Source organism: Talpa europaea, assembly GCF_964194135.1.
Source record: "Talpa europaea genome assembly, chromosome: 10".
In the NCBI taxonomy this organism is placed as follows: Eukaryota; Metazoa; Chordata; class Mammalia; order Eulipotyphla; family Talpidae; genus Talpa; species Talpa europaea.
The window spans coordinates 29132321-29368462 of NC_140077.1; the positions used below are offsets into that span (position 1 = coordinate 29132321).

Consider the following 236142-nt stretch of genomic DNA (forward strand, 5'->3'; position numbering starts at 1 on the left):
ATGTGTGTGTATTTTAAAGAGATTTACACATAATTGAAAGTTATCTGACCCTAATGGCAAAAAGCAGAAGCTTCTAGCCTGCAGAGGAACTTTTCACCACAGCTATAGATGAACTCAAAGGTGGATTGAAGGGATTTGACAGCAGATATCAACAGCAGATGTGTAACAGATTCAATACATCTGCTACAGCTATATTTATGAAAAAGTTGTTGACCTGGGGAAAGCTTTGGGGAACTTGCAAGAACCTGGGTGGAGTTCAGGGTGGTGAAACTGTGCTACCACTATATCTCCCTCCTATCTTCCCTACTGCCCTCTTCGAGCTAGGTTGCTTTTGCCAGGCCTGCATTGCAGTTCAATTTCTTCCTCTGCCCTATTTGCTTTCTTCCCTTCCCTTCCCTTCTTAGGCATCGAACACTAGTAAGCAACATGTACCTCAACTTTTAAGTGACAGATTTTGGACAGTTCATCGCTGCACGAGGCCCACCAGATACCTCTCCTTGTCTTTATACAGAGAACAGGAAATGCAACTTTTCCCCAGGAAGACCGCCTTGCTTAGAGACACCTATCTTCTCCAAGACCCCACACTTGGCTAAATCACATTGTAAGTTAATGGTAACACTGGTGTTTGGCTTATTCCAACCATAGACTGAGTCATTAACCCTGATGCTCTCAGTGGTCATAGAATGATTCCTCAGTGCATTAACTGCACACAAGTTAAGAAATATCATACCTAGGGCCTCCCTGGTGGCACGAGGGGTTACGTCTCACCACTATGAAGCTGTCAGCAGCCACTGCAGCACGAGTTTGACCCCTAGCCAGGGAGCTAACCCACATGGCACAGCAGACCTCTCCTTCTCGCCTGCTGCTCCCCTCAGCAGTGTGTTTCAATAGGTCTGCCTGCTGCTCCCCACTCTGTCTCTGGTGAATCCTCTCACATCTTACCACCACACCTGTAGCCTACCAGAGACATAAATAAATAAATCTTTTTTTAAAATGCTACTTAAATCCACACACATTTTCCTGTTCTCTCGTTATATACATCCTGAATCGACAAGGTGAAGGACCACCATTGTGGTTTTTTAACTAGGTTCTAAGCCAAAGAACAGGCTCTAGTGAAGTCAGTCACAAGGGAATGTAGACAAGGAGAGGCAGATGTTGCCCACAGGTGGGGTCATAAAGGGACTTTATGAGAACAACCTTAGGAAGAACAAAAGGCCTGTGGCTCAACCAAACAGGTGGCTTATAAATGCTCCCCACCCTAAACATTATGAATTATTTGAGAACTAAAGAACAAGGGCAAATACAAATTCTGGCAGATAACAACAGACTTCTGTCCTTTTGATTTCACTGTGGTAGTGGATGAAAGTAGTGTCTTGATTTGCATTTCCCTAGTGACCAGTGATGTTGAGCATCTTTTTACGTGCATATTGGTCATTTCCATGTCTTTTTTGAATATTTGTTCATTTTATTAACTCATTTTAATTGAATTATTTGAATTTTTACCGCTTACTTGTTGAAGTTCTTTATACCTTCTAGATACAAGTCCCTTACCAGAGATATTTGCAAATAATTTCTCCCATTCCATGGTTTGCTTTTTCACTTTCTTGATGGTATCATTTGAAGAACAAATTTTTTAAATCAAAACCAATCAAAACCAATATCACAGCGATTCACTCCTATGGTTTCTTTAAACACTTTTACAATTTTAGTTTTTACCTTTAGTTAATTTTTATATATGTATGATGTAAGTTCTTATTTTTCTTTGAATGTGGCTATCATTTATCCCAGCACTATTTATTTCAAGGGCTGTTATTTCCTACTGAATTTTTTTGGCACCTTGTGGAATAAAAATAACTATAAATGGAAGAGTTAATTTCTGGAGTCTCTGTTCTATTTCTTGATTTATATATCTATCTGTATGCCAGTACCACATTGTCTTACTTACCTTAGCTTTGTAATACATTTTGAAATAGGAGGAAGTGTGAGTCCTTCAATTTACCAGGAAATTTGGGTAAGAATGGGATTGATGGGCTTGGCTTCATTGTTTGTAAAATCAGAGGCTTGGATAAAAGTAGAGCTTTGAAAATTCACGGCCTTCACTAAAATGGTTTCTGGGGCCCTCCCTGGTGGTGCAAGGGGTTAAGACAGCACTGTGAGGCTACCTGCAGCCACTGCAGCACCAGCACGAGTTCAATCCTCAGCCAGGGAGGTGACCCACATGGCACAGCAGACCTCTCCTGGCTCCCCGCTACCCCCACAGCAGTGTGTTTCAGCCAATCCATCTGTTCTGTTCCCAACTCTGTCTCTGGTGAATCCTCTCACCCCTCATACCTCTGGCCTGTACCTTGGTTCTTATATGCATAAATAAAATAAAAAATAAAATAAAATGGTTTCTGTCACATGGCATCTGGAGAATCAGTGGCCAAATCTCACCACAATACTGGCTGTGGTGGAGCCTCCCCCCTTGGTGGCACAGGGTTAAATCTCAGCACTATGAAGCTATCCACAGCCACTGCAGTGTGAGTTCAGTCCTTGGCCAAGGAGGTAACCCACATGGCACAGCAGACCTCTCCTGTGTCATCCGCTGCTCCCCTCAGCAGTGTATTTCAGTGAACCAGTTAACCAGTGTGAGGCTAAGGGATCTCATGCACTTGGAAGGCACTTGGATATAATGAATAAGAGGCAGGATGGGAATTCAGGGGACATGTAATTTGTGAGAAAATTAGAATTTAACTTGAGTCCCTAGTAAGTTAGGCACCTTTAAAGCTCATCTATCAAGTCCATCTGCAGAATGGGTAAAAGTGTCCTACAGAACTAAAACGAAAAGGCAATGTAAAGAAACCAAAATGCACTATAGAAATTTAACTCTTTTTGCTATTTAAGCTAGTCAAATGCTTCACAAGCTTGCATGTATCTCCCATATTCTCTTTTCACACTTAAAAAATCTGCCTTAGGCAGGGCCTCCCCTGGTGGCTCAGTGGTTGAGTGCTGGGCTGCGAAGCTGCCTGCAGCCTCTGCTGAGCCGGTTCAATCCCAGCCGCCTGCGAGGGTCCCACATGGCATGACAGACCTCTCCTGCCACGCCCACTGCTCCCCTCAGCAGTATATTTAGTCAGTCTGCCTGTTCTTCTCCCTGCTCTGGCTCTGGTGAATCCTCTCACCCTCCCGCGTTTCTGACTGTACCCAGTGCTTGTGTAAATAAATAAATAAATCCTAAAAAATCTGCCTTAGGCAAAAGAATGTCACCTCCACATACTCTCTCTTACGTACTCTTGCCTACATAGAGATGTACATCTTGTTTTTATGTGTGTCTGTTTGCCTTTACAGCTTATAAAAGCACTTGGCTTATAAAAGTTTCCCAACTTTGACATAAACAAACTTCCATCTGGCCGAACAATACAGCCACATCTCTAAGAGACACCCTTGAACACTCTGAGACTGACACTCAATTCAGTATCAGGATGAAAACAGAGAAAATGTGACATTCACGTTGTCCGATGAGTAAGTGTTTTGCTTTATGATCTTAGCCTTTGCAACAACCTTGAGGAATAGCCATCAATAGACCTATTTTACAAATGAAGAAATAGCCTCAAAAACTTTTAAGTTAACTTTTTAAGGTCCATAGAAAGCAAAATCAAGAGTTGAGTCCAGATGTTTCTGATGGAGTTGGCTTCTTCTCTTTACACTTCCGAATGCTGACCAGCTAGATATCAGCAGGCATTTGTCATCACACTCGCTCACCTATGTCTCTGTTAAACTTAAGATAAGGTATCCTTGTTGGCCATATGGGTGGAAGCTGCATGGGTCATGGGTCCAGTGCCAAGATGCTTCAAAGCCTTTTTAAAAATGTTTGGACTGCCATGAAACCCTACTACACCCAAGTTTATCAGGAAATTTGATAAGAATGGGGTTGATGGGCTTCATTGTTTATATAAACATTGTTTATAAAATTAGAGGTGTAGGGCCTCCCTGGTTGAGTGAGGGATTAAGATTTAGTGCTATCAAGCTGTTGACAGCCCTGCTGTGGCATGAGTTTGCGCCCCGCCCCCCCCCCCGGGCCAGGAAGCAAACCCATATGGTGCAGCAGACCTCTCCTGTCTTGCCCACTGCTCCCCTCAGCAGTGTATTTCAGTCAATCTGCCTGTTCTGCTCCCCACTCTGTCTCGAGTAAATCCTCTCAACCCCTGGATATCTGGCCTACACCCTAGTTCTTATATGCATAAATAAAGAAAATAAATCTGTAAAAAAATAAAATCAGGTCCTCCCCTGGTGGCGCAGTGGTTGAGAGCTGGGCTGTGAAGCTGCTCGCAGCCTCTGCAGCGCCCGTTCAATCCCCAGCCACCAGCGAGGGTCCCACATGGCGCGACAGACCTCCCCTGCTGTGCCCACTGTTCCCCTCAGCAGTGTGTTTCGTCACTCTGCCTGTTTTGTTCCCCGCTCTGGCTCTGGTGAATTCTCTCACCCTCCCGTGCTCTGACTGTACCCAGTGCTTGGATAAATAAATAAATAAATCTTAAAAATAAGAAAAAAAAGAAAATCAGAGGTGCAGATAAAAGAAGTAAAGCTTTGAAAGCTCATGGCATTCACTAACCAGCTTTGCTTGGAGTACACACCTGATGGAGTCTGGCTGTAAATTTCAGAGAGCTGTTGGATGGGAATGTGGAAGGCTCCCGTGCACTTACATATAAGTGTTGTCTCTTTCTCAGAATGAATAAATGTACCTGTAAGACACACACATACACACAAAGTGAGATGGCAAAACAGTCTGGAAGTGATATACATTTCCAGAGATAAGAGAGGTCATATTTACTTGGGGAAGTGAAGGCTCTTCTTACCATATTTAATACCTAAATACCAACCCACTCCCTGATAACCACACCACCTACTGGACTTGCCCCTGTAAACGCTTGAGCTTTCTACCACAATACAGGGCTGACTTCCTCATTTGCCAAAGAGTAATATGAGATGGAGGGAGGTTGAGGGACTTGTTCAAGGTTTCATAGCAAATTAGCATTTCACTCCTTTTAGCCTCGCCCACATGGCAAAAACATAACTAAGTCTATTATATTTTCCTAAAGAAATAGCTTTTAGGAAGGATAGTTTGAAAAATAAAAATAAACACATGTGGGTGGTTAACTCTGCTAAATTACTAGGTCATTCGTGTCTACTGAAATTTCCTGATGTTAAAGGTTGTGGGAAGCTTAAACTCACAGTCAAGGGAGGACGAAAGGGAAAGAAAAGGACAGTGGACTGGCCTGGGGTCCCTCCAGGAAGCAGCTGCAGCCTGGTGCTCCAGTTAGATGGTGCTCAATTCTTTCCCCCTGAAACCACCTACTACAGGCCCATGAGACGTGTGTGTGTGTGTGTGTGTGTGTGTGTGTGTGTGTGTGTGAGGGGGAAGTACAAACTTTGCATCAGCAGGCCTGGGTTAAAATCCTGCCTCTTTCTTAACAGCTGAAAACCTTGAATAGATTTCTCCATCCTTGTAGCAAAATGGGAGTGAGAATGCCTGTTTTGTGGTGGTGCACTGGTACATTCATGAGGCACTGTACATGTACAGTTATTAACTAGAGGCCTGACAGATGGCCTTCTGCTCTTACCTCATAGCACCCAATCCTGAGGTGGTCTGGATGGCACTGCTTGCAGTGAGACTGTGGAAGTTGCTGGCCAACTTTCTTCTCTCTGGTCGAGTGGCAACATTTATTTTGTGGGTGCTCTGTGACAAAAGAGAATGTGGGCTGATAACGCACCAGTGGATAAAAAGTCACTGCTCAGAATCCCCTTAGTGCCCCCACTCCCTTGCTGAATATCCCAACCCCTGCAGCCTCAGTAGACACAGAAATGGAAGAGGTGATACCTGGCACATCAGGATTGCCTACATAGACTGCTGGCAACTGTACTTATGGGTCAGTGTTTGAGTCATGCTCATAGCACCCCAGAAAGAACCATCTGTCACCAAAGTCTTACTACCATTACCTTGTCTTCAAGAGATAGCAAGCTTCAGCTTCACTAAGTGTGAAATTTTTGGGACAATCCGTGGCAGTGTTAGGAAGGCAGAGGATCCTGGATTCTTTGCCCTGTTGATCTGAGTCATAAATGCATGACCCTTGTGTTTGACTAAATAGCCTTTAATGTATTTCCCAAATAAGACTTCTGAGCCTCTGTGGGGATGTGTGGGACTCTTCTTTCCCTGGAACAAAACCTGGTTTTTGTTTTCAGTTTTCTCAGTGATTAATTCCAGATGTGTTTACTTTAGCTCCATCTCTTTTGTTTCAGTGTTTTATCTTTATTTTCATATTCCTCTAGATAAGAGTTCCAATTACTTTGGGGGAAAAAAAATGCAAAGAGAGGCCTCCCTGGTGGCGCAGGGGTTAAAGTCTCAGTGCTATCATGCTATTGCCACTGCAACATGAGTTCAATCCCCGGCCAGGGAGCTAACCCGCATGGTGCAGCAGACCTCTCCTGTCTCACCCACTGCTCCCCTCAGCAGTGTATTTCAGTAGATCTTCCTGTTCTGCTCCACACTCTGTCTCTGGTGAATACTCTCATCCCCTGCACCTCTGGCCTACACCCCAGTTCTTGTATGCATACATAAAGAAAAATAAGTCTTTTTTTAAAAAAAAAAAACCGCAAAGATTATCCGGCAATCTTCCTGGTTTCTAGCTTGTCAACTTCAAGCACATTCTTTTGACACCTACCTAGGGTAAACATGACATTACAGTGTCCTTAAATGGCCTGGGAACCCCAATGCCTGTCACAGTCTTGCTGTCAACCATTGCTTCCCCAGTCTCACGTGCAGAATCTCCTACCACTGCAGAATCTCTGTCACCACCTCCCTGGAGGGGTGGAGTTCACCCTATAGCACCCCAGATGCTATAAGGACACACTGCTGCATCTTTTGTCAGGTGGAAGTGAATTTTTCTTACTATGTTTCAAAAGTAAACAAATACATTCATAGTGCATAAATTAACATATGGAATAAGGTTGGCTTTGATCTTTCTGGCTTCTGGGGTGAAAACTCTATTATAAGCCCCTGATGTAGACTGAGCCCCCTAAATTCAGAAGCTGGTTCACCTCTAGACTGAACATTTGAACCTAAAATGTTTGTCCTACACTCATGGAGCTCAATTTCTAACATGACAGAATCCTGACTAATGCAGAAACTCACCCTACCCTGGGGTATCACAAGTTTTGTATCGGGGTTGCTCTACAACACTATCAGACTCCAAAGTGAAAAACTGACAGGATGGATGGATCTTCAGAGAGGACTGCTTTTTCCATGACTGGGAACTTGACAATCCTCACGTGCTGGCTCTTCTTCCACCAGCCCCTTCAATCCCTCTTGTCCCCAGGGAGGCTAGAGGAAGTCCCAGGGAGAGTGTGTGTGGTGGGGGTCAGGAGGGCTGGGATCCAAGTGAAAAGTGTAGGCCAGGAATGGACGCAGAGGGAAAGCTGAAAGAATAGGAAGAAACGCAAGTCAATATGTAGGGGGCCAGTAGGACTGTTCTGTTCTCTGTTTCCTGTGAGATAAGAAGGGAGATTATCTTCTGGGTATGAAGGAGGCACAGTGGGTGGGAGGTTTAAGAGGAATGATAACAGTTTGGAAGGACTCTGGAGAAAGGAGTGACAGATGGGAGACAATCACTTTGAAGACTGGGTGGGTGGGGCACTGATTCTAGAAATTCAATACCTACACACTTTAGCCAAGGGCTATGTGGCTGAACTGGGTGTTGAGCAGCTCCATGGGGCAGGGCTAGGCAGGGGCTTGGAGGGCTGATCCACAGGTGGGGATAGGGTGGGTGCAGTGGAAAGGACTGCTGAGGAGGACACTCTCTAGCTGACATCCTACTGGAGTTTACTTTTTTTGTATGGCAAACTGTAGTCAGTTGAGGTAACATCTTACCATAGTAACCCAAATTCCCAGAAACAGCAACTTAGAAGATTCAAGGGTGCCTGTGAGGCACAGTGGGAAAGTATGCATTGACCAGTTTTAGGTCATTAGAGGCTCTGTGAGAAATTATCCAAGGGACTAATGTCCATTATAAAGATTCCATTTCAAAGCCTGACTTCCCAAGGCTATGTTGAAAGTGTGTTAGGCTTCCAGTGGTGATAGAGGATGGCTATTTCTCCCATTACCACCTGATCAATCAAGTGTCAGCAGGAGGGAACATCTATGGGCAAAACAGTATTTCCCATTTCAAAGATGGGCTTATTACAAGAGATTAAAAACTAGACCAACAGGAACTCCAGGAACTCCTAAACATTCTTTGTTGTGATTTTAGCATGGAAAACTTCATTTATAGGGTGTTTATATTCAGTGCCATCGGCCAATTCCCCAAGTCTTCACCATAGCCCTAAAGGTAAGCAGGCTTGCCCTACTATTTCTATACTACAGATGGCGACCTGAGGTGGACTCACTCTCATTCTTCATCTGCCTATATATACCCCCTTCCCTGTCATTTCTCTCAGACAATATATAAAACTTCACAATTTACAAGTCTCTGTAAATTCCTCAATTTCAGTCCTTATCTGTAAAGCCAGAACCCACAATAGCCCCAGGACTCCTCCAGCACTGAAAAGCCTAACAGTTGCAGTTTGAACAGATACCAGACAGTTTGTTACAATGTCTTAACAGCTTACTTGTAAAGTCAAGGTGGCGTAAAGGCAAAAGGGCAAAAATAACAGATACACATAAAGAGCAAGCAAAATTTTTTTCTGTAGAATCTATCTTGGGGGATGGGTAGGTGTCTATGTAGCATATACACATGTTGATTTATAATGATGCATGCATTTATATTATAATGCAATGCTACTTCAATAGAAAAATAGTGATGAGGCTTTTGATATGCAAGGATTGTCATAGCATTGCTAACTGAGAAAAGGAGATCGTATATCATGTGTTAAAATCTATGTCTAACATATTGTAGATGGTGTATTTATAAAAAGAAGAAACTTGGACACATACAGAGGAAAGAGGACATGAAACAGAAGGCAGCCATCTGTAAGCCAAGGAGAGAGACCACGGAAGAAACCAACCCAGATGATAGCTTGGTCTTGGAATTCTGAAAAGATTAACTTCCATTGTTTCAACCACAGTCTGAAATATTTTGTAATGACAACCCACGCAAACTGATACAAATGAAGTTCTTCAAGCTGAACAAAGAGGTTCTGCTTGTTGCTTCTCCCCAAAGGCCATTCTGGGTAGGAAGAGTCCAAGTACGTTTTTGGGAAGATAATCATTCCACAAAAAGGAGGGCTTGCTTCATGTAGCAGAGAGTAAAGACTCAAGATTTAAGAAGGACTTTTTAAAGTTCACACGGTGTGTCTAGGGAAACCTGGGCTGCCCACTGCTGTTTTCTCCTGCTGTGGAGGGTGACAGGAGGGCAGTTCAGCTCTCAGAACAGATTCTAAGGAAAGTGCCACATGAGCCTGCACAGTTCTCCCTCTGAGCTATTCTTAGGCCTTCCTGAAGCCAAGCTTTCCCTCTTGGATGTGTGATTGACATCCCTGAGCTTCTTTGAGTGTGAAATCAAGTCAGATAACTAGTCATCTGCCTAGCTATCCATCCAGCACAGGATGAAGGCTCAGGAAAAAGGACTTCTCTTTTCCTCTGCTCTTTCATAACAAGAGTAAACACATATCAAGGGTGGGGATGACCAGCGTAAACATGTTATTAGGGTGGAGATTTGATATCTGAATAACTTGTAAATCTTCTGAAACCAGTTTCAGAAGAATCAGAACAGGAAACTGAAATCAGTTTCCTGTTAATAGCCAACCTTCTGTAAACATGCAATGTATCCTTGGGTTATTTTCTCTTTCCTAATGATGCCAAATGTGGGTTGCCCTCTCCTATATAAGTTTTGTGTGACTTTCCCTGCATGCATTTGCCTGTAAGGACTGCAGGTCATCACAATGGTAGGTAACTGGTTTCATACATAATGGCCAGAAAAGAGCAAAGGTGTGTGTTTTAATATGATGTGATGTGTGTCTATTGGATGCTATTTATGATGTGACCTAGTTATGACTCTTCTATAGATTACTTGCAAGTCACTGTGTAGAGTAGAAAGAGTCTGGGAGCTCAGGAAAATATTAATGAGTTTAGCACTATTTCTATTTATTGTTATTTCTAATAATCTTTGGAATCACTTAATTTTCAAATGTGTCTCTAATTCTTGGGCCCTGAGTGATTTGTGAAATTAAATATTATTTCAGAGGGACAACACTGCCTCACTTTACAGAAGAGGAATCTGAGCCTGGGGAGGGGAAAAAGCTGTCACAGGAGTCTCACTACAAGTTTGGGGGGAGCTAAGACATGAACTCATGTGTCTCTCTCTCTCTAGGCCAGTGATTCTCAAACTTCGTTGTACAGTGGATTCGTTGGGAATCTTTAAAAAATACTGATACTGGCTCCCACCCCAACACTTAGATCTAGTTGATTGCAGTGAGTCCTAAGAATTGTGGTTTCTGAAGAGCTGTCTCAAGTGAATTTAAGCCACATGGGAACCATCAAGATCACCATATGACCTATTCACTGTATCATAGTGCATTAAAAAATATTTTTTTTTGGCTAAACTCGATAGAAACCCATGTAGGCCTCCTTTCTGTCTTAATTCAGACTTGCTCTTTCGTAAATTGCCCTTTGTTAGAGCCAGTCAAAGGGGATAAATTGGGCTGCTCTCAGGAGGTTGAAGAAGAGAATAGAAGTGGCTAAAGGACAGGTGGAGAAAAATGAGGTTGGAGAGGGCCTTAGGGATATCCCTGGACTTACCTCGTTTCAAAAACTGTCTTGAAACAGAGCAGGAATGGTAGAATAACTGTGGGGTGGGATCCCTCCTGCTCCACTCAGACTGTCTTCTGGCCTCAGTGTGGACTTTGTAAGCTGCAGACCTGCCACTGCTTCTGCCCTGCTTGAGACCCCTGAAGACAAACTCTTGGTATTATGAGGCAAGACCCTTCAAGGAGCAGTGACTTACCTAAAGAGACACAATTCTGGCCTCTTCAGCCCAAAGCAAGAGAAGACATTTACCTAGAAAACCCTAAAGGAGGTCTGCCTCACTCACAGTTGCACTGTCTCTTAGGATCAAATCTTTGAAATGAAAAAGTAAAGTAAAAGGTTGTAAATAGTTGGTAAGAATTTCACCACTCTCAAGTGGTTCTCCTTAAAAATTGTTCCAACACAAAAGATTCTTGTGTATTTTCTTTCCCATAGATGCCAATTTCCCTCTGGGTATTAGAAATTATTATCTTGCCCTCCCATATGGTTCTATTTTATTTGCATAATGACATTTCTTGTTTTGTCAGTGAATTTTTTCATGTGTTTAGTTATTTCTATTTAGGTCTGTGTATGTATGTGTGAAATTCTACTTTATTTCCTTTGCCATTTTTCTACTAAGATACTTTTTTGTTTTTTTCCATAGATAAATAAAAACTTTTTTTATTGAGTTATCTTTAAATTATGGTATTGTTCTCCAAACTGGAAATTGTTATTTAATTTTATTTACGGGGGCCTCCCCGGTGGCGCAGCGGTTGAGCGCTGGGTTGCGAAGCTGCCCGCAGCCTCTGCGGCGCCAGTTCGATCCCCGGCTGCTCCCCGGCCACCAGAGGAGGGTCCCACATGGCACGCAGACCTCTCCTGCCGCCCGCTGCTCCCCTCAGCAGTGTACTTCAGTCCTTCTGCCTGTTCTGCTCCCTGCTCTGGCTCTGGTGAATTCTCTCACCCTCCCGCGCCTCTGACTGTACCCAGTGCATGTATAAATAAATAAATACATCTAAAAATAAATAAATAATCTTTAAAAAAAATTTATTTACGGACTTACAACTTTTACTTATTCAAATTTATTTTTCTTCTATGCTGAGAGATAAATATTTTCCTATATTTTTTGTTATTAGTTTATGATATTATTGCAAAATTTTGACCTATGACTCCTTTTAGAATTTTTTTAATTGTGGGAACATAAGAAATTAACTTTGCTTCTTCTCCAAATAGTTCACCACCTGTTTTAATACCATTTGTTGAATAACTATTCTCCACAAATTTTAAAAACCAAGTTTATTTTATAATAACATTATATATATATTTATCAAGATACACTTCTGGGGTGTCTGTTCTTTCCTTTTGTCTTTCTATTCTTATATTGGCAATGCACTACTTCAAGTAACATCAATTCATAATTCATTTTAGAAATCTTACAGAACAAGTACCCTCACCTCATCCTCCTTTTTAAAATTTCTATCTCCTGGAAATTCCCATATTAAAGTTTATTTATTTAGCTTGCTCATCTTAAAATTATTACAAGAGCACCTCAAGACCTTTGTTTGTCCAAAGATCCAGTGTCAGTTTTGTTAAACTGATTTGTCCATGTAGCCATCCCTGATGCCTTTGTCATCCAGAAAATCAAATCCTTAGCCTTATGGTCTAATAACTTCAACTAACCGAGTTAGTGCCATTAATTTTACTATTGCATTTCTTTGCCTTTGTATCTTTGTCAGTATTATATTATCTTCCTGAAACTCTGTCATGCCCGCATTTCTGTTTTTTAAATTACAAGTAATCTGTAAAGCAGCTAAAAATCACCAATCCATAAGGGTTTCCCAAACGTCCTCTGTAATCAAACAGTACACTATCATTATTGCTCTTGACTTTTGACTGACATTTAACTCTGCTAAATTCCTTTTAAAAAGAGACCATTAGGAGGCCTCCCTGGTGGCGCAAAAGTGTTAAGACGCAGCACTATGAAGCTATCCACAGCCACTGCAGCAGGAGTTTGATTCCCCGCCAGGGAGCTGACCCACATGGCACAGCAGACCTCTTCTGACTTGCCCACTGGTCCCCTCAGCAGTGTATTTCAGTCAATCCAACTGTTCTGTTTCCCTTTCTGTCTCTGGTAAATCCTCTCACCGCCCCCCCCCCACACCTCTGGCCTACACCTCAGTTCCTGTATTCATAAATAAATAAATCTTAAAAAAAAATAAAAAGAAACCATTAGAATGAGGTGACTCTAACACCTTGGTGGCTTACATAAGCAGACTGAATTCTAATCTTTTTAATGCCTCAGGTCATGAAATCAAAACACTAAGGACAATCAATCACAGTCAATGACACTTTAAGCTATAGCTGTCATAGTATATTTGATAAAGTTAAAATTCAGTCTCTGCATTTTGCTCAGCAGAATGCTGCTGAGAGACATATAGTACAAAAGAAAGGGAATCTGATAACATCGTCATGGGAGCCAGACCATGGGTGTACATGACCTAGGCTATCAGAATTCCAGAGAATGTGGAAATAGGGCAAACAGAACTCAGACAACACCTAAAAGGCGAAACTGACTGAAAATCTGATGTTCCAGTGGGTTACAAGAAGCAAGTACTGGCTCTCCAAGTCAGGAAAAACATGTAAAAACAGGTTATTAAAAAAGCCCCAAATGCTACTTGGATGCAGATGTCCCCCATCTCACCAGCTGCCTCTCTTAGCAGTGTATTTCAATAAATCCGCCTGTTTTGTTCTCAACTCTGTCTCTGATGAATGCTTTCACCCTTGCACCTCTGGCCTCATCCTGATCTCCCCACATTAGCCAATCAATAATTTCTTTATTTTGCTTTTGCTTTTGCTCTTTAAGAAACTTTCTCTGAGCTTGCTTCTGGTGGAGTGCTCCTAACCACCTCTAACTTGGTGCTACCCTCTTTTTGCTCAAATAAATACTTAAAACTGTTAATATGCCTTGATTTGTGTTTTTGCAGTTCTTTCCCCAGTTTATTTCAGTAACTTGTATAGATTTTACTCTTTTGCGATATTACTGAGGGTAGAAGCTCCACCTTTAAACTACCTGCCCAGAGTCCAGGGAAACAGTCAATAATTACTATCTGAATTTATTTGTTCTCCTTCCCTACCCTTCTTTATGTTATAGAATACTCTTCTGGGAAGCCTCTTGGTCTTGGGCACTTTTATGACTTTATGCAATGCTGAGTGCTTTTTATTGCCTCAAGAAAATATGGGGTCTGATGGTAAGTCCTGGATTTTCAGTGTTTCTTATGTTATTACAACCTTGAAAGTATAACCTGTTGGCAGATGAAAGTCTTTATACCTACATGAGAAGGAGGGTTAAGGCAGATATAAACATGAAATGAAATGAGGAACTTCATTTTGCCATTTATGGAAGAGGTTCTCAGCCCTAGTCTAAGCAGCTTTCGAAACTTACCAATACTCAGGACCCATCCAAGACCAAGTAAATCAGAAAAATACAAGCTGCACTTTAAAAAGCCTCTTGATTGATTCCTATATGCTGTCAGAGTTGAGAATCATTGATTCTCAAAATTCAATGTGCGTGCAGACTCTCTGTAAATCTTACTAAAATATAGATTGATTCTGTGGGCCTGGAGTAAGAATAAGAGTCTTCATGGCCCCAGGTGGTACGTCAACACACTAGGACTAGCATGGATCTAAAGCAGTGGTTATCAACCTTGGTTGAATATTTGAATTATTTGGAGAATTTTCTAAAAATATAGCAACCTGGGCCCCATGCCCAGAGATTCCAATTTCATTATACTACAAGGGGGCATGGTCCTAGATTTTTTTGGAAGAACCCAAAATGTGTCACATGGGTCTTCAGGGTTGAGAACCACTTGTCCAAAGCAAAGCAGAAAAGAACTTGACTTCAAGTATCCAGAGGCTCACAACACCTGATTAAAGAGGAGGGCTTTTCTTTTTAAAAAATACATCAGTACTGAAGTAAAATCTGGAAAGATTTGTGTTTGCTGCAAAGAAACATGATCACTGGCATGAACTGGAATTTAGCTACGAGTGAATATAGCACTTTTAAAGACAGCTTTAAAATCGATGAGATTCTACCTGGGCGAGAGGGGTGCAGATAGCAGGGGCTAGCCCCGGTGTCCTATAAGCCTTGTTCTGTTGCATAACTTGGGGACTCCAGTGACAATATCACATGTATTGTTTTAGAATGCAGGGATGCTGATGGAGGCATACACCCAATGCACACATCATGGAAGACAAAGGACTGTCACAAGTGTACTTGTTACCCTAATGGAATAAGCTGCTGTGGCATGTAAGTCGCAAATCGGTAGGGTCAAGAGGGGCCTGTAGTTGTTGGGTTTCTCTTTGAGGAACAGCTCCCTCTTTCGAAATGCCACCCAGAAGCAGGTGCAGTTTTCAGTCCTATTTCTTTCTCTCTTTTTTAAAATGTATATAACAAAACATTTATTTTAACCAGCTTTAAGTATAAAATTCAATGACATTGGTATATTCCCTTTCTTGTGCCACCATCATCACCATCTGCCTCCGGAGGTTTCATCTTCCCAAATTGGAACTCTGTGCCCATTAAACAACAACCTTCCATTCTGCCCTGGTCCCTGCCCCAGTACCTGGAAACCATCATTCCACTCTATCTCCATGAATCTGACTATTTTTGGCACCTCATATAAGTAGAATTGTCCTTTTGTGACTGGTTTATTGCAATATACTGTGTATTTGTTTCAGTCTAAAGTCCTCAAGGATCATCTATGTGGCACCATGTCTCAGAAATCTCTTCCTTTTTAAGACTGAATAATGTTCCAGTATGTGTGTGACATTTTGCTTATCCATTCATTTATCCAAATGAGTCCAACATTTATCCAAATGTTGATGCCATTTGGGTTGTTTCACATCAGTCTTATTTCTTTTAATTTGTTTTTGAAACTTGATAAATACCCTTATTACTTATAACCTCTATCTAGATGGGTGGCTGAAAACAAGAAAGAGTATCCAATGGTCTGAAGCTATTCTAGAAGTTAGTCAGTCTTCATTGCAACCTTGGCCTGTGATAATTTGCAAAACAGGAGTGACTGAACACAGGCAGAGGGAAAATGTGAGTTGTTAAGGATGAAATTGCTTCACTGTTCAAGTTTAACTCAAGTGAGCACAAAGGTCATGCAGATGTTTTCTTCTGGGTTATTATGGACCCAAACGTCTAGTACTCGGGCTAACAGAATAGAGTAACTGTAGTGTGGCCCTAATTTTCCTGTCTTCTCGGTAGCTATGTCCCTATTAGTCACTCCTCCTCCTATCCTCAAAACCATCTGTTATCTGCACATTAACCTGGGTCTATACAGTGTTTTGGAAGAATAGTAGTAGCTTTGATTACAGAAGCCTTGGCATAAAGTAGTGTTTCCCAAACTGGCCTGATCACAGACTCAAGTGGGAAGCTTGACGAAATACAGATTCCTGGAGCCCTGCAACCTACAAAAACAGGGGATTAAGGGATGTTCTGTTTGTTCATAGTCCAGGTTCTATGTTTTCAGATCCAGGTTCCTGAAGGTGGTTCCTTGAGGTTGGTAGTCAAGGTGTGGCTTTAAATTGGTGAGGGAGGGCCTCCCCGGTGGCGCAGCAGTTGAGCGCCAGGTTGCGAAGCTGCCTGCAGCCTCTGCAGCGCCAGTTCGATCCCCGGCTGCTCCCCGGCCACCGGACGAGGGTCCCACATGGCGTGCAGACCTCTCCTGCCGCCCGCTGCTCCCCTCAGCAGTGTACTTCGACCCTTCTGCCTGTTCTGCTCCCCACTCTGGCTCTGGTGAATTCTCTCACCCTCCCGCGCTTCTGACTGTACCCAGTGCATGTATAAACAAAACAAATAAATAAACATGCCTCTATTGAAAAAAAAATTAAAAAAAAATTGGTGAGGGATATCCCAGATAGCTGGAATTTGGGCTACTTCAGGCATAGTACGGTAGCCTTGGGGAAGCTGAGCAAACCATCCCTTCTAATAGGCTCTGCTCTTGTCTCAATAACAGTGCTGCTATACCTGTGGGTTTTGACAAAAGGAAGTGTAAGGAAATCTTCAACAAGCAGGAGTGCAGATTTAAGGTGGTGCACCGGATGAACCCAGAAAAGACCTGTGAGGTCGGTGAATGGATACAGTAATGTACTTCTAGTTGACTCAGGGATCTCACCCTGAGGGGGCCTAGGACCTCCAGGCCAGGCCTTTCTCTTTTGGCCTCTAATTGTCTATGATTATGTAACCCTACCTTTCATTAAAAAAATGAGCAAGCACTTGAGTGTGTGTATACTTTTATTTTATAAATTATACATGCATGGATATAATGCACACTATAAAACAGGCAAACACTTGAAGGGAGAGACAAAACATAAATAAAAGTTATGATATTTACCTTATATGCCCAGAGATTATTGTGCATTCCCTATGCAAGGCACCACTCTTGCTTTTGTCACTTCTGATGTCTGTACTTTCCTGTCCCAGTGTCCTGCTGTTTGGTAAACAATAAAAAACATAAAAGTATTTTTGAGATGAAATAATCTCTTATTTTCTTTGAGACTCTATGCTATTTTTCCTTCCTAGGAAGTGTCCTCTATGCTGTATCATTCACATACCTCTATGCTTGCCCAAAGTTAGAGCAAGTTGACCTGGAAGAGATGCCTCGAAGATTGATGGGGTATTAAAAAGTCCTGGGGCTCTGACTTGTGGGTGAGGAATGACTTGGGTACAGAGCTTCAGTACAAGTTGTCTTCTGTTGCAAGTCGACCATCCCAAAACCTAGGAACTGAAAACAGTGACTATGCTGATCATTGTTTGCTGTTTCTGTGTTACAGAATATTTGTTCATTTAATACAATGGTTCTTTATTGAGTGCCTGCTTGGGCAGTGCTTTGGCCCTGGGGCTATTGTAATGAAGCTGAGATGAGGTCCCTGCTCTCCTGCGGCTTAAAGTGAGGTGTGTGTGTGTGTGTGAGTGTACATGACAGATCGCAAACTGTCCACTGTTGAACAATCAGTGGGCAGTAAGTAAAGATCTATTTCTGCCCCCTCACACTTTCTGTTCAAACATGCTATATAGACTAGTTGAGCAATCTAGCCAGGTCCTTTCATTTTTTTTTTTTTTTGTCATTTTCAGTTAAAAAAAAGTCTCAATCCTGAGTCTGCATCTGAATTGAAGAGGGGATAGAACTACAATGAGATATTACCTCACCTTTGTATGAATGACCTATATAAAAAAGACTGGAAATAACAGATGTTGGCAAGGATGCAGAGAAAAAAGAACACTCACCCACAATTAGTAGGAATGTCAGTTGGTGTGGTTTCTATGTAAAATGATACAGAGATTCAGAAAATTAAAAATGGAAATACCATATTATCCAGCAGTACTACTTCTAGGTAGTTACCGAAGAATATGAAAACAATAGTGTGAAAGATTTATGTACTTCTTGTTCATAGCAGCATTGTTCACAATAGCCAAGGTATGGAACCAACCTAAACCACAACAGGCAACTAGGTAAGGAAATTACAGGATATATACTCAATGGAGTACTATTCAGTTATTTAAAAAGATGAAATAGTGCCTTTTGGGACAAAATGGATGGAGCTTGAGGTGATCATGCTAAGAGAAGTCAGAAAGTGAAAGACATTTTGCATAATATAAATAACCAGAGAAAACAAACTGGCAAAATACAACAAAAATAGCTTTTAAATGCTGAAAGATACAGCTTTTAGATGCTGAAAGATACCAGAGGGCATAGGTTGAGGGGTGGGAGGTAGGGGAGGCATAGGTAGGCATAGGTTGAGGATAGGGGAGGTAATGTGATAAGGTATTGGCACTGGAGCTGTGGTGAAGGGTGAGTTCTTATGCACACATATTGAAGCATGAAGTTGTATTTCCCAAATTACATACTTAAGTAAACAAATGGCAAATCAATAAAATTAAGAAAAAAAAGAAGAGGGACTGGAAGACAGGAAAGTTAAGGGTATGATGCAGTCGTGGCTCTCTCTGCCTGTGGAAGTATTTAGAGAGATTTGCTTCCTTGTGTGACTCTCCAGCTTCCACACTACTTTCTCCACAGCTCCCCTTCCATCACAGGCTCTGAGTGCCCTTTTAGCCTCTGCACCTATGTTTCCTGTTTCTTTCTGCTGAGATTGCTTTACCCTTGTAGGAGTTACTCTTGAGTGGGATATGTAAAATCCTATCATGATCATCTCCTTTGGAAATCTTAGCCTGGGAACTTCAACTTGCTGGGAAACATGGGAAACAGTTTCAGCAGTGAATATTGGGAATCTCTGTCAGATAGATCCTTATTTTAACATCTGATTACAAATAAACAAAGAAAAAATTCCAATGTGTACAATATCACTGGGGAAATTTAAAGGGGAAGTACACAGTGGTGGGAGGAGGAGTGTTGACAAGGGTCTTGTGATATGGTACAAATGAGCATATATTTTGGAGTCAGATGATGTGACTTGGAATCTGGGATCCAACATTCATTTACATACTGAATCGAAAAAAAAAGTGGCAAAATACACCTACTATAAAATTTTTCATTTTTTTAAGTGTACAGTTGAGTTGTAAGTACATTTAAATTGTTGTACAACTGTTATAGGACAGCCCCGATATTGAACGGGTTGCCTGGCTGTGGGTCCTCACCGGCGCGCTTACAAGGGACTTATTAATACTCCACTACAGGCACACACAAAAGGTTAATAAAAGGTTTATTTACAAGGGAAAAGGAAATAAGGAAAATGTACAACTCAGGGAGAAAATAGGGAAATAAAGTCTTTAATGCATCCTACCCGATCCGCTGACCTGGAAACCCAAAGTCACTCTCAGAGCTGGCAGACGCTGCGAGATGGTGGAGAGCCAAAATGGCGGACCCCTCCAAAGCCCACATGTCTGGCTTTATACCAACCTGGCTGCTTAACCCCACCCTCAGGTCCCAGCCACCTTCCCTTTGGTGGTGATGGGATTTGGAGTTCCCAGTGTCTTTGGCTTTGGCCTGGGGTGGGGGTGGAGTCCACAAAGCCTGTATGGAATTAGCTTTAGGACATCCTTTCCCCCTAACACAACCATCACCACCACCATCCATATCCAGAGCTTTCCATCATCCCAGACTAAAACCCTCTACCCTTAAACAATAATCCCCTTCCGCAAGCCTAAGGCAACCAACATTTTCTTTTCTTTCTAAACATTTGACACCTACTCTTTAGTGTCTTCTGACATTTATTTTTGTTAGGGGGAAAAGGATGTCCTAAAGCTAATTCCATACAGGCTTTGTGGACTCCACCCCCACCCCAGGCCAAAGCCAAAGACACTGGGAACTCCAAATCCCATCACCACCAAAGGGAAGGTGGCTGGGGCCTGAGGGTGGGGTTAAGCAGCCAGGTTGGTATAAGGCAGATATCGGGGCTGCCCTATAACATTTTCACCTGTAGGTTAAGATTAGATAACTGCGAGAACATTTGGTACGAGAGAAACACTTAGGATAGTCGTCAGCACTGGGTTTGTCTTCAACTATTGTTTGCCTCATTTTACGCGATTTAAGGCAGAAGGGCGAAAGGACACTGACCTGGGCCCTGGAAAGAGTGTGCGCCTGCGCACTGCGCCCACTAGAGGACAGACAAGGACTCTGGGCGGCCCCGAGCAGACATCTCGCGAGACTGTCAGACGCGTGGCGTGAGGAGTGGGAGGCAGGCTGTGCTCTCGCGAGTACTCTGCCTTCGGCCGTTGGCTGTGTCCGGCCGTTTAGCTGCCCACTGGACGTCCCCTCGGATCTCCCGGAGCGGCGCTCGGAGCGGGTAAGACCCGGAATGGGGGCGGATGGGCGCCCCTTCCTCACTGTTCCCGCGGCGAGCTAGGCTGGGGATCCGGGGCCGTTTGCCTGGTCCTGTCTGGCCGGCCTTTCTCTCGACATACCTGGCCCGGGGCTACCTCCACCTGCCTGGCCCCTGGCCGCGGCCTGCCCTCGTCTTCCAGGCCCTCGACCCTCGCGGCCCGGCGGCCGCCTTCTCCTGTCCCTCTGCCCTTCTGCCCCGGCCTGTCCTTTTCTCTGGGCCCTTCGACACGCGCGCCCTGGGGCCACCTCTTCCTTCCCGTCCATCTTCCCCGGCCCCCGCGTGACGGCCCCGAGTTTCTGCTCGCTCTGGCCAGGGCTTCTTAGGTGGAGGAGGGGCCCGATTCCCCGAAAGGACCCAGGGTATATCCGGTCCCGGCCTGCTGGGTGGGACCGCGAAGGTGGTTTTTTCCTGCGGTGGCTGTGCCCACACTGCATGCCTTACTGTCTCGTGTAATTCTCCCAGCAACCCCGAAAGAGAGAGCTCGGGTGTGTCCTTTTTACAGATGAGAAGGGGGAGGCTTGTTCATGCCTTGATTGGTTGCGCAACTGTATCTTCAGTACCTCTGTGCTGAGTGTGTTGAAGATACAGCAATGAAAACAAGATGGACAAAGTTCTTTCGTGCAACTAAATTCTTGTGGTGGGACAGCAATAATCACACACCTGGTCTTAGTACTACTGTGTGCCGGAACATGGGATGATGCCATCAAGAAAGGCAGAATTCAGTGCCGTGGTCTGCCCTACCCCAAGAACAAGGCTTTATTTACCATGCTACTTTGATTGTTTTTTAATCAGGTTAAGTAAGGGTCACCATAGCATAAATGTCTTTTGCACAGATTTAGTTTTCCATCACCCACTGGGTAATTTAGAAATATGGTTGTCAGGACTCTTGGGTTACTTCCTGGGGTGGTGATAGGGCAGATAATCATAGTTGGCACATTTCGGTGGGTCCTAGTGTGGTATCATTGAACTGAAATCATTAGACCCCTTTAAAATGGTTTCTGTATGTTAGATTGTGGTAAGTACTATTGTGAAAAAAGTATGTTAAGAGGGAGTGTGTGGAGGGAGTTACTTTATTTTTTGAAAAAAAATTTTTAAGATTTATTTATTTATTTATACAAGATCGGGGGTGCAGACCAGATGCATGGGAGAGTGAGAGGATTCACCAGAGACAGAGCCAGGAACAGAACAGGCAGACCTACGAAATACACTGCTGAGGGGAGCTGCGGGCAAGACAGTAGAGGTCTGCTTAGCCATGTGGGATTCTCCTAGGCTGGCTGGGATGGAACCCGCGCTACAGAGACTGCAGACAGCCTCACAGTGCAGCACCCAACCATTGCGCCACCAGGGAGGCCCTGGAGGGAGTTACTTTAATAGAATACTGATGAATGATGGCCTCACTGAGAAGGTGAACTTTGATCCGACACTGTGGAAGTGAGGAGTGGGCAGGAAAAGTGCAAAGGCCCTGAGCAGAAGCATTCTTGCTTTGCTAGAGGAGCAAAGGCCTTTGTGACTGAACTGAGGAAGCCAAGAGGAGAAGAGGAAGGGAGAAGTGAGAAGTGGAGGTTTTTCAGAAATGGAGAGAGATGATTGTTGACTTACTAAATTGATGAACTACATAATAAGATATCTTCTTTTATTATATCCCAATCTCTCAACTAAAGGTGATGAAAATAACTAATACCTATGTAGTTCTTACTACATCAGTCACTGTTATAAGTGTATTAATCTTTGACTCTTTCCAAAAATTTATACTCAGTCTCAAAGAACAAAGGCTATCACTATGTAGGCTATACAATGGGGTATGCTACTGGTTTCGGGAACACTTTTTTTTTTTTAAAAGATTTATTTATTTAATTAATTTATACAAGCACTGGGTACAGTCAGAAGCACGGGAGGGTGAGAGGATTCACCAGAGCCAGAGCGGGGAACAAACAGGCAGACTGATGTACACTGCTGAGGGGAGCAGCGGGTGGCAGGAGAGGTCTGAGTGCCATGTGGGACCCTCGCCGTGGGCCAGGGATCTAACCGGCAGCTTCGCAGCCCAGTGCTCAACTGCTGCGCCACCAGGGGAGGCCCGGGAACACTTTTTGAGGCATTACTATAAACAGTGACTTCAGTGTCTATTCAGTTAGGTTACAAGTGTAAGGTCGCTTTAATGAGGGACCAACCGAAATTGTATGTATTAGATTAAGTTCAATTTCATGAAGGAACTCTAGAGATCCATGACATTTTTATTATTCCTCCTGCTACTTTTTAGTCCTCTTTAAAAATTGCTCACATTTTTCATTTTGGTTTTGTTTATATTAAAGGTATGTCTAAATATATTGTTTTAATATAGAACACAGGAAAAATGTGGCTGGCCTAGGCTGATGTTGAAATCAAGTTTGCCACTTTTACTCTGGCCAGTAGCTTTAATAGTTTTTCTCTGCATGTCAGAACTACAATATAGCCCTTCTCAGTATGTCATCTTTGCTTAATAAATCTTTATAGTCACAAATTTTGAAACTTTCCATCTAGTCTAAATATCTCAAACTGTGGCATGTCATTTATACTCTTTAAATTAGACAGATTTACTGGCACGCCAACAAAATAGTAATTTTGAGGGTACTATTTTTACTTAGAACGTGACTGATTCTTCTCTCTCCCTTAGCCATTTGGTCCAGGTCATCATCCTGGCTTTGCTTGACTTGATTATGCAGTGAAATGAAGATGTTCCTTTTGGGGCCTAGGAGTGTGTTTGGAAACCCTTTAAAGGGCACTCCTATTCAGCATTGCCTACAAATGTGACAGTTCAGTTCAGTGAAGGAGTAAAAACTGAAACAATAGGTTAATAGGTTTTTTCCCTTGTCAGTTTGGGCATAGATAGGAAGTTGAGTCTTTAATACTTGGACATTTACACATTTCAGAAGAACATAATCTCAGCTGTATTTTGAGTTTTATTTGGCGTCATTGTTATTCCCTCAGGCTTTAAAGGAAGGAAAATATCACTTGTTTACTTCTGTGGGGAAAACCACAAAATGTTTGTCTATAAAATCAGGACAAGATGGTATTATTATCGTGATGATAGGTAAAATAACATGTTTCTCTATCCTTGACCATAGATAGTACGGCAAGAAGTTTCAAGGGATCTGCCCTAATTCTGAAAGTCTACCAGACTTTTGTGATGTCAGCTGGAATTTTTGTAGTACTGCAAAATCTGAGGGGAAAAAAAAAAAATCCAGAGTTAGCTGTAAACAGAGTTAATGTTTCCCCTTTCACTCCCAAATCTGCTGATGTTTGTGTATCTGTTTAGCTGGAAAGACACTATCTCACTGCCCATCCTGGAATAATGGCTTCAGTGATAGTATCCATTTTGTCTTGTTTGAAGGAAAACTAAAGGCAATAGTTATGCTAGAAACATTTTCAGCTCTGAACACCAACTTGAATTAATGTAGGCCTTAGTGGGACATCAAATTGATTATGTTTAAAGCAGAACTATATCCTTCCTGTGACTGGTCTGAACTTGAGCACTTGTTTGTCACTTATCAATTCATTTTTCCGTTCATTCACATCTATCAAACTCTGTGGAGTTTATGACTACAATAGTATACAGCTTCAGGGACACCATTCTCTTTATGTCAATTCAAGTGGAGCACATAGAATGTGAAAATACCAGTGCCAAAATTAGGGTGTACCAAGTGAGATGTAGTCCCTTTTGTGTACTCAACTCAGAAGGCATTCATGTAACAATAAGGGTAGCATGTGTTACCTGTGTCATGCTGGAATCCTGTACAGATTACAGTGGCCCAGAGGAAACAGCAACTACCTCTTATTGGTCAAAATTAAGGTGTGGAGTGCTTGGTCAGGAAAGGCCTCGCAGACATGGCCTGGTGACTTGAGCATAGTTGAAAAAAATGGATTGGCGGTTGAAAGGGAAGGGGCTAGCATTGCTGGGACAAACCAAATTGGAGGTGAACTAGCTTGGACTATGCGTGGATAGCTGTGTGGGGACTGCTCTAGGGGGACTGCAGGAGGGTCAGACTGAAGCCAGAAAATAGAGAACTTCATTGCCTTTATAAAAAAATTTGGACTTTATGCTGTGGACAAATGGGGTACTATTGGAGAGTTATAATTTATGCTCTCTTTAGGTGAGGTGATGGAGGAATAGATGGTTCTCTTGTTTTGAAACATTGTAAAGATCTTGAAGCATACCAGAGGTAAAATGTTCTGAGAAATGATGCTTTAGAGTGGAAACATTTTATACAGACAGTAGGGAGGTCTGCAAAGGGGGTCTGAATGCAGAATTCTTCTAGATATATATGATTCCCCTCTTCCAGTCTTTTTGTGTTTATGTAATATTTAATCATTTTTTTGTAGTAACAACTAAAGCTAGCATAGGTTAACAAACACTGTCAGTCATTGTGTGTTGAAGTATTGTCAGGATCTTTTAGATAGGAATAGAAAACATTGGTTATGTTGGTGATTACCAACAACATATTTCACAGCATTACATTGTGACTGTTTTATAGAGGCGTATAAGAGAGGTGAATTTTCTTGACATTAGTTATACAGTATTTTAATAGAATTACTTCTTTCTAGTCATTGACTTAGAGTACAAAGGGCCAACAAATTTTAACTTTCACTCTTCAGAGGTATATCTAGGTACTGTTATTCAGGTATTTTGAGCCTGGAAAACTTGTTTTCTCATTATTTTTGGTAGTGAGTGTCTGAAATGAGATCCTAGAAACAATGACAGATGAAGCAGACACCTGCATAAACTGTTCAGCTAAAATTTGAGGGATGCCTAAAGGTTGAGGCCTTTGTGGCTTTGCTTTACTATTACTATTTACAGAGAGAAAAAGCTTCATGTGCATAGGCCAGAGCAGCTGTTTTACATTTAAAAAAAGATGGAAAGGAAATGATGTCTAGATTTTGTGTTTTGATCTGATTGGATATGCAGACTATAAGGACTAATTTTGGAGAAAAGAACACCAAACTAGCAATACCATGAACATGATAATCATCAGACAGGTAGTTCATACTATGTGTCAGACATTGTCCTAAATACTTTACATATATTTCACATAATTCTCATCGAGTTGGGTCCATTATTACCATCCCCATTTTATAGATGGGGAAACTAAATAAAGCACAAGTTGGCTAAGTGACTAGCCCAACATTACACAACATCTAAGTGGTCGAACCAGGTTTTGTACTCTAATCTAGCTCCTGAGTCCATCCTCTGAACTATGCTGAATTACTGCTCAGTTCACTGTGGCGCCACCTACATACCAGTCGACTTTTGTTGACTGAAAGCATCCATGAGTGTTAAAGGCAACACTGACTGAGACCTTGTGTATGTGTGTGTGTGAGAAAGACACACACACACACACAGAGGCACACAGTGACACACACACGGGATAACTGGTATGTCACAGACATAAGATGTCTGAGAGCCTGAAACAGAAGTCCAGGATTAGTCCAGCTGGGCTAACAGTGGTAATCGCATGGTGGGGGCGGGGGGAGAGTGATAAACTATTGGCTTACAATATTTCAATAATAACTTGGTACCTCCTAATTGTTCCCAAGTTTGTTATTTCGCTGTAGTGATTAGCAGTAAAATCCTTAAATCATAGATGTCTTGACCATTTGGGGCGCAGAGAGGTGGACATCCACCAATCGCTGGAGCAGGTGGGCAGAGGAGAGGTGGACAGAGGAAAGGCTGGCGAGGAGCCCCCTGCGCGCCCATCCGACATTAAGCCGGGGCTGTTTGGGAGACGGGGAACTGGGGCTTCCTGGAGTACCTTTGAGGGCGGTGTAGTGGGAGGACCCTCTGTCCCCGCCCCTCCCCACCCCGCCCCTAGTGCTGAAGAGCTCGCTCTTGCCGGCTGGTACGGCTGGTAAGCACCGCCTGACACTCGGGTGGGGCAGGGTGCGGTTTGGCCTGAGGGCTCGGGAACTTTCAGCGTCTGCTCCTGGAGGAAGCAACCTCTTGCTTGCGGAGCAGCAGCCTACGAGGCGGAGAGCTGGCCTGCGAGGTCTGTCGATAACCATAGGGTCCACCGGTAACCCCCGGGACTGTTTCGCTTTGCTGGGCAGGCCGGGGGCCTTGCTGGCTCATCGTCGCGCATGCGTGCTGAGCGGTGACTGGCCAGCTCAGAAACCTAGGGGTGCGCCTCCGGTGGCTGTGACTTCCAGGAAAGGACAGGGGATCGAGGCTTCGTGGGCGATTGCGCTCTTCGAAAGTGTATTTGAGGAACCTGGGAAGTCGTACGCGTCTCTTACTTTTGAACTAGAAAAGTCTTGGCATTATATGGCAGAATTTTGTGGTCAATTTTCGGCTAGTGCCTTGGAGGTTGCTGGCATTGATTTCGCGTCATTACATTTGTAGCGTTAGATCCAAGAGCAGTAAACTCTAGCGTGTTAAGCAATCTTAAAATATGCTCTCTTGAATTTATTGCCTAATTCTTTTAAAGTCTGTTAAGGCACCGTTAAATGCGTAATTTAAAAAAAAATTACGGAGAATCAGATCCTCAATTTCAGAAACTACTAGGATTGTTATATAAAAAGCAACCTTTCATTTTTTAAACTGACAATAAGAACGTGTGAAATAAAGAAGAAATAATCTCAATGTAAAATTGAATGCAGAATATTAGCTTTGTAATTTCTTCCTGAAAATGTGTACAGATGGTGTAATACACGTATGACAGAAGAACATGCTGATAGAGGGAGAGAATCCAGTAACAGCGGCAGCATTAAGGAATACAATGTGCAGGGGCTGTTAGGTGCTTATAGGCAGATAATGTCTCACATTATCGATACTGTAATCCTTTTCAGCTTCATTGCCTCTGTTTTTCCAGAGGAGATTGATGCCCAGAGAAGTTAAGTAACTACCTGTGTGTCTCAAACTTGCAGATAAAGCTGGAATTCTGGTTTGTTAGACCCCAGAGTAATCTAACTTTTGTGCTTACTCCACTGGTTCTCAAACCCAAAACAAATGGTGAATTGTTGAAAATGGCAATATAAGGTAGTTACTTCATGTAAGTCTCTTTGGATATAATAAATAGTTCATAAAACTGATGCAGGCTATTTTACCTTGTGATTGGAGGTCACCCACATTAGTAGATATTGATTTCAATTCTGAGACCTTCCTCCTTACCTCATTATAAGAGGGCAAGCCTTTGCACAGTTACATTTTTCGGATCTGGGCTATGGAAATTGTATCTTTTTTTTTTTTTTTTTAAAGATTTATTTATTTATTTATACAAGCACTGGGTACAGTCAGAAGCACGGGAGGGTGAGAGGATTCACCAGAGCCAGAGCGAGGAGCAGAACAGGCAGAAGGACCAAAGTACACTGCTGAGGGGAGCAGCGGGCGGCAGGAGAGGTCTGCGCGCCATGTGGGACCCTCCTCCGGTGGCCGGGGAGCAGTCAGGGATTGAACCGGCGCTGCAGAGGCTGCGGGCAGCTTTGAAACCCAGCGCTCAACCGCTGTGCCACCGGGGAAGCCCTGGAAATTGTATCTTGACTGTTCCAGAGAGAGGAGGAAGGACCAGATCAAGAGCATCAAAGGAACAAGTATCATGGGTTTGGCCATAAAGAAATGGAACAGGTTGTCTTAGTGGCTGACACATGGGTTCTAAAGGTCCTTATCTCTTAATAAGGTGAATGTTTTGAGAGAGCATTCATTTTAATTTGACAAAAATATAATAAATATGTGGGGAGAAATCAGTTTTGTAACTTTCAAATCTCCTCCCTTCTGCCTGTAGCTGATAAGAGGAAAATCCAATTTGTGTGCTTTTGCCTTATTATGCTCCTATTAGACACTTGTGATTGAATCATGAAAAGTAATTTTTTGCCTCTAGTAAAAATCAGCCAGTGCTATATATATTTGGATTTGTCTCCGGTCTGATCTAGAGCTCATTTTTTTTTTTTTCTATAGAGGCATGTTATTTATTTGTTTGTTTGTTTGTTTGTTTTGTTTATACATGCACTGGGTACAGTCAGAAGCGCGGGAGGGTGAGAGAATTCACCAGAGCCAGAGCGGGGAGCAGAGCAGGCAGAAGGACTGAAGTACACTGCTGAGGGGAGCAGCAGGCGGCAGGAGAGGTCTGCGTGCCATGTGGGACCCTCCTCCCGTGGCCTGGGAGCAGCTGGGGATCGAACAGGCGCCACATAGGCCGCGGGCAGCTTCGCAACCCAGCGCTCAACCGCTGTGCCACCGGGGAGGCCCCAGAGCTCATTTTTTTTGACACCATGAAACAATATTAATTTAATTGATTAAATTTTACACTGTGCCAGGCAGACATCTTGGCATTCCACAAAAATGGTAAGGAACTAAGGATGGGAAATTTAGCACAGATGAGGAAGGCTGGTTAATACATTTGAAAGAAAACAAAACATGCCTTGCATGTAACAAATTTCTGAATTTACATAATCAAAGTGAAGCAACTTACTGTGAAGTTACTCAAGCTCTTCCAACAGGAGCCAACATTTCACTAGTGTTAATAGAGGTATTTTTCATATCCCTACAGTGTAAATTGTATACAAATGCCTTTGCTTAAAACAGAATAGCTAATAGTGTGAAAAAAAAAGGTAGCAAACTAAGCTGCAGCTTTGTGTTTTGAAGTTTGGAAAAAATTTCCCCAGGGATTCCCATCAAATCTAATTAAGGAAAGTTCTTTTTTAGAGTTCAGTATGAGGAAAAGACTGAAGTAAACGAGAAGTTGGAAAGTTTCCTGAACCTTTCAATTTCTTATAGGAACTTGGTAGTTCCTAAATGTGAGTCTTCTGCTGAGAAAGTTGATTGCACTTCTTCCTCCTCTTTTATTATTTCTGAAGGTGGGGTTCATGCTACTGTTGTCCCTTTTCAGCTTGTAGCTAGTCATCTAGCCCTGAACCTATTCTTGTAGATGGAGTTGAGGCCAAATTTTGCTTTGTCTCAGATGACCAACCATTTGGAGGACTCTATACTTGGTAGATTGTTGTTCAGCCAAAAGCTGGCTTCTCTAAGTGATTACCTTCAGAACTGCTGGGAAATTCTTTCATATATTGCCTTAAATGTCATCTGTTATTCTCCCTTCCCTTTGGCTTATTCTAAACAAGTCTACTATTTGACATGTTGCCAAATATTTGAGAATAGTAATCATGTCCTCCCAGAGACTTATCTAGACTAAACAGCTTCCTTTTGCTGGAGAAATGATCATTTTTTTCCCCCAAAGATTTATTTATGCATGCAAGAGTGGGGGTACAGGCCAGAGATGTGGGGGAGTGAGGGGATTCACCAGAGAAGAGAGTGGGGAACAGAATAGGCAGACTGACTGAAATACACTGCTGAGGGGAGCAGCGGGCGAGTCAGGAGAGGTCTGCTGTGCCATGTGGGTTGCTCCCTGGTGGGCTGGGGATTGAACTCGTGCTGCAGACTGTGGATTGCTTCATAGTGTGGTACTTAACCTCTTGCACCACCAGGGAGGCCCTGATCATGGTTTTGAGAGTTTTCATATGCCTTTTTTTTAAGGGCATTTACAGAATGGTTTCAGTTTATATCCTTTGAGTACTTTGTTAAAAAATAATCTTATGATTTAGTTTTGTTATGCTTCATTAAAACCCATACTCATTTTTGCACAAGTGTTACTACCCTCTAACATTACATTGAGTGGTCAGTTTAATGAAACTATCCAAAAAGGAAATAACTTTGGTGTCACAGGACTTATGAACCCAGATTGGGCTACAGTGATCACTGCTTTCTTTTTCTAATGTTTGTAAGAAACTGCTCTGATTCTAGAGGTATCTAGAAAAGACACCAAACTATTCTTCTAATGGCTTCTGTTAAGCTTTACTTCTTTGCTTTTTCACTACTCTGTCCCAGTCTCATACCATTAAATCATTTGTTATGTGCTGTTCTTTGCACTTTTATTTCTTATTTCTCATAACCTAAGCTTTCCTGTCTTGCCCACTGCTCCCCTCAGCAGTGTGTTTCAGTCAGTCTGCCTGTTCTGCTCCCCACTCTGTCTCTGGTAAATCTTTTGACCCCCCGCACCTCTGGCCTATGCTCCAGCTCTTGTGTATATAAATAAATAAAAAAAATCTTTAAAACCCCCCAAAATCTAAGCTTAATAGAGAACTCTCTATAGTTACTGTACCAACTTCTGTAAGTACCTCCCTTATATCAGAATTCTAGGAAAATATTTTGTGGGTTTACATTCTTGAGGGCTTAATAGCTATGAAGTCATTCCTAAGTTTTTACTAAGTTTAAAAAAGTCCACCTAGAGGGCTTCCCCGGTGGCGCAGCGGTTGTGCGCTGGGTTGCGAAGCTGCCCGCAGCCTCTGCAGCACCGGTTCGATCCCCGGCTGCTCCCCGGCCACCAGAGGAGGGTCCCACATGGCGCGCAGACCTCTCCTGCCGCCCGCTGCTCCCTTCAGCAGTGTGCTTGGGTCCTTCTGCCTGCTCTGCTCCCCACTCTGGCTCGGTGAATTCTCTCACCCTCCTGCGCTTCTGACTGTACCCAGTGCTTGTACAAATAAATAAATAAATCTTCAAAAAAAAAGTCCACCTAGAAAAGAAAAAAATTAAAAATTTCATCCTTTCAATAAATTCAAATTAATGCCAGATCTGAACAATGTACTAAGCTCTTGATCAAATTATTAGTTTTCGGTTTCTTTTCAAGGGAATTATGGATCCTTCTAGTCCTTTTTTAACTTTTTTTTTTTTCTTTTAAAGGAACAGTGAACAGAATGAGCACCTCACAGGACCAGAGTGGCTGCTCCAGTAATAGAGAACCCCTATTGAGGTGTTGTGATGCAAGGAGGGACTTGGAACTTGCTATTGGTGGAGTTCTCCGGGCTGAACAGCAAATTAAAGATAACTTGCGAGAGGTATGACATATACTTTACTTTTCTCTTGTATAAATTCTTAGCATAGGTTGGTTAGAGCATGGCCAAGGCTTGGCCTCTCAGTACCAACCAAAAAGTTTCACTAATGCTTGCATGACTGCATGGAATGTTGGTCCCTTTGATTCCAAAGGGGAACATAAAACAGATGTTAGAATAGTGTGGAAAACCTTATGCCACTTTAGAGAAATCCGTTCACATTGCAGTTTTTGTTGTACTTCTCTATGGCCTCTGTGCCTAGGCACTGTAGTTAGTAAAATTGTGAAGTGGATGACAGTGCGCTGGTCCAGTGTGTCCTCTCGATACATAAAGGATGGCAGTTCAGCACGCATGTCCCTTACCATCTTTTAAGTTGGTTCTACGAATAACTATCTGTAGAGTAAGCCAGAATTAAATTTATTTTCCTCTGACCTGATGTTTTCCTTTGGCCTAAATGTGTTTTTATGGTGTCTTATGTGAATTTTTATGGGTAATTCATGGATTTTTTTCCTTAGAATTTTTATGTTTATCATCCTTTTGAATAGTATTTTCTACAAACATTTAGTTTATAACTTAAACTTCCTACCCTCAAGGCTTTCTAATTGTGGATTTGTAGTGATACATCTCTTTATTAAATTAGTCTACTGTACACGATTGCTTAGATATGTAATGAGAAAAGAGAAAAAGACTAGCTATAAGCTAATAGTCTGTCTTACTCCTCTAATACATTTGTAAAACTGTTGATTTTCAAATTATGAGGAAAACTGAGGAGTACCAGTATCATGAAATACATCCTTGTATTTTCTCCTGATTACTTTAGGACACCCCAAACAAACCTGATCCCCTTAGGAAGAGAGTTCTTGAAAGAGGATTTTAGATCTTAGATATACCTTTATGGTCCAAGTTCTTAATCTGTGATCATGGAGCTTTGGTAGATTCATGGGTAGACTTTGGGACACTAAACCCTGAAATTATAGGCAAACTTCTGAGAATATGCATTTTATGGGGAAATCCTCCATAGCTGTCATTGGATAAGCAAAAGGACTTGTGACCTTCAAAAATTGAGAGACCTTCCTGTTCTAGGGGAACACTGGTCTTTAGGCTTATAACACTAGTGAAGCTAACACATATGTTTCCTAGGTCAAAGCTCAGATTCACAGCTGCATAAGTCGTCACCTGGAATGCCTTAGAAGCCGTGAGGTGTGGCTGTTTGAACAGGTAGATCTCATCTATCAGCTTAAAGAGGAGACCCTTCAGCAGCAGGCCCAACAGCTCTACTGGGTATGGTGACTATAGTTGATTTGAATGTGGTTTTTGGTTTTGAGAGAATATCTTTCCTATAATGAAGCATTTATATAGATCAGCTAAAAGTTTAATAATAAGTGCTGTTTGCTGTATGTTACCTTTGGTACGCTTATTGCTTATAGTATCACTGTGGCTTAGATGGTTTCATTTTTTTTTTTTGTAGTTACTGGGCCAGTTCAATTGTCTTATTCATCAGCTGGAGTGCACCCAAAACAAAGATCTAGCCAATCAAGTCTCAGTATGTCTGGAGAGGTAAAGACCTTTTTTGCTTGTCTTGACTTTTGGCTCTTTGACTATGGTTTATTTAAAAATCTCAGATTTGTAACTCATTGCATGTGTTGGATTAACTTGTGTTGGATTTGCTAACTTCTCTGTTCCTATTATAAGATTGTCCTGCTTTATATATTTACTGTACCTGCTGATGCATGATTAGGTCGTCTGCCTTTGGTTGAGTTTTTCAGAAAGCGACAATTATTTCAGGTTATTCACAGTTTGACACTTCTTTTGGATGAAGTTGAAAATCATACTCCTTTAACCACGTGTTGTTTATTTTTTCCCTTAGATTGGGCAGTTTGACCCTCAAACCTGAAGATTCAACTGTCCTGGTCTTTGAAGCAGATACAACTGCTCTGCGCCAGGCCATCACCACATTTGGGTCCCTTAAAACCATTGTGAGTAATCTTGATCTCAAATGGTTCATTGTGCACTTCTCTGGTTTATGGTCTCATAGGTGATCTTAAAAACATCACATATGACTTTTTAGTGACTTATTGGTAATTTGGTAAGCTTCAAAAATTTCATGTTCTGATTAAGTTGCTAGAGCATTAACTAGGCTAGTTCTAGAAGTGTGGTATTAACTTAGTGATAGTCTCTAGAATTTATCTTGTATCTCTTTAAAAACCTTTGGCATATTTCTTTTTTTTTAAATGGAGCTGGATGATATATTTTTTTTTTTTTTAAGATTTATTTATTTATACAAGCACTGGGTACAGTCAGAAGCACGGGAGGGTGAGAGAATTCACCAGAGCCAGAGCAGGGGGCAGAGCAGGCAGAAGGACCGAAGTACACTGCTGAGGGGAGCAGCGGGCGGCAGGAGAGGTCTGCGCGCCATGTGGGACCCTCGTCCGGTGGCCGGGGAGCAGCCAGGGATGGAACCAGCGCTGCAGAGGCTGCGGGCAGTTTCGCAACCCAGCGCTCAACCGCTGCGCCACCGGGAGGCCCCTTTGGCATATTTCTTAATAAATTTGTGGTTTGAGTGTTCTTTAACTTAGATAACCAAATATAGTTTTATTTGGATCTTAACAGTAGTGATGGTACGAATTCTGATGAAAGCTTATTATATGATGATAATTTTGTAGCTGATAGAGAACTCTCAGATTTGATATCTATTTTCTACGTTTTTGAATTTATTTACCTACCCCTTCCACAGAAGTGTTACTGTTCATATATTTGATAGTCATTCACTATCTATCAGGGGTTATCTTTGTTGTAACTTGGTTATGAATATGTTGAGGTGAGCCCAGCATCTTAGTGTGAAGAATAAGGTCATTGCACTTAGTGTGAAGAATATTCTGGTGAAATGGTAATGTTTTGCTTAATACTTTTGAAAATGTAGAAATTACAGTTTTCACGGTTTTGGTATGAAAGCATAATGTTGTTAATGCAATTAATTTGACTTTTTTTATAGCAAATTCCTGAGCACCTGATGGTTCATGGTAGTTCATCAAATATTGGGCCTTTCATGGAGAAAAGAGCTTATAGCCCATTGACAGAGCAGGTAAAATGTCATTTTGTTTCTGGTAACAGTGTTATTGTTTGACTTATATTACTTAAGTATTTTAACTAAATCATTTTTGGGGGGCTACCTTTGTAAAAAGGCACCATAGTTAATGAGTTAGTTTATGCAATTAAGTACTTCTCTTGAGACCGAATGTCAGAAATTTAAAGGTTTTATAAGTTTTGAATAAGAGAAATTGTTACAGGAAATTATCATTAGCTCTATGATTGGGTTGGTTCTCTCTTGGGGATCCTTCTCTACAATTCACAGAGATGATTTACTTCTAAATGCAATGTGAATATAGGATCTAAGGCATTTAAGTGGGGAAGAACCCTGGAGGTCAGTTATACTCTGTATTATAATTGTGAAAATGAAGGCTTGGGAAAGTCAAGTGACTTGTGCAGGGGCAGTGACAAGCCAAGATTAGAGAGCTTGGGTTGCCTGTTTTTCGGGTGAAGTTTCTACTGCATTTGACATTGACTTGTTAAGCAGCATGGTGTTATATGATTAGCAGAAGTCAGCATCCAGCACCACCACTGTCCCTCTCAGTGAATGGCTCCTTGGAGGCAAATCTGCCAGTTATCGTCAGGCTCCCTACATACCCAGCACCAATCTGCAGGACTGGCTCACACAAAAGCAGATCCCAGAGAATAATCAGGTGTGTTGCTGACTTTATTGTTTCTGGGAGTAGAGTTACTAACCAAGTTTTTAGGTTTTAGTTCTAGTCTGGAAACATTTTTAATAACTTTTTTTTTTTTTTAAAGATTTATTTATTTATGCAAGCACTGGGTACAGTCAGAAGCGCGGGAGGGTGAGAGAATTCACCAGAGCCAGAGCAGGGAGCAGAACAGGCAGAAGGACCGAAGTACACTGCTGAGGGGAGCAGCGGGCAGCAGGAGAGGTCTGCACGCCATGTGGGACCCTCCTCCGGTGGCCGGGGAGCAGCCGGGGATTGAACCGGTGCCGCAGAGGCTGCGGGCAGCCTCGCAACCCAGCGCTCAACCGCTGAGCCACCGGGGAGGCCCCAGGAGCTACTTATGTACAGTTCCTCAGGACTAAATTCCTAGTAATTGCATTTCTAGATTACAAATCTACATATCCTTTAAGGCTTGTAATCATATTGTCAATTTAGCTTTACTAAAAGTTGATACCAATTTATATTCCCACCAATAGAGTATTGAGAGTACCTGCCTCCCTGCAACTTCTCTAATAGTGGTAGTCATTTTCAGGGTTTTTTTCCCCTCTGATTTTGACATGAAATAACAATTTTACTTTTATTATGAAGTCCTTTGATTATTAAGAAGGTTGAGTTTGTTTGATTTTTTCATGTTTATTGCCTTTGATGACTTGCCTAATCATAGTCTTTGCTCATTTTGGTCTTTATTCATATGGGCATATTATGTAGAGTTACTAATTTCTTTTCTATCAAATATGCTACACATGCTTTCTCCTGTTTTGCCTGTTTTCCGGGTTTTTAAAAACTGCAGCAATTAAAATTGTTCATGTAGTAAAAAATTATTATCTCAGCAGAGAAATCCCTTATCTTTTGGCTTTGTATGTATAAATTTAGAAACACTGAATAGTGCAGTAAATATGCAAATAGAACTTTTATCATTGACTCCCCAAAGTAGTCATAGTATTCCGGCAAACCAGTATCTTGTACTTTTTGTGTAGACTTCTGCCAGAGCCTGCAATTTCTTCAGTAATGCTTGGGGCAACCTAAAGGGCTTGGAAAACTGGCTTCTCAAGAATCAGCAACAAGAAGTTCCTGAAAAATCAAGTCACCAAAAGCATAACAGCTATTCTACTACCAGTTCTTGCTCTGTTGAAATTGAAAAGGTTGAAGATCTAGACCTTTTGGATCAAGATGAGATCGACCTTTCTGACTGGTTGGTGACTCCTCAGGAATACCATGATCTGGAGAAGCTTGGGAGTGGCAACTGCGGAACTAATGAGAAGTTTAAGTCCTTGTTCCAGGTGTTCCAGGAGTCCTATAGTGTGAATGATTGGCTCATCAAACCTGATTCCTGTACCAATTGTAGGGGCAATCAGCCCAAAGGTGTGGAGATTGAAAACCTGGGCAATCTGAAGTGCCTGAATGACCACTTGGAGGCCAAGAAACCCTTGTCCACTCCTAGCACAATTGCTGAGGTTTGGCTTGTCCAGAACCATCAGGACCCATATAAAGTAGAGGAGGTATGCAAAGCCAATGAGCCCTGTACAAGCTTTGCAGAGTGTGTGTGTGATGAAAATTGTGAGAAGGAAGCACTGTGTAAATGGCTTCTGAAGAAAGAAGGAAAGGATAAAAATGGTATGCCTGTGGAACCAAAACCTGAGTATGAGAAGCGTAGAGATTCCCTGAATATGTGGCTCTGTCCTTCCAGAAGAGAGTCAACAGAAGAAATCAAGGCACCAAAGACAGCGGCTCTTTCAAGAATTACAGATTCCTTCCAAGTCATAAGGAACAGTCCCTTGTCTGCATGGCTTATCGGGCCCTCATGCAAAGGAGGACATCCCAAGGAAGTGCCTAGTGCTGAAGCATCTAGTGCTGCCAAACAAAAGCTTATGAGCCCTGTGGCCACTTCTTGGTGTCCCTTGAACACAGCCGACTGGGTCTTGCCAGGAAAGAAAACTGGAAACCTCAACCAGTTATCCTCAGGAGAAGATAAGTGGCTACTTCGAAAGGCAGCCAAGGTGAGCACAGACATCAAAATAGCTGTTTGGAAACATATTTAGTCAATTTTTACTTCCTTAATCCCAGGAAGATGGGTGAGATCCTTAAATGTGTTAAGTGTTAAATTTGGCTGAAGTAGTATTAGTGCCAAGTTAACAAATGATTTATGTTTAGACTGAGATGTTTGTGCATTTTTCCACATCTCCAGCCCCCATTCTGCCAAAAAGAAAAGGCATTGCCTATTTTGTTGCTATTTGTGGAAAGATAAGAGAAAATAATTGTCACCTTTGCTTTTATTATTAGAGAGAATCGCCATTATTTATTCTTTATAGCCACTACCATACTTGGAAGCTGAGTTAAGTGACTTTTAAGCTGTCATGTAGGAACCCACCTTTTTTCTCTTCTTGCAGGAAGTATTACTTAATTCACCCCTACAGGAGGAACATAACTTTCCCCCAGACCATTACGGTCTCCCCGCAGTTTGTGACCTCTTTGCCTGTATGCAGCTTAAACTTGATAAAGAAAAGTGGTTGTATCGAACTCCTCTGCAGGTGGGTACTTGTCACTAATGTAATTGTTAGATTTCAGCTGCTTATGTTTTGTCTTACATATGAATTCATACTTGTGCCCATTTAACTGTATTCATATTAATGGTGTGTATATTAGGCAAGTGAGGGTAGGAGTTAGATCATGATTTCATATAACTCACTTGAACTTCCTTTATGAAGATGACAAATCTATCGGGAATTTTTAGTCGTGTGGATTAGTTTGTGGGTTCTTTGATTGTAGGATTACATTTATCTGAAGGGTGTGATCCTATACCTCTTACTTATATAGTGTTGTAAACCAGTGTGTTACCACAATAAAAACAAAAAATGAGTGAGCTTTAACGTGGGGGGGAATTTTCTTTTGTTCTATAGTGAAGTGACTTTGTATTTGTGGGCTTTTCTTTACAGATGTGAAGGGATGGAGTACTAGTCAAGCAACTTTCCTGCAAAGTATCACACATCCATGAGCCAAGTGACTGCAGCTTCTCAAATCATTGTTTCTGGATCTGACCAATCAGTTTAGTTCCCTTTCTGCTTAATTTTGATCTAGCGAAGAGAAAATAGCCATCAAAATATGAGTTACTGTGTACAAGAAAAAGGCTGTTTGTTGATGCTGATGTGAATAAGTTCCTTCTTACAGAAGTATTAATTCACCCCTACCACAGAAACACAGCATCTTGGTGGGTAGGTCTTTTTCATAGGCCTCCATGGCTCCTTAGATTGGTTATTACATTAAAACTAGTTTTAAAAATGAAATTGTTCTATCAGGTGTGTTTATATATTACAGTTAATAAACCATCCCTAACCTTTTGATTCCTCTTCTTTAGATGCTTCCCTTACTGTGGGTTTTCATCATTAGCTTAAGAAATTCTTCTATTTTTTTTTTTGTTGTTGTTACCAAAATGGGTATTAACAGTGGCAGTTTTTGACACAATTACAAAACACAGCAGATTCTTTATTACTACCTTTTGAAAGAATTTCAGCTACTGTAAATTTTGTCTTTCTCAGTGTGTTCTTTTAAAAGGGCCTTGTATTGCTTCAAGACTGTATTTTTAGGGTAGTCCTAGCCTCTTTGAAAATCTTTTGAACCTACAGGTGAAAGAGCCCCGTGCCACTCAAAGAGCGAGAGGCAAGAAGTGTTGGACTTTGTAGTATTTATGGTATTACATCTTTAAGTATGGTATTCGTGCTTGAAATACTATTTTAGGGTTATTGGTGCATCCTGTGTAAATGGAAGCTGAGCTTGACACCTGGTGCTTTTAACTTGGGAAAAAAATGAAATGTTCTTTCACTGCAAGCATCCCATATTCTGTACCTCTAAAAGTTTAATGCAGTGACATTTTGGTGAACAGGCCGTTAGAACACTTACTTGTGCCTTGGGAGTGTTTATTGAAGCTTTATGAAAACTTGGTGTTTTCCCACTATTCTATAAGTCATTCTTTAAGTTTCTCTGTAGGAGAAACGGGACTTAAAATGTTTTAATTTTCTCTAAGATGGGATATCCTAGTTACTTCCCAGGCTTTTAAATTAGTAAGCCACAAAACTTGTCTACAGGTTACTGGAAAATCTTTCAAAGTTTGTGAAGTGGTCAAAGCACTTTCAGGGGAAAACTTCAGTCCCATTGTCATATACAGCTTCATTAGAATTCTTTGAACCACAGCTGAAAAGAGCCTTATTTTTTAGTCTCCCCAGACATTATTTAGAATTTTAATCATAAAGGTGGTGGGTAAAATGGAAACTAGATTTTTGTTGATTACTATGTAGTATATACATACGTTGAAGTATACACCCGAAACTTACACAATGTTGTAAACCAATGTAACCTCAAAACAAAACAAACTTAAGGAGCCTTTCCATTATCTTAGGTTGCAAGAAAATTTGTAGTTTTTTTGAGGTTTAAGTGTATTCTTAAATTTATGTTAATCACTATGCTAGTATATAAGATGTTCTTTTGCATTGATGTATTTTCTACCTTCCTCCATTAAAAGCATAATAGCCATAATTGTCATGTGCATTTATAAAACTACCCTGTCACAAAATGTACTATCACATTACATAAAAGTGAACATTTGTTAATATAGCTGAAACAACCTGAATATATAAAAATTGTTGTCACTTAAATGTTTCGAATGAATGAATGAATCTTGAGTTTGCAAAGAATAGTTATATTATTATAAATTTACATTTTCTCCCCCTACAAACTCTTAATTTCTGTTGCTGACGAAATATATCAACGCCATAGGATTCCTGCTAAGGTTCAGTGCTTTACTGTCAAATTCCTTATTAGATGCACTTATGAAGGCCCTACTTTATTTTTCCCCATCATAAACCACCAGTTGAATTATGTATGAATTATGTAACCTGCAGGGCAGTTGTATTTTCATTTCATAAATGAGAAACATAATAATTTGTTCTTTTCCTGAATCAAATTCATAATTTGCTCTTATTTCCTTAAGCTTCCCAAGGCCACCCTGAAAATCTTTATAGCTCTGTTTCATCTCTTTCTCTGATTATCCCAACTAAGGAGATGACTTAATGTGCACAGAATTGATTGCTGGACACAGTTCTTAGCACACTGAAGTTTAATGGTTAATCTGAACAGTGTTGAGGTTCAGTGTCAACTCTTGGAAAAAAAATCTTACCCTAGCTATTAGTCACCAGAAGCTAATTTCAACACAAACATGAAAACCTGTTTTAGCTCAGTTGAGATAGAAAAATGCCAAAAATAACTTACTTTAAATCCAGAAAGACACTTTTAAACAGAGACACCCACTGTGTTGATGTTGGAGTAAAGACTTTGGTTCTGTTTTTACCCTTTATTGGGAATACAGGGTAACATAGTTTCAGATCATTAAATGAACAAATATGGTTACAAGTACTGATAGCAAGCACGACCTGAACTTATGGGAGTAAGTGGTTTTCCAGTTCAAGTGTAGGAGATAATAGGTGCAAAATCTCCAGAGAAGAAGAAAACTACATTACTCAGCCACTAAAGGGTGTTTGACTTCAACTCATTAATGGCTGGAAGGAGTGCCCGTCCAGGTCAACCATCCATGATCTTCATCACAGCAAATGAAAATCTCCAATTTCTCAAATTAATTGTAGGTAGAAGATAGAATAACTCCAGGCTCACTTATAAATTAACCTGGATGATTACTAAAGTGTTCTCCATTCATGAGTTGGCAAAATCTTCAAAGTGACTGTTGGAGCAAGGAGCCTTTCATGTGCTCCCAGTTGTTATATAGTGCATAAAGGCTGGTAAGTGTTAGTCCTGCTAGACCACCTCGTGCTACTCCTCGAAGACCACCTAAGAGAAAAAACAAACAGCCTTGTATTACAAGGTATCTTAGCATCAAAATTATATGAGTATCCAAGGATTGAGACATAACATCATTCATGTTTATAAATATTCCACCCTATATAGAAGAATAAAAAATGTAAATGTATGAAAGCAAGACTACAGTTTAGGGAAGGGAAGTTCCCCAAATCACTTGCTTTATATATACACACTTTTCATACTCGCCACCTTCATTTTTCACTTTTAATTTCACAAGTTGTAGCTAAAATCATCAGCATTAATGGCTTCTTGACTTTTCTCAATCTAACTTATTTCTACAATACTTTGGACAAAATCTTAAGCTTAAGGCACAAGCAGAGCGATAACTTACTCATTTCATAGTTTAGAACTTTACAGACCTTGCCAATTGACTAAGGCTAGATTGTAAACAAGATGACACCCTTTTTGGAAACACTAGTATTAACAACTTTTGGATTTGGGACAAGTCCTCTACACATTAACTTTGAAAACTCAAGAAATAGTGGTGTTAAGATGGTGATTAATCAAGAGTTTTGAGTTAAGCGCCAATGGAACACCCACTTACTTCCCCAACCCCCATTTCTGCACCCATGTGTCAGAATATTCTACAATTAATGATCAATGAGATACCTGATGTCACCATACTAGAAAGACATTCAAGGTTATAGGATTAGACTTTGAACTATTCTTCTTGACAGCAAAAGGTCAATTTTTCATGCAGAAAAAGATCTGCAACAGGTATTTCATTGGAAACGCAGAAACAAAAATATCAATGACTTGATAATAGTCCTGACATCTAAAAAGAGGAATGGGGACATCCAAAGAAGCTTTTAAATAGCTGATGTTCCCCAACAGCTGCACATGCAGGAGGGATCATAAACTTCAGGTCACCTGTAATGTGCCTATCAAGTAATCATTCCAAGCCCCATGTTAGGAAAACAAACCACTGTGGCCTAGTGGTTACTAGAGGTATTTAGCTAAAAGCCAGTAATTCTGTGAAACTCAGTGATCTTGCTGAGTTACAAAACTTCAGACCACTGCTCCAGTGAACGTCCTGCCAGATGACTTCAACTGATAGATGAAAGGGCTACTCCCTCCAGCAGTCTTCCATCTGAAGACTTCTGATAGCAGACCTGCGTAGGTTTCCACAGTGAAATGTCCTAATTATCTCTCTCAAACAGACCCAAAGAGAAACTGTAGACATCATCTATGAAACACCTAACCAATATGTGGGAGAGGGATCAGAAATAGTAATCAAAGTAAATGAAGTCACATCATTTCTTAATATTGTTTTGCCATGTTTAGACTAGATATGGCAGTGGAATTTTGCAACTATTCATGTGGTTGAGAAAAAATAATGTAAACCTAACCAATTTGCTCAGTTCAATAAGGATCTTATGTCTTTTAACAGTAAATCAATACTAAGTTGAAGAAAAAGAAAAATACTGGATGGTTTCACTTATAGAAGGAATGTGGAGGATCCAAATAAGGGATCACAGGGAAAAATAGTTATTATAATCAAGTGAAAATCAAAATCGACAAGAAACTATAAATCAGAGACATTCTGCAGTGGGGAAGAAGGGAGCAGGATCAAAACGGGAAGAGCACAAGGGACTATGGTGATGGTACACGGGTGAATCGGTGGTGGGAATTTCACGCGGACTATAACTGAGATGAGAAAGCATACATTGCCAGAAAAAAAAAAAAAGTAAAAAACATATAAAAAAATAAAATTATTGGGCTTCCCCGGTGGCGCAGTGGTTGAGCACTGGGCTGCGAAGCTGCCCGTACGTAGCCTCTGCAGCACTGGTTCGATTCCTGGCCACTGGCGAGGGTCCCACATGGCGTGCAGACCTCTCCTGCCGCTCCCGCTGCTCCCCTCAGGAGTGTACTTCTGTACCTCATCAGTCTGCCTGTTCTGTTCCCCGCTCTGGCTCTGGTGAATTCTCTCACCCTCCTGTGCTTCTGACTATACCCAGTGCTTGTATAAATAAATAAATAAATCTTTAAAATAAATAAAAATATAACAATAATAAAATTATTAAAAATTAAAAAAAATGCTAAGTTGTAGGTACTAAAAGTGAACAATGACTAGAACTCCTAAAATGGAAAAAATAAGAGGCATAGGAGAATGAACGATAAAGTCTGCAACAGCATCATATGCCTCAATTATTAGACCTTATCTTTGAATATAATGAGGATTCTTTCAAGCAGGACATAAAAATACAGTGCTCTAACTCCATTCTGAGCACAAAGCAAAAAAAAAAAATAAAGTTGGAGTTTCCTCGCGGTTACTGCTCTTAGGAAGGAAAATGGGGGCCTCCCTGGTGGCCAAGGATTTAAGCACCATACTATGAGGCAATCCACAGCCTCTGCAGCATGAATTCCATCCCCAGCCAGCCCTGGAGCTACGCACATGACGCAGCAGACCTCTCCTGACTCGCCTGCTGCTCCCCTCAGCAGTGTGTTTCAGTCGATCTGCCCGTTCTGTTCTCCACTCTGTTTCTGGTGAATCCACTCACCACCCCCATTTCTGGCCTGTACCCCAGCTCTTGTATGCATACTAAATAAATCTTAAAAAAAAAAAAAAAAAAAAAAGGAAAATGATTGAAGGGTGGCAATTGAAAGCATCATTTTACAAATATTATAGTATTTCATGGGACCAAACATTCAACTTCAAACTAACTCCTCTGCAACTTCAGTCATTTGCAGATTTACAGAACTCTATTGACTGGTTTGGAAATAGCTGCAAACTATTCAAGTGCTGTAAGAACATGGTTTCTACTTGGCCCTTTCGGAAAGATTTTCAGTTCTTAGCTATCAAGTAACAAGCCTCTTGGGGACAGGCATTAGGGATAACAATAAAATTGCTAACTATACGGCTTTAAGATTTTGGGGACATCAGTGTTTATCACCCAGAAAGCTTTCCATTTTCTGATGAAAATGAAAAACAAAACAAAACAAACAAAAAAACCACCAAAAAACCAAAACCAAAAACATAGTTCAAGTCAATTTAAGCAAGTTAACTTTTCTGGTGGCTAGAAAAAGTCATTTCTAGCAAGAAGACAATAAAGATAAGCAGTGTTTGAGTCACCAAGCACGGCAATCCTGACTCAAGCCGTTTATCACGTACCAGCCATGTTTTCATTAACTCAACGATTTTCCACGTGGTTGATTTGTTAAAAGTTTGAGTGCCTCAGCTTCAGGCTTTCTGTAACCAAACAACTTCTGCCAACTAAGCACAGAAAGCTGATTAGCAAATATACTTGCTTTGAACACTGAGTGAGTCAAGAAGGGCAATGGTCACTCTCTATAAAGCAAAACAAACACGAGACTTGGGTTTCACAGTTTTACCTTCTATCTTCTAGATCTTTATGTGATTCTTCCAGAAAGGGCAAAAGTTACCTCCTCTAAACACGAGGAAATAAGGTCTAGAATATTTTAATTACCTTGTTTACAGGTTTAGAGCTGGCTAATGGAAGGCTGACACTGAATTGACAATTATTTTAGAGCAGGGATCAGCAAACTTCAGGCTCTGAGGGCCAAAGGCTTTAAAGCAGATACTATATAACTACTAAAAATTGTAACTACTTAAAAATGCAAAACACACTCTAAGCCTGCAGGCAGTGAATAAGTCAGGTAACTGGCCAGCAGTTGATAGCTTCTGACAGGAACACCTTACATAGAGGTGGCCCCTAAACACAATTTAAAAAGTGTACAATTCAGTAGTATTAAGTGTGTTGGCACTGTTGTACTACCTACCATCACCACCATCCAAGTGAACTTTTTCCTTTTGCAAAACCAAAACTTGTGCACCCAATTAAATAATAACCCCCACTCCCTTCTTTCAAACTATGGCCCAATTAAATTTTTATGATATGGTTACATCTTTGCTAACTTTTTAAAAAAAAAAAAAAAAGATTTATTTATTTATTATTCAAGCACTGGGTACAGTCAGAAGCACAGGAGGGTGAGAGAATTCACCAGAGTGGGGAACAGAACAGACAGACTGACGAAATGCACTGCTGAGGGGAGCAGCGGGTGGCAGGAGAGGTCTGCGTGCCATGTGGGACCCTCCTCCGGTGGCCGGGGAGCAGCCAGGGATTGAACTGGTGCTGCAGAGGCTGCAGGCAGCTTCACAGCCCAGCGCTCAACCGCTGCGCCACCAGGGGAGGCCCTCTTTGCTAACTTTTTAAAAATTTCTATCAAAGTAGTCCATTAACATCATTTAAGTCAAGAAAATATATGCTGCACATGCAGCAAATTATAAAAGGGAATGTATTTCAAACTTTATGGGGTACTAAATTATTTAATAAAATTTCATTGAATTTTAACACTGATTTATAAAAACATAAATTTCAGGGGTACATCTTCAGCCCCACTATATATTTTACCCCCCACCAAAGTATGAGTGCCATTCCTGCTGTCAATGTTAACACCCTATTCTCCCCCACCCCTTTTACTCCTTCTGGTAACCACTATATTTTTTTGCAGAGTTTAAGAGTTATTTTTAAAGTTTGTTTGCCTTGGTTATTTGTATTCCACAAAAACCATCCAATAATTGTCTCACTTTCTGACTTATTTCACTGTTAATAAACCCCTTCAGTTCCGTCTGTTGTTGCAAAAAGCAAGGTTTCAGCTTTTTTATTAGTCCAGTAGTATTCCACTGAACATATGCACAACTTCCTCAGTAGCTGTCAAGGTGCATTTAGGTTGTTTCCATGAGGCAATTACTTTAATTCTTTGCTTTTTACTTTCATGTTTCTAGATAACATAATAATCTTACTATTTCTCAATTTTTTAATCTCAGTCTATGGAAGGAGGAGAGGTTCCCTTGTTTTATAGGCAAAACAAAAAAACAAAAAACCCACAACCCACTATTTCAGACAAATTACTCTCTTGTTCACACAGTTTTTTAGTGAGCTAGCATTAGTCAAACTCATCGTACGCCCATCCCATTATCTTTGTCATCATCCCAAACTGACTTGAGGACAGAGAAAGGAGTGATAACAACTGATCTGGGTCTTAAGGAAGGACTGGATTTCAAATACATCTGCTTAGTCACATACAGTGTATATGGAAGGTATAGGGGAGAAGTCCTGAAAGATAAATTAGGATTACAGCATGGGAGGTTAGAGAAGTTTAAATTTAGCATGAAAGGCAGCGATATGTCATCATCAAAGGTTTTTGGACAGGGAATATTAGAATTAGATCCATCCTTAAAAGATTAAGCCAGAACTAAAGTGCAGATAAGACTAAAGGTAGGGGGCCTCCTCAGGCACAGCGCTGTGAAGCTGTTTGCAGTCTCCATGGCACCGGTTCGATTCCCACCCAGCTGGGGAGATTCCCACATGGGGGGCAGACCTCTCCTGTCTCCCTCAGCAGTGCATTTCGGTCCTTCTGCCTGTTCTGCTCCCTGCTCTGCCTCTGGTGGATTCTCTCACCTTCCCGCGCCCCTGGTCTGTACCCCAGTGCTTGTATAAATAAATAAATAAATCTTTTTTTCCTAATTTATACAAGAGCTGGGGTACAGTCCAGAGTCGTGGGAGGGTGAGTGGATTTACCAGAGACAGAGGTCTGCCTCACCATGTGGGACAGAGGTCTGCCTCGCCATGTGGGATTCTCCCTGGCCAGCCAGGAATTGAACTGGCACTGCAGAGGCTGCGGACAGCTTCACAGCACTGTGCTCAACTCGCTGCACCAGCAGGGAGGCCCAAAATAAGTAAATCTTTAAAAAAAAAAAAGACTAGAGGTAGAGGCCTCAAGTCAAAGTGGTAAGGACATGGACGAACCTTGACCTATGCTTATTAATTATCCTTTAAGTCTAATGGTTCCTTATTGATTTTCTGTCTGAAGGATCTATGCATTTTAGTAAGTAGGATATTAAAAGTCCTTTATAATTATTGTGTTGCATTAACTTCTCCTTTAAGAGTTATTAATATTTGTTATTTTGGTGTGTCTGTTGGGTGCATACATACTGATGATTGTTTCATGTTCCTGATGGATTTCCCCTTCAATGTTACATAATCTCTATTTTTTTTATTCAGTTTTTGTTTCAAAGTTTATTTTAGTTGATATGAATATATAGTCCTAGCTTTCTTTTCAACTACATTTGCATGGAATATTTTTCCCATCCCTTCACTTTCAATTCATGAGTGTCCTCATCACTGAAGTGACTCTCTCTCTCTTTTTAAAGATTTATTTATTTATGCATACAAGAGCTGGGGTACAGGCCAGAGATGCAGGGAGGTGAGAGGATTCACCAGAGGCAGAGTAGGGAAGAGAATAGGCGGATTGACTGAAATATACTGCTGAGGGGAGCAGCAGGCGAGACAGGAGAGGTCTGCTGAGCCATGTGGGCTAGCTCCCTGGCCAGGGATAGAACTTGTGCTGCAGTTGCTGTGGATAACTTCATAGTGCTGAGATTTAACCCCCTGCGCCACCAAGGAGGCCCTGAAGTGAATCTCTTATAGGCAACATATAGTTGGGTTTTGTTTTTCAAGTCATTCAAGATGCCTTCTGATTGAATACTTAAGTCTGTTTACATTTAAGGTGGTAACTGATAAGGAGGTATGCATCCCTATTTTGCTAATTAATTTCTGGTTGTATTTGTAGTTCTTTTCTGTTTGAGGAAATTATACTATCTACTTATATAAGGTACCTAAAATAGTCAAATTGACAGAGACATAAGGTAGAATGGTGTCTGCCAGATGCTAAAGGAAGGGGGAAATGAGAAGTTGTTTTAAGGCAGTTTCAGTTTTGCAAGATGAAAAAAGTTCTGGAGATTGGTTGCACAACAATGTAGACATTACTTAACCATGGTCAATTTTATGCTATGTGTCTTTTACTAAAATTAAAAACAAAGAACAAAAAAACCCCAAAGCAATCAGTTTCAGAGAATAGATTATACTACCAAAACACCCCCAAAAGATACAAAATTTCTTTTGAAAACTACAGATGAAAAGCATAATTCAAGTGTATTAAGAGATGTATCAGGAATGTAATGTACAGCATGGTGAGTGTAATAAATAATATTACACCATTTACAAAGTTGAGAATAGATCTTTAAGTTCTGATAGAAAAGCTTTGATCTCAATAGTACCTACCTGTAGATTTATACAACATGCCTGTCATGGTTCCAGCTGCTACTGTGTTGAGGTCATCTTCTGCACCTCTTGTTTTCTCAATGATGACACCAAATGCACTATACAGCAAAGCTTCAGGGGAAACGGAACTGATCAGCAATTAAAGTGTGACTGAAACTCAGCAATGTAATTTTAATTGTATTGTATTCTACTACAGAGGTAAATGTATTCTACAGAGACCATTCTAAAGTACTCATAGATACATAAAAAAGAACCACTGAAATACTGTAATAGTAAATAAAGCCTGGCAATAAAATGCCCATCAGGAGGGGACAGACCCAGAAAGGGACTTTCCATATAATAGAATACTATATATTAATTTAAAACAAAATAAGGAAAAGTTCTATTCATTAAAATGTAAACGTGTAGATGACTCTGAATATGCAAAGAAGTGTGGCAGATTAGAAGAAAGATTAATGTAGCTCTTTATGGAAAGTACCACTTGGGAGTCCCAGGAAGAACATCTTTAATTTTCTCCTATTTCATAATAGCTGTACTTTGGATTTGGAAACAAAAACACATCTATTTCCATTGTAAAAAAATATGTAACTTAAAAAAAATGTGGCTTGGTTCCCACACAAGAAAAACTATAACACTAGCATTATTCAGTTTTAATAAGATCTTCCTCCAAACCACCCTTTTCCTATGCCTGTAAAGATTCCTATCAGCCATGAATGCATTAATCCTGTTTCCTTAACCTTTCTCAAACTTGTAGCCACATCTGACCCATCAGTATTAAACCATGCTAAGTCTTACAACTCCCCCAGTATTACAGTAGTTTTTATACTCCCAGGGCTCTTCTTACTGTTATATTTTATTTAACTGAAACTAAACTGGAATAGAACATGGTGAGTGATCATACTGTAAGGGGAACACACAGCATGACCGGAATCCAGTTTGTCCAGGACTGAGCAGAACATGGGACTTCAAGGATAAAACTAAGAAATCCAGGGCATAACAGGACAGTTAATTGCTCTGGGTATATAAGCAATCAAACAAGGGAAAAGGAGATGAATGTGTATCGGGTGGTGGCAATGCATATAAGCAACATACAAAGCCATTTTACTAGAACTTCAAATTTGACTCTTACTTCATGGTGTGAAAATGTACTGCTTCTAAGTCTGATGAGAAGGCTATGATCATACCTGGTCACACAGAGACTTCTTCTAGGTTTTCAAAGAGATGTCTGCACTTCTCCTTACTTAATCTGCCACAATTAAGGCTTTAATTAAGTCACAAAGAAAACCTTAGGACATGAGGGCATAAGGGCCACAAATAAGTCTAGTAAGTAGTAAGTAATCAACAGAGTCAATGTGGTCCTAAGTACTAATTACCCCTTACTTAGAACTGCAAATATTTCCATTATCTACAAAGCCCTACTGCAACTGTGGCAATTAAGTCAGGGAAATCTACTCAGATAAATAGAACACTGAACAGGCTATAAGGAAAACACAGAAAGAGGGTTGGATTAATCTTTCATGTTTAACTTTAGGACCATGAACCTTTCCTAACATACAAAGTCATTTACCTTGGACCCATATTATCTGGACTTCTTGTAGTTAAAACATGCCTTTGATGCCCTGCCTGCCTTGCCTGTGACGAGAGTATACAGTACTTAAAAAGATTTAAAATATTAAGAAATGGTATTTAGAAGAGTATTCGCACCTGGGATTATTTTGTTATATAGCTCATGGTCTTTCCTACGTAATAGCTACCTACTCTTCAGAGTGGATTTAAGCATAAACAAATCTTTTAAAAGGGCCAGAGTTTTGGCTGACCAAACTGTTCATGATACAATGTTTTTGCACTAATAATTTATTACCAAGTGAGATTTCTACTTACCCAGAGAACCTAGAGTATTAGCCCAAAGTGCCCCTTGCCTAGTCACCATATTCAAAATCCTACCAAGGCAGAAAGAGAAAAGAATCTGTAATTAGAATCACAGGTTATCTTGTAATTTGGAGAGCCACAATAGCAGCTGTTTAAAAATGTTTAAACCCAATACCCAAAGTTGTTTAATCTTATTTTAATTTATTTTTAATTTAAAGATTTATTTATTTATGCATACAAGAGCTGTGGTATAGGCCAGAGGTGCGGGGTGGGGGAGAGAGGTGTGTGTGTGTGTGTGAGAGAGAGAGAGAGAGAGAGAGAGAGAGAGAGAGAGAATTCATCAGAGACAGAGCGGGGAACAGAACAGGCAGATTGACTGAAATACATTGCTGAGGGCAGCAGCGGATGAGTCAGAAGAGGTCTGCTGTGCCACGTGGGTTGCTCCCTGGCTGGCGGGGGACTGAACTTGTGCTGCAGAGGCTGTGGATTGCTTCTCAGTGCTCTGCTTATTAACCCCTTGCGCCATCAGGGAGGCCCCCAAAGTTGTTTAATTTAAAATTTACCTTAATACTGCCTCAGAATTTAATAACAATGACTTTTACTGTTTATAGATATGAATGAAGGTTAGGTTAGAATCTCCAACTTCTTTTGGCAATGATTAAGGAAAGATCTTATTATTAAATACATAAAATGTGACATTAATATATAAAGGCTTTGAATGACAATTTGGAAAGTGTTTTACTAAAATTACAGAAGGTGATCTACATTAAAAAATGCCAATATAAGGGACTTATAAACTTAAGTTTTTTTATAAACTTAAAAGTTTTTTCTTGGAGGGGGACATGGAGGAGCAAATACTTAAAATATTAAGTACAATCAAAACACGGACCATTACAGAATATAGATCACAATTAAAGTACCCAAAGACAAGGAAAAAACTGTTGAATTACAACACATGAAAGAAACACATTTTGTGTCTGCTTCCAGACTAGAACTAAGCAGCCAAAGTGCATGCTCAGCACACTCTCAAGGAAGCACAGTTCTGCCTTGCACCAGTGCCAGATGCCACCAGAACAGCGACAGAGGCAACTGGAGGAAAAAAACAGGACATTCCTCTCCCAGCAGTGTAACACCATCACAGGAATGGTTCTGTCCGGACAGCTGACTACTGCTGGAAATTATGGAATCACAAAGAGTAAAATACTTCATGTAATTTAATCAGACAACACATTTAAGTCAATGCTCTATAATAACAAAATTTTATATTACTTCTAAAAGGCGGTTTAGAAAAATAAATTAGTCATTTAATAAAAAAATCATTCATTAGAAAAAATAAATGATTGCAGAAAATATTGTAAACTTAATAGGTTTTCAGGTTTCTGAATTTCTAATCCCAGCACACCTGCTGCCACCTGCTGGCTAAATGTGAGAAAGGTGGAGTTGAAAAAGTGCTCATAAAGAAAACCAGGAGCCACTGGCTATTGTATGTATGCTTCTGATCACACAAAGTAGAAAATCATGCAAAACTACACATTGTTTAGGGAATTATCAACAGCAACTGGTCATGTATGTTTCTTAAGCAGGATGAAAATACACATTATATAATCTTTCTGACCTTTTAAATTGTACTTTACCTTACCTGAAATTGAAGTTTTTCAATTTCCTGGGAGAGAAGATTGCCTTATACCCTTTGGAATTATCTCTACATTCTAAGAATTTCATTTATACTTTTAGTAGCTTCCAGAAATGGACTAAAATCAAAAAGAAGTTCAAGACAAACGACAGATTTAGTAATCACTCTCACACATTTTTATTTCTTTACTACCATGTCCTATGGCTCTGCATGCCCCTGAACAAGCCAAATAATAGGCTAGTAATTCAACAATCTGAAAAACACGTCATATATAGGCCTGTAAAAACAGAACCAAGAAGTTAAGGCTAGGGTATCACCAGCTGATTAAAGGACACTGATTCAAAAATCCTTTCATTATAAGATTGTACTCAGTAACCTGATTCCTTATTTGAGGGAAAAAAAGAAAAATCAACCACGGGTATGTATATATTCTAAACATATGTTATCTCAGTGGTGTGCCTATGAAGCCAACAAAGTATTACTCAAACATCACTATATCACATAACTACATTAGACTTACTGTACGTTTCTTGGCTTGGACCAGGCCATGTTCTGGGTTTCCTTCAATCCTAGTCGAAGACCATTGATTGCCCCAAATGCAGCCCCTAGTAATCATCCAAATAACATAGCTTTATGTTAACAAACAATCTGTAGTTCTTATTCCTTCATATTTTTATTTAACAGAAAAAGATAAAAAAATATGAATAGTGATATTTTGAAACCAGTATTTTAATTGTTTTTGATTTCAAGCACCCTTGATTACTTAGATTGAGTACATAAAGAAAAATCATTATGCCCACCTGTCATACAACATCCTCCAATGGTGAAGAAGGCCAGTTCAAATCTTCCCCGGGTTTTATTAGCTCCAGTTGGTAAAATAAACTCATCTGTATCCTAAAGGGATTATAACAAAAACCAAGTTCAGCTTCACTTAAGCCTAAAATGTGTTTTTAATTTTTCCAAGTAGTTTTCTCACAGAAAATAAAACTTTAACTAAACTCAAGCATACTTAAAACAAAAACCAAAAAACCACAAGAACTTTATGCAATAATAGCACACCCAAATAAAAATGAAACATGACACAAATAGAGCTAAGCTCATTAGTAGATGGTGGAAGATAAGTTCTTTGGTGGGAACTTTTTCAATGTAAGTTTGATAGATTTTTCTATAATTTTCCTTATTTAAATAATGATACACTTGAGGCACAGTGCAAGAGAGTTTCTCTAGAGAAAGGCAACGCAGTCATGAGAAGTAACAGCTGATACACTAGCGTTGCAGAAAATAATTTTCCTGCTGTAGCTACTATTTATAGAGCACTGTAAGGGCAAAGGATCATTTTTAAAAATGAGTTAAAACTATAAAAGTGCAATAGTTTGGGTCAGTTAAGCAAGGGGCTTTACCTTTATATTCAAGAGGGTTTACCTTCATTATTAACTCAATGGGAGCATAGATTCCTTTCATAACCTTAGAAAACTACGGACCCTCTTTCCAGTAAATGCATAATCAAAATTTGGTATGAACTCCTTGCAGGTCATTCAAGAATCTTAGGTTGAGAAATGCTACTGTAACAGCAAAGTATGATTGCTTTTGCACCACAATTACTTTTATGAGGAACACACTCAAAACATTTTTTGCCAAGCATTTCATACAAAAACGGTTAAAATAAGACCCCAGAGGAGAGCACAAAGCCTTGGCAAGAACCACCGTAAGAAGAAAATAGCCCTGGCCTCCCCTGGTGGCGCAGGGGTTGAGCGCTGGGCTGCGAGGCTGCCCGCAGCCTCTGTAGCGCCTGTTTGTTCCCCTGCCACTGGTAAGGGTCCCACATGGCGTGCAGACCTCTCCTGCAGCCCACTGCTCCCCTCAGCAGTGTATTTCTTCGTCAGTCTGCCTGTTCTGTTCCCTGCTTTGACTCTGGTGAATTCTCTCACCCTCCCATGCTTCTGACTGTACCCAGTGCTTGTATAAGTAAATAAATAAATAAATCTTAAAAAAAAAAAAAAAAAAAAAAAAAAGAAGAAGTAAATAGCCCTTTGGCACTCTGGTAAATGCAGTCCTGATTAGGAAAACTAGCTTTGCACTGGCTTTTAAATTTTGGCTTGTGCATACATTCCACCAAAAATTATACAAGTAAACAAGCACATCAATTCTCATAACACAAAAATACTCTGTTGGACAATAAGCAAACTCCAGAGAGATTTCATGTCATGACATTTACTGTGTAATATAGTTTTGTAAATTCTGGGTGCTTCCCTAGTTTTTTTTGTTATTTTTTAAAAGTTATTTATTTATGCATACAAGAACTGGGGTATAGGCCAGAGGTGCGGAGGGTGAGAGGATTCACCAGAGACAGAGTGGGGAACATAACAGGCAGACTCACTGACATACACTGCTGAGGGGAGCAGGGGAGCAGTGCGCAAGACAGGAGAGGTCTTTTGCGCCATGTGGGTTATCTCTCTGGCTGGGGATCAAACTCGTGCTGCAGAGGTTGCGGATAGCGTCATAGGTTGTGTCTTAACCCCTTGAGCCACCAGGGAGGCTCTGCTTCCCTATTTTTAAATGAATGACTTGGTACAAAACCATGCTTTTTGCTTGAAACTTTTAGAAATGCTGCATTTGATTTAATGAGATAAATAATTATCTTTCTATTCATGAATGGACCACTAAGTACAAATAGAAAATTAAAGAAAAAGATTACTGTGATGAGCACCAAGTAAGCACACATATCAGTATATGCCATCCATCACTCAACTCACTCTTCAACTAGAGTCAACCATAACAAAAATACTGTAAAAGTTGAAAGCAAACATTAAGATGTTAATACTACCCAAAGTGATCAATAGATTCCAAGCAAGCCCTATCAAAATACCAAGTGTTTTTGCAGAAACAGAAAAACCCATCCTCTTGATGAACCCCAACCAGTAAAAACAATCTTGAAAGGAACCGTGCTGGAGCATCACAGGTCTAATTTCTTTACTATAAAGTAACAGTAATCAAAATAGTGTTGTACTGGCATAAAGACAGACAGACTAATGAAACAGAATGGAGAACCCAGAAAATCTCCTTGGTATATATGGTCAAATTATCTCAAGAAGAAAGCCAAGATCATTCCAGAAGGAAAAGATTGCCTTTTCATCAAATGGTGCTGTGAAAACTAGATAGATAACCACATGGAAAAGAGTTAAGTTGGACCCTTATCTAACACCATATACAAAAACTCCTAAAATCCAGGAACAGAAAACCAAAAAATCTAAAAAAAAAAAAAAGAGACAAGGATTATGATGAGTAGAGAAATAAAAGGGGCAGACAAAATCAAACCTATATTGTCAAAATACTAGGAAAGGATATAAAACAATGGTACTTCAATAATAATCATTTTTTAAAAAAACCTTGTGCTTTAAATACAAAAACAGAAAAATAACCTACAATGAACCACTACCTCATAACCATCAGAATAGTCATTACCAAAATGCCTCAGAAAATAAAAGGTTTTGGCAAAGATGTGGAGAAACTGGAACCCTTGTGAATTGTTGGTAGGAATGTAACATGATACAGCTGCTGTGGAAAACAGTGTGTCAGTTCCTCAGAAAAGTAAAAATAGAATTACCATATGATCCAGCAATTCTACTTCTGCATATATAACCAAAAGATTGAAAGGGAGTCTGGTATATTAATCTATGTAATAATTTTCTTGGCAGCATTATTCACAATAGCTAAAACATGGAAGCAAGTTAAGTGTGCATCAACAGATAAACAAAATGTAGTATTATTCAATGGAATAATATTCAATCTTAAAGAGGAATAAAATAATGTATATATTTACTACATCATCCTTCATTTTGTACTATGTATGATTTCCCTGTGAAATTCCCACTACACATTCACCTGTGTACCATCACCATAGTCCCTTGTGCTCTTCCCACCCCTGTCCTGATCCTTCTCCTTAAGAGGAAGAAAATTCTGACCCATGCTATCATATAGATGAATCTTGAGGGCATTACTCTAAATGAAAAAAGTCAGTCACAAAAAGACAAAATGCTGTATGATTCCAATTATTTTAGGTACGTAAGAGTATCTGGTATTAAAGAAAGCAGAAGCATGGCTGCCAGGAGCTGGGGGAGGAGTTATTATTTAACCGCGATAGTTACAGTTATTGGAGATTAAAAATTTATGGCAAATAAGTGGTGATGGTTGTAAAATATTATGAATGTCTTTAACACCACTGAACACTTAAAAATGGTTAAGGTAGTAAATTTTTATTTGTATTTTTCACAACATTAAAAAAAAAGGAAAACAAAACAAAAAAACCCACAACAAACCCAAACCCCTTGCAAGGGAGTTAACAGGCCAGTGTCAGGGAAAGATGCAAGCCAAATCCCCAGAGTTGTGAGGAAAAAAAAAGAAAAAAAAAAAGAAAAGAAAAGATGGAGACCAGAGACTCAGTGCCTCCAGATGGACATCTCACAGATCAAGTCTGCATTAACCGCTTGGCATTTTTTTAAAATGGTAAGCTAAAGTAGCAAACTGATAAAATCATAAAGGGGCCTCCCTGGTGGCGCAAGGGGTTAAGCACACACCATGAATCAATCTGAAGCCTCAGCAACACGAGTTCGATCTCTGGCCGGCCAGAGAGGAACCCACATGGCACAGCCGACCTCTGGAGTCTTGCCTGCTGTTCCCCTCAGCAGTGTTTCAGTCTGCCTGTTCTGTTCCCCGCTGTCTCTGGTGGATCCTCTCACCCCCCACATCTCTGGCCTTTACCCCCGCTCTTGTATGCATAAATAAATCAATCTTTGGGACTCCCTGGTGGCGCAAGGGGTTAAGACACAACCTATGAAACTGTATGCAGCCTCTGAAACATGAGTTTGATCTCCGGCCAGGGAGCTACCCACATGGCGCAGCAGACCTCTCCTGACTTGCCCATTGCTCCCCTCAGCAGTGTACTTCGGTCAATCTGCCTGTTCTGTTCCCTACTCTGTCTCTGGTGAATCTTCTCACTCCCTGCATCTCTGGCCTGTACCCCAGCTCTTGTATGCATAAATAATTAAAAAAAAAATCTTAAAAAAAAAATCATAAAGGACTAGTGTTAATCTTACCTGCACAAGATATCGTGGATCCACATTTAAATAAGGAGACAGAGGGTTCATACCAGTTACTAGAGAAAAAAAGAAAGCACAATATTTCAACAAAATTTTTATTTCCTATAGTGTTACTTCCAATTTTGCTTATTTCATGTGCTTCCCAATTTCCATTTGCAGGCTCACTGAATGTGAAATTTTCTCCCATTTTTCTGTACGTATCCTTCTTGTTGGCAGTGGGGACTGCGTAAAGAGTAGAAAGCTACCGACAAGAGTTTACTCTGGAAGGGCAGATAATTCTTGGGTCCTCGCCATACAGATTAGAGTTAAAAACAAAAGAAGAGAAAAAACTAAGTAGGAAAATCAACTTTCTCACATTTTTAAATTTAATCTTTGGATCCTTCTGCATCTCAGCTGATTATTCACAAAGCTATCCACTATCCATAACTCTGATATTTTCATCAATCAGAAGTCCTATTATTCTACATCTAATACCTAGTCTGAATTGTATTATTTATCATTATCTTTATTGCTACTATCCTAGTCCAGCTACTAAAATCACTTTACTACAGTAAACCAACTTAACTGGGATCCTTTTTGCTCAGTTCCTTCAATTCATTTTCTACTTAGCAACCAGTTACTTTTTAGGTAAAGGAAGCAGCTTTTCCCTTTATACTTATAATCAAAATCCAAGCTCCTTACCATGGTTTTAGAAAACCCTACCATTGGCTATCATTCCTTACCTATCTGATGTCATTATGTCCTACCATTCCAACTCCCTTGGCAATTCTGTAGACACAGGGCTTAACAACTGTTCCTCAAACATGAAAGTCAACCCCCCCCCCATTTATACTTGCTGTTTTCCTTGGAACACCTGCCCTCCACCCCCCACATCTGTCCTGTATTCAGATCACAGCTCAAATGCCAACACCTCTGACCCATTCTAAAATGGCTTCTTGCTTCTATCACAATGTTATGATCCTGTTTTAGTGCCTTTACAGCACGCATCACTAAGTGCAATGTTTTTATTTATATTACTTGGCTCACTTTAACTCAGATGTAAATGCCACAAAACCAGCAGTCATCTTTTCCTAACTGCTGTAACCCTGTACCCTAAACATTTGTTGGCTCATTGTAGGTGATCAATGAATGATGCTCACGCCTATCTCTCAATTTACCTGTAAAAATCAAATAAATCTAACTGTCACATTAAGGCAAATAGCCTTTATGCCCAGAAATTCAAAAGTTTTTAAGACCTATGAACTGTTCTCTAGATTCAGTTTTGACACAGGTGAGCTTAGGAAAGGGCTTTTTTTGTTGTTGTTGTTCCTGACAGTTAAGGATCTAGAGAAATAGTACAAGGATTTCTAAAAAAAGGAAAGTATATGTAAAGAGCTTATCCACCACGACCATCTTCCCTGTATCTTTAAGTCCAGGCTGTATTCATCCAGTTGAATACCTGCTGTTACAAAGTCCCAAAGATCTGGAATTCATTGGATTGAGGAGCGGGCACTGGTAAGAGTATTAAAGCTTCTGCACCCTCAATCTTTTCTATTTCCTTTCCTAAAATTCTTACTGGTTTCTTTCTTCGCGTCTATAAAAAACCTTTAATTTAAATGTTCAGGTCACTTCCCACCTCCTCTAAGTAGTTTCCTGCCTTGTTCCGATTCATACATCTTTTCCGTCTACAGACATTATTCTTGTGTGCCTTGCTCTGACGACGTCTTTGTGGTTCAGACTATAAGCCTTCGTGCTAAAAAGTTCTATCTAAAGCTCCTTATTTGGAATACATTTACTTGCACAGCCGGACTCGCCTCCAAACCTAGGGCCAAACACACGGTTCAGCACACAGGAATGTGTGGGGGCAAGAAAAGGCACGAGGCTTGACTTTCGTAAAAGGAAGAAAAAACATACATCCCAGGGGCGCAGGCCCACCACAGAGAGCTTTGAGGGGATCCATGGCTACAAAAAAATGTGCTGCATCTTGAAAGAGCGTCCGCACAGACACACTAACCCCCACCACCCGATCTGAGTCCTGGGCCCCGCCGCTGAAAAAAAGCACCTCACGGCTGGCGTGGTCGCAGAAACCAGTCAGCCGTGCGGCCAGCCAGGCCGATACTTACGCGGGACGCCGGCCAAATCCGCGTGCGAGTAACCTGCTCCGCCGGCTCCGAAAAAGCCGGCCAAGCCCCCGGTGGTTTTGTTGCCGCTGCCCCCGCCGCCCTCCATACTTTTGCAGCAAAATGCCCGTGTGCTTCTCACTGAAGCGTCAGGCCGTGGCTGCCTGCTCGGCCGTTAGGCCTCAGTAGCAGCGGGGACACCCGCGTTACCACCGCCTCCTTCACACGCTGACCTTCCGGGCGCCGGCGGCCGCAAAGCGCCGCACTTCCTCTTTGCGACGTCGCACGCCCGGAAGCCGGAAGCGCTTGACGGCAGCTTTCCGGTGGTGGGAAAGTGAACGAAGCCAGAATCAAAGCGGCGCAACCTCAGGCAGGTGGGCTGCCTGTGGAAGAGGGAAGGAAGGCGGCTGGCTCGGGCCTGGCTCGGAGGCCAGCGGAGCAGCATCTGCAGGAGCAGGCAGCGGCAGAGAGGGAATGGTGCCCGGAGGCGCCAAGGAGGAGGCGCGGTCCGTCCCTCTCAGGGTTAGTGAATGAGGCTCTCCGTCCGGGCCGGCCCGGGCACTGTGCGCTGCGGGTCTCAGCATGAGTGCGGGCCCCGGCTGTGAGCCCTGCACCAAGCGACCCCGCTGGGGCGCCGCTGCGACTTCGCCTGCCGCCTCGGACTCCCGGAGCTTCCCCGGCAGGCAGAGGCGCGTCCTCGACCCCAAGGACGCTCCCGTGCAGTTCAGGGTCCCACGGTCCTCAGCAGGCTGCATCCCGGGGCGGGCGGGACCGCACCGAGGCAGCGCCACCTCGCTTGGTACGTGGGGAAATAAAAATCTTTGTACTTCACCTCGGACGAAACCTTTTCTTGGTCTCCGAAGACCCAGGGATTCCCACTCACCTCTGTCTGATCTTGTGTGCAGCACTACGATGAGGTTCCCTTTTTGAGCGACCAGGTCTACTAGTGGAGTAGTATGGCCGCATGTTCCCTGTTACGTTCATGGTGACAGAAACCCTGATGAGCAGTTACTCACAGGGCGGGGAATCGCGTAATACTCCACTGTTCGCTTTCCTGGGAAATTATCGGAGGGCTAATTGTATATGTGAGGCTTTGACCTATAGATGTAAGGAAAGCTACAAAGGAGGTCACAATGTCTCTTAGATCAGATTCTGGGGCGGAGAGTGCAGAGCTATTCGTCTTAATTGGCATTATACTTGTCTCTGGCATACAGTGTTGACCAAGAGTAACCTGGCCACTTGACTTCAGACTCTAAAATCTATCAGGAGAGACAATTATAGAAGTCAACATAATATAGGGAAATAGATATTCTCATAGGTCATAGACATATCTTTACCTTATGAATCAGGAGTACCTAACCCAGTCTGTGGGATCAAAGATAATTCTCCAGAAACTGAGATGCTTATTCTGAGAGCTGGAGAATGAGGAGGAAAGAGATACTAGATGAAGAGGATATAAGAAGGTATTTCTGGAGTGCAGCTTATGATAACTGTCAACAGGGGGAGCAATCAGAGGTGGGGATGCAGAGAGGTAAGCAAAGATCAGATCATATTGGGACATATAATGCTAAGGGTTTTGGACGTTTATCTCTAAGGGCAATGAGAAACCATTAAAGAATTTTCCACTGGAGAGTGACTTGTCAGATATATATAGATTAAGATCTATTTATGTACACGTATATGTATATCTTGCTTTTTTATTGCAAGATTTCTGTGGGTGGTGTGTGGAAAATGGAGAATAGATTGAAAGGGAGCAGAAGTGGAGATCCAAGTCTAGTTCAGGAGTTCGTTTAGGTGGGAGATGATGATGTCTTATACCTGTGGTGGGCAGTAGGGAAGAGAAGTGGATTGATTCAGGAGAAATGGGTACTTGGGTTTGTACCTCATAAGATATATGTCTGTGTTTGAGATAAAGATTTGTGAGTTCTTGGCATAAACATGATAAATGATGCTATGAGAATAAACGGCCTCCCTGGTGGTGCAGGGGGTTGAGTGCAGCACTGTGAAGCTGTTCGCATCCTCTGCAGCGTGGGTTTGATCCCAGTAGGGGGAGATACCCACATGGCGTGGCAGACCTCTCCTGTCTCGCCTGCTGCTTCCCTCAGCAGCGTATTCAGCCATTCTGCCTGTTCTGTTCCCCACTCTGTCTCTGGTGGGTCCTGTCACCCTCCCGCACGTCTGGCCTGTACCCAGGTCTTGTATGCGTGAATAAATAAATCTTTTTAAAAAGAGGGAGAGAGTAGAGTAAATCAACTTGTTGAGAAAATAAAGCTAACTTAATAAAGAAATTTAAGGAACCCCAGTATTTAAGAGTAGACGAAGAGAAGCAGAAGCAGCCACAGGTAGGAAGAAAGTCTGGCTTTTGTGTCATGCAGGGAAAAGAACATTTCAAAAACAACTGTAGGGTCAGAGGCCAGGGAGAGGACAAGCAGGCCACTGGTGAATAGTACACTTAATTTTCTCAGGAGTTAGAGACAGTGGGGAGCAAAGCTAAAGTAAATATTGAAAGATGAGGAGGATTTGTTGTATAAATTAAGGGAGGAAAGAATTGTATTCTCAAAAGCAATGGAGTGTGCAAAAGTTGGTAGACAAGAACACAGAATGACAGACATATCAGCTTTGGCTGGGAAGTGGGATAAGGGCTTATGGGTAAACTGAAGTGCCATTTTAAGGACTTTGGACTTCATTCTGTGGTGAATGGAGAGCCACTATAAAGCTTGTAATCAGGGGAATACCATTTGAGTAATATTTTAGAAAAGATGGCTTTAGACAGTGGACTTTGGATTTTCTGACCGCAATGCACAGTACAAATTTCACCTGATACATGACAAGAAATATATTTAACCTGGTAAAAATGCAAGATTTATAAAGGAAACAAATGTTTCATAAAATGATACCCTTGTATGTCCTCACTGGTTGTATTTTCTGATTTTATGCAGAAGAGGAACTCAATTAATAATGGGCTGTACTTCATATGTGTAAATGTTTTCTGTATACCTGGCACAGGACACAAATTAAAATGTTCAAATTTGTGTCAAGTATTGTTCAAATTTTGGAGCATTTTTTGGGAACTTGGTATTTAAATTTTTATGTATAGTTATCCTAGGAGAAACAGGGAAAGGTATTTACTTTAAAATTTGTATTTATTTTCCTGGGCATATTTATTAAATTGATTGCAATTTGAAAATCTGCAAATAGGCAAAACTTAGCATGATAGTTACATCCTGATGGGGAATTTCTGGCAGGGTATGGTTTATCCATTTGTGGTGCTAGAGTTGCTCCCCTTTCCGCCTGTTTTAACTGCCTAGAATTTCTCTCCACACTCCAAAGATGGTCCCTGCATAGGTCAGTGGTAGACAGTGGGAGACTGGGGCTGGCTTGTCACCCATCTCCTTTACTGTTCTTTCAGTAACTGGGCTATCAAATACATCTTCAGACCATTTTCCTCATCGCAAAACTCCAGTTGCCCATTGCGCTTTGATCTCACCACATCCTTCACACACTTTATCTTACTGTTGGAAGAAAAAGATTTTCTTCTGGAGGTGAGATTTTCCTTTGAAGTACAGGTGAAATTTACTGCATTTTGTGCCTTTTGCCTATATCTGTAGTGCCTAATTGAATGATTTGTTCCTTACTGAGTGATACTACTGATAAGGTTATATGTAAATGATGTAACATCAAAATTAAGTAGAACTATTGATCTTAGGAGAGAATACTGTTGTTGAGTTTCTGTTTTGTGAGATAGGAGACTTAATATCTTCTCCCATTGAGCTGCATAACCGTTGGAAGTAGATACTGTGAACCCTACTTTATAAGCAAGGAAATAGGCTCAAAAAGGTGAAGTACTAGTAAAATTGGTAATCATCATTTTATGCTTATTTCAGGAACAAGGGGTAAACACTGAGCATCTTGTGATGTGAAGGAAATCTTTAAAAGCCTGAATTAATGGTGTTGGTAAGAGAATTAGGTCACCTTTTCTCTAAGGCCCCCAGAAAGACCAAGGAATATATTTTTTTAAAGATTTATTTATTGATTGATTGATTGATTGATTTTTTTCATTTATACAAGCACTGGGTACAGTCAGAAGCGCGGGAGGGTGAGAGAATTCACCAGAGTCAGAGCCGGGAGCAGAGCAGGCAGAAGGACCAAAGTACACCGCTGAGGGGAACAAAGGGGAACAGCAGCCCCAGGAGAGGTCTGTGCACCATGTGGGATCCTCCTCCGGTGGCCGGGGAGCAGCTGGGGATTGAACTGGCGCCACAGAGGCTGCGGGCAGCTTCGCAACGCAGCACTAAACCGCTGCGCCACCGGGGAAGTCCAAGAGGAATATTTTTTAGCAGGAAGTATTTATCAATTCCTCTCCTTTTTGCTTCTCCTCTTTCATCCCTTTCTCGGGCTTTAGAAAATATAGTAGGAAGCCTGAAGCTGGACAGAGAATACATTGTCAGAGCTGTAGGAGAGACCTTTCTTCTTCAACTGTTAGGAAACTCTTTGTAGTCTTCTATGAAATGATTTAGAACATATTTTATTTTTTATAATGTTACTATTTAATGTACAAATTAGTACAGATATTTTATTTTTTTTAATAAAGATTTTTATTTATTTATTTATACAAGCACTGGGTACAGTCAGAAGCGCGGGAGGGCGAGAGAATTCACCAGAGCCAGAGAGGGGAGCAGAGCAGGCAGAAGGACCGAAGTACACTGCTGAGGGGAGCAGCGGGCGGCAGGAGAGGTCTGCGCGCCATGTGGGACCCTCCTCCGGTGGCCGGGGAGCAGCCGGGGATCGAACCGGCGCTGCAGAGGCCGCGGGCAGCTTCGCAACCCAGCGCTCAACCGCCGCGCCACCGGGGAGGCCCTATGAAATGATTTAAACAGCTTATAGATTCTATAGACTTGCCACCATACTCCATGTGTTTTATAGGAACCTAATTATTGCATACCATTTAATCCTTACACTTATGGAAAAAGTGTTTTAAATTCTGTACTGATTAAAAAATAATTCTTTTTTGTTCATTTGCTGGTTTGTAATCTGAGGATTTTTGATATTTGCTGTATTTGATATGAAATGGATAAGATGGAACTGTAGAAAACATCTAAGAATGAAGTAGTTCTGACTAAGCTAACTTTTTCTCTGAAAACCAATTTGTTTTATAAGTAGTAATGGTATAAAATCGCTAGAGTAGTGTTGTTTAACAAGAATTATCAAATATGTAATTACTTTTTTGTGAGAGAAATTATGAAAAATGATAATCAGATTTTTAAATTATATGGCAGTTAAATACAGTCATAAATAAACTATTGATTTGCATGTATTTGGGACAGCAACTGTTTTGCTCCTATTACAGTGTTTGAGGAGACATAGGTAAATAAGAATATGTGTATGATTTAAGGTGCCTACATTCTGGAATCACAACTCTTGAGTGTGACTTGACATTTTTTGTTACTCAAGGTTATTCAATAACCTCTGTGATGTGGTACTAGATTCCTTTAACTATATCTTCTGTTGCATTCTTTTAAAATTCTTTGTATTTCCTTGCCACTGGTACATTTGCTTATTGTTTCCCTTTATGTAATTACATGTTTATTTTTCAAGGCATTATTTAAATACCACTTATCAGATTATTCCACTCATTTGCCTAAAGTAGTCCTTTCCTGGAAAATACCTTATTTCTTTATTAGGTTCTCTTTTAATACTAAAACATAATTAAGAACTCATATTTACTGGGCTTATACTAGGCAGGGCTTTAGAGAATTTGCATGGATTATTATTTAATTTAAATCTCATAATAGTCACAGGAAAGGTACTGTTAATTTTTGTTTATATTTGCATGAGATAGAGAAATGACCCTTCAGAAAATCACTTAGGAATTCCGTTGGAGAGCCAGGATTCAAATCCAGATGGTCTGATTCTAGAACCTGTACTCTCGTCCATTTTTAGGCCATACTGACTCTTAGGGACCATTCACTTCTTACTATATTCCAAATGTGTTCTTATTTATATTCCTGTTATATTGCTTGAGTGTTGGAGTGATAATATGTTTAACCCACAGAACCTACATTCATGTATATGCTGCTATAGCTATTTTCTCTTTGAAGGTACATGTGCATCTTCATTAATGTTTTTGGGTTTGTTTTTGTTTTCTTTTACAGTTTTCAAACAAAAGACTATTACCAGTTGGATGGACACTAAAGGAATCAAGACAACTGAGTCAGAAAGGTATAGAGATATGCCCTTATAGAGAAATTAATAGCATGATATATGGATGTTTTATCTTGCTTCATGCTGTTTTGTATTCTTACTTTCCTATTTTTCTTTATCTACATTAATTCATTCTTTCAGTTTATAAATAATAATTTTTCAGAGGCTCCTATGTGTCAGGGACTGCCTTGTTATTTGAGATAGAGAGATGAAAGAGGAGTTGTTTCTGTCTTTAAGATACTTATAGTATCATATGTAATAATAGTCACAAAAAATTAGATTATTACATAATGAGATAGATAGATGCAGCAGTAAAGGTGCAAACAAGGTGAAATGATGTTATTACATCATATAGATTGATATATCAATCAGCTTTACCTTTGTAGGAAAATTTGCATAGGAGGTAAGTGAAGATTAATACTTATAGGGAGGGCAGGTGTTTACCAGGCATACACTTGGGGAAAGGGCATTTTAGGTAGGTGTGCAAAGACATAGAGTTATGAAAAAGCATGCTATATACTCAGGTAACCACAAGTAATTTAATTATCGCTGTGTCAATATGAAAGTGTGGTTGTATGATTTTTTTTTTTTTTTGGTATCATAAGTTCTCTTTCTATTATATCATTAGTTCTTTTTATTCTCTTATAGTTTGCATGGTAAAGAAAACAACAATACAAGAGTAGAATCTATGATGAGTTCTGTACAAAAAGATAACTTTTATCAACATAACATGGAAAAATTAGAAAATGTTTCTCAGCTAAGTCTTGATAAATCACCAGTTGAAAAAGGTACACAGTATTTGAACCAGCATCAGACTGCAGCTATGTGTAAGTGGCAAAATGAAGAGAAACATACAGAACAGCTTTTGGAAAGTGAACCTCCAGTAGTAACTCTGGTACCAGAGCAGTTCAGTAATGCTAATGTTGATCAGTCACCCCAAAATGATGAGCACAGTGACACAGACAGTGAAGAAAGCAGAGATAATCAACAGTTTTTGATACCTGTAAAGCTTGCTAATGCAAAGCAGGCTACGGAAGATGAACAGGCCAGAGAAACCAGAAGTCACCAGAAATGCAGCAAGCCTTGCCATCTTGTTGAAGACTGTGCAGATTGTCAGCCGGAAGAGACAGATGTGGTGCCAGAGAGTCCTTTGTCAGACATTGGGTCTGATGATGTTGGTACTGGACTGAAAAATGCCAACAAATTGAGTAGACAAGAAAGTAATACAGGAAATTCTCCTCCTTTTGAGAAAGAAAGTGAACCCGAGTCACCAATGGATGTAGATAATTCCAAAAATAGTTGTCAGGACTCAGAAGCAGATGAAGAGACAAGTCCAGGTTTTGATGAACAAGAAGATAACAATTCTTCCCAGACAGCAAATAAATCTTTGAGATTCCAAGCAAGAGAAACTGACAATGAATTGAGGAAACGATCTTCTGCTAAGGGAAGTGAAATTAGATTACATTTCCAATTTGAAGGAGGAGAGAGTCGAACTGGTATAAATGATTTAAATGCCAGACTGCCTGGAAGTACTTCAAGTCTGAATGTAGAATGCAGAATTTCCAAACAACATGGGAAAAAGGATTCTAAAATCACAGATCATTTCATGAGAATACCCAAAGTAGAGGACAAAAGGTAATTTTTTTCTATCAGGAATTCTCTCCAATAGTGTAATAAGTTTTATAATTTTGTAAGAGAGTTTAACAAAGTTATGTTTTACACTGAAGCACAGAAATAGTTGTGTCTCTTACGAAGTATTTATGCTAAATTAAAACCTAGACTCAAAATTTTAAACTCTAAAAAGATTAGAAACAGAAAATAAGGAGTAAGTTAATATTGTTAATCAAATTTTTAGTTTCATAAACTTCTTTCTGAAGTTTATGGGAATTATCAGAACCCAAAAGCAGGTTGATAGTGACTAGTGTTTATTTAGCCATTTTCCTACACCATTGTGTCCTGCATTTTCTCTAAGGCTCTGATGGATGGTTAGTGATATTGTAATCATTTCACAAATGAGAAAACCGAGATTTAGCTTAGTGAATTCACTGAAATTACATAAATGAGTGATAATGCTGGGATTTAAATCATAGTCTGATTATAGTTATTCCATATGGAATCTTTTTTTTTATATATATTTTTTTTTAATTTTTTTTTTTTATAGAGGCATGCTTTATTTATTTGTTTGCTGGTTTGTTTGTTTGTTTTGTTTATACATGCACTGGGTACAGTCAGAAGCGCGGGAGGGTGAGAGAATTCACCAGAGCCAGAGCGGGGAGCAGAGCAAGCAGAAGGACCGAAGTACACTGCTGAGGGGAGCAGCGGGCGGCAGGAGAGGTCTGCGCGCCATACGGGACCCTCCTCCGGTAGCCGGGGAGCAGCCGGGGATCGAACCGGCCGCGGGCAGCTTCGCAACCCAGCGCTCAACCGCTGCGCCACCGGGGAGGCCCTCCATATGGAATCTTAAAGTCCATTCTCTCTGATTTCTGTTATCTTTAGTTTTCTAGCACATCTGTCATAATAAGTTTGCTTCATTGGAAATTAACTGTCTAGAGATCTGAGAAGTACCTTATACAGACACACCTTGGAGATATTGTAGGTTTTGGTCTAGACCACTGCAACAAAGCAAATATCACAATAAAACAAGACACATGCATTTTTGTTTCCCAGCACATATAAAACTTATGTTTACACTATATTGTAGTTTATGAGTGTGCATAGCATTATGTCTTAAAGAACAATTTATGTAACTTAATTCAAAATTACTTTATTTCTAAAAAATGATAGCCATCACCTGCGCCTTCAGTTGTGATCCTTTTGCTGGTGGATCTTGCCTTGATGCTGTTGGCTGTTGACTGATCAGGGTGATGGTTGTTGAAAATTGGGGCGGTGGTGGCAATTTCTTCAAATGAGACACAGTGAAGTTTGCCACATTGGTTTACTTTTATGAAATATTTCTCTGTAGCTTGCTTTGCTGTTTGAATAGCATTTTACCCATAGTAGAACTTTTAAAATTGGAGTCATTCCTCTCAAACCCTGCTGCTGTTTTATCAACTAAATCTATGTTATATTCTAAATTTTTTGTTGTCATTTCAACAATATTTATAGCATTTTCACCAGGAATAGATTCCATCTTAAGATAACTGCTTTCTTTGCTGATCCATAAGAACTTCTCATCCCTCTAAGTTTTATCATGACATCAGCAATTCAGCCATATCCTCTGGTTCCACTTCTAATTCTAGTTTTCTTTGCTATTTCTACCACATCTGCAGTTATTTCCTCCACTGAAGTTTTTCACCCCCTCAAAGTCATGCATGAGGGCTGGAATCAACTTCTTCCAAACTCATGTTAATATTTTGGCCTCTTCCCATGGATCATGCATGTTCTTAAAAACATCTGGAATTATGAATACACAGAATTTTTAGTTTACTTTATCTAGACACATCAGAGGAATCATTACGGCAACTATAGTCTTACAAAATGTATTTCTTTTTTTTTTTTTTTTTTATAGAGGCATGTTTTTACTTATTTATTTGTTTGTTTTGTTTATACATGCACTGGGTACAGTCAGAAGCGCGGGAGGGTGAGAGAACTCACCAGAGCCAGAGCGGGGAGCAGAGCAGGCAGAAGGACCGAAGTACACTGCTGAGGGGAGCAGCGGGCGGCAGGAGAGGTCTGCGCGCCATGTGGGACCCTCCTCCGGTGGCCGGGGAGCAGCCGGGGATTGAACTGGCATCGCAGAGGCCGCGCGCAGTTTCGCAACCCAGCGCTCAACTGCTGCGCCACCGGGGAGGCCCCAAAATGTATTTCTTAAATAACAAAACTTGAAAGTTGAAACTACTCCTTCATTCATGGGCAACAGAACAGACAATGTATTAGCAGGCATCAAAGCAACATTAATCTCCTGGTACATCTCATCAGAGCTCTTGGGTAACCATGTTGATTATCAATGATAAGTAATATTTTGAAAGGAATCTTTTTTTCTTAGGTGTTAGTGGTGGACTTCAAATATTCAGTAAACCATGATATAAACAGATATGCTGTCATCCAAACTTCTCTGTTCCATTTATAGATCACAGGCAGAGTAAGTTTACTCTAATTCTTAAGGAACCTAGGATTTTTGGAATGATAAATGAACATTGTCTTCAACTTAAATCCACTGGCTACATTAGCCCTAACATAAGAGTCTGTCATTTGACACTTTATTATTATTTTTTAAAGATTTATTTATTTATTTATCCATTCATTTACTTAATTATACAAGCACTGGGTACAGTCAGAAGTGCGGGAGGGTGAGAGAATTCACCACAGCCAGAGTGGGGAGCAGAGCAGGCAGAAGGACCGAAGTACACTGCTGAGGGGAGCAGCGGGCTGCAGGAGAGGTCTGCGCGCCATGTGGGACCCTCCTCCAGTGGCCGGGGAGCAGCCGGGGATTGAACCGGCGCTGCAGAGGCTGCGGGCAGCTTCGCAACCCAGCGCTCAACCTCTGCGCCACTGGGGAGGCCCTCATTTGACACTTTAAACCATGGCATTGACTTCTCATCTTTAGCTATGAAAGTCCTAGATGGCAGCTTCTTCCAATAGAAGGCTGTATACAGTGAAAGTTTATTGTTCATTATAGTCACCTTCATCAGTTATCTCAACTAGATCTTCTGCATAACTTACTGCAGTTTCTATATCAGCACCTGCTACTTTATCTTGTACTTTTGTATATGAGGAAGGCTTCTTAAATCCCATGAATCAACCTCTACTAGTGTCAAAGTTTTCTTTATTATTTTCCTCACCTTTTTTAATCTTGATAGAATTATCAAGAGTTGAAGGCCTTGCTCTATATTAGGTTTTGGCTTAAGGGATTATTGTGGCTGGTTTGATGTTTATTCAGAGCATACTTTCTCCGTATCAATAATAAGTCTGTTTCCCTTTCTTATCTTTTGTATGTTTGCTGGAGTAACACTTTTAATTTTCTTCAAGAACTTTTCATTTTTTTTTTCACAACTTGGCTGTTTAGTGCAAGAGGCCTACCTTTTGGCCTGTTTTAGCTTTTGACATGCATTCCTCCTCACGAAGCTTAATCATTTCTAGCTTCTGATTTAAAGTAAGAGATGTGAGTCTTCCTTTCACTTGAACAATTAGAAGCCATTGTGGGGTTATGAACTGACATAATTTTATTATTGTCATGTCTTAGAATAGGGGGGCCTGAAGAGAGGGAGCGAGATGGGGGTGCAAACAGTTAGTGGAACAGACAGAACACACATATCATTTATCAGTTAAGTCACTGTCTTTTACTGGTGCAGTTAATGGTGTCCCAAAATAATTAGAATAGTAACATCAAAGATCACTGCTTCACAGATCACCATGATACATATAATATAAGGAAAAGATTTGAAATTTTGTGACACAGAGACATGAAATGAGCACATGCTGTTGGAAAAATTGTGTTATACTTGTTCAAAATAGAAGTGCCAAAAAACTTTTAATTGGTAAAAATGCAATATCTGCAAAGGACAATAATTGGGTAAAATATGGTCCTTTTTTTCAGATGGTGATTTACATGTGTTTAGAGATACCTTCCACAGACTACTAAAAACAGGCTCTTGGGTTTTACTATAAGCTTTGTTAAGTTTTTCTTTTAATTGCAAATACCAAGTAGGAAAGGAAAAGTTTAATAAGATTCTGGGTAAGTTTTGTATTTGTGTATACAAAGGAATATAAGTAGTGATTTTTTTTTTTTTTGACCTTAGAAAAGAACAATGTGAAATCAAACATCAAAGAACAGAAAGGAAGATCCCTAAATACGTTCCACCTCACCTTTCTCCAGATAAGAAATGGCTTGGAACTCCTATTGAAGAAATGAGAAGAATGCCTCGGTGTGGAATTCGGCTGCCTCTCTTGAGACCATCTGCTAATCACACAGTAACTATTCGGGTAGGTTTTACCTCTTATAAAGAGAAGTTGCTTGATTTATTATGATACTTTTTAGTGTGAAAAATAGATTTTCATACAAAAATCCTGTCCTGCATATGTAAAGTACTAAGAAGTCTACAGATGGAGGAATGTAATATTAACTTACTTCATATAGTACTTAATAAATCTGTAAGATGAATCATTGTCAGCTGATGAGAAAATTGACTTTTTCAGTATTTTTAGGGCCACTTACTAATTAATTGACAGTATTACTAAGCTCTCACTATGGGATTAGTCCCTAAAATTTAAGTTGCATATGGTTCAGTATCCTCAAATTGTTCTCCAGTATTGCCTTCTTTTCTGAACTTCAGATTCTTTTAGACATCTCCATCACTGTCCCACAGGTATCTGAAATATAGCATTTCTAAAACAAGTCTCTTTTTTGGTAAAATATACATAATAACTATTTAGGTGTGTGAATAGAATTTTCATAATATTGTGTGAGAGAGAAACCTTATATAAATATTAGATTGATGTAAACTTTCACATCCCTAACTCTTATATAAATATTCATAGTTAATGTAGTTATTAGTCTCAAGAAGTTTAGAGTTTAGTGGGAAAAAGAAAATGTATGCTTGATGGTAACATATGATAATGATCTAATAAAACAAGAGGGAATAAACTAACTGAATATTAAAAAGTTTCTGAAAACTCCTTAGAGGAAATGAAAATTGAGCTGAGCGTTGCATCAGAAGGGATGTTTAATCAGATAGTTTAGTGTAAGATAGGTTGTTAAACATCATTTGGAATCAGTGTAGGCAGAGGAGGGAACCATCATATGATGAGACTCCTATGAATACTTTAGAAAGATAATGTTATTCCCAAGTAGGGACAGGATTTTATGGGGCATGAATGTGTCTGGTAGTAGTTGGAGTTAGGAAGGGGTAAAAGACTCTTGGCAGAAATTGAGGTAAGCAATAATAAAGATCATGGGTCTAGCTGGGATACAGGTAGAATGTACAGGACATGGTGAACTGAAGACTGATTAAATTAGGGAGTGGGACTAGATGAAGAAGACATCTGAGATTTCTTAGCTAGGAGCTGGGCTGTATTTTATAGCATTTGCTGTATTTTATAGCATTTTTCTTCTCTTTCTTCCTTTTTTTTTTTTACATTTTTTTTAAACTTAATCTATTTTTTTAAATAATAAATTTTATTTTTATATTCCCCATACAGTTGCAACCCCCCCTTTCTGATCCCAATCCCTCCCCTCCCGCCCCCCCCCCAAAGTGTCTCTGTTTCATAGTTTTTTGTTGATTCTGATTTTCACTTTCTTATAGTTATTCATTTTCCTGGTCCCTTATTTAAGTTTTCTAGATTCCTGCTATGAGTGAGACCATCCGGTATTTTTCTTTTTCTTTCTGGCTTATTTTGCTGAGCATGATCCCTTCCAGCGCCATCCATGTTGCTGCAAATTGCATGTGTTTATCTTTTTTGAATGCTGAGTAATATTCCATGGTGTATATGTACCACATCTTCTTGATCCAGTCATCTATTTTTGGGCATTTGGGTTGTTTCCAAAGCTTAGCTATTGTAAACAGTGCTGCTATAAACATAGGGGTGCAGGTGTTCATTGGAATTGAAGTTTCTGTGACCGTTGGGTAGATACCTAGGAGTGGAATTGCTGGATCATATGGAAGCTCTATGTTTAGTAGGTCCAGAAATCTCCACACAGCTCTCCATAGTGGTTGGACCAGTTTGCACTCCCACCAACAGTGCAGAAGAGTTCCTTTTTCTCCACACCCTCACCAACATTTGTTGTTGCTAGTTTTTTTAATATGTGCCATTCTCACTGGTGTAAGATGGTATCTCATGGTAGTTTTGATTTGCATTTCCCTGATTACAAGTGATGTTGAACATTTTTTCATATGCCTGTTGGCCATTTGCATTTCCTCTTTAGAGAAGTTTCTTTTTAGCTCTTCTGCCCATTTTTTAACTGGATTATTTTCTTTGTTGTTGTTGAGTCTCATCAGCTCTTTGCAGATTTTTGTGATCAGTCCTTTATCATTAGTGTTGGGTGCAAAAATGTTCTCCCAGTTGGTGGGGTTTCTCTTTGTTTTTGTTATTGTCTCTTTTGCTGTGCAGAAGCTCTTTATTTATTTATTTATTTTTAAAATTTTATTTATTTATTTTTTATAGAGGCATGTTTATTTATTTATTTATTTGTTTGTTTGTTTCTTTGTTTATACATGCACTGGGTACAGTCAGAAGCGTGGGAGGGTGAGAGAATTCACCAGAGCCAGAGCAGGCAGAAGGACCAAAGTACACTGCTGAGGGGAGCAGCGGGCGGCAGGCGAGGTCTGCGCGCCATGTGGAACCCTCCTCCGGTAGCCGGGGAGCAGCTGGGGATCGAACCGGCGCCGCTGAGGTCGCCGGCAGCTTCGCAACCCAGCGCTCAACCACTGCGCCACCAGGGAGGCCCAAGTGCAGAAGCTCTTTAATTTGATGTAGTCCCAGCTGTTTATCTTTGCCTTCACTATCACTGCTTTGGGTGATGTGTCTGTAAAGATGTCTTTGATGTGCAAATCACGTAGTGTTTTGCCTATATTTCCTTCTATATATTTTATGGTTTCAGGTCTTATGTCTAGTTCTTTAATCCATTATGAGTTGATTTTTGTGTATGGTGTGAGGTAGTGGTCAAGCTTCATTCTTTTGCATGTAGCGACCCAGTTTTCCCAGCACCATTTATTGAACAAACTTTCTTTGCTCCAATGCATAGTCTTTGCTCCTTTGTCAAAGATTAGTTGACCATAGATCTGTGGGTTTATTTCTGGATTTTCTATTCGATTCCATTGGTCTGTATGTCTGTTCTTATTCCAATACCATGCAGTTTTGATGATTATGGCTTTGTAGTATAGTTTGAAGTCTGGGAGTGTGATGCCTCCATTCCCTTCTTTTTTTTTCAGGAGAGCTTTGGCTATTCGGGGTTTTTTGTGATTCCATATGAATTTCATCAATAATTGTTCTATTTCTTTGAAGAATGACATTGAAATTTTGATTGGAATAGCATTGAATCTGTATATTGCTTTTGGTAGGATGGCCATTTTAATAATGCTTATTCTTCCAATCCATGAGCAGGGGATGTCTTTCCATTTCTTTGTGTCTTCTTCTATTTCTTTTAACAGTGTTTTATAGTTTTCTTTGTATAGGTCCTTTACCTCTTTTGTTAGATTTATTCCCAAATATTTGATTTTTTTTGTTTCAATAATAAAAGGGATGGTTTTTTTGATTTCTTCTTCTTCAGATTTATTGTTTGTGTATAGGAAAGCTACTGACTTTTGCGTGTTGATTTTGTATCCTGCCACTTTAGTGAACTGATTGATGAGTTGAATTAGTTTTTCTGTGGAGTTTTTGGGGTTCTCTACGTATATTATCATATCATCTGCAAATAGTGATAGTTTGACTTCTTCTTTTCCTATTTGGATTCCTTGTATGTCTTTCTCTTGTCTTATTGCTCTGGCTAGGACTTCCAGTATTATATTGAAAAGCAGTGGTGAGAGTGCACATCCTTGTCTTGTTCCAGATCTTAATGGAATTGCTTTCAGCTTTTCACCATTAAGAATGATACTGGCTCTTGGCTTGTCATAGATGGCCTTTATGATGTTGAGGTTTGTTCCTTGTATCCCAAGAATTTCAAGGGCATTTATCATGAATGGGTGTTGCACTTTGTCGAAAGCTTTCTCAGCATCGATTGATATTATCATATGGTTTTTATATTTCTTTTTGTTGATGTGTTGGATAACGTTGATTGATTTTCGGATGTTAAACCATCCTTGTGTCCCTGGAATGAATCCTACTTGGTCGTGGTGAATTATCTTATGGATACATTGTTGGATTCTGATAGCTAAAATTTTATTGAGGATTTTTGCATCAGTGTTCATTAGGGAGATTGGCCTGTAGTTTTCCTTTTTTGTGTTGTCCTTGTTCGGTTTTGGTATTAGTGTAATATTGGCTTCATAGAACGTGTTTGGTATTGTCCCTTCCTTCTCAATTTTTTGGAAGAGTTTGTGAAGGATAGGCACTAATTCGTCTCTGAATGTTTGGTAGAATTCATTTGTAAATCCATCAGGTCCTGGGCTTTTGTTTTTGGGGAGGTTTTTGATTACCATTTCAATTTCGCTGCTTGTAATTGGTCTGTTTAGGTGTTCTATTTCTTCTTTATCTAGCTTTGGGTGATTGTAGAGTTGTAGGAATTTGTCCATCTCCTCTAGATTGTTAAACTTGTTTCCATATAACTGTTCATAGTAGTTACTGATTATTCTTTTGATTTCTGCTGTGTCCGTTGTGATTTCTCCTCTTTCATTTGTGATCCTGTTTATTTGTGTTTTCTCCCTTTTTTCCTTTGTGAGCCTGGCTAGGGGTTTGTCTATTTTATTGATTTTTTCAAAGAACCAGCTCTTGGTTTCATTGATCTTTTGGATTGTATTTTTAGTTTCAATTTCATTTATTTCTGCTTTGGTTTTTATTATTTCTTTTCTTCTACTGGTTTTGGGGTATTTTTGTTTTTCTTTTTCTAGATCTTTGAGCTTCGAGATTAGGTTGTTTCTTTGTGTTCTTTCTTGTTTCTTGATGTGAGCTTCTATTGCTATATATTTTCCTCTTATTACTGCTTTTGCTGCATCCCATACATTTAGGATATTGGTGTCCTCCTTGTCATTCAATTCAAAGAATTTTTTTTTTTAAATAATAAATTTTATTTTTATATTCCCCCATACAATTGCAAACGCCCCATTCTGACCCCAATCCTTCCCCTCCCGCCCCCCACCCCCCAAAAAATGTCTCTGGTTCATAGTTTTTGTTGATTTTGATTTTCACTTTCTTATATTCATTTTCCTGGTCCCTTATTTAAGTTTTCTAGATTCCTGCCATGAGTGAGACCATCCGGTATTTTTCTTTTTCTTTTTGGCTTATTTCGCTGAGCATGATCTCTTCCAGCGCCATCCATGTTGCTGCAAATTGCATGTGTTTATCTTTTTTGAATGCTGAGTAATATTCCATGGTGTATATGTACCACATCTTCTTGATCCAGTCATCTATTTTTGGGCATTTGGGTTGTTTCCAAAGCTTAGCTATTGTAAACAGTGCTGCTATAAACATAGGGGTGCAGGTGCTCTTTGGAATTGATGTTTCTGTGTCCTTTGGGTAAATACCTAGGAGTGGAATTGCTGGATCATATGGAAGCTCTATGTTTAGTAGGTCCAGAAATCTCCACACAGCTCTCCATAGTGGTTGGACCAGTTTGCACTCCCACCAACAGTGCAGAAGAGTTCCTTTTTCTCCACACCCTCGCCAACATTTGTTGTTGCTAGTTTTTTTAATATGTGCCATTCTCACTGGTGTGAGATGGTATCTCATGGTAGTTTTGATTTGCATTTCCCTGATTACAAGTGATGTTGAACATTTTTTCATATGTCTGTTGGCCATTTGCATTTCCTCTTCAGAGAAGTTTCTTTTTAGCTCTTCTGCCCATTTTTTGACTGGATTATTTTCTTTGTTGTTGCTGAGTCTCATCAGCTCTTTGCAGATTTTTGTGATCAGTCCTTTATCATTAGTATTGGGTGCAAAAATGTTCTCCCAGTTGGTGGGGTTTCTCTTTGTTTTTGTTATTGTCTCTCTTGCTGTGCGGAAGCTCTTTAATTTGATGTAGTCCCAGCTGTTTATCTTTGTCTTCACTATCACTGCTTTGGGTGATGTGTCTGTAAAGATGTCTTTAATTCAAATAATTTTTTAATTTCTTCTTTGATCTCCTCATTAGTCCAGTGGTCTTCCAGTAGTGTGGTTTTTAATCTCCATGAGGTAGGAAAGTTCCTTGCCTTCCTTTTATGGTTTATTTCTAGTTTGATGCCTTCATGGTCAGAAAAGATGGTTGGTATGATTTCAATCTTTGTGTATCTGTTGATGTTTGTCTTGTGCCCCAGTATGTGATCGATCCTGGAGAATGATCCGTATGCACTTGAGGAAAATGTGTACTCCGTTTTTTTGGGGTTTATTGTTCTATAGATGTCTGTTAAGCCCAAATGCTCTAGGTCCTTATTTAGAGCTTTAGTTTCTTTACTTATTTTTTGTCTTGTTGATCTATCCATTGTTGATAGTGGTGTGTTGAAGTCTCCCACTACGTATGTGTTTTCTCTGATGTCTGTTTTCAGAGAGGACAACAGTTGTCTGATATATTTTGGTGCTCCTTCGTTTGGTGAGTATATGTTAATGAGTGTTATTTCTTCTTGAAATATTGTCCCCTTGATCATAATGTAATGACCATTGGGGTCTCTTTTTATTTTTTTGAGTTTGAAGTCTGTTTTATCTGATATAAGTATAGCTGTTCCTGCTTTCTTTTTTGGTCCATTTGCTTGTAGGATTGTTTTCCATCCTTTAACTTTGAGCCTATTTTTATCTTTTGTAGCTAAATGTGTTTCCTGGAGACAGCAAAAGGTTGGGTTTTGTTTCTTAATCCAGGCTGCAACTCTGTGTCTTTTTATTGAAGAGTTTAGTCCATTTACATTTAGAGTTAATATTGATATGTTAGCATCTGTATTTGCCATTGTATTTGTCTTTCCTTTGATTTTATTTATTTGTTCTTTTAATAACTTTTTTTTTTTTTTTTGGCCTTCTTTCGTTGTTATTCGTCCCTCTGACGTTCTGGCTTTAGGATTCCTTGTAGTATTTTTGGAGTGGGGGTTTAGTCTTAATGAAATTCCAGAGTTTCTGTTTGTCTGGGAAGGTCCTTATTCTTTCTTCATAGAGGAAGGAGAGCTTTGCGGGATAGATTATTCTTGGTTGGCATCTGTTTTCTTGGAGTCTGTTGACTATGTCCCTCCACTCTCTCCTTGCCCGTAGTGTTTCTTCAGAGAAGTCCGATGTCAGCCTGATTGGTTTTCCTTTGAATGTTATCTGTTTCTTCCCTCTTGCCAGCTTCATTATTTTTTCCTTGTCCTGGATTCTTGGGAGCTTTACTATTATGTGTCTTACTGTATTTTTCCTTTCATCGTGGAAGTTTGGTGTTCTTCTTGCTTCTTGTATATCAATTTTCAGCTCCTTCTTCACATTTGGGAAGTTCTCTTCAATTATCTCCTGGAATATTTTCTCTGTTCCTACATCTCTCTCCTCTCCTTCTGGAATTCCTATAACTCTTATATTTCCTTTCCTCATGGAGTCAGATAGTTCCCGAAGTCTTTCTTCGTTCTTTTTCCTTTGTACTTCTCTTTCCTTTTCTGTTTTGGTTCTTTTTATTTCTGTGTCTTCAAGAGTACTTATTCGTTCTTCCATTTCATCTATTCTGCTTTCATTGCTTTTCCCAGAGTTCTTTAGTTCCTCCATTAATTCTTTGATCTCCTGTGTTTCTTTTGCTTCCCTCTTTACGGACTCAATTTCATTCTTCTGATCGTTGATTATTTTTCTCATATCATTGTTTTCCTTTATGACTTCTGTCAGTTTTTTAATCACAGCAATTTTAAATTCTCTTTCTGGAAGTCTCAGAAGTTCTTCCAAGTTACTGTCGTTGTAATCTGGAGGGTGGTTTTCTTTTTGTGGTGTGCTTTTTTCCTGAGGAGTTGTTAGGTTGCATGTGGTTCTTCTACTCCCTACTGTCTGTTTTCTAATTTGTCATATGCATTGGGACACTGTGTTGCTCGGACTGGCCGGCATCTTGGGTGAACTTCTCCGCTCCCCTCTGGCTCCTCCAGGAGCCATCTCTGGCTTCTGAGGGAGCTTTCTGCTGGTTTCAGGCATTCTTTACTGAAGAAATGTCCCTGTTCTAAAATGGCGACTCGGGACCCAGTCCCTGCGCTTCCGGTCTCAGGCACACTCTTCTGTGCGCCCGGTCTGCCCCGGCCGTGGGTGCCTGTTTCCTCTGTGGGCTCAGACTTCTGGTTGGAAGGGGCCTGGCGTGGGCTAACTTCCCAGCTGGCCACTGTCTCCTCCGGGAGCCTTCTGCCCTTTTCAAGCAGTCTTAAGAAATTTCCTGTTCTATGGGGTGTTAGTGACTTTTTTTTTCTGGTCGCTAGGTGGCGCCAGAGAGCTCTCCTATTGTCCTTGGGGGGCTGTTTTTTGCCCCCCCCGCCCCTCCCCCCCCCCGTCGGACAGGGAACAGATCGGGAATGGTAGGGTAAACCTCAACGGCTTTGGGGTGCTGTGTCTGCCTTGTGCCCCACCATCGTGGAGAACCCACGCCCCGAATTTTGTGCCCCGGGTCTCAGTTCCAAAGCCCTCAGGTCCAGGACGCGGGCTGTAGCCCAGTTCAGTGGCGCGGGAATGGCGCCTTTTGCACCCTGCTCCCGTGCCTGGGCGCCTGGTTCCTGCTTACTCAGTGAGGGACTTTCACCCCAGTGAGGGCCTCCGCGTGTCTCCCCACAAGCCTAGGTCGCAGGCGCGGGGACCTGGGCAGCCGCGATCCCGATCCGCGTTTGCTTTTCAAGCATGCCAAGCGCGCCGCTTTTCCGCGCAAGCTTACCGGCCGGCCCGGGGCTGTGTGCAGGTCTCCAGAATCTCTTTGTTCTCTAATGGAGCCGGGAGCCGGGAGCCGTTCGCTCACCGCTGCGGCGAATCCTACAGGGTTCTCCACAGCTCCTGTTCACGGGGTGTGGTGGCTGCAATAGTTCCTTTCCACTCACAGTCCCGCTTGCTGCGTAGTTTGTTCTTGTTGGTCGTTTTGGTTTGTTTTTTTCCTCCTCTCTGCTGGTCGGAGAGTGCCGACTCTGTGGGCGGGGGAGGGGAGCAGGGTTCTGCGCTTTCCTCCCTTCTGGTCCTCTTTTATGGCCACTTTCTTCTTCGGGTAGTTTGCTGGAGTCGTCAGTTTATCTTCCCTGTTCCAGTTCTCACTGGGACCTGCTGCTTTTCCTCCCTATTAACTTTTTTTAATGGGAGATTTTACTCGCAGCGTCTCCTCGCTGCCATGTTGCTCCACCCCCTTTCTAAACTTATTCTTTTTTTTTTTTACATTTTAAAAGGACAGGTTTATTAGGGAAAGGAGAAAGAAAAAGAGAGTTACCTACATAGTCACAGGTAGGCAGGAAATCTGCTGCTGCTGCTTTGCAAAGGAAAAGTTTGTGAAAAGAAACACCTCCATAGTCATCAGTGGGAAGGAGAGCTGCATGCTTTGGCTGCTTTCTTTGGATTGTTATGTGGAAGATACACCCTTTTTATTATGTACTTACAGTTTTCTTGTTTATCTCTATTACAGGTAGATCTTTTGCGAGCAGGAGAAGTTCCTAAACCTTTTCCAACACATTTTAAGGATTTGTGGGACAACAAGCATGTAAAGATGCCTTGTTCAGAGCAAAACTTGTACCCTGTGGAAGATGAAGTAAGACCATATTTATGAAGCTGTCCTCCTAAAACTTACATAATGTTGTAAACAAGTGGTAAATCAATTAAAACAAAAAAGGATTGGATGTTGAGTAAGACATTGCTAGTATTCAGCTGTCTGCTTTTCTTCTCCATTTTGGGCATAGGATTGGTCTTCTCAGTGTTCTTATAGTTAGATTAATTCTATTTTATATAAGATTAATTCTATCTTATGGACAATAAATAATCAGGAATAGTACATATCACATCTTTGTCAAAGCATAGAAGGACAGGATGAACTCTTTTTGGTTATTGTTTTAAGATCCTTATATGAGTTTTTTTTTTTTTTTTTCAAATTTTTCTTTATCAGTTATTTACAGATCTCTGTAATTTTGGGGTTATGTTCCAACACCATACTGTTTTAATTACAGTTGCTGTGTAGTAGAGTTTGAAAGTCATGCAGTTTGGTACCTCTGTTTTTCTCTTGAGATTGTTTTGGCTATTAGGGGCCTTTGTGGTTCCATACAAGTGTTAAGATTATTTGTTCTATTTCCTGGAAAAGAAGTCATGGGATTTTGAAAGGTTTTCTGTTGAATCTGTAAATTGCTTTTAGGTAATATGTTAACAGTGTTTTGTTAAAACATTCTAACAATGTTTCTTCCAGTCAGTAAACATGGGATGTTTTTCCATTTCTTGGTTTCTTCTTTTGTTTTCTTTAGCACAGTCTTATAGTTTTCAGTATATAAGACCTTCATCTCCTTTGTTAGTTTACTTACAGGTATTATAATGAAATACATCATATACATTATTGCAATGACTTGTATGACATGCATACATTATTGTAATAAATTGTAAATGGGATTTAAAAAAAAATCCCCTTCTTCTAATTCATTATTTACATATAGATATGAACCGATTTTTGTGTATTGATTTTGTGTCCTACCACTTTACTGTATTAATTTGTTATTTCTAGTACATTTTTTGTACAGTCCTTTGGGTTTTCTGTTTATATAATTGTGTCATCTATGAAAAGTGATAGCTTCACATCTTCTTTTTCAATTTGGATTCATTTTATGTTTTTTTTCTTACCTGTGTGCTTCAGCTAAGACTTTCAACACTATGTTGAACAGTAATAGTAAAATTGGACACCTTAACTTTTCCTAATCTATGAGATATGTTTTCAGTTTTCACCACTGAGTATGATGTTGGTTGTGTAGTTGTTGTATATGGCTTTTATTATGTTCATATAAGTCCAGTTCCTGTTTTACTTAGTTTTTTTCATAAATGGATATAGAATTTTGTTGAATGTTTTTTTAATGTCTATTGAAATGATCCTATGTTTTTTTTTTTTTCTCCCTTTTTGTTGATTTTGTGAATGATCTTGATTGATTTGCATTGTTGAAACAGCCTTGCATCCCTGGGATGAAAACTACTTGATCATCATGAATGATACTCTACTCTTAACATATTATTGTATTTGGTTTTCTAGAATTTGGATAAGGATATTTTGCATCTATGTTTATCAAGATATCAACCTGTAGTTTTCCCTTGTTTGTTTTTGGGATCAAGGTAGTGTAGGCCTCATAGGATGTGTTGGAGAGCTCTCCGCCTCTTCAGTTTTTTTTTTTTTTTTTTTTGAAAAGTTTGAGTAGCATAAATATTAGGTCAACAGGTTACATATTCTGCTTGGGCACCACATGACTATCAAACCCAACTGAGTCCTATAGCATGAGCCTTATGAACTAGAGCTAGTTCCCCTCACCATGAGGCTCAGCCTTCATAGATTATGACCTGTGTAGAAAGGAGTAGCAGGGAGTTGGGTCAGAAGTTAAGACAACTAAAGCACCGAACAGAACTTGCCATGGAAAGAAAGGAGAGGAGGGGAAGGTGACCATTTTCACTCTTCAGATGGAGATGAGTATTTAAGCCCCAAACTGCCCTACTGCTCCACCTCATGCCAAAGTAAACTAAGAAGAGAAACCATACAAAGCTAACCTGCTAGCACTCCAACTACAAAAATAAATAAAAAGAAAATAAGCACACACATGTCTAGGAAGCAAGGACCACCTGGACCCAAAATGGAAGAACAAAATGAGAAGAACACAAGTTCTGGGATAAACATAAAGGATACAGAAATAGAGGACCTCTCAGACAAAGACTTCAATATAACAATATTAAAAATGCTAAAAGAGCTACTGGAAGGTCAGTCAAAGGCAGACAGGCAGGTGCAAAATCTTAGAAAGGAGATCGAGAAACAAAGAGATTTCTTCAACACAGAGATTGAAAAGATTAAAAGAATACAAAATAGACCCTGAATGAAATGATGACAGATATTTTTTTTTAAATTTTATTTATTTATTTTTTATAGAGGCATGTTTTATTTATTTATTTGTTTGTTTCTTTGTTTATACATGCACTGGGTACAGTTAGAAGCGTGGGAGGGTGAGAGAATTCACCAGAGCCAGAGCGGGGAGCAGAACAGGCAGAAGGACCGAAGGCACTGCTGAGGGGAGCAGCGGGCGGCAGGAGAGGTCTGCGCGCCATGTGGAACCCTCCTCCGGTGGCCGGGGAGCAGCCGGGGATCGAACCGGCGCCGCAGAGGTCGCCGGCAGCTTCGCAACCCAGCGCTCAACCGCTGCGCCACCGGGGAGGCCCAATGATGACAAATATTGAAAGCATTTTAAATAGAATTTGCAAAAGAGAGAATTTCAGAAACAGAAGACCCAAATGTACACTCACTCAATTAGAAAAAAGAGGAAACAAGAAGATATAGGAAAAATTAGGAAACTTTAGGAGCTAGGTTTATGAAGAAGAGAGAAAACCCTAATAAATAATATCAGAAATGACTTAGGCAAAATTACAACAGATGCTGCAGAAATTCACAGGATTATAAGAACCTACAACAAATGTCTCAACAAACAAATTGGTCAAAATCCAGAAGAAATAGACAAATTTTTAGATTCATACAACCTTCCAAGACTGAATCAGGATGAAATAGACAGCTTAAACAGTATAGTCACAGGATAGAAATTGAAGGTGTAATGAAAAGTCTCCCTAAGAACAAAAGCCCAGGATCAGACAGCTTCCCCAGTAAAATCTACCAGATGTTCAAGAGGATCTAATATTTATCCTCAAATTCTTCAAAAAAAAAAAAAAAAATCAGAGTGGCAAACTCCCAACCAACACATTCTATGAGGCCAACACTTACCCTAATCCCAAAACCAAAGAGAGTCCAGAAAAAAAGAAAAGAAAATTATACACCAATATTCCTAATGAATATAGATGCAGAAATCCAAAGACAGTCCAAAGAAAAAGAAAATTATAATGCGATATCCCTGATGAATGTGAGATGCAGAAATCCTCAAAATCCTAGCAAACCAAATACAGCAATGTATGTGTGTGTATATATAAATATATATATTTAAATATTTATTTTGTTGAAAAACTAGGGTGTAGGCCAGAGGTGCGGGGCAGGGGTGAGAGGATTCACTAGAGACAGAGTGGGGAGCAGAACAAGTAGATTTACTGAAATACACTGTTAAGGGAAGCAGTGGGCAAAACAGGAGAGGTCTGCTGTGCCTTATGTGGGTTAGCTCCATGGCTGGGAATTGAACTCAGGTTTCAACAGTGATTGTGCTGAGACTTAATCCCTACGCCACTGGGAAGGCCCCCAGCAATATATTAACAGAAAACACCCACCATTATTATCAAGTAGGCTTCATCTCAGGGATGCAAGGCTGGTTCAACATTTGGAAATCAATCATTGTCATTAAAGACCAAAGGAAGCTTGATAGCTTCCCATATGGTTAGTATTACCCATATGGTTAGTATTTCAGTGGAATAAACTTGCTATCTTAAATTATTGGGAGTGGGGGAAGAACTATATTGATGTCCTTTTTGTCTTTGAAAGACTTGTTTGCTGATTCTATGACACAAAAGGACTTAACATCATTACTTCATATGTTTTTTGTTTTTCTTAAAGAATGGTGAGCGAACTGCAGGGAGCCGCTGGGAGCTGATTCAAACTGCACTTCTCAACAAGTTAACAAGACCCCAAAACCTGAAGGTATGTTCTTTTTGCTCTTGTCTCTTTGCTGTTGTCTCTTACAAGTAGTTCTTAGAAAAGGCCCTGTGTCTCCTCTCTGAAAGACATTTTTTGATCTCTAATAAATTCAGGTAAAAACATTATTTATATGCAAAGCACTTGCTTTCTAAGGAATTCTCTATTGAGACATTCTAGATTCCCTTGCTGTCAGTAGGAAATGAGTAGAATTGAAGGTTGTAAATGACTTGCCTGAAGCTACACAGAATAATTTGGAGAACTAGGAATAAGACCTTTGTTTCTTGATTCCCCATCCAATTTCTTTCACTTCAAGCTCTCTTTTATTTTTGTTTTAGAATTATCATGTTTCTCAAATGCCTTTAAAAGTAAATTAGGAAAAAATTATGGCTTTACCAGTATTTGCCCAAAGGGAAGCCAAGTTTCCTAATGGTTAAAGTATACATTAAGCATTCTGTTTTTTATTGCTTTTTATATAGCTTTTAGCAGTTTATTAATCTTTTAGTAATAATTTACTTTTTGATTTTTAAATATTTAAGACAGGAAGGGCAACCATTAAATTGTTTTTCTAATCTATAAAATATGGGTGAGTGTGGGTTTTTTGGTTTTGTAAACTTTCAAAGTTTTGAAACTACAAGCAGTAACCTATTTCCCATACTTCTGGAAAAATGGCTTTCATTTTCTTTGAAATTTTGTTGCATACAGTTTCTTAGTTTTTATTTTTATTTTGGGAGTTACATTTTTGCTTTTCTATACATGCACGTGTTCCCCTCACCCTCACCAAACCACCTGTGCCAATATCCCCGTGCCTCCTTCCTCCATCCCCTCAGTTTCTCAGATTTCATACTGTTTCCATTTATACTTGCAAGTTGTTCATAAACATTCTATACCTTTCTATAACTCCCATAATTTTTTTTACATGAAAAGCATAGATATGTTGTACCATAATTTTTTGGAAATTTCATTTCTTAGGGAGTTTTATTTAATCTTGTAATGTACTCCTTTTAATTGTCAAAAATTCTCAGGTTCCTCCAGTGCTTACTTTTCCTTAGTATAGTGTTAATTGCATATGTACAAATATAAAACTAAATATAAACTATACTTACAGGGCTGACATAGGAGTATCAGTTTGATTTTTTTTCCCATTTAAGCATTATGAACTATCATTGGATTTATGCTTATTATCATAGTGAAAACAAATTGTAGTCAGTATTTCCTTTTTTGCAGCTTTTAACCACTTATTCAACTCCAAAGTATTACACTCAGAAACTTTTTAAAAATACTGTATGGGCCTCCCTGGTGGCGCAGCAGTTGAGCGCTGGGTTGCAAAGCTGCCTGCAGCCTCTGCAGCGCCTGTTCGATCCCCGGCTGCTCACCGGCCACCTGAGGAGGGTCCCACATAGCGCGCAGACCTCTTCTGCCGCCCACTGCTCCCCTCAGCAGTGTACTTCGGTCCTTCTGCCTGCTCTGCTCCCTGCTCTGGCTCTGGTGAATTCTCTCACCCCCCCCCCCCCCCACGCTTCTGACTATACCCAATGCTTGTATAAATAAATAAATAAATCTTTTAAAAAAATAAAAAATACTGTATAAAGACAGAATTCATGGGCCTCCCCGGTGGCGCAGCGGTTGAGCGCTGGGTTGCGAAGCTGCCTGCAGCCTCTGCAGCGCCGGTTCGATTCCCGGCTGTTCCCCGGCCACCAGAGGAGGGTCCCACATGGTGCGCAGACCTCTCCTGCCGCCCGCTGCTCCCCTCAGCAGTGTACTTCGTCAGTCTGCCTGCTCTGCTCCCTGCTCTGGCTCTGGTGAATTCTCTCACCCTCCCGCGCTTCTGACTGTACCCAGTGCATGTATAAACGAAACAAAAACGAACAAACAAATAAATTAATAAAACATGCCTCTATAAAAAAGAAAAAAAAAAAAAAGACAGAATTCATCATTTTATATAGTGAACTCTTTGATCAGCTTCTTTAGAATTCTACTTTCCTATACTATAGTGTATCTTAGAATTGTTCCATCTTTCTACCATTTTTATTTGTTTGAGGTACCAGCCATCATCTTATAGTAGTATGCTGTCATTTGACCTTTATATTCCAAAACCACAGTTATCAACTCCCAAACACAGAAGCAGGCCACAGAAGAATACTTCCCAAGCTTCTGTTAAGAAACAGTGTCTTAAGATCTTTGTGACCTTATAAACAGAGCTATTTTAAAGAACTTTCATTTTTTTTCTTTAAATGTAAATCATGGTGTTCTGAATTACATTGTCTCCTCACCTCTTGAGCAATTCCTTCATGTGCCATGATTGCTTTCAAAAGGAGTAATTGCTTTGTAATGAATTTCCCTTTCTTGTTTATTTTATAGTAGATTCACAGACTAATCTATCAAGATTTTCTTCTATCTGCTTCTGGTAATTGTTTCCTTTGCAGAAAAAAACACCGAGAAGGAGGGGGAAATATTCAATCCCTTTTATTGCCTAGATTCTTTGTAATTTTTTTTTTTTAAAGATTTATTTATTCGGGCCTCCCCGGTGGCGCAGCAGTTGAGTGCTGGGTTGCGAAGCTGCCCGCGGCCTCTGCAGCGACGGTTCGATCCCTGGCTGCTCCCCGGCCACCGGAGGAGGGTCCCACATGGCACGCAGACCTCTCCTGCCGCCCGCTGCGGGCGAGACAGGAGAGGTCTGCCTTGCCATGTGGGATTCTTGCCTGCTGGCTGGGATTAAACCCGCATTGTAGAGGCTGGGGACAGCTTCACAGCACTGCGCTCAACCTCCTGCGCCACCAAGGAAGGCCCCTCTTTGTACTGTTTTTATGCCATTTGATATTGAATTACTATAAGTGAAGCATCTGATAACTTGCAAAGAGTGGACTTCTTTGTGTTTTAACTAATTATGCTTATAATGAACAATGAACTTAAAAAAAACCCTCAATAATTGACAGTTAGGAATATGGAATAGCATCTAGCTTTTCTAATGCATGGAGGCCTCATGGTAGACTATTTTTGAAGCCTGAAGACTAAAGTCAAGCTAGTTAATAGTAATGCCAATTAAAATGTTTTTCCTTATCAACTTTGAAGAGCAATTTGCACATAAGGGAGTGCATACTTAAACGTATCTAATTTGATGAGGTTCCATTTGCATATATTCTTTTGCCCCTACAACAACCAGGAACATGCCTTTCATCCCCAAAGACTCCTCTTACTCCTTTATGGTTGATTCCTTTCTGCATGACCCAGGAAACTAATCATTGAGTTGCTTTTTAAAATATAGGTTGGTTTACCTTTTATGTGAGTGGAATGCATAATATCTATGCCAGTGTCTCTGACTTTTTTTCACTCAAAATGAAGATCTTCGGGATTCATCCTTGCTCCAGTATACTCTTAGTTTGACAATTCACCTGTTGATATACATTACTATTTAATGCTTTGTGTGAGATTCTGAAGTCAGATCCAGTGATTAGAAAAGAAAATCCTTAAAGTCTTTTCTTTCTTCATTGAAAATCTTATTTTATGACAGAGAAAAATAAAAACCTTTTCTTGCCATATGTTTTATGATTGATTTTTTTTTTTCTTTTTGAAGGAATGTGATTCCAAGTAAATAACATACGTTTTGTTTCTCATTTTTAGCCTAGATGCTTGGTGATTATATGGCATGAAGTATTTTTTAGGAAACTCTTTGAACACAGTATTAGTTTCTTAAAACTTCTTCAATGAGGAAATTTGGAAGATTTATAGTAGTAACATGTTTGAAAGATTTACTATGCGTTCATTAAAAAAAAGTTTATAGGGCCTCCCCGGTGGCGCAGAGGTTGAGCACTGGGTTGCGAGGCTGCCCGCAGCCTCTGCAGCGCCGGTTCAATCCCCAGCTGTTCCCCGGCCACCAGAGGAGGGTCCCACATGGCGCGCAGACCTCTCCTGCCGCCCACTGCTCCCCTCAGCAGTGTACTTCAGTCCTTCTGTCTGCTCTGCTCCCCGCTCTGGCTCTGGTGAATTCTCTCGCCCTCCCGCGCTTCTGACTGTACCCAGTGCTTGTATGTATAAATCAATCAATCAATCAATCAATAAACAAATCTTAAAAAAAAAAAAGTTTATAAATTCTTATATTTTTATTTTATTAATATAATATGTATTACTTATAATGCATATATTATGAAATATAATCAGAATAGAAAATTTAAAGGATAAGATACAATGTAATTGTAAATAAGTAGATATAATTTCTGCGGAACTAATGAATTGTCCAAATGCATACCCATCTCTGGTAACCAGGTACATAGTACTACCTATTCAGAGTTACGTTACACCAGTAGGTGGCATACTACTACTTGGACTTTTCACTGTGTAAATGAGTCATTTCTGTTAAATGCTGGTGGAAGATAAACATTTATATGTAGTTTATAAAAATAGCTAATATTAAAAGGGAAAAAAAAACATTTCAGGCTGTAAGGCAGTGTTTTCTCAATCTTTTCTTCATTATTTTCCTGCCCTCCAGTGATCCTGCTTAGACATATTTTTCATGATTGGCCCTCCCCACCGAAATTATAATGCTACAGATACAGTATGTATCTGTATATGTAATATGATTCTATTGAGGCCAATAATTATTATATTATTAAAAAAATTAATTCCCCAATTTTTATCCATTTGGAGAATATCATCTGTTTAGAATGCATGCTTTAGGTTAATTATGTTTTTATCCCTATTGCTTCACCTTTATTTTTTTTTGCCTGTGTCTACTTTTTCTATTTTTTTTTAAAGATTTTAATTATTTATTTATACAAGCACTGGGTATAGTCAGAAACGCGGGAGGGTGAGAGAATTCACCAGAGCCAGAGCGGGGAGAAGAACAGGCAGACTGACAAAATACACTGCTGAGGGGAGCAGTGAGCATGGCAGGAGAGGTCTGTCGCACCATGTGGGACCTTCGCCGGCGGCCGGGGATCGAACTGGCGCTGTGGAGGCTGCAGGCAGCTTCGGGAAGCTTCGCAACCCAGCGCTCAACCTCTGCGCCACCGGGAGGCCCTTGCTTGACCTTTCTAATCACATTTTTTCTAAAGTGAATAATAAGTTAGTATGCATTATATTTATTCATGACCAGTGATGTAGAGTAGTTAGTGACAGGAAGAAGCTTATCTAGCACTAAGAAATTTACTGGAAATGGCTCATAAAAAGGACAGGCTTTTCATGGACACTTCACCTGCCTATATCATGAGGTTTGTCTGTGCTTTTTCCATAGGATGCTATTCTGAAATACAATGTGGCATATTCTAAGAAATGGGACTTTACAGCTTTGGTTGATTTCTCAGATAAGGTAAAGCTGCTTATTCTTATGCTTATTTCTTTAATTATGAAATTAATATGACAACCCTATAAAAAGTTTAACTGCTCATAATATTTAATAATATAATTACCATCTTTCATTTTTGTGAAATATATTTCCTGATATTTTATGTGCATTGTTAGGAGCTAATTTTTTTAATTAAATATACTTATTTAAATATATATATTTTACATCATTGTTCATTTTGTATGTTTGATTTTTCCTCTCATATGTTATCCCCATAAAATTCCCATCACCAAATTACCTGTGAACCATCACCATAATCTCTTGTGCTTTTCTCTCCCCTGTTTTGATCCCTCTCCTCTCCACTCCCCTGCTGTGTGTCTCCAATTTATAGTTTTCCTGCTAGTTTTGTCTTTTTCTTTTTCTCTCCCTACCCCTTGTTTGGTTTCCCTATATACCTCCTATAAGTGAATTCATGCGATAGTTTTCTTTTTCCTTCTGACTTATTTCACTGAGCATAATCCCTTTCAGCTCCATCCATGTTACTGCAAATGGGATGAGTTCATCTTTTTTGATTGCTGAATAGTATTCCATTGTGTATATATATGTCACATCTTCTTGATCCAGTCATCTGCTTTTGTATATTTAGGTTGTTTCCGTATCTTAGCTATTATAAATAATGCTGTAATGAACATAGGAGTGCAGGTTTCTTTTGAATTACTGATTTTGTGTCCTTTGGGTAGATTCCTGGGAGTGAAATTGCTGGGTATTATGGTAGATCTAGTTTTAGTGATTTGAGGGTCACCCCAAAGTTTTACATAGTGGTTGGCCAGTTTACATTCCCACCAGCTGGCATTTGTTGTAGTTAGTTTTTTTAATGTGGGCCATTCCTACTAGTGTGAAGTGATACCTCATTGTGGTTTTGATTTGCATTTCCCTGATTGTAAGTGATGTTGAGCATTTTTTCACGAGCCTGTTGGCCATCTGCCTTTGTCTTTGCAGAAGAGTATTTTTAGTTCTTCTGCTCATTTTGGTCTGGATTTTTTTTTTTTTAGTATTTTTTTTTTTAAAGATTTATTTATTTATTTATATAAGCACTGGGTACAGTCAGAAGCGCGGGAGAGTGAGAGAATTCACCAGAGCCAGAGCGGGAAACAGAACAGGCAGACTGATGAAATACACTGCTGAGGGGAGCAGTGGGTGGCAAGAGACGTCTGCGCACCGTGTGGGACCCTCACCTGGCAGGCGGGGATTGAACTGGAGCTGTAGAGGCTGTGGGCAGCTTTGCAACCCAGTGCTCAACCGCTGCGCCAACAGGAGAGGCCCTGGACTGGATTCTTTATTTTGTTTTTTCTGTTGAGTCACATAAACTCTTTTTAGAGCTTTGATATTAGTTCCTTATCAGTTATATGGAGTGCAGATATTTTCTCCCAATCTGTAAGTTATGGCTTCATCGTGGTTATTGTCTCCTTTGCCGCACAGAAGCTTTTAGTTTGATACAGTCCTAGCTATTTTATCTTTTCTTTCATTTTCTTTGCTTTGGGCTATGATTCTTTAAAGGTGTTTCTGAGATGTATGTCATGGAGTGTTTTGCCTGTTTTCTTCTGTATGTTACATGGTTTCAGGTTTTACAGTCCGGGCTCCTATCCATTTTGAGTTGGTTTTTGTGTATTGTGTGAGGTAGTAGTCCAGTTTCATTCTTTTGCATGTAGCAGTCCAGTTTTCCCAGCACTGTTTATTGAAGACACTGTCCTTGTTACAGTGCATGTTCTTTGCTCCTTTGTCATAGATTAGTTGTCCTTATGTGTGGCTTTATGTCTGGGTTTTCAACTTGATTCCATTAATGTGCATGTCTGGTTTTGTTCCAGTACCATGCTGTTTTAGCTACTATGGCTTTGTAGTATAGTTTGAAGTCAGGATGTATACTACCTGTTAGGTGCTAATTTTGAATTTTGCTTTAATCTCTCGTAATATGCATTTTCTGTTTATCAACACAATGAATGGCTATATAATATTCCATGACTAGATTTTGAGGGTTTGATGATTACCATATTCTCAAACATCTGTGTTGCATCTAGTTTCTCTGTTCTCAGTTACACTGTAGTAACATCTTTATAGAAATGTGTGTTTATATGTATCTTTTCCCCCCAGCATTTATTAATTGTTTCTTTAGGTTATTCTTAGAAATTAGATGGCTAAGTCTAAGGGGCAAAACTTTTGTGATCTTACCTTGATTTGTGCTATAAAATAATAATTTTCCACTAGCAATTTAACGTCATCAGCAGTGGGTAAAACCACTTTCATAGTGCTATTAGAAGAATGTTCCATCACCCAAGGGTTCACTGGTGCTTCTCATTGAACCACGCCAAATCCCTTCTAACTTCTGGTAACCAATAATTTGTTCTCCACCCCTATAAATTTATTTTAGCAAAATTGCATCATGTAACCTTTTCATATTGCCTTTTCTCTCAAAATTCCCTTGATCCACCAAATTCCCTTTGCTTCTTTTTATTGCTGCATAGTGTTTCATGATACAGATATATCATAATTTGTTGACGTATAAATGCATTTTGGGACTCCCTTGAATTGTCTTGGCACCCTTTCAAAAACTAATTGACCCTAAGTATGAATGTTTATTTATAGTGTCCCTTCTGTTCCATTAATCTATACGTCTGTTTTTGTACCACACACAGTCTTGACTACTATAGCTTTATAATAAGTTTTAAAACTGGAAATTGTGAGCCCTCCAACTTTGCTCTTTTTCTAGTGTGTTTTGGTAATTTTGTATCCTTTGTATTTTTGTGTGAATTTTAGAGTCAACTTGTTAGTACTGGGAAAAGCTAGACATGAAGGGCAGTGTTTATAATCATATTTAATAGAGTCCAAACTAATTCTGCATCTTATGATAGCATCAGTAATTTCAGGGTTACCTTCTCAAACTTTTGACCCATATGATATTTAAAGACCAGTATAAAATAAGAAATAGAAACCTATGTCTTTGTCAGAAAATCCTTGAATCTGGATGTCTGTCACTCTTACAGAGATGTAATTTTTGGTGCAATAGAAAGTTAAACTGATAAATCTTTTTTGTCACATAAATTATAACATGGTTTATTTGTGTTTTGTAAATTACTGGGCTTAAATTGGACACAGTGGTTAATTTTAGTAAGAGGTAATGTTAAATTTGATACTTTGTGATGGCAGTAAAACATGTTATTGGTTACAATATCTCTGTCATCTTGCTATGAAGTAGTCATTTTCCTCTCTCTTAATGAAATGCTTTTTTCCCCTCTATCTGGTGACCTTGCCCAGAAGCATTTCTGTAAGGACAATATATAACAAGTTTTGGTGTTCAGTATAGATCATAAATATGAGGTGATTACCATGGTGCTGGTGATCTTTTTATAGTTCTTTCAGAGGAAGCATTGCATTTTTGACCGTCAATATTTATTTACTTTGTAATCAGAAAGAGTTGGAGGAATCTCCACAGTGGTACCAAATCTTCATATCTTATTGTTTTCTTCAAATATAGGTATATAAATATATATAATATTTGTTATTTTTATATATAATTGTATATTTTAAATATTTTATGATTTAATCTAAAATCTATGTGTATGGCTTTATTGTTTTTATTACTTTTTATCTTAATGTTTGTTTACTACTCTGTTGTCAGTTACTAACAGAAGATATTGGATGTTTATTTTTTAAAATAAATTTTATTTTTATATTCCCCATACAATTGCAACCCCCTTATTTTGACCCCAATCCCTCCCCTCCCCGCTCCTCACCCCCCATAGAGTGTCTCTGGTTCATAGTTTTTTGTTGATTTTGATTTTCACTTTCTTATAGTTATTCATTTTCCTGGTCCCTTATTTAAGTTTTCTAGATTCCTGCTATGAGTGAGACCATCCGGTATTTTTCTTTTTCTTTCTGGCTTATTTTGCTGAGCATGATCCCTTCCAGCGCCATCCATGTTGCTGCAAATTGCATGTGTTTATCTTTTTTGAATGCTGAGTAATATTCCATGGTGTATATGTACCACATCTTCTTGATCCAGTCATCTATTTTGGGGCATTTGGGTTGTAGATATTGGATGTTTAATACAGTTGCATGTTTTCATGAAATCTCCAAAAATATTTAGAACTTTACTACATCATGGCCCAAGTGGATAACATTGCCTAGGTTGCAGTGGTTAGTGAGAAGCAGCATTGGACGCATATGTGGGTGGGGTTGGAGAAGGAAACATTCATTTGTGTAAGGGAAACAACTGTTTGGCTGGGTTTTAAATTATAAATGTATTTGTTTTGCATTATCCATGTCCACATTTTGGAGTAAGATTCCTTCATTTTAAAGGATTCTTTAAAAGTGTTGCTTATTAACAGTATTTGGACATTCTTTACCTAAATTTCTCATCAAATTCTGAGTGGCTTGCTTTGCTAAGGAAAACATCAACTTCAAATTTAATATATCGACTTTAATATTTTACAATTAAGTTGATTTGGGAGCTGTTAATATTTACCGTCTTAAAACCTTGCTTTGGCTAATTCTATAGTAGATTTTGTAACTCAAATTACCCGAGCACAGAAGGCATTAATATCAACAGTCATTTGGTGTGATTCCATATTACAGTTATTACCTAAACTTGTATTTGGTGCAAGAAGCAAAAGACCTAGAATCCTGCTAATCCTATTGTGTGAACATCTTTATATGGGATGGAAGTAAGGAGTATTGTCCAAGTTTTTATTTATTTTGTGAGTCTAGCAAACATCACAGGGATCAATCAGTTATTTATTAATTTGTAGTAAAATATTTAGGTGCTAGTAAATCAAGATGACTTTTATTTAGTGTTTTTGCATCTTGAGTGTTAATATTGGTCTTCCTCATTGCCAGCTGTTGAAAGTGGTAGGAACAAATAATCTGTGTTTTATGGCCCTCTTGTGGGGTGTTCCACAAAATTAAATTCAAACCCTTCTATAATTTATATGCTAAATGAATTGATATACTTATTGCTGGTATTTTTCATAGGAAAATTTAACAAAATGTCCTAGATATTAGAAAAGGTTCTCTATTAATGCTTTTACTTCCATATTATGACATCTGTGACACTGTTTTCATTCTCAGTGATTTAATTTGTGAAATTTATGTAGCACATTAACGTTACAATGGTTGAAGAATGTTGGAGGGGGTATGTTTAAGAGTGATTACCTCTGTTTCTGTTATGTGGCTACTATTTCTGAATTTGGATGGTAGTTTTAAAAAAATAGATGTTTGCTTACTAACTGGTTATTAGATCATACATACATATTTCATGTTAAATGTAAATGTTAATTTATTCAACATAAGGAGCTTTAAATTCTAAAATTGATTTGTATAGCAAACTTGTTTGACAAATTGATAGTTTTTGAAAGGAAACCTAAGATTTTTAGTGGCTCTTGCATCTTCCTTTCCATATTTAGTTTTCTGTCTGGAATAGATACAAGAGGTGTTTTATTTTCATGTTTCTGTTGGCTTTGCTATAAAGGATTATTTATTAATAAATTATAAAATTTATTATTAAATAAATAATATACATTATTTAATATATTAATAATAAATAATAAAATTATAATAAATCATAAAACAAATAAATAAATAATAAAATTATGGTTTTCCTTTTGAATTGCAGCTATGACTGCTAAACATGGGGAGTGAGAAATAAGAATATAGGAATGAAAGGACATTTGAAAATAAAAAACAGAAAAAATTAGAATTTAGTGTAGAAAGGTTTTGTTATGATTGGGCTATGATATATTCCTCTTCGGCTATCACAACTTAAAAAAATACAGCATAAAATCTATCTCTCAAATCATATATGCACAGTACGTGTATTGCATCTTAGAAGTTGTGTGACTTTTACCTTAGTTATTCAAATATTGAGCATGTGTTCTCATGCCAGCTATTGTCCTGTGACTTGTCAGGGAAAGGGTGGTTAAAACCTCTTTCCCATAATTAAGGTTATGTAAATCTATCAATAATGAACTTGCAATCTTGCTTATGTGCTACTTAACTTCACAGGGTAAATGAGAGGTCCTACAGAGTTTTGAAAGATAAATTAAAATTAAGTAGGACAAATTACTTTGCAGAGTTCGTCTTTTCCCTCAGTTTTTTTTTGTGTAGCTTTTAAGTTAGCTTTTAAATTAAAAACAGGTGCTTCAGAATTTATTGTCTCAAAATTTGAGACATATCCTATTATACCTATATTTCACAAAAATAGCATTTTTTGAACTCATGTCACTATAAGAAACCTTAAAAATTATAAAGTAGAATTCCAGTAGAAACTCAGAAAAAAGCAAGTACAAGCTTGCCTCACATATATAAAGCAATGGCTAGAACACATTAAGTTTTGATTCATATCCTTATGTGATAAAAGTTAATATATGTGTTGAAATTGAGGCAGAATCACAGCATAAATAAATAACCTGTCATTAAGTAGTATAAAACACAATAGTTGTATGCCTGTGTGTCACTTTAGCATCAGTGTATAAATGCAGTAAACGGTATCTGGTGCACTCACTTACCTTTTGGGGTGTAGCATACTATTATGGACAGCTTACCTAATGATAAATATATCAGAGATACTTAGTGTTTTCATATATTATACATTTTAGGACAAAAATATTAGAGGGTTTTTTTCTTTTTTCTCTATCTACCACTTCTCCTTCGACCTCCTCGCTGCTCCACCCCACCCCAGACCCATAATATATATATATAAATTTTTCATGGGATATTAGTGTTTTATATAATAGTTTGTAAAAAGTTGAGGTCAGTGGACAGATTGTTGTAACCATGGATTCAAATCAGAAAAAATTTATTTAACCAGTAAACAGTAAAGATTGTGACTTTCCACAGTAGCCTTTTATTTTTTTGGTAATGTACAGTAAGTTTCTGAATTTATATCAGTGCACTGCTCCTTAACTTCCAATTCCAAATGGAATCCTTCATTGCTAATCTATTTTCTAGATCTTTCTTCAAAGCTTAAAAGATTTAAAGTGTCCTTGTTATATTTGTCATAAAGAGCCTGTAGCAAACTCCTAATCAAATGAAAGCAGCCTTGAATGTTTCATAAGACTACAACTAATGTCTTTATCTCTCTAGCTTTCAAACCTCTGATTTGTAGTTCATTGGAAATTTAACCTTTTTGGACTTCTTCCCTTGATGACTCACAGTCTCTAGAATCAATAAGGTCTGCATTGCTTTACAGCTTGACTTAATTCATGAGAAATGGAGGAGCCAAAAACTACCTAATCAGAGTCACTAAAATATTAAAATTTAGATTTGTATTAAATATGTGGATCCCCCACTCCCACCCCCGGGGCAGGTTTGGCTAATGTGTGCTTTTGGATTGGAGCATATTGTTGAGGGTCTCATATTCATGATTTCTTTAAAATAGTGCATGTCCCACAGGACAAATTGCTCCAATTGGAGCTAGGCACATGGCCTTATAAATTTGCTGGTTTATTATGGATGATTAATCTTACTCTTAGTTCTACTAGATCACTGATAGTTACTGTTTTGTATTTGTGAAACACTATGTTATATTTATATGCATTTAGGATGGGGAGAGCGGAACTTATAATTACCAAAACATGAAACCCATTCAGTAGAATTCTTCCTGTATTCTAATTATGAAATTAAGCTAGTGCCTTAATGTCCTTTAACTCCATCTCTATTCATTGCCTCAAACAGCTAGGGAAAGCATTAGTTTTAAATGTTGCTGTGGTATTGATTTCATTATCCAGGAATCTCAGTTAAAAAGGTGATAATAGTTCTTTTTTATAATCTCATGATTTATTTCTCTCTCATCTAGCTCTAAGGTAGATCTTATTTTACACAATTTGACGTGATGTCTTGATTTATAATTTCTGCTAAATTAATTTACATTGACTCTTCTTATGCTCCTACTCATTAAAAAACAGATTTTATATTCTTTTTGTGTAAGCTTCTAAACATGTTTGTCTACATGAAAGGTTTCACATTTAACATTAGAAGGATTTTTGTAGTATATGTTATCTGAAGTTAAAAATAATAAGAGGAAATAAAAACAATGTAAACCTATTTTTTAAATTTACATATTTTCAGTGTGTGGCCTATTTACACATGTATAAACTCAGTCAGTCATTATGGCTACATCAGTCCATTGTTCTGATACTGGGAGTATATCATTACCACCAAAGTGGCTATGTGGCTTCTGTGTCCACTGAGAACTACCCCAATAGTTTTCTACATGTTTACTGTTGGTACTAGTTGTGAAAAGTACTTACCCATAATGTATTGCCATGATAGTGACAGTTAATGATTTGCTACAATAAACTGATTCTAAAGTGTCTGAGCATTTATTCTTTATACTGTTGAAGTTTTCATTAACTTGAGTGACATGGTGCCTTGTTGCCTCAGATGCTCTTTGATTGCATGAAAAACTATAGATATTTTTTTCTTCAAGAATCATCCAGAAAATGTGGAATATTTGCAAACGAACTCCCCAAATGATGCAGTTGTTCTAATTTGTGTCAGCACTGGGGAACCTGACTTAGAGAAATATCTTAATTCATTCAGGTTGCTGTAACAGAATGTGATAGACTCCGTGTTTTATAAACAACACACTTATTTCTCACAGCTCTAGAGGTTGGTAAGTCTAATATCAAGACATCGGCAGATTCAGTGTCTGTTAAGGACCTGTTCGCTGCTTCATAAGTATCCGTCTTCTTGCCATGTCCTCATAAGGTAAAAGGAGCAAGGATTATCTCTGAGGTCTCTTTATTAAAGTCATTTTCCCATTCATGACCTAATCAGTTCTCAAAGACCCCACCCACCTCCAAATACCATCACACTGTAGGGAGAGATCTTAACATGGATGGGGACAGGGTAAGGTAATATAGTCATTCTGTATTTAGTACAAGGGCATCTTCCATTGGGAATGAAATATTAAAGTTGCTTACTGTGTTACAGTTTACTGTGTTCAATAGCATTCCCGTATACAGCTGTTTTCCCTCTGACTCTGTCTTCCTTTATAATCCTTTCTTTCTTCCTTGCCTACTACTTAAGTTGCAGATCATTTCAGCTTTAGTTAACTTATAGATTTGTTTTGGGCCTAGCTCTATCTTCTTCAAGACTTACCTCTTTTACAAAGTCACACTTGTAGGTAGTTTCCTCATTGTTTGCTGAGACATCCTATTAGGTTATCTGTGGTAGAGCAGTGGTGTTGTTTATTATTGGGAGATTTATTATGTACCATGTGCAGTGTAAGCAATGTGTTTATCTCACTTGATTCTCAGAACTACCCTATTAGATAGACACTATTAATATTTCCATTTTGAAAAATTAACTGAAAACCAGGCTTGGGGAATTTAAGTAGCTTGCTCAGGATTTCAACCCAGGTGCTTTTTTACTGCAGAGCCTTAGCTCTTAACTACTGTGCTCTGTAGTGGTAATTCTCATCTATGAGTGATTCTGCTTCCCAGTGGACATTTGGCAACATGCTTGGAGACATTTTTGGTTCTAACAACTGGCAGGGAAGTGCTCCTGGCTTCTGGAAACCATTTACAATGAATAGGATGACACTGCTATAACAAAGCATTATCCAGCCCAAGATAAGATTGCCTAGATAAGAAACCCAGCTCTTAAGGTGTGAATCCCTGTGAACCTGCAGGACAGCTTCACCTGGTTCTGTACATTTTACTAAGGGTCAGCCATTTTTAATGATGTCAAATGACCAAACCTGCCTTTGGAGTGTTCTCTGTCCTACTTCTGACTTTACTTGTGGTGTGACCATGTTTATTAAAATCTCAAAGGAGAAAATAAGGCCCCCTCTTTTTTTTTAAAAAAAAAAGCAAAAACAGGGCCTCCCCTGGTGGCGCAGTGGTTGAGTGCTGGGCTGCAAAGCTGCCCGCAGCCTCTGCAGCGCCAGTTTGATCCCCGGCCACCGACGAGGGTCTCACATGGCGCGACAGACCTCTCCTGCCGTGCCCGCTGCTCCCCTCAGCAGTATATTTCATCAGTCTGCCTATTCTGTTCCCTGCTCTGGCTCTGGTGAATTCTCTCACCCTCCCGTGCTTCTGACTGTACCCAGTGCTTGTATAAATAAATAAATAAATCTTAAAAAAAAAAAAAAACAAAAAACAAAAACAGTTAAAAAATTTTTAAAAATTAAAAAAGCAAAAACAATCCAAAATCTTATTTTGAGCATTAAAGTAACTTTGTGTTTGTACTTCCCTGTGCTATAAGTAGTTGGTTTGTATGAGGTAGTTAAAAAAGACCCTTTTTTGTCTATGAAGTTGTTTGTTTTTGTTTTTGTCCTGTTTAATGTGTATGTGAAACATGCTGCCCAACAACAAACAGGATTTTATTTTGCTGAATTGGTCTAACAAAACTAAGAAAAAAAAACCAACTTCAATTAGGAACTTGTTGCTCCACCCTAGATCTACTGAATTAAAAACTTTTTTCGGTTTCATAAGCCCCCAGTGTTCTATTCTATCATCTTTCTCCTATTTGCAGTTTTTCCTTCTTGCCAGGATGAAGAGTTGTTTTTCTCCTCAGCCCTGCTTGCTGATTTCCTGTCCATTGTTAAATTGTTTAACTCTGCTTTAAGTCGATGAAAACCCATCACCTTAGGTTTGGGCTGAGGTGGTCTTGTATTTTGTCTGTATTCTATGGTCTGTGCCATAGAGCTGACCTTTTACTTACACCTAGAGAGAAACTGGGTCAGTCAAACATATTGCCCTAGCATTATGATAGCTGGAAACGGCTATGGAAAGGGGCAGAATCATCACAAAAACCAACTGAATAAAGGTAGGGAGACCCGGTAAATATAAGAGTTGAATTATAAGTAGAAAGAACTGGAACATAGAAAAGTCCTCTGGAAGATGGTGTCTTTAGTATCCTGTGGGCTTAGATCTTACATCATGAAATTAGTACAGACTTAGGGAGGATATCTACCTAACAACCTTGTTCCTTTAATCTTTGCTATCTAGTTCTATCCTCTCTTGCCATTCTTTTTGTTTGCCCATCTTTGACACCTGTTCTCTTTTCCTCTTAACCCTGTTACCTGGCGTTAACTTGGGCAACTTTAGTTGATACTCAGGTTGATGACCCATGTTCTATTAGTCTATTCAAGTCGGTAAATGAAACCTTCTGTTGCATTAACTGAGTGATCACATTTGATCATAGATTGGACCTAGATATTCCTTGCCATTTCATTCTCTAAGATCCTGTGTTCCAATTTTTCCCCTATAAACCTCATAGTTTTCTAGTTTTGATTAAGTAAACACTTTTCCCAAATTTATTTGTAAACAGAATAGTTTCTATTTAACAGTTTATGATTTCCCTTATAGTCAGTGTCCCATGTAACACACTTTGTAAAATAGTTGTAATATATTGGCACTCTCTGCCTTCTTATCTCTTCCTACCCAACCTAGCTATAATCTGCTTTTTCACCTAGATCCTCCTTGACCTTTGGAGTCTGCTAGTTTCCAGCTCTGATAGCATCCAGCTACCTGTTTGCTTTGCTCTTAACATGTAGAGGGTAAAACTAAAAAAGGAGGAGGGAGATACAGTGTAATGAAATAAGTCACAATTTTCCCATACATCTCACTGAGAGTTCATGTTATTGAGTCTTGACTTGATCTTTGGTTCATTTTGCCATCATATTACTCTTTGGTTCTGAATTTTATCATTGTTTCTACAGTCCGCTTCATACCTTATTGAAAGATTTGAGATCATTGAAAAGGTAAAATCTCTCAGTTCTTTCATTTTAGCTTTTCAATATTTTTATTCATTTCTTATTTCTTAACATCTTTCTTATTTCAGTCATCAAACTTAACATGTCCAAAATAGCTTTATATTTTAGGATACATGTCATGGTATCTCTTCTGGATTCTTCCCCCAAGGCCTGCTTAATAATTGCTTGCCTGGCCTTCCTAGTGAACTGGGGGGTAAGTCTCAGCACTGTCATCACTATGGCCTCATTTGATCCCCAGTCAGGGAGATGACCCACATATAGCACAGCAGACCTCTCCTATCTCACCTGCTGCTCCCCTTAGCAGTGTATTTCAGAAAATCCACTTGTTCTGCTCCCCAGTCTGTCTCTGGTGAATCACCCCCCTCCTCTGCACCTCTGCTCCCAGTTCTTCTATGTACCAAAAAAAAAAAAAAAATGCTTGTCTTTTAAGTGTTCAGCATAGTTGTCACTTCTGTTACTGATTTTTTTATTTGTCTATCTCCCATGGACATCTCTTTCCTGAAGGAGCCTGTGATTTGTTCTTTGTTATGTTCTATCACTTAATGTAGTACCAAGAGCTTTAAATATCACTTAATGCTGGTGACACTGAGGTCTTTATCTTTAGCTCTTTCTTTCTGTCAGTTTCTTAGATTAAGACATAATAATTTTCTTCCCTAAGCACTTCTTACGTCTCACCTCTATTTCTGTTATACTTGTCTAATCCATGCCGTCAGCATGACTCAGATGGTGTATTGCTACAGTCAACTGACTGACCCTTTTGTGCTGCATGCTGTTCACACACAGTGAACTATCTGAAACATATATCTTTAAGCCTTATGTGACAGCTTATCTATTTTCAGCTCTATTGGGTAATATTTATGGTATTTATGGCCTTGCCTCTGTCCACCTCTCTAGCATCATTTCTTGCTACTTTCCTGCTCAAAACCAGATAGTCTAATGATTCTGAATTACTTGTGATTCTCTGTCATGCTGCTTACGTGTTTTAATCCATCCTTCTGAGCATCTTCTGCTCAATTTTTATCTCCTCCAGAAACTTTTTCTGTCCTCCCAACCTCTACTAAAGACTCCTCTTTGTGTTTACAATAGTCCTATATACTCCTCCATGCACTTGCCAGATAATAACATGACCTGTGAAATTTTTGCATCTTTCGTGAAGCTGAACTTCTCCAAGTCATCTTACTGTTTTCTGTCTTATGGCTGCTAAATATTTCTTGAACTTACTTTAAGATATTCAAGGAGACTAGACCAGCACACAGAAGTGTGAATCTTGAGGCACAATTTCTTTACTGAAAGATATAGAAATTATATGTGCAAAGTGCTGGTTGACCATTTGAAATTAGCAGTTGGTAGAGAGAAAAGGTGAGGCTTGTTATCTTGAACCCTTTGGGCTGTTCCTATTTTTATTTTTTATCATAAAAAAGTATTAAGTTTCTAGAGGACATAGACCTTACATTGCTTACCTTTGTGTTTATTCCTCACAGTGCTCAATATGATGTGGTTAAATGCTATACCAGTTCTCACATGTTTTCAACATTATATAGAATATAAAGCCAACATTATTTTCAATGGACTATTTGAACATTTCAAACTCATCTGTATTTTAAGATAATTGCAATTACCAAGCCTAATGCTATTATTTACATGCTTTTAAAAACCTACAACAAAACTATTCAGATTTAGTTTTATGTATTTATACCATCCAGGTCTGTTTATATCTGGGACCCTTAGAATTTCCCTTGGATTGCCCTGATGACTTTTTTATTGGCATAGATTAGCAATAAAAGACTAGAACTATCTTGTCCAAATAGTAGCCACTAGCCATATATGGGTATTTAAGTTGAAAATAATCAAAATGAAATAAAATTTGAAGTTCAGTTAGTCACATACTAGCTGCATTTCAATGCTCAATTAGAATGTGTGGGTGGTGCCTACCATCTTGGACAATGCAGAAGTTCTCTTCTGCACTGGACTAAATCTTCTCTAAGGTTCCTTCTGCACCTGACATCTTGATAGTCTTGTTACCTAGACTGCTGCTGTGGTCATATCTCACAGAGAACTTCAGGTGGTTACTCAATTTTCCTTGGTAAAATTTTTGAATTTTTTCTGGATTTGATTCTGCCTAAAATAATTGAGTTGCAGAGTAGAAGTTGGTCAGTTTTTTTTAAACAGATATTTTTATTGTAATAGCATTTGCTAAACTCATGAATTTGTATTTTTTTGTCTTCCAAAGAATCTGCCACCAGGGGGCTCCTCAGACCTTTTGCGAAAATTATGTTTGTGTCAACCTTAATGAATGCAGTTTGGACTATAACTTGATTAGTAATTCATATTGGATAATTTAAGTATTAAAATTAAGGATTAAGCATTGTGATCTGTATGGTTGCACATCACTGATATGTATGGCAAATTATTTTCCAAGGTGTTTGATTGTGAGAAGCTCTCATTGAACCATCTTGAAAATTATTTCAAAGTTAAAAATGGGTAAGTAAAAATGGGTAAAATTTAGTAAAAATAGGGCCTCCCCGGTGGCGCAGCGGTTGAGCACTGGGTTGCGAAGCTGCCCGCGGCCTCTGCGGCGCTGGTTCGATCCCCGGCTGCTCCCAGGCCACCGGAGGAGGGTCCCACATGGCGCGCAGACCTCTCCTGCCACCCGCTGCTCCCCTCAGCAGTGTCCTTCGGTCCTTCTGCCTGCTCTGCTCCCCGCTCTGGCTCTGGTGAATTCTCTCACCCTCCCGCGCTTCTGACTGTACCCAGTGCATGTACAAACAAAAACGAACAAACGAATAAATAAATAAAACATGCCTCTATTAAAAAAAAAATTTTAGTAAGAATATTTTTGAAGCATTTCTTATAGTTCAAAAATATTCTTGCTAAATTTAAAAGTGTAAACTATTATAAAAGACTGATGTTAATTACTTATATTTCTTGGACAGATTAGTCCATTTTGCTTCCAGGTCTTGAAAACTTATCTTACCATTAGTTATTTCTCTGAAGCCTTGTCATGTTGCGTTTGATTGCCTGTCTATAAAAGATGGATAGTAGCATGATTATATGGTATTGAAAGTATCTGTTGGCTAGTATGTAATAACATTGTGGTTTGGTGGTGTTTGCTGAAATGATTGATGGATATGGCCATGTAGTCATACAGTAATAGAAAATGAGAGATGAGAGAGACCTATCAGAACATCTTGTGCTACTATGGGGTTATTCCCTAAAGAATAATTATTTTCCGTAACAGTGTTGAGAAGCAGTTCTTCTTTGGAGACAGAGGATAATGAGAGTATGTTATTATGTTTTGCCCTTTCTATGGTAAGAATAATCTGTGTGTTTTTATTATTAGCATGAAAAAAAGTGATCATCAGTAAATATTATTTAGAAAAGAGCTTCCTTAATGTTTCATAAACCTACACAATTCTATTCCTCATGTTTAATCTAATGAAATTTGTGTAGGAAATAGTGTGGCTGTTTTTGATTAGAAGCATATTTTGTTTCAAGAGCTAGATGAAGGTATTCTTCCTAAATTGGTGTGTTTCCAGTTTAGTTGTTAAATTATTTGGACTTCGGAGTACCTAATGATAAAATTTCCACAGAATTCTTTCATAAGAAATAGAACAATGATTGGGAGAGATTGGGAATGGAGTTGTGAGGATTAGCAGGAAAGGCTCTTTCTCACTTTATTTCTTCTTCCTCTTGCCTGAACTGGCTGGTCAGAGCTTGGCTATGAGATTGGAGAGGAAGCGTTAAAGGAAACTCCATTGCTTAGCACTCTTTTTCTTTTTTTTTCTCCTCCCCACAACCAGTGACAGGGAGGAAAAGGAAGCATGTATAGCAGTTTGATTTATTCCATATTAAAAATTGTCACGTTAATGTGATGACAAATGCAGATTATTTCTAGTGTAAATTACAGGATAAATGCGGTAATAGCTTTTTTGTTCTATCCTTTAACTAAATCATTTTAACTGCTTATATTGAACTGGGTTTTTTTTTAATCAGTGCTTCCCAGATTTAATTCATAGCACTTTGAAAATTCATGGGACACCCTTCTAACTTTGTAGGAGAAAACCAAACCTAACCAAAGATGGTACAGAGGCAGAGTGGCTTCTCAGCACAGTCCTTTTCCCGGCTGCTCCTGTTAATGCTCAGCCTTTCTTATCACCTTGCCCTCTGCCACTATACTAATTTTGTACTTATTCTGATGCCATAAAATAAAATTCTTGAACAGCCTTATTTTGGCCAACAAATTAGTTCACGTTTGTGGCTTCTTAAATATGAAAACATTAGGACAGCTATTTCTGCAAATCAAATGGACTTTATTAAAAATTGGAGAACATTTTTACTGAGCCCATAATTGTCGTGGTGATACACATGAGAGAGCACCCTATGGTTGGCCTGTCAGCCTTGTGTGAGTCTTCGGAAATTAAGGGGAATGAGTGAGTTTGTTTTCTTGTAAGCTGTCAGGTTCTTCTCTTCAAAGTGTCAGCCTGAGTTGTGCACAAATAAATATTAGAAAAATTCCCTTTTTCCAGTTGATTTTTTACCATTACATAACTTAGTGCTACAATTGGGTTTTCTTTCCTCTAGTATTTAGTTTTTGTACTCTAAAAAGCATGCCTGAAAAATAGGTGGATTTGAAAGATCTAAATTCTCTTTTTTGATGTTTCTTTTTAATTTATGAAATATGGACCTGTCTCATGGTGACGTTCTAGAGGTCGTTCCAATAAGTTTTAGGTATATTATAGAAAGCTCAGTTCATAAGCAGCTTAACTTTACTTTTCTTTAAAAATAAAACTCTAGTTTTCCTTATACAACAGAGATTCTGTATGGTAGTTTAGAGAAGAGGAAAGAATTTCGTAAAATTACCTAACTGAGATAAAAAGTGGTAGTTCATTAACAAATTTTTTTTTATAATATTACATATGAATATCCCTGTTCTAGGCATAGTGTCAACCATAAATCTTGTCTTAAAGGTACTTGCATTTCCATAAATAACTATAGCACAAAGCAGGAAGTCTTATGTGTTTTATGAAGAGAAGTACAGATAAATTACAAGAAAGAGAGTAATCTTCTAACTTCTGAGTCCAATTTGGATAGACCTTGAATCAAAGTATTGTTTGAATAAGACATTAAAGGATAGGTAAATTTTAGAATTGAGTGGGAAATATATTCCAGGCATAGCATAAATTTTATAGAAGTACAGGTAAGAGCTAGAGAAGAGTAAATTGCTGAGTGTGTTTGCATACATGGACGTGCATAAGACTAGATAAACATAGATGGGCGAATACCTTGATTTACTAGTTCAAGGAGTTTGAACTGTATTGAGACTGTGAAAACCGACTGAAAGCTTTCAAATGGAGCAGGTACACACCAGGGTGTGCTGAAGCACAAACTGAAGGTGAGCTAGCAGCAGGGCCAGCAGTTAGATTATTGTAGTAATCTTGATGAGTCTGGATGAGGGACTGAGTCAGAGTAGTTTAGAGGTAATTAAAAGGAGGTAGTGAATATGTAAAGTCCTGCTGAATCAATCAGTAGAACTTGGCAGTTAATTGATGTGGGAGTAAAAGGAGGAGGAGGCTCCAGAAAGGTTGTGAATTACTGGTGCATTAGGTAATAATACTTTGCATTTGTATATGGGGCTTTAGAATTCATAAAGCAATATTATATCCGAGCCTTCATAGCTCTAAGTTAAACAGTATTAAAATTATCCTTATTATGTATGAGGAAAAAAAGAATTAAGGGATTTTTCCCCCCCTATATTAATCCAGAGAGTGAAAGCAGATCTGGGCCTATAACTGTAATCTTCCAGTTTTTTGGCCAGTGCTCCTTTCTCTAAAATCCCTTTCCTTGTGAACCAGGGAAGAAAAGCTCTGATATCTAGTCTCCATGTATGCCACTAATTTTAAATGTGAGAAATTACCTTTGTGTTTTAATTTCTTCATATTTCCTTTTGCTTTCTATCTTGCAGGGATACTTTCAGAATAATTTTTGTTCATTATCATCAACACTTTATTCAGCAAATAATGAGTACCGAATACAATGTTTGTTACTGGAATACAAAATGTATAAATTACAATTTCTGCTTTTGTAGTGTTCACAGATTAAAGGAGAGAATAAGACATGTAAATATAAACAATTATAGCATTAATAAATGCAGTAGTACCCACGTGTGTGGGTGACAGAAGTCAAAAAGGAAGGAGCAATTAGGAAAGTCAGAGAAGGTTGTCCCAGGAGATGTAAACTCATTCTTGACACATAATTAGTGGTTTAACTGTAGTAAAATTAAGCTGCCTTGTACTTAAACAAAGCAGAGGATAAAATATGCATCATTATCATCATGATAATAACTACTATTTGTTGAAAACTTCTGAAAGCCAGGGAACCCAAAGATTGTTGGTAGACACCAGACGCTAGGAAGAGGCAAGGGAAGATTCTTCTCTAAACTCTTCAGAGGGAGCATGACCCTGTCAGCATCTTGATTTTTGAACTTCTGGCCACTGGGACTGTGAGAGAATAAGTTTTTATTGTTTTAAGCTGTCTAGTTTGTGGTATTGGCATAAGAAACTAACTGATCAATGGAAAAATTAGAAAAGCACAGACATGGATCCCTGCTTATATATCATTTGATTTTTCAACAAAAGTGTCAAAGCAATCCTATGTAGGAAAGAAATGTCTTTTGAACATATGGGGAATGAACTTCAGCTCTGTATATACACAGCATATGTAGAAAATAACTCTAAATGCAAAAGCTAAAACAAATTAAGATTCTAAAAGAAAGCATCTGTGTGACTTAGGGGTAGACAAAGATTTCTTAGAAAAAAATTAATAAATACTTTTCAAAGTATTTGACATTAAGAGAATGAATAGGTAAGCTAAGGTCAGGGAGAAAATATTTGCAACATGTGTATCTGACTTAGGATCTGTATTTAGAATACATAAATAATTCAAAAATAAAAAGACGAACAACCCCATTAAAAGTGAGCAAAAGAATGTCTCAGAGAATATATGCAAAAGATCAATTAGCACATTAAAAAGTGCTCAGTATCATTTTTTTGTGAGGAAATGCCAATTAAAACATAAGTGTGAGGTATTAATACACAGACACTAAAATGGCTAAAACTAAAATGAACAAATGTGGCAGAAGTTCTGGCATTTCTTTACAAAACTAAACATATACCTACAGTATGACCCATTAATTCTATTCCTTTCTATATCTACCCAAGAGAAATTAAAATATGTATACACAAAAACTGTGTTTGTAGCAGCTTTATTTATATTGGCCAATGCCTGGAAATAGCATATTTGTCTATCAACAAGAGAATGAATAAACAAATTGTGATATATTTATATAATGAAATAAAACCATAAAAGGGTTTTATGATAACATACATAATGTAGATGCATCTCAAAAACATTGTGCTGAGGAAAAGAAACCCCACACAAAACAATATGTCTTATGTTTCCAAAATATGAAGTTTTGTAAGAGGTGAGATTAATCTGTGGTAGAAAAAAATTTAGAACCAGTGGTAGTTTCATAGGTGTGGGGGCAGAAGTTAATGAGGAGCAGGAATGAGGGAACTTTCTAAGGTGATGTTAATGATCTGTATCTTGATAGGGATTTGGGTTATGCAGGTGTATATATATTTGTAAAGTCTCATTTGTATGGTACATGTAAGATTAGTTTATTTCATTAAATGTCCATTTCAATTTCACCTCAAAAGAAAACAAAATCTGTAAATAAATATTAAATTCCAGTTATTGATATGTATGCTGAAACGATCAAGGTGAAATGGGTTGATAAATGGATAAATAAGTCACAAAAGTAAATATATTAAAATTAAATATAGAAACTAGTGAACATGTAGATGTTCAGAGTATAGTTATTTTAACATAGCTGTATGTCAGTTTTTTTCATAGTGTTGGGAATAATGATTACCATCACTAGAGAATGGCTTAAAATATTGTACATTCATGGGGCCTTCCTGGTGGTGCAAGGGGTTAAGACGCAGCATGATGAAGCTATCTGCAGCCACTGCAGCACGAGTTCGATCCCCCACTAGGGAGGTGACCCACATGGCACAGCAGACCTCTCCTGTCTCACATGCTGCTCCACTCAGCAGTGTATTTCATCAGTCTGCCTGTTCTGTTCCCTGTTCTGTCTCTGGTGAATACTCTCATCCCCCATACCTCTGGTCTGTACCCCAGTTCTTGTATGCATAAATAAATAAATCTTTAAAAAAATATTGTACATTCATACTGTAGAATTCTGTGCAGCTGAAAAACATAGTACATCATTTATTTAAAAAATTATCTTACATAAAATTTAGTTTCTGTACACACACATGCACATAAATAATTAGAAGTTTAGGAAGGAAACATGTATCTGTTGATAGTTTGGAATTGGGAATTTGTGATCAAGAAGAGCTTTGACTTCATCTGAATTGTTTGGTACTTTTAAGGCAAAAAGTCATTCACACATTACTTAGAAATTAATAGAAAAGAATAATACTCATCACACAAGGAATAAAAAGTTCAGCATCATTAGTAATCAAAGAAGCAGAGAATGAAGCGTCGTTTTAACCTGTCAAATTACAAGTATAACAACAATGTGAGATACTCAGTGTAAGCAAAGTATGGGCTCGAATACTTGTTACACAGTACCAGAATATAAATTCACAAAATCTTTCTAGAAGGCAGTTGGTCAGCATATATAAAAATTCTTAAAAAAAAAAAAACAAAAAAAAGTGTTTTTGAGTCAGCACTTTTAGAGTTTTTCAAATAGATGCACCAAAGATGTTTGTACAAGGATATTCATTGCAGTGGTAATTATGATAGTGGAAAATGGACAAGCTATAAACCTATCATAAGAAAACTGGGGGAATAAATTATGATGTGTCCAAATAGTTGAATAACACCTAACTATTAAAGATGGTGATGTAGGGTTGCATTTACTTAGGAAAAAGTTTACTAATGTAAATGAAAGCAAAATATAAACTTCAGTAGACAGTAGGAAGGATATATACCCAAAATATTAGTAATGAATATTTTGATAGTAAGTTTATTGGTGATTTTTTTTTTGTTATTTCTGTATGTTAATTTTGTACAGTAAAAGTGCATGACTAAAAAAAAAACATTTCTGGTGGTGGAAGATTGTATAGCAAGATGGAAAATGATTTTTTCTCTGTAGATTCCGAGTGCTATGCTTTTTATATTGAAAAATTATTTACTGGAATTTAATGGTCTTGACATTTTACATTTATTTTTGAAAGAATTTCATTAAAGAAGAGTTATTAGCAACTTTTCAGAATTTTATTAGGCTCTAAGTTTATACCAATAGATGAGATAGAGTAACTTAATATGTTTATTGTATTTGTTCATTTGTTATTGGTCACTTTTTAAGTGGTGTTTTTTAAGAGGTGTTTGCTATGAACTACTTGAAGAAGTAGATCTGTAGAAATTTTCTGTTTATTAAAATAACACTAGTTTTCTGATTTTACTAGCTGCAGATTTCACTTACAGTTCAATAATTGATATTTACTTAGTACTTTGTGTGCGCAGCATAGTACTTCATCATGTATGGATGTCTTTAGTTATTAGAGCACAGTTTACGGATTTAGTTTTGTGGTTTTTTTTTTTTTTAAAGATTATTTATTTATGTATACAGAACTGGGGTACAGGCCAGAGGTGTGGGAGGTGGTGAGAGGATTCAACAGAGACAGAGTGGGGAATAGAACAGACTGATGGACTGAAATGCACTGCTGAGGGGAGCAGTTGGTGAGTCAGGAGGGGTCTGGTAGGCCATGTGGGTATTTCCCTGGCTGGGGATCAACCTTGTGCTGCAGTGGCTGCGGCTAGCTTCATAGGTTGTGGCTTAACCCCTTGCGCCACCCGGGAGGCCCTACAGATTTAGTTTTAGGGATCATGCTCAGCGAAATAAGCCAGAAAGAAAAAGAAAAATACTGGATGGTCTCACTTATAGCAGGAATCTAGAAAACTTAAATAAGGGACCAGAAAAAAGAATAACTATAAGAAAGAAAATATTAAAATCAACAAACAACTATGAACCAGAGACACTCTATGGGGGGTGAGGGGCGGGGGAAAGGAGGGGTTGTGTCCGGGCCAGCCAGGCAGATCAACATGGTACCCGGGGGAGGAAGCAGGGGCTTGGTATGGGACAGGGGTAAGCGAGGAGTGGAGACAAAGCCAGGATCATCGCCAGTCTCATTTATTCAGGAATGTGTACAATGTTATATAGGGTTCAGAGGGGGGAGGTCTCTCGTTATCTGGAACAAGGAGAGACCACCAATGCAAACAAGCCACAGTAGCAAGCAGGGGGAAAGGTTCAGTCGTCACAATAGGAAACTTGAAACCTTCACTCGAGCTAACATTCAGTACCTGCTTCAGGCAAGAACCCGGATGTTAAGGTCTGGGCCCCAGGTCTGGGCCCCGACAGGGTTGGGGTCAAAATAAGGGGGTTGTAATTGTATGGGGAATATAAAAATAAAATTTAAATAAAAAATAAAAACTAAAAAAAAAAAGTTAACTGAAAGCAATCTACAGGTAGGTTTCTACTATGAATACATTGACAATGTCCTATTGTGTAATTTGCATTAATTACTTACTCCTTCACATGTGATTGGATATCTAGATTGCTTTCAGTTTTCCCTATCTTAAAGAATACTATGATGTGAATCATCAGTAAATAATGGTTTATTTATTCTTTTAATTTCAATTAAGATTATCTTCATAATGAAGAGCGCAACACTGAAATTCTCCTGTAAAATGTATAATTGTATGTAGATATAGGCTATGAACTGAATAAACACTTGAGAAATGAAAAATTCAGCAAAGCTGCTTGCTTGGATATTTTATAGATACAAAATGGTTATTTTACTCATTTTCCTACTTATGTGCTTGATATCCATACCCAGAACAATTTAACTGGGTTGAAATAGTTTTGAATTAAAAAAATCAGCAGTAAGGGCCTCCCTGGTGGCACAGCCAGTTGAGAGCAGCATTGTGAAGCTGTCTGCAGCCTCTGCAGCACCGGTTCAATTTCCAGCCAGGCCGGGGAGATACCCACATAGCACAGCAGACCTCTCCTGTCTCGTCCACATAGCACAGCAGACCTCTCCTGTCTCGTCCGCTGCTCCCCTTCCAGGTGGTCGGATCGGGTAGGACGCATTAAAGACTTTATTTCCCTATTTTCTCCCTGAGTTGTACATTTTCCTTATTTCTTTTTCTCTTGTAAATAAACCTTTTATTAACCCTTTTGTGTGTGTCTGTAGTAGAGTATTCATAAGTCCCTTTAAAGCGCGCGGGTGAGGACCCACAGCCAGGAACCCGTTTAATATCGGGGTTGCTCTATAACACCCTCAGCAGTGTATTTCGGTCCTTTTGCCTGTTTTGCTCCCTGCTCTGTCTCTGGTGAATTCTCTCATCAACCCATGCCTCTGGCTTGTTACCCCAGTGCTTGCATAAATAAATAAATCTTAAAAAAAAAAAAAGAAAAAAGAAGTACAAATTTCTGTCTATGCTTCTAGATACTGAAATCATAATATTTTGACATTTGATAAATTCAGTTACTCTGTTTTAGTGGTTTGTCCATGTTGCTATTTGCTGAAGAAAGAACGATTCCTTGCCGCAGTCACTATGATGGGGTTGCAGTAATTATATCTCAAGGTTACAACTGACATATTGAAGGGCTTTCTGTTATGAGATCATGTGGTCATTGATCACGTCTGTTTACGGTTCTCTCTATTTGTATTCCTAGCACAATCTGCCACCTAATAGATATTCAAATATTAGTTTATTGGTAACCTGAATGAACAGATATTATAGTTATTGGGCCGAGATGGACAAAATAGCCTTATGACTTTCATATTCATTGGATCAATTCTGAATGAAACGTGTATATAATTATTGTGGAACTAGAATAAAAAGACATTATGTACATTCAACATGCATACAGAAACACTTGCTACAGTTATTATCTATGCAGATTATCCAATAGATGACATCACTTTACTTGTGGAAAAATTTAATGAAATTTTCCTTTTTACCATCATAAATGCTTATTTTCCTGACAATTATCATCATTATAAAATAGTATAATATTAAATATGTAATATATTTAAATTATTATTTAAGACTCTTACCTCTTGAAATTAAGAAATGATTTACATTTTTTTTTTAAAGATTTATTTGTTTGTTTATTTATTTATTTATTTATACAAGCACTGGGTACAGTCAGAAGTGCAGGAGGGTGAGAGAATTCACCAGAGCCAGAGCCGGGAGCAGAGCAGGCAGAAGGAACCGAAGTACACTGCTGAGGGGAGGAGCGGGCGGCAGGAGAGGTCTGCGCGCCATGTGGGACCCTCCTCTGGTGGCAGGGGAGCAGCCGGGGATCGAACTGGTGCCACAGAGGCTGCGGGCAGCTTCGCAACCCAGCCCTCAACCGCTGTGCCATCGGGGAGGCCCAGAAATGATTTACATTTTAAAAGCATTTTACTACTTGTATTTTGGTTGTATGGCACAGATTAATAGATTATAGATTAATAAATAATTTTTAAAAGCTAAGATTTACATAAAGATACTAGTAATATGGAAGAAGGCACAGATCATGCTAGTTTTTAAATTATGAATTCCATCTCAAACAATAGTTGGGTTGGTTATGTTCTTGAATAATCCATTTATGATGTTCTCATTTATGTTTCCAAAGTAGCATTCAATGTGTATTTGAAATGTTGACAGTTATGAAGAAGTCCAGTGCAATTATACTTCATCAGATAAATAAGTGGTATTTTAAAGCTTCTGTCAGTCAGAAAAGCATGAATGCATTTACTTGTATGTCAATTTTAAAAGACAAGACAGGTACCCAAAGGAGAAGCTGTCAGCCTATTTAGACACTTGAAATGTTTTTTGATTAAAAATGTTTGAATAGAAACGTCTCCTTATACCTCCTGCTAAATACAACTGAAGACCCTGAACATTATCTACGATGTAAGAAGATTCTGAAAAGAATTCTGGAAGAATCTGTAGGAAAGAGGTGGCCCCAGGGTGATATCAGCAGAGGTCTCCTGGGGACTCTGAATCCTCACCCTTTTCCCATAATTTCAAGATGCCTCTTCTCCCTACCTTGAGAGTGAACTAAGGTCCAGTAGAAGATCTAAGTTTCTACTTTCAATCGGTAGTGTGAGGTCACTTCCCCTTCCTCTGTCATAGAAGACATGCCTAAACAAGATTTAAGTAAGATCTAGTCTCATAACCTAGTACCTCAAATAACCAGATTTCAATTAAAAAATCATCACTAAGAATCAAGAAAATACCAACCGAAATAAGAAAAGATAATCAATAGATACCAACCCCGAGATAACAGAGATGTTAGGATTACCTGAGAAGGATTTTAAGCCACAAAAAGACTTCAGTGAACAATTACAAGCTGCTAGAAACAAATGAAAAAAAAATGACAGTAGCAAAAAAACAAGCTATAAAGAAAAATTAAATGGATTTTTTTTCATTCTTGAAATCCTTCATAAATTTCTTGTGACTGTTTTTAAATACACTGTGGACTTGAGTGTTATTTTTAAGCCAAAATTTGCTTTCACTTACAAAACTATAATTTCAAGAGTATAGCTTCACACTTTGATGTGTGCAGATGCTTTACTTGCCCACCACCAAAGCCCCAATGCCACTGTAATATCACACTGACTCCCTCTACCCCAAAATGGAAATTTTTCCGTTGAAAAATATAAAAAATATAATGGATGGGCTCAAAAGAACAACAGAATTATTCAGTCTGAACAATGGAAAGAAAATAGACTCAAGAAATGAGCAGTTTGAAATCTGTGGGGCTATAACAAAATTGTCATTTTAGTACTAAAGAGAGAGGAGAAAGAGGGCAAGGCTGAAAAAATACTCAAAGAAACTGTGACAAAACTAGAAATAATACCTGAAAATTTCCCACATTTGACCAAAGAAGGTCTGACAACTTCAAGAAGCTCAGTGAACACCAAACAGGATAAACTGAAAGAAATCTCTGCAAAGACATTTGGTCAAACTCTTTAAAACAAAAAGCAAAGAAAATAACTTGAACGCATCAAGGGAGAAATGATACATTGCTTATAGGGGAAAAGACCTTTGAGTGACAGTGGAGTTCTCATCAGAAAAGATGGAGCTAAAAAGAAATGATAACTGTATTTTTGAAGGACTAACAATAGATCAGTCAACTCAGAATTTATATTTAGTGAACTTGTTCTTGAGGAATAAAAAGGGAACCATGACATTCTCAGGTGAATGAAAAAAGAGAATTTTAATATTAGTAGACTTATCCTTTAAAATAACAAGTCTAAAGAAATTTCTTGAAATGATGAAAGATGGAATATGGGAATATGACTGAGGAAGAACACCAGAAAGAGTAAAAATATAGTAACTATAATAGACTGCATCTTGAGTATTCTAAATTGTGTTTGACATTTTCTCTTTCAGTGTTTTAAAAAATCATAGCACTGTTAAATGTGGTTCTCAGTGTACATTTGGAAATATTGAAAACAGTCAATAATGGTGGCGTGTGAGGGATTTAAAGGAAAGTTTCTATAGCTTACTAGAACTGGTAAAATGTTGATATCAGGAAACAGTGATGATTATATGTAATATAATGCCTAGATCAGTTGAAAAAAAATCTCTTCAAGGGATATTACTCGAAACCACTTTTTTTAAAGTAAATATTTTTTAATTTTTTTACATCATTGTTCATTTTTAAAGAGTATTTGCTTCCCCCACCTCCTCAGGTGTAGTCCCCATAGAGTTTCCTTCACCAATGCACCGGTGCACCATCACCTCAGTTCCCTGTGCTCCCTCCCTCCCTCTGATCCCTCTCCCTCCTCCTCCCCTGCTGGATGTCTCTGATTTATAATTGTCCATTTTTGCTTTGTTGTGTTTTGTACTGTCAAAACCACTTTAGATAAATGAAAATGAAATTCTAAAATATGTTCAAGTTTCCCCCCACATGAGAAAAGGGAGAAGACAGATAAATCACAATTAAAAATTGAAATAACTGTCCTAACATATCATTGATTAAATGCAGATGGTTTAGATTCATCATTTAAAATACAGTGATTTTAAGAGTGAATTTTAACACATTATATGTTATTGATAAGAAATCCATTTTGGACATAATGATATAGATAGTTTGAAAGTAGCAACTTTGTTTGTAATAGCTACAACCTGAAAACAATCAAAATGCCCCTGTCGGTAAATAGTTAATAAACTGTGGTATATTAATACCATGGAATACTATTCAAGGATTAACTATTGATACTTGCATCAACTGCACAGATCTCAAGGACTGGGTTAAAAAAACATCAATCTTGAAAGGATGTGTAAAGTATGATTTTATTTCTTTAATATGACAAAATTATAGACATGAAAAATAGATTAATTGTTCAGGGTTAAGAATAGTTGGAGGAAGGACGGTATGACTATAAACAAGTAACGGGAGATCTTTGTTGTAGTAGAACATTTCTATATCTTGATGTTGGTAGTGGTTACACAAATGTACTCATCATAAAATAACAGAACCACACACTGCACTTAACCACTAGCAATTTCCTGGTGGTGATCTTGTGCTGTAGTTATATAAAATGTAACCATTAAGGGAAACTGGGTGAAGGGCAAACTGAACTTCTCTGTACTATATTTGCACCTTTCCAATCTGTAATTATTTAAAAAAATAACAAATACATTACAAGTAAGTAGAATTTGACTTTTTTAAACAAATGGATTAATGTATGCATTTTCAGGTACAGGAAGACTTACATCTTTAATATGTACCTCTAAAAAAGTAGAAAACCTGTGGATGTATTTTTTTTTTTAATTTAGCTTTTATTCTTAGAAGAGTTAAGAGTTTTATTCTTGGGCTTCCCCGGTGGCGCAGTGGTTGAGCGCTGGGCTGCAAAGCTGCCCGCAGCCTCTGCAGCGCCGGTTCGATCCCCGGCCACCAGGCGAGGGTCCCACATGGCAAGCAGACCTCTCCTGCTACTCCCGCTGCTCCCTCAGCAGTATGCTTCTGTCCTTCTGCCTGTTCTGTTCTCAGCTCTGGCTCTGGTGAATTCTCTTACCCTCCCGCGCTTCTGACTGTACCCAATGCTTGTATAAATAAATAAATAAATATTAAAAAAATAAAGAGTTTTATTCTTAGTAGAGTTTATAAGAAAGAGGCAGCCATGTAACTATGTTGAATTTGAGCTTTTTTTTTAGTGTTAACTTGCCATTATGAAAGATTAAGATTTAGCTATCATTCACTTCCCCCATGACCAGTAACATAGCTTTTTTTTTCTGCTTTTCCATTTTCCCACTATAGTTATATTCATTTCACTTAGATTAATATTCTGTATTTTAGTAGGAATAAACACCATTCATATTTGAGACATGAATGCTTTTCCAGTTTTTGTTTTCCCCAGCATAACAGTTGCCTTGTGTTGTTCAGTTGCTCAGTTTTCTAAAAGCCTATGATTAATTGAACCCCAAACTCCCTAATTGCAAATATCTTTCTGTTCATTCTGAACATTAGTTTTCTCATGATCCTGATTTAGAGAGGGAGGTAAGCATGGGTTAAATTTTAGAGCTTTAGATTAAAAAAATTCTTAACGTTACAGTTTGCTTTTATTTTTTATTTATTTATTTTTTTTATAGAGGCATGTTTTCTTTCGTTCGTTCGTTCGTTCTTTCTTTCTTTTGTTTATACATGCACTGGGTACAGTAGGAAGCGCGGGAGGGTGAGAGAATTCACCAGAGCCAGAGCGGGGAGCAGAACAGGCAGAAGGACCGAAGGACACTGCTGAGGGGAGCAGCGGGCGGCAGGAGAGGTCTGTGCGCCATGCGGGACCCTCCTCTGGTGGCCGGGGAGCAGCCGGGGATCGAACCGGCGCCGCAGAGGCCGCGGGCTGCTTCGCAACCCAGCGCTCAACCGCTGCGCCACCATGGAGGCCCACAGTTTGCTTTTAAATACAGAATGAATATATATTACCTTTGTTACTTTTTAAATTTGCACATAACACTATCCAGCTGCAGATAGACCAATGAATATTCCTTTATTTCAACTTAGCACTTGATTAAAAAAAGGAAATTTATAAATAGTATCCTCATCAATCCCAAACATTGGTCACTAGGGAAGTGGGGAGAGCCATGGAGTTGAGGCATGGACACTTTGGTTCTAGATTGGGTTTCGTTGCTAATTAACCTTCTCAATCTGGGATGACCGGGTATCTGTATCCTTGACCTCAGTTTTCTTTTCTTTGTTAATTATGACATGATAAGACTGGATTATAATTTAGAATTATTTAGTTTAAATGTGATTTCAAGTAAATAAATGGTTTACTTTAACATTGACTGTATATGTAGTGCCTCTATTATCTTTATTTTTAATGCTTTTAAAGAAATATACTGATGTTTAGAGAGAAATTGGATTAAAAGGATTTAAGTATTTTCTGAAGCCTTATAAAGATGGGGAATTAAAAAAGCAAAAACGGGCACTGAATGTTGTCTTTGTTCTATTTCAAATTATGACATGGGAATTGTAGTTTTTATGTCCTGTGGGTACCTAGAAAGGGAAAATTCTACGGTCGCCAGAAACCTAGAATATGCTCTGAAATAATTAGTGTTACTTTTATGGTGATTTCTTCAAATAATATACTGTTAAAGCTCGATGGCTCCTTGAGGACTTCTGAGAGTCCTTGTGTCTAGCAATTTTTAATCAATAAAACCAAGCAGCATGTACTGTTTTTCATTTGCAGGTGTTTTATTTAATTGTAAATGCTTATATGAGAAGTGTTTGATATTTGTGATCATTTGTTTTTAGAGGGCATTAGGTGATTCCATACATTTGGATATATTTTTAATTTCATTAGTGTACTTTTGTACATTTATTTACATGTGTCTGATTATGCTAATAATGTGCCTTCTGAGATCCAATGAAAAGCAGATACATATTTTAATTTTGTAAAAAAACATTTGCTCATTCGTTATTGTTCACTGATAACACATTTTATTGGTTTTTAGGTTCTTGAAGAAGCAGAAGCTCAACATTTATATCAGTCCATTTTGCCTGATATGGTGAAAATTGCACTCTGTCTGCCAGATATTTGCACACAGGTTAGTGGAAATAATGTCTTCCTTAATAGCTTTCTTGAGATTCACAGTTGAATTTCCTTTAAACTCTGATGGTCCAGGTTAGAGAAGAGAAGTGATGATTTTACTGCATGTGATGATTTTACTACACTAAGGAAGAGGTTATAGGCTAGAGAGAGTGCTGCAAAAGGACATTAAAAATGTAGCATTCAATTTCGGAGCTTCAGTTTACACTGTTGACATGTGCTTACTCAGACTTATCTTTCTCTTTTTATTTATGCAATCTCTCTAAAAAAAAAATTGTCATTATTTCAAAACTTAGTGGATTTAGAACATTTTGTGTTCAAAATAGCCCACTTCTTTCTCCACTTTCCCCATAATTGTATATTGTATAATAAACAAGCTCACAGAACTTTAACTTTTAAAAATAAAAGACCAATGTTATTTCATTTTGTTTGTAGTATATTAATTATTTATTGCTACATAAAAGTTACCTATAAATTTAGTGACTTAAAACAACAAACATTTATTGTCTTAGAGTTTCTGCCTGGCGGAAATTCAGGAGTTTAGCTGAGTGTTCTGGCTCAGGGTCTGAAGATTGGACTGAGGGAAGCAGTCGTCTGAAGATTGGACTGAGACTGGAAGAGCCACTTCTAAGTTGGCTCACTTAGGGTATTGATAGAGACCTCAGTTTCTTGCCATGGGCTCCTTCACAGCTTATTTGTTGCCCTGATGTCATTGTTGCTAACTTCCCCTGAATAAGCAACCGGGAAAGAAAAGAAGTAGTGGTGTCTTTTTTGACCTGGTTTCTGAAGGCAATCACAATCATATGTGCTATTTTTCTATTTGTTAGAAGTTAGCCACTAAATCTAACCTGTACTCAAAGAAGAGGAAAATTAGAAGAGACGAATATCATAGAATTTGTAAATAAGAAATGTTTGTATTTAGAAGTCCCTTAAACTTAAAATCACCATTAATTTTTGTGGATACCTTAGTAAATAGTAAATGAATTAAAAACTGATTTGTTACTAAAACCAAGTAACAATTGCTTTAAATCATTGACACATTGTCACCTTTCCTAAACTCATTGCTTAGTTGTAATTAAATGGGTGGAATGGGAAATGGAAATCAATGGGAGCTCTATTTCCTCATTCTTAGGAATGGTGATTCCTAAGGCTAAAAGAAGAGAGAATTTTGATGTTGTAGCGAAAATATATTCTTTCCCTTTCCCTTGTTTGTTTACCTTTGTGTTTTTCTAAGAGAAATAGTTGAAATGCAAGGTTAACTTTTTCTAGCATGTTCTTATTCTAGCAATGATGTGTATTTTCTGTTACTTAGAAAAAAGAATTCACAGAATTGCCTTTTTTTTTTTTTGCTTTCATTTCCTCTTTTTCATTATGATTCCTGAGAGAGAATCAGGACAGTTCTCGATGCCTACTGGTTTGAGATTAATGCAGACACATTCAGGATTTTAGTTCTGGGTCTTATTGAAAGGAATAAGAAAAAGCATCTCTAATATGTTGAAGCACTTTGAAACTTAACTAATGGATGTATAATCAGTCTTTGGGTTTACCATCATGTCTAAAAACATAGTTTATATAAAACCCATTCCACACAACCTTAGCTTCTGTGGATTATACTGAAAATAAAAATACTGAATTTGGGTTTGGTACCACTTGAACACATTTCAGCATAAAAAATTTAAAAGAAAAATATTCTTTATTTCTTTGACTTGGAATGATTATGTAGGAATTGCCTATTTTTTTTTTTTTTACAAATTACACATAACTATTTACACATGTGTACACATGTTCCATTAATTGCTTTAATAAAATCAGATTTGGGTTTCACAAAGAAATTGTAAAGTGTGATTCAGAATTTCAAGGAAAAGACTTCCTTATTGAATTATTTTATTTAGGACTAAAGCTGAAAAATTACTCTCTCCAACTGTCTTTAATAAATATGAAAACAAAATTTAGCATATGCAATGATAGCATTGCATTTTTCTGTTTCTTCCTTTATAAAGTACATAATGTATTTTTATTTCTTACTTGATAAAGCAAATGTTGTTTTCCACTAATAAGAAATGTTTGTGTACTCTTCACTATCGTTATTATTGATTAGAAATCTGCTGTTTGTCAAATAAGTCATTTTTCCAACCATCCTTGATAAACTGCTCTTGACTTCAGCAGTATTGTTGATTTAAGGATTCAAGAGTGGCCTGAAATTATTCCTGTGCTAATTTAGCAAATGCAATTTGGTGCCTCTGCTTTTGAAATTGCTAAACTAATTATTGCTCTTCTTGTCTGTATTTTTTGTTTCCTCTCTCAGCCAATACCACTCCTGAAACAGAAGATGAATCATTCCATCACAATGTCACAGGAACAGATCGCCAGTCTTTTAGCTAATGCTTTCTTCTGCACATTTCCACGGCGAAATGCTAAAATGAAATCGGAGTATTCTAGTTATCCAGACATTAACTTCAATCGGTATGTTTATCAGAGAACACCTCTTTAGCAATGAAATAGAGAAGAGTGGAAGGAGCTAATATTTACGAAGTGATTTGCCTTAAGTCAACCATTTTGTGTATAATTTCTAAATTAATCTGTTACAGTACTTTAAGTGATCCTTTTGTTATTTTGTTGTCAAAATAAAGTTCACAGAAGTTGTAGAACTTGATTAGAGTCCAGCACCCAGTAAATCACAGAACTGAGGTTTACTCGCAGGGCTGTTCTACTCCAGAAACCTTCTTTACATTCTATCGAACTGTTGTCCTCCTCTGAGTGACCTGGATTCTTTTTTTTTTTTTTTTTTTTCTGATAGATGGCAAAGCTTTATTTTCTCTTCTTGGAATAGCCCAGTATCTCCCTGCCCTGATGTTACACGGTGTACTTAATCTTTTTTTTTTTTTTTTTTTTAAGTCTTAGATATTATTTATTTATTTATTTATTTTTTTTTTTTTTATAAATTTTATTGTTATATTCCCCTTACAATTGCAGCCCCCCATTCTGACCCCAATCCCTCCCCTCCCGCCCCCGGCCCCCTAAAAGTGTCTCTGGTTCATAGTTTTTTGTTGATTTTGATTTTCACTTTCTTATAGTTATTCATTTTCCTGGTCCATTATTTAAGTTTTCTAGATTCCTGCTATGAGTGAGACCATCCGGTATTTTTCTTTTTCTTTTTGGCTTATTTCGCTGAGCATGATCCCTTCCAGCGCCATCCATGTTGCAGCAAATTGCATGTGTTTATCTTTTTTGAATGCTGAGTAATATTCCATGGTATATATGTACCACATCTTCTTGATCCAGTCATCTATTTTTGGGCATTTGGGTTGTTTCCAAAGCTTAGCTATTGTAAACAGTGCTGCTATAAACATAGGGGTGCAGGTGTTCTTTGGAATTGATGTTTCTGTGTCCTTTGGGTAAATACCTAGGAGTGGAATTGCTGGGTCATATGGAAGCTCTATGTTTAGTAAGAGTGACCTGGATTCTTTATACCTTTTTGTTGGATTAATTCATTGGAGCATTTCTTGTATGTTATATTCTTGGTATGCTGAAATAATATTAAAACTGGAGTATATAAGGCATCCTTTCTGTAAAGTGTGAGCTTAAAGTCCTAAGACTGTATTGAGACTTGAAAAATATACTTCAGATAAAAAGCAAAAGCAAAAGTTGACTTTGACTTTTTATAGATTAATTTATCAATGTAATATTTTAAAAGAATATTTTAAAAGACTAAAGTCACACATTGTGAAGGTATTGATAAAGTTTTAAATTCTAACCATTTTCACAAATAAGTACCCTATCATCTACACAAACAAAAATATTGTAAAGACTCTTCTTGGCAAATAGGTATAACCTTTTTTCTCTCTCTCACTTCCTCTTTCCATCTCCATTTCTTTCTTTTTCACCTGAAAGTTATGGCATCTGTGATAGAATTTGAGTTTTCTTTGCTAACACATGCTTTCAAAAAATTGTTATTATACATGCTCCTCTTTCTCAATAAGTTTTGTGTAATGTCCTCCTCTGCTGTCTGCCTCTTAACCTTGTTGTCTGCTGAGAGTGGGGCAGTATGAGCAGGGTACAGAAGGGAGGTACATTCATGGGGCAAAGTCATGCTTTTGTTTGACATTCTGTTTTTGTCCTCACAGTTGAGTGGTAAAGTGATGCCACTTTTTAAAAACCTTGTTTTGGACCAATTTTAGACATGTAAAAAAGTTGCAAAAATAGCATTGAGTATGCCTGTATACAACTTACGTAGCTTCACCTTGTGTTAACATTTCTAGGTAACCATATAGTGTAACCCTAGTAAAATTATCAAAACTGGGAAGATAATTTTGGTTTATTACTATGGACTTGTGGCTATTTTGTTCTATGATTTAAAATTATTTTGCTGTTTAGATTTTTCTAGCTTTTCTTCATGTTGACTTCTGTTTTCTCCTAAGAACTCCCCAACCTTTTTGGAGGGGCATTTTCTTACCGTTCCAGGCTCATGTCTAGAGTCAACTATTTTTCAAGGAACCTGCTTCCTTTTATTGGAGAATGATATTTAGAAACCAAGCTCTAGATGATGGGTGTGCTCATTGCGATTAGAGTATCTTTGCTTATGTTGCTACTCTCTGTGGACAGCATTTGACAGTTCTGCCAGGCAGTGGAAAAATAAACTCACAGTTCTCTAGTGACATGGAATATTAGCCTCAAAGGTATTACTTCTAGTTTCTTGAAATTTATAATAATTGAGCTGCTTAATATCTAATGTACATTTTTATTAAAACCAAGATATTTTAGTATATTTGTTGTGTTTTATTTATATTTTTAGCAAACAAGAGTATAACTGATGATTTGAATATAATAAGAATCATTAGGTTATAATTTTGATGCTTTCAGACATTAAAATATCAATGAAAATATTTGTTACTGTGTACATTTACTCTCTATTATCAATACTAAGGAGGAGTGGGGCAACAAACATGGAACATCTGTGTAAAAGAATTCTTTTAAAATTCCAACAAGATGGTATCCTTTTTAGATCACATCCTCTTTGGCTGTGTAAATACCAGTTGTGCAGGGCATGTTTTTAATCTGTTTTTCCAAATTGGTATATTAGCTGAGTTTGTTTTAAGGGAAAGGTAGTTATCGTTTAGTTCAAATATACAGTGAGCAACTACAATATTAATATGTATATGCCTGGGGTGAGAAGAGAAGGGGCAAGCCAATTTTTCATTTCCGTGCCCTCCTCTTCTCCACATGACTTTCCTTCCTCCTTCAAGTTACCCATCATTGTTTCTGATAACTTGAATCCTCCTCGGATTCCTATGTACCTCTGTTATATAAGAAGTGCATAGCATTATCACACTCTATTAGAGAATATAATTAAAGAAAACCTTCCTTCAGGAAATAACTTTTGGATTAAGTATGAAAGGATGAGTAGGGGTTTGAAGAATTTCATTTGATGTAGCTCATCAGATTTACATTTTCAAGTTTATATTGACTATAACATGTGAACCAAGTGGGGAGGGAGCAGAGCACATGAGTTTATCCGACTGGAAAACTAGTCAAAGCACCAGGAAAGATAGGGATGGTGGCTGGGATTTTGTAGTGTGAGTGGTGGAGTTGTGGAGACTTTAAATGGCAAGTCAGTGTGAAAGTGATGACTGTTTTGGCAGGTGGGCAAAGAGAGGCATTAAGGGTGTTTCTAGGTTTGTATAACCAGACAGCGCCTTGGTCTTCTTTTCCTATGATACCACCCACCCTACTTTGTTACAATTTCTTGTTTAATCCTTTCAGAGGGACAGAGATCTTTCCTATACTGTTCGTTGACGTTTTCACAAAATCTCATGTGTTGCAGACCATCAATAAATCCTTGTTGGCCTGAATGAAAATAAATTTTGCGGATGAAACTTTGAGAAATTCTAGTTAGTTAGTGCAGAATATTAGGACTGCAATTTAGACTCTTCATTCTCAGTCTCTATTGCACCTTATTCTTTTGAATTATAAATTATTTTGTTTTTAATTTATATAATTAAGCAATTTTTGTCTTTGATTTCTTTAGTATTTGGATAGGATTGAGAGAACAAAGAACATTTGTATCTATGATTCAGTTACGTAAAGAACCTGTTTATTAAATATAATTCATTGATTATTTTAAAAATTATTAAGGAAATTTCTCTGCCATACAAGTAGACTAACTAGTAGTTAAGTGCTTTGCATCTCTCACAGTTTTTTTTTAATGTAGAAAAAGGAGATAGTTCAATTTTGTATTTAAGTAAACAAACATTTAATTTTGTAGAAATACAGTTTTCTGTTTCCCTAAAGAGTGTTAGTTAAATTAATAATAAAAGATTCTCCAAAGAATAAGTAAGTACTAATTCTGCTTATTAGGAAGAAGTGTTTAATCAGTTGTAGGGTCTGCCAGAGATGCTGTAAATTATAAAATTTCTATTCAGAATTCTGAAGACAATCCCAGTGGTTCTGGGGCTGTTTTTCTGGTTTTAGTTTTGGTAAGTAGCGCCAATTAATAATATTTCAGAGTTAGTGTTTCAGTAGCCACTTAGAATTTGTGGCATGAGTAATCAGCTAGTGCATGTTTCTTGATGGTCTCTAAGATAAATCTTTCCTGTCTTAGTTAGAAGCTTCTTTGGAAGATTGATTCTTTGATTTAATTGTAGACTTTAAAAAGGTGTTTTTTTTTTTCCCCCCCGGTAAGAACTGTCTACAGGAGTGCTGAGTGATGGTTGTATTAGATAGCCTCTTCTGTAAAAATATTTTAAAAAACCAAAAAACTAATATGGGTTTTGTCAAACATACCAAAAAATAGAGAACAGTATATTAAACCCATGTTTTAATCATCCACCTTCAGTACTTAACTAGTATTTTTTAACTTTTTCATCAATCCTACCCCACAATCTCCCCCCTAGAATATATTTTCTTTAAAATTTATTTTATTTATGCATATAAGAGCTGGGTGTAGGCCAGAGGTGTGGGTAGGGGTGTGAGAGAATTCAGAGACAGAGTGGGGAGCAAAACAGGCAGATCTACTGAAATACACGGCTGAGGGGAGCAGCAGGCCAGGCAGGGGAGGTCTGCTGTGCCATTGGGTTTAGCTCCCTGGCGGGGGATCGAACTCTTGCTGCCAATAGCTTCATAGTGCTGAGACTTTAATCCCTTGGCCACCAAGGAGGGCCATCCCCCTAAAACCTTTTAAAGCACATTCTACACATTTAGTTTCACCCATTAATAATTCCATATTTAGGGCCTCCCCGGTAGTGCAGCGGTTGAACGCTGGGTTGCGAAGCTGCCCGCAGTCTCTGCAGCGCCGGTTTGATCCCCGGCTGCTCCCCGGCCACCAGAGGAGGATCCCACATGGTACGCAGACCTCTCCTGCCACCCGCTGCTCCCCTCAGCAGTGTACTTCGGTCCTTCTGACTGCTCTGCTCCCCGCTCTGGCTCTGGTGAATTCTCTCACCCTCCCGCGCTTCTGACTGTACCCAGTGCTTGTATGTATAAATAAATAAATAAATAAATAAAGCTTGCCTCTTAAAAAAAAAAAAATTCCATATTTAAACTTCTTAGATGCCTTTAGTCCTATTTCTTGGATAAATGGTTATAGCACTTTCCTAAGAAAAGGCAAAGGTTCAGGCTCTCCTTCTGTAGTAGGAATTTAAAAATAGTATATAGAAAATGTGCTCAATTACATTAAAATATCTGTACCTATTAAAATACTTTTGTGTTCACATTCATACCTATAGATGTATGAGCATAGGAAATAGGAAAATGAATCAAATTATGATTACCATTGGCTAGTGAGATAATCACTTTTACTTCATCCTTTTCTGTTTTTCTCAAACTGTTTATAATGAGCATATGTTGCTTTTATAATCAAAAGAAAAACAGTTGCCTAGGAGGATAAAGTCTATCAGAAATGGCACAGAAGACAAAGTTAATAAAAAGAGAGGGGATGACTTTTTTTTGTCATTGGATTTTGCACGTGAAATCCCACAGATTTTCTTGAGCTTTTCCCAAACAGCTTATGTGGGTAGCTTCTTCCTTCCTACTTACAGCTCCATAGACACAGTATCATTGTCTCCCCTTCAACCTACAATTTTCCATTAGCATGTAAAAAACCACAAGATCACAGGGTCCTCTGAGGACATGGAGCCTTCTTTTCTGAACAGTAAAAGGTTTGAGGTGACTGACAAATAGACTACATTAAAGTCCCTGGAAGCTTAGTCTTTAGTGACTTCCCATTTCTGCTACCAGATTTTATATTAACATGTCTTTTAAATTTCTTTGGCTTTTTTTCCTTATTGAGATTAACATTGGTTTACAACACTATACATGATTTAGGGGAATAGGTATGTTTTAATTTTGAAATAGCTTTGTTTTTCAGCTTAATTTCTGACAGGAGACTCTGGGACTTCTTATCAACAGCGGCTTATCTTTCATTGTGCCTGGTTGTTTTTCCTCATGTGGGGCTAGTTGGCTCTGAGTTTCAGTCTGTTAGGCTTTTTTTTTTTCTTTTAATTTCAGCATGATAGAAAATCTTTAGCTATTCATCTTTCCTCAGGTTTTCATTTATACTATCCTAATGACTGTGCCTATTGGTCACTCATGTATCTTTTGTGAAATTTCAATTTTTGTGTCATTTTTTACTAGGCATATTTTAATTACCAAATTTTAGAAAGTCTGTATAAAATAAAAATCCTTTCATCTATCATAGTGTTTTTATTTAAGTTTCGTAATTTATTTTCAATGAAAAATATAGTGTTATATCATGAAGAAAGCCAGCTTTTCAAAATTTATGCAACTGATTTCATTTGACTTTGACTTTTAAGATTTTAAATATATTTTTACGTTATTTTTTATAGCAGTTAGTCCTGTTTGGCATAATATGATGACATATACATGTATTACCATCTTATATTGAGGTAACGTTGTTTTATAACTCTTTATATGATTTAGGGGAGTAGGTTCACACCTCCCTCTCCAGATGTATATTACCATACCATGAACACCACCAAAGCGTGAATAATCCTTCACCTTAGTCCATTGGCCCCCCCTCTTCCTTTTCAGCATGTTAGGCTTGATGGGAGAAGAGGCCTAGCCATTTTTCTTAATGAAAGGAATATGGGTTAGAACAATGTAAGCATTTCATGTAAATGAATTTTTTTTGTTGTTCATTATGTAATGCCTTATTCCATTCCAACCACCTCTGCTTACATAGCATGAAATTTTTTTAGCATGAGAATATGTTTTAGTAGCAATAGGTTAATGTTTATTAAGTACTTAAAAGTACAATCACTGTGTACTATTATATTTTACTTACTCCTTATAACAGTTTTATTAATTTGGTATTGTCTTTCTCATTTTCAAGTGAGGAGATGAAGTCTTAGAAAGGTAGGTTGCTTCACCAAAGTAACTGATACAATTGGAATTAGGATATAGTCAACCTCTAGAAGCTGTGTCCCTTAGCCATTCTGCTTAACAGCCTCCTGTTGAATGAACTGCATTAATGAACTACCCTTGGAAATAATTCTTGATCTATAGAGTGAACCAGAACCATTCTTCAGTCCAGAGTGATCATGAGAAACTTAAGCTTGCAGTATCCCACTGGCATTTTCACCAAATAAGAGTTTATCTAGGTCTGTTGGAGATTTGAAACTAGACATACTGTTCCTGGCTGATGGATGTTCTTTTGGTCACCAGGTCATTGAAAAGCACGGCAGGTATAGGCTGTAGTAGTCTCCACAATTGTTTTAGGAAATCCTCAGCAGCCAGAATCTCTGCACTTGGCTCTTACTGAGATGGCATATGTTTTAATTAGCTAAACTAACATACAAGACAATGATGACTATACATGATCATTGATGTTGTCTGTTGACAACTCATTTGAATTCTAGCTAGGTAAAAAAGCTTCTATACTAATAGGTTTAGTGAGTTGAGAGCAAATGACTTGTCTGCAGAACTGGGTCTTGAACACTGTCTTCTGTTCAAACTTAGTCCTCTTTCATTATGTCTTACTTCCTCTGAGGAGCAAAATGCTTTGAGCACACCAGAAATAGAAAATAATCAAATCTTCCCCTTTATCATGTGGCTTATGAAAAATCAAGTACCCAATTTGATAAGCCATTGGATAAGCTTATTATGGAATATTTTGTTTTCTCTTTTGCATAGTTGCTATTTATGATTATAGTTTTTGGCATGAGGGGGTGTGTGGATTGTGTGTGTGTAGTCTCAAAAGAACTATGGCTAGCTAGTTGATTGAATAAAAATAATGTTAAGAGAATGTGGTAGGAGGTTGACGTCAATAAATTGAATAAGTCTTCTTTTTAAATTTATTGTTGTGTTCTTCCAGCCTTGCTTAGTTATGTTAACTACCCCTGACCTTTTCCCCTGCTTGCCTTTCAGGGCCTAAACATTTATATAAAGGCTTCCAATGTGATTAGCATTGATGCTTCTGAGATTGCTTAGAAACTGATGGTCAGAGATTAATTGTAGGTTGCAGCAGTGGTCAGCCCAGGAGGCTTTTACATCTGTCTCTTCCCTGGATTGAAAATGTTGCTGGGGCCATATGGCAAAGTGCTTCACAGAAAAGCCAAGAGCAACTTTCTGGCTGGGTTCCGGATTAGCACTTGCTTCCATTTTAAAGTAGATGTTATGGTGTTTGGGGTTTGATTTACTGTAACTAATGGGATTAATCCTTAACTTGAAATCACATGGGTGTGTGTGTGTGTCTAGAATCCAATTCCAGTAATGTTATCAATATTCTATTCAGGGAAAAATTTCATTAAACTATGTTTCTCTTTATATGTATGGAAAGGAAAACACCAGTTAGTAAGTATCTGACCCTTTATTAACTTATTCTCTTGAAAATAAAAACAGTTTTGTTAAGAACAAAAGTGAGGTTATCTGGCTGGATTTTTCTGTTTGCCTCTTTTAATTAATCTGTAACTATCATTCAGTTAAATGCCAAAATGCTTTCCTTACATGCAGAGGTGTTACTATGGCCTACTTTATGTGCATGTTTACTGTGCACCTGCCAACTTAAAATATGCATACCAAGCCATACATCCCCAAGACCTGAAAATCTGAATTTAAAAAAATTTAGTGTTAAGAAGTTAAAAAATTGGATTGTGCTTGATTATTGTGAGAAGGTCTCATTTGCTTTGAGTCTCTCTGTGTTTATCTGAGTATTTGTGTGAGAGTGTTTTTGTCTCTCATATACTCCTTCCCTCTCCAACCCCCTTTCTGTCATTCTTTACTATGTTCTCTGTGTCCCCCCCACCCTCCAGCCCCCAACCCCCATCTTTCTGTCTCACCCTTTCTGGATTCAGTCCTTTGTCTTCCTCCCTCCCACCTTCCACCCCCCACTACCACCAACACTGTCCTTCAGATAATATCTCATTCTGGTGATGACTTTTATTCATGCCGATGGCTGTATTTTTATGTTATTTTTGCTTGCTTTTGTACCAGGGTAATTCTTTTTATTTGGGTGCTTCTATATACTACTTTAAAATTTTACAACAGCCAAGTCTGAGAATTGGCACAAGGGTTTTAAACCTGCTTCATTTCATCTAACTTTCTCTCCACCTTTCATCTTCCTGCTCCATCAGGAAGATGGAAAAGCATATTTGGTTACATAGTGATTTGAAATTAAGCTTGGAGCAACGCATAAACAGAACACTGAGATTCTGCTTGATTTGTGTCTGTAAGATTTGGACCTACAAAATAACTTGCTTGTAGTGGGTAATAATAACAGCCATATAATTTTCCAGGGAAGTCCATATTGCTAGGGTAATAAATCTGTGGTCTCTAGAGGCTCCTATGGTTAATAATTTGTCATCATGGTGGTGAAATATGTGAGCTTTTATGTGATTTTACAAACTGACCACGTATAAAAGGTAGAAGATCTTTTTATGTTTTGGGGAATTATTTGTAAAGGACAATTGCTATTTTCTCCTGTGCAACAGTTCTGTGGAAGAGAAACTTTCCCCTTAATTGAGTTGTATTAATCTCTAAGCAAAGCCTAGAAAGGGATTTTGCAATGGAGCTCAAGGTGTTCATTTAATAAATCATATTTATTTGATACAGGATGTTTAATTAAACCCCCAAGTGACTTTTCATTTGACTATCATTTTGATTTAAAGAAACTGTATTCTGGTTGGCATATTGCAGAAGAAGCCAAGTGGAAGCCTGTACCATCAAAGATTCTTTCAGCACGAAGCTAGATTTTTAAAGTATTTGCATTTAACATTTTAAGAAAATATAAGTTCTTTTAGATGAGTAAAAATTTTTCACACAAGTCACTCGAGCTATTTTTAAAAATCGATCTTATTTTAAATTAAGTTAGATTTTGGTGAAAATGTTTTCTGATACTAGTATTCTTTTTAGGAAATATGTGTTCCTATAAATTGTTTATTCAGAAATTGACCCTGAATACAGAATTTCAGATCATTGAAAACAAGATCGTTTGAAATTTGCATTTCCTTTCCTTTTGCTAATTCATTTCGGTCTCAACAGGATTTTCTCCTGAAATTAACTTTTTCCTCTCTGCATTGTTATGTAAGCTTGCTTTTCTGATCATGAAATATTTTACCTATTTCTGCACTTATTAAAGTGAACTTCTATTTGAAAGGTTTCTGGTTTTAAAGTTCAAGTATATGACTAGAGGCAGATGAATAACATCTCAGCATTTATAGCCACAGAATTTCCCTATAATTGTTAGATGCCTTTGGAAAGCTAGACCTTGTGCCCTAAAGCATGCCTTTGTGTTTGAAATCTTTAGTGAACCACTTTCCCAGGTCTATGCTTCCAAAGCCCTGCTTTTCTTTCCTCAGGATAAATTGCATTACATGTTACCAGTAACAATGTCACATCATTTCAAAGAAAACTGAATTAAGTAATGCAAGTCCAGGTTGCTGGAAACTAGATGGCATAGGGTAGGCCCTGCTTTGGTTACTGTGCAAAGAATATATTTGTTTCATTACCAAGGACTGGTCACTCCTCCAATATCTTGTCATACCCATTTCTGATCGCTGTTGTCCCCCCATCCCAACACAATCATGTACATTTTTTTTTTGCTCAATCTCTTTACCTACTAATATTATGAACTATAAACAGTATTTGCCATTGGGAAAATTATAAAGCTTTCACTCACTTGCCTAATTGACTTTGGGGGAGCAGATGGTACGTTCTCCCTGGAGGAAGATAGATTGGAGAACTGTGGTGGTTAGAGTGCCGTCTGACTTGAACAACTTAAGAAGCCTGGTTCTAGTGGGTTTCAGTCCTCTCCAGGTATCATATGAGTCCAAACCAGTTTTCTAGTTCTCTTTTGTTATTGCCTTCTGGAAGGATTACCTTTTTTATGTTTGGGTACAATATAGATTTAGTTTTTTGTGAATCATTATAGCATTTTAAATCATCCTTCATTTTTTTTTTGTCTTTTTCAGATTGTTTGAAGGACGTTCATCAAGGAAACCAGAGAAGCTTAAAACACTCTTCTGCTACTTTCGAAGAGTCACAGAGAAAAGTAAATCCCTTTCATTCTTGCTATAATTTTTATCACCAAGGGGGACAATTAGATCAACTGACATTTCAAGGACACTTTGTGTTCAAAGTATACTTTTCCTGCCTGAACCACATTGAAACAGTTATAATTCACTCTTAAAATCTATATAATATGCATAAGTATGTATATACATTAATCTGTGTTGTGTGAGATTTTTGTATACTGTGATATCCTAATGGATTTTCATTAATAAAAACAGTAAATTAATATTTTTAAGAGAAAGCATATTGACCAGGAAGTGTGTTTTGCATGTTCTTTATTTAAAGAAGCATTGACTGCTTTAATTATTTTAAGTGTATTTGCATAGGTCAGCCAGTTCATTACCTCCCTACCTATCCCGTTATTTTGTCCACCCCCCACCCCAATCTTTTGTAGTGTTCTTATAGAACAGTGTTGTATTTAGAGTCTACAAGTCTTTGTTCCTTTCCTCGAGGCTAATAATAGCACTCAAGGCAGTAGTCTAGCATTGCTAGCAATGACCAGCTGATAACAGATTGGAATTGTCACTCTTATCCCAGGAGCTGGGTGATCATGGACAAGTTTTTAACATCTCTAAGCCTCAGTTTCCTCATTTGTAATATAAAAGAATAATAATTACCTCAGAGGATAATTGTAAATATTAAATGAGAAGTTAGATGCTTAATAAATGTTAGCTCTTATCAGTGACTGACCTTTCTTTCAATTATAAAGAAAAATGGAACTTCTCAAAAGTTTGCTTTTGGTGAGCAGGTCAGCTCCAGTCAAGTGAAGTGAGTTCATTTCAGTTCTACCCATCTAGGTTTTGGGGATGTCTTAAAACTTACCACCGAATCATTTTAAGCTCATCTTTCTCCTGTGCTTCCTTTAATAAGTAATCTTGCATTATAGCTTACTTGGCATTTTTCTCCCTTTAATGTTGTTACTGGACTTTGTTTAGCTATTTAGAATGAAGTCAATTATTAGAAATTCAGTATTTAAAGGAAAGAATCATATGCTTCTTTAATACAGAGCTATTTATCTCTTAGTTTATGATTTTTAGTTTTGTGCTCTGTACTGAATGAAATATTAAGGAAAATGAAAGATTATGTGGACTTTATGAGACAAAACTAAATTAGAATTTGTAATAATTTGTTAGAAAAATGAGTACTTTTTTGCTATTCTATATCTCAGTTGAATGAATACCATTATTTTACTGACGTTATTCAAAATTTACATTTTTGTCCTTGGAGTCAATAATGTATGACTTCTCTAAAGCCAACTTATTTTCTAAATTTGGGATTTGAAACTGAGGGAAATAGCTAAACTCTGTTTTGTACCAAGTAATTTATAAACCATCATAAGTATTAGGAATTAGGCTCAAAAAAATAAGTTCTAATTAGACATTTTACCTTCTGGCTTTTTCATTGCACATGGTAATTTAGTTCTTTGTGGAATATAGTAAAACATGGTATAGGTTTTCAGGATATGAAGTTACAGGCTTAAGGAGGAAATAAATAAGTGGAATAAAAGATTTGCAGCTTAATGATTAGGTTATATAGAAGCTCTGGAGTCCTGAATAGAAACTGTGGAAACCTATTTATTTAAAGTACCTAGATTTCATTAAATCTAGGACATTATAGATGGTAAGACCTGCCATTATGTTTTGTACTACTAAAAAGGAAAAAACTCTCAGGATAGAGAGTTGTAGAAGACCTCTCTTACAAAGCTGGTCGATTGACGGTCTGTACCCTTAGTCTAAGAATTAAGGGACAACAAAGACACAAGTGTCAGCATTGTCACTGAGGGAGAGAGAGAAAACTTCTCCCCTGAGAAGTTTGGGGACTGAAGTCAGAGAACCACTGTGGTACACAAAAGCCTTCAAGAGGATTTAATTCATACTGATCTCAGATGGGTGGGGCACATTTTCTCTGGAAAAGTTTGACATTAATCCAGACCAACAGCAATGACTAAATACTTATATCAATATTAAAGATGTATCCCAGTTTCAGAAATTAAGTACATGACAAAATATGCTTTTTAGAATTCACAGAATATAATTCTATCATAACTAACTTTTCCATGTTGTCTTACATCAATATATTTGTAGTGAGGATCTTGAGACTAAAAGCTTTTTTTTTTTTTTTTTTTTTGTGGGACCCTTGCCGGCGGCCGGTTACGAACCTGCGCTGCAGAGGCTGCGGGCAGCCTCACAGCCCAGTGCTCAACCGCGGCACCACCAGGGGAGGCCAGACACTAAAAGCTTTTAAAGAACTTTCTGTATTAAATCATTTTCAATATAGCTTTAGATAAAGTATTTTATACAGTATTTAAAAGTTGGTGATTCATGTCGTTTATATTGTGATTTTATTAAGAGAATTATTTGATTAACCCAAATAAAATATTTTGAGAAAAAAGGAGCCTTTTTATGGATTAAAGGTAATAGGTATAACCTCAGTGCTAAAGAGCCAGGTTTCTTGCCTTTTCTTGCTTTACCAGCAATGTTCATTTATGAATTTCTCTTGTTCTCTTTTATGTATGTGGAGGACATTTAATATTTACTGTTGATAGAATAGCTTCTCTCATGTTTGAATTGTTTGACTTCTTACTTGTAAGTTTTAAGTATACTATCCATTTGTTTTAAACTTAGATATCTAAGGAATATTTTAAAATCCATGTTAACAAAATTCTGTTTTCTAAACTACTGCATGTAATTTTTGAGTTGCTTCTGCTTCCGACTGAGAGCAGAGAAATATGAAATCATCCAAAGGAATGAAAGGATAACCAAGCTTTCATTGGTACTCTACTACCATTACCACTAATAGTTCCTGACATACTGCTCTTTGCTTAAGAACTTTTATTTTAGCAGAAGAAAACAGAAATGGCCTGGCCTTTTTAGTTTCTTCTTTGATTCGAATTACATAGATTACTTTTAGCCTGCTGATTTATTTGTTGTTTTTGCCACTAGTTTTTTTTTTTAAAACAAAAAAAAAGGATCTAAAATTATTGCATTTTGATCCTCTACTATCTATTGCTTTTTGAAAACTGTGTTATCTTTCTTCTCTAACCTCTTAGAACACACTAATTCCTCCTTCCGGCTAATGCTCTTTATAAGTAGAGCAAATGCATATTGTCTGAGCCCTGAATTGAACTCTGTCAACTCCAAAGCTCACACCAGCTATTTCCTTTTTTAATCTTAAACATATTATCTTATTATAAAAGCATGTAAATGTGGACACATTCACCAGTCTTTAGGTGTAGAGTTAAAACCTGACTTTGAGAAGAAGTCTACAGATTAAAAATTCACTTTTCTCTTTATCTTATAAGCTACACCCATTATATATCCTTTTGTTCAGTGATTTGTTTGAAAGAATATTTAGTTTGAAAAACCTCACCAAAAAGTACTAGCACTCAGATTCTGTAGTTGTATTGTTATTTGTATAGTTTTGTTTAGTGAAGGCTTATGGTTTTTTTTAATTTTTTAAATTTATTTTATTTATTTTTATTTTTTTAAATTTTTTAAAATAAATTTTATTTTTATATTCCCCATACAATTGCAATCCCCTTATTTTGACCCCAATCCCTCCCCTCCTTACCCCCCCCCCCCATAGAGTGTCTCTGGTTCATAGTTTTTTGTTGATTTTGATTTTCACTTTCTTATAGTTATTCATTTTCCTGGTCCCTTATTTAAGTTTTCTAGATTCCTGCTATGAGTGAGACCATCCGGTATTTTTCTTTTTCTTTCTGACTTATTTCGCTGAGCATGATCCCTTCCAGTGCCATCCATGTTGCTGCAAATTGCATGTGTTTATCTTTTTTGAATGCTGAGTAATATTCCATGGTGTATATGTACCACATCTTCTTGATCCAGTCATCTGTTTTTGGGCATTTGGGTTGTTTCCAAAGCTTAACTATTGTAAACAGTGCTGCAGTAAACATAGGGGTGCAGGTGCTCTTTGGAATTGATGTTTCTGTGTCCTTTGGGTAAATACCTAAGAGTGGAATTGCTGGATCATAAAAGTTCCTACTATAAGGATAATGTTATTTTAAATCACACTTCTATTGTATTCCTCTGCTATACTTGGTATTTCCTGATTTGCTTTATAGTCATTGTCAGACCCATTATTATGTGGAACGTATGTAATCTCTTCAGAACTGAAACTTACCTTGGGTATTTTTCATCTATTGCTTTTGTAGAACCTACTGGGTTGGTGACATTTACACGACAGAGTCTTGAAGATTTTCCAGAGTGGGAAAGGTAATAATAAAAAAAAAAATCATGGAATCTTAGAATTAAAAGGACTTTTTTTTTTTTTTTTAAATCATGAGAGGATTCTATTTTGTAGCCCCTGGGAAGATGGTTTCCCAACCTCTAAATGCCCTAGTATTAGGAGGTTTCATAATTGATCCTTTGATAGCTCTCATTATTAACAAGGTATACCTTTTGAATCAAAGTGTGTAACCTTTTGACTTATACTCTTTTGACTAAGTTTTATCTTCTGACACAAAGGCATATTTAGAATTAAGTGTTATGTATAAAGACACTAAAATTAGTGGACTATCAATATTTAAATGTTCATTTTCACCCTCCTTTTTGGTCAGTATTTTGTGTTTTGTGTTTTATGACTTTCTTTCTGAAAGACAAGACTGGGAAAAGTTTTTTTTTTTTTTTTTTTTTTTTTGTTAAACTAAAATGTAAATATTAATTACCTAGATTCTGATTGGGAAGAATTTTGAAGTTTAACTATCCCATCTCCTAGGTGGCACATTTTGTGAAAATTGCTAATGTACCTTTTTTCCCTTACTAATTTATCTGCAAATACTGAGGAGAATAATAGCCAATCTGGGTTCATTCAAATTAGTAAATTTCTTAATGCCCTCAAATAGTTAACACATTTCCTAATCTGAGCAAATCACCAAAGCACTTAAAAAAGAATGGATCTACTTTCTAAACACACTTTGAGGCCATAATTAAGCATACTAAGTTTATATTTTGCATGTGCATTATTATTAAGCAGTGCCACTCATTTTTACCTAATGATAATTTTTATCATAGTTTGTAATTATGTTTGGAGTGAATAATGGAAGAGACTCATTTTTAAGAGAGTTACCTGGAGAAGGCAAATCTGCTTAGGTGACTTTCATCCATTAAAGGTACTTATTTGTGAGGTGAAAGAAAAGCAAACTTACTTTAAGAGTGGAATGCATGACTGAGATGATTATTAGTAGAAGAAAATGGATAAAATTAAATAAACTGAAAAAAAGCAGTAAGAATTGCTTTCTTAGCTCTTGTATTAGTTTGGATGTTTTTATTCGTCTTACTTTAGTATAGAAATATGGATGTTTTTGTTCATGTTACTTTAGTATCTATACTTTAGTATAGATTTTATAGACCATTCAGAGGGCTTGTTTTAATTCAGCTCAGAATCTCTACTCTGCATCTGACATTCATTTGGCTCTAATGTTAAAGGACATCCATTTGTACATTGTAATCCAGGAGAGAAGGAATAGGTTGAAATGCAAAGATTGGCGAGGCTACTGTGTCAGTGAGATAAATTTGCTCTTAAGATTAACTTTGATAAGCAGAATTTCACTTGATAACCTTTCTAAGTTTTTTTATTTTATTGATCTTTTTTCTTTTATTTGCTTCATAAGTGAATTGGAGAATAAAATTAAAATTGGTGTCTTTAGACTTCACAGAACCACAAACATGCATTCACATAGAATGAAGAAGGTGCATTCACATGAAGAAGAGATGAGGATTATTGATATTCCCAAGAGTAAGGGATTAAGTGGGTGCCAGGAAGTTAGAGGATTTTCTGATTGTCCAGTTTCTAGCACGTTATAGTTAACCCTTTGATTATTAGTAAGTATCTTAGCCAAGCTTAGTTAATCACAGAGTGCTACAATAGACTATGTCTTTCATAGTCTGGGCAGTGGTATAAGGGATTCTCTGGAGTCAAAAGGGGATACCTATCAGCAAGTTGATTTAAGAATACCAGCAAGTTGATTTAAAAAAAACTAGTTTCTAACCATTTCATAATTTTTTGAGAACTTAACTATAAATTGTCGACTTTAGTCATGGAGAATAGTTGGCAACAGATGAGATTTCTGTTTTGAAATCCTGACTGACATACCAATGATGACTGCATCATGCTGCTTTTCAGTTGTACTCTCACAAGTGGTCTTTGTTTGAATAAAATGGCTAGGAAAATAGGATTCCCCACCCCCCCCAAAAAAGGAGGTTTAAAAATATCAAACGTATGGTATTACTTTCAACAGATTTAAAAGTAATTTTTCTAAAAGTATAATATACTGGTTAAGAACTTGGACCATTGACATAGGCTACCAAAGTTCAAATCTCTGTTGCTTCTAGCCATGGACAGATTACTTATATGCTTTCTTTGCGTTGTCTTTCCATCTATAAAAGCAGTTAGTAATAAGGTCATTGCTAAGTACTGTTAATGATATAGAATTGGTTTATAATATAAACCAGGTAAACTCTATAGTGGAGGAAAAGGTTTACCTTGACCCTCTTAGGGTCTGTGACTGGATCTGAAAATTAAACCGACAAATATTAATAGGAGAAAAATGTACAGATTTATTGTAAGCTTTATTTGATATAGTAGTTTTCATAAGGAACTGAAGGCCCAAAGAAACAGACCTGTGTATTTTTATACTGTCTGATAAAGACTTCTGGAGGAATATGATAGATTAAGGAGTATGGAAAAGGTGTATTAGACTGAGGAAAGAATAAGACCTACTTATTAAGATTTTTTTTTTTTAGATTTATTTATTTATACAAGCACTGGGTACAGTTAGAAGCATGGGTGGGTGAGAGAATTCACTAGAGCCAGAGCGGGGAACAGAACAGACAGATGGACCGAAATACACTGCTGAGGGGAGCAGCGGACGCGGCAGGAGAGGTCTGCGCGCCATGTGGGACCCTCGCTGGTGCCTGGGTATCGAACCAGTGCTGCCGAGGCTGCGGACAGCTTTGCAGCCTAGTGCTCAACCGCTGCGCCACTGGGGGAGGCCCATTAGGATTCTTCTTAAAGTCCTTTTGTCCTCAGAGATAAAAGTACCCTCTTCCTCTGGGTATAGGGAGGACATCTTTCATTTAGGTTTCTGTGTCCTGTTCCTGAAAGGAAGTATGAGGTGTGGAGAAAGTCAGAGTGACCTTCTTGTTTCTGTCATTTTCTCAGACTTCTGCAGCTTAAAATACTCAGTATGTCAACAGGCCATATTTTGGAGTAGCATGTTCTATATCTCATCAACACCCCAGTGATCATGATTTATGAAAGAGAAAGAAAACAGTTGTGACTTATAGGTATTAAGTTCATCTGTCAATTTATTATAAAAATACCAGTGATCAGAATTTCTGTGGCATGTGTTTTCATCAGGACACCCATACACACACACATACACACATGCATATGGTTATCAAACAAGTGAAAATAGAGCCCATCTGTGAATCATGATTCGGTACCATTTCTATGTCATTCCTCAGGTTGCCTACTCTAGCATAATACATTTCATACATCTTAATTTTTTTATATTTTGAGAAGTTTTTCAACTCTTAGAAGAAACTTTGTTATGTTATAGGGGAAAGACAGGTTTCAAGACAATATTTTATCTCAATTTAAATACATTATGTATTTGAATAAGAAAAAGTTTGGGGGTATCTATACCAAGAATTAACATTAGGCATCTGTTTCTGTTCTCTAGTGTTTTAATTTTCTTTTGAACTTTTCTGTATTTTCAGATTTTTCTGTAGTGAAATATTTGTCATTAAAAAAATAAAGGAATATCTTTTTTAATTGTAGATGTGAAAAACCTCTGACTCGATTACATGTCACTTATGAAGGTACTATAGAAGGAAATGGTCAAGGCATGCTACAGGTAGGTGAATCATGGCAGTACGTGTGTGTTTGAGACTTTGTCTTGTCAAATTTCTGACAGCAAAGGAAATTTGAAAAGCTGTTTATTTATCTTCTGCTGATTTAATGCAAAGAAGTGTGATAGAATAGAGAAAAACACCAAACAGATCATTTTGACAGCCTCGGTAATACTGTTATTTGCCAAGTACACTCTCTCTTTCTTACATGTGCCTTTAAAAAAAAAAAGCCTTTTGACAGAAAATCCTAAGATCTTGACAACATCAGACCTCTTGGTTCAGACATTGATTGTAGATTGACAGTGGAAGAAGTTCCCAGGGTACTGTCTTGACAAGCTGTCACCAAGCAATTTTGTTCTTTTTTTTTAAAGGCCCTTGCTCTGCCCTAAACGATGACCAGCTGGAGATGTTTTTCTGCCACCAATCTTGTTTAGGTCTAGGAAGCAGACATCTAAAACTGATTGATAAGAAATTCCTCTCTCCCATATGTAACAGTTTCAGGCATGTGAAACAACTATGCTTGCTATTGTTTCCCTGTTTTAGAACAGATAATTTTGTCCATCTTTCAATCCTTATTATTAATCAGTGTTACTGCCTTTACTAGAGAAAATATTTTTGGGACAGGGAGTTAACAAAGCTGTATATCTAGCTTTCTTTTTGCTTTATAGTGACCTTTTCTTTTTAAATCACTAATCAAAGACAATGTTAATGTTAAGTTCTTAGGTCACTTATAAGAGCATTATAAACTTAGTTTCCTTAGAGAGAAGCTTGTGTATTTCATTTTTTGTGGGAATAGCGGATTTTTTTTCTAGATTTTTATTTGATGTTAGAAACTAAGTGAAGCAGTTGCCTGAGAATGAACTAATTTATTTGAATAACTTAATATTTATTATAAAAGAGCCGACTGGTTTGCATCTGGCTAGTTATTATACACTTTTGCTCTAGTGCCAAATGACCTGCAATTCTTTTTCACAGTGGCATTTTATTTTTCAACATATTTTGTAATTTAAATCTTCAAAGAGGGGTCTCCCTGGTGGCACAGTTGGTTGAGCACCTCACTGTGAAGCTGTCCGCAGCCTCTGCTACGTGGGTTCGATCATGGCTGGCCAGTGAGAGTCCCACATGGCGAAGCAGACCTCTCCTGTTGTGCCCGCTGCTCCCCTCAGCAGTGTATTTCATCAGACTGCCTGTTCTGTTCCCCACTCTGTCTCTGGTGAATCCTCTCACCCTCCCATGCATCTGGCCTGTACCCTGGTTCTTGTATTTATAAATAGATAAATCTTAAAAAAAAAAAATCTTCAAAGAGGCAAACAATGTTTTATTTTAAATCATTTTCTCCTAATGATTCTTTGAGATTATAAACAAATATACTTAGGATAAGGAATTAACATTTTTCCTATCCTTGAATTTAAAAACTTTTAAAATTGTCTTCAATCAATAGCTTTTTTTCTATTTTAAACCATAATTTTGAAATGTGATTAAAATTTATTTCAAATGAATATCACTTTTTCCTCACATTTCCCGCTCCATGACTTTTTTTCCTACATTAAATTCTTCGATTAACTGAGGGAGTCTTAATACAGAGGAAATAAACAAAGCTACTGCTACTTAGCACCACAGGAATGCTGACCTTTCATTAGAATACAATTCAGCATAGAATTATTTAGCAACATTCAAAGCTGAGATTCTCCCCACCCTGGAATATATTATAGATGAAATGTGAGACCTCAGTCGATTAAAAGAATACAATAAAGGCTTCTAGCACTATTAATTGTACTCCACCCATGCCATGCATCCCCAGGAGATCAGGGAATATTGTATTGCAGTGCTGCAAAACCCTCTGTAGCATATAAATTACATTATGCTGAATGGCAACATAACAAAACTTTCTAGGAGTGTTATCATTTCTTTTCATCAAGTTATAATTCAGAAACTAAGTAATCTGAACAAATAGGTTTAAATTAAAGTGACTTAAAAAATAACTGCTTAAAAATAAAGACACACTCATATGCTCAGTTTTATGTATATTTCTCACCTATAATAGAGAGCCTTTTATTAACTTTTAAGTAGAAATTTTGATTTTCTAAAAGACCCCATGCTTTCAGAGGCATATTACATTTAGTGGATCTTTTGTTGAGGTAACATTGGTTTGCAGTAGTGTATATGATTCAGAGATACAGCTATTCCTTTACCTGAGTGTCAGCTAAATCTAGATAGAATGCCATGTCTCCCCTGTTTTCCCCATGTTCTGATTTTAGTTAATTGTTTCATTTGGAAAATATCAAGTATATACTGTTAGGATCTTTACTGATCATCACTCTGCCTGAATCCCATCTTAGCATGTTTTAGAACTGAAATAATGCCAGCAAGTTTAGTGTGCTTTCTCTTCATCTTATATAACTCATCTTTATTAATTGGCACTTGGGGATCTGATCATAGTGCTCCATGGAATGCTTATATATAGTTTTAAACCAAATTGGAAATACTAATTTAGTTGAATCTTTCTTGCTAAATTGGGTTTTCTGTCTTACTTCATTTTCCTCCATTTATTTATTTATTTGTTTGTTTGTTTATTTTTAAAGATTTATTTATTTATGTATACAAGAGCTGGGGCACAGGCCAGAGGTGTGAGGGGTGAGAGGATTCACCAGAGACAGAGTGGGGAGCAGAATAGGCAGACTGACTGAAATACACTGCTGAGGGGAGCAGTAGGCGAATCAGGAGAGGTCTGCTGCACCATGTGGTTAGCTCCCTGGCCTGGGATTGAACTCATGCTGCAGTGGCTGTGGACAGCTTCATAGGTTGCGTCTTCACCCTTTGTGCCACCAGGGAGGCCCCCTCCCTATATTTAAAAAAAAGTTTGCTCATGCAGTTTGGTGTCTGAGGTTGCATTTAGAAGGAAGAAATTCTATCCCTTTACTTTTACACAGAAGAAAAAGGTTACTCAAAAAAGGTCAATCTCTAAACTTTTCAATTCTTTAAGGACAAATATTTAATTGTTATACTATATAAAATACACAAAGGGAAAGTGAATAGTGATTGGTGGGGAAATGACCTTGAAATCTTTCCATGTAAAGACCTCCCTTGACTTGTGGTCATTGGACCACAAATGTTTATAAGCAAGAGGCAATACAAATACATTGAGTCTTTTGCCTAAAAGCTCTATTTTCCAAGTTTCTTTTAAGGTTTTCTAGAATCCATATTGATATGCAGTGATACTAACTACAATGAGGTGAAAAGAATGTAGTCAACCACAATCTTTTTTCCCCGGGAAGATTGATTAATAATTTGGGGGATCGATTTATATAGCAAAGAACAGGAAAATGACCACTTAAAAGGAGTACACTTCTTTATCTCATATATAGGTATTTTAGACCATCTAACATGTCACATTTTCCCACAAAGGTGGACTTTGCAAACCGTTTTGTTGGTGGTGGTGTAACCAGTGCAGGACTTGTACAAGAAGAAATCCGTTTTTTGATCAATCCTGAATTGATTGTTTCACGACTCTTCACTGAAGTGCTGGACCACAATGAGTGTCTTATCATCACAGGTTAGTTTGGTGAAGTCTGGACAATGGAGTAGTTTCCCTATCTATGAATATCTATCGTGAAGTCTAGAGGCCACCCAGATAAAGCTTTTCTCTACAATGGACACTACCCCCTTATTTTTATTTATAAATTTATACTTGGTTTTTAGAAATTGTAATAGTTTTATTTTCATAATCCTGAATATGAACACTTTATCCCCCATCTTTTCCTTCTTTCTTGGCATTTTAATCTAGGAATAAGGATAAAAACTATTCAATTAGCTTCCAGTTTGGAATTTTACAATATCATACCTTAAAAAGAAGATAGTAATATGTCTTCGAGTGTGTATCCTAGCATTTTTGTTCCATTACATTTCCAAAGTGATCTGTTGTACTGCAGTCTGAAGACAGTATACTTAAGTATAAAAAGCACATTTACAGTAATTGAAATCAGTACAACAGTGAACTTTATAGAAGAAAAATAAATCAGTAACCTTATATTCTTCCCAATCTCTATAATCCTAAGAGGAAAAAGTATGTTCATTTTAGTACCTTTCCTAGATTTAAGTTAATATAGAAGGAAGAGAGAAGGAAATGTAATAAATGTATACTTTAGGTGTGCTATTAAGATTCAATTTTTTTCTTTTTTTTGATTTGATTTATTACTATGCCACAGTATATTCTTATGAATGTACAAATTAATGATTAACTCAAAGTTCTTAAGAAACTGTAAATTAGACACCATGGGAAAGTTAAGCTATTTATTTTTGAGTACCTGAAAGAACATGCCCACATAAAAGCCATAATTAGCCATCCATTGCTGATACTATTTTCTTTCTGCAGAAAGAGGATTTATTTCCTCTGAATTTTTCCTGCTTTGAATTTAGTCTAAGAAACTAAAGATTCAACAGTGTTGAATTTGGTTCAACAGTGTTGGATAATTTGGTCAATTGTTATTACAGTGTATACTCAACTAATTTATGACAAAACTGAAATGCTGAGGTCAAATCTTAAAGATTGCCCCAGATACATTTATAGGCAACCTTCAGGAGAAGATCTAAATTTCATTTCTTATGCTTTGCTTTCAAGTTTATTTCTGTCTTTTAATAATTTGATTATGATGTATGTAGGTGTGGATCTCTTTCACTTTATCTTTTTTTTGGAATTCATTGAGCATCTTGAGTATTTAAATAAATTTGGGAAATTGTTGCCATTATTTCTTCAAATAATCTTTCCCTTTCTATCCTCTACTTCTACAACTCCCATTATGCACATGTAGGTACATTTGATGGTGTGGTATCCCACTGATTTCTGAAGCTCTGCTTATTTTTCTACATTCTTACGTTCTCAGGCTGGTTAATTTCAATTGACCTGTATTCAAGTCTACTGATTCCTCCTTCGTCTGCTCTAACCTGTTTTTGAATCCCTCCAGTGAAATTTTTATTTTAGTTATTGCAGCAACTTCAGAATGTCTAAAGTTCTTTTTATAATACCTTTTATTGAGATTCTTTACTTGTTATTTTATTTATTGAGATTCTCTACTTGTGAGGCATTATTTTCATACTTTCATTTAGTTCTAAGACATAGTTTCCTTTAGGTTTTTTACTACATTTAAAATAATTTTTAAAGTATATGTTCTTTTTTATGTATGGTTACTAAAGTTTATGCTTGGTAGGATTAGTAACCATCTAATGATTGGTCAGAGATTTCCTTAGATACCCAGAATGAGTAAGTCTCACAGTCATTTTGCGCTGGCTCCAATGTGATAAAATAAAGCCAGCACTGTCAGGGAGTCAAATGACGACAATTCTCTGAAAATGGACTTTGAAGTAACTGCAGCTCTCCTTTGCCTACTCTTTTTTCACTCTCAGGCTGTTGATTTTTACTATGATTACAGACTGTTGGTGTTTGAGGCTACTTGGAGCTTGAAAGAGTAGAAAAGGAATAGGGCAAATTAAAATGCCACAAAATTTACAGCTTTTTCCAAGAATTAGCCCAATTTTTCTTTAATAAGCCTTTCTAAAATTGCTGCAAGTCTTTGGTTAATTTCCAAAGTTCAGAAAAAATTGATTCTCATAATTTTTGCTAATCTTACTGTTTTTATGAAGGCGAGAATTTGTTAATTGTTTGAGTTCATATAACAATGTAAAAATGGGGGCCACCCTGGTGGCCTTGGGGAGCTATCACCTCGATGGCCCACCATGATGGCCCACGACCACAGTCTGAGTTTTACCCCCAGCAGGGAGCTGCCTACATGATGTAGCAGACTCTCCTGTCTCGCCTGCTGCTCTCTTTAACAGTGTATTTAAGCAGATCCACCTTCTCTGCTCCCCTCTCTGTCTCTGGTGAGTCCTCTCACCCCTTGCACCTCTGGCTACACCCAGTTCTTCTATGCAAAAATAAATAAAATCTTTTAAAAAAGTAAGTAAAAAAGGAACTTTAGCAAAGGAATTTCTACTTGAGTAGAGCCTCAGCTATTTGAAGTTAATAACCTGAAGTATTTGATCCAAGAAGTCTGAGGTTGTCATACAAATTATACTGATATAGAAATAAAAAATTCTTTTATTCTCAGCATTGCCTCAACTCCCATAAGGATCATCTATTTGTATTGTTATTATGTATGCTGATTGGAAGGATGTAGTTGGAAAGGATTTGGGGAGAAGAGAGTACACAGACGTACCAAAAAAAAATTAAAACTGTCATAAACCTGTTGTTAGGCAACTAAGTACTCTCAATATCGATCTCATATTGTTTAAAGGAAGCTCTGAAGGCCTGAAATGTTACTATCTCCAGCATTTGGGCATATCAAATAATACTTTAAAGGGTTTTAAAAGTTTTAGCACTTAACCTGGTTTTGAACTGAAGACTCAAAACAAAATATTCCATCAGTTTTTAAGATGAGGGGCCTCCCTGGTGGCACAGTGGTTGAGCGCTGGGTTGCGAAGCTGCCCGCAGCCTATGCAGCACCGGTTCGATCCCCGGCTGCTCCCCGGCCACCGGAGAAGGGTCCCACATGGCGCGTAGACCTCTCCTGCCGCCCGTTGCTCCCCTCAGCAGTGTACTTCGGTCCTTCTGCCTGCTCTGCTCCCCGCTCTGGCTCTGGTGAGTTCTCTCACCCTCCTGCGCTTCTGACTGTACCCAGTGCTTGTATAAATAAATAAATAAATCTTTTAAAAAAAATTTTTTTTTTTAAGATGAATTTACATCCTTGAATTTAAAATGTTGGCAGAAGACTGGGCATTTAAACTCAAAACTAATTTGTTTCATTTGCTTCATTTTCTTGTATTAGGGAAGTAGTAAGTCTCTTGTCATCTACCATTAATGTTACTATAAAGGATATACAGGATATAAATGCCTTGAGAATACTAACAGGAAAACATTAGAATTTTTCTTTTTTTTTAAATAGTCTGCCCTCAATCTAAAAGAGGATCCTTACTCTGTGGCTACATCTGGTCTCTAGCTTACCTGCATTCAATGTAAAACTGAATGGGAAAATTGCAGCTCTATGACTCACTTTCAGATCTGTAATTACCTCAGGCTAAGGACATCCGGGGTGACTTTTAACTCAGCATTTTTCCCCACATCCACTTAACTTTATTATAGTGCCTCCTAATTAATATCTGTGATGTGAAGTTCCCTTAATGGAAATGGCCATTTCATCATCTATTTGATGTTGGATTTCTGCCATCTCCCTTCTTTGGACACTCTTAACTATGCACTGCAATCTGTCTGCCTGATCAATTCCATTCCTTCAATGATGCATCTAGGCTCCGTGAGCTAATGGCTGTGACTATGCTGCCTGAATCTGTAGAAGAGTTTGAGAAATTGGAAATAAATTAAATTTATCATCATTGTAGGGCATCTGGTTGGTATCAGACTTTTAAATGAATATGAAACAGGTCATACAAACAGGCAAATACTTTTATCCAGACAGTGTTATTCCTCTATTTGCTGTCATCTTCCCTGGGGTAGCCATGAGTTAAAACCTTTCAGTAAAAGTCTAGATAGAGGGAAAGAATTAAAACTCCAATCTTCCATTTTTTCCCCTTCTGTTCCTCTACAACATCCAGCAAATCACTTCAATACCAAAGTGTGCTGCAGTGGACCTTGGAGATTGTTCTATTGTTTCTGTTTGGTGAGCACATAAAACTAATGCCTGCACATGAAACTTACTGAGCAGAATGTTTGTACATCTCACATATAACCTGCCCTTTACTGAATCAAAACATTCCAGACCATCGATCTTTATATCTTGTGTGAGTGTCCATAGAACTGATAAAAGGACAAAAGTGTACACCATTATTTCTAGTACTGGGACTGTCTTACAGAGTCACACTATAGGAGCTGCCTGTCACTAACAACACAAACAGCCTATTGCTAACTAAATGACACCAGCTCATTGGGGATGATTTAAATTCATTTGAAGTTTGCCTTTTCTTAATTTTTATTAATCATGGAAATGAAGGCAAGAGTGTTCTGTCTGCTGCACCAATGTGTGAGTGTTAATAATAGAAAGTGGGTGGCTGGTTTTCATATAATCCTTTACAAAAGAACAACTCACTGGTCAATGCAATTTTTTTAAACCTTCAAATATTTTTTCCTGTGTTCATCACAAATTTTCATTTTTTTGAAGAGGGTATTAGAATGTTTCTTACTACTAAATCCAAAAACTCATAAAGCTGTCCTTGAAAAGATTTTAATGGGTCTCTTCAAATTTTCGTCCTTAAGTGAAGATTGTCTTTGAACATGTGTCCCTAGACACAAAGTTCATTCAATCTTTTGTCTTGTTTGTTATTATTATTTGTTTTTGCATTTTCATCATAGTTTATAAGTGAATTTGAATTTAAAACAATTTAAGAACATCCATTTTTTAGAACTGATGGAGGACATAATTTTGAAAGATGTCTGCTTAGAAAAGGACCTAATTTGATTAGAGTGCAAGCATCTATATGTGCATTTTCTATTTCTCGTTCCTAAAATCTAACTTTGTTCTTCTTAGAAAAGAAGACTGAAACCATCCTAACTTGAAGTAGAATTATGATAATTGATATTTTTCCCAACTACTTTATTTTCAAGAAACAAGTGTTTGTTTTCATACTTAAGAGATCTAAGTAAACAGTAATTTTTTTTGGGGGGGGGGGATAAACAGGAAGAAATGAGTCTGGTCCACACTAGGGCAGAAATTAGAAAAGAACAAGACTATTCCTGACATTTTATTTTGATAGACCAGATTGTTCATAAACTCCATATAAATGCAGTCATTTATCTTTACCTCCCTTACGTTAAGTTTAATGACCCCAGTACTAGCTACTTTGGTTTTGAAAAATTTTAAATTCATCTTACTTGGTTTTCTAAGCAATTCCAGAAGGTAAACAAGATAAGATTTATTAACAGGCTTGATTTATAGATAAGATGAAGTCCAATGAGATTTATTATGTAAGGATTCACTTTGGGTACCTCATGTCTCCTAACATCAGTGTGGTGTTCTTTTTTTAAATCATGCCATACTGTCTTTGTAAATGTGAATTTTTTTATATGTGTCAGTTACATGATACCTTCAGATTAAATTTCTCTGTGCTTCTTAGCTTCAGTTAATATGGTGGTGTTCCTGTTGTGCTTATTAACTATTATGCTTATGTGGCATACTTACTCAACTGCTTCCATATTCTTGCATTACAAGATGCTATAGTATAGACATAATATTAATTTATAATCCCTGCCCCGAAAAGCAGACATTGTGGTGAGGGAGTCACATTACATTTTTTAACAGCTTTATTGAGAAACAATTGACATATAATGAACTGTATTATTTTTAAAGTATAAAATTATATAAGTTTAGATACAATGGCTACATATAATAAACTATCTTTTATGCATGTTTTTAATTTTTTTGTTGATAAGTTTTGAAAGTGCTTTATATATTTTGGATATAAGTCCTTTATCAATTATATGTAGCATATCTTTTCATTATCTTTTGAAGAACAGAAGTTTCTAATTTTTAAATCCAATTTATTAATTTGTTATTTTTGTTTTGATTATTATAACTTTATAATGATTCTTGAAATCATGCAGTGTGAGCCCTTCAACTTTATTCTTCAGAATTATTTTGGTGAATTTTAGAGTCAGTTTGTTAATATTTTAAAAAGCCTGCTGAGGGTCTCCCCGGTGGCGCAGCGGTTGAGCGCTGGGTTGCGAAGCTGCCTGCAGCCTATGCAGCACTGGTTCCATCCCCGGCTGCTCTCTGGCCACTGGAGGAGGGTCCCACATGGCGTGCAGACCTCTCCTGCCGCCCACTGCTCCCCTCAGCAGTGTACTTCGGTCCTTCTGCCTGTTCTGCTCCTTGCTCTGGCTCTGGTGAATTCTCTCACCCTCCCACGCTTCTGACTGTACCCAGTGCTTGTATAAATAAATAAACAAATAAACAAACAAACAAATAAATAAATAAATACTCTTTAAAAAAAAACAAAGCCTGCTGAATTTTAAGACTGCTTTGAAATCTATAAATCAGTTTGGGGAGAATTGACATATTGACTATGTTTAACTTTTTTTTTTTTAAGATTATTTATGCATATAAGAACTGGGGTACAGGCTAGAGGTGTGGGGGTTGAGAGGATTCACCAGAGACAGAGTGGGGAGCAGAACAGGCAGATTGATTGAAATACACTGCTGAGGGGAGCAGCAGGCAAGGTAGGAGAGGTCTGCTGCGCCATGTGCGTTGCTTCCTGGCCGGGGATCGAACTTGTGCTGCAATGGCTGCGGATAGCTTCACAGACTGTGTCTCAACCCCTTGCGCCACCAGGGAGGCCCCTATGTTTAACTTTTAACACATAAATGAGATGTCTCTTAGTCTTAAATTTCTCAGTAATATTTTATTGTTTTCCTCATATACTCTTTTTATATTTTCTCAGCTTTATTCATAAGTATTTCATATTTTTTGTTGCTATTGTAAATATATTTCTGAAATTTCAATTTATGATTGTTCATTGCTACTTTATAGAAGTAGAATTAACTTTCAGATTGCAATTTAATGTTATGTAAAAAAATTACCAATTTTATATCAAAATATTGTAGAACACAGAGAAGTAACAACCAACTCTCCTTATGGTGTCAAGAGAAGCTTCACTCAAGAAACATCATGAATATTGCAGTTGTTTTCTTGATTTGTGGCTAAGTATCTTACTGATAAATTTAGATGAATTTATAGGAATTAAGGTATAAATTATTTTTACGAAATAGTATGCTAAGTAATGGACTAGAAACTATCACCAAGTCTACATCTTTTATAAGTTATGAAAATTTTTAATCATACACAAAATAGATTAGTATTTTTATAGCTTTATTTAATATTTAAATTATATTTCTGTGTATGAAGTTTTGCATTTATAGAGTTGCAAGAATAATACAAAGAAGGTCCATATAAACTTACCTAGATTCACCAATTTACAACACATAAAACAGTATGTCTGGGGGCCTCCCTGGTGGCACAGCGGTTGAGCGCTGGGTTGCGAAGCTGCCCGCGGCCTCTGCGCACCGGTTCGATCCCCAGCTGCTCCCGGCCACCGGAGGAGGGTCCCACATGGCGCGCAGACCTCTCCTGCCGCCCGCTGCTCCCCTCAGCAGTGTACTTCGGTCCTTCTGCCTGCTCTGCTCCCCGCTCTGGCTCTGGTGAATTCTCTCACCTTCCGGCGCTTCTGACTGTACTCAGTGCATGTACAAACGAACAAACAAATAAATAAATAAAAATACATGCCTCTTTAAAAAAAACAAAAACAAAAAAACAGTATGTCTGGTGCTACTAGAAATTCCCTTGCATCTTTTTCTGGTAAATCCCCATGTAAGCCCTAGAAATAATCACAATTTCTTTTTATTGCAAATTAGTTTTGTCTTTTTAAGGAATTTCATGTAAGTACACATAATATGCACTCTTTTACTCAGCATGTGTGATTTTCTTCTACTTTTTTTTTAGTATATCAGCATATCTTTCCTTTTCATTGCTAAGTAGCACTCCTTTGCATGATCATGCCACATGTTTTGCTTATTTCCTACCGATAGACACTTGGGTGTTTCCACTTTGAAGCTTGTGGTCATCTTTTTTTATATGAAACTTCACTAGGCTAGAGCCCCCAATTTTTCAGTCAAATGCTAATCTTAGGTGTTACTACAGAAATATTCTTTAGATATAATTAAAGTCCATACTGATTGACTTGAAAAAATGTAAGTTATCCTAGATGAGTCTGATTCACTCTCAGGCCTTAAGAGCACACCTGAGGCTGTACTGAAGAAGATATTCCTCTTGTGGGCAGCAGCCTCAGTCGGCCTGAAATGTCCAGTCTTCAGACTTGTCTAGTCAGCCTCCAAAATTTCATAAGTCACATCCTTGCACTGAATCTCTTAATATATATCTCCTAGTGGTTCTGGTTCTCAGCCTATATTCTTACTAATACAAGACAATTATGAATAAAGCTACTGTGAACATTCTTGTATGGTTTTTGTGGACATGCATTTTTAGTTCTGTTGGGTAAGTACCTAGGAGTGAGATTTCTAGGCCAAAGGATGAGTGTATATTTAGTTTTATAAGAAATTGCTAAATTGTTTTCTGAGAAAAAGTAAAGAAGATGTAAAGAAATAGAAAGATAGACAATGCTCATGGGTTAGTAGACTCAATGTTGGTACAATATTGCTTCTAGCAGACTTTTAAAAATAGTAATTGAGGTGACTGTAAAATTTATATGGAAATGCAAAGAACCGAGAATAGCCAAAAACTTTTTAAAAGGAAAATTTTTTCTTTTATGTTCTACAACAATAATGAGAATTCTACTTGTACTTCCTTGCCAACCTTTAGTGTTATTCTTTTCTATTTTACCCATTCTGTTGGCTATGTGATGGTACCTCTGCAGTTTTAAATGACAGCATATTTTGTTTTCTATTTTGAGACATTTAGTCACTAAATGATAAACATTTTGGTGGTGTTTAGAGGTATAACTTTTTTTTCTTTATGGGAAATAGTAGCAGGTCATTAAGACCAGTGGTTCTTTTTTTAATTGATATTTGTACAGTTATGTAAACTAATGGCAAATCAAGAAAACTTGGGGGGAGAATAAATTGGTATTTGCCAATAAGATAATTTCAGAAAGGAGGAATACATTTATTGACAGACTCTTTTAGAAAGTACAGCTTTTTAAGAAAAAAGTCTTCAGAAAAATAACAGCAGATGATTCGTTTCAGGTACTGAACAGTACAGTGAATACACAGGCTATGCTGAAACATATCGTTGGGCTCGGAGCCATGAAGACAAGAGTGAAAGGTGAGCTCATTTCTTATTCTAGTATTAGCTTGGGCAAGAGCTAGTGGTACATTTTGCCTCCCATCTATATACTCTTATATCAGCGATTTGACTTTTTAAAAAAAAATTCAGTAGTACAGGTTCTACTATACTATTTTTATTTATTTATTTTTAGGGTTGTTAGAATTTTCTTTTTCTTTTTTTAAAGATTTATTTATTTATTCATATAAACACTGGGTACAGTCAGAAGCGCGGGAGGGTGAGAGAATTCACCAGAGCCAGAGTGGGGAGCAGAGCAGGCAGAAGGACCAAAGTACACTGCTGAGGGGAGCAGCGGGCGGCAGGAGAGATCTGAGCGCGCCATGTGGGACCCTCCTCCGGTGGCCGGGGAGCAGCTGGGGATCAAACCGGCGTCACGGAGGCTGCGGGCAGCTTCACAACCCAGCGCTCAACCGCTGTGCCACCGGGGAGGCCCCATACTATTTTTAAATACAATAGTATTTAAAAGAATAGCATCATCTCTGTATACCAAAAGGAAGAACCAGAAGTCTAAACCAAGAACTGGAAAAGCAGAAATCTACAATTCTTTACCTATCAGCTGCCATTTGTAAGAAGTCATTGGAGGCTAATTTCCAACTCCAAATTATTTGGAATCGGTTCTAATTAGAGCTTACAGTCTTTAGTATATTTAGTTATCCTTAATTTATCTGTGTTTTTAGGTAGATGGGGGAAACCTGTGTTGGAACAATTTGCCAAATGCCACAAAACAGTTGAATGCAGAGCCTACAGTGAACTTTGCTGCTACTGTTTTCTGTTTCTTACTGAAACATCATTTTGGCATTCTTGCTTCCACACTAAAATGGTTTACCAGAGATAAATTTTAACGAAATGGTGCCTGCAAGCCCTTATGTACATGCATATGTGTGTAGCTATAAAACGTACTCTTTGTAATATCTCCATTCTTTTGTCTCTTTTCCTTTGTTTTGTTAAAACTGTTTGCAACAGTGACCTGTGTGGATGCTTAATTTGTGATTATTATTTATAGGCTAACATGAAGATTTCTGTTTCTCTTTAGTGTGAGAAGTTGCTTTACCCATCAATGTGCAAATTTATAAAGAGATGGGATATTCAGAATTTCTTCTTTCCAAAGCTATCATCTGACCCAGTCCTTCCTGTTTCTACAAGCTATGTGTTATTGTCTGCTTTACTGTTGTCTTTTTAAAAATAGTTTTGCACCGTCAGTAATTGAGCACAGTAGGTAGAATTTTGTATTCAGTCATTACACATTTTTTATATAATGCTTCTGAAGATTATTTCCTTTTTTATTATATTTCCTTTTTTATTATATTATATTTTCCTTGATAATATGTGGTAATGTTTCAAACTCAGTAACTTAGCACAGATCTTTCAAAGCAAAGGAGAAGTGAACATTTGTTGAGATACAAACACCATGTCTTTAGTATTTGAGGAAAACAAAGAAGTAAGTTCCTTTTGTTTACCCCCAAATCCTTTAATTTCTGAGACTGCCTGCAAATGGTATACCTGTTTAGACTATGTTATACTGTTGTTTGTCTTGATAGTTTTTAATTTTACTATAATGCTGGGAATTCCACAATGTGTATGCCTTAGAATCTGAAACTAAAACGGTATTTTCTGCCCTCCTGTTTTGCTGAGACCTGTAACTACTGGATTGTTTGTTTTAATATTTTAGCCCCACCAAAGTCTAAGAAACCCGAACCCACAAGGGCTTTATTTTGTGAATGGCTTTCCCAGTTACTCATCTTCACCCCACTTCTGTCCTGCCCCAGGGATGACTGGCAGCGGCGCGGCACTGAAATCGTCGCCATTGATGCTCTTCACTTCAGACGCTACCTCGACCAGTTTGTGCCTGAGAAAATCAGACGCGAGCTCAACAAGGCCAGTAACCTTATTTCTTAGTTCATCTGCCAACTGTCATCTATTTACTGCCATTTTATTAATGCTGAAATTAATGCTTTCTGGTAATTCTTGCAGTGTCAGTATGTCTGCCCACAGCTTTCCTGATTTAATGGCTCTGTCAGCTTGTACAAGATGTACTTTCCATTTCGTAATTGTTTGATTACCGATGCCAGAGAGACTGTTTCTTGATATTAAGCTCCACACATGCATTTATCTCATCAAGTACTTATAACTGCCTTGAAACATTATTAGTGTAAAGCCATATAGAATTGAATAAGCCCTCAAAATTTTTTTCAGACTTGCCCAGTGACATTTTTTCTACAAAGTAGGTTATCAGGATTAAAACAAATAAATAATAAAAAAGTCAAATTAATATTGTTTTATTACAGGTAAGAGTCACATGTAAATTGTTTATTGATTTGGTAATTTGACACATTTATGATGAAATCTGATTTTCTGTGATGCTTAGTGCTATCTTCTAGAATCATTTTCTTTTTTATTATATTACAAAAATATAAAAATAAACAATATCCATTGCTAGTTCAAATTTTCACTACTGTTAAGCATAAGTAATTTCTATCATAGAGTGCTGAATCTACTCTCTAAATTTAGAGCCTTTCTAAAACAATAAAGATTGTCTTTAGTTCCTCAAATTATTCTCATAGCTGAGAAGACTAACTTAATTCTTTAACTCCCATGAGTAAGATTTGGTTATGAGATTGTTTATTAAGATAATGAGGTTTGTAGTTTTGAATGGCTGCACATGTGCCAATGCCTACAAGACTTTCCATAATGACAGAAAGCTGAGTATACCATTGCAGGGGTTCAGGAGGGCTCTTAGATTGGCAAGTTTGTCATCTTCCTATCTTTTCCCTGGGTCTAACCACAGGAATGGTCTCTCTATGGTGCTCGTCTTAGCTCAGATTAACTGACTTGCCTTTCATATTGTTAGTAAAATAAACAACCAAATTATACAGAAAGGCTTTTACTACATTTACAACTTAGTAGATATTTTGAATATAATCATATATATTATCTAATACCCTAATCTGTTTGGCAATTAATAGATTATATAATTGTGGGTTTTTTTTAATGTTTAGGGTTCTCAAAGGAATCTCAATGAGAGTTTGAAGAGTAAATGCACTCTTTTCCAAAGTTGAGCTTATGTAAGAAATATCGTGTGGTGGTGGTGGTGTTTTTTAAATAATTCTTCAGAAAATAAAACTGGTTTTCGTTTTGTTTTGGTATATCAACAAAGAATATCTTTTTATATTATATATTCTATTTATATTTTGTATTCTTTTCTTCTTAATTTTTACAAACACTGTATGTGATTCAGAGGTAAAGGGGTGAGAGGATTCACCAGAGACAAAGTTGGGGGGCAGAAAAGGCAGACTGACTGAAATACACTGCTGAGGGGAGCAGCGGGCTAAACAGGAGAAGTCTGCTGAACCATGTGGGTCAGCTCCCTGGCCTGGCATCAAACTAGTGCTGCTGTGACTGCAGGTAGATTCATAGTGCTGAGACTTAACCCTTTGCGCCACCAGGGAGGCCCAGGAATCTTAATTCTACAGACAGATTTCTAGGGTTATTGATTTGGTTTTGATCAACCCTTCATTTTGTTTCTTTATATTCCATGTATAAGTGAAACCATGCAATATATGTCTTTATCCTCCTTATTTACTTTGTTTAGCACACTGCCTTGTTATTCTGAAAAATATTTGTAAAATAAATTGGTCAATGACTGATGAAATTTCTTAAATACTATTATATTTTTATCATAAATATACTATCTGATATATTTATAAATATAGATATAAATATACTGTCTGAAATCACCCAAAATGCTATAAATTTATGTACATTCTCTAAATATATGAAAGTGCTAAATAAAGTCCATTAAGTTCAGTGTCAAATCAGATGTGGAGCAAATGAAACCATATGAAGAAGATGGGTTGAGTTTTAATGGTTAGTAATATAATTCTATATTTGTTTTCAATTTGCCATTATTTATGTCAATGTGCAATAAAGTCTAATTTATATTTCATAAAGATTCTTTTCAGTCAAATGCTGGTAGAATTTTTTTAGTTATACAAGTAACAATAATAAATTAGTATTAAAAATTATTGGTTTCTATAAGCTAGGCACCTAGCATTTTTAATGGGATATCTGGTTTAAACTTAACCACCCCAGGGCTGGTAGATAATGTTAAACCTCAATTTAGAGATAGTGAACTGAGCCTCAGGAAGCTCAGTAACTTGACCCAGGTCACACAGATAGGTAGTGACAAAGTTAGGACTTGAATTCAGGTTCCCCTGACTTTATATAACTTTTTAGAAATGTAAATCCTCCCCCGTAGAGGCTACTATAACTAGATCTGTCTTTCCACACTTTTTACCTGTTGCAATCTGAAATCATTAAAAACATTCCCTGCATTTGGTTTACACATTATCTCCTACAAGCATGTGCCTGTGTTACCTCTCCTCTTTCTTTCTTTAATCAGTCTTAAACCATGAGCAAGCTGCTGGTTGAATGCTTTTCTCAATATCCTTTTCTTGATAGACTTTTTCAAGGAAAATGGAGGATTTTCCTCCCAATGTATTTATTAAATTCAGGAGACAAGGAAATATCACAGATTCCTACCACAGACAAGGAAATAGCCCAACACATGGGCTAACATTGAGAAAGCATCTACTTCGGTGCCTGGTACAAAGGAACACATTAGGTAAATGTGTGTTCTTTTAGATCACTGCAGTATTCTAAAACATTTGCTCTAATTCTTTCATTGAAAAAGAAGAAAGCAGTAAATGATGTTGTTAAATGTCATTGAAAACTTAATTAGAAACTATTCTAAATAACTTTGGACTTTTTAAATTAAAACATTCCATCATTTATTAGATACATTTGCCTTTTTAAAAAGTTATACATTTTAGTAAAAGCAACAGGGAATTTTACATAAACTGACAGCACAACTTGGAGAGAATATTAAGTTAAATGTTTTACATCTCATTGTGTTTTATAACCATGGGTTAAAAGCCAAAGTCTATACTAAATCACATTAGAGATGACTTGCACAATTCTATTATTTTTTTAATGCCAGAAAGAAAGTAGGCAAGAATAGAAAAACTCTATTTTTCTAAACGAAACAATAGAGCATAAGACCTATTTCACCATTGGAATTCAATGTGAATCTCTGAACTCTAGGGGCCTGTATGCAACGTTTTTTGTTTTGTTTTTTTTTTTGTGGGACCCTCGCTGGTGGCCAGGGATCGAACTGGTGCTGCAGAGACTGCAGAGGCTGCGGGCAGCCTCGCAACCCAGCGCTCAACCACTGCGCCACCAGGGGAGGCCCCCTGTTTGCTACTTTTAAGTATTACTTAACAGATAATAATTAAAAGGGCAGCCCCACATAGTGCTTTATTAGCTTTGGAAACTATGTCATCCATGCTTCACCTATCATTTTTGAACCCACATTGTGACTTGCAAGTGGAGTTGGTTTTTTAAAGGAAGAAATCAGTCCCCCTTTATGTAACTAATACTGTGAAACAGTATTTAATCCTGTGAGAGATTATCTGGGTGACATTTTAGAGGAAAATTACCTTTGTGGTCGAAAAGATTTATCACTCTAGCTTGCAAAAGTGGCAGATAGCTCAGCAATGGAAGAAGAAAGAAGTCATCTGTGAAAAGTTGTATTTAGCCATGTTAGACTCACTCAGGTAAGGTAAGTAATGAATATGTTTTGTAGACGCTTCTCGATCAGAAACTTTAACAGTGAGGAGACTACCCCAGCAAGAAATCATTTAGCTTTTAAAAAATTGATTTGTTTATTGTTTCTTTATTGTTAACCATTACCAATTTTGGAGGGTGTTTATTATGAAACCAGATTAACAAAGCCAATCAATACTTGCTATTTATGTTTCTTAGTCTGGTGTCTGATCATTTATAATCTTAAAATACGTATCACTTTACTTTTCAGGAATAGTAGTTCAAAATATATCATAGTAGTTTTTCCTTACAGTCTCTCAGTAGATAGAATCAGAATAACTTTAGCGATACCTAATCGAATCTTTGATTTCATACATGAGGAAACTAAGGTCTTTCATTTCATATTACATTTTTAAAAAGCAAAATCAATTTACTACTTTTACCATTATTTTAAAGACAAAGGTGCCATGTAATACACTACCTTTCAAATGTTTGTTTTCATTTTGTAGGCCTTTCCACAGGAATAGTTTCATATAAATGTGTTTAAAGTTACCTATAATTTTCTATTTTACCTATTTAATGTATCCATTAAATAATGTATCCAATATTTTTCATACTTTCTAATTATCTTCATAATAAAATAGTTAATGGCTATAAAATTGGTTGGATTGATATAATTTGACTTAACTACTATTTTTGAACAACTATAGCTTTGTACAATTGCTATTTAACCAATAATAAGAAATTTACAAAGGAAGAAATTTCACAAAATTATTAGGAAGTCTAAGATAGTTTCCAGACAATATTATTTTATTCTCTTCCAAAAGATTCTTAAGAACTTTTTTATATTGTTTGTTTTAAAAATGACAATATTCTAAAATCTTGGAAAAATAGTATTAGTACCACCTATGTATTAAGTTGAGTATATTTAAATAAGCAGCTCTTTAGGAACAATAATTGTTAAATTATTGATCTAGCAAATAGTATAATGTATAATTTACATATTAATGAAATATATATTTTAATTATATCTGTTTGGGCCTGCTAAAATTGACAGTGAGGCCTGAGTTCTAACTTAAATGTGTATGTTGTGTACATGTATGCATGGATATTTATGAGATACTGTTCCCCTGAGTATTGTGTATTTTCTGGGCCTGTAGGTTTTTACAACTGTTTTCTTTGCAATTTCGTTGCTTCATTCTTTCATATCTATCTTTACCTTTTTACCCGGTTGGGGCTAGTTTTTAACTCTAGATACCAGTATTTCCTCTTGCTTCTCAAAGCTCCTTTATGTAAATATCAGGATTTCAAAAGTACTGTTATCGTCCCTCTTCTTCCCTTCCCATCAAAACTTACATTCTGAGATATAAGTAAGTAGTCATTGATATCTTGTACTTACTGTGCTGAGGTGCAAATGCTTCTTCCCTTTTTTCTTCCTTTAAAGTTGTTTATTAGTAACAGTAAATTCCTTCGTCATTGGTGAATGTGAAGTCAGAATGTGGCTAGTAGTTACTTTCTTTTACTCTTACTATTCTGATTAATCTTAGTGCTCTGGCTCTGGATGGAGAAAAGTAAAGTATTTGCCAGTGTGGAACTCTTGAGAACTCCTAGTACCTTCTCTTATGAAGTGAGAACTTGGCAACTCTTTTGAGGTCTCTATCTTTATCTTGTTTTTGTTTTTTAAGATTTATTTATTTATTTATACAAGAACTGGGGTACAGTCCAGATGCACTGGAGGGTGAGAGGATTCACTGGAGATAGAGCGGGGAACAGAACAGGCAGACTGACGAAATACACTGCTGAAGGGAGCAGTGGGCGAGACAGGAGAGGTGTGCCATACCATGTGGGACCCTCGCTGGCCGGCCAGCCAGGATCGAACTGGCACTGCGGAGGCTGTGGACAGCTTCACAGCACTACGCTCAACCGCCTGCTCAAGATAAAGAGGGGAGACCCCTCTTTATCTTGTTTTTTACAAAAGGATTTCAATTTTAACTGTAAAGGAAATGATACCTTGATTAATGGGCCTGCCCTGGTCTCCGGTATTTGAGGGATCTTTCTCCTCACTGGAGAGAGGAAGAACCCTTTAAAGGGGACTCAGAAGAGCTTGCTTCTTCTTCTTCTTCTTTTTTAAAGATTTATTTATTTATGCATACAAGGACTAGGGTGTAAGCCAGAGGTATAGGGGGGTGAGAGGACTCACCAGAGAGAGTGGGGAGCAGAACAGGCAGATCCACTGAAATACAGTGCTGAGAGGAGCAGTGGGCGAGGCAGGAGAGGTCTGCTGTACCATGTGGATTGCTCCCTTGCAGGGATCTATCTCATGCTGCAGTGGCTGGCGATAACTTGACAGCGCTGTGTTTAATCCCTGAGCCACCAGGGAGACCCGGAGCTTGCTTCTTATTTTGAACCTTGGAAATGCTTGCTTGTATCAGAATAAGAGAATTTAAAAAAAATTTTTTTTTAAGATTTATTTATTTATGCATACAAGAGCTGGGGTATAGGCCAGAGGTGTAGGGGGTGAGAGGACTCACCAGAGACAGAGTGGGGAACAGAACAGGCAGATTGACTGAAATACACTGCTGAGAGGAACAGCAGGCGAGACAGGAGAGGTCTACTTTGCCATGTGGGTTGCTCCCTGGCTGGCCGGGGATTGGACTTGTGCTGCAAAGGTTGCAGATTGCTTCATAGTGCGGTGCTTAACCGCTTGTGCCACCAGGGAGGCCCCAGAATAACAGAATTTTGTATTTGATCAGTGTAAGCATATGCTTTGCACTAATTGTATTCATTTTTTAAAGTTTCATTTGATTTTATTTAATCCAAACATCAAGTGTAGATTAAATTGAGTTTTGTAGTTTGGTTTTATTATGGTTGTTTTTCAAGATAGGTTTTTTTTAAATTAATACTTTACATTAGATTTTGTTTTAAATTCTAATATTAGGCTTTAATTTCACTAACCTAGTTTTGCTCACCAAAGTAAAGTTAGCCCAGATATGTAGAGACATTAGTGAGGAAAGACTAGAGCCATTCTGACATAATAAAACAAAGACATGAAATAAAAAACTAAGAAATCTTTCTCTTCATTTAGGCATGTTAGGAGAATTTGACAGGAAGCCAGTGGCCAAATTAATGTCTTTTCTGATAGAGTTTATTCTTCCTCTTGTTGGCATAAAAGCAGAGACTCTATATCTGTCAAGAACCTGGTCAAAAAAAATTGATCTCTTTGATATTTTTTACCTGAAAGAGATTTTCAGAAGCTCCATACATCTGATTATACAGGTAATTTGTGAGTTCTACTGTAAGCTCTGTACCACAGCATTGAATAATAGTCTGGTCCCAATTTATAATTAATATCTGTCAGGATTTACAACCTAGGAGGGGGTGAAAGGAATAGCCTTGTTAATCTATCTAGATATATGTAAAATAAATTTTTATACCTTTATGAAAAGTTCAGAGAGCAATTCACTATATTTCTCTGCTTGAATTTCTTAGAGGTACCTTCCTTTATCCTTGGTTTTTCTCTGGGAACAATTTGTCACAGATCATTATTTTTATTTTATTTACTAGTATATATAAGCTATAATTTAGGCTTTGTTTGGTACTTGAGAGAACCCAGGGGAGATTTGCTTTGCTATTATATCAAACCCCTTAATATAGTGTGATAGTTTCAGAAAACTAAGAACCCTTAGGAGGCAGAAAGACCAACTAGGCTGACAGCAAGGAAATGGAAATCAGAAACTCTGGGACCTTAAACTGCAGCCTTCCCATATACAAAAGGAGCTGTTCATTTAATTAATACTTAGCTAGCATCCTTGGGATAGATTGTGCTTTTCTCAGGTTACTGGCAAATTTTTCAATATTCTAGCTTAGAGATGTAAAACTAGAGAATCTTAGAACTGGAAGGGATCTTCAAAGTTATTTTGTAACCAGTTGTAGGACTCTCATTTATACATAGTTGCTTGCTCGTTAATAAGCATTTCAGTGCCAAGAAGCATATTTAAAAGTTAATCACAGTTATTAATCTAGTCCTAGTAATTCAGAAAGAAAGAGTGCTGAGGTAACATAATAGTAGTGACTCTTAACTGAAAAAATGGGGATCAAAAGTCTTTAAAGAAAACAGTGCCTTTTTCCCCTTTGTTTTTTGGTAGTTTTTAATTGGGATCCCATCAGTTCTTGAAATATAGCTATATTTCTTTGTTAGTTTGAATCATGAAAAGAATCTGAAATCTGTTTTAGTTTAAGGACTTTGATTTGCCCAGCATCAAAACAAATAAGTATTAGAATTGATTATTTTTTATTTTCTTCCTTGTACAATCCCAGGATTTTCTGTTCTTTCCTCTACTTTGACCCCTAAGACAAAAGAGATAACTATAAGTTATCTATGAGTGTCTGTCCATTCATGTCTGTGATATGTCTTTTGTCCTGCAGGCTTACTGTGGATTTCTCCGTCCTGGAGTTTCTTCAGAGAATCTTTCTGCAGTGGCCACAGGAAATTGGGGCTGTGGTGCTTTTGGGGGTGATGCTAGATTAAAAGGTGAGTGAATGCATTCTTTTAAGTAGGAGAATAACATTCTGATTTGGAGAAAGGTTAGTATTTCAAACCAGGTTTCTAGTGTCCTATTGTTATGGGGCAACCCTGGACATCCTTTTCCCCCTAACATTATCATAATAAGAGACCACAAAGATCTAAGAGAAAAAGAATATTTGAAACCATTTTCTTCTTACTGTTTTTAAAGGAATTTTTGTTTTTGTTTACTACTTACCAACAATGGTTACTTATCTCTTTGATCTACCAGAAATACTTGAATATAAAAAGGGAAGAAAGGGATAAGATTTTCAAACCAAGGAATCCACTCAAACACTTGTCTTCACAGGAGCTGATTTTCATTGACAGAGCTATTTCATTGACTCAGTTGTTCACCAAACTTAGGGGGTATCTGCCTGCCCTGGGCACTGGAGTAGCCTCTGAAAATACAAAGGCAAATAAATAAGATGTGGTTCCTGCTTTTGGAGTTCACAGTCTAGCATATGGGAGAGGGGTACAGACAAATGTAGCACACAATAATGAGTACTTTAATAGAAGCACACAGTGTGTGGGTGTATAACCTGGGAGAACTACATAATTGTCACAGATAAGGAGACATTTGGATAACCAAGAAAACATATTTCTGATATTTTATTTTTTATGGTAGAAAAAATCATATCTGATCAACAAATCTATTGATTACTTACCAAATTATGATATTTGCTTTACTCTCAAAATTATCAGTTATAGAAAATAGTACTATAACTTAGGCTGGTTACTGTTCTGTGTGAGCCCAATTTGACCCCAGCTAGTGCTGCAGTACAATCCTGACACTAACTTCCTGGAGTTAGTGCAGACCCCACAGGTTAAGGGCAAAGTTCTCCACCTGATAACCTATATACAATCCAGCCTCAATTTTCAGGGTGAAGATTTTTAAGGCTACCCATACCCATACTTTTGACCAATTGGTAACCAACTGGGAGATTCCCACAACCCCCCTCTGGTTTGATAATTCACTAGAATGACTCACGGAACTCAGGAAAGTGTTACTAGTTTTATTATGAAGGATATTCATCAGGTGGTATCTAGGAAGGGATATAGAGCTTCCATGTCCTCTTCCTATGGTGTCAGGGAACATTAGTTTCCCAGCACATCAATTTGTTTGCCAACCATGAAGCTCCACTGACCTTTGGTATCCAGAGTTTTTACTTTTTGAAAATTTTTAGAAGAACTGGGGTATAGGCTGACAGGGGAGGGATGGTCTGGGCAGTGAGAGGATTCACCAGAGACACAGTGGGGCACAGTGCAGGCAGATTTATTGAAATATACACTGCTGAGGGGAACAAGCAAGTGAGACAGTAGAGATCTGATGCACCATATGTGGGTTAGCTCCTTACTTGGGGATTGAACTCAGGCTGCAGGCGTGTTAGTTCTGAGACTTAACCCCTAGGGAGACTTAACCCCTAGGGAGACTTAACAACTAGGGAGACCCAGTGTCCAGAGTTTTTAATGGGGTCTCATTTCATAGACATCATTTATTAAATTATTGGGCAGTTCTTTGAGCTTAACCTCTAGCCCTTCCTCCACTCCCTGTAGGTCAGTGACTAAGAAATTGGGGGGTCATTAGCATAACAAAGACAGTACCACTCAGGAAATTCCATGAGTATTTCAAGTGGAAAAAAAAGAAGCTTTTACCTGGAAGCCAGGACATAGACCAGGCAAATTCCTTGTACCAGTTATCAAAGTCATAAGAAAACAATCAAAGTAAACATGAAACAAATAGCTGACCATGATGGCCAAACTAGATATAGATAAAGTCCATCTCAGGAATAGAATAGTTGAATCTCCTAATTTATGAGTGTTATTTTTGTAAAAGTGATTCATTGACAATTGGTTTCTTTATTATATCTGTTATATGTAATTATTTTCTTTGGGTTAAATCCTAGAAGTAAGATGAATGATACAAAGTATACCTGTGCTTTATACTTTATATTTCGGTATTTGTTGCAAATTGTACTTGTGAAAGGCTGTGTCAACTTACATTGTTTTCCTTGCGTGAGCAACTTCACTAACTGGTATTTTGTCAGTCTTTAATTTCTCTTAGAGTCAACTGTTTTCATATGTTTATTTACCATTTTTTATTTTATGAATTGCTTTTTCACATCTCCCATTGTATCTCTTGAGAAGGAGTTTTGATTTTTCGTTGTCTGGTAGAATCTCTTTATAGATTAACAAATATTATTTAACTGTCATCATTTGCAGATAGTTTTCTCCATCTTAAAAAATGTATTTCAGCCTATTGGGTTATTGTTGTATTTTTTTGTGGCATGCTTAGAAAAGTCTTCCCTGTCTCCTTCATTCTAAAGATTTTCACAGACATTTTCTTCATCTTCAAAGCCAAAAGCTACTTGGTGCTATTTTCAGTGTTTTAAAAGTCTATAGAAGAATTTCTGGGTTTTATTTTATGAAATTCTTTATCATCCTGAATTTGTTTGAGGAAACCTGTTTTTCACTCTGGGCTTATTGATCTTATGACAGACACTTTTTTTCTGTTTTTCTCTTAAGTAAAATAAATGAGTAGATTTATATCATCAATCCAGAAACCAGGCCTGCCATAAGCCTTGGTCATTTGTGATAGACAATTTGGGAAGCTTTATAAATGTGCTCGTTTCTTTCCTTTTCTTTATGGCATAAAAGCTTTTCAGACTGCAGCTTTGCTTCTTCTGGTGGTTGACTATTAAGAGTAATATTCAAAGATTTTCATTATGTAATTTATTTTCTTAGTTATCAATATTTAAACTTGGGTTGACTTGACTGCCTCCAACCCTTCATTTGCTTGAATAATCATTTAAAAATTAGACGTAATCATAGAATCCTTTAGGACGCTATGGCACATCTACATAATGAAATATTAGGCAGACATTTAAAAACTTGTAGAAGTATATCTGCTGACAAGGAAGATTATTTTAGAATACTATCAAATGGAAGAAATTGTACAATATATACCATAAAAACCATTTTGAAGTTAAATTATGAATATAAACTATCACATGCAAATTTGAGATTCTTTTTGTGTTTATGTGCAAAGATTGACTATGGTTATCCCTACATGAGTGATATTTATGTTCTTTATTTTCTTCATAATCTATATGTTCCTATTGTGAGGATATATTATTTTTGGAACAAAAAAGATCTTATCAAAATTTTTTATAGGAGAATGTGAACATGTATCAATCCTTAAACTTATATTTCCTTTATTAAAAATAGGACTAAATATTTTTAATATATTTGTTGCCCAATTGTTCCTGAGTTTTGCAATTTATAATAACTTAATTTTAAACTGCTTTCACTTACATTATGCTCACAACTATTAAGAGAATATTTTTCTATATTCTTTCAAAAGACTGTTAGATTCTATAACTCTTAGATCAGACTCTATATCCTGCTGATTTTATGTTTATGAACAAAGAAAAACTTATCAAAAATTTTCATATTGGAGAACATGACCATGGTGAAGGAATTGAGTGTACTCAAAAGTTCTTTCTGCTGTGTTTTTATCCATTTCTCCTTGCATTTCTGTCAGTGTTTATTCTTTATATATTTCCATACTGTGTTATGTGACTTATGAAAGATTGTGCCATTGCTAGTTTATCGTAATTAAGAGGTATCTTGATGTTATGTTCCTGTCCTTTTTTTTTTTCTAGCCATATTCTCTACCTAAAAGTGGCTTGTGAATAATATATGCTCAGTTTATTTCTATTTAACAAATATATGCAACAACCCATGTGCCTTTCATTATTCTAGGGTTTTTGCACATTTCTGGCTAATACCTTGTGTTATTAGCCAGATACCACTCCAGTACTAATTATTCCTCTAAGGTATTCTTCCCTCCACCTCCCCAACCCCAAAATTCTGTACTAGGATTCTTTCAGTTGCACAAAACATTAATGTAGTTTATCACTTAAGCCTGAAAGTAGATTATTGGCTGATGTGGATGAGAACAGTTCGAGTTGGCTTTAGGGAAGACTGGATCCTAGGATCAGATACTCATGTATATGTGTGTGTTCCTCTCCTTCATGTTTCTCTCAAAATGATGGCCTCATTCTCTAATTCCATATGTTATCTCTGCACTGGAGAAACCAGAACCAAATTGTTTCAGAATTATAGTATTGTAGCTGAGTAATCCTCGAGGAAAGGACTCCTTAAATTCTGAGGAAATAGTCTAATTGGACCAACTTAGATCACTTTCCTATCCCTTGTGCCAAATCATTATATCAAGGAGTCAGTAAACACTGGACATATCCCATCCCCTCATTGAGGCTTACGGGGATTTACAGTTGATTTTTAATGTATATTTCTATCAAGTTAAAGATTTTCTGAGATGTAGAAAATTTTCATAAATTTTTATAAACACCTTTTTTTCATACCTTGTGTCTCTTGTATATCAAATATAAGGTCTTTGCATTGTTTAACTGTTTTAGAATCAAGATAGCTAAAGTCCTGGACAACACTGATAGATCATGTTCTGTCATGCTATCCTAGGCCTACCCTGTCCCCTTTGACTAGGATTTCTGGGAAAAATGGTCATGAAAGTGGGGAAGGGCTACTATCAACAAAGCATAGAAGGTAGAGGAATATAATTATGGGCCAGATCACCTCAATTTGTCTACTATAAGTTCCTTGTCATTTCTGTATTTCTCTCTAAGCCTTGCTTCTACATAACTTAGTAAGGTTACTCCTTTCTTAACATTTCTACGATATCATGCTCTTGTATGGACTCAGTGCCTAGAATGGGGTTGTATGTGATACTGAATATTCAAGTTGTCTGGAGTGAGTGGGTGATTATTATTAGTATCTGGGAGATGCTGCTAAGTTAGTGGGTCTGGAAAATGACTTTGGGGAATTTTTAATAAATTATCTTAGAGTTGCTGGTAATCAGCCAGATATAAGGATCACAGCATTTTCTCCTTTAGTTTGCATATTCTTCAATTTGTAGCCCCATTTTTTTAAAGATTTATTTATTTATGCATACAAGAACTGGGGTACAGACCAGATGTGCGGAGGGTGAGAGGATTCACCAGAGACAGAGTGCGGAGCAGAACAGGCAGACGGACTGAAATACAATGCTGAGGGAAGCAGTGGGCGAGACAGAAGTCTGCACCATATGGGTTGCTCCCTGGCTGGCTGGGGGATTGAACCCGTGCTGCAGAGGCTGCAGATTGCTTCATAGTGTGGTGCTTAACTCCTTGCGCCACCAGGGAGGCACTGTAGCCCCATTTTTAAGATGAGGAACCAAGGTTTGTAGAGAGGTTCAAACGCCTGCCCAAAGAAAGAGAAAGCTAGTAAATGTCAGACTCAAACTTGGAAGAAATTCTGGCTGGCATATGAAAAGTTTGCTTGAGTGAAGCAGAATGACTTGGCAAGGCAGCTTTGCCATTGTGACAAAATGGGCCAGGACACATTTCTTTCAGTAAGACTCCAAAATCCATATCTTAGCGCCTCTGCATTTTGGCATTGTGACTTTAGACAAATTATTTAGGCTTTATTTTTTCATTTTCAAAAAGGAAATATTCCGTTTTTATAAGTTAACCCTTATAAACCTTGAGTTAGTGCCTATAAAGCTACTAGAATAGAGTTCAGCACACTGTCAGCCCATTGTTAGTTGTTTCCTGTGGTATAAGTCTTAATCATTTCATTCAGTTTTTGTTGGTTTATTTGTTGCAAGAGGGCACTGTGAACTGTTTTTGATGTTATTCATATTTATTTGTATTTCTTTGTAGCTTAACATTGATGCCAAAAAGATAATTAAAACCAGACTCCCTGAAGGTTAATTTAAGTTATTGTTTTGGAATGTATTTGTGCTTGAAGTTAGAATTTGATGTTTTTATATCATTCTTGGAGTCAGTCCACATACTCTATTAGAATTGTGACTTATTATTTACCTAAGTTTTACTATATGAAGGTTCACTTAAATCATAAGACATAATTCCCTGAATTTGCAAAGGTGTTGGGAATGTTGTAGAGAGTGAGGTCTGTAGATGGTTCTGTTTATATATATTTTTTAATTTTTTAAGATTGATTTATTTATTTATACAAGCACTGGGTACAGTCAGAAGTGTAGGAGGGTGAGAGAATTCACCAGAGCCAGAGCGGGGAGCTGAACAGGCAGAAGGACTGAAGTACACTGCTGAGGGGAGCAGCGGGCGGCAGGAGAGGTCTGCGTGCCATGTGGGACCCTCCTCTGATGGCCAGGTTTGCAGCCGGGGATTGAACCAGTGTCGCAGAGGCTGCGGGCAGTTTCGCAGCCCAGCGCTCAACCGCTGCGCCACCGGGGAGGCCCTGTAGATGGTTCTGTTTAAAATATTTTGTCAGGGGCTTCCCAGTGCTGCAGTGGGTTGAGCGCAGCGCTATGAAGCTGTCCACAGCCGGGGCGAAACCCACATGGTACGGCAGACCTCTCCTGTCTTGCCCACTGCTCCCCTCAGCAGTGTCTTTGGTCCGTCTGCCTTTTCTGTTCCCCGCTCTGTCTCTGGTGATTCCTCTCACCCTCCTGCATGTCTAGCCTGTACCCCAGTTCTTGTATAAATAAATAAATCTTTTAAAAAAATAAATAAAATATTTTGTCAGTGATTACTATGTTTCTATGATCAAGATTTATATTTTTGAAAATTTTATTTGTGTATTTATAGTCAAATATCCAAAGGAAGGAGAAAAATTATAGCAGAAATAATGGGATTGTACATGCTGAGTCTTTAAGGATGTTCTGAGTCAACTCCTTCATTTCATAGCTGGGGAAAATAAGGGCAAAGGGAGTTCAATGCCTTGGCTAGAGTTAGAGAGCTAGAGAGCTAGTGGAAGGGGAAAGGAGTGAGCTCAGATCTCCTGTCCCAGCTTATCTGACACATGCTGTTTACAATATGCACTCAAACAGAAATGGCTGTGAAATCAAGAATGTTAGTGAATTGGTTTCTTTTGTTAGAATCCAGACTCTTTTTGGTAGTTCTGTCAAGCTTAGCTCCAAGATCCTATCCACAATGATAGAATGGCCTATGAAGCTTTTTCATAATAAATTCTATATGGAGATAAATTTTAAATGTTAAAAAGAATTTATTTTCGTAAGTAAAATTTCATAATGGTATGTGACTAGTATTTCTGTATAAAAGGAGAAAATAGGACTAAAAGGACTTTTCTTTGGGTTTTATTTTTTTTTTAATAGGAAGTACTTAAGCCATATTTTTTTCTCACTGAAAGTAAGAAACGGTACTTCTTGGTACATGAAGATGACAGTTCATTTGTTTCTATTTTTATATCTATTTTACTTTAATTAGGAACCTTTTAAAATGGAGTGTATTGAAGCTTTAACGTATGCATAAGTTGGTTGAGCAGTTTTAATTAAAACTTCTCTATTTAGAAATTAATTACTTTCAGCACTTTGAGATTAATGACACCTAGTCATGTACCTCACATGTTGTAAATGCTCCAATAAATATTAGTTTGGAAATTAGGAAACACTTTGATCTTTTAGAATCTCACATATCAGATTCTTTACCAAATATGTGATACTCAACTGTATCAAATGTAGTAGTTCGACTTAATTTTTTCCTTCTTACGTAATTTTTAGAACTTCTTACTTGAAAATAATTTCAAATTTATAAAACATTACAAAAATAAAAAACAGATTTCTGTATGTATGTACAGAAAAACAGATTTCTGTATTGTATATATACATATATATTCAATGTGTACACATGCACATAATTCTTTTCTGAACCATTTGTGCTTAACTCACATACATTATGCTGTTTTTCCTAAATACTTCAATGTGTGTTTCCTAAGAATAAAATATTCTATTACATAACACATTACATGTATTAAATTCATAAATGTATTTTGATAGAATATTTTTATTTACTCTGTGTTCCAACTTTGTCAAATGCCCTAATAAAATCTTTTGTAGACTTTTTGCCCTCTAGTCAGGGTCCAGGGTCAGGTATTGTATTTGTTCAACTGCCTAGTGTCCATTTAAATCTTGTATATTTCACAGGCTTTTTAAAATTTTTTTGTCACATTCACAGTTTTGAAAAATACAAATCCCCATTAATTTTTTCCTAGCACTTGTTTATTTTCTGGTGTAACGGTATATTCCAGACTTACCTTTTATCCTGTGTCAACCGTAGAATAAGGTATTTCCCTGAGGAGTCCAATTCTTTTTAGCAGGAATAATATAGAGATCAAGGTCTGGTCACTAGGTATGTTCAGTGCTGCTGAGATGTCTGCTTTTTGACTCTTTCAGTAGACAAAGCTAGGAAATGCATTCTCTCTCTTTCACACACACACAGAACATATTTTAGAAATGATGAGTACACACCAGTGCCTTCCATGCCACCTTACAAACTTATTTTTTGTCTTCCCCCATTTGGTGTTGTGTATCCCATCTTCTGCAAACCTCCATTTCCAATAATATTGATACATTTTCTCATTTGCTCAATTCTGTAATATATTTTAAAATAGTTTCAGGATTACTTTGCTTATACCATTATGATAAGCAACCTTAGTAAAAAGAGTTGGAGATTTTTTGCAACTTTTTTCCTCCTTGCTCAAGACTCAGGATATTAAATATTGTGTTTATAAGTTACTTGGATTAGTTTTCATCCTTTCCTTCAGTGTAGTTCTTTTTTTTTTTTTTAAATAAAGTTGCACTCATTTGTTTTAGTTTACTTTCAATGTTAAATTACAGGTTCCTCCCCATTCTCATTGTTCTAATGAAATGTCTGAATATGTAGACAACATGTTCAGAAATCAAAACTAAACAGAAATTATCCTCTTTATGTTTCCATTTGATTTCCACCTCTCCTTTTATGAAGGAAAAAATGTAGAAGTAGCAAAGCACATCTATTGCATTTGTGTTCGGTTTTGTTGTTATTGAAAACAAATTTTATCTATTGATATGACTATAAAGAACATAATTTTTGGAAACATGCTTCAGGCTTGGTGGTTTGTAACTTTTGTTCTCAAAGATTTTCCCATTTAAGCATACCCTTTTCCCATTTCACTTACTGTTCAGTGTCTTCAAACAGTCACTGCACGCTGCAATGATTGGGTGGGAGTTGGAGTACTGTGGGGTGAAGGGGTACCCTTAGCCCATTTTGAGAAAGTTTGCTGTTGGATTAATGAGAGCATTAGAACTGCCTCAGTACATTGGTAAGGGAAAAGTTGCAGAAACTTCTGTAATACAAAATAGCAACAACTATATAATAAGACAAAATAATTAAGTCAAGCAAGCTAACACAAAAATTTTAGTTCCAGATTAATATGAGTGAAGAAAATACCACCTTAGTGCCTTGACTGTGCTACCTGAAATGCACCTTCCTTTTTTTGTGGTTCAGAAAAGGTGCTGGTATGAGAATTCTGTAGCTTAATGGTATTCTCAACAGCATGCCTAAGAAGTTGCATAACTAGATGATATATGCCCATCCTGTATTTGCCTTTTCTAATAACATACATATTAGGTTTATAAATCTTTAATCTGGGATAAATCTTTGACATACCAACTGTAATTTAGCTGGCTGAGAGAACTAAAGGTGTCTTGATGGAAGTGTCATGGTATAGCTGGGTTTGTTCTCTTTGCTACAGCCTTAATACAGATACTGGCAGCTGCGGCAGCTGAGCGAGATGTGGTTTATTTCACCTTTGGGGATTCAGAATTGATGAGAGACATTTACAGCATGCACACTTTCCTTACTGAAAGAAAACTGACTGTTGGTAAGTAGGAGATTGTCTTGACACTTGGTATCTAGATGGATGGTACACTATCCAAGAGAAATACTTCCTAAATCTGGATGAATCACAGTGGATAAGAAAGAATGAAAATGTGACTTTGAGAGGAGGGAACAAAGTCTTAGAGAGGAAACATTTACAGAATCTTTTTTTCTGGCAAAGTTTCATTTGCATTCTTGAATATGAGTATGTTAGCTCTTAAAATAAGGCTAAAAAACTGGAAATAGTTTCCATTTTTACTTTTGTACATGTAAAGTATTTAAAGAGGGAAGGCATAGGAGGTTAAGTTCACACTTAGGAGATCTCGCTCTGGCTCATATTTATCAAACATACCAGCATGTTTATCTGCTGTGTCAAAGCTGGATATGCAGATCTTGCTGCCTTGAGAGCTGAATGTAGAATTAGAGTTACCATGAGCTCCCAAAAGGAAGCATGATGAGGTGACAGATATGTAACCTGCTTGTAAGCTAATAAGTAGTTTCTTGCAGTAATTAATTTTTTTAATTTTATCTTGGGAACACTTTCCAACATGCTTTATTTTTCACAAGTCCAATTTCAGCATGTTACTTAGATTTAGGAAAAACTAGAGTGTTATTTTAGTAGTTTTATCCATGTACATACCTTACTGTGCTAATTGGTCTGGGCTTTTACTCTCTAGGAGAAGTGTATAAGCTGCTGCTACGATATTACAATGAAGAATGTAGAAACTGTTCTACCCCCGGTCCGGACATCAAGCTTTATCCATTCATCTACCATGCTGTTGAGTCTTGTGCAGAGGCCACCAGTCAGCCAGGACAAAGGACTGGGACCTGAAGAATGGAGTAAAATGGTGATACCTTCTACCCATCACCAGAGACTTCCTGTTTGAATTGTCAGGTGTAATATATGAACTGACTCAGTATAAATGTGTATATAGTCCACGTTTGTAGGCAAAGATGCAAATCCCTTTACACACATACAATTGTGAGTTTGTATGTCTAAACCCCCACCATCTTGACTAATTTAGATCTATTTTGCTTCCATTTTCTTTTATGTTAGTTACCATTCTTTGGATTTTTCTTTCACGGATCAAATTTCTGGTGAAATCCCATGAAAGATTATGCTCAGCCTGTGAGGTCTCTTTTTTTTTGATAACTGTATATTGTACAAAATGCTTTTGCAGCTGGTAGATGCCGGTGATGCCAGGGAAGAAGTTGAAATCCAAGAATCTGTTTAACTTGGTCTTCTGAAGATCTCCCTATGAACCTTTCACCTCAACTCTTGTTATGATTACATTGTTTGAGTTTTGAATTTTGAAAATTAAGAGTTGGTCCTTTTCCCCGCCCATGTTTTGTTTCTTAATGCAAATCTCATAGGTTAAAAGTGCTGTTTACTTAAGACAAACTAATTTCTAAAAATAATTCTTTGAGACATCGCCTTTATCTATAATGGATTGTCTGTCCTTTCTCCCTCCTTTCCCCCCCATCAGTTTTTATTTATACTGCTTTTGGAAACTAACCAAGATAGATGAAAAAGTAGGCTAAAAGTTAATTTACCCTTATGACTGGGGGGGAGAAAAAAGAATCGAAACGGTTGAAGGATATTTTTTGTTTTTGAGGATTATTTTTTTCTTTTTAAATTAGAATTATTGTTTGTTCCCTGGTGCTTGAAGCATATTCATATAACCAAAGTTTGGGAACTGAGAAATTCATGTTGATACGATGTTTCTCTGGTATTCGAAGGTTACTATAAAGTTATGTAATTAATAAATTTTCATTAACATATCATTTGTCAGAAACTTCCATATCTATATTGCGTGTGTGTATATATATATACATATATATATACCTATGTGTTTTTTAAGTATGTCTATGTGCAAGCACATAAATCTAAATAAAACTGGAGTTGTGGAAAATCATTAGGCTTAGGCTTTGTCAGGGGCTCTGCCTTTGAATCCTTTATTTACAATTGTGTCCACTTAAAACATAAATAATAATGTCTTTCATAGGTTAAAGTAAAAAAATCAAAACCATGTCTGTGTTGAGAGCAGAGCTTAGTCATTAAAGCACTTATTCATATTTCTAAAATAATCCTAAACCATACTGTTGAAGTTCTTGTTTATATCCAACTGTCAGGAAAAGGCATTGGAGATCAAATCCTATTAATTAGGCATTTCGGTAGATGGTTCAAACTCCAAGTGTCAGTATTGGCACTTGGGGCCTTGGCCAATGTCTGTAACTCTTTCTGTTCGTATAGAGATTGAGTGGTTAATGGAATTTGGCACCTGAAGGCAGCCTCTTGTCATTGACGAAGTTCTTTACCACGGTGACTAAGATTTTTAATCATTACTCTAAGTCCAAGGCAACTGACTTTTTTCTACTGGTACGAAAATCTTTTTAGTCCATCTGATACTTTAAGAATTCATGGTTGTATCGCCTATTCTTTCCTTCTTACCCAGCCCCAAAACTAAGTGAACAGTTTGGTGAAATGTTACATGAACAATATAGGATGGTTCTTGTGAAAAATCAATAAATAAGGTAAGAAGACATTGAATAAGATAAAAAAACTATCCAGCCTAATATACCCAAACTTAGCATCTAACTCTCTACTCTTAGTGCTGAATAGGCTGAGTGACTGGGCTGTCTTTCTCACTGCCTCTCTTGTTGATGAGAAGTTTCCAAGAAAAAAAGCTGCCTCATTCTTTGTTCCAGTGCATTCTGGAGTGGGAACAATTTATTTAGATGGACTGTGAAAAGAACTAATGTCCATTTAGGGTAGGAGGAGGTGAAAATATGATTGCTTTGTTCTTAAAGGCCCTTTGTAAAGAGAAGGGCAAAATCATATCAAATGAACATTTATATCAATTCTAACATTTAATACCACCTTTTTATTTTCTTTCATTTGGAATTTATGTTTTTTTTCCCTAAGATTTATTTATGCATACAAGAACTTGGGTACAGGCCAGAGGGTGGGAGGTGAGAGGATTCACCAGAGGCAGGGTGGGGAGCAGAACAGGTGGATTGACTGAAATACACTGCTGAGAGGAGCACCACACAAGTCAGGAGAGGTCTGCTGCGCCCTGTGGGTACCTCCCTGGCCAGGGATTGAACTTGTGCTGCAGTGGCAGTGGATAGTTTCATAGGTTGTATCTTAACCCCTTGCGCCACCAGGGAGGCCCCTGAGGTTTATGGTTTTATTTCATGTTACTTTTCTCTCCCTTAATCTACTGAGGTGTAGATTAGGACTCTTAAGTTTTTAATGTAGCTTGCTTGCTTTTTTCACTTTCAGTCTGTGTCATTCAAATAACGGTTTAAGGAAGCAATGGGAGTAATGGGAAAAGCATAAGATTTTAAATTAGGCAACGTGGGTTCAAATACTAGCCACATCCCCTAGCTAACAATTTAGTTTTCTCTAAATAAACTGATTTTCTGAGACTTACTTAATTCATGTGGAAAATGGACTATTACCATATGTGTGTGTGTGTGTGTGTGTATGGTGTGTGTGTATGTGTGTATATATATATATATATATTTAAAAGGGAGCAGTGATCACAGGTGCTTCCACATGGTTGATCCTCAATTAATATCGAGAAATAGTTGGCGAGGAAAGTTTGGTAACACCTACTGTATATTAGGTACTGTGTTAGTTGCAGTACCTATTTTAACCTTTTTATCCAACGAGCTAACAGATGTCTAGAATCCCACCTCAACCTCCAGGAGTTCATTATGAAAGGAGACTTAATCTGTCATCGCTGTCAGGAATCTAATAGAACAAAAGTTCTGACTGATACACTTGTTTTCTACCAAGTTCCTCATATAGCTTATTCATCACAAATAACTAGTTTTCAGTGTGGTTCCTAAAGTTTCCTCTGTGAGAATTGTTTCTTGTTGGTTGAGGTGACATTAAAGGCAGGCATACCCAAATCAGTATTTAAAAGGTAGCTTGGAAAGGAAGCCAGCCAAGATCCCTGATTGCTATGCCTAGTACTTATATATTTATATTGCTTTGGAAACTATTAAGCTGTCCCACTCCAAGAATGTGATGGAGCAAAGAATTAATTGGATTGAATTCTTAAAAACTTCAACAGGAAAAGAGGCCATTGCATAGATTTATCCTTTTCTGTATTCTCCAAATCATGGCTGCATAGTGATGGCTTTTTCCTGGTGTAAGGAAGGCTTTATGTTTAGCGTGTCTGTTATAAAGATACGTAAAGATCTGGAGGGCCTGTAATTCCTTTTCTCAACCCTGCAGATCTGCCTCACACTTTTTTCTAGAGGGAAGGGAAGGAATAGCCATTGTTGGAACTTGAGCTCATAATGTTTAATCTTGTCCTTCCCTGAGATATGAAGGGGACTCCCAATGTGATATTTATTAGAACTATGAAAATCCACCAGCCTACTTCTGCTCTCATGCCAGTAGCAAAATGCCCTTCATCCCCTCTTGTCAGGCCCCACAGAAATCTGCTGAGCCTTCAAAAGAAGATTTCACAAACAAGGCAACCAACACTGCATATGTTCAACTGATATTATTTTCTCTGACTGTTTATTTTAAATGTGCTATTGCTTACATGATTTTTATAGGAAGAGAATAAGGAAATTCAGATCCCCCTGTCAGCCCCTCTTTTCTCAAATAATTGTGCTGCTTTTAGCACTTAGTGTTCTTACTCTCATTTAAATGCTTTAGAACCTCAATAAAAAATAAGTAAAAAAAATTAAAATTTAGATTGGGGCCTCCCCTTGTGGCACAGTCGGTGAGCGCCATGCTGTGAAGCTGTCTGCAGCCTCTCGGCAGGCCAGCGAGGGTCCCACATGGCGCAGCAGACCACTCCTGTGTCACCTGCTGCTCCCCTCAGCAGTGCATTTCAGTCAGGCTTCCTGTTCTGTTCCCTGCTCTTTCTCTGGTGAACCCCCTCACCCTCCCGCTCATCTGGCCTGTACCCTGGTTCTTGTATAAATAAATAAATAAATCTTTAAAAAAATATAAACAGCCATTTGAAAAAAATTTAGATTGTGTCTTAGGCATTTGGTGAAAGTTTTTGCAGATAGGTCTATTATTCCACACTAGGTAGACAGTAGAGATGGGGCACTGGCTAGCTCAGTCAGTAGAGCAGGGTCCTGGGTCCTACATTGGGTGCAAAGTTAATTTTGTTCTAAAATTCACAGAGATTGCCTATAAGAAACAGCTTCTGGACATTAATGGAAATGACTCTTGTGAAACAGTTGGTTTCTAGACTTGGTCTGGAGGGAAAAAAACCTGTTCTGAAAAAGCAACAGACATGTGGAGATGTCATTCTCTTACCACATGATCAAGCAGTAACATTCCTTAGTATTTACCAAAAGGACTTGAAAATGTTTGTCTATACAAAAACTTGTACTTCGATATTTATAGCAGTTTCATTCATAGTTGTCAAAACTTGGAAGCAACCAAGATGTCCTTCAGTAGGTAAGTGTATAAATAAACTGTGGTACATCCAGACGATGGAATATTATTCACTGCTATAAATAAGTACTAAGTTAAAAAAGTCAATCTGAAAAGTTACACACTGTTGACTCAATTATATGATATTCTCAAAAAAGCATAAGTATGGAGACAGTGCAAGATCACTGGTTGCCAGGGATTAGATGGAAGGGATGGATCAAAAGGCATGGATCAGCTGCCCTAAAAGCACACTACATTTTTAGCACAGTTGCATTTTTCTATATCATACTGTTGGTGGATATATACCATATACATTTGCCAAAACCCATAGAATGTATAGCATCAAGCGTGAACCCTAACGTAACCAAGGATTTTGGGTGATTTATCTTACAGGGGTTGCCTTATGTATAACTCATTTTTCTTTGGATGCTTTCAGTAATCTTACCATTAGTTTTCAGCAGTTTAATTTTAATGTGTCTTGGGGTATGTATGGGTTTGTTTATTTTATTTTGATTAGGCTTCCTAATCGAGATTTTTGTTTCCTTCCCCAAGTTAGGGAGATTATCAGTTATCATATTTTTAAAAATAAAGCTCCTACATCTTTCTTGTCCTCACTTCCTTCTGGACCCCTGTGATGCAGATATTGTTTCTCTTGAAATTGTCCCATAGGGCTCTTACAGTATTTTCATTCTTTTTTTTGCTTTTTTGCTGGTCAGTTTGTGTGTTTTCCCTATCATATGTTCAAACCTTGATTCCGTTCACTCCTTTCTTTCTGTCTGTTGTATTTTTTTAGTTGTTATGGAATTCTTTAAATCCATTATTTCCACTTGAAGCATTCTTAATATTTTCTCTATCCTTGTTGCAATTCTTATTTTGTCAATTATTTTTCTTATGTAAATAAGCTTAGTTAGAACCATTGCTCTAAACTCTTCCTCAGGTAAGTTACCTAAGTGTGCTGGATTTACATTTTTCCTATCTTCTTCCTTTGTTCCATCATTTATAGTCTATTCTTTTTTTGGTTTTTATGGATTGACCTAAAGAGCTTTGGTGTGGTAGCCTTATATTAAGAATACAGGTTGGGGGCCTCCCTGGTTGTGCAAGGGGTTAAACACCACACTGTGAAACAATCCACAGCCTTTGCAGCATGAGTTCGATCCCCAGCCAGCCAGGGAGCAACCCACATGGCGAAGCTTACCTCTCCTGCCTCGCCTGCTGCTCCCCTCAGCAGTGTGTTTCAGTCGGTCAATCTGTTCTGTTCCCTGCTTTGTCTCTGGTGAATCCTCTCACCCCCTACATCTCTGGCCTGTATCCCAGCTCTTATATGGATAAATAAATAAATCTTTAAAAAAAAATACAGGTTGCAGAATATAGTCCTACCTTGTTTGCCCAGGATCCTGGGGTGTCTGTTATTTTATGGACAGATGCCTCTGAGCTGTTTGGATGACTGGGGCTTTAGTGCTAGTAAAGAGGGAGAGCTGGGACAGCAGGGAGCCAAGAAGTTGTTGCTAGAGACTGCCTAAAGTTCAAGCCTCCTAAGGGGCTGCAGATGCCTGTGCTAAGGGGGGAGGGATCTACAACAACCCCCTCCCCTAGAACAGTTTCCTCAGTTGGAGATTCCCCGGTAGTTTTAGGCTAACACTGACCCCTGAGCTGTGGTCCAGTGCTGGTTTGTGGGTTCTCTGATAAGTAAATCATTCTCTTCTTGCCTTTCAACATCTCACTTCTAAACCCAGCAATAAATGTTAGTTCTGCAAAGCTTCCCTTCACCCTCCTGTAGCTGATCTCATTTTTACTTTCTGAGTCTCTGTATATAGCATCTGAATATTATTTAGTCCTGTAAAACCTTTATCTCTTTTTTTTTCTTACTGTTACTTATGTTTTTCAAAAACTGTTTGATTTATCTCCCCTGCTGGAGAGATACCTCTATAGAGCAAGGCCTTTGTCCCTCATTGTTTTTCTTCCAAGATTTAGCACAGCTTCTTCAAAGGAATAACTGATCAATAAATGCTTGTTGGTAAACTACTAGTAGTGTCTTAAATGGATCCATAGATTTGCATTTATGTGAAATACTATTTCAACTGTAAAATAGAGACAAAAACTGTGTTTTAGAAAAACTACAAACTATAAACAGATCATCTTAAATGCATTAGAATCTGGCTATATAGGGCCTCCCCGGTGGCGCAGTGGTTGAGCGTTGGGTTGCGAAGCTGCCCGTGACCTCTGCGGCACCGGTTCGATCCCCGGCTTCACCCCTGCCACTGGAGGAGGGTCCCACATGGCGCGCAGACCTCTCCTGCCGCCCGCTGCTCCCCTCAGCAGTGTACTTCGGCCCTTCTGCCTGCTCTGCTCCCCGCTCTGGCTCTGGTGAATTCTCTCACCCTCCCGTGCTTCTGACTGTACCCAGTGCATGTATAAACAAAACAAACAAACAAATAAATAAATAAAAACATGCCTCTATTAAAAAAAAAACAAAAAAAAACTTAGTTTAAAAAAAAAAAAAGAATCTGGCTATATAAAACCTATGTTGAAGTCTTTTGTAAAGTGAAGCTTTTTAAACATGAGACAATCATGATTATATATAATCTACAAATGTTATATAATTAAGTCACTTCAGTAATCTTTTATTTCTATTTTGTTTGTTGCTCTGCTGTTATGTTGAGTTTTCCGAAGGCTAAACAAACTTGCAGCAAACTGATGGGCTCTTAGAGACTTCTGAGTGACAGTGTAGTGCACTGCAAAAAGTGTATGTTGGGGGGATGGGTAGTGGGGCTGTGGTCAATCACAAGTCTGACCTGGTCTTGAATCCCAACTCTGCACATCCTGGCTCTGAAGCCCTAACAACCAGCCACCTCCATCCCCGAGTCTCAAGTTCCTCATTTAAAATTGGGTTGATAACAGCTATCTTGTAGGGAACTAATCAGGGGTGAGCACTGTTAAGGCATTTGTCACAGTGCTAGCAGCTAGTGGGGTGCTGGTACTGGAAGTCTCTACTTTCATTTTTGCCATTTCTACACACTATAGCATGATTTAGTCCTGCCTGCTAATGCACTGCTTTTTACTTCTTACACACTTTACCCCCCAGTTAACAGTCCCAAATGGTCCAAAGACTTGCGATAAGGTACCTTCAGATGCCAGAGTGAATTTATCTCTAAAAGTGGGAGCTGTCTGAATTATCCATACTAGATCTATGTACTATCTTATTCCACACACATAGGACCACTTAAGAAATCAATACCCATTGTAATATCAGGGTAGGACAAATGCCTTCTGCCACTTTTAAAAGCCTCATGGCTTTTTCTGGCTCATCATTGAAAGGAACCAGGCAGTTGGAAAATGAAGAAAGTCTGGGCCTGCAAGGAGATGGTAATCCACCCAGAGCCAACATTGTGGGCAAGGAGTCAACAATCCTATTGATCTGGCACAATGATTGACTGTTCTTATCAGAGCAACAGACTTTTGAGCCCTGTGTTAGAACTAAGTTTCAGCTAAAGTGAGGCAACCGTTCTCTATTTGTTTTGGCTTTTCACGAGGCTGTTGAAAAGGATTAAACAGTTGCTACGTTGCCTTTAAGAAAAATTAACTTCCAGTCCCTTGGGACTGTGTTTTAGTTTAAAACCATTTAGAGGAATTGATCACTTCCTTGCCTTTATTGCTTTCAGAAAAAAATATCCTTAGATGGAGATTTTCTGTTTCCTTTAAAATTTATGGACACTGCAACCCTCTGTGAGCAAACCTGGAGGGCACTAATCTTTCCTAATTTTTCCCCTACCTGCACCCCCAAACATTTCCACTGTGAATAAGGTCATAAGCACCTCTAATGTTCATTGAGCACCCTGCACTGATTAAACATCAGCAAGGTGCCTGCAGAATATTCTTCCTCACTTGATTTCCATCCTTAGGAAACAAACAAAAAAACCCATAAATTTCTAATAGGGCAAATAAGTATCTTCAAAGTCAGATTCCAACCAATGTTTTAGTTTAGCTTTGTCTCTCTCAATGGCTACCTTTAATAGCCAACCCCTTCCTCTACATGGAATTTCATCCCCCCTCTTTTCAAGTCAGTAAGGTCCTACTTATCTGTGTAGCCCAAATTTCACTTTCTCTGGGAAGCCTTCCCTGACTTCTCAGGCAAAATCTGTCCTCCCAACTTCATGCTACACAGAGCCCCTCTCCATAGAGAGTGTTTCTAAAACTTTGGGATTCCTGTGAAGATACAGATTCTGATTCTTGAACCCAAGAAGGATTTTTTTTTTTAAAGATTTATTTATTTATTTATTTATTTATTTATTTATTTATTTATTTATTTATACAAGCACTGGGTACAGTCAGAAGCGTGAGAGGGTGAGAGAATTCACCAGAGCCAGAGCAAGGAGCAGAGCAGGCAGACTCACAAAACACACTGCTGAAAAGGGAGCAGTGGGTGCGGCAGGAGAGGTCTGTGTGCCATGTGGGACTCTCACTGGCGACCAGGGATTGAACCGGTGCTGAAGAGGCTGCGGGCAGCTTTGCAGCCCAGCAATCAACCGCTGCGCCACTGGGGAGGCCCCCAAGACTGAATTTCTAACAAACTTTGAGGTGATGCAGCTGCTGTTGGTCCATGTAACATTTTGAGTGGTGAGGATATTGAATTCCCAGTGCAGGGTTTGGTTCTTTATGTGTGTGTCTGTTTTAGCAGGACTGCAACTGACTGTTTCATCTCTGAAAGCCCAGAACTAAGCACAGAGCCAACAAGAAAACTCTGAATATTTGTTGAGAAGGAAGGAGTCCTCCCTTGTCACACTCACTAAGATCATCTTCCTTTCCTTTTTATAGCTGTTTCATAGAATTTTATTTCTCTTTATGGCAGGTCTTTATTTTTGCTGTTCACTTCATTTTTAAGGCAGAGCCAGGTTGTTGATTTTTTTTAAAGATTTATTTATTTATTTATACATACAAGCACTGGGTACAGTCAGAAACGCGGGAGGGTGAGAGAATTCACCAGAGCCAGAGCGGGGAGAAGAACAGGCAGACTGACAAAATACACTGCTGAGGGGAGCAGTGAGCACGGCAGGAGAGGTCTGTCGCACCATGTGGGATCCTCCTCCGGTGGCTGGGGAGCAGCCAGGGATCAAACCGGCGCTGCAGAGGCTGCAGGCAGCTTCGCAACCCAGCGCTCAACCGCTGCGCCACCGGGGAGGCCCCACCTGCTGATTGTTTTTTAACTCAGAAAAAAAATACAGACTACTCGTTAGGGGGCTATTGCAATAATCCCTGGGAGAATTGATGGTGGTTTGAATATATATGTGTGTGTGTGTATATATATGTGTGTGTGTGCGTGTGCATGCATATTTATGTATATATATTTTTTAATGAAGAACTCCTATATATTTTAAAGATTTATTTATACATACAAGAGCTGGTGTGTAGGCCAGAGGTGTGGAGAGGTGAGAGACAGAACGGGGAGCAGAACAGGCAGATCTACTGAAATACACTGCTGAAGGGAGCAGCAGGGGAGACAGGAGAGGTCTGCGGCGCCATGTGAGTTAGCTCCCTGGCTGAGGATCTAGGTTAGAACTCCTGCTGCAGTGCCTGCGGATACCTTCATAGTGCTCAGAATTTAACCCCTTGCGCCTCCAGGGAGGCCCCAGAGGAACTCCTGTAATTTAAACGAGAACAAAACCCAATAGAAGTACAAGAAACTCCCCAAACTAACAATGTGTGATGCAAATTATTGATAATCAGAGGAATGCAAAATAAAAGGGTATTATGATATTGCACCTGCTATTCTGGAAAAAAATTATAGAGTTGGACACACTACCAAATTGATAGGGATATGAAGCTCTTGCACTGTTAATGGGAATATAGAATCAAGGAGCAATATGACACTGCTGAGTGAAGTAATGTATATCCCCATGACCCAGAGATTTAGGTCATGCTTATATATTCGAGAGAAAGTTCCACGCAGGTTCAGAAGGAAATGAGTAGGGAGTTCATTGCAACACTGTGGCAACAGGGAGGTAAAAGCAGCCTTGGGGGCAATGGATGGATAAAATGGCTATCACTCCGTGATCAATACTTTATACGCATTGTATCATCTCTCAAAACAATCCTGGGACTTTTAGTAGCATCCGTTTTGCAGAGGATAAAATGAAAACTATCTTCTTAAACACACACGTGACTGCTTATTTTCTGTTACACTTTTCTTAGCGGAAGGTCGAGAACGCTGGGGTTCAAGTGCTCAGCAGCCTGCCAGGTGTCTGAGCCATACCTGGTCGCCCTCGGGATCTTCACTCTGTTGACTCCCGAGAGGCCTCGGGCCTGGGCCGTCAGCACCGCGGACAGAGTCACCAGGGGGCGGGGGGGGCGGGGAGGCGGGGCATCCACAGAGACGTCACGACGCGCGGAGTCTCTGGGAGCGCATTCGCAGGGGGCGGGCGGCGCCGCCGAGTCACGTGACCCGGGTATTTGGCGCGGCGTGCAGCGCACCCCCAACGCGCAGCCCCCCGATCTGCAGCCGCCGGACCGCGCTGCCCCGCTGACTCCCGCCTGCCCGGTGAGCGCGGTGGCCCCTCCTTTCCAGGTCCCTGCGCCTCCTTTCTCCCGCCGTCTTGGGGGGCAGGGCCCCCCAGCTCCAGTGTTCTGAGGCTCAGAACACCCGCAGTCCTGAGCCGGGTCCCGCCGGAGGAGGGAGAAGGGGGGGTGAGCGTGACCTTGGCCCCGCCCTTGGCTGACCGCAGCCTCCCGGGGGACCCCAGCCCTTCGCTCACGTCGGACCCTTGGAGTGCAGTGTTTTTGCGTAAAGGAGCTACGCGCTAACGGTGGGGTTTCCGGCACCAGCGGGGGTTCTCCAGCCCCCAAACTACAGAGAGTTCACGCTGCCTTTAAAGGCCAGGGGAGGGGCCTGCTGCTGCTCTTTGCCCTTGCTGGGGGCCGGGGCAGCGGAGGTGATGGGGCAGGGGAGGGACCAGTGTTATGCGCCTGGCAAGACACTTAGGCAGCTTCGAAGTCTTAGCACCTCGTCAGAGCAGAGCCTTGGTAGATGGTTTTAACCATGGTCTTTGCCCACAAATGGGGAAACTGAGGCCTGAGAAACAGAACTGGCTTGCGGTCCCAACCAGCCAGGGAAATCCCTCCCACTCCTAGGGATATGGGGTAACGCATGGGCCTCAGCAGGTGTAGTGGGCGTTAACTGGATCCCAAGGGCCCTGCTCTGACCCCTCTACACCATGGACCCAAGCCCTGCAGCTCCTCCCCACACTTCCCACAGCAGCTGGGAATTGAATGCCTTTGTGCTTTTCCCCCCTCCTGGCTTTAGCTCAGGCTTTTCATCACTGCCAAGGAAATAAGTATATCCCTTCCCTGCTCGCTTCCTACCTCAGCATCTGCCTTGGTGATCTTCTCTTGGGCTCAGCAAGCTAGAGTCAGGGTTTATTCTTGAGAAAAGCCCACCCACTTCTCAGAATGTGGGGCCAGAGTAGGCCTGCCAGTAGCAGGAGGTCAGACTGCTGCCACCCAACTTCAAGGTCTCAGGGAGGCTTGTCCCCTCCTGCATTTTTGTTAACTTATCTCTACACTGGTGAGCAATTCTCACCCTGCAGCCCAGACAGAGCCTAGTTGGGGTGAGGGCTTAGTGACTGGGAATGCCTGCAGTTGTTATGGTTCTGGGCTAAGGCTGGGGGTCCTGACCTTGTCACTAGAGAGAATGGCCTGGAGCTGCCTTCGTGTTAGTGTACTGGGGGCTGGCCTGGCTGGGACACGGCAAGGTACTTGACTCTTTGCTCTTGTCTTTGCCTACCTAGGTGGGCAGGACCTGACAGGGCAGGTTGGGCCTCTGGCTCCAAATACTGAGTCTGTTTTGTCCCCAGTCCTCCCTGGTGCCTGGGTACTCAGGTCCTGTTAGGATGGGGGTAGGATAAGCAACTGGCCAGGTCAGGTGAAGGCCACAGCAGTGCCAGCAGCTGCCCCAGACCAGTCAGTGTTTGTAAAACACAGTGTTCCTGTACCCGGCCAGGCTGGACACAAGCAGGCTTTGGCACTGCCCCCCTGAGCAGTACCATTCCTCTGTGGGGGTGGAGGTGGAGGCCGGCAGAGAGAGCATTTCTGGGTGCAGCCATTTGGAAAGTGCTTTGCCATTAAGAGAAATCTGAGTTTATATATTGACTCCCCACTGAGGAGGGCACCGGCTCTGGAACCACACAGAGCCCCATCATTTACCAACTTAGCCTCTCTGTGCCTCGGTTTCCTTCTTGATAAGGTGGGGCTAATCCCTGTGCCCAGCTCATGAAGTGGTTGAGAGAATTAAATGAGCTCAGTACCTGCCCCAGATAAGCATTCATTGATTGTGTGCTCTTATTTTTATTTGCACAATGGATGGTTTCAGTGTCTGGTTTCATTTGCTACAGAATGGGGACAGTAAATCTTCCTAGGTTGTTTGGATTCTTGTGATGCCCAGACCACTAGCTACTATGCCATCTGGACTGGGGAAGCACATTTGGCCTGGCCTTGGCGGTCAGAGGCTGAGCAGGGGTTGGGGTCCTGGCCCTTTGATCCCAGAGCCCATGGCTCTAGCCCCCTCCCAGCAGCTGGAGGGAGAGAGAGCCAGCTCCTAGTGGCCCTCGCTCTAGGGCCTGCATAGCTGACTGATCTGGCTGGGAGTGCGGCCCAAGGCTTCAGAGGCTCACATGTGGGAAGGAAGCTTGGGGGCACTTGGGGCTTGAGGTCCTGCTGATCCCACCACCTTCCCCCTACAATGGAATGTATTCTTCATTTTTAATTTTCCTCTGTTTAGACTTGCTGCTGGTTGCCTTGAGGACCACACTTTCCCTTGCTTGAGGAGACACCCATCTCCACCCCCAATTTTCCTCATGTGAGTTGGAATGGTGGGAGGGAGGGAGGAGGCAGGCTGGGAGGTCTGTGCCCTGCCCAGCCCTGGGACCTGACCTCTTGTGGAAACTCCAGCCAGTTGGTTCTGGTGACTTGGCTGAGCTGAGGAGGGGGAGGGACTCTGTTGGCTGAGCATACCTGACCCCTGGGGCACTGGCTCAGAGCCAAGCCAACAGACCTGGGAGTTGTCACAGAAGGCACATTTTCTGGAAGGTGCTGTGCAAGAGGGAGCAGACCCCTCCTGCTTCTGTTGGGGTGGCTGGAATTCTTTGGGGAGTAGGGCATTGGCAGGTATTCAAAGGGAGCTATTCTGTGTCCAGACAGGACTGGGGCAGGGAGGGGGCTCTTATTGTGAGGGCGGGGGAACAGAAGTCCTGTGTAGGATGAGGTGGCAGAAGTCTGGAGAAACAGGGACCCCCAGTGTGCCCTGTGAATCCCTAGCCTGCCTGAATAGGGAGCCCTTGGGGCTCTCCAGCATTGGAGGAGGCTCTTAGAGCTCCTGTCCTCCAGAGGGTAGCGGGAGTCACCGGTCCTCTACACAGCACTGAAAGCTCATTATTCAGGAATTTTCCCTGGGAAATGGAAGGGGACATGTGAGGGTGAAATAAACTCCCAGTTCTTTCTCTCCAGCCTGGCTGGACTCTCAGCCTTTGTGTCCCCCGTGAGCTCTTAGCTGTCCTGAGTGACATTAGTCCTGAGTGTAAGCTCTGGGCAGGGTGCAGGAGACCAAGAGAGCTGTTTCAGACAACAGCTGGTCTGGGCCTGGTGGGTCTGCCTTCTGGTCTGCCCTCTACCACTCCCCAGCGCCCTCCCTTCTCTGAGTCTCAGTCCTCCCTCCTGTGGAGTGGGGCCACTGAGGCCCATGTCACAGTGTCCTGGCCTGGGTGGGCGCTCTGGGTCAGTCAGGAGATCACAGTGACCAGAGTCTCCGCAGTGTTCATGCACTATCCTGAAATATCACGAGGTGGAACATCTTCCTTATCCTCATTCTTCCACTCCTTTGCTCAGCTGTTCTGCTGGTTTCTCCTGACCTTGCACGGTATATCCAGTTCCTGTAAGACCTGCCCTGTCTGAGTTTCAGGGTGACCAGCTGTGTGCTTACCCCTTCTTGGGAATAATGCCTGACCATGCCCATGACCCTCTAAGTGGGCTTCAGGAACTAGGCTGGGTGCTCCCTGAGGCAGGGTCATACTTGCACCTGCATCAGACTTGGGGGACTAGGAAGGGAGCACAGGCTGGGATGGGTAGGGCACAGCAGGTCTGGGGCTCAGAGGCACTCTGTGGTGGTTGTGGAGTTTACTGAACTGGGATCTCTTGCTAGGCAGCAAACCCAGGAGAGCTGGGAGTGGCCCATTCACCAGGTCTCTTCACTGCCTTGTCCAGGTCACCGGCCCAGTAGGACTGACAAATGTCAGATGAGTGAGCAGTGCCTGCCAGAGTTTTCTTCCATCCTAGTCCCGGAGTTTATGCTTTTCCCTCATTGCCTTTTCTAGAATGAGTCAGTTGAGGCTGCTGCCATCCCGGCTTGGGGCACAGGCTGTGAGGCTCCTGGTCCCTCGTGATTTCCAGGTGTTCAGCTGGCGTGGCAGGTCATCTGGGCCACCGGCCACCTTCCCAAGCAGCAGAGGTGGAGGTGGCTCCAATTACATGGAAGAGATGTACTTCGCCTGGTTGGAAAACCCCCAGAGTGTCCACAAGGTCAGCAACCCCACCCTGTCCGCCATGTGGGAGGGATGCTTTTGGGGCTGGGTGTGAAAAGGTGAGTGGAGACAAGCAGTTTGCTGGCTGTGTGATCTTGGGCAACTTTCTTTAACATCTTTAGCCCCTGTTTGTGAAAGAGCCCCATTGGGTGAGGAAAGTCCATTGTGTTCTTGGTGCTGAACCAGTCAGTGGGTGGTGGCCTGCCTTGAGAATACCCTGCTCAGCCACCTCTGGTCTGAGACCTGCCCTGGCCTCCTTTGTCATCTGTGCTGTGTCCTGATGACCCCTTGGTGCACAGTTTCAAGCACACATGTTTGCATTTTTTTTTTGAGATGATAAAATAAGTACCACCTGATGGTTAAAACAAAATCAGATGGCAGGGTAAAAAGTGAAAAGGGAAGCTGTTTCCTCTCCCCTTTACTCACATTCTGCAGGGGGAAATCATATGTTCATAAGGTCCCAAACCAAACCTTGTGAAACCTTGCACTGTAAAAAGACCCCCTTCTATCCACCCCCTTTCTGCTCAGTTCACCCAATTTATTGTTGTTCTGTTGCCTTTCAGAAAATTTCTGTAGGTTAAAAAAAAATAGACTCTGGGTTCCCCCCACCCCCTTACACAAAAGTCAATGTAACATACACTGTTTTGCTCCAGGCTCTTCTCACTTAGCATACATCTCCAAGATATTTCCGTGTCAGGACATCAGAATCCTCATTGTTCTTTTTTCTTGCTTTGTAGTATTCTGTCCCATTGACAGACACCTGGCTCAGTTCTTCTTTCTGGCTGTCGTGCCCAGTCAGTGGTGCATAACCTGGTACATTTGTCCACTTGCAGATGTCCAGTTGTCCATAGGATAATTTTCCCAAGGTGGTGTTATTAGTTCAAAGAATACTTGTGTATATAATTGTGTTGAGCATAGCTGAGTTGCTATCTACAGGCTTGTGCCACCTCATCTTCCCCCCAGTATTGTATGAGGCAAGACCTTTACTTGTGTTCTGTTAGTGAACAAGGAGGTGCTTGTGCATATGCACATCTGCTTTTTGTTTGTCCATGATAGTAACAAACCACACCTCCTCTTCTGTTTCCTTCACTTCACCACATGTCCTCATCTACAATAATAAATACACCTTCTTTATTTTTTAAAAAATGTATTTATTTATACATACAAGAACTGGGGTACAGGCCAGAGGTGCAGGGGTTGAGAGGATTCACCAGAGACAGTGGGGAACAGAAAAGGTGGATCTACTGAAACACACTGCTGAGGGGACCAGCAGGCAAGACAGGAGAGGTCTGCTGCGCCATGTGGGTCGTCTCGCTGGCTGGGGATCCAACTTGTGCTGCAGTGGCTGCAGATAGCTTCGTAGTGCTGCAGCTTAGCCCCTTGTGCCACCAGGGAGACCCACCTTATTTCTTTAAAGACTACATTTTCTTCCAGATTCTAAATGTGGCATTATTTAATTAATAGTTTCCTATTGTCACCATTTAGATTGTTTTTATGTTGTCATTTTAATAAATGGCCCTGCAGGAAACATCCTTGTACACACATTAGACATCCTTGTACAGATACAGCTCTAGACTGTATTACCAGCAGTGGAATTGGTGGTTTAAGATAGGTACATTGAAAATGCTGAGGGCCTGCCAGCCAGATTGCCCTTCTCAAAGACTTCCACCCTGTAGTGTGTGAGGGCATATTTCCCCAGGAGTAGAAGCTGTCACACACCTGAAGCACCTGGGCCATACCTGATAGCCTCACCCCACTCCCACCCCCACCAAGCTGTATCCAGAGAGCAGGACTCTGGGTGTGGGGCCTGGGCTTGTTTCTCAAGGTCTCCTCAGCCTGGGCCTGGGAAGGCCCTGAGATCTGCAGTGCCCCTGGACTGGGCCCCATTCCTTCCAGCCCTGCCCTAGCTGTTTTCTTGCTTCTACCCCTGTCCAGACCTGGGACAGCTTCTTCCGGAAAGCCAGTGAGGCTCAGCCACGCCCAATCTCTGTGGTATCTGAGAGCAGGCCGGCGGTCTCCAGCCGGACCAAGACCAGCAAGCTGGTGGAGGACCACCTGGCTGTGCAGTCCCTCATCCGGGCCTACCAGGTGAGTGCTGGGACTCCCTCATCCGGGCCTACCAGGTGAGTGCTGGGACTGCACAGGCTCTCTTGGCTCCTATGTTACCTCAGAGATCCCTTTTCCCAGTTCTGTATGGCAGGGGCGGGGGGCTTTGCTCCTCCTGCTACGACCAGGGTATATTTTGTTCTCTGGTTTGTTTGAGGTCTTTCACGTGAAGTGTTATCTGTTTCATATACCACTATGCCCCAGGTACCTAGAAGAGTATTTAGTAATCAATTTCAGTAAATGTTGAATGAACTTAGAGTAGATTAACCTTTGTTAATGTCTGTTTTCTCCTCTTGACTGAACATTTCAAGAGGACAGGAACTGATATACAGCAGGTGCTTAATTTGTGTTTATGGAATGAGCAGTTCAGGAGACAGCTCTCCCCCGACCTGCTGCTCTGCTCTGCAGACTTAGGCCCTCCCCTGCTGGGTCCCCAAGCTGGATTTCTGCTCTGTCGGTGTCCTGATGACGTACCATAGTCTTGGTCTTGACCCAACAAGACTAATTGGAGTGCTGCTCCGGGTGTTCACTCCAGAACAAGTATTATCAGTTGGGATCTCTCTGGGAATCAGTGTCAGAAAGTGTTTCACGGGCAAAGCTTGTCAGACAGACATGCAGAAGGGAGGCCAAGGGCACCCAGGGCCTTTGGCAGAGAACCCATAGAAGGGAGCAGCAAGCCACAGCAGGAACTGGAGTGGGGGGGACCATAGGAAATGGTGACTGGCCTCTGACTGAGGTACCTGCATAGGGTGGCAGCTGCTCACAGTTGTACTGGGATGGAAGAGAGGTGAGCAGGGCTGGCCTTCCTTCATGGCCCAAGGACCCACGGATTGGGGGCCACTGGCAAGCAAACAGTACTAGTTGTAATTATGTTTTTCTTGACTGGATGAAAGAAGCAGTAAGTGCTCTCATCACTGACTTTGGAAACAGAACAAGGAATATAAAACTCTGTATTAAATACCAGGTAACATATAGAGCTGAGTGAGGGCTCTAGCTTTTAAGCAGTGTTCCTGGCTCTTCAGTTGCTCTTTGGTAGGTATGTATGTATGTATATATGTATGTATGTATGTATGTATGTATGTATGTATTTTGCATGCATACAAGAACTGGGGTGTAGACCAGAGTTGGGTGGGGTGAGAGGATTCACCAGAGAGAGTAGGGAGGAACAGGCAGATCCACTGAAATGTACTGCTGAGGGGAGCAGTGGGCAAAGACAGGAGAGGTCTGCTATGCTATGTGGGTTGCTCCCTGGCGGGCTGGGGATCAAACTCATTCTTCAGTGGCTGGTGATAGCTTGATAGTGCTGTGTCTTAAACCCCTGAGCCGCCTGGGAAGCCCTCTTTGTTTTTTAACTACAGAGACCAAGCTAGAAAGAGAGTCCTTAAGGGTCTTAGGTCCTTGCAGTGTAAGGGCAGTCTCTGGATTCAGGCATGCTGCTCTGTGCTGCATGTAAAAACCTGACATATCAGCTGCCAGCAGGGGTGCTGAAGCCCCTCTCAGGCCTCACAGTAGGGGGCAGGTCTCTGGTTTGACTCATCTGTACACAATACTGAAAAAAACCAAACTGGGGCCTTCCCAGTGGTGCAGCGGGTTGAGCACAGCGCTATGAAGCTGTCCGCAGCCCCTGCAGCATGAGTTCGATTCCCAGCCGGCCAGGGAAATACCCACATGGTGCGGCAGACTGCTCCTGTCTCACCTGCTGCTCCCCTCAGCAGCATTTTCGGTCCGCCTGTTCTGCTCCCCGCTCTGTCTCTGGTGAATTCTCTCATCCTCCCGCGCCTCTGACCTGTACCCCAGTTCTTCTATAGATAAATAAATTTAAAAAAAAAGAGTGAAATACTTGTCTGTTTAAAAAAGAAAACCCAAATCTATTATTATGGATATTTTCAAACATGTAGTAGTGATCCTTCAACCCATCAGGATAGGGTGATTCTGGATTCATCTGTTACCCACCTCATAACCCTTTGGAAGTAAACTCCGAGGCATCTATTTCATTCATTGAACATTTCAGCACATATTTCTAGAGATAAAGGCTCTTTAAAAATGTACCATGATAGCATTATCACCCTAAAAATAATAGTGGTAATCCTTAATGTCAGATAATCCAGTTGGTATCCATGTTTCTCTGTGTTGGGATTTGTTTCTACTGTTTGTTTGAATCAGGATCTAAATAAAGCCCCAGGTTGTGATAAGCCCTAGGATGTGGTTCTTAAGTCTCTTTTTTTCTCTATAGGTTTCTCTCTCTTTGTTTTTGTGTTTTGTGCCATTTTTGTTTGTTTCTTTTTTTGTGGAAGAAACCAAGTTGTTTGTCCTGTGACATTTTCCCTGAGTCTCAATTTGGTGATTGCATCCCATGGTGTCACCTTATCCGTTGTCCCACGTAATTTCTGTAAATTGATAATTAGATCTAGAAGCTGAATCCAATATAGATTTGATTTTTTTAATCAGTTAAGTAACTAATTCATCCCAGACACATTAATTAATTGGGGGTGGTAAAAGCAGTGATACTCTAATTCAATTTTATTTAAAGATTTATTTATTTATGCATATAAGAACTGGGGTCCAGGCCAGAGGTGTGGAAGGTGAGAAGATTCACCAGAGACAGAGTGGGGAACAGAACAGGCAGACTGACTGAAATACACTGCTGAGGGGAGCAGCGGGTGAGTCAGGAGAGGCCTACTGCACCTTGTGGGTTGCTCCCTGGCCAGGGATCGAACTGGTGCTGCAGTGGCTGTGGGTAGCTTCATAGTTTGCGTCTTAACCCCTTGTGCCACCAGGGCGGCACCTTCTTATTCAATTTTTATTTTTTTGTTTATTACCTGAAATATTCTTAGGTTCAGATTGTCTAGGAAAGGCAGGATCAGTGATTGATTTTTCCTTTTATTGACTGATTTTTAAAATTATAGGTTGTTCCCTGGCATCCTCCAAAGATGGCCAATGAAGGCTTTTCTTTTTTCAGTATAATAGGAATGCATGAATTTAAACAAATTTTATGAGTTTCAATCTATCACAGCTATTATCCTCATTATTGTTCAAAACGTGTCCTTATTCCTCAAAATGTATCCTTATTCCTAACCCTAGTAAGGGCTGAGCATGCCTTTGCTGTTGTGTGACAGCATGTTACAAGCTCACTGTGCACATTTCTGCCCAGCCCAGGGACCAGCCACTGCTCTAGCTGTTGGTTTTGGTCATGACTTCTAGGCCCTTTTAGTAGTTAAAGCCAAAAAATACATTTTTTAAAAAAGAAAATAATATACTTTATGGCTTTATACTGATGATTCTACATACTTCAACTGCAGGAATTAGACTTTGTCCTTGACCTTCTCAAACTTATGTTACCTTTAAAGGTGCTGAAAACAGAGGTTTTCAAAATCACCAATATGGGCCTCCCCGGTGGTGCAGCGTTTGAGCGCTGGGTTGCGAAGCTGCGCCGGTTCGATCCCTGGCTGCTCCCCTGCCACTGGAGGAGAGTTCCGCATGGCGCGCAGACCTCTCCTGCCGCCCACTGCTCCCCTCAGCAGTGTACTTCGGTCCTTCTGCCTGCTCTGTTCCCCGCTCTGGCTCTGGTGAATTCTCTCACCCTCCCATGCTTCTGACTGTACCCAGTGCTTGTATAAATAAATAAATAAATCTTAAAACAACAACAACAACAACAAAATCACCAATACAATGACTTATTTCATCTGCCCCACAGTCCAGATACAACAGTCTTAGAATACTGACACTTAATACAACTGACTAGTAATGGAAATATATTTATGAACTACCTCTGCCCCCCACCTGCTTTCTGTTTGTCTTTAGGGAATGTTCTATTTGTCAGTTGGAATAATTTCTTTCTGTGTAGTTATACCACCAAATGAATGCATTAATTCATTTTGTTTTACTTTTAATTATTAAAGCTTAATTTTCTTTATAGAGGTAAAAATTATAAGATTCCAAAGTCAGATCTTCAAAACAGGATATATTCTTGGGCCTCCCTGATGGCGCAGCGGTTGAGCGCTGGTTGTGAAGCTGCCCACAGCCTCTGCAGCGCCGGTTCGATCCCTGGCTGCTCCCCGGCCACCGGAGGACGGTCCCGCATGGCGCGCAGACCCCTCCTGCCACCCGCTGCTCCCCTTAGCAGTGTACTTTGGTCCTTCTGCCTGCTCTGCTCCCCACTCTGGCTCTGGTGAATTCTCTCACCCTCCTGCGCTTCTGACTGTACCCAGTGCTTGTATATTTAAATAAATAAATAAATAAATCTTTAAAAAAAACAGGATATATTCTTAAAAGTTTAGCTTTTAGCTCTGCCCTTACCCTATTGTATCTTTTCTCCATATGTAATAATTTTTCTTATTTTAAGTTTTTCTTATTATATAATTCATTTTCATTCATTTATTTGTATGCAAATAAATATATTTACATATACAGTTATAAATGTACGCAAATATATGTAAAAGTATATGCAAATACCTACGTAGGCATACCATACATACATTTAGTAATTTATAATACATACATTTCTATAATTTGCTTTTCTGCTTAACAATATTTTGTGGAGACTATCTCATAATAACAGATAGAGGTTTGCCTTGTTCCTTTTAACAACATACAGTACTTCCCTGCACTGATTTCCATATCCATGTGGCAGTCCTTTTGATGGACATTTGGAAAGTTTCTAGAATTTTGTGATTACTGATAGTCCTGGAGTGAATGCCTTTGTGTACATGCCCTTTCCTGCATGTTGTACTTTTAAAAAAGAGCTGTGCTCCTGCCATCGCTGTGACTGTGGTGGAGTTTCATAGGCAACTGCACTGTGACCAAGCATTTGAAACATGTGGAAACTGGAAATTCTGAAGCAGGAAATCAGGAGCCCAGAACCTCACTCTTGGTGAGGGTCTGTCCAGCTTCTTCCTAGTCCATCACTGACCTTTCCCTGTTCTTTCAGATCCGGGGCCACCATGTAGCCCAATTGGATCCCCTGGGCATTCTGGATGCAGACCTGGACTCTTTTGTGCCCTCAGACTTAATCACAACTATCGATAAGTTGGGTAAGAATTGGTACTTTTGCCTGTTGCCTTTGCAATGCTGGAGACAGCTGGTGCCTCTGTGGGTTCTGGGGAGGTTTGCTCCAGGCCTTGCCCATCTACTGCATGGCATCCCTGTGATGGATGGGTCCCATTTTCCCTACCTAGTGCACCATCCCCAGCAAGCTCAAGAGGCTTGTCTAAGCCCAATCTCATGGTGGCAAGTTGAGTTCTGACTCTCATCCCTGTTCCCTGAAGAGAGAAAGTCCTTGAGCTTTAGGTTGGACCTAAAGGGTGCTGGGGTTGGGGGATCGTTGGGAGGTCTGTAGATACTGCTGGGCCTCAGCTAGGCCTGACCCCACTCTCCTCCTCTCTGCTGCCCTGGTTTTGCTATGTGTACCTGCTCAGCCTTCTATGACCTACAGGAGACTGATCTAGATAAGGAATTCCAGTTACCCACAACCACCTTCATTGGGGGCTCTGAAAACACCCTCTCTCTGCGGGAGATCATTCGGCGCCTGGAGGTAAGCATGGGCACGTGTGTCGGACATACCTGATGGAGCTCCGGAGCATGCTAGAAGGAGGCAGGGCACTTCCTGTTCTGCTCCAGATGCCCTGGCAGTCTTCCCTCTTCTGGCTCCTCATGGAGTCCCTGCCTCCACTCCCAGAACACATATTGCCAGCACATCGGCCTGGAGTTCATGTTCATCAATGACGTGGAGCAATGCCAGTGGATCCGGCAGAAGTTTGAGACCCCTGGCGTGATGCAGTTCTCTAGCGAGGAGAAGCGGACCCTGCTGGCCCGGCTGGTGCGCTCCATGAGGTCAGGTGGAGTGGCTGGAGAGGACTGCTTCAGGCTGTGTGAGGTGCCCCAGGTCCTGGCTAAGAAATGGGAGGATGCCTGGCGGGGGAAGACAGGACTGGATGGGCACAGCCCTGGCTCAGGGGAGGGATGGCCATGAGAGGAGCATTGGGTCTAGATGCTCAGGCTGAGCTAGACAGTGGGTGTGAGTGGAACTCCAGGAGGACAAGAGAGGACAGGGCCCAGTGAGCCAGGGCAGAGGGGTAGGTAGTATGTAGCTGTGGGGATATTTGGGTGGAAGGAGATCCCTGTGGAGTGAGTGTAGCATCATTCCTGATGATGGGGCATTCGTGGCTCTCTTATTGACCTCTCAGCTGGGTCCAAAGTGGGTCCCTGAGCAGTGAGACCTAGACTGGAATTTGGGTTGAACATGAGGTATAGTGGCAGAGCCCTGTGCCATGCACCTGCCTGCAGGAGGGCCAAAACTGGGAACAGGGGAGAGCTCTTTGGAGCATCTGTAAAGGGGTTAGGGGGGTAACTGAGAAAGGGTATCAGGAGGGGTCTCTAGTTAAGTTGGGAGTAGCCCCAACCTCCTCCCTGCCTGCGCTCCTCACTGGTGGAAGCATCATGGTGTCTACAGCAGTTCCTAGACAATGTCGAGGGAGGGGACTGCAGCTTCCCGTGTCCTGGGCAGCCAGCTCTGAGCCCTCATGAACATCCACCTGAGGCCCAGCCTCTCCATTCTTTTGCTTCCCCTCTCCCCAAGCAGGTTTGAAGACTTCCTGGCCCGGAAGTGGTCCTCGGAGAAGCGGTTTGGCCTGGAGGGCTGTGAGGTCATGATTCCTGCCCTCAAGACCATCATTGACAAATCCAGTGAGATGGGGATTGAGAACGTCATTCTGGGGATGCCACACAGGTGGGTCCCTTCCTTCCCCTCCGCGTCTGGTGCTTTCTCCTGCAGGAGCATAGATTGAGGAAAAAAGAAAGGCAAGAAAATCAGAGCAGGGGGTGGGCTTACCTTTTGAAAGGAAGTGAGTGGGTCCCTACCTGAGTTTGGGTGGCTCTCTGCTCTTGAGGGTTTGCCTGGGGGACGCTGGCTGGTCAGGTCCACTCAGTGCCTTGTAGATTGGGACAGTAGGAGAGGGCCAGGCCACCCTTGGGCTCCATCTGGCGGGGAGGGCTCTCAGCCCCCAAGCTGCTCCTGATAGTTTCCAGTAGGCAGGCAGCATGACAGTTGGGGCTTGGTGGGGGAGGTGGCCTCTTTGCCAGATGCGAACCCAGCTCCCTCTGGCCCCTCAGGGGTAGGCTGAATGTGCTGGCCAACGTGATCCGCAAGGACCTGGAGCAGATCTTCTGCCAATTTGACCCCAAATTGGAGGCGGCGGATGAGGTGGGTGCCAACCTAAGTTTCCAGAGCCCCTGGATAGCCAGTCATTTGGGAGGTAGACTGGGACGGGCCTGGGGCAGGAAGCTCCAGACACAGATCTTGAGATGGCTAGAATAAGGAAGAGCAGGAGAGAGGCTGAGGTTATTTGTGCAAGGACGCCGAAGTATTTTGGGGCAAGTGCCCTGGTAGCTGATAACAGGAAGAGCCCTCGATTAATCTGGGCCAAAGGCCCTGTTTCCTCTAAGGAGGCTTAAGCTCAGAGGGGTGCACGGAAGCACCTGAAAATCTTCATGTTAGCTCCCAAGGCTGTGGCTCTGCTTACAAAGTTCTGTCCACTTGCCTAGCCTTACCCATATGGGGAGGTCAGGATGGCTTCCTGTGCCTGTGGGTGAAGCTCATTTTTCAGCGCACGCCCACTTTCTGGCTCCTAGGGCCATCTGCATGCCTCACAACCCATGCCTTTGCCTATTCTGAGCCCTTAGCCCAGACAGCCTTCCTCTCTCCTTGGAGCTCTGACTCACTCTCATGGCTGTCCATCTCCCCTTTTGGTGGCTTTCCCGGCCCATCAGAAGCAAGCCTGTCACTCCATTCTCTCTGCCCCTGTCACCTCAGCACTATCATATTCTGTCCTTCTCCAGCCTGTGCATGTGTGTATGTCTGTGTCTGTGTGTCTGTCTGGTAGCAGGATGAAGTCTCAACACTGGTGTAGATGGTAAAGTGAATCACATTGAATGTCTGCTCTAAGGTCACCCAGCACATCATGCCAGAGCAGGAGTAGAATCCATTCTGCTGACTCCCAGCCCAGAAATGTCCCACCATCTTGTTTACTTTACTCAGACTCCTTAATCTCTCAGAGCCTCAATTTACTTTGCTCTAAAATGGGAAATCAAAGCACCTACCCCGAGGAAGATTTTAAGGAATGAAAGGGATGACATATAAAAATTTTAAGAGCTAGCCAAAGCACACTTAGAAAAATTTTTGTGAGGTTTTTCTCCCCACATTGAAAAAGAGATATGAGGGCCTCCGTGGTGGCACAAGGGGTTAAGTCTCAGCACTGTGAAGCCTTTGGCAGCCACTGTAGCACGAGTTCAATCCCAGGCCAGGGAGCTACCCACATGGCGCAGCAGACCTCTCCTGTCTCTCCCACTGCTCCATCAGCAGTGTATTTCCGTCAGTCTGCCTGTTCTGCTCCCCACTCTGTCTCTGGTGAATCCTATCCCCCCCACCCCACACACACACCTCTGGGCTATACCCCAGTTCTTGGATACATAAATAAAATAAATATTAAAAAAAAAAGAAAAAGAAATATGAGCATTTATTTTTAAAGCTTATGCAATGAGAATGAGTTTCTCTCATGGACCCCTCTTCTGCCCGCTGGAGGCCTCATTCTGGCCTAGTTATTTGTGGTTAGGTGTATATTTGCAGAAGGTTCCATGCAGGTACCAACACACATATTTGTCCAGAGAGCCTTATTTGTAGACGGACCAGGGAGCTGTTGCACCTTCATGTTTTCACTTAATGAGTTGACACACTTGCTGTGGCACACAGGAGCCCCCTGATCTTCTCATAGCCACGCGTGAGAAGACCTTTGGGTTTTGCTGGCTGCTGGGGGAGGACACTGGCTTGCTGGCATGAGTGTCTATATTGTGTGTGCCTACATGATCAGGGGTGTGAGCTTTGTAGTGACTATATCTAGGAGGCGCGGACTAAATTACCCTCCAGAGAACTTGCAGACATGTTTGTCCTCTAGGAGGGTGCCAGGTCCCAGGCTTCTCAACCGCATCCTCCTTTATTTATTTATTTTTTAAAGATTTGTTTATTTATTTTTATTTTATTTTTTTAAACATTGTTTTAAAGATTTATTTATTTATTTATACAAGCACTGGGTACAGTCAGAAGCACGGGAGGGTGAGAGAATTCACCAGAGCCAGAGCAGGGAACAGAACAGGCAGACTGATGAAGTACACTGCTTAGGGGAGCAGCGGGTGGCAGGAGAGGTCTGCGCGCCATGTGGGACCCTCGCCCAGTGGCCGGTGATCGAACCGGTGCTGCAGAGGCTGCGGGCAGCTTTGCAGCCCAGCACTCAACCACTGCGCCACCAGGGGAGGCCCTAAAGATTTATTTTATTTGGTGAGCAGACCTCTCCTGTCTCACCTGCTGCTCCCCTCAGCGTATTTCAGTCAGTCTGAATGTTCTCTTCCCCGCTCTGTGTCTCGTGAATCCTCTCACCTTCTCGCGCATCTGGCCTGTACCCCAGTTCTTGTGTAAATGAATAAATAAATCTTTAAAAAAAGATTTATTTTATTTATGCATATAAAAACTGGGGTACAGGCCAGAGGTGTGTGTGTGGTGGGGTGAGAGGATTCACCAGAGACAGAGTGGGGAGCAGAACAGGCATATTGACTGACAGACAGGCATATTCCTGGCCAGCGGGTATTGAACTCATGCTGCAGTGGCTGCCAATTGCTTGATAGTGCTGTCTTTAACCCCTGTGCCACCAGGGAGGCCCCCCCATCTTCCTTTAATCTGTCAAATGTTTCCATCTCTACCAATATGATGTGTGCAAAAACGGATGTATTTTACCATGTTTCTTTGTTGTGAATTTCAGTGAGTATCTCTTCACATATTTTCAAGCCATGTGCTTCTTTTCTGTAAATTTTTCTTCATGGCTTTTGCTCATTTTTTCATGGGTTGTTTGGGATTTATCTTGCTGATTTGTGAAAGTGCTTTATATATTGCAGGAATTAGCCCTTTGCCGGCAGTCATCGTATTTTTCTCAACTTGAGCTTTTCCTCTGCTAACGCTGTGCATGAGTTTGCTTCCCCCATGACAAATTTATTAAATTTTAGCTATCTTATCTTTCTTGACTTCTGAGGTCTGCACGTTGCTTAGAAAGGCTTTCCCTATTCCAGGATCATAAATTATGTTTTCCTCTGATACTGGGGCTTCATCTGCTGTGTGCATACTTTTCAGCTACCTTGATGTAAGGAGTTGGGTAGAGGCCCAGCTCCAGTGTTTGCCCGGAGGCCTGGCCGATGGTTTTGACACCACTTTAGAGCCTTCCTTCATTTCTGTGCCTTCACTATTGGTGGCTACCCCCTTCTTATTGCCCCCTCGCCCTTCTGCCCCTCAGCGGGCATTAATACCGAGATGGTAGACAATACAGGGGGCTCGGAGGAGGAAGTGCTGGTCTGGCCTATCCTGGAAGGCAAGGTGGGGTGATGTGCTGGGGTGGGGAGGGTGGGAGGAAGTTGTGGTAGGGACAGCACAGGCTTCCCAGGGAGCAGAGCCCAGGGAATGTTTCAGCCCTGCTCTGGGCTTGCGAGTCTGTCTGTCTGTCTGTGTACTCAGTTTGGATGGGAAGGGAGAGGTTCATCACAACCCACCTCAACCTCAACCAGGGCTCTGGAGACGTCAAATATCACCTCGGCATGTACCATGAGAGGATCAACCGAGTCACAAACAGGAACATCACTCTGTCGCTTGTAGCCAACCCCTCCCACCTGGAAGCCGTGGACCCCGTGGTGCAGGGGAAGACAAAGGCAGAGCAGTTCTACCGCGGGGATGCCCAGGGCAAGAAGGTGAGCTTTGCCAGGCTCTGATGGGTTCTGGAGGGTTGGCATGGAGGGCAGGCTCTGAGAACTGGCTCATGAGGGATCACCTCTGAGAAATAGACTGAAGGGTGGACTCTTAAGGATTGCCACTGGGGTGAACTCTGAGGGGTAGATACTGGGAGTTGGGTCCTGAGAGGTAGATTTGAGAGGTAGGATCTGAGACAAGGAGTCTGAGGGGTGGGATTTGAGGGATGGGCTCTGAGGCTAGTCTCAGAGAGCTGGTTCCTGAGAACCTGGGCTCTGAGTCTCTGTAGTGCACATCTGGGGTGCACAGGCTGGGGCACAGGGGCTCCTCTTGGCTCACATCCTGCCCTGCAGGTCATGTCCATCCTGGTCCATGGAGATGCTGCCTTTGCTGGCCAGGGTGTGGTCTATGAAACCTTCCACCTGAGCGACCTGCCCTCTTACACCACCAACGGGACTGTGCATGTCATCGTCAACAACCAGGTGAGGTCAGCCTCGCCAGCCCTGAAATCCAGGCAGCAATTTGGGCGAAGAGAAAGCTGACTCTGGTTCTGATCTCCGCCTTTGCCCTATGTGTGACTTCAGGAAGCATGGCTAGTCTCCCCAACCTTGGCTTCCTGGTCTGAGCTTTTGGAATTTAAGTAATTTTCTCAGGATTGTGCTGCTAATAACTTGCGGGACTGAGATTTAGGCCTATGCTCCTTACTCCCACTGTATTAAAATGATTGCAGAAAAGTAAGAGCATGCTCAATCCTCCTGATGTTACTGCCATCCCTGTGGCAGCTGCCATGTGTCTGATTTGGGGGCCATTCACCATTACCCCTTCATGTTCCCTGGGCACACCTGGAGCATCTTAAGGAAAAGACACTCCCCTATCACCCCAGCTCCTTGATTTGCTGGTCTCCCAGGCAGGCACCCCCTGTTTAGCTCTAAGTAAACAGAGAGGCTGCCAGTTCCTCCTGCTTCTGCAGATTGGCTTCACCACGGACCCCCGAATGGCCCGCTCCTCACCATACCCCACCGACGTGGCCCGTGTGGTCAATGCACCCATCTTCCACGTGAATGCGGATGACCCAGAGGCCGTGATATATGTGTGCAGCGTGGCGGCCGAATGGAGGAACACCTTCAATAAAGATGTTGTGGTGGACCTGGTGGGTCAGGGGATGCCAAGGTCTAGGTGGGATATTGGTGGCCTGTCTCTGCTTTGCAGAACAGGGCCAGATCTGCAGCCCTTTTAATCAGGGCTGGATTGTCACAGCATTTTAAGATGGAAGATTTAGAGCCACCAAGTACAATCTGTGCAAAAGCAATCTGTGCTTGTGGGTGGGCATTCAGTGATAGGTGGTAGTAGGGGCTTTCAGGGCCTTCAAAGGGTGTGCTTTACTGGGTGTGCCCCAATTGTGCAGTGACTATGCCAAATATCTCTTCTCAGGGGCAGAGACTGAACCTCCTTACCCCTGCTGTCTTTGCAGGTCTGTTACCGCCGGCGGGGCCACAATGAGATGGACGAGCCCATGTTCACACAGCCGCTCATGTACAAGCAGATCCACAGACAGGTGCCTGTGCTGAAAAAGTATGCAGACAAGCTCATCGCCGAGGGCACTGTCACCCTGCAGGAGTTTGAGGTGGGTAGGCAAGCCTTATGCGTTATTGGCTTAATTGTTTGTGGACCCAGGGTTGCTGATGCCACTTTAAAGAAGTAGCCAATATGGTCCTTGTCACAAATAGCCCCCAGTGTTCAAGGGGGAAAGAGAAGCAAGGACACATTTACATGAATGCTGCCATGCAGGGAGAGCCCAGCTTCAAGTAGAAGTCCAGAAAGGCTTCCTGCAGGAGGTAGCCCTAAGCCAATTTTGTCCCCAAAGTTATTTATGAATGTACTGGCCTTCCTGTCAAAGGGACCTCTGAGAGCAAGGATCAAGTGTTTCAAGGGTTTCCCCCAAGTCCCTTGCTGAACACATAGCAGGTTTATCAGGCTTTGGGGTATGTCCAGGATCCACTTGAAGTTGAACTTTGGCCTCTGGCTATGAGGTCCTTGCAGGCAGTAACAGGGAATTCTAGCACATGGTGAGGGAGCCAGAGGGCCTCTAGCTTCCCCAGGCATCTCTGCCTCAATCTACACCTCATCTGATTTTAGGAAGAAATTGCCAAATATGACCGGATCTGTGAGGAGGCTTACGGCAGGTCAAAGGATAAAAAGATACTGCATATAAAGCACTGGCTGGATTCCCCCTGGCCTGGTGAGCAAGCATCGTGTGGCTAAGGGTAATTCGTCTCACCTTGGCTCTAGCACTGGGACCAAAACTAGATGGCCCTGCATGAGGGTAGTCACTTCCCAGCCCAGAGGCTGCAAGCTCTGTCCCTGAGACCTGTGAGGCTGTGAGGGCTGATCACTGCAGGTGGGCTGGGCTGGGGTAGAAAGGAGATGGTGTTGCCCTCAACATATGTGACCAGCTGCTCTCTGGAAAGGGAGGGTGATCCAGGGTAGCTTGAAAGTAAAGTGGAGAGACCCCTGAGGGGGTGCTTAGAGGGCCTCCAGGGGGTGGAGTGAGATGGCTGTGGCCCTGGGCCCAGGGAAGGATGTTAGGGAGGTGCAGGGGCTGCAGCAGTGACTGTCAGCTTCCCCGGGTCCCAAGAATGGGTTCAGGGTTTGGATGCTGGGGGAGAGGGAGATGGCCAAAGAAGGGCTGGCTGAATAAGTGTGCTAAGACCCCACCACCATCAAAAAGTGCAGTGACTTTGCCCTCCCAGGTTTCTTCAATGTGGACGGGGAGCCCAAGAGCATGACGTGCCCAGCCACGGGCATTCCTGAGGACATGCTGACGCATATTGGCACTGTGGCCAGCTCTGTGCCTTTGGAGGACTTTAAGATCCACACGGGTGAGGTTGCTGTGCGGGCTGCAGCAGGTGCCATGGTCTCGGGCCCAACACTGTGTCCTGGAGATGGCACTGGGGTCCAGGCCCTGTGTCCCCACCTGGCTGTTGGTGGGTCAACTGTCAGTGCTTCGTTTGTACCCCGGTGAGGTGCCTGTGATGACAGCTCCTCGCAGGGCAGTGGGGTGCCAGTGGCCAGGCTTATGTTGAGCACCTTGAATTTTCCCAGTGTCTTTGCCAGGGCTGTGCCTGGGCCAGGCTGAAGGAGAGTAGGGAAGTAAGGGCTTCCTGTGGAAGGGGTAGGAGTGCTGCCCCAGGGATGGTCGTAGGGTGCCTCTGTACCTTCTGACCAGTTTTTGGGGTTTCAAAGAGTTGTCTCCACGATATGCTCAGACACCCAAGTTCCTGGGGCACCCCTGCTCTGTTCCTGTCACAGGGGATCTGGAGGTGGGGCACCAAAGGGAACCTAGCATGGGCCTGCTGCCTGGGCCGATCCAAGCACCTTTAGAGTTGTATGATTGTGAGTGAATGGCTTCCCTCTTCAGTGCCTGTCTCCTCACCTGGAGAGCAGGGACAATCAGTGCCTCTCCTGCGGGGTTGTGAGAAATTACCAGATGCTCTCTTTTCCTACTGGAAGGCATGCCGAGGGGATGGTAAGCTCAGCTTGGTCCACTGTCGTGACTGCAGTGAGGTTGCCAGAGAAGGCCACCCAGTGCTGTGTCTCCTGTGGCCTGCCAATGTGGCATTCACTGAGTCCATACCTGCATGGGTCAGGGCTCTGGTGCTGCCACTGTCCTGGGCAGGGTGGCCAATCTCTGCATTCCTCAGGCTGCCCCTTCTCTCCTGCAGGCCTCTCTCGCATCCTGCGGGGACGTGCAGACATGACCAAGAATCGGATGGTGGACTGGGCGCTGGCAGAATACATGGCCTTTGGCTCCCTGCTCAAGGAGGGCATCCATGTGCGGCTCAGTGGGCAGGATGTGGAGAGGGGCACGTTCAGGTGAGCTGGGGGTGCTCCAGGCCTCAGGCCTCATTGGCTAATGCCTGTCCCTATGGAACTCACAAGGGAGCAGAGAACTCAGCTGTGCTTGGGGTTTCCCAGAGTCATCCTAGGAGCACTGGAGTGAAGCTGGCCTTTCTTCCTCTCTAAGACCTTGTCTAGAGAGGCCAGGGAGGGTCTTTGTCTGGCTAAAGTAGTCATAGGCCCAAGGGCAGCATTTCCAGTCCCTGCCCTTCGCCCAAGCCTCTCAGACCCCCATCCAGAAATGACTGCTTGGCCCAAACTGTTGATTGGTATCAAGCCTTGTGGTCATCTATGTCCTCAAGATCATTTTCTTTTCTTTTATAAGCTGCTGTCCTACTCGTCCTCCCCATCTAGCATGTTTGCCATTGAGTTTTTGAGGTCACATGGACTTTCCACTTGTTGGTTTGGGATTCCAGAAATTTTGTAGCCCCAGTTAGTCACTGGGGTCATGTGTGGGTCATGATGGTGTGGCTTCCAGAATTTGGCAAATCATCTTTCTCATGCCCCGCTCAGTCATCACTGCTGGTTCTATTCCAGCCAGGATCATGGGGGCCACTCCATTGCCCCTTGAGCTGCATGTCTGTCCTTACCAGGCTTGGGGTTCAGCCAATGCCTCCCACTAGTGCACAGTAGTTCCTGCCTTCTTTGTACCTGGAGAGAACAGGTGAGGTGGTATAGGACTACAGGATGGGCAGAGCTGCCTCAAGGGTATGGCCTTTGAGGGTCTCAGGCTCTACCCAGCCCAGGGCGTCTCATTGGATCCCTTCTGTAGGTGAGAGCTGAGACTCTCACGTCTGTGCACTGAGTGTGGGCACCACTGGAAGGGAAGGCTAGGTATCTCTGGGGCCAGGTATCTCTGGCTTTCTGGGGCCTTCTCGGTGTTACCATCCTATAGGACTCTATCAGGTTTCCTGGCACAGTGATGAATTCCTGACTGCCTGTCACTCCCCAGATCACTTGCTGTGGGTGAGCAGATGCCAGTCCGCTTGTCCTCTATCCTTTTCTGGTCTGTCTTTCTCCAGTCACCGGCACCACGTTCTTCATGACCAGGATGTTGACCGTAGGACATGTGTCCCCATGAATCACCTTTGGCCTGACCAGGCCCCCTACACCGTGTGCAACAGCTCCCTCTCGGAGTACGGAGTCCTGGGTGGGTCATAACTTTGCCTTCAGTTCAGGTGGCCCTGGGGTGCCTGGGGCCAGAGAAGAGCTTGCACTCAAGAAGTTCTTTTTGTCTTTTTGGTCATGGTCTGGGCCTGGGGCTAAGGAGGAGCCAGGGGCTCCTGGAGAGGCTGGAGAAGCTCAGAGGCTTTGAAATTGGACATAGATCCTTTAGTTGCCCTGAGAGACAATGGTCAGGCTGTCCCTGTATATCCAAAGTCCTGTCCCATCTGGCCAGTTGAGGGCCCTGTTTGTCTGGATTGGGGCTCTGTGGATACTAGAATCCCAGTGGGCACCCCGAATGTAGCTGGACCAAGACAGACAATCCCACAGATTCCAGCACGGTATGCTGCCATGACTAACCTTGAATCTGGCTGGCCCCCTCCATATTCCTGACCCCCATCTCGCCTCTGCACTGCTCCCGGCAGGCCTGTCTCCAGGTGTCCTTTCTGGGCTTCCTGGACTGCATCCCCTATACTCTTTCTTCCTTGGTTCCACCTTTAGCTGGCCCTCTTCCCCTGTCACTACTTCCTGACCCCAGAAGAAGAACCCCCCAGAGACTAGCCACCTGCCCCTTCCCTGCAGCAACCTTGCATGGTTTTGGTGGCTTTTCTTGGCAGAAAGCCCCTGCTCCTCCTAGGGCAGCTTAGGACTTGGCTGAGGCTGCCGTACTCCATCCAGGTCAGGACGGCGGTGGCATCTCAGGGCATATTGTCAGGTCCCAGGAAGGGAGATCCTGGCCTTTGGGCCCCAAAGGGCCCCTGGGCTCTCCTGGCCTTCTGGGAAGGATGGTGGGAGCGGGGAGCTTGTATGAGGAAGGGCTGGGTGTGACTTGCTGTGGCAGGTTCGATCTCAGTGTCTTTTGTTTAGGCTTTGAGCTGGGCTACGCCATGGCCAGCCCCAATGCCCTGGTCCTCTGGGAGGCTCAGTTTGGCGACTTCCACAACACAGCCCAGTGCATCATCGACCAGTTCATCAGCACCGGCCAGGCCAAGTGGGTGCGGCACAATGGCATCGTGCTGCTGCTGCCGCATGGCATGGAGGGCATGGTGAGGGCTGGGATGGGGCCTGGGGGCCGGGTGGCCTATGGCAGACTGGGATGGGGTAGGCGGATCCTTTACTGCTTGCCAGCCCCTGGAGCCCCTGAGTGTTCTCAGGGCAGGGCCTTCGTAGGTCTGCGCACAGGCTACTGAAGATGATGATCCTGCTCTTATCAGCGTAGATGTAGCCGGCCTGCCTGAGAGCTTACTGTGTGCTGTTTAAAAACACTTCCCTCCTTAGAACAACTTAATGATGTAGATTCTCCTCACTTTCTAGAAGAAGTCACTGAGCAAGGTGGGTGGCTTGCCCAAAGTCACACAACCAATAGCTGGATTTGAACCTGTGCTGTGCAGCACTCCTTGTCCTCTGTCCCCTCCTGTTGACCAGCTTGTTCTGCCATGGGGAGAGGAACAAGGAGGAGCAGAGCATCATGGGTTGCCAGCTGAGGAATGTGCGGCCTGAGCAGGTGGGGGATGGGTGAGGCTGTGTGAACTGCAGGGGCCCAGGGCAGGCTTGACTACCAGCTGGCTCTGTGACCTGGGGAGAGGCCTCCTATACTCTGGAGATTCAGGCTGCAGCAGAGATCCCTGTGGGCCCGCTTAGCTTGGACCAGCCCCTGTGTAGGGACCGAGCATTCTTGTTACCACTGCAAGGCTTTTGCAGCTGGAACTTGCTATGCAGCTGGGACGACATTGTTGTCATGTCTGATGCTGTGGCATCCCCACAGCTGGGCTGAGCTGTCAGTCTTGTCCAAGTTTCCCATGTGAGGAGGGACGTGGTATGCCTGCCCAAGGTCGCCAGCTAAACAGGTGGTTATAGAAGTTGAGCCAGGCTGGATAAGGAGGGCTGGACTCACCCGGATCGTGCCTGTGGCACTGGCTCCTTGGGGTGTTCTTGTTAATGAAGGGGCAGGTGGTGACTGTAGAGCAGGTCACCCCTGCCCACCAGGAGCCATTGGAGGCCAGTGTGGGGTGTCGTGCTGCCCTCATGGAGTGGGGCGGTCATGCCTGTGAGGGCAGGAGCAGGAATCAGCTCTGCCTACTGGGGTTCAGAGCCGCCCACTTCTGGCTGAGTCATCTTGGGGTTGCTTTTTAATCTCTGCCTTTCACCTTCATTTGTACAGTGTCTCTATCATGGGACTGCTTTTAAGATTAGTAAATTATGCGTATGGAGTCTGTAGAACTGTCTGGTATTCAGTAACAGTCATGGCTGTTGGTCAGAACATTCTGGAGAAGAAACACCTCAGCCTGGCCTTATTGCTTTTCCTCCTACCCCACAGTTCATAGTTCATGCCCCTGGTTCTGGCCAAACCCTTCTCTGAGGGTCTCCTCCCTGCTGTCGTCCCACATTCCTGATCCTATGGTGGTTCAGGCACCATAGTGAGGGCACCTCTTCTGAGAAGGCATCTGCACTCTCCTGATCTCAGGTCCTTGAAAGGCCAGTGTCCATCCCTTGTGACAGGAACCCCTTTAGCCCTCCTTGGGCCAGCATGACTGTCTGGCATTTGCTTTCAGGGCCCGGAGCACTCCTCAGCCCGGCCAGAGAGGTTCCTGCAGATGAGCAACGATGACTCAGACGCCTACCCTGTGAGTGCTGTCCACTGCCCCCCCGGGACAGGGAAGCACCCCACCAGGGTGTGGATATCACAGGCGGGCCACCTCCCAGCCACACGCTGTCCCCCAGGCATTCACGCAGGACTTCGAGGTGAGCCAGCTTTACGACTGTAACTGGATCGTGGTCAACTGCTCCACACCGGCCAGCTACTTCCACGTGCTGCGCCGGCAGATCCTGCTGCCCTTCCGCAAGCCGGTAAGCGCCCGCCCTGGTTGTCACCCGAACAGTGACAAATGTGGGGAGCCTGACAAGCTGGGGACAGCTGAAAGCTGGACATGTGTTTCCCTTCCAGCTAATTGTCTTCACACCCAAATCTCTGCTGAGGCACCCAGAGGCCAAGTCCAGCTTTGACCAAATGGTATCCGGTATGTGCCCCTGGGCATGTCAAGAGCGGCCCACTTGTGGCGGTGGCCAGTGTGGGGCCTGGTGGCCCACATGTCACCTCTGTTCCTGTGGCTCTTCCATCCTCGTCTCTGCACTCCATCGACCCCATGCGGCCCTCCCAGCACGGCCCTCCCAGTGGCCGGATTAGGAGGTTGGAGCGATGACCAGCTGCTGGTCACTCAGCTGAGCACCAGCCCAGGGACATGCACTAGTGTCCCCAGCCTCCAGCAGAGAGCTGGCTGTGCCAGGGGAACTTAGCAGCGGTAGGGTGGGTGCAGGTCTGCTGCGTTTGCAGGGCACTGAGTAGTAGTCACTTTTTTTTATTTATGACCAAACAAAAATATTATTGGCCCTGGGAACCTGATCCCTGCTCCAGGAGCTCTAAGCCTCATTTCCCTGGGAATTAGGGGTGAGAGAAAGCACTAGGACAAGGACTAGGTATTGGAATTGAGATGGGACCCAGTTTGGTGGCTGGATGGCTGGAGTGTGCCAAGAGGAGGTGCGGGGAAGGCCGACATGGAGCCCTGAGCTTGGCAGAGCAGCACTGTCTTGGAAACAGACCTGAAGGAGGGCGGGCAGCAGCAGCATGGACAGGTGCTAGTTTTTCACCTGTGTGTCCTGGGCATCCCTTCAGGTGTGGGAGTGACTGAGCCTGCTGCTCAGAGCTCTGCCATTGGGACTCGACCCACTGGACTGAAAGTCCAGGCTGACTTCTCCCTCTGGGCCCTGGCAGCCTCTACTTTCTGCCAGTGTCCTCACATGGGATGTGATGACACCACAGGAACTTTCTTGGAGGTTTTTACAACGTGTTGGTCTGGTGCTTGGCATGTGGCACGAGCTCAGGGAGGCAAAATGGACAGAACTTGGAGATGGGGATTCTGCTGTGGGCCGAGGGAGGGACGGATGTGCAGTGGCCTCCCAAAATAGCTGCTCACCTTCCAGTTTGGTGCTTGGGTGGCTGGAGTGTGTGCAGGAAGTGGGCACAACTAAATGAGGAACAGGGTTGGGACAGACAGTGATGCTTTTGATGGGGGGGGGGAGCACCACCTCTGTCCCCTGCAGGGGCTCTCCCCATCATATATCCATCACCTTGGAGGTTGATGCACTCAGGACTCTGCCCTTGATTCTGGCCCTCTCCCAGGGACACCTCAGGGTGTTATCTGTTCCCTGCTTCATTGCTCTGCAGTCAGAGATCTAAGCCTGAGGCTAGTCTCAGTGATCAGGGAGAGCTGGGGATGTGGGCCTGGCTCCCAGGTTACTCTGGTCTCTTGGGGAGCTGATGCCTCTGCCATGCCCTGTTGATCCCCAGGGACCAGCTTCCAGCGAGTGATTCCTGAGGATGGGGCCGCAGCACAGTCACCTAAACAGGTGCGGCGGCTCATCTTTTGCACGGGAAAGGTGTATTATGACCTGGTGAAGGAGCGGAGCAGTCAGGGCCTGGAGGACCAAGTGGCCATCACACGTCTGGAGCAGGTATGCCTGAGCACCAAGCCTGACCAAGCCAAATTGCCAGCCTCCTGGCTCTAGGCAGAGTGCCAGGCAGGGTCAGGGCCAGGACTGGGCCCAAGAGGGACACGGGCTGCTCTCTTGGGGCCAGGCTATGAGTATGCCCCCTATATGTTCCCCTTTCTCTCTGCCTACTCCAGATCTCTCCATTCCCCTTCGATCTGATCAAGCAGGAGGCAGAGAAGTACCCAGACGCAGAGCTGGTGTGGTGTCAGGAGGAGCATAAGAACATGGGTTACTATGACTACATCAGCCCGCGCTTCATGACCATCCTGAGCCGGGTGCGGCCTATATGGTATGAGACTGGGGGAAGCCTGCCACCGGTTACCCCTCACCTCTGGCAGGTGGTAGAGTCCAGAGGACTCTAGGGACCTGAGACCCAGCTTGACTCTGCCCACTCCCTTTGCCATGTAACCCAGAGCTGGCCTCTGCCCTTCTCTGAAAACCAACAGCTTGGACCCTGCCAGTTCTGTGGCCATTGGTGAGAGGTCAGTTGCCCCAGCAGAGACCCTAGTTGGTACTTATAGAGAGTAAACCTTTGTTTCTGTTCTGCAACTAGAACTGTACTGGATACCCTCCTGCATGTCTCAGATCTTCCTCTGATCTTAGGTCAGTCTTTTAGCTGTTGGAACCTCAGCCTCCTCATCTCTGTAACAGGATGATGACAAAGTTTAGATCCGATACAGTCCTGGGGTGGGGTTAGGCGAGGCCCAGTCCTCTCCTTCACTTGTCTTTCCTCTCTCAGGTATGTTGGCCGTGACCCAGCAGCTGCACCAGCCACAGGAAATAGGAACACTCACCTGGTGTCTCTGAAGAAGTTTCTGGATACTGCTTTCAACCTTCAGGCCTTTGAGGGCAAGACATTTTAGAGTTGAGCAAGGCCTGCCAAGCTACCTGTGTCTTGCCAGGGAGATTCTGGAGGACATAGCAAACTCACTAGGGGAGGGACAGTTATCCTGTCTAGGATAGGGCTTGTGGGGCCTCAGGATAAAACATACTAATGTAGTGATTGAGACCAAAGGGTAGGTACCGCAGGTTTGTGTAGATTGTCACTTTGGGACTTCACGTTTTTTTCAGAATCTGTTAGGACTGAGCAAGCCAGAAGGGTCTGATAGATGGGCTGTGATTCTGGAGTGTTTCCCTAGCTGGCTTGGTCTTTCTGGAATTGTGTGGCTTCTCTATGTGTGTCATTCATGTCTGTGAGACAGCGATCCGGGAGCAGATCTCTCCCCTGCCAGGAGATCTGGCTGCCACTCACCCTATCCTTGTTCATCTGTAGATTCAAAGAATATTCTCTTGTGTGCTTTTAGAAATAGAGATTTCAGCAATAACAACCAGGCGGAGCAGAGCCATGCCAGGTGATTTATACGTGCTCTGTTTTATGGGGCGTGTCATGATGAGATATGTCAGCTCTGCGTGAAATACAGCCACAGCTCATGTGTACCAAAGTAGAAAACCAAATAACAAATAAAAATGCTTATGAAAGATTTTCTGCCTTCATTCAGTGTTGTCAAACTGGGGGAAGAATGGTTTAGAGAGGGTAGAGAATGGGGAGAAATTAAAAAATGAAACACCTAAGGATGAACTATCTGCTCCACTGGACAGGTTTTCCTTTGTGTACCCTGCGGCCTTTGCAGATCTGTTAGCAGCCCCATCTTTAGCCTTTTTTTGTTTGGCTTCCCTGCAAAGATGCTGGGAAACTGCAGTAGAGGAAGGATGTTTTGCGCTGCACAAGTCATTGATTCATTTACCCCCTCCTCAGAGCACTTCCTCTGTGCAAGACCCTGAGGCCTGGGGTGCAACTGTGTGCTGGCTCTGCTCACTCAGGGGTTTTGTTCACTTGTGGTATGAGTTACCTTCAAGGTAAGTACAGAGGGCTGTGGGAGGCCAGGCTCCATGGAGGAGGTGGTGGTTGAAGGAAGAATAGTCCCTACGGGAGAACTGGGAAGAATGAGCCTCTCTTGGAGCAGACCACAGAATCGGGAGGGAAAATTTAAAGAAAAATCAACCTGAAACTGGAGAATGGAGTGTTAAGTTCCATCAACCTCAGAAACAGCTTTTCGGGGTACACTGAATTGCACCGCAATAGCATTCCAAGTGACATAAATGAAAATAATTGCGACTGCCTTTACAGTGTGTCTGTTGTGTCCTGGGCCCTCTGCTGGGCATTTTACATGTATTACTAAATACTATTTAACCTTCACTATGGCTTTGCATGTTAGGACTATGCTGATTTTACACATGAGGAAATTGAGGTTCTTTGCCCAGGGTCATTCTCCAGATGGACTTGACTGCTGTTCACAAGACCAAAATCTTTCCCTTGGGAAATAAGTTCTTCCCTTATCATTCACCTCTGGTCCCATGGGCATCGATCCACTATTTGGGCTCTCCCTGCAGTTGGTCTGTGGCAGTGGTCAGAGATATAGCCAGTGGGGCACCTGGCCTGGATGGGGCCCTCATGCTCTAGAGTTGGAAGGTTGGCACATCCTGCCCGTAGCGCACACTCACTCCTTCCTCACTTTGTGTTGGAAGCTACAGACCTGCTCGTGGGGTCAAATAGAAAGAGTGCATGGAAAACCGACTGCATGCACAGGCCTATAAGCATGACAACTCTGGGAAGGAAAAGAGCTCATGGCTTTCAATGAGCAGCACTAACTTCAGAGGGCAAGGACCATTATTGCTCCTATGAAACAAAAACTTAAAAAAAAATCAGAGATCTAGAGAAGGCCAGATACTGCCAAAATCAAAGCCTCGATGGATGGTTGAATAACAAGAAGGACAGCTGAAGTGGAAAATAATAAAATTGGCAGAAAGGCCAACGAATTCTCCCAAGAGAACAAAAGTTTTCAAATCATTTCTTTTTTTTTTTAACTTTTTTTTTAATAGAGGCATGTTTTTTTTATTTATTTATTTGTTTGTTTTGTTTATACAAGCACTGGGTACAGTCAAAAGCGCGGGAGGGTGAGAGAATTCACCAGAGCCAGAGCGGGGAGCAGAGCAGGCAGAAGGACCGAAGTACACTGCTGAGGGGAGCAGCGGGCGGCAGGAGAGGTCTGCGCGCCATGTGGGACCCTCCTCCGGTGGCCGGGGAGCAGCCGGGGATCGAACCGGCGCCGCAGAGGCCGCGGGCAGCTTCGCAACCCAGCGCTCAACCGCTGTGCCACTGGGGAGGCCCTCAAATCATTTTTTAAAGACACCTAGAGTACATATAGATCCACAGTTCTGACGGTGCCTCAAACAGGAGTCCCAGGAGGAGAAAAATGTAGGGAACGTTTGGTTATGGGAATGTTGTTTTTTGACTGGGTCAATGTCAATGTCCTGGTTGTAGTATAGTTCTGCAAGATCTTATCATTGGGGAAACTGAGTAAAGGCTGCTTGGGATATATTTCTTACAGCTGCATATAAATTTACATCAACTAAAAGTTTAATTAAATTTGAATTGTTTAAAATATTGAATTGAATTGTTTGTTCCCTTTTATTAAATTGTGAGAGCTCCTTACATAGTCTGAACACAAATCCTTTATCAGATACATGTTTTGCATATATTGTCAATCTATGGCTTACATTTTAATTACATTAGCCATTAATGGTCTCAGAAATTTTTTAATTTCCTATTTTTTGTTTTTGCTATGTTGGAATGCAATTTATTTTTAGATAATGTGACTATTTACTAGTTCTAGTGTCTTTGAAAAACAGAAGATCCTCTTGAATTTTCTGCTAATATAACTAAATCAACTGCAAGTAGTTCATATCTTCCTTTACAATCTTTATGCTTTCATTTACTTTTCATGCCTTATTGCACTTACTTTACTTGTCTTTTTCTGAGTCACATCTCATCAATTTCTGCCTGCTTTCAATTGATCTCCAGTGTCTCAAACAGTTGCTCTTTTCATCCAGCATTTGTAAATGTTATGAGCAGGAAGGTTAATCTGCTAAAAGCTCTCTTCATGTTATCAGAAGCTGTTCCCTAAAGCACCATTATTGAAGGACTGTTTGGCAATATCTATTATAAATTTAAATGCCTCTACTTCATGATTTCTAGGCTAGGGCTATTTCTACTCATGGAATAGCAGTGAGTAAAAGATTTTCTCACTTTAGCATAGCTCATAATAGCGCAATAATAGAACTCCTAAATGTTCTATAGCAAGAGTTGGCTGGGCCTCCCCGGTGGCGCAGTGGTTGAGCGCTGGGTTGCGAAGCTGCCCGCGGCCTCTGCGGCGCTGGTTCGATCCCCGGCTGCTCCCCGGCCACTGGAGGAGGATCCCACATGGTGCGCAGACCTCTCCTGCCACCCGCTGCTCCCCTCAGCAGTGTACTTCAGTCCTTCTGCCTGCTCTGCTCCCCACTCTGGCTCTGGTGAATTCTCTCACCCTCCCGCACCTCTGACTACCCAGTGCATGTATAAACAAAACAAACAAACAAATAAAAAATAAATAAATAAATAAATGAACATGCCTCTATTTAAAAAAAAAAAAAAAAGAGTTGGCAAACTTTTTCTGTAAGTAGCCAGATAGTAAGTAATTTAGGTTTTGCAATCCATATGCTCTCTGTAGCAACAACTACAGTGTGCATGGGTGCATTCCAGTAAAACTTTATTTGTGGACTCGGGATTTGAATTTCACCTAATTTTCGTCTATCACAAAACATTATTTTAAAAAATAAGTTTTTCCAGCCACTTAAAAATATAAAAATTGGGGGCCTCCCTGGTGGTGCAAGGGGTTAAGTCTCAGCATTATGAAGATATTGACAGCCATTTTAGCATGAGTTTGATCCCTGACCAGGGAGCTGATCCACGTGGTACAGCAGACCTCTCCTGTCTTTCCTGCTGCTCCCCTGAGCAGTGTATTTCTGTCAGTCCACCTGTTCTGCTCACCACTCTGTCTCTGGTGAATCCTCTCACTCCCCCCACCCTCACACCTCTGGCCTACACCCCAGCTCTTGTATGCAAAAATAAATAAATCTTTAAAATATATATATTTTATATATATATATAAATTATTCTTAGATTGCATGCCATGTGAAAATAGGTGGTGGATCAGAGTTGGCCTGTGGTTCATGGTTTTCCAACCTCTAGTCTATAGGTTTAACTAGTGATGCACAAGTATGGTATCTAGTTTGCTAAATTTTCATTGTAAAATAATTGCATATTGGTGAGAAGTTGCAAAGATAAGAGAGCCTGTGTAGCCTTCACCCAGTCTTCCCAGTGGTTACATTTTTACATCACCCTAATTTAGTATAGAAAACAGGGAACTGGAGTTAGAACAATGTATGCTTTCAATGCTATCTCATCACAGGTGTAAACTTGTGTAACTACCACCACATTCAAGATGCAGAGGTATCCCACCACCGCGATGAACTGCTCTGTGACACCCAGTTATAGCCGTGTCCCCCTTCTCCATTAATCTCCTGGCCACCCTGGCAACTATTCATTTCTTTTCCATCCCTATAATTTGTCATTTTGAGAATGTTATATAAATGGAATCATACAGTTTGGTTGCTTTTGAGTTGGCTTTTTTTTCCTTTCAGCAGCATTATGCTCTTGAGATCGCTCCAAGAGGTAAATTCTTTGTAATCAGTGAAAGCTCAGCAACTATGGGCTGAATACTGATTATTGACATGCTTTTTGGCTTTAATTAGAGATGCTGGCTTACCTTGGACTCTCAAGTTGTCTCTTCGGGAGCAACTTCTATAAAATTATATATTTGAAGCTTAAATTCCCTGCAAGTGTAGAATGTGGCCTCTGAAACACCCCATGGCTTGAATGCTACTCCACTTTACTTAGCTTCCTCCAGCCGCCTGCTGAACTGGATTTTTTGTTTTGAAATTCCTAGCCCAAAGGTCCTGAAATGTTGGGGAGTCCTGTGGGGTCAGTGGAAATGGGGCTCAATGGGCAGAAATGACAGCAGTGTCCTTCTGCCCCTGAAGCCCCATGTTGCCGCCAGGGTCCCCTGTTGTTAGACGCCATGTGGACGGCTCAGTGGGAAAGCCACACTAAAGGGGACCGGATTCCCCAGAGCAAAGCCAGCTGGAGGCCCACATCTGCCACCCTTGAGGAATCTTCAGTTCCTTTGGAACAGCGGAAAGAAAGGGAGTTCTTCCAGCAGGGAGGCAAAGATCTCCGCTTTCAGAGCATGTTCTCAAAGCTCCCTTCTTCCACGGAGCTGTCTCCAGGCTCAGGTGAGACCACTTCGGCCATGTCACAGTGAGCCTTGCTCTCTAGGGTGGTGGTTAAGCAAAGATTCGGGAATCAAATGGGCATGTGTTTGATCCTGCAGTTATGGCTCTTTCTAATTCTTAATAAAGGAACTATGAATATTTAAAATACACATGACATTAGAAAGACTGAAAATAGACCTCTTGATCAAATCTTAATGTCGTATGTTCTTTGTGTATTTATAAAACAATAAAACCTAACAAGTACAGTCAAAATTATTATTTTTCCTAGGAGTTGTTTATAAATTTTGGACTCTAATCTTGCCAGTTATATGTGTAACAAAAATCCTTTTCCATCCTGTAGCTTACCTTTCCATTTTACTTATCCCATCTTATGTTGAATAAACATTCAAATTTTTTTTGTAATCCAATTTAACTTCTGCTGGTTTTTCATAGTATATGTATTCTTTTTTTTTTTTTAAGATGTATTTATTTATGCATACAAGACCTGGGGTACAAGCCAGAAGTTTGGGGGTATGAGAGGATTCACCAGAGAAAATGGGGGGCAGAACAGGCAGATCTACTGAAATACACTGCCTAGGGGAGCAGTGGGTGAGACAGGAGAGGTCTGCTGCAACATGTGGAATGTTCCCTGGCCGGCTGGGGATCGAACTCCGATCTATCTCATGCTGCAGTGGCTGCTGATAGCTTGATAGTGCTGTCTTTAACCCCTGTGCCACCAGGGAGACCCAGTATATGTATTCTTAAGGGCATACTTTTATTTCAAAAACTTGAGTTATTTAGTATTCGTAACCTCTTTCTGCATAAAGGAACTTCGTACAAATTACCCACTGAGTAACTCCCATTTTGGTCTTATCTAACAAAAATATTGTTAAACACAGAAAGTAGATTGTTTTAATATAACTATAGTAGCATTTTTACTGTTAATTAAATTTAATGACATGTTTTATTTGGCCATGAGCTCAGCGTTGTATTTTGAATCCTACAACATCTCTCTGGGTTCATTTTACTTTGGGCTGAAGTACAAGCTTGCACTAGTCATGTTTTTTATTTTCTGATGTTTTGACATCTGGGCCTCATTCATCCTAGAGAAACTGCCCCTGTCAGGGCTCGCCTATTCCCAGAGACAGTAAAGGACTCCCCTTATCATGACTTTCACGTGCTAACCAACCAGTGCAGAGCCAACACTTCCCCCTTCAGTGGGCATTACTCTCTGGACCACTACCTACTTGCCCTAGTCCCCCAGAGCCAGGTAGCAGACAACTAGGGATGACCTTTTGCCCCACAGCCTGCCAAAATTAAATTATTCAAACTAGCCCATCCTGTTACCTTCCCCTGTATGTCCCTGCCCACAGAAACCGCAATAAAAGCCCTTGCCCATGTTTTCCCCACACTCTGCCTCTTGAATGCCCCCAGTGCTTCCTTGTATGAACACCTCCCCTGATGTGGTGTGCCAAGCCTGTTTCTAGGGATCTGTGATTATAAAAAATATCCTTTATGTCAGTCATTTCCGTGTCTTCATGTCTTACCATATCTGAATAAAACAAACTCCTTGTGGACCTCCCTGGTGGTACAAGGGGTTAAGTCTCAGCACTGTGAAGCTCTTGGCAGCCACTGTAGCATGAGTTCGATCCCCAGCCAGGGAGCTGAACCACATGGCACAGCAGACCTCTCCTGTCTTGCCCTCTGCTCCCCTCAGCAGTGTATTTCAGTAAATCTACTTGTTCTGCTCCCCACTCTGTCTCTAGTGAATCCTCTCACCTCCCCCCACTACCTCTGGCCTACATCCCAGCTCTTGTGTACATAAATAAATAAAATAAATCTTAAAAATAAAAACCTAAAAACCAAACTTCTAGTGTCCTTAAAGCAAACGTTTCATAATTACACTAATGAGAGCCATTGCAAGCCCAAGAAATGGCCCCTGTAATTTATATATAAGAAGTCTGGGAAGTGGAGAGATGTGTCCAAAATAGATCTGGGGACCTGGGCATCAGGAACTAATGGGAGGCGTGTATAGTACTTTCTAGTACTTACCATGTGCCAGTCACTGTTGTAGGTCTCTCCCACATGATAACACCTCAAATCCTTGCTACATCCCATGAGACATATGTTACTTTCATGCCTCTCTATAAGATGTCAAGGCTCAGGGTTTTCCTAAGTCACGTAGCTGGGATTCTCATCTAGTCAATAGGGGTCTAGGGTCCTTGTACTGAGCTACTGAGCCACACTGCCTCTGGACTCAGGTGCTTCTTCATAAGGTTGACTGAAAATTAAGTGAAGTGGCGCTGAGAGAAGCTGACACGGGCCCAATCTATGGTGGTCACTCTGCCTGAGGCTCAGTGTGCATCTGGTAGGGCTCTCTGCATTTTCTTCATAGGTGAGGAATGAGAAGAGATAATGTGAGCTATTTTTTTTCTTTCAGTACCTAAGGGAACTTTCATAATAAGAGGGAATGCTCAAAATTAGAGGCCAGAGTTGAACTGTATTACAAATTATCTTCCTCCCCATGCTGTTTGTCACTTCTCTTTCTAGATGAAGTGCGAAATGAAAATACTCTGTGGTCGCTTCCTTGTCAGAACTGCTGGACCCCAGAAGACAGGCCAAAGAAAACATAGTGCTGCTTAATTGCAGAGGCTCTTAGGAACCCGACTGCCTGTTTCTCCTGATGGGAAAAGCAATATACGACCTCTGAGTTGAGACAGAACAATGACATAGCATGAGAATCCTGACACTTACTGATGGCTTAACAATGTGCCACGATCTGGGCTCTGCTCTTCATATTTTTCTATTTTCTCCTCACAATAGTCCCACGAGGATATGGTATTGCTGTCCCCATTTTAAAGGTGAGAAAATTGAAAACTGTGAGAAGCTGAGTCATTTTTGGCCATCTAGATTGTAAGAGAAGGGCTCCATTCACACCCTGGCTCTGACTCTACACCCTAACTGTGCGCCCTGCCGTGATGGCCAAGGAAACTGCAATCTTTCCTTCTCCTTTAACCCCCCCTTAATAAAGTGACACATATGCTTCTGTTTGAATAACCTCCCAAGCCTGTTTCTCAAAGACACACAAGCCCGAGGTTGTCCAGTAGAGGAAAGGATTTGAGGACCCTTTTGCTGGGATCCTATAGCTGCTGAAATGTGTGCTTTGAACCACAGAGGCACGCCAGGACAGGCATAACTCATTTAACAAGCATGTAAAACTGTCTGGAAACAGCAACCACCACTGTGACAAACTGAACAGCAAATTGGAAATGGAACAATTTTCCCAAACACATCATTGTTACATCATTTTTCTCAGGAATGACTTTACAACATACATTTCTGTCCCTTTGCCAAAAGCCCTAACATGTTCCGACACCTTCTGCTTGTCTAATGAAGTGAATCTGAGTGTTCCCTGCCACCTCTGCTGCCTCTCTCCTTTTATCTATCAGCGTCCAGCTGGCTCACACCGCTCCCTGGGTGGGTTTGGCTCACAGAGGTGGACTGGTTTGAATACTGACTCTGCCCCCAGCCAGCCTGCCATGATTTTCTTGCATTGCGGCCAATAGTCTACTTTTGCCTGGAATTGAGATAAGGGAGCAAAGGGCCTCATTTCCTATGAAAATAAGAAAGTGTTTGCTTCTGAAAGGGGGAGAGGGCAGAGTATCTGGGGAATGTGGAGACAGGGAGGGCTGTGCTAGGCCAGAGAGGCAGAGATGACTTGGGGAGAACCCACAAATGTGAGGAAGACTTCAAAATCCTTGCTGTGGGGTCTTAATGAAGTCCTCTGCCCTCCCCAGGGAAGTTCTAGAATACTTTGTGCAAGGCTTCCTCTGCTTGAGTGGTTTTATTTGAGATGGCTTATTTGAGAGTACCCTAAATGGAATATGAATTTTTGAGCCACAGTGGCCAACTCCTGCAGGACTGGGTGAGTGATTCAAGTCCCAGATCAGAGCAAGTGGTGCCTGGGTCTGCAAGGAATTGCCACAGGCCCCACAGGAGAGGTGGCTCAAGCTTTGGCCGGTATAATCTTGCAGAGCATGGACACGTAAGTTCTGGTCACTTAGGGATTTACGTGTGGCTAATCTAGTGAAAAATATGTTGGCTTCCAAAATAGTTTCCAAATAGGAAACCTAACTTGCACTGGCCCAGGAAAGCCAGTTGCTGTGACCTGGGAGTCTGTCATGTACTGATTAACTGGACATGACCATTAGCTGCAGCAGGGCAAAGGGATGTTGCAGCTGAACCACAGAGGCAAAGAGTAAAGAAGAGGTGGATCTGAAACAACAAGGCTGCTCCTGGAGGAAAGTGGAAGAGAGGAGCCACTGTCCACCACCGTGCCCAAAGGAGAGAGCCACGTCTTCTCAATGCCACAGTCCCTGAGATTTTCCAGCCACCAGGAACCCAGGGAGACAATTTTCTCCAGCATGTCAACTGATCCCCAAAGGGAGATGCTAAGAAATTGTTGGCAACAATTTGTGTTAAGCACTTTCCTCAAGGCACTGAAACACTTTCCAACATGTTTTATTAAGCAAGAATGCCACACTGCCCCATAAGCAAGTGAGGTTGGAATGTTGATTGCTAGAAGATAAGCTTCTATTTGTTGTCCCACATGTTTGTTAAGGGCTCACTGTGAGGTGCCTACTGTGCCAGGCTCTGGGATAGGAGGCATGAAAATATGGCTGCTGCTTCAAGGAGCTCTGCCACCCTCTTTGGGGACAGACACGCATGGATACAATGTGCCAAATTCGTTCAGAGCCTGTGGTCAGGGAGGGCTGCTGGAGACTAGAGGAAAGCGCTCTGCTCTGTTAGATGAGACGGGGAAAATGGTGACTAGAGGAGCCATTTGAGTTGGGCAGCATTTTACTGGGTAAATTAAGGCATGGCAGGAGGAAGAGGCCTGGTTTGGTCATTCAGGAGTAGGAGTAGACAGTGGGTAAGTGGAGGCGTGAGTGAGGCCTAGATCCTAAAGATTCTCTGATGCCTGGCTGAAGTGTTCTTACTTTATCCTGAAGCCAGGTAGGACTATCCAGTCAGGGTGGTAGCTGTGAGCCCCAGAGCTGACTTAGATAGCTTGAAAAGAATTGTATGGAATTGCCAGAAAGGCTGGAGAAACAGACTGGATAAGATATGACAAAAGCTTTGAAGCCAGAGGAACAGCCACAACACAGAACTAGCCTGGGAGGATCTCACGGCCATGGCTGCTGAAAATGGCCACCTGTGCGACCAGCCACAGTGGATATAGGATGTTGTGGCTGGCATGATGGCTTTGGCTGCCCCAAGAAACTGGGTATGGCTGCCATTGCCCCATTATTCATTGTCTACATCCTTGTGCCATGAACATGAGTCAAAGGTCAGGGCAGGTGTAGCAAATTGACCAAGTTTGAGTTCCTTGCTCATGTCAAACTTAACTTCCACCAAGGTCCATAATGTTGGGAGTCCCCAAGCATAAGATGATGGACAAATCTAAATTAGCAAATTGGACCTGGTCATGGGTGAGTCAATATTGTAGGCTGGCACAGAAATGGATTACAACACTTATGAATGACTTCAGAGCACTGAACTGGGACACTAAAGTGCTAATGTTTGTAGCCAATTGAGAAAAGTTTTATTTAAGGCACAAGGCTCAGGTTGTTGGGTTTTGTTTTGTTTTGTTTTTTTGTTTGTTTCTAAAGAAAACCACATGAATACTATTAGATTTTTTTTTTTTTTTTTTTTTTTGGTGGGACCCTCGCCAGTGGCCTGGGATCGAACTGGCGCTGCAGAGGCTGCGGGCAGCCTTGCAACCCAGTGCTCAACCGCTGCGCCACCAGGGGAGGCCCTACTATTAGATTTTTTAAAAGCATTTTTCAAAACAAGGGAAAATCGATGTCTCACAGAGGAGTTTCTAAGAAGGCAGACTATTCAAATGCCATTTGGCTGCCTGGCTTTGGTGACACACCACTGTTTGCTTCAGAAAGCACAGTAATCAACAAGTAGTTTAGGATATTTTTCCACTGCAAATTGTAGTATTTAGTTCATTTAACTCATTTAACCCAATTCCCCAGTGATGCGGAATCCCTAATGAATATTTAAATGACTGAAACATTTTAAAGACAAGAATCAGTCAAGCCTTGGAGCCTGCTCACCAGCTGCTCTGTGCCTCAGTTGGTGTTATTTTGGCTCTTAATTTTGGTGAACTTTGCAATTTGTTGAACATACCTGGCTTATTTCATATGCGAACTTTAGTTGGATGATTGTTGTCATACATAGTTGTCAATGCAGACTCCAGGAGGTCAGTTTTGGGATAAGTACAAAAACAAGTGGAGTTCCCTTTCAGCAGTGATTGGGAGGTGGGTAGAGCTTGGACTTGGGGTCCCATGGATGAGAGCGCTTCTCCCAGGCTTGGCCACCTCTTACCTCTGTATGAGAGCCTGATGGAGTCCCTCACCTCCACTGAGACACAGTATCCCCAGCCGTTAAGGAGAGAAAATACTTATTGTATAGGGCTATGTAAGGCTCTTTTGAAGATTCGATGAGATCAGGTACATGAGGAGATAAGAATAATGTATGGCACTTAGCAAGACCCCTTAATTCATAGATGTAGAAAAGGAGCTCAATTTTGTGCCTTTTCTCATTTTTTCTCTATACTAACAAAATAGCAAGTTAAGTGTAAAAAATTCAAACAACAGAGAAGAAGTAAAGTAAAAATGAAAGTTTCTCTTCTACCTGTTTACCTTACTCTCAGGTAACCATGGGCAAGAATATTCTACCTGACAATTTTATTCTTGCAAATGTGTGTATGCACATGGCACAAACATTACACAATTGTTTACACACATATGAACAAAATGGACCTTTACAAAACCAGCACATTTAGACAGATATAGTATTTCTTTCATTTTAAAGCTTTCACATAGTTTGGAGGGGAGCAGCAATTAACTTTTTTTAGTAACAGTTTTATGGAGGTGTAATTTACATATATAATTCACCCATTTAAAGTGTACATTTCAGGGCCTCCCCGGTGGTGCAGCAGTTGAACGCTGGGCTGCAAGGCTGCCCGCAGCCTCTGCAGTGCGGGTTCGATCCCCGGCCACCAGTGAGGGTCCCACATGGCGTGCAGACCTCTTCTGCCGTGCCAGCTGCTCTCCTCAGCAGTGTACTTCGTCAGTCTGCCTGCTCTGCTCCCCGCTCTGTCTCTGGTGAATTCTCTCACTCTCCTGTGCTTCTTTTTTTTTTTTTTTTAAAGATTTATTTACTTATTTATACAAGCACTGGGTACAGTCAGAAGCACGGGAGGGTGAGAGAATTCACCAGAGCCAGAGCGGGGAGCAGAGCAGGCAGAAGGACCGAAGTACACTGCTGAGGGGAGCAGCGGGCGGCAGGAGAGGTCTGCGCGCCATGTGGGACCCTCCTCCGGTGGCTGGGGAGCAGCCGGGGATCGAACCGGCGCTACAGAGGCTGCGGGCAGCTTTGCAACCCAGTGCTCAACCGCTGCGCCACCGGGGAGGCCCCCTCCCACGCTTCTGACTGTACCCAGTGCTTGTATAAATAAATGGATAAAATCTTTAAAAAAAATAAAGTAAACAATTCAGTAGATTTTAGTATCTTCACAGATTTTTACAGCCATCACCACTATCAATTATAGAACATTTTATCATGTCAAAAAGAAACCCAGACTCTCACCCCAATTCCCTATCCTTTCAGCCCTTTGGAGCCATGAATCTAATTTCTGCCTATAAACTTGCCTATTTGAACATTTCTTAGGAATAGAATCATGTAATACATGGTCTTTTATAACTGGTTTACTTTGTTTCACATGATTTTTTTCAAGGTTCATTCATAGCATAAGATAAATCAGAACTTCATTTTTTTTGTTACTAAGCCACATTCCACTGTACAGTAAGAACATATTTATCCATCAGTCAGCTGGCAAACATTTGGGTTGTTTCCAACTTTTGGCTATTGTGAACAAATGCTATGGACTTTCATATATAACTTTTTGTGCAACATATTTTCATTTCTCTTGAGCATAGAACTAGCAGTGAAATTACTGGGTAACTTTGTTTTATATTTTGGGAACTGTGAGATTGTTTTCCACTTCACATTTCCACCAACAGTGTGTAAGAATTTTGATTTCTTTGTGTCTGAATTATAACTTGACTTTTTGATAATTGTCATCCCAATTGTTAGGGGGAAAAGGATGTCCCAAAGCTAATTCCATATAGGCTTTGTGGACTCCACCCCCACCCCAGGCCAAAGCCAAAGACTCTGGGAACTCCAAATCCCATCACCACCACAGGGGAGGTGGCTGGGACCTGAGGGTGGGGTTAAACAGCCAGGTGGATATAAAAGGCAGACAGGTGGGCTTTGGAGGTTCCCCCATTTTTGGCTCTCCGCCAGCTCGGAGTGTCCGGCCAGCTCTGAGAGTGACTTTGGGTTTCCAGTTCGTCGGATCGGGTAGGACGCATTAAAGACTTTATTTCCCTATTTTCTCCCTGAGTTGTACATTTTCCTTATTTCCTTTTCTCTTGTAAATAAACCTTTTATTAACCTTTTGTGTGTGTCTGTAGTAGAGTATTCATAAGTCCCTTTAAAGCGTGCGGGTGAGGACCCACAGCCAGGAACCCGTTTAATATCGGGGCTGCTCTATAACACAATGACTGTGAATAATATCTCATCTTGATTTTGATTTGTACTTCCCTGATGACTAATGATGTTGAGCATCTTTTCATGTCCTTGTTAGCCATTTGTACATCTTCTTTGAAAAAATATCTATTCATAAACTTTGTTCATATTTAAATTGGGTTGTCTTTTTATTATTGAGTGATAAATATTTTTAATCATTCTAGATATGAGTGATTTATCAGACACACGACTTAAAATTTCCCCTCCCATTCTGTTATCTTTTCACTTTCTTGATGGTGTCCTTTGAAGGACAAGAGTTTTTAATTTTGATGAAGTTCAATGTACCTATTTTTTTCTTTGGTTTCTTTCCTAGGCTTTTGATGTCATATCTAAGAAACGATTGCCACATCTAGGGTCATGAAAATTTACTGCTGTGTTTTCTCCTAGGAGTATTCTAGTTTTTGCTCTTGTATACAGGTCTTTCATCCATTTTGAGTTACATGTTGTATATGGTACTAAGTAAGGATCATTATGCAGTTGTCCCAGGACCATTTCTTGAGCCACCTGACTTTTGGATCTTTCTCCAATACTGAATACGCTCATTATCCCAAACACTCTTTCAGTAGATTGCTACCTAGCATGTCTTCAATAATCCTGTGCCATGCTAGGATCTGTTTTCTCTGTCAATCTAATCTACCCAAAATATTATTTTTGAATAGGTAATGTAAAATATACAAATTTATTTTTTAAGATTTATTTTTATTTATTTATGCATACAAGAAATGGGGTGTAAGCCAGAGTTTCAGGGGGTGAGAGAATTCACCAGAGACAGAGTGGGGAGCAGAACAGGCAGACTGACTCAAATACGCTGCTGAGGGGAGCAGTGGGCGAGACAGGAGAAGTCTGCTGCGCCATGTGGGTATCTCCCTGGCCAGGGATGGAACTCGTGCTGCAGTGGCTGCCAATAGCCTCATAGTGCTGAGACTTAACCCCTTGCACCACCAGGGAGGCCCTAAAATATACAAATTTAATGCAAATTAGCATAATAAAAAGGGAGTATAGTGAAAATGTCTCTCTCCTACTGCTGCCTCCTGTTATCCTACCTCTACCTAAAGGCAGATATTTCCTGTTTCTTGGTGTTTTATGCAGAGTCAGTGACTATCCATATGTTCTTTCTCCCCTCCCCTCTTTTTCTTTTTTTACAAATTGTAACATAATATATACATTCTCCTGTAACATGCTTCCATCCTTTTTTTGACTTAAACAATCTAGCTTGGAAATCATTCTATGACATTACCCTGAATATCTCCATTATTTTCTTTTGACAGCACATAATAGGAATCTGTTACAAGAAACAAATATGTTTAACCAGTGCCTTCTTAGTGAATATGGGATGTTTCCAATCTTTTGTTATTACAAGCCAGGAGTAAAAATTTTCTTGTATATATAGAAATTTTTATGTGTGGATATATATATATATATATATATATATATATGTTTGGGATAGGAGGAATCTATTGAATCAAAAGATAAATGTTTTACATTTTTTGACAAATATTGCCACATGGTTCTGCAGACATTTTATGGCTTTTTATTGCCTCAGCAATGCCTGAATGTCTATCCCAACATCCTTACCGACAGAAGATACTACCTCATTTTTTAATTTAGCATCTCATTTTCAATTTGCATTTATTTTATCATGAGTGAGGTTAAACAGCTTTTTCTATTTAAAGACCATTTGTGTTTTCTTTTTTGTGAATTGCCCTTTCATGTGCTTTGTCTTTTTTTCTATTGGGCTGTGAATCTTTTTCATTTTGGCTTGTGAGAGCTCTGTAGAGATTAAAGATATGAATTAAAATACTTTTCTCTATCTGTATTTCAACTTTTGATGCCATTTGCAGTTTCAAAAACACAAAATCATTTTTATTTCCATGGAGTTGAATTCATTCATTACTTCATTACTTCTATGTGGTGTTTACTGCCGCTTCTTCAAACATCTCCCTTTCCAGTACCTTTTGGAACGAGGTTTGGCCATGTAAATGAAGGATCATGTGTGGTTTCTGAGAATTCTTCATAGGAAGAGGCAAACCCATCTTTGTGGCCCTTCCTCCTGCAACACAAATTAGATGTTTGTGACTCATTAAGCATCATGAAAGGGAGGTGCCATGCTGGATGGTGGTGCAGTGAGCCAGATGGAGTGGGGTCTCTACTGACCAAGGTATGGCCAGAGGCTAAACCTCTGGCTTTGTCAGGGTTCTCCCGAGAAGCAGAGCCAATAGGATATTTATAGATAGCTCCCGTTAGTGTGTGTATATCTGTGTATTTATATATATTTATACTATCTGTGTCTCTATATAATTATATATACAAAGAAAGAAGCTCATTATGTGCAGGAGGAGATATATATATCCCAGTTGAAAAGGGTCAGGAGATAGGGCAATTTTCCCTTACCTTGCCTTTCCTTCTATTCAGACCCTCAGCTGATTAGATGGGGCTGCAGTAGGGAGGGCAATCTTATTTATTCATTCTACAGATTCATATATTAATCTGATTCACAAATAACTTCATAGACACACCCAAATTAATGTTTAAGCACATCTGGGCATGCAAGTTCAAGTCAAGTTGACATAAAACTACCATCACAACTTCCAACTTCCTGGTTCCAACCACTGTTATTTTGTAGTTTTCTCCAATGCTGCTGAAATTGATCCTGCTCATCCAGAGCACACAGGCAAAGACCCTCTTCACTGATGAGCTCATCAGGCAGAAGAACAGAAGCCAGCAAGGCAGCATCCTCAGCACAGAATGCCACATGCAAGGAAATGCTGATGCACCTACTGTTGAGAGGTATGGTGGTATGGGGGCATAGAAGGTTGAGGAAGGCCTGAGAGATGGGTGGATACCTGATGGCTGAGCAAGATTTTGTCAGCCAGATAACCAAATAGGGTAGCAAGGAGGAGAAAGCATCACTGGGGGAAACCAAGAGAAAAAAGAGAGGCATAGTTTCCATTGAGAATTCAATGTAATCAGATTCTGTGTGTAGGATAAGGTCTAGGTCAGTGGTAGGACTTAAAAGGCATGAAAAGCCATAACAACTGATGAGAACAACTTTTACTACAATAATTATAATAGTCCTGCAATATAAAAAGTTAATGGGTAAAGAAGCACTTTATTAAAAAATATGTGAATGGGCCTCCCTGGTGGCACAGGGGTTAAAGTCTCAGTGCTATCAGGCTATCACCAGCCACTGAGGCCTGAGCTCCATCCCCAGCCAGGGAACTGATCCACATGGTGCAGCAGGCCTCTCCTGTCTTGCTCGCTGCTCCTCTCAGCAGTGTATTTCAGTAGATCTGCCTGTTCTGCTCCCCTTTCTGTCTCTCGTGATTCCTCTCACCCCCCTGCAACTCTGGCCTACACCCCAGTTCTTGTATGCATAAATATAAATCTTTAAAAATAAATAAAAATAAAAAAATGTGAATGTGGTCCTCAACCTAGTTTTCCCCATTCAGTACAAACCCACTTCAGTAATAGAGCTCCCCTTAGCCGCAGCCTCACTCCCTGGAGGGGGCAGTGTATTATGTAAGTCTCCACAGAAGGTGTCTGCAGATTGAACAGTGCTGAAATCTGATCCATCCTTCTGGAGGTAAATCCCAATTCTCAGCCATCCTCAGCTGGCCTTGAGAATCACTACCATTCTTTGCTGGAGCATACCTGTTCTGCCAACTGAGAAGTACTTGTCTGAATTATTATCCAAGGTAAAAAAAATCCTACTATATCAGTATGGGTTTTTAATAAACAGATATTATAGATAGGCAAATACTTTTTCTATGTATAATCCAAGTCTTTCTATGTATAATCCAAATCAGTACCCGCAGAAGATTAGCAATAAAAGCCTAAATTTGCTCAGAAGTGTCCACCTGCTCAGGTTCACCCACTTCAGTGTGCTCCCTTCACTGGGGTACATACACTAAGGTATACCCAATGGGCTCCCACACCAATCCGGGCCTCTGGGAGACTTCCATGCTGCCTAGTGTCATTGCTGGGATGTTCCAGGACTGCTGCCTTGTGTGGCCTCTGTTGCTACTGTGCTCACATTGGGTGTGAACATACCATGCAATGCTTTGAAAAATCACCCCTCCAGACTCTGGCAGATAGGAGAGCAAAACCATCTGCACAGACTTGAGTCTGAAACAGCTATGCAAAATCTAATGCCTGCAGGGAAAGCCAGTCTTCTCACACTCACTGTTGACCAAGGAGCTGGGTAGAGAAGATTTAACAGTGAGTACCCAGGCTTTGCATCTCTAAAAGTGTTCTTTGGAAAAGGTTCCCTCTATGCAGAGAGCACCAGCAAGCTTTAGGTCTAGACAACTTATAACTAGAAGCCCCTGCCCACCGTTAAAATTAATTACATTTTTAATGTCAACGTCTAACTCTTTCTACATATAGAAACTAAATTCAAACTTGTGTTTGTTGGAAGAGTTTACTTATTTATTTATTTTTCCGATGTATATGGCCTGTTCACCAATTTATTTATTTTTATAATTTAATTTTATTTTATATACATTTTATATCGTTCTTCCTTTTTGTACAATGCATGCTTTCTCCATTCAGGTGTAGTCCCTGCAAAATTCCCATCACCAGTTCACCTGTGCACCATCACCATAGTCCCTTGTGTAAGAAAACATGCTCTCCCATTTTGGTTTTTTTTTTTTTTTTAAAGGACTTTTGATTTTTTTTTTTTTAAGATTTTTATTTATACAAGCACTGGGTACAGTCAGAAGTGTGGGAGGGTGAGAGAATTCACCAGAGCCAGAGCAGAGAGCAGAACAAACAGAGGGACGGAACTACACTGCTGAGGGGAGCAGCGGGCGGCAGGAGAGGTCTGCGCGACATGTGGGACCCTCTCGCCTGGCGGCTGGGGATCGAACTGGCGCTGCAGAGGCTGCGGGCAGCTTCGCAGCCCAGCGCTCAACCGCTGCGCCACCGGGGAGGCCCTGCTCTCCCATTTTGATCCCTCTTCCTCCCCTGTTTTGTGTCTCTAATAGTTGCCTGTTAATTTTGTTTTTTTATTATAATTTTTTTCCTGGTCCTTTATTTGGGTCACCTACATTCCTCCTATAAGTGAAACCATCCGATGTTTTTCTTTGTCCTTATGGCTTATTTCACTGAGCATGATCCCTTTCAGCTCCATCCATGTTGCTGCAAATGGCATGGGTTTATTTTTTCATTGCTGAATAGTATTCCATTATATATATATAATATATATATAAAATATATATATAATATATATATAAATATATATATATATATATATATATATCACATCTCCTTGATCCAGTCATCTCTTTTTGGACACTTTGGTTATTTCCATATCTTATCTATTGTAAACAGGGCTGCAATAAACATAGGGGTGCAGGTTTCATTTTGAATTAATGTTTTTGTGTCCTTTGGGCAGGTTCCTAGGAACAGAATGGCTGGGTCATATGGTAGCTCCATTTTTAGTAGTTTGAGGAACCTCCACACAGCTTTCCATAGTGGTTGGACCAGTTTGCGCCCACTTAAGGGAGGGTGGCCCTTCTGGGAGGACAGATCCTTTAAGGGCAACTCCAGTTCCTTCGTGGAGGAATCCCCATCTCTCCCAGGAGGGATATGGTCTTGCCCTAACAACTTAATGCCTTTTTTTTTTCTCCAAGTGCAAATGGCTTACATGCATTGGAATCAGCTGAACAGATTGTTAAAATGCAGATTCTTGGGCCCATCCCAGACTTGTTAAATCTGAGCATGGGAATATGGCCCAGGTACTGTGGTCAGAGGATGGCAATATCAGTGCATCCCTTGAAGAGTCAGAAGTGGTCTTAAATATTATCTAGTGAGGGCATCAGTGATACCAGCTGGACTGGGCTTCACCCAATTTGTTACTGTGATCTGAAATGGGGGTTGGGACTTACCATTCTTCCTTTGTCTTTTGGGTTTCAGCTTTTGACTTCTCCTGAACAGGCATTCAAACAGGAACACACATTTTCAAAAAGACTGCAGGCAAATGTAGTCCAACACCTCATTTGGAGAAGGGGCATTTCCCGGCAGGAAATGTGACCTGGGAGGAGCAGCTTTGCCTGTAACTGGACCCTCTTGAAATTGATCATGGAGAACAATAAGTCTTTTTAGGGGCTCATCTTCTCAAATGCTTTCATTCTAAAGATCTGCAAACAGAATCTTTGCTTTTCATTTGCATAACCAAATGTTTGGGTCATGTGGCATCACTAGAACAAAGAGTCCTGAACACATATTTTGGTAGACAGGCGGGCTATAGGCCTCAGGGGGAGGCTGGCCCATCAAGTGTGTGATAATTACATCTAGACCAAAGGTGTAAAATGAAGTGGCCACAGGCAAACAGGAAGAGATGATCATACTGCTAACCAGCTTTTTAAAAAAAAAAATTTAGCTCACACTTTAAAACCAAACATTTCAAATAGAAGTGCAGATTTCTGGCTCATTTTAGAAACATTCAAAAGATCCTCCTGCACTGCTGCAGTGTCACTGGAGTTGAGCTGCATTTGGGCGATTGCTTGCCAAGGTCGTCCCTCCTCCCAGTATTCCTGGTCCCTGGTCTCCCTCCCAGCCATGGAGGCCAGTGGGCAGTCTTGCAGTTTGCCCTGCTTTTCCTTTTACCAGCTTAGTGCCACTGAGGTTGCGCTGACCGACTCTGTGGTCTTGGGCGTTGTGGTGGGGGGGAAGGGACAGGTGACTTCTGGCCCACAGGAAGGAGAATTCAGGTCTCCCCTCCTGAGTCAACATCAGCTCACAGCCAGGAATGGAGCATCTGATTACACCACTAGTCAAATAACCAGAATTATACTCTTTTCCATGAAATGTTTAAGCAATTTGGGAAGGAAATGTCTCCAGTCTCCATGATAGTAACTGGGGCTAGTGTTTTATCGTTTTTTTGTTTTGTTTTTCTTTCATCTGGATTTGGCCAACAGTGAGTTTCTCCTGCAAGCCTGGCACCAGCACAGTGTATATTGTTACCTGAGCAGTTCTCACTGCAAAGCCTATGAGCTGGGGACAAATGTCGAAGCATCAGATCGCAGCGTTACTTTGTCAGGAATTGAGTTCTCCCGAGGGGGTTTTGGGAGCCTCTCCCTCTCGTCACTGTTCAAATGTCCCAGCAGCCTGCCTTGGAACTGCACTTTTTTAAAAAGATTTATTTTATTTATTTTTGCATACAAGAGCAGGGGGTAGGCCAGAGGTGCGGTGCATGAGAAGATTCACCAGAGATAGAATGGGGACCAGAACAGATGGATCTGTTACAGGGCAGGGAGAGGGGCAGCCCAAACCCCGCAAACCTTCCTTTTCTAAATGGGTTCTGCCATCCGCCGCATCAACACAAAACATATGCGACTTTAATGGGAAGGAACTTAAATACTTTAATACAACTAGGAAACAATACAGGAAAGGCAAAGAATCTAGTTTCTAAATCAAGCACCCAAAGTTACCTGTCCCCTTGTGGGTAAAACTCCATCCAAATGGGATTGGCCCAGAGCAAGGCCCCAAAACCTGCCACAAGTCCAAAGCATCTTCCACTGGGGACCCACAGAAAAGGGTCAGAAAAAAAAACAGACAAGCCCAGAAGGAAAAGAGCAAAATCAAAATCAAGATAAAAGCTGCCATTGTCACCTCCCCATGGGTCTTTCACCCACATCTGTGTCACCCAGTCCACGACCAAAAGGCAAGCGCAGTTTCTTCACATCTCTCCATTCCATGTGCCTCCTCCAGGTCTCTTCCTGGCTCTCCATCCTGCTTCCTTCCTTCTCAGTCTCCTCTGCTGCTTCTTCTCTCTGCTCAGCTCCACCCTCCTTTTGGGTGGGGCAGGAAACCTGGAAACTCCTCCTTTCCTGGGGACCCAGTTATAGATATACTGAAATATGCTGCTGAGGGGAGCAGAGGGTGAGACATGAGAGGTCTGCTGTGCCATGTGGGTCAGTTCCCTGGCTGGGGATCAAACTTGAGCTACAGGGGCTACTGATAGCTTCATAGTGCTGAGACTTAATGCTATGCACCACCAGGGAGGCCCAAATTGCTTTTTTAATCCAGTTCTGCTATGTGTGGGCTTTCCCAAGCAGTTTGTCTGGGTTCTTAAGGGTGAACCCACCAAGAGCAGGTACAGCCAGCAGGCCCCAGGCAGCAGGCCCAAGGAGGTGTCATTTTTCAAAAAATTTTAAATTAGATTTAAAAAAAAAAAAAAAACAGTGTAGGGTAATGTAAAAGTATCAGGTTTTTCTGTCCTCCCGCCATTAGGATCGATGACTGAACCCTGTGGTCCCGAATGCGTTGCCTGATGGTGGGCACCTGGGGTAGGGTGTGGGCATAGGTAGATGGGATTCACTGGGGCTAAGACTGGGCTTTTACGGGCGGCGTCACGGGGACGCCAGCAGAAGCCGAGAGAAGAGAAGCAGCAGGAACAGAGAAGCCGAGAGAGAAGTAGAGCTATGAGAAGAGCAGAGAGAACCTGAGAAGGCTGGAGAGCCCAGAGTGAAGACTTGCTGGGGGCTGGGAGGCCTGCCAGCCTCTCAGCCCCCCAGCACCCCTACCTGCCATGTACCCGGTAAATCCCAATAAAAGCCTGAAAAGACACTGAGGGCTCCAGGAATCCTCCTTGACCTGGTCCGCTGGATTAGAAAACCTGCCCTGTGTCATTCCTGCCTGTAGGGTAAGGAAAAATGTCAGGCTTTTCTGTCCTCCTGCCATCAGGATAGATGATGGATCCTTGCGGTCCTGAATGCATGCCTGATGGCGGGCACCTGGAGTAGGGTGTGGGCATAGGTGGATGGGATTCAACTGGGCTGAGACTGGGCTTTTAAGGGTGGTGTCATGGGGACACCAGCAGAAGCCAAAAGAGAAGCCGAGAAAGAAGTAGCAGAAGCAGAGAACACCGAGAGCCCAGATAGAGTGAAGACTTGCTGGGGGCTGGAAGGCCTGCCAGTCTCCCGGCCCCCCAGCACCCCTGCCTGCTGTGTACCGGGTAAATCCCAATAAAAGACCTGCAAAAAATCACTGAGGACTCTGAGGACTCTGAGGACTCTGAGGACTCTGAGGACTCTGACTCCTCCTTTACCCGGTCTGCTGGATCAGAAAACCTGCACTGTGGTCAGTTCCTGACCCTACACTGCCCCTACATTTAGATTCCAAATTTCATTAAAAACCAATAAGACAGAGTTAGGCT

The 236142-nt window shown here is 40.2% G+C and overlaps 4 protein-coding genes across 8 annotated transcripts; 3 read left to right on the plus strand and 1 right to left on the minus strand.

Annotated features, from left to right (window-relative positions):
* Positions 1-31268: 31268 nt before the first annotated feature.
* NCOA4 (nuclear receptor coactivator 4) lies at positions 31269-38168 on the plus strand (the record flags this gene model as incomplete). The annotated part of the gene is made up of 9 exons (XM_084245428.1): positions 31269-31456; positions 32591-32731; positions 32919-33007; positions 33318-33426; positions 34443-34532; positions 35044-35190; positions 36207-37226; positions 37617-37757; positions 38163-38168. Exons 1-9 carry the CDS (start codon positions 31316-31318, stop codon positions 38166-38168), a joined length of 1884 nt encoding a protein of 627 aa, XP_084101554.1. The 5' UTR covers positions 31269-31315.
* A 2777-nt stretch (positions 38169-40945) lies between these two features.
* TIMM23B (translocase of inner mitochondrial membrane 23 homolog B) lies at positions 40946-59078 on the minus strand (the record flags this gene model as incomplete). Its single annotated transcript, XM_084244603.1, has 7 exons — positions 58877-59078; positions 56772-56830; positions 52479-52572; positions 52199-52283; positions 50058-50116; positions 48177-48287; positions 40946-41061 (listed from the first exon to the last, which is right to left on the minus strand). The coding sequence occupies exons 1-7, from the start codon at positions 58980-58982 to the stop codon at positions 40946-40948; spliced, it is 630 nt and encodes a 209-aa protein (XP_084100729.1). The 5' UTR covers positions 58983-59078.
* Positions 59079-59455: 377 nt separating this feature from the next.
* Positions 59456-174533, plus strand: PARG (poly(ADP-ribose) glycohydrolase; the record flags this gene model as incomplete). The annotated part of the gene is made up of 18 exons (XM_084244816.1): positions 59456-59672; positions 65026-65092; positions 65723-66709; positions 70813-70996; positions 80211-80333; positions 84297-84380; positions 89605-89679; positions 119480-119572; positions 121880-122037; positions 132996-133075; positions 137267-137327; positions 140896-140971; positions 144372-144519; positions 153721-153799; positions 155587-155695; positions 163847-163952; positions 173577-173705; positions 174379-174533. The coding sequence occupies 18 exons, from the start codon at positions 59456-59458 to the stop codon at positions 174531-174533; spliced, it is 2931 nt and encodes a 976-aa protein (XP_084100942.1).
* A 14940-nt stretch (positions 174534-189473) lies between these two features.
* On the plus strand, positions 189474-213031 carry OGDHL (oxoglutarate dehydrogenase L; the record flags this gene model as incomplete). 5 transcript variants are annotated; one of them, XM_084244817.1, is made up of 22 exons in its annotated part: positions 189474-189677; positions 191615-191767; positions 196713-196815; positions 197200-197315; positions 197460-197614; positions 198363-198509; positions 198893-198983; positions 202382-202561; positions 202913-203041; positions 203530-203709; positions 204031-204183; positions 204696-204798; positions 205310-205438; positions 206282-206432; positions 207479-207606; positions 208488-208666; positions 210173-210244; positions 210342-210467; positions 210565-210637; positions 211966-212129; positions 212303-212457; positions 212908-213031. In XM_084244817.1, 22 exons carry the CDS (start codon positions 189474-189476, stop codon positions 213029-213031), a joined length of 3015 nt encoding a protein of 1004 aa, XP_084100943.1. The 5 variants fall into 5 exon arrangements, with proteins under 5 accessions (XP_084100943.1, XP_084100945.1, XP_084100944.1 ...); XM_084244819.1 differs by lacking the exon at positions 203530-203709; XM_084244818.1 differs by lacking the exon at positions 191615-191767.
* Positions 213032-236142: the final 23111 nt, after the last annotated feature.